Source organism: Macrotis lagotis, chromosome 4 (assembly GCF_037893015.1).
Source record: "Macrotis lagotis isolate mMagLag1 chromosome 4, bilby.v1.9.chrom.fasta, whole genome shotgun sequence".
Lineage (NCBI taxonomy): Eukaryota > Metazoa > Chordata > Mammalia > Peramelemorphia > Peramelidae > Macrotis > Macrotis lagotis.
The window spans coordinates 10524990-10760392 of NC_133661.1; the positions used below are offsets into that span (position 1 = coordinate 10524990).

General features: G+C 47.2%; 1 protein-coding gene across 7 annotated transcripts; it reads right to left on the minus strand.

Moving 5' to 3' along the window:
* Positions 1-9388: 9388 nt before the first annotated feature.
* On the minus strand, positions 9389-191795 carry LHPP (phospholysine phosphohistidine inorganic pyrophosphate phosphatase). 7 transcript variants are annotated; one of them, XR_012477673.1, is made up of 8 exons: positions 191574-191794; positions 170073-170260; positions 165655-165808; positions 153752-153815; positions 152914-153006; positions 138673-138764; positions 133803-134503; positions 116776-132460 (listed from the first exon to the last, which is right to left on the minus strand). XR_012477673.1 is itself a non-coding variant. In XM_074232225.1 (7 exons), the coding sequence occupies exons 1-7, from the start codon at positions 191711-191713 to the stop codon at positions 11466-11468; spliced, it is 828 nt and encodes a 275-aa protein (XP_074088326.1). In that variant the 5' UTR covers positions 191714-191793; the 3' UTR covers positions 9389-11465. The 7 variants fall into 7 exon arrangements, 5 of the variants coding, with proteins under 5 accessions (XP_074088326.1, XP_074088327.1, XP_074088329.1 ...); XR_012477672.1 differs by having other exon boundaries at positions 116776-132197; positions 132297-134503; XM_074232225.1 differs by lacking the exons at positions 116776-132460; positions 133803-134503 and adding an exon at positions 9389-11562 and having other exon boundaries at positions 191574-191793.
* Between the last annotated feature and the right edge of the window lie 43608 nt (positions 191796-235403).

Below are 235403 nucleotides of genomic sequence, written 5' to 3' on the forward strand. Positions count from 1 at the left end.
ATTTCTGTGCAATGAAGATCCTCTGTGAAGGGCAGCTGGAAGAACATGGCCAAGAACTATACAGGGAGAGAAGCTGGTCACCCTTTGCCCTGCTGGAGAGAATACTTCCATGGAGAAGATCATCCATGTTCTAAATACAGGTGGTATTCTCTAAGAGCAGGAGAGGCTTGAGACATTGGAAGCAAATCCTTATTGGTGCCCTCCCTCCCTAATTCCTTCTTACCCGCCCTCCCTCCCTTCTTCCTTTCTCCTCTCCTCCTCTCCCCTTCCCCCTCCTCTTCTCTTTCTTCTCTCTTCTTCCCTGCTCCCTGACCATTAGATGAGACCATTTTTCAAAGCTGAAGGCAGTCAGCTTCCAGTTGCATGTCAGACCTTGAACCCCAGTGCCCCATGTGCCCCCTTTCACTCTCTGCTGCTCTTTGGGCTCAGCTTATGGACTGGAAAGGATGAGCTTTTGCTTGAGGGAGAAGACAAGCTCTTTCTGTCAACAATTTGGAGCCATGCTTGTGGCTCACATCCTGGGTGAAAAGCCGTGGACCTCCCAACCTCATCTCCCCTTCAGCAGCTCATCTGCAGACCAGAGGTGGAGATGGGGGCTGTGGACCAGCTGGGACATGGACTCCTGTGATCACCCCTGCCCTTGGGGAAGCCTTCAGAGTTGGCAAAACATCTGCCTGCCTCCCCATTGCTTTGCCAATTGACAGTCCTGGGCAGCCAGATCTCAGCTGAGAGATGGGTGCTAGGCCTGAAGCTTGGGAAAATTAAGAGCTTTGCTTACAGTGAGCAAGTCAACAAATGGTGGAAGTGGTATCTGGATGCTTTTTATTGACTCTAGTCTCCATCTCTCTACTCCCATGGTGCTACTGGCTAAGCCCATCCCCTCTCCAGGCCTCAGTTTCCTTCTCTATAAATGGTAGCAGTAGCACTCCCCACCTCAGGGTTATTGGGGAGTAAGGATTTTGTAAGCCTTTGGGAATCATGGAAATGGGATGGAGACTAGGGTTTAGGACTGGAAGAGACCATGAGAAAACCATAGGAAGATTACAGTAAATTGCAGGCTCCTCATTGAGGCCAATTACAAAAACAAAACCAACATAGCTTTTCCTCTGCTGTCAAATAGTGGTGGGGGTGGTGGGGAGGGATGGAGACACTTTGGACTAGAGGCAAGCCCAGGACTAAGCAAGAAAAAACCCTCAGGGGACAGCTAGGTGGCGTACTGGATAAAGCACTGGCCCTGGATTCAGGAGTACCTGGGTTCAAATCTGATCTCAGACACTTAATAATGACCTAGCTGTGTGGCCTTGGGCAAGCCACTTAACCCCGTTTGCCTTGCAAAAAAAAAAAAACCCCTAAAAAAACCCCCTCAGGCCAATTTCATGAGAACTAGAGAAATCAAAACTCCCATCTCCCAGGAAATATCCCCATTTTACAAATGAGGAAACTAAGTTTCAGAGAGAGGAAGTGACTTACCTCTAGTTAAATAACTAGTCAATCAGTCACCAAGCATTTCATAAACACCCTTGTATGCCAAACACTAGATACACAAAGACACAGACTAAACCACGGGATAGGTCACATATATAAATATATAAAGAAAAACTAGAGATTTGAACCAGACTCTTCATTTTAAGTCAGCCCTGCTTCCAATAGTACCACCTGCCTCTCTGTCATTAGGAGAGGATGCCCATCAATTGGGGAATGGCTAAACAAGTGATGGTACATGCATACTATGGAATACTATTCTATAAGAAACCATCAACGGTCAGACTTTAGAGAAGCATGGAATGAGTTACAGGATCTGATGCAGAGTGAGAGGAGCAGAACCAAGAGAACAATGTACACATCAATAACATTGTTGAGAACCTTGATGGAAGCAGCTCCTCTCAGCAGTCCATTGGGTTAGGACAACCTTATTACACTGACTGGACAATATTGTCCCCATCCAGAGGAAGAAAAACAAAATAAAACAAAATAAAAAAAAACCCTTCAGAATCTGATGAACATATTATAAAAATTTTCTCTTATGCATCTCTTTCCCTTAATCCTAATTCCTTGTATGGAAAATGACTCGTCTGTAAACGTGCTTGTCAAACATACATATGTACAATGCTAACTTGACTGTTCACCACTGGGGGGGGTTGGGAAGGGAGAGTGGAAGGGAATCTTGTAACTTAAAAATATACATGTGCCTATAGATGGATAAAAAATAAAGATGCTACTCAAAGAAAAACAAAGAAAATGGAAAATTGACATCGCAGAAGACGATCCCACCACATGTGTGATTTGTCAGGATCAGCATGAAAAGGGAATTGGCACTGAAGGCTGAAGGGACCCATACTAATTAGTATTTGGGGGACCTTTGGGGGTACTCAGTTCTCTTTTTCTTTCATTTATCTCTGCTGCAAATAAATGAAGGTAGGGATGGTTTCCATTTTGATTTTGAGTCCCCAGTCCCTAACCCAGAACGTGGTAGAGGCCCAATGAATAGCTTATGGGATGATCAACTGATGGAATTGGCTAACTTTCCATGTTCCATCTAGCTCTGAATGTGAAAGTTTCTGAACAAGACTGAGACAAGGGTCTCTCTTTTTTTTTTTTAGGTTTTTGCAAGGCAATGGGGTTAAGTGGCTTGCCCAAGGCCACATAGCTAGGTAATTATTAAGTGTCTGAGGTCGGATTTGAACCCAGGTCCTCCTGACTCCAGGGCTGGTGCTCTATCCACTGCGCCACCTGGCCGCCCCAACAAGGGTCTCTAAATGGAGACCCTAATCCTTCTCCTAACTCTCATCCTAGCCTCCACCCTGGGCTGTGGGGGAGAGTGAAGGGCACGTTGCCACTGGCCTCACCTGTCCAAGTCAGAGATCAGGGTTTAGTACATATTCTGAAGAAGAGGAGAGAGTCAGGTTGTTTGTCTGCACTATAGCAGTTTTCCCTTAGAAGCAAATACTTCCAACCTGACTGCTGAGTTCTGGTGTCCCAATGGTAAATCAAAGAAAAACTAAATCAAGTTAAAGCTGGGAAGAACCTTGGAGATCATCCATTCTCTTTCATCTTTTGACAGAGAAGGAACGGAAACCCATGCCAAGAGCATTCCAGTTGGGGAGGTGGAGAGGAACCGTGGAGGGTTAGCTGGATCATCTCCGTTCATAGGCATCTTTCAAGCCACAAATTTTCACCCAGCTCTTCTTTCCATTTTCCTGTGGAATTGTGGGAACCATCAAGGGAGTTTGCTTCTCGGCTCATTTTCATTAGAAGCATTCTTGAGGTCTCAAGAAAGATGCATTGCAGAGTCAGCAGCCCATGACAAGCAGCAGAGAGGACTTGTTCTTGGGTTCTAGGGCAGGCTTCTCCAGCCTGTTGCTGGCTCTTGAAGGGGGTCCTTTGATGACTCCCAGCTGGCCCTTCCTGGTCTGTGGTAGCCACTTTGCAAATGGCCCTTTTGGATGGAGAATCACGGAGCCCTGGTCAACAGAGACAAAGATAGCGTTGTCAACACCATTCACCAGGGTGTGTACAGACAGTGCTAGGCGTTGAAGCGATTGTTTTTGATCTCTCCTGGGAGCTTCCTCCTGGCCACACAGGCCTTCCAAGGGTTGAAAGAGAGCTGCTGTTCTTTTCTCCTTGGGGTCTGGGAGTGGCTGCCCAAGTGGGCAGGAAGTGGATGGAAAGCAAAGGAGGAGCAGGGGTGACCTCATGCTGCTGTCAGGTCTGGGAAAGGCTAATGGGGAGAGGATGAGGAGGGGAGGGGCTGCAGCTGGACTCCATCATCTCTGGGCTAGGAAGAGAGAAAATGAGAACTCTAACAGCCATGGATAGAAACCTATAAAAGGGAAGAACATCCTGATGGGGTGGGGTGGGGTTCAGGAAAGCTGGGCTTGGATTCCTGGGAAGGGGAAGGAGAAGCAGGCTCTTCCTTCTGCTGGCTGAGCTGTTTGGAATGGTAAGAGGTGGTCCTGCATAAAGACAGCAGAAATGGTGAACTCGGGACCTGGCTCATCATTGGTACTTTTTTGCCTTCCCATTTGTCTGCCCAGAGGAGCATTGGTGCAGTCATAAGCTTAAGGGTCTGGGGTGGGGAGAGACCTTAAGGGTCAGTGAGTCCAGTCCCCTCATTGTGGACAAGAGGAAACTGAGGTGGGGCAGCTAGGTGGCACAGTGGATAGAACACTGGCCCTGGAGTCAGGAGGACCTGAGTTCAAATCCAGCCTCAGATACTTAATAATTACCTACTTGTGTGTCCTTGGACAAGTCACTTAACCCCATTCCCCCAAATAAATTTTAAAAAATTTAAAAAAAGAAGAAACAGGCTCAGAGAGGGGCAGAGACTAGCTCAAGGTCTTACTACCAGAAAGTGGAAAAGCTTACTACCAGAAAGTGGCTCAGAATCCATCACATTTTACATTCTAACACACTGAAATAGTAATGAGGCATCCAGAGTAGACAGGAGGTCACCTCAGAGGGATCTGTCCAGTGCTGATGACCCTGCCAGTGGGGTCTCTAGTAGCCTGGAGGCTGGGACCCAAACCCTTGGTCAGTAGTCAATAAACACTGAATAAGGACCTGCTATGTGCTAAGAACTAGGGATGCAAAGAAAGGCAAAAGACAGTTCCTATCTGCAAGGAGCTTATAGTCTAATGAAAGAGACAACATGCAAATAAATATATACAAAGTGATCTATAAACAGGATAAATATGAAAGAGATGACAGGGAAAGGCAATGGAATTATGGATTGGGAAAGGCTTCTGTGTAGAAGAGATTTTAGTTAGGTTTAAAGAAACCAGGGAAAGTCAATAGGCAGGGATGAAGAGGGAGAGTATTCCAAGCATGGGGGTCAGCCAAGGAAACTTCCTGAAGCCAAGGGATGGAAGGTCTTGTTTGTGGAACAGCCAGGATGTCAGCATCATTAGATTGAAGAGTTGTGGTAGGCATGAGGGAGAAATGTGTATTACACATAACAATATGGAAAGGTGGGGTTTGAGGGCCTAGGCTATAGAGGACTCTGAACTACAGAGGGTTTGATAGTTGCTCCTGGAGGTGACAGGAAGCCATTGGAGTTTATTAAATAAGAGGGAAACATGGTCATTTTGGTGGCTAAAAAGAAGAGAGACTTGGGGCAGGCAGTCCCACCCCCACCCCAGCAGCTATTGTCATAGTCCAGGCATGAGGTGATGAGGACCTGGACCAAAGTAGGGGCTGTGTCAGAGGAGAGAAGATTTTGGAATTTTTTGAAATGATGCTACAGAGATAGCCACAGACCTTGGCCCCATTTTGGAAAGGGGGTGTTTGTATGAGAGATAGTGAAGAATCCAAGATGACTGATAAGTTATGAGCCTGGGAGGTAGTTCTACCTCCTATCACAACAGGGAAGGTAGGAGTAGGGGAGGATTTAGGGGGAAAGGTAATGAGTGCTGTTTTAAACATAGTGTCTTTGGGATGTCTAGAGTTGGAGATGCAAGATTGGAAGTCAGCAGGGACATTGAGCCAGGAAAAGTAGATTTGGGAATCATCAGCACAGAGATGGTAATTAATCCACTGGAATGGATGAGCTCCCCCAAGTGAAGAAGTATGGAGAGAGAAAAGAAGAGAGCTTAGGAGAGAACCTTGGACACCTGACAGTAGAGGCATGATCTGCAGGAAGGCCTAGCAAGGTAGACAGAGCAGGAACAGAGAGGCAGGAAGAGAAGGGGGGAGGCCTGAAACCCTAGAGAGAAGAGAATATCAAGAAGGAGGGAGTGGTCAACAGTATTCTAGGCTCCAGAAAGGTCATGAGAATGGGGACTGAGAAAAGAGTTACTGAATTTGGCAGCTAAGATATATTGGTCATCCTAGAAAGGGCAGTGATAGTGGGATGATAAAGTTGGAAGCTGAAATAAATGGGTTAAGAAGAGAGTGAGAGGAGGGAAAGTAAAGGCACATCTTGTAGATGCCTTTTTTGAGGAGTTCAGCTATAAAGGACAGAAGAAACTTAAGATGATGGTGGGGGTGGAAGGGTCAAGTGAGGGGTTTGTGAGGATGGGGGAATCATGGACATTTTATAGAGGGCAAAGAATGAAGCAGCACAGAGGGATGGGTTGAAAATGAGGGAGAGAGTGGGGATGACGGAGGCATCAATCTCTTCTTGGAAGATCCAGGCTAAAATGGAATCCAAGGCTGAGACTTGGTTGGGCAGAATTGTAATTATGACAGGTGAGAGGATAAGAGGTGAGGGATTCAAGAGTGAAGGACAATGTAGAATTTAATTGGTTCACCAAGAGGAAAAAGAAGAATGGCTTGTATGGGGGAGATAGCTTGGGGATAGAATCAAGGGGTCAGGGGATTGGAGGTCATGGTGTGGACAAAGAACAGGGTTTGGCAAAGAAGACAGAAGGAGACACGGTAAGCCAATGGCTGGATAAAGGGATTCTGGTATTCTTGACCATGATAGAACAAAACACTTTCCTATAGGTCAGAGGGAATAACTCAAGTGTATTGGTTTATTTTGATGAAAAGAATTCACTCACCCACCAATCAATCAACTAATAAACATTTATTAAGTGCCTACTGTGTATCAGACACTGTTTTAAGTGCTGGAGGATACAAAAAAAGACAAAAGACAATCCCTGTGTTTAATGAGTTTACAATCATCATTGGCCATCATATTGGGCAGATAGGTGGCACAGCTGATAGAGTGCTGAGCCTGGATTCATGAAGACCTGTGTTCAAATCTGGCCTCAAACATTAGCTATGTGATCCTGGGCAAGTCACTTAACCTTGCATGCCTCAGTTTACTCACCTGTACAACAAACTGGGAAAGGAATGGCAAACCATTGGAGCATCTTTGCCAAGAAGACTCCAGATAGGATTATGAACAGTTGGATACTATCGAAAAACATCTGAACACCAGCTACCATATTGTCTAATGATGTTTGCAATTAATCCTGAGGTTTTACATCTTCTTTTATGATCTCTAATCTAAGGGAAAGAGATAATTTATATAAGATAGAGATATCAGAGGAAAGTAGACTGGGGAAACAGGGCTGGATATGGGTCAGAGGACTTAGGTTCAAGCTTAGGCCAGTAACTGAACTCTTGAGGTTTGTTTTACTTTCCTTAAAATAAGGGGATAATTTCTGAGTTCCTTCATATTTCTCCATTAGTGATGTCATGCATAGATTTCCTATGACATTTCTAGCTGGAGATGATGGGATGAATACAATGCAAACAAACCTTTTCTCTTGCAGAATTCCCAGGTTCCTCCACTTCCACATGGTTTCCTGGACAGCCTTCTTATTAGGGTCATAGAATTAAGAATTTGGAGCTCTCCCAGCCACCTTGTGTAGAGTGTGACAAGCTCCCATTTGGTGGGTCATTGTCCTGCTAGGCTGTGAGCATCTCCAGGAGGGGGTCCTGTCTTATCTCATACCCAAAGTATTGCTCTGCACATGTGTGCTAAATGACTGCAGATGGGTCAGATGAGACCAGGAAAGTAAAAAAAAAAATAGCCTACGTATGAAGTTTGAATCAGGATTCACAGCTAAGTCAACTAACCCCAGATAGATCCTGTGTCCTTCCCTCAGGATTCTGTGTCAGACCAGATTGCAAGCTCTGTGAGGGCAGGGGCTGTGTCATACTTTCTGAGAGGGTAGAAGAAGCAAAAGGAGTTAGCATCATATTTCTTCTTTGAGCCTGAATTGTCAGAGCCCAGCACCATGCCCAGCACTGGCAATGGGTTTAACCAATGCTTGTTGATTTATTGATGAAATGTCTATTCTTTGAGTAGATTAGGGCCCTGGGGAACTGAGACACTGTGCTGCTTAGCCAAGAGCACCCCAACCCCCGGGCTGGGGTGCCTCCCAGCAGGGGACTACAAACTTCTGCCTCCCGAATGGCCTGGCGCCTTCACCAGTCTGGCAGGATGGGTGGTCATCTGATTCATAGCCTTGTCTAGGTGATGCCTTGTTTGGATAAGAGGTCATCCAACCTCTTCTGTTCCGCTGAGCCGTGACTTCGTCGATCTAGATTCCAGCCCTTCCAGAAGCGACTCACAGTGGGACATGGGATCTAGAGCTAGCCCTGCCCATGGCAGGGAAGTGACTGGCCCAAGGTCTTACGGAGAGAAAGTAGAAGCGTCGGGATCTCACCATGGTTCCTCAACAGGGAGTTGAGAAGTTGGGTAAAGTGATCTCGATGGCCCCTTCCTGTTCTACATCCTATGGTTGTCCTCAACAACCTTGCTATCCCTCACCCAAAAGGAGGGGGCCAATCTTCCATGAGACAAGGGATTTGATGTTGACTTCTAGGGTTGCCATCTTTAACTCCTCAAGGATATCACTGGAAGGGTCTTTGGGGATCTGAAAAGTTTGTGTGAGGCCTTCCTAAGCATCAGCAGGGTGTGGTGGGGTCTAGGACTCTGGAGGGTCTCATCACTTGTGGCCTCAGATTTGGGATCAGGGGGCCCTTGGAACTTATCTAGCCTATCTTCCCCATGAGACCCCAAAAGGGCAGGGATTGACTTAAAGTCACTGAGAAGAAGCAGAATTGGCACCCAGGCCCCTGCCTCTAAGCCCAGGGCTCTTCCCCCCGAGTGGCTCTTCCCCCAAAGAGGCAGCCACCCTGTAAGCAAAGCCAAGTGAACCAGAGCAGCCACTGCAGAGCTTGAGTTGGCCCCAGCTACGATCTGTAAAATGAGTATTTTGGAGGAGATGATGTCTGCCCCTTGAGCCCTAAGATTACTGACTGCTCAGGCTATGGAAGCAGGGCCCCACTGAGTGATGAATGCTCAGCAGCTGTGGGTCTCTGCGCAGCTCATCCCCTCCCCAAGGGAGCCCTTTCTATGGGGAAGATCTTCAATAAAAGAGCCAAAGGGGAAGGGCCCATCTTGGTGAGGGTGTAGTGAAGGAGCTGCAATTAGGGGACCCAAGGGAGGAAGAAATGACTTGTATATTTTATGTCTGAGAAGCCATGTGGATGCAAATGGCAGCTGAGAGCAAGGGAGAACCAGAGAAAAAGGAGTAGGGAGAGAAAGGAGGAGGGAGGGAGGAAGAGAGAAGGAGAAGGGGAGAGAGGGAGAGGGAGAAAGAGGGGAGAAGAGAGAGAAGGAAAAAGAGGGAGGGAGGAGAGGAAAAGAGACAGAGACACTGGGAGGGGAGAGAGAGAGAGAAAAGAAAGGAGAGATAGAGATATAGAGAGAGATAAAAGAGGAGATAGCCAGAGAAAGGGTGAGGAGAGAAAGAAGGAGGGAGGGAGGAAAAGAGAAGGAAAAAGAGTGGGAGAGAAAGAGAGAGAGAGAGAGAGAGAGAGAGAGAGAGAGAGAGAGAGAGAGAGAGAGAGAGAGAGAGAGAAACAGGGAGGGGAGGGAACTAGAGAAAAGACAGAAAATATTGAGAAAAGAAAGAAAGAATAAAAGAGAACGATGCATGGAGAGAAAGAGTTGGAGAGGGGGAGGGTTCAATTTGGGTCCTCCCAGCATCTACAGGCCCTGCCAACGGGAGCTTTCTAACTGTCATCAGCCAGCACTTCGGAGACTTTCATTCATAGGGAAGTTGTCTGCTTGGGGCTAAACCAGTAGACCGGGGGATGGTTTCCAGGGAGCCAGACTCCAGCTTTCGATATTTTATCATTGTCCATCTTCATATGAAGAAAATCCTGTTATCGGAGGCTCTCGATTTCTTTTATTAGAAGTTGTCTCCCAAGATTTATCAGTGGCAATTGAATTGATTGTGGAAAAAGAAGAACAATCAAATTATCATCCAGGTGGTTTATTTTTAAACCCGAGACCTGGGTTATGAACAAATTCAATCCCCAGGAGTGGGCAGCAGGCAGGACTGATGACTTGTGGCTTCTTTCCAAGGCGGCTGCTCGGAGAAGACAGACAGACCGACCTTAGCCTAGTTTCCAGCCTGGCTGAGACCCCTTTAGCACATAGTTTCCTCACCTGAGAAATGATGGTGAGGGTAGGGGAAGGAGTTCTAAGGCCGCAGGGTCTGGCCCTGGATGGATCTTGGCAATCTTGCCCTGCCCCTTCCTGAGCCCCAGGTGAAAGATGCAGCCTGGGGTGATGCCCCCATGGCCACAGAGCTGCTTACAGCTCACAAGTCTGATTCATTGGTTCCTTGAGGTTTCCCTCACTTCCATCCATGCCCTTTTCTAAATGTGAACTTAATCCAACAGACAGGGCCCAATATCCTATATAGCTCTTAGATCCTAGGAAAAGTATTTTTGCTAAGCATCCTTCTGTTGGCAAATGGCACCCCACATTGGTGAATGGTACCCCATCTTGGTGAATGGCACCCCCATCTTGGTAAATGGTACCTCACCTTGGTGAATGGTATCCCCATATTGGCACAGAGGCTCTTGATCACAGTGGTTTAGTCATAAGGAAGCACAAAGAAGTATTTATTCATCCTTGTTTGCTATCAGGACTCACAAGTAGAATTATTGGGGTGAGTTGGTTTACTCAGTGGAGGATATGTGGGGTCAGACTCCTCAAGCACCAGGCCTGGTGGCCCAGCAGCCTTGGGCTGTCTCAGCCATCCAGAAGGCGAGAGCCAGAGAAAGGGTGAGGAGAGAAAGAATGAGGGAGGGAGGAAGAGAGAAGGAAAAAGAGGGAGAGAGAGACAGAGAGAGAGAGAGACAGAGACAGGGAGAGAGGGAGAGGGAGAGAGAGAGAGAGAGAGAGAGAGAGAGACAGAGACAGAGAGAGAGAGAGAGGGAGAGAGAGAGAGGAGGGGCCAGTGCTGTCTGGGAGACCTCTGAGACACCAGGGAAGCTGCTGATGGCAAGTCTGATGACCCTGCACAGGGGCAGGCCCTCAGCCTCCGGGACAGCAGCCTCCCAGACACTAGAAAAGGCCCTGGTTCATGAGAAATGTCTAAAGAACACTCCAGGGAGCCCATGAGTCTGGAAGGGACATTCCTCCTCTGGCCATGATTACAGGATAGGGTGAGGACAGAGGACCCCTGGCATCTTACAGTGAAGTGGGTTCAGGGGTTCTTTTTTCTGGTCACAGTCAATAGGAATATTCCAGGCCAGGAAGCACTGGGGCAAAATGATTAATATTCTTCATTATGCTGGTCCTCTTGGCACTTGTTAGGAGGGGATCCCTCGGGGACAGCTTCTGGATGAGGTCCCCAAAGACTCTGGAGTGTGGTGGGGGGCAGATCAATCCAAAGCCTACCTCTGCGAAATACAATTCCTTTCTCATCTTGGCTACAGACCCAGACAGAGCCTGACGGATGGGAAGGAGTCCTGTTGCTTCAGATACTATAAGGAGGAGAAAATGAGGATCTCTGGGGTGTTTTTCCCTTTCTTTTCCTAAGTGAGACTCTAAGGTGTCCTGGGTCTTTGGGGGGTTGGAACTATGGTAGGGGGAGGGGTCTTGCCTAGGTTGTTCTGGGGAGGGGTCGATTGTGAGACTGGATGGAGTAGCCAGGCCCAGAGGTCTCCTGAGAGCCCCAGGCATTTCTAGGGTCTCAGGCAGGCTCAGGTCATTTGCCGGCATACTGCAAGATGAGGTCCACAGCTTGGGCCAGGTCATTCACATAGCCATCTGCCTTCACCTCAGGGTGGTGTTCATCACTGGGCCTGGAGAAGAGAAAGGGTGGGAGGCACATCAGGAATGGGAGTGGCACTTCCTAAATCCTAACGAGGACCCCCGCTCCCCCCAGACTCCACGCTGAGCCTGGGTGGCAAAGGCTCCAAAGATGGCCATGAACATTATGGGTAGAGAGGACAGTGATACTGTCGGGCAGCCCCCTGAGGCTGACCATCCGGCAGAACGAGGTCTTTAGTGATGAACCCTCTCCACTAGGATCCTTCACCTAGTTTGTGTCATGGCCCCCCTGGGGCAGTCAGCTTGGGGAAGCCCACAAATCCTTCTCAGAATTGTGTTTTTAAATGTGTAACACAAAATACATAGGACCGCAAAGAGAACCAATTGAATTGAGTTACAGTTATTGAAATATTTCAAAAAAACAGTTCATGGAGCCCAGCCCTCCCCTCCTCCACCCACTAAACCTAAGGTATTGTGTTAGGCACCAAGGGTGATCAAGATTGGCAGGCCTTTAGAGACCAACAAGAACCACCATGGGGAAACTGAGGCAGCACAGTAAGGTGATTGATCTAGTGTCATGGTAGTAAGGAGGGGCTCTTAGATGCAACCCCAAGGGCCCACTTCCTGTGTTCTTTCCACAGCACCAGTGAATAAGCGCCCCTGCCCTCAGTAAGCTTCTAGTCTAGAGGATAGTTCAGATTTGCTGACCCTGGCAAAGGCCCCATTTTTACTTGTGTTGACTCTTCTTCTCCTGATGCTGTCTGGCTATTTTTTTTTTAAAAAAAGTTCTTTTGGAGATGAATGACTTGGTGTGGCTTTCAGGTGACTCCAGATTTTTAAAGGCTGGGAAAAGGGGAGAAGCTTCAAATCCATATTGTGTCTGCTCATCACTAGGGTGGTGACTGGGGAAGGACTTGTAGGGGAGAAGCAAGATCAGTGTCTGTGAAAGGAGTGCCTAGTGACTCTCCTGGGCAGAGGTAGTCAATAAAGAGTTAGTCAAAAACAGAGTTAGTCAACAAAGGAGATGATTCCATCAAGGAAAGATAGATGAGGAGGGCACAGTCATTGACCTGAGAGGAGAGTTGAGCCCTTGAGGGTCAGCAAGTGTGGTAGGCAGAGCAATGGGTTGGGGAGCTAGAGTCTGAGTTAAAATCCTCATCCCACCCTGACAGCAGATGAATATTAGCTTGGTTCAGCATGGAAATAATTGCACAGATGCTAATGATGCCACAATAGTTCCCAAATAATTTGAATTTCCTTCCATTTGTACCATCATTTTAATAAGAAGTGTATTTTTTTTTTCTGTGCACATTTTCTCCCTCAAATTCTCTGCTCATCTGTGATGCCTGCAAGCGGCTCACAATTTCCCTATGGTTCAAATCTGGATAATTTACGTGAGTAGCCAACACTCTGTGGATTCTGTTTTAGATTAAAAACCAGCAATAACCCAGAGCTGCTTGGGGCTGGAGTCCTCTGAGTCTTATGTCAGGTTCTTGATCTTTGGATCATAAATCAACAAGGGAAAGAAAATCCCATTAGGTGGTGGTGGATTGAGCTGCCAGCTGCCTTGGGCCAAGCAAAGACCTCTGAGAAATTCAACTTGAGCCCAAAGAAAAGTGTCCCACCAAGATGTGGGATCTGGAGAAAGCCTGAACTCCCCCTTTCCTTACTAAGTATCTTCTTTGCTCAGATGAAAGGGCCTTCCAATTCTGAGTGATTGATGGCATCTGAGCCCAAGTCCAACTACTGGCACCCATGTCTCCCAGGCACAAGCAAGATTCCCAGACCATGGGGGCCCTGAACATTGGTTTTCTCTCGGGTGCTTCCATTAGACAGAACCTGTCAATCTTAGGGAGTGATGAGAATACAGCCAGTCATCTGCTCTCCCACCATCAGGGGCAACATATTTGTTCTGTTACCAGGCCAAAGGCTTATGTCTTAACATTATTATTTAAGAAAATGTGTTTCTTTTTTTCCCCATTTGAATGTAAGGGGCTTCTGAGAAGGGATCTGCTCTTTGTCAGACTGGCTTGTATTCGAAGTTAAAGCCCCAAGTGAGCAGGCTAACATTTGCACTATCCTCGCAAGCATCCAATAAAGTAGACCGGAAAAGCATCCCTGTCTCTGTTACAGGCAATGGAGGCTCTGAAAGGTCAAGGGACTACTTTCAAGGTCACACAGCTAATGAAGGTTGCTAAAGTGCCAGCATCGGGATTAGGATGGTCTCTCTTGAGACCATCTCTAGCTGTCTTAGTAATTCAAGGAGAAGATGGAACAGAAGGGAAGATGCTTCTGCACCCTGTTAGCGGGGGGGGGGGTGAGAGAGAGAGAGAGAGAGAGAGAGGAGAGAGAGAGAGAGAGAGAGAGAGAGAGAGAGAGAGAGGAGAGGGGATAGGGGTGGCCAATGATACTGGGTTGGGAGAGTGAGATTGAGGTTAGGATCTTGAAATGGAATAGAATTCTTCTCTACCTCAAAGAGTCCTATCAATGGAATCCCTGGGGTTAAATTAGGCCAGTAGGACACAAAAACTGACAACTCAGTTGTAAAATATTCAGTAACGTGCCAGGCAGTATACCAAGTGCTGATGTTACAAAGAGCGGTTAAAATCCCCAAGTCCTTTCTTTCTTGGAGGTTACATTCAAATGGAAGAGAAAAGATGCAAGTCATTTGAAACACACAGATCTCTACAAGCAGAGTAGATCTCAGAGTAGGAAAGGCACTGGCAACTGGAAAGACTGGGAAAGACCTGTAGAAAGTGAGATTTGTGCTGAGTTCTAATGCGGGGAGACAGTGGTGAGAAGACCAAGTCTTCTAGGGATGATGGACAGTAAGAAGGCATAGAGACATGAAAAATGAAAAGAGGTGCACTATAGCAGAGATAAAATAACCACAAACATCATTTGGGAGGACTTTAAAGATCTGTGATATTGAGAGAAATAGTGAAATCCAGTAGAAATGAAGGGTCCTGAGAGTGACCTCAAACTATATTAGAAAGCAGCAATCAGGGGCAGCTAGGCGACACAGTGGATAGAGCACCGGCCCTGGAGTCAGGCGTACCTGAGTTCAAATCTGGCCTCAGACACAATCATTATCTAGCTGTGTGGCCTTGGGCAAGCCACTTAACTCCATTTGCTTTGCAAAAACCTAAAAAAAAAAAAGAAATGAAGGGTCCTGAGAGCGACCTTAAACTATATTAGAAAGCAGCAATCATCAGAACCATTTGGGATTGGTTGAAAAAGAAAAGCAGGGGTGGCTAGGTGGCGGCGCAGTGGATAGAGCACCGGCTCTGGAGTCAGGAGTACCTGAGTTCAAATCCGGCCTCAGATGCTTCATAATTACCTAGCTGTGTGGTCTTGGGCAAGCCACTTAACCCCTTTTGCCTTGCAAAAAAAAACCTACAAAAAAGAAAAAGAAAAGCAGGTCAATGGAAAAGACTAGACAAGGGAGAATCATAAATAGTGGAACTCAATGACCCAGGATTCAGTAAGTCTGAAAGCACAAATGACTTAGGAAAGAACTCCTTACTTGATAAGAGTACTGGGAAAATTAGAAAGTAGCCTGGCAGAAAATAGGCTTAGATCAGCATGTGCCATCGTATTCCATAAGTAATCCGGAAAGAATAAGTAAGCTGAATATTAATGCTCATACAATAAGAAAATTAGAAGAGAAGAAAATCATATAATGTTAACATTCTTGAGTTCACTTTTTTTAGGTTTTTGCAAGGCAATGGGGTTACATGGCTTGCCCCAGGCCACACAGCTAGGTCATTATGAAGTGTCTGAGGCCGGATTTGAACTCAGGTCCTCCTGACTCCAGGGCCGGTGCTCTATCCACTGCACCACCTAGCCCCTCCTGAGTTCCCATTCTTAATCAAGAGAAGGATAGGGGCAATTACTAAAGGAAAGACAGATAACTCTAATTATAGGAAACTGAAAAGTTTTTGCACAAACAAAATAAATTTAGAACAAAAAAAGGAAGTAGTTGAAAGAAGAGAAAAAAAAAACTTTAAATCACATTCCTCAGATAAAGGCTTGATATATTTAAAGTGAGCAGAAAACTAACAGAAGTGTACAAGACCAAGAGTCATTAGCCCATAGAGAAGAGTCAAAGGATATGAACAAACAGTTCTCCAAAGAAGAAACTTGTGAGCATATGAATCATCAATTACTAATAATCACTAATGAAATCCAAATAAAAATAAAGTTAAGCTTTCACTCCACACCCAGCAAATTGGCAAAGATGACAAAGGTAGGAATAGCCAGAGATGGAGGGGTAGTGGGGCGATGGACCCATATCCTAAAGCTTTGTTGGTGCAGTTGGGATCAGTTATTATCTGAAAAGCTCTTTGGAATTAAGCAAATTAAATGCCTCACATGTCCATCATCTTTGGCCCAGAGATCCCACATATACTCCAAGTAGGCAGTTGATCAAAAAAACAACAACCCAGAAATGCTCCATAGACACCAAAATATATTTACATCAGTCTTTTTGTGGCAGCAAAGAACTGGAAACAATGTCCCTCAATTGGGAAATAAATTATGGCTCATGAACATAATGGAATATTACTGTGCTGGCAAGAAACAATGAGCATGATGGATATGGAAAAGAATGGAAAGATTTATGTCTACTCTGATGTAGACAGAAAGGATCGCAAAACTACTGAAAATGAGTGCTGCAAAATTACATAGAACAAATGATCCCAAAGAAAAGAAATGAGAAGATGCCTTTTTAGTTCCTTTGCAAACTGTGGGGAATGGATCTATAGATGTGGAACAACACATATCATATCACATTATTACTATCTTTTTTCCCTTTTTAAAAAAAAATCCACAATCATCACCACTATCATTACCATCATCATCATCACCACCAGCACCAACATCATTATTATCTTTGTCATCATCCGAATAACCATTATCATCATCTCCTATGATTTAGCTTGGGCTGGGGAGGGCACTTTGGAATGGAGGATCAGAAGTGGGCCTGAGGTGAGAGGCCTTATCCACCAGATTCTAACCCTAATCCCCAGTCTTCTGCAGGGGCTCAGCCTGGGTCACAAAGGGGACCAGAGGTGAGAGCAGGGATGGATCAGCTCATGGAAATGCACAACCCAATATTTTGGTTGTTCCTCTTTATTTTCAAGCTCACAACCACATTTCTTGGCAACCGAAACTGAGTCTAGTATCCAGATGGGATGTGATGGGAAAGTCTGCACTTCTCTTAAAAGTGTCTGAGAGTTTGCTAGAGAAAATCTGCTGCTTGCACAGTCCAGATGATTGTCAGACTAATTTTACCTAATCCATCAAGTCTTACCCTTGTTTATTAAGCTTTGATGGCTCCCACTACAGTGTCAAATCCCAACTGCACAGGACATTCTTGCCCCTTGATGATCTGGTTCTAGCTGGTTTGAGATCTAGGGATCTTCTGAGCACCCCTTGTTGGGATTAGAATGGAGAGGATTCTTGGCAGGTCCAGTGAGACAAAGGGTCTTTAAGGGTCTAAGTTTGACTTTCCAATCTTCTCTTTCACTCCCCCTGCTTCACAAGTCTCATGTTGCAGGCAAACTGGGTTACTCACGATCATCCAAATGTACCAGGTCCACTCCTGCTTTCATGGTTTTGCTCATGACCTATTCACCACCAAATGGCTTTGACCCTTCCTCCGATGCGGCCCAGAAAGAACCCTTGATTCTGATGTCAAAAGATTTGGGGTTTAAATCCTACCTGTTTCTTCCTGTCTATGTGACTACCTTTGGCAAGTTAATGAATTTCTCTGGACTAGTTTCCTCATCTGGAAAATGACCTTTCAGCTCCACATCTGCGATCCCATAATCCCGTGATCTCTCTCCTGTCTCATTATATTTACTGCCTGTACCACTTGGGCAGCATTAACGGAATCCTGGCTTGCATTACTGAACATTTCACCTGGATCAATCCACAAGATTTTACAAAATGCTTACTATGTGCCATGACTTTGAGCTCTAGGAAAACAAAAGCCATCAGCCCTCTCCTCAAGGATGTCACAGTCTAATAGGGAAGATCATATCTCTAGAAAACAGAATAGAATAGAATGTGATGGAAGGCACCCTTAGAGAGGGTGAGGTCATTCATTCATTTATAAGTATTTTTAGGCACTTACCAGAGCACTCTAAGGGGCTTCAGGCAAGCTAGGCTCCATGCCCTCAAGAAGCTTACGGTCTTGGGTTGGCTAAGGCACAGATATCTTTAATAGCAAATCCAACAACTTCTCTCTAGTCCCATGGTGCTGTCCTTGGTGCTGGGATACAAGGATGGGTACAGGCTGTTTTAAAGGAAGTTCCATTCAGTTTGGGAGTGTGGGAAGAGAGGGAAAGAATGGAAAGGGTGGGGGAATGGCAGTTCTGGAGTTTGGAAGCCAGGATTTAGGTCCTAGCCCTGCCATTTCTCAATAGTGTGGTGTTCCTTTCTCTGGGTCTCAGGTTTCTTTCTCATTAGCAAAATGAAGGGTTTTTAAGGTCCCTTCCAGCTCTACTCGAAGATTATGCGTAACAAAAGGGAGCATCAGAAATGAAAGGTGAAAATAGCCAAAAGAAAGGAATCTGGAGAGGGAGAGATCTTTGTCTTGGGCTTCAAGAAGTCAGTGATATCAGGGAAGGAAGGGATGTGAACAGACAGAGATGAGGAGAGAGGAATGCAGAATCCCGACTTCATAAAGGAGACAGCATGAGTACTGACATTGCTGAATGGTGTTTTCCCCAATTAGATTATAAGCTCTTTGAGGACCAAAGGACCCGAGGACCATGACCCTCCTTGAATTTCTCTACAGCTCCCAGCACAAGATGCTTTCAAGTAGCTTGTGACAGTCTGCAAACTTGTTGGCTAAAGAAATGTGTGCCCTTTTGGAGCTGAGCTGAGCCTTGTATACCCTCAGCCCTCAGAGACCAGCGATGACTTCATCTGACCATTGCCACCAATGCCTTCTGTCCCCATGTTCCTGGCATTATCCCCAGGGGAATATCTGGAGGCTAGATCAAGACCAGCTGACCAGCTTCATGGATGAAATATAAAAGGATTAGCCCACAGCAGGGTAAGTAGGGTAAACCAGGACAGCGGGTAGGGATTGCCATGGCCACAGGGTTAGGCGGAGATGAATTATTAGGCTCCATCTGAACAGGCTCAGCAGAAAGGGATTAGAGCAGATGGTGGGTCTCCAGTCACCCTTGATTAGCATCCCACGCTGAAGCAACCTCCCACCAAGTCTCAGCAAGCAAAGGCATATGAGGAAGAGTCAGATCAGGCCAGGAGAACCAAGATCAGAGTAGACTTTGGGGTAGGGGATTGATGTCATCTATCATTCCTCCCCCCAACCCCACTGCCTTGGGTTGGCCTGTTGGGGCTCAGCTTCTCTTCCATCATGTCCCTATCACACAGTGTGCCAACCTACCCACAAAGGAGGAGCTCTCTCCTTGTATTTAACTCAATTAGAGACTAAACACACAGCTCAGGAGGCCCCACATTATACCCTTTGGGGACCACCATCAGCCTGGCAGCTTTTTTTCTTTCTCTGTGTCTCTTCTTACTGAAAACAGAGTCCCCATTTATCCTCAGTAATAGGTCAGAGGCAGAACCCCTCAACTCAAGGAATATTAACTATTCCTAAGAGGCCACTGGATAAAACACAAAGAGAAGGAGGGCCAGGATTGCAGCTCCCAATTTACTCTGAACCACCTGACCATGGGGACCTCATTTAATCTCTCTGAACTTTAGGTTCCCCACTGTAAAATGGGAGTAAAGGTAGTATGATAGAGTGAACCCAACGACTTCCTTTAAGTCAGAAAGAATGGGTTCAATTTCTGCACCAAACATACTGAGAAACCCAAGGTAACCTCTCAGCCCTGACATCTCCTTGAGGAAAGACTCTTCTCTAAACCGGCCATCAAGTCACATGAAAAACACTGGCATGAGGAAAAAGAGAAGCAGAAGACCCCTCCATAAGGCCCTTGCAGTCTCTGGCCCTCTCCAGTTACTTTCCCAAAGGGCATACAAGGTTAATTAAGTTTAATTGCATCCCGTTTAAAGTCAAGAATCCATAAAAAGATTACATTAACTGCAGTCAAATTGTTGGCCAACGACCCTGAGAAAACCAAGGACTGTGTTGTCAATGCTTTGTTCCAATCTGCAACTGTTCCTCAGCCTGGAGAGCTGGCGACTGAACATCCCTTAACTCCAAAGAGCCACCAGAAACTTACTATGGGGCAGGAGCAAACTCTGACCTTTCAGCAATGGAAAGGGGGCTGGACCTGTATTAGGAAGACCTGAGTTCAAATCTGACCTTGGACACTTACTAGCTATGAGACCCTGGACAAGTCATTTCACCATATGCCTCAGTTTCTTCAGCTGTAAAATAGAGGTAATAATAACTCCTCCCTGCCAGGGCTGTTATGAAGGTCAAATAACCAAAATTGAGTACTTAGACACCTTAAATGCTTTATAAGTGCTGCTTATGAAAATTTGTATTAGTTTAATGAATAATTAATAGTAATTAGCCATTTCAGTATTCTGTGGCAAGGAGGCGTAGCAGTAATTAGCCCTGGCCTGCGGAGGGATGTGAGGACATGTACCAGAGGCTGGACCCACTGCTTTGCATATATTTGGTCATATACTGTCTTCCCCCTTAGCTTATGAGCTCCTGGAGGACTTTCTTTTGCCTCATTTTATATGCCCAGAGTTTGTCAGCCTGCCTGGCAAACAGTAGGTACTAACTAAATGTTTGGTCCCAGGGTGTCTCCTCAGCCTGCTGAGGCCTTCCTTCCACAGTCGCTATGACCCATGTGGACTGGCCTCAGCTCCCCCCACCCCCCCTCTGCCCACAGGACCAGCCCACCTTCTTTTTCCTCTTACACCTCTTGGGGGACACAACTGCTTCTCCTGGGTCGTTTCTGACTTCTTTCTTCATCTCCTCAGGCCCCCAGAGGAACATCTTGACAAACCACTTTATCCTGTCCTGAGAAGTAGGCTAGGGGGGCTGATGGGGTACTGCACCCGACAGAAGGACCTAGCTTCAAATCCCACTTCAGCTGGTGCTAGCTGGATGACCCTAGGCCAGTCCCTTCAGCTTCCTCATCTGGAAAATGTAGATCATCACTTCCATGCCAAGGATCCTGACAGGGTTATGATCTAAGAGCTGGAAGGAATCTTGGAAGTTACTGAGTCCAGCCCCTTTGCTTTACAGATGAGGAAATAGAGGCACCACTGCTTCAGGGATTTGCACAGAGTCACAAGAGAGTAAGTCTCTCTGGCAGGATTTGAACCCTGGATTTTCTAGTTCCAAGCATTGTCCCACTTGGCTGCTTCTCAACATCAAATAAAGTAAATGAATGGCTATCAAGATTCTCCCATGACATGATGAGCCACCACGTGTCCCTAGCTCTTCCCTCTGTGGGATGCTTTACAGCTTTTCTTCACTCTCTACATTCAAGGCCCATAAGTTTGGCCTGGTTAGAGTTGACATCCCCCTAGTGTCCTTGCTAGACTAGGGAACTAGGAAGCCTTAGAGCTGATGCACCCAGTTTCTCCTCTGAGTGAAGAAGACTGGGGCCTTTCTCTCTTTCACTGTCTCTGCTCTGGCAGCACGCTGAACACTTGGCCTCTAGTTGGGGGGAGGTGGTCCTTGGAAAGGCAGTACAACTCTTCTTTGTGGGACCGGGTGGGTGGATGGGGGAAGGCCAGGGAGTTCCCCATCTCTGGTACGAGGCAGCCGGCGGCGTCTTCATGATCTATGCCAACCCTTGCTCTTTGCAAAATGATGCTCTGAATTAATTGCCTCATTATATTCTGATAACAAACACTGCCTGTGTCATCCAGATTCTCCTCCTCACCCTTCATGGCCACTTTTGTTAGAAAGACTAATGGAAACAGAGGCTCGTGTCCCTCACCAAGAAGCAGAGGGTGAGGTTGAGAAAGCTTGATTCTCCTTCATTCCTTCCCCATAGTTCTCCTAGACTTGCTCGCCTCCTCTGATCAAACTTTACTGTTTATGGGGATATTAGAATTGGGGAGATCAGAGGGCCACGAAGAACAAAGGTGTTTGTCTGGGGGATGTTTAAGGCACAACTTCTGCTGTGCCACTAAGGACCCCAGTCAATCAACATATGTGTATGCACCCCCCCATAGCCTTTACATGTGTAAGTGCATAGACCTCTAAATCTATGTGTGTGACTACACAAAATTGCTGAAAATTTGTGTCATCCAGCTCTTCTGGGTGTGTCTCTAATATGTGTGTGTGCGCACACACGCAGACACAGATAGTCCTCATCCAGTCTACGTGATGCTATATACCAGAGACAAAGGATGGGGCCTCTGGGCATCGTGCCAGGGACATGTGCTGTGGGTCCTCCTACTCAGAACACTATCTCTTGATTAGTGCAAGTGTGTGTGTGTGTGTGTGTGTGTGTCTGTGTGTCTGTGTGTGTGTCTGTGTTTCCAGTCATTCCCACCCCTGTCACTTCCTCTGGAAGGTTAAGGAACCGTAGGAGCAGTCAGTCAGTCTTTTGGGGTATCTCTCCTTCCCACAGTCAGGTTAGCCAGAGTAGTCAGTGGAGATGCCCCATGTGGATGACCTTCTCAAAGAGTTGAGCCACAAAGAGGAGGAAAGATAAGGGACTGTGGTTGGTGGGAATGGATGAATGGATCATGGGGGAGTTTTTGAGGACAGAGAGATTTGAGAATAGACAAAGGGATAAAAGACAGAACTTATCAAATGGGAGCTGTCCAAGGTGGTCTGGCAGGTGGATTCCTCCTTGTTTGATCCCTCCAAGCTTAAGGCTGAATGTGCCCACTTGTTGGGGATGACGTAGAGGGATTTCTTAGCCAGGATGGCCTTCAGAGCCTGTATTAGAATCAGAGCTTCTAGATTCTGTGTTCAAATTTACATCTGAGTATGGAGTAGAGCACGCATGATTTGAATAGAATTGAAACAGAGGTCTAGGACAGAGAAACACAAGCACCTTGCCCTGAACTTCCCATCTAGATACTAGATCATTCCATTCTCCTTTCCTGCCAATCCAAATGGAAGTCAGGGCACAAACAGGATGGGGATTTGAGTCCTAACTTCCCCCAAGAGAATACACAACTCTAAGTAAACCAATTGTAGCTGACTGCCCCTCAGATTTCCTCCTGGGTCCAATCCTTCATTTTATAGATGAGTTCATCCCCTTCTCTCTACTCCTATTATGAGTTCCAGGCCTCATGTCTTTTCTGGTCTTTGGCAGAAGGTCTCTTTACCTCAAGTCTTTCTGAAGTCTTCAAGTCATCTTCCACCTAGTTTCCTACATGATGGCAATGCCCTTCCCATGTGACATGCACATCAGATCATGCCACCTACACATCAGATCATACCACCTGCACATCAGATCATACCACCTGTCTGCTCAAGAAGCTAGATGCAGGATGACTAGAAAATCACTCAAAGAAGAGACTAAAGTCAACCAAGTCACTGATGCTTGCAAAGGAAAGGGAGACCTAGACAGGGTCCCTCAAATGTTGGAGTGGCAAAGTCTGAACCTCACCCCAAGTCCAAAAACAATGGGCAGGTCTCATATTTATATGGCTCCCTATGGCTTTCAACAACTTAAAAGAGATTGTTTTATTGAGTTCTTACAACCACCTTGTTAGGGAGGTGCTATGAGGATGCCCATTTTACAGTTGAGGAAACTGAGGCAGGCAGAGGTGAAGTGACTTGTTCAAGGTCAGTGACTTGTTCAATTTCTAAAGCTGAAAGACAGGAAGTGACTTGCCCATGGTTATGTTGCTAATAGGTGGGATTTGAACCTCAATCTTAAGGACCCCAAGTTCAGTACTCTCTCCATTCTGTCATGCTGGTCTTCTACCCCACTGATTCTATGAATTCTCTTTTTACCCATTAAGGCCTTCACATAGACTGGTTTTTAATGATTAGAAACAACCAATAGTAGTGTAAAATGAATTATATTTTGGTACCTTTTCTTGATGTTACCTGGGGATGTTACATCCTCCTGATTTAACACCTTGGAGAGAGGAGATGTTTGGAAGCCAGGAGGCCGAGGCTGGGAAAAGGGGTGGGGTGAGCCAACTGGAAGCTTATGGAATGGCTGTTTCTCTTCCTGTCTCCCCTTCCTACCATCCTACTGCTCCCTGTCTTTGTCAGGGATGGTGGGCTTCCTTTCACCGCAAATTCCTCCACTAATCTAAGCAAGAGTTGCTAGCCTTGTTCACTAGGGATAAGCATCTTTGGCTACTAAGGAAAAGAGTGTAGGAAGAGTGAAGATAAATAAATCTGGAGCCCTGGACTTCACACGTAGCTTCTATACCCTGAGGACGAAGGCTGAGGCTGAGATGGGAGCTGGGGAAATGCTTCGGCTAGATACAAGCAAATTATGCTTAGCTACTGTCACCCAAGCCGGGCAGCCTTAGGCAAGACTCTCCAGTCTCCGAGCTTTTGTTTTCCCAACTCTCAAATGGGAACAAGAAAATTTGCATTACCCCTGCACAAGGTTTGAGGAAGCGTTTTGCAAACCCCAGAGTCCTCTACAGGATCACAGGACCACGGATCCAGAGCTGGGTGGGGCCACTGAAGCCAACTGGTCCAACCAGCAAAGTCACATAGGGAGTATGTGGCAGAGCCAGCATTTGAATCTGATGGGAATGACCTGAGGAACTGGGGAACTCATTGGTCCGTGTTTGAGAGCTCTTTCTAGGATGCTTCCCCAGCTGTGTATCAACACTCACAGACCCCAAAGCTCCATGTTCTTGATGTGAAATCTGCACAAGAGTCCGAGAGGCCCTGCCTGCACGTCAACATCCCCTCCCTCCTACAGGTGATGTATCACCAAATGTGCTCTCCCCCCAAGTCATTTTTCTTATTGACATACATGCCTCCTCCACCAGAAAAGATTCTCCATCTGCCCCTGAATTATCTGGGTCTGCAAAGACTCAAAGCAGCTGGAATAAATTATATTATGTTTTCAGGTCTGATATAGGCAAGGACACAGAAATGATAAACTCCAGTTTAAAATCTGGATAATTGGACCTCAGCAAATTCATTCCGGTCGCTGCTCTCCCCACATCCATGGATCTTTTATCATAAATCTGGAATTTCCCAGGTTCAGATCTTGCCTTCTTTCTGACTTCCCCTGGAAGTTGATGGCAGTGCCCTTCAGAACTCTGACATGGAGAATTAATGCCTTCCCTTTCCTCTCCATTGGCTTTTCTAATGCTCTCTTCCAAAGAGAGGAGTCCTTGGAGAGGTCTAGAGACTCACTCAGGACTCTTCCCCAGTATTTTGCTTGTACCTTGGAGTGGGAGTATGGAGACTAAGGGCCAGGGTGCCCTCAGAAGCCCCCAGAATTCAAATGTGGGATTCGTCTGATGTCCCAGAGGCAGAACTTCGAGATTCACACACAACCTCTCTGGCTTTCCCAGACTGGGGTTATGGGACTGGGAAACAAAAATCTCCCTCAGAGGCAGAATCTACTCTAAACATATATAGAAGGTTGGGCTATTGGTCCAGAAAAGTCTCTGAAAAATAGGAAAGACCCCCCCCCACCTTCACTGATATAGTCAAAGTTACCTCCCAAGATGGGGATGGCTGAATGCCGGGTGGCACCTGAATGAAAGGGGACTGGGTCCCAGTCCCCTTAGCTTCATAGCTGTGAATCTGGGAGGGTTCTGGGAGGCCGTGTCCCTGAGCAGGATGAAACAGTGGGTAGAAAGAATACTGAGAAGCCTGAGAAGACTTCTCTCAATGGATCTAGCATGAAGCAAGGAGAACCAGAACAAGACTTATGATGACTCCAACAATGTAAACAGAGAACTCCCCTCCCCAAAACTGAATGCCCCCCAACTGAGCAAGCTTGGTGCAGAGGTGGGGGCCACAAGGGTGGACATGGTGTACACTGTCTAACTTAGATGGTTTTTGACAGCTTTTTTCCCCCCTTTAAAAATCTTGGTTACCAAGAATGGCTTGGGCTGAGAGAGTGGAAGGATATATTCAGAAGGAGGGCGATGTGGAAAACAAAATATAGTAACAAAACGAAAAGGAAAACAAAGCAGCAGGTAAGCCCTCTTTTTGAGAAGGACGGATTCTTTTTAATGTGAAAATTCTTGGACCCCCCCCCCGATAAATTAATATGTATTGATTAAAAAAACATTCCAGGGCAAAAAACTCCAAGAACGAAAGGGCGTTTTTAACTGAATCTCTCTCTCTCTCTTTTTAATGATAACAGTGTCTACACATACCTCTCAACATCTGTGACCCATAAATGTGGGTGACATATTGCTGTGACACAAGCATCGACTTGTCTGCTAAGGGGGGACCATGTGCCCCCACCCCACCCCATTAGAATGTCACCTCTTTCCTTCTTTGTATTTGTAGCCCTGGAGCCAACCTCAGTTCTGGCCCACGATGGGTGCTTAATAAGTGCTTACTGGCTTATTGGTGGACCGCCACACACTCTAAATATTTTGCCCCTATGAAATGCCTGCCAAGACGTGATTTGGTGTCCAGAGATTGCTATCATTCACAGTCTTCCTCCCACTAAGCTAGAACGCCAAGTACCAGGGAAGGATGAATGGCCGCATGAGCGCTTGTTAGGCTCTTCCCATGGCCCACGTGCTATTTAAGCTTGAGGGATCGAAGTTCATCTAGATTAACTTTAGTTTCCTCATGGGTTGGCAGAAACAGAAAGAAATGTAGAGACCACCAGCCCCCCAGTTACAGCCCAGAGGAGGTAGATGTGGTTCAAGAGGGGAAAGGGTCAATCACCTTAGGATGACAGCTCCCTGCCCCCATTTACACGAGGCAAAAGTCCCAACTGGCAAATTTGGCTCAACTCCCATCCTCCACGGCCAAAGAAATGGAGTTTTATTACTCATCTTTTGCTTGTAAATGGCTAGAAATGTGGGTGGCATGGAAATTAATGGGAATAATGATAGTTCGTGATAGACCTACATTACAATCAAATAGAAAAGTCTTGAGTTTCCATGTTGTGAATTTTTTAGGCAATAAAAATCAGTCAAAAATCCCACAGGATCGGAATGACTTTAAACTCTCGATGAGTGGCATTTAAAAGCTGTAGAATGAGGTGGGCCAATTAATGTGAACATTACTCTAATTTTCCCTGTCTGTGCAAACACACATTAGACACAAATAATTATAAGCAGATACTACGATTTTACTTTGAAATAAATATACTCATTCTTCTCCCTCTATTTTCCTGGTCTCATGGGCTTCGTGTGAACTTGGGCCAATTACTTTACCTCTTTTTGCCTCTAAAATGAATAGAATGATGGTGCCACCCTTACAGGTTGTGGAGAGAAACAAATGAGATAGTGTGCAAAAATGTGCTTCTCCCAGGGGCCGGCAGAGGGAAATGCTTATCTCTCACACACATACACACACTTATACATACATGAACAAATACTTAGACTTGCGACCCACTTGCACACACACACTTGCACATGCACACACAGGATTACACACATTCACAGGGCACATGCATGCTTACACATATGCACATGTAGCATACACACACATGTACATGTGCACACACACTGCATCAATTGAAGCATCTTGAGCCTTTTTTGGACTCCTAAATTCTGGGCTCCTTACAGCTGGTTGATTTTTGCCATGTCTCCTGGATGTCTGATGCACTGACAACACCAGCACAACACTAGCTGGGCAGCTCTGGATGCCAAGGCTTTGCCCATGGTTCACAAGGAAGAGGGAGCTGCTCCTTGGCAGCTCACTCCATCCACTGGGGCCACAACCAGAGTCCTGATCCCACCTTTTTCCCACAGGGGCTGCAGTTGGGCATCCAGGAAGGTTGGCGCCCTTTGTCTTGTGCACGGGCAGCAAGTGGACAGGAAAATAGGAAAGTAAACCCCAATTTAAACTGACCCCTTGACCTCTCTCTCAAGGGTATAAAAATCTGTAGAGATGGCCGTGTGGTCAGACAAGGTGCCATGAGCCTCGGGCAGGAAAGCTATCTGCAGACCCTTCCTACAACAATGATAATAATGAATATTATTGATGACAACAGTAGATGTTAGGAATGAGAGCAGAAGAAATTTATATTATGTTTCTTGGTTTGCTAAACACTATTTCTTTGATCTTTGTAACAGCCTCATGAATGAGTGTTATTATCTCCATTTTAGAGGTGAAGAAACTGAGGCAGACAAAGGCTAAGTAACCTGCCCAAAATTGCAAGGCTAATGAGTGTCTGAGGCAGAATTTGAACTCGGGTCCTTCTGACTTATGGTCCAGTGCATCTTTGCTGCCTCCTGTTGCCTTCCCTTCTCATACATACTTTAAGGCCACTGTAAAAACTGACTTTCATTTTATAGCCATCAGAAGGCCTGGACCTTCTTCTCTTTCAATTAATAGATAAAAATATGTATTTGGTAGCAAGTCTGGTCCACAACAGCAAGCCAGATGTGGCTTAGGGCTTGCTCTTCTCTGACTTTTCAAGAGTCATACACGTTTCTTCTGGCTGTTTCTGAACCAGAGTGGGCTTGGACGCCTGGCTACATACTCTAGGAGAGGCTGGAGACCAAGGACCAACACCTCACGCACAATCAAAGAGCTTCCTTGTGGTTCCCCTCCATCTCCCACCACCTCAGAAGGAGCTTAATAAGTGCTTGCAGACTAACCCTTAATTTGGACAGTATGGTCCACATGGACAAGCATCGCCTGCCCCTCCAGGCTTGTTTGTAAAAATCTGGCTGCCATCCTGCTTGGACCTGGAGTGGGAGAAGGGCAGGGCAAGGCTTGGCCTGGGACCCTGCTTGGGGCTTCGACTGACGCCAAGCTTCTCCATGAAACAAAGGTCATCTTTTTAACACTCTGAGCCCGAGTCTTGTTCACTTGTGAGTCATGGAACATCACTGCCTCCCCCAAGGGCCATGGAGGCATCCTTGGTGGGTGGGAGCAGGCACATCCACCATAGTTATCACCCCCAAATGATCAGGGAGAGACTTACTGTTAGGGGATGCATCCCCAGGAAGCTCCTTGAGGGAAGACACTCAGTGCCTCACAGGTGGTTTATGCACAAGATGCAGAAATAAATCAATGTTTGTTGGGTTGATCTCTGTTAGAAAGTGTGTCCTGGGGTCTTAGAGCATAGAGATAGAAGCGATTTTTGAAGTTACTTTGTCCACTTGGATCATTTTAAAGATAAGGAAATTGAGGCCCAGAAAGGAGAAGTGACTTGTCCAACTGCTTCCCTCAGGTCCCAGCTAAATCCCCCCCCTTCTCCAAGAAGGCCAACCAGTCCTCCTCATCTCCCTCTGAGACTTAACTTGTAAACACTTGTCCCTTCCACAGTATGACTTTTCTCAACAGAATTTTGATATATATCTTAGGTTGGCATAAGCAATTAAATGGGAATTTGAGGAGAGTTTTGTGAAAGCTGCAGATGACATGTGAAGGCCAGTGGATAATCCAGAAAATGGTTAGAAACTCAGAAATGCATAATATATGTAGAGTGTTGTACAATATCAACTCAAATTTTACAAGGTACTATAAAACATTCCATTAAAAAAAAGTAAAAAAATTTTGACTTCTCTGGTACAAAGAAAGGGCCAAAAGTTTTATGCAGATTTTCCAGATCATGGGGGTACTGCATCCCCAACACCAGTGATGTGCAAGGGACATCTTTGTACCCTGCTTATAGAGCATTGTCTCATTCGACTGTGAGATCTTTGAGGGGAGAGAGGTTTTTGGTTTGGTTTGGTTTGGCCTTTCTTTGTAGTCCCAATGCTTGGGGTCGCACTCCATCTATGTTTAATAATTGCTTGTAAACCAACCAGCTCTTCTATTGAGTGACTGGGGTGATAACGGTTCAAAATGCAAATACTGAAGTTGCCCTGAGTGATATTAAAATATGGAGTAAATTTAGCCTTTCCCTAAAATTGTCCTGGGAGAAGTTAAGAGTGGGCTCAGTGCGATCAACACCAAATTAGTCCAACGACCTCATTTTAAAGTGGAGGAAATGAAGGCCTAAAAATGAGCAGTAACTGGCCCAAAGGTACCTATTCAACAGAGCAAGGATTTGAATTCGAGTTGACTCCAAATCTCAGACTTTCTCCACAATGCTACCTTGACTTTCAAGAGAAGAATTGGAGAAAACACAGAATTATGGAGTCAAAGGAGACTTCAGGGATCTTCCAGGCCATTCACCAAAGGTTTCTTCCGTATTACATACCCCACACATAGCCATTCAGTCTCTGTTGAAAGACCTCCCAGGAGGAGAGGGGAAGTCCACCAGCTCTTGAGGAGGCCCACCACCCTTGGGAATACAGCAAAGAATGGTCAAAAAGGACATGACTGCCATTTTTCAACCAAAATATAAATATCTTATATCTAAGCTTATATTCAAAGACTCCATAAGGGTTTGAATTACTGGTATTTTGGGCAAATGTGACATATTCAAGAAGAGTATAGAGTAAATTTGTGAATATTGATATCATTTGAGAAGCAGAGATGATGAAGCTGCTCTTCTAAGCTAACTGACACCATCTCATTTCTGCCTTTCTGCTGATGCTGTGATTATTGCCAGAGAAAACAGGCCCTAGACATAAATTAAAATGAACTCATCAGGAAAATCCGGCCCTTCCAAAGCTGCAGGTTTGCCATAAATAGAGTAAATTGGGCTCTTATTTAATTGTGAAGCTCTCCACCCCAGCTTCACAATGACTTATCTGCCCGATGGGCTGCTAATGCAGACCATTCCCCAGCTTTGGAGCGGGAAGCACCCGGGGCAAAGTCTTGGCTGGTGTAAAATGAGAAGGGACTGAGAAGATTGACTTGGAGAGCTTCCAAAGAGGGGATTTCATCAAACCTACCTCTGTGGGGCCAAATATTGCCTGACTTGTTTAGAGAATAGGAGGAAAAGATATTAAGACATTTAAAATCACCAAAGGCAGCAAATCCTCCTGGTCATTTTCAATGTATATCCAGGATGTTGGCGTTTGCTGTAAACTAATATACTGGACTGTCTCTCCACTATTCTTTCAGCTCAGGATTGGGGGCAGGTTTTTCAGAGGCTGCATCTTGGCCCGTAGGATGCTTTGGGTTTTGTTTTTTAGCAATGACTTGGACAAAGGCATTGGCAGCAAGCTTGGCCAAGGTACACGTGACTGGCAGCTGGGAGGGATGCTGAGGCCCTGAAGATTGCTCAGGACCCAAAAGATTAGAGGGGGCTGAATTGAATAAAATAAAATTTAATTAAATCCTGGCCCCTTTGAAACCTCAGCTTAAGTGTTCCCTTCTACAGAAGCCCTTTCCTGATCCCTCCAGAGATTCGAACCTCCTCCAAATCACCCAATTTTAGAGGTATACACCTCTCTTGGTCGAGGTTCTCTCTCCTATTTATCCTCCAAATCTGACCCTTGAGAGCAACCACTAATTCACTTCTATTATAAAGCCTGCACACTACAGGTGCTTAATAAATATTTGTTGATGGATTAAAGATTTCATCTTCTCAAAGGTGAGGGCAGCATGGGCAGATGATGGCACATCTAAAAAAAGATTGCTCCCTATGCAGCAACATAGGGGAGGCAGGGGACATCATCCCCATCTGGCAGACAGAAGTTAAATGACTCACTCAGGGTCACTGAGCAAGCAAGTGTGAGAGACCAGACTTAAAATCAAGCCTTCCTGACTCCAGGTCTAGTGCTTTCTCCACTGAGCCCCCAGGCTACCCACATTAAAGCACTGTATATGTTGGTCATTATTCTTATTATTAATTATTATTTTTATCATTATTATTGAGTACATCATGAAGCAAGTGGTACAGTGGTTAGAGCACTGGCCTTGGAGTCAGGAGGATGGAATTTGAATCCAACTCAGACACTTGGCTCTTACTAGCTGTGTGACCTTGGACAAGTCACTTCACCGTAATTGTCTCACATCCAGGGCCATCTCTAAGTCATCCTGATTCATCTCTGCTACTGGACCCAGATGACCCTGAAGGAGAAAGTGAGGCTGGTGACTTAGCCCAGCCCCCCCCCCCCCAGTCAGATTCAGTTCATGGGCTTGTCATGGCATCACCTCCCTGATGTCCTGGTCTTCTTCAGGAATGAAGGACAAGCATCATCATCCCAAAGCAGTCCTTGTAAAGACTTCCCCTAAGAAGGTTCTCCAGAATTCTGGAGCTGGAAGGCACCCGAGTAGCCGGTGAGTCCTGGTTGAACACAAGCAAGCATCTCCTTGACAACACAAGTGGCTGTCCAGTCTTTTTGAAGACTTTCAGCAGTGGGGTGGGGCGTGGAGGATGGCTCTGCTCCTGTAGTGGCCTGTCTCCCTCTAGGACAGCTCCAATAGTAATGATATTTTTCTTTCTATTGCTCCGATGCTGGCATCTCTGCACCCCACTCCCTTACTCCTAAGAAGTTGCTGGGATGCCCATCAATCGGGGCAGAGCTGTACAGGTGGTGGTATATGATTGTGATGGAATATTACTGTACTGTAAGAAATGACAAGCAGATGGCTTCAGTCAAACTGGGAAGTTTGTATGAACTGATGCAAAGTGAAGTGAGCAGAAGCAGGAGAACACTGCACACAGAGACATCGTGGGGATGATTGACTGTGAAAGACTTGGACATTTTGATCAACCCAATGACTGATCACAATCCAAGGAGTCAAGATGACTCATGCCGCTCACCTCCATACAGAGTTGTGGACTCGCAGTATAGACTGAAGCATATTTTTATCAGTTTCTTTCTTTTTTAAAAGGGGGGACATGTGGAAATTTGTTTTGCATACTTATGCATATTTATAATGGAATCTATTTTTCTTGTCTTTTCAATGGGTGTGGGAGGGGGAAATTAAGGGAGAGAATTTGAAATTGAAAATAAATTAAAATTTAATTTTAAAAAAGAGTGATTATAGGCTCAGAGACCTAGAGCTCGAAGAGACTTCATAGACCATTTGCTGAGCCATTTTATAGAGAAGAAAACTGAGGTTCAGGGAGGTTTGGTGATTTGCTCAAGGTCACACAGGTTGTGAACAGCAGAACTTGGATTCAGCCTTATCCTCTGACACCCAACCCACCATTCCCTCTAATACCCCTTGCTGCCTGCAAGAAACCCCCAACCTGAGAGGGGAGATGGCCAGCAGACAAAGATGGTATTGTTCTTGAAGCAGATCGCGTCATCAGGGAGATGGTGCCATGATGTGAGTTGGATTTGAGTGAGGGGGGCTGGGCTAAGTCCCAGGCTTCACTTTCTCCTCCAGAGTCAGATATGAATCAGGACAGGTGGAAATGGCCCTGGATATGGGGTAATCAGGGTTAGGTGAGTTGCCCAAGGTCCCACAGCTAGTAAGGGTCAAATGTCTGAGACTGCATTCAAACTGGATTCAAACTCAGGTCCCCCTGACTCCAGGACTGGTGCTCTATCCACTGTGCCACCATGTGTCCAAGAGCAAAAAGGAAGGGGATGTCAGAGGAGAGGGAATTAGACTTAGGGTGAGCAAGGCTGAAAGCTGGGAAAGGCCTCCTGGAGGACCAGCCTTTCCTGGCTGCCACCACCCCGGGCGACCAGGAGAAGGCCCAGAAGACCTTCCTCCATTTGGGACCATCTTGGTATTTTCCTTCCAGATGCCCACCTGCTCCCTGCCCAAGTTGGTGGGCTAAGCTCACATGGTGGGGTCCTTCACTGAAGTCTCCCCTGTTTGATTCTGGAAGCAATCTTATCATTGATCAAAGGATTTAGGGAGGAAACCTAGAGGTCACCTCACCCAGGCCCCAGGAAATAGGCCAAGAGAGTGCTGGAGCCAGGATAGTAAGTAAGAGAGGCAAGATTGAAAACGGCTGGGGTTGGGGGTGGGGGGACAGGGCTTCCCATCTGTCAGATGGAAGCAGTGGATACGGTCTGGGGGCTTCATCCATCGGCTCGGAGCCAGTGGGGCTAGGGAAAAACCTGGTCACTGTCATAATTAAATGCCCAAAATGCAGGCAGAAGCCCCAGTCTGGCCCGCCAAGCCTGGGATGCTCCCCCAGCTCCCCCACAATAGTGACTTGAGAACCTTAAGGAAAATCCATGTGACCTTCTTGAAACCACGTGGGTTTGTAATGTGGTTCCCTCTCACCCCTACTGCTCTCTGCCTTCCTCCAGCTAGAGGCAGAGGGAAAGGTCAGGAGCTGCTGATGAGCTCCCGGGAGGCTGGCTCCCCCATCGTGAGGCCGCATCTCACAGATGACAGTTAATATTTCCTGGCCTAAGCATCACGCGTTTCGATCGTTCCCACATGTCGTCCAACAATGAAGGCTGTTCTTCGGGACACATTTCAATCCCGGCCTTCGAGGGTCAGGCCCCCCTAATTACAAACACAACCCGAAGAGGATTGCGGCAAATATGCAGCACTAGGGAGGGAGCAGATGACTCTCAGTCATCAGGGCTGGGTTAAGGTAAAGGGTCACTGATGGAAGTGCTGACCCTGGGCCGCCTGGTTTCCATCAGAGGATGTCGGGACACAGAGCTGGGCGGGCCCTGGAGACCATCTCATCCTGACGGCTCTCAGCATTTATTGGACATACATATGTGGATGTGCATATGTATGTATACAAATATAGGACAATAAAGAGTCATCATTCACCTGGTGTTTAAGGTTTGCAAAGCACTTTACAAAGCTCTCATTTGATCCTCAACCTTGGGAGATTGGTGTTTCCATTTTACAGCTGAGGAAACTGAGGCAGATGGAGGGGGAGGCAGTGTGCAAATAAAGACATGTATAGGGCAAATGGGAGGTAAGTTCAGAGGGGAAAGAGTCACATGCCTAAAGGGTCTGAGGCCAGACACACACACATACACCCCCTACATACGCATACACCTCACCCCCAAGTTTCCTGAAGATTCCTTGTAGCATTTTTGCCTTGTATTCCCATCTAGCTGAGTTGCTAACATATAACAGGTATTTAATGAAACAATGTTGGTTTATTGATCATGGACAGGGCCTGGTCCAGTGCATGCCATCTCACAGATGCATGTCCATTGACTATCTGACTAGTGATTGGGCCAAGGTCACAGAGTTGAGATTTGCCTTCTACTACAGGAAGGTAGAGCTAACCTGTCAAGGCTTTTGCCTCACTGGCAGCTGTCCCTGTGGATCTGGGGAAGCTCAGTCGCTAAGGAGTGACGTTGGTCATTGGTCAGATTTAGAGACTGTAGATCAGTTGAGATGATTATTACTGACCTGCACAGAGTATGAAGAAGTAAGATGCTTGGATAGGAAAAGGGGAAGGAACCTGAACTGGGGCAAAAAGCATCCCCCAGAGAGCATCCCCAGAAAGAATTGGGCTGCCCTAGGAGAAGGGGTGAGCTCCCCATCTCTAGAGATCTCCAAGGGGGAGCTGGCTGGCCCTTTCAGATCCAGTTAGTCAGGAAGGTCTTGGAGGTTCCTCCCAGCTCTGTGATGGATGCCTCGATTCTGTGATGACAACTGAGCTCTATTTCTGGGTGGGGTCCTCAGAACAGATGGCACATGTAATTTGCCAGGCATTTTGACAGGAAAATTAGTCAAAACCCTTCAGCTTCTTTCATCGGCAGGGTCATTTACCAATTCTTATAGATTAGGAGCTAGAAACTTCATGATTACAGGAGGGTAAACTGAGGCCTGGAGGATTAAATTAAGGGTCCATGATCATACAGCTGGGAAGTAGCAGAACCAAGCCTCAGACCCAGTTTCTGTGATGGCAGAATGGTCACTCAAATAAAGAGTCTCCTTTTTTTAGAGAAGTGTCTGATCCATGAGGATGAGGATCTTCTCCAGCCGGCACGAGCTCCCGATTCCTATGTCAAGGCCCAACTAGTTCAGGGGCAGGAGTGTGCCCTAGTCAGCCTTCACTGAGCTTCCTCCTGCTCTCCCAGGCCGTATCCAGTTTAGGCCGTTCCTCTCCCCTGGCTGAGGCTTCCCCCACCCCCAAGGCAGGGGACAGGGACAAGAATTAGCCACCTGAAGGCTTGTTTTGAGCTTTGGTATGCCTCCCACTCCCTAGGAACACTGGCTGGAGTCAGTCAAGTCAAGAGGGTTTGGGTTCTAGTCTTGCTATGGCCAATCCTGTTACCATTTTATCACTGGTAAACTGGATCTTTTCAGCGTCCCATGACAGGCCCAGGGTATGGCATGACCATGGATGTGCCCAGTCTTGGCCTTCAAGACAAGGGCTCAGCTGCCTTGAGGATGGAAGGCATCATGGAGACCCCTGGGAAAAGTAAGAGAAGACCTCCCCTTGGGGGGCGGGAGAGTTTGTGAACAGTACAACATCTGGCTCTCAAGCGCCTGGAGGATGCGCAGACAACCGTTGCTCATGATATCTTGATAAAAACATGGTGAACACCTGGCTTTTGTTTGGATCCATAGCTTCTGGCAGACCCTGATGACAACCTCTTTGCAACGGCTGATCTTGAAGAGAAAAGAGCTCCCAGCCTCCAGTTAAGAAGAGGAAGGTCCCTGGGTCTGTGGCTGCAGAGATGTGTAGCCTGGCCCCAGCCCCGGCACCCCAAGTTCCTTCCTTCTGCAGAGACTGATCCTGGGGATTCTGAGGGCTGGTCACTCCAGGACCCAGTAGAGGGGACTTGAGAGATCACCGAGCTGTGTTCAAATCTCAGACATTTGTAAGCTGTAGACCACTGGGTTTCCAGGTCCAGGACCACCGGGTCTCCATTTTTTTGTCTGTAATATGGGGCTCATCATCATCATCATCATCATCATCATCATCACACTATCTTAGAGTATTGTTCTAAATAAGGTGCTTTATAAACCTCAAAACCCCTCATAATTTGACTTCTTATTAGTAGCAATAATAATGATGGGATCCAGGTCAGGGGTTTGGTTTTCAGTTTGGGGGTGGAAATTTGGCCTAGTGGAAAATGATGGCTGTGGTTCTTCTGTTCAGTAGTGGGATGATCTCAGGACTATCAGGCCCCCTCTTTGGGGCTCAGTCTCTTCATCTGGAAAATAGATATTCTGATACTTCAACTTTCCTTTCATGGACCGTCACAAAGAAAGACCTTATGGCCCTTCAAGAGCTCCAGAAATGGGAGTTATTTTTAGTTCCATAAATAGGTCAGATAATTTTCCTTTTTTTCCAGGACCACCGGCTCTGTTCCTTGACCCCAGTTCACCCCAACCCTACAAAAATACTCCCTAAAGGGGTAAACAGGCCAGAAAGTATGGATATATCAGGCAAACTCATCCTTGTTCCTGGGAAACTGGTCATGCGCTAGGATGGTGACTTGTCACGTCACAGACTCACATTGAGAGCTGAAAGGCCCTTAAAGGCCAATCCCTCTATTTTGCATATTGGGAAAAGGAAGCCTAGAAAACTTCAGGAAGATTCCCGACATCCCAGAGATAACAAGGAGCTGGGTCAGATTAGAGCCCATGTCCAGCACATCCAAATCTAATATTTTCTCCATTATCCCTGGAGGTTAGTGGAAGGCCTCCTCCACTCAGACCCTTTCCTGCACTGGACACTGAGAGAAGAGATGGATGCCATCCACTGGACTCGAATGTAAACAACTCTCTTTTAGTCTGATCTTGATGGCAAGAGGTCTACTAAGAGAGTGGAAGATGGCAGCCTTTATTTCCCAGCATCCATCATGGTGTCTGACCCAGAGCAAGCTCTTAATAAATGCTTGTTGGACCGCTCAACTGTATTTTTGAAGGCATCTCATGTAAAAGATGTGGAAGACATTTTGTTGGGGAAGAAACCCGGAGGCGGCAATGTGCACTGAAAAAAATCAAACACTCTTTTTGTGAGTCAACAAATAATAAACACAGTGAGATCTTGAATCTTCTACTTCTTCCAGTCACATGTGTGATTACAGACGTGTAGTCAACTGTGGAATATCGATGGCAAAACCCTGCCTGATCCCTACTAATGTCCTCAGCCAGAATTCCTTCAGTGCTTATGTAGACATTTGATATAATGTGAATATGTAATAGATGACTGTAATATTGGATTATAATATACATTTCAGTTGTAATATATTCAATATGATATATATATATGTATATAATTGTAAATAATATACAATACCATTTTACATAACTCAAAGTAGTATAGTAGGCATATGTGTTGGTAGTTGTTCAGATTCCCTTGGCTGCCTTCTGGAATATTAAGTATGAGATTCTCCCTTGTCCTCCTCCATGCCCTTGGTTTCTTTTTCCTCGCTTTTAAACACCCTGAAGATTAATCCCTCGCCTTCAGGTCCACAAAGCCGAGTACTCTCCAGGACAGACTTCCTCTGTGTGGATTTGGCTTAGCTTAGTTGCTTTTCCTGTCTTCATTTTCAGTAATGCTATTTTTTTACATCCTCCAGAAGCTCATCTGGGACCGTGATCTCAGAGTTTGAATTTGGCCATTCTTCTGTACTTGATAGAGAAAGGGGAAGGGAAGAGAAGTATTTCTAAAGCACCTACTATATGTTAGGTACCATGATTAGGTCTTAAAAAAATTTAAAAACCCAACAAACTCAAAAGAAATATTATCTCACTGTATATATAACTACATATATACATATACATATATATATACATATATATGTATATATATCTATATCTATCTACATATCTATATATATATATATATCAAGTGTTTGATAGGAAAATTTGCAGATCTTTGTCTTCTGAGTCCTCCCAATTCAGCCTTAAGTGCCCTTGATGGGATTTGGATTCTTTTGGTCTCTAGTCAACTGTTCTATTTGGCCTTGCTGACAAGGATTTTTCCTGTTTTCTGAGGCATTATCACCCCAGCATTCATAGGATCATGAATTTGAACTGGAAGAGACCTTAGAAGTTCAAATCTAACACTTTATTTTATAGAAAAGGCACAGAAGTAGGTTCCATAGCCAATGAGGGGTGAGAGGGTGAAGCAGGATTCAGACCCAGCTCTTCCTGGCTGCCTCTCAGACCCAGAGCTGGAAGAGGCCCTAGGGGTCATCCAGAAATCTCCTCATTCTACAGGCATGGAAACAGGCTCAAGGAAATGAAGTGACTTGCTTGAGGTGTCAGAGGGAGTAGGGTTCTGACTGCAGAGCCAGTATTCCTTTCATTGCTCTGTATGGTGTTACCAACACATGGAAACTCTAAAGTGGTGTTGCCCTTGGCCACCATATGCCTCTGCTTGGCAAGAGGTTCAAAATTTTAATGATAACAGCAGTTTTGAGCCTCCTCTGGTCTCCTTGTTATGGCAACTGATTTCTAGAAGCCACATGCTAGAAATCGTGCATGGAATTGTTGCAGGCGATGCCAATTCTTTTCTCCCACTTATTTCTCTCCCCCTCCTCCACCTTTTGGCATCAGGAATATATTTAAAAAGATGATATTAGAGTTGTTCTAACTTCAGTCTCTTTTTAAATTTTTCTTTGACTTGGTGATTAATTTTGACTTTTGTTCTACCAAGGCATAGGACTGACTAATATACTTTCAGACGATTTATGGACTTTTTGTTGATAAAAGTTAGAACATAACCATTTTTTGTGATGTCATTTGGTGTTCACCCCATTCTATGCCTTGGCCCCAATGTTTTTTCTTGATAAAAAGATTCACAATGTATTAGAGAGAGTTCGTTGTATGATATACAAGTCTTAGGCCTCATTCCTTGATCCTGATACCATATTTTCCAACATAATTTTTGGTGACCCTCACCTGAATCTACTTTTATTTTACAGTTGTGGAGGGTCAAAATAAATGCTGATTTTCTTGGAGGGGTTTCAGTGAGTTCTCTGTAGAAAACCTCCATCTCTCTGCTGCCAATATTGTTTTTTTGGGAACTTAAAAATTTTTTTTCAGTTTTTTTATTAAAGATATTATTTGAGTTTTGCAATTTTCCCCCAATCTTACTCCCCGCCCCCCCATGGAAAGTAATTTGTCAGTCTTTACTTTGTTTCCACATTGTACATTGATCCAAATTGAGTGTGATGAGAGAGAAATCACATCCTTAAGGAAGAAATATAAAGTATGAGAGATAGCCAGATCAGACAATAAGATATCTGTTTTTTTCTAAATTAAAGGGAATAGTCCTTGAATTTTGTTCAAACTCCATGGCTCTTTCTCTGGATACAGATGGCATTCTCCATTGCAGACAGCCCCAAATTGTCCCTGATTGTTGTACTGATGGAATAAGAAAGTCCTTCAAGGTTGAACATCACTCCCATGTTGCTGTTAGGATGTGCAGTGTTTTTCTGGTTCTGCTCATCTCACTCAGCATCAGTTCATGCAAATCCCTCCAGGCTTCCCTGAATTCCCATCCCTCCTGGTTTCTAATAGAACAATAGTGTTCCATGACATACATATACCACAGTTTGCTAAGCCATTCCCCAATTGAAGGACATTTACTGGATTTCCAATTCTTTGCTACCACAAACAGAGCTGCTATGAATATTTTTGTACAAGTGATGTTTTTACCCTTTTTCCTCATCTCTTCAGGGTATAGACCCAGTAGTGGTATTGCTGGGTCAGAGGGTATGCACATTTTTGTTGCCCTTTGGGCGTTACAGTTAATATTGTTGCCTCAACTGTGCATCTTCCTGATAATCTTTTGGGCCCAATAACCCAAGGTAGCCAAAGGTCTCAAGAGATAATGCCTATTGCTTCTTTTGGATGCACAGTAGAAACCAATTTCCCTTTTTGCACCTTCAAGGGGAACCCATAGAGCTATCATTCTGGCTTTTGGTTTCATTTAGAGTGAGAATGTTGGGATGGATATAATTCAACTTCTCCATGATGGCAGCTTGTGGGTCATTGAATTGGAGTCTCCCATTAAGAGTATCAAGGCTATGTTGATGTTTATAGATGATCTAAAAGCTGTTGTTTTTAGCAGACTGGGTCTGCTTTAGCCACCCCTGGTGAAATCAAGGGAGAGGGGTCATAATGGCCAAGTTTCAGACAAAGGCAAAGTTAGAACTGGCTTTCCCAGAAGCCAAGATTTCTCTCCCCAATTACTCCTCTCTGCCTCTAACCTAAAGGACCTGCTGACTTAGGACCTCGTCTTTTCTAGAAACTGAGTAGAATTACAAAATGCAGCTTAATGAGCCCCATCTTATCATTTTATCGCTTTGCTATATAACATTGCAAATAACGGGTCTCTGAGGATAACTTTGAGAAGGGGGTGAAACAGTCACCGACTCTGGAAGTTGTCGCTGTGGGACAGACTGGCCCTGTTTACATAGCGAAGCCAAGCTGGCTCTGGGGAACCCTTGAGGCAGGCAGAGTGAAGCCCCTCCACCACCAATCCAGACTGTTTGGTTCTCAGCCTATAGTAAAGAAGGCAATGAAAAAGGTGGACCACATAATCCTGGAGATAGAAAACTGGAGAGCTCATCAACACAGTGCTCAGCCTCATTAAGCAGAATGGCAAATGAAACATTTTTACTGATGGCCTTGAATGTTAATGTGGGGCCTGTAAAGAAACTGCCACTGAGCTGCCTAGCCAAAAACAGACCCGACAACAATATCCTGTGGTGCAGCCAGCCCATATCCATGCTTTGGACCACATCAAGATGAATCCCTGGTCAAGGGGTCCCTTTGCTCCAAACTCTGCTGGAGTTCCTAACATCTGAGGCAGCCAGTTCAATTCCACCCTCTTTGACTGGCATTTGAGGCGTTTTGGGCCTTACTGGTCAGTCCTTCATGTTAGTTTCTTCCATCTAAGGCTAATTCTTAAGATCATGGACCCCATCTCCAAATCATGTTTTTAAATGCATAAAATAAAATCCGCAGTATTACAATGTAAATCAATAACACTGGAATACAGATGTAATGTTTTCCCCAACCAAGTTAACAAGACCCTGAAACCTATCCCCCTCCCTGCCTTCAAGAACCTCCTAAGGGGATCTCCCATGTCCTCTGAATGTTTCTTGTACTTCTGCTAATGGACACGAATCCCCCATTAGAATGGAAGCACTTGGAGGGGGGACTATGTTTTGTGTTTTAACACAATCTCATCAGAGGCCAATCCCTCTATTTCACATATTGGGAAATGGAGGCCTAGAAAAATTCAGATACATGCCCAAGATCACAGAACTAACAAATGCCTGGCACAGTCAACATTTAACCCAGGTTTGTTGCTTGATTAGCCCCCCGGATCTCCACCACATCTCCAGTCAAACTTGCCTGAACTGGCTGCCTGACATCCCTTAAGGCTGAACACTGTGTCCAGCTCTCCTTGGCTACAGGATTTCTACCACCTTTGAAGGCCCAGCTCCAATGCCACCAATTCTGCAGAAAGCTGCTGCTGGTCTTCCTGGGGGCCAGCCATTTTCTTCCCCCTTGAAACACTTTAAGAAGGTTAAGGAATGTTCTCTCTGCAGCTTCTTCCCTCCCCACTTAGCTGTTGGAGTGGAGCCTACTGAGGGCAGGGGCCCTGCCTTCTCCAAGCTCTGCATTTTTCTGGTCCTGGCAGATAGCTCTGTCCATGCCACCCACACACATATGCCCCCTTCCAAAGCTGGGCAAGGGAAGAGTTACCATGTGCAAAGGCCCTTTTCTTTGGAATGTCTGGGAGATTTTCAGCACCCCATCTTCACCCCCTTGGCAGCTGCTGATTGTGGACAGTGGCATCACTTAAAATCCTGGGGGAGCTGGGATTATGGGCAAGCTGGTCAGGCACCCTGGCTATGGTTCGAACTATCCGGATGCTGCATCCTGACTCATAGAAGCTCTGCCTGATGCTGGACCCGAGACTGGCTGCCCTTGGCTCCAGCTGTGGCATCCACCTAACTGCACCTTCCCCAGCATCACCTCCATTCCACCACTGACACGTCTGCCTCTAGCCCAGGCAGTTAGTGTCATAATTACGGTGCGCCCAAGGCAGTCAAATGATATTGCTTCCATGCATGGGAGATCCAGAACACATTCTCCTAGGTCTCCCCTCTGCCTTCCCCAGTGGGCTGGGGGCTGGGAGGTCGGGCACCAGGCTGTTGAGGATGATTAAAAGACATTGGCCATGGGCCACCTGGAGAGCATATTCAATTCTCACCCCAGAAAAGGAAGATAGATGTGATGCGAGAGCCCTGGTGAGATTGTTTAAACAGAAGAATTGGAAATGCTAGTCCTTTTGACAGGCACATGGGGAAATCTGCAGGAGGAGGAGGAGGTGGTGGTGGGGAGATCCAGCCAGAAGCTAAAAATGAGCCTGGTTCTCACCCCTGCTGTAATGTTGCTAGTACAGATTGGTGACATTGCATATTTACTTCCCATGGGGAATATGGCTTCAAACACTGAAAACTAGACTAAACAGAGACCTTTAATGTACTGCAGGATAATCCTACTCTGGCAAGGTGGAAACGAATTTCTAGGCAAGTTTGCCAAGAAAAATATGTGTTTATGAGTTGGGGGAGTAAGACCATTTCTCCTCTCTTCTCTTTTAATGAATAGAATCTGGTCATTGATACTCAATGGGCAATGAAGAGACATGGTGGGTTGGAGGAGGCTGCTGAATACTTATTATTGGTTGTAATTTGCATCAGAGACAGACAATAAGTGACATGGAAAGGATGATCAGGAAAGGTGGGGGCGGGGTAACAGATAGAAAGCTGAGGGTGAGCTTGGGATCCTCAAATGGGAAGAAAATACTACAGTGACTGGTATCCAGAAGGCACTCAATAGATGCTTGCTGACTGAGTGACCCGAGGAAGCTGCAGAGGATTAGATCATAGGAGCTAAAATGTAAAGCAAATGTATTTACAAGATATGATTGCTATTAGATAGATCCCGATGAAGGCTAAAGGAAGCAGGTGATGGGCATGGATCCACAGGATGGCCCTTATGAAGGGTTTCAGAATCAGAGCACCTCAAGGCTGAAAGGGACCACAAAGACCATTTATAAAGCCTGACCTGTATCTAAGTACCATGGTTCACCTGGTAGTCTCCTCAAGCTGAGGCATGGATCTCACCAGTGATGAAGAACTCATCACTCTGGGAAGCCATTCATCCATCCCCTTCTGGGAAAGCTCTGGGAGCAAATAAGTTTTTTTTTTCTTTATGTGGAAAAAAACCGAATCCCTTTCTGTAACTTCTACTCCCTACTGGGATCCCATGGGACAAGAAGTCTAATACTTCCAGTACTTGAAGACAATTATCATATCCCCTGTGAGTCTTTCATCTTCAATCTCTAATGGCCATCACATAAAATGACTTTGACACCCTTCATCACCTTAGTCACCCTTTTATGGATACATTCCAATTTGTGGTACTCAGAACTGAACAAAATACTCCAAATGTGGTCTTTCCAGATTGAGGGATGGGGGACATCACCCTTAATTCTGGATATGATATCTTCTCTCTCAATGCAGCTGACACTACAGAGCAAACTCATATGGAGCAGGCTGGTCATTCAAATAAGTCCTAATAGCAAATTCCCTAGGTTTGCGTCATCAAGCTGTCTGGTCTATATGGTGCTTGCTCCCTCTTACCACAGGCACTGCTAGTCAGACTTTGGGCTAGACTGAACACCTCAGCATTGACAGAACTGCACATTGACATGAAAGGCCATGGAGAAGCTCTTCTCCACAAAGGCCAGGAAAGCTTGACATCATGACTGTTTCCTCCTGTCACTGTGTAGACGGACCCATTTTACAACCACTGGCTGCGAAGTTGAGTGGGGTGATGAGTTATTTATTGGATGACTGACTACCTGCCTGCTTGAGATGCAGCCTGAAAAGGATGAGTATGTACCCTGGCACATGGTTCCCCCTCCCCACCCCGCCTCAACCCCCTTTGAAAACATAGCCCAGGATATTCCTGTTTAATAAAACATTTACTTGGTATGATGGAACCATTTCCAAAACTGAAAATAAAACTCACACCTTCCTGCAAACCTGCATTAACGGTCTTCCTTGATTCCCTACAAATGATTCTTTCAGCTTTAAGATAGTTTCCAGATGGAGCAAGAGTTTGGCCAAAAAATGGTTTGGGTTCTTGTTAAAGAGCATGTCATGGAATCTCCAGCTGGGCCATTGACGCATTGGGTCCACCCAGACCATCTCAACCTTCTTTGGCCTTCATGAGCTTCCCTTAGAACCTGGGCCTGCTGATGAGTGCCTGGTTTGAAGAAACAGCCCAAAGGATGACAAGTTTATATCAAGAATAAAAAAAAATGGTGTATTACTTTGGGTTTTGTTGGACTCTTGAGCTACATTTACATAAATGAAATTTGGACATAATACAATGGGCTTTCCTTTTGACTTAAGAGTCTGAATAAAGTGAGAACCAGGAGAACAATATATACGAAGACCACAATAATATTTACAAGACAGAATGCTCTGTCATTATAATTACTAAGCCTTCTCCTGAAGGAAGTATTAGAAAATGTCTCTTTTCCCATTCATTGGCAAAATGGAGAGTTATGGGGATAGAATGATGCACATGCTATCAGACACAATTAAGATGTTCATTGGTTTTATTAGGAAGATCTGGATTCTCTGTCTGGCTCTTTGATCCTGAGCAAATCACTTAACCTCTGTGTACCTCAATTTCCTCACCTGTGAAATGTAGAGTGATGGACTTAATGGCCTTTAAGGTCTTTTCATTTCTAAATCTACTATCTTATGATATCAGAAAAAGCTTCATAGCTGAATGGATCAAAGGCCAATGGAGAAATTCATGGCAGGAGTAATGAATAGTGGTAGCATGGTACTCAGGATGACTTACATGTAAGATATATGGCATATAGGATATCAAGATCATGAATATTTGGGTGAAAGAGGAAGGGTGAGTCCTGACAAATATGAGTGATACACTGGTGTCCATGGAATATTAGCAAACTCAGAGGGAAGATGCCTGTAATGTGTTGTGTGGATCCTCTAGGGAGGACTGATGGAAGAGCACAGATGAAAATCCAACAAGTTGAGAAGCTGGGGAAGGGCTGCAATCTATACCATTGGAGGGTAAAACTTGGAAATCTCTGGGTGGGAGTGACTCAGCAAAGACCCTTTCTAGTTATGGGTCAGTTCTTGAACCTCTCTGAGTCTCAGTTTCCTTGCCTGTATAATGGAAAATAATGGAACCACTGGCCTCAAAGGGTTGTGGGCCTGGTAAACCTTGAAGTGCCACAGAGAGGGTGCCTCATTATTATCTCAGACAAGTTCATCACTTATCCTCTCCATGCTTCAGTGTCTTTGGGGATAAAATGGGCTCTCCCAGAGATGCTCTGAGATATGGTCAAGTGATCTGTCCTGAAACCCAACACCTGCTAGGTTATGTGCTGTCCACTGAGGCATGGCCCTAAAGGGATGCTTAATCTCCTCCCTATATTAAAGGGACATGTGTCCATGGCTGCCTAGGATGAATGGGAGTGGTTGTATAATTTGTTTCTCCTGAGCTGATTCTTGGGGAAGGAGGATTGGTCAGGGGAAACTACAATTCTCATGCTGACTAGTGATTCTTCTTCTTTTTTTTTAGTGATTCTTCCTTTAATTAAATTTAATTTTTTTTAGTTGACAGAAATCTATTTTCTCTCCCTCCCACCTCTTTTCACTCTGCCATGGGAAGCAAGAGAAACCAAATTCTTGTGACCAACTTTTATTATAAAGCAAAACAAATTCCTCAATTGGCTGTGTTCATTTGACCTGTGATTCTTTGGGGAAAAAGCTCAATCCAATCCTTCATTCGTTAAGCATTTATTAAATGCCTCATAAACGCCCAAGTAAAAGGGTTAGATAAACCTAAATCCTTGTGCTCGGGGACCTTATAGTCTATTGTTCACAGGATTTAAAACTGGAGGGAACTTGAAGATGGTCTAGTAGATCCCCCTTTCCCTCATATCATCAAGGAGGAAACTGAAGTTCAGAGAAGACGAGGTCATGCATCTGGTAAGGGGAAAGAGCTAGGATTTGAATCCAGGACCTCTGACTTGAAATCCAGAGTTCTTTCTCTACACTCTCCCATATATCAATATAGAGCTGGAGATGGGGCAGAGGAGTTTGCACCTCCTGGGCCAGGTGAACAATGAGGGCCTTCTGAGCGCCTGCACCAAAACAAAGTTCTCTGTCTTAGAGAAACCAAACAAATAGGGTGGCAGCATCTGCTCCCCAAGACCATGGACTCATTGGGCCCACTGGGAGTTGTGGGTTGATGGGACAGGCACCAGGTGGCCCATGCTCCTTCCTGTTATTCTAAAAACTGGTCCTAGAATATATTCTCTGTAAATGGCTCATCTTTACTAAACCCAGTCCCATTCATTCTAGACAATCAGAGAATCTTAGAGCTGGGTGGGCCCTTGGACACCCCTCCCCTGCCACAACCCCTCCCACAGAAACTTATAAAAGAGGAACCCTTGCGGTTTCCTGGTCCATTGATTGCACTGCATGGGTGAATAAGTGACTTACCTCATAGATTAGAGATGGCTAGGACCCCAGAGGTTTTCTGGTCTAACTCCCTATGGGGACTTGCCCAGGTCACGTGGCAGTAAGTGAAATACTGAGGATGTGAACCCCAACCCTGTCTCTGTTACTTCCTCCCTGGGCCTTGAACAAATCCCTTCCCTGTTTGGCCTCTCTTCCTTCATATGGATAATAAAGCAACCAAACCAGACAGATGACCATGAAGATCACTTTCAACACAAAAACTTAAGACTCTGAGGACCTCTCTCCATCAGAAAGCGGTTTAAAAAGGCCAAAACATCTGTGAAGAGTAGATGGCTGTGCCATTCAGGCACACATGGACATATATGCATGATCCTCATTGAGCTGCCATCCCAGAGCAAGGCCCTAGTGCCAAAGTGCCAAGGGGAACCATGATCTTGGCCAGTCACCTCCAGGCTCTGGGGCCTTCAGGGCAGAGAGGCCAAGCAGACCAGATGCCCGTTCCCAGGCTCTCTGGCCACGCCTGATAATAACAGAGTTGACCCTCCCTGGTGAAGTGGTAATCATTAGCAGAACAGACACAAACTTCCATCAAGGGCACAGCCCACAGGATGGGGAGTAAGCAATATGAGTGTCCCTCTTCACTGCCCCCTACAAGATGGGGGAGCCATTCCTCAGGGATGCTCTCATATCCTTGTTATGACCAGCCTCAGGATGGGAACTTGGCTCCAGAATCCTAGAGGCGTAGGAGGGAGAGGGCAAAGGACAGCGAGTTAGGGAAGCAGTGAGGAGAAGAGAGGAGGAGGGAGGGAGGCCTTGGGGGCTCTTTTAGACTTGACTTCACTTAGTTTGATTAATTAATTATTCCACAGGGAGGAGAACTAAAGTAGAAGCAGAATAGGAAAGAATAACACATTTGACTGGTCAAAAGGAGATTGAGTCTGAAAGCAAGGAGCAAAAGGGAGAATTGACCCACTGCGGGCTTTTGCCTTAGTGGAGACAACCGTGGGAAAGACAGAGTCCTCCACCAGGGAAAGAAGCCTGACCAGAAGGATTGAGCTATGGGGTGGGGGTGGAGCAGGCGTCTATAGCCAGAAATAAGAGCCAAGCAGGCCACCATTTTGGGGGGTTGACTACACCAATGCTACATGGGATGGGCTGGGGGACAAGTGGTAGGGCCACACAAGGAGAACACTGCTCAATGTTGATGCTTCCTCATTCGATGGAAATGCACAAATTGGGGAGACATGGGGGTGATGCAACCAGGGAAAGGCCCTAAGAGATGGGCCTGGGCTTCCAGGTGGTGAAGTTCAATAATAATAGGTGGAGCTCCAGAGAGGTTTAAAAACTCAACCCAATCCACCCTGTTCCTTCTGCAAGATGATTCCTCCAAGACTTCACCCTCAAGCAGTTGACTCATTCCCTCTGTGGTGTTCCACTGTGCCTTTGTCTGGGCTTTCCCCCACGCCAGTCTTTCCTTCCTTCTACCTTTTGGAATCCCTGGCTTCCTTCAAAGCTCAGCTCAAGGACCATCTTCTACATGAGGCCTTTCCTGGTCTCCCCACTTGCTGATTTAGATCAAGTTGTCTCCCCCAGTCATAGAACAGAAACTCCTTGGAGGCAGAGACTGCTCTGTATCTCTATATCCAACACTTGGGATAGTGCCTGGAAAATAAAATATGCCTAATAAGTGCTCACTGACATCATGGTTCAGTGAAAAGAATACTGACTTGGGTGTCAGAAGCCAAACTCTGAGTCTTGTGGGCAAGCCACCTGTCTTTCTCTGGACCTTGGTATTGTCATCTGTGAGATGAAGGAATTGAACCCAATTGGCTCTCAGGTCCCTGTAAAAGGGTCTGTGATCCCATGCAATCACTTAGGCTTCAGTTTCTTCCTCTGTCTCACTAGATGGTCTTGGAGCTCTATTCCTTCTCTGAATCTGTGATTTTACAGTCAGGTCACGAGTTTGAAGATGGATCTAAATTGGGAGAAAACTTGTCAAGACCACAATGTCTCCTGAGTTTCCTTCTTCCTTTTCATTTTCTTGACCCTCAGGATGTTCTCTTCATGGATCTGCCTGGACTTACCTCTTTTTGCCAATAATCCTCTCAATGTAGCAGAAGCAGAAAGAATCTCCTTCCCATTCCCTTTCCCAAGGACTCCACTGGCTAGTTAAATTTGGTCCAAGGACTCTTGTCCAACATCAAATAACTGGCAAGAATCATCACTGGCCCACAAACTCAAGCCTGCTGGCACCTGGTTCATTCTGTTAAACCTCTCAGGGTCCCTGGAGATTAGTGGCTAGAGTTGAGTACAAATGGTAAGTGGAAAAGTGACTTGATAATGGAAAGAGGACCCATAAGTCTCAGGTCCAACACAATGGATGACACTGGTTCCAAGTACCACAGTTAAGACACATGGCCTCCCTCTCTGTTCACACATGATGAACTCTACAAATGGAGAGTGACAGTCCCAAGAACTGAATAATAGAGGTTTTCTTAACTGCTTTTATTAAGGGTTGGTCCCTCGGGGGGGGGGCAAGAGGGAAGGGTGCTAATGCTGTCTCCAAATAAAATGTATCAATACATTTAGAAGTCATTAAACTGTTAAAAAAAATAGATGAAAAAGAAAGAATAATGGAATAGGGATGGCTATTAGGAGAGAATTCTAGTTCTGCTCCTTACTATTGGCCATGACCTGGGCCTTGATTAAAGCATCTGTCAGAGGGTCACAAAATCAGTTCAAGAGTTAGAGAAGGACAGGATCTCAGAAGCCATCTAGCCCAACCTCTTCATTTTACATTTGGCCCCTGAGACCAAGAAAGATAAAATGACTTTCCCAAGGTCACACAATTTAACTTATCTTTTTAAATACATTTTTATAAATATCTTTTGTTTGGGACTTGCAGGAAGTATAAATAGAGTTTAGATAGTGGTAGCAACTAATAATCTCCTTGTGTGATGGTGCACAGGTTTAGCCTTGAAGGGCATTATGTGTTTGAGGAGGCAGCGGAGGTCTCCAAGTATGGCAAGGCTCAGAGGTGGGAAAGGCAAGGCCAAGATTAGAGGTTAACAAGTGGGTGAGATTGGCTGGACGATGAGGTAACTCACAACCAGCCTGGAAAGGTGGCCTGGAGCCTGATTACCAAGTGGAAGAGTCTGAATGTTATTCTCAAAGGAGTAGGGAGCTATAACATGTTCTTGAACAGGGGAGTACCAAGGGTGGGACTTGGGCTTTAGGAGGATTACTCTGTAGCAAAGTGAAGCTGAATGGATTGGAGAGGGGAGGACCTGGAAAGTCCAGAGCAGTTAGAAGGCTGTGGGAACAATCCAGGGGAAAATGGTGACTCGTGGTCAGGGAAGTGGTAAAAGGGCTAAAATTGGGAGAAATTATAGAGCTAATGATTTAAAACAAGGTTCTTCACTTTGTGAGTGTCTTGGAATCCTTTGGCGGTCCAGTGAGGCTAGCATACCCCCTTTTCAGAAAAGCATCATGTTCTTAAATGCCTAACACAAAATCCTAGTACAAAGGAACCCTTTGTACACAGTTATCAGAATCTTTAAAAGAGAAGTTTGTAGTTTGTAGTTTAAGAATCCTTGCCGCAGAACAGCCTGGCTTTCTAGCTCTAGATCCATCATGTATATGATTCTCTGGATCATATTTCCTCAGCTTTACAACATATACTCAGAGACTATCTGCGCTTACTGGACGTCAGTGCGTGAAGGACAATGAGCCTGTCTTACTCATCCACCCCATGTGTCAGCACAGTACAATTATGCAGAACAGATTGGTCATCAAATAGTTTCTTAAGTGGACTGAACAACAGAAATGCTCAACAGTCTCCTCTAGGCTGAAAAGCTATCTGCAGTAACTCCCTGGGGTCATCAGTGCCCACAACCAAAGATGGAAGCAGGGAGAAGGTGTAGGTTTCTTTCTTCCAGAGACAAAGACACCATCCTTGGTGGGCCTTCCTACATGCCGGGGAGTTCTTTAGCCAAGGGGCTGGAGACACAAGCAAGAGAAGACCTTGGATATGAGATACAGATACATTCAGATACACAGACACAGGGAGAGAGTTATTGACCTGGACCTGCCATTGTCCCCCTGTAGATATTAAGAGGGATGAGAATGTCAAGGTTATTCAGAAACCAGACTGAGAACCATCGGGGTGAGCCTTATCTACCCTTCCTGGCTCAATCTCACCTGCTTCGGAAGGGCAGACTAAGCAAGCCTGGGCCCTGTGGCTAAGTACCAGCAGACTAAGTTCTATGGATGCCACCTGCTCCCTAGACCATGGCAGCTAATTAAAGGAGCTGCCTCTACCAGGCTGGGTCAGACCAGGTGAGGTAATCATTACAGGAATGCTCTGGATACCTTGGTTTCCCTACCCTCTCACTTATCAGATGGCAAGACTATTAAAGAGAGAGGGCACACTGCAGACTCATGAATGTTTAGAGCTGGAAGGAAAGTAATTATAAAGGTAGAAAAGGAATATATGTAAAGTCTTCTGGTTGGGCTCAGAAAACCCTTCCCTGCAAGTCCATCATGGTAGGGGGGTGCCTAGGAGGCCATTTTTCCAAAACATTCTTGAGTAGAAGATTGACTCAACCCAATACAACATGGTCATGTGACCAACTTAATAAAGCTCATATTATCTCAGGTTATTACTGTGAGAAGAGCAGAGTCCACAGTGAAGGAGGGAGTTGTTTGCCATCCTCTGCCCTGGGCAGAACACATCTTAATATCTAATGCTCTGTGTTCACTCTACCTGGCACACAAAATGTGGATGGATGGGTAAGATGCCACAGGGCCTTGTCACCATTGCTAACATTTTTATAGAACTTGAAGGTTGACAAAGACTGTTGAATGAAGGGTGACGAGGACAGGAATAAGTCCCTAAGGGCTCCCAACTGCCATGTTTTGGGTTCACATGATGAGTTTCAGTTAGGGGTGGTTATGACAAGCTATTTCTGGGACTTCCAGTTAGTGGGTAAACTGCATTTTACAGGGTCCAGGACAATTCACCTCTAGTTGCTTTCTGGGCTGTCCTAGGGGGGTGATGGCAGCTCTTGAGTCCCATGACCTCATCCAGAACCTTTTTTTAGAAGAGTTCAAAGGGCTGTCCCAGGTATGATCTAATCAGTCTTGGTGGGTGCTGGAACTCTGGGGAATGGGGTGGTAGGTACCATTTCACAGGTAGAAAAAGAGGCCCTGGGAGATGAGAGACCCCATCCACAGTCACACAGCAAGTCAAGGGTGAGGTTAAGATCAGAACTCGGCCTTCCCCAAGCGACGGGCCTGTATTTACCCAAAGTACGGCTCACCTGAGGTTCCCTGAAATGTTTATAGCCATCACCTCATTAATCACCCTACAGACGTCACCTCATAAATCATCAAAGTTCCACTGTAAAGGCAAACACTGTTTGTTCCAGTTTTCACAAGCTGAAGGACCAAGTTTCAGAGAAGTGCATTTATCCAGGACGGCCCATCCTACAGTGGGTCAATTGTAAGTCTGGGAATGAAACCCATGGTGCCAGGCACACCTCCCCCTCTTCTAAGACACCGCTCCCTAGATGAGATCCCTCTGCTTTCATAAAGTCTTATCCTTGAAACAAGAAGGCTGTGTCCCCTGCCTTCCCAGCACCTTGCATGGCTCTGGTACTCAGCAAGTGCTTAATTAATGTTTGTTGGATGGATGAATGCTTACACATGTTTACCTTCTGACTTCCAGATCTGTCTCCTGATTTGCTCAATGAGTCCAAATCAGTATATGCCTAAGGGCAGACAGAGTGGTAGAGCAGAATAAAGATTTGAAGACTTGGACAGCTATCAATTCAGTCTATGCATCCTTCTATCTCTGCATATGCCTATCCATTCATCCATCTGTCAGTTCATCCATCCATCCGTCCGTCCGTCCGTCCGTCCATCTGTCCATCCATCCATTCATCCAAGCATCCATCAGTTCATTCTTCCATCTGTCTGTTCATCCATCTGTCCATCCATCCATTCATCAATTCATCCTCCCAACCATCCACCAGTCTTTCTACCAATCCATTCATCCATCTGTCAGTTTATCCCTCCATCATCAATGAGCATTCATGAACACTATCTATGCCAGGCAGAAGCCTAGGCCTATGGATTCCGGTATCATAAAGAGAAAAGTTGTTGCCCTCCAGGCTTTGACATTCTTCCATTCTTCCATATCCACAGATATACCATGGAAATAACTAAGTGTAGACAAAGTAAACATATGGCAAATTTAATGGGAATGGTGGGGTTGAAGGAATACTAGAAGTTGGGAGGATCAGGAAAGGCTTCGAATAGAGTCTCTTCTTGAAGGCATGATGAATGACCAGTGCAAAAGCCTGGAGGTAGGAGATGGAGCATCACCAGTGAGGAACAGTGAGGAAGGTTATTTCTGCCCTAGGAGCCTCTGTCCTCACATAGGAACAGACCCTCTTTCCCTACCTCACAGCCCCAGGGCTGTGAGGAACAACTGAGATCCTGTTGATGAAAAGTCCACATGAGACACTGGTTATTGGTTTATAATGCACCAGACTTCCATGAAAGCCAGGAGTGGGGGTTGAACTACAGACCATGGTGAGTCAGTCTTGAAGTCCAACATCTTCCATCTCTTTGAGGGTGCAGGACATGAGGTGGTTTGATGTCATGAAAACACATTGACTTTGGAATCTAAGACTTTGCTCCTATAATCCCTGTGACCTTGGATGAGCTTCTTCCCAGCCTTGGGCCTCAGTTTCCCCATATGCAAAATAATAGCTAACATTTTTAAAGAACCTTCTATGCATCAGGCTCAATGCTAGAGTTTTACAATTACTCTCTAATTTGATTCTCATGACAACCTAGTCATTAATAACTCCATTTTTAACAAATAGGAAACTGAGGCAAATAGAGGTGAAGTGACCTACCCAGAATCACACAGCTAGGAGGAGTCAGGTCTTCCTGACTCCAGTCTAGTCTAGACTGTCCCTAGGGTTTCTCCCTGTCAAGTTAAAACAATGGCAGTCAGTGGGAGCTGTGTGAAGGCAGGATTCTGGTCCCATCCAGAGGCATCCTGCTATCTCCAAAGGAACTCATCCTGTGTCTCCCTTTTGAAAGTCTGCGCTAAGATAATTTTGTTAAAATTGTGACGTTTTCATTTCTTTGATTTGCTTGGTGTCCTTTAAAATTGGTATTTAATAAAGGTTCTCAACAACAAACTAAAAACACACTTCTTCCAGTGTGCTCCCTAATGAAATGAACTTGGGGTTCCCAATGGTTAGAGCACCAGCATTTGGCTTGGCCAAACTCTGGCCCTAACATTTCACGGCTGGAAAAATCACTTACCCACTGTTTTCTCATCTATAAAAAAAGGAAATAAGAATAAATACTAGTTCTTTTCCCTCCACTCCCAAAGTTGGAATAAGGAAAGCATTTATATACCTAGAAGTCTCAGAAAAAATGCATGCTGTTGGGAAGGACATGGAGGGTGATGGGGCCGTGAAGCCAGGTTGCACTGCCTCTTACCTGTATGACTGTGGACAAGGCACCTCCCTTCTCTGGGCCTCAGTTTCCCCCTTTGTAAAGTAGTGATGATGATGCAATCTTCACAGGATTAAGTGGGAAAACAATGCATAGGATTGGGTGAAGCGCAAAATATGAAGTAAATGTCAGTGATGATGATGTCCATAAACTTCATGCTTAAAAATGGGAGAAGTCACTTCCCCAAGCCCATGGCCACATCAGCCGCCATGGCCAGGCAGCCCATGCAATGCTTGTGGTCACTTCCTGTACTGGTTACAGGAAAGCACCCATGAGGTATCTGACCCTGGCACAGTCTGGCCAAACCTCCTCTTGGTCTCTGCCTCCTCCTTCCATCCTCAGTGATAACAGGATCTCTCAGGACAAAATGATCTCTAAGTTTCCTCCTAGCTCCAAGATCCAATGCTCAATTGGTCAATCAGCAAACATTTACTAAGGATCTATAAGGTGACCAAGATTGTACTAGCTGTTGAGATTCAAAAGGAAACTGCCCCTGCTTTGGCCAGTCATCCACTGTACATGGGGCAGGATGGCACCAACCACTTCAACTGTCATGAGATGGTGGGGGGTTTCCAATTTCATTTCCTTTTCTTTTGATTGTTATTGTTTGGGGGAAGGGGGAAGGCAGAAGAAGAAAAGTTAAAGGGGAACATTCAAAGGGAGAGATTTTTCTTTGTTCCTGAGCTGCTTGTTGTGAGGCCTCCTGAAATGACCACCATCACATCAATCCCTTAATCAATCTACCAATAAGCCTAATAGCTTATGGGGATGCCAGAGCAGTCAATGGCACAATCCCTGCCCTCAGAAGTTTCAAGTCTAATGGATGAGACAAGCTGATGGGGAAGAACTCTCAATGTCACAAAGAGGAGTTTGGGGTTTGGTTTTCCAACCTGATCTCATATTTTCTACCTCCTCACCTTGGAGATACCTCTACTTGGGGCCTCCTTCTCTGACTGATGAATCCTTCTGGAGGTACCATTTCATTGATACCCAGGTCATGTTTGACTCCCAGACCTCTGGCCTTTTCCACATTCCCCTTTAATACATGCTCTATTTATAAAGTTATATTTTATCCTAAAGTAAACAGGGAGCCACTGGAGGTTAAGGAAAAGAGGTCAGAGACATGGTCAGAGCACCAGACAATTGAATGGAGGATGTAGAAGCTAGGAAGAGACTAGTGGAAGGGAGGCCAATTAGAAGGCTGCTGCAGTAGTCCAGGAAAGAGAATAGTGAAGGTTCATGGGGGAGGAGGGAAGGGAGTGGATGTAAAAAACAGCAAATGGGGGGGGGCAACTAGGTGGTACAGTGGATGTAGCACCAGCCCTAGAGTCAGGAGTACCCGAGTTCAAATGTGGCCTCAGACACTTAATAATTGCCTAGCTGTGTGACCTTGGGCAAGTCATTTAACTACCTTTGCCTCAAATAAATAAAAAAATTTAAAAATGCCTAAAAGACAAAAAATGGTAAAATCAGCAGAAATGGCAACTGTAAGGGCCTGGAGTAGAGAGATACAGAAGTGGGATTCAAGATTCCAAGGTTTGGTGTTTTTCTTTCTAGGGGTGGTGGTGGGAGAATATTTTTAAACTCATACAAAGCACCCCCTGAACAGCCCCACCGAGAGTGATCTAGCCTTTGCCTGAAGACTTCCAAGGCAGGAAGTCCATTACACTTTGGGTTGATTCAAGTTGTAGGTTCTTTCCTTTCTAGCTGCAACTACCTGGTTCTTCTCTCTAGGGCCAAGGTTGATTGGTTGGTTGTCGTCCATTCTCGAAGAGGACCATGACATCCCACAGCTAATCCCTCTTCTATGTGATTGGTCTTCCAGTTCTTGAAGACACTCCAAGACCCTCTGAGTCATTTCTGCCCCATTCCTTTCATCGTGAGGGTCTTCTGCCCCACAAGGAAGACATTGTCTATCATCATTTTATTTTACAGAAGAAGCAGAAAAAGACATAAAATGACTTGCTAGCAAGTTTCTCAACAGGACCTGGATCCAGGTCCTGAATCCGCCTCCTTCCAGCCAGGGCTCTTTCCATTGCACCACACTGTCTCTTGACTTAGGTCATCAGACAGCACTTTATCCAGGTTAGGCCAGAACAGGAAAGATGGCAGATCACAAAATGGGGTGGAAAGAGTGTTGGATGACCTTTCATCCCCTGACCTCTGTCACTGCAGGGATCACAGCTCCTTCCTTCTATTTATCTTCTCACTCACTCGTTCATCCACCATGTCCTTGGCCCCCATTCTACATGGAAGCACCTCTATCACCTCTGATTCTTCTTCCAAATCACATCCTAAACCTAGAATGTTTTCATGGACCCACATGGACCCACCAACATCTAGATGTTCTAACTGTTGCCCTCATAGAAAGTAAGTTTCTTGAGGGTGGGGGTTCCATTTTTGTCTTTGTAACCTCATTGCCTATCATACACTAAATAATGACTTGCAAGGAGTATCTTAAGACTTTTCCTCCAGGATAAGGCTTTTACTCATGGGATATGTCTTATAATTAAAAAGAACAATGTGCCAAAAGAATGCTTCAAGTCAACCACAAATTGGTTGACCAAAGTTTCCTTCTCTGTAAAATAAGGGTCTGAGCAAGTTACTTATGCTCTGTTCTTATAAAATGTGGGAGTTGCATCACATGGCCTCTAGCTTTAGAGTGATCCTAAATGATTTTCAACATGGAGGCTGCAGACCTCATTAGGGTTTGGAGAATTGGGGGGGAGGACAGAGTCATTGCAAGGGATCTGGAAAACCCATATCCATTGTCCTTTAGGCCTTTATTTAGTTCTACTGGAACATGCCAACATGACTCAGTATAATAAATAAGCAAACCTATCTTCTGTTGACTGAATAATTAACATGTCACCCACATATACATTTTACTCTTTTTTAAGTGTTTGCAGATGCTGCGAGATTCAAGCCTCATTTAGAGGCGTTGCTGAATTTGTAGTTAGTTCATGTCCCCATGGATTTTCTCATTCGACAGATGGGAATAGTCAGCTACCATGACCTAGGCCAGGGGCTCTTAATTTGCAGCTCATGGACCCACAAAGAGTTTGTGAATAAATTTCACAGGGTACATGAACTTATTTTTTTAAAAAATATTTTATGGAGGGCTGCTAGGTGGCGTAGTGGATAAAGCACTGTCCCTGGAGTCAGCAGTACCTGGGTTCAAATCTGATCTCAGACACTTAATAATTACCTAGCTGTGTGGTCTTGGGCAAGCCACTTAACCCCCATTTGCCTTGCAAAAAACCCTAAAAATATTTTATAATATTTTAATTTTTATTCTTTTCCTTTGTAATCCTACATATTTTATCATACGCATAAAAAAAACCATTTTCTGAGAAGGGGTCCACAAGTTCACCAGGCTGCCTGCCTAAGGACCCTAGGGCACTGGTAAGATTAAAGACCCAGGATTGAAGGGGTCTGGGAATTTTTGTGGTGTGGAATGGGTCCTCATCCTTGAAGAGTGGAGGTCATTGACCTGGGGCTACGGGAGCACTTTCCTCCACCCTGATGGGGTCTATGGTTCTGCACCTCTAACTCCAAGTATGGTAGTGATTTGCCATAATATTTGGCTCCCATTATTGCCTCTCGACTCACCACCACCAAATGTACTTACCCCATTGTTAGCATCTACCACAAATACTTTAATGGACCCAACATACACCTTTAATGTTATCCACCTTGCTCCTCAACATAGAGAGACATAAAAAGGCTATTTCAGGGTACTTAGCATCCTCAAAATGGAGTCCCATTTTGACAGGGATTTCTGTCACTGAAATCCGGGGTGCGAATTGCTTAAAATTCAATGCAAATGAAACGTTGGTGAAGAGCAACCAGTCAGGGCTATGACTTGCAAGTGACTGGTTCAAGGTCACACAGTTGGTGCCTGAGACTCGACTTGAACTCAGATCTGACTCCAGGTCTAGTGCTCTACCATTTTACCACCAGCTCTCTCAATATGGAAGCATCATAACTGTCCAAAGAAAATCTTTTTATTAGAAGATAAAGAGAGATCTGTAGACCCCAGTTACAAGCTGCCATGATTACAGGACTAAGGATCAGAGGCAGGATTAGCACTCAGATTATCTGACTGACTCTAGGCATAGTCTTCTTACACTTTCTCCTTCTTACACTTATAATTTCCACACTCTTGGAGACAGAAGTCGAAACCCTTTGGTTCCATTTATATGATCCTTGCTATTCCTCAAACATGATGTTGAATTTCTTTTCTTTTGGGTAATAGTATTTTTTCCAATTATATTTAAAGACAATTTTCAATTTTCATTTTTGTAAGATTTTTGAGTCTCAAATTTTTCTCCCTCCCTCTCCTCTCCCCAAGACAGCAGTTCATCTGATACAGGTTTTACATGTACAATCATGTTAAACATATTTCCATGTTAATCATGCTGTAAAAGAAGGGGGAAAATGATAAGAAAAAAAATTTTAAAAAGTGAAAATAATCTGCTTTGTTCTGCATTTAGAGTCCATAGTTCTTTCTCTGGATGTGGATAGGACTTTTCATGCTAAGCCTTTTGGAATTGTCTTTGATCACTGTACTGCTGAGAAGCCCTAAGTCTATCATAGTTGGTGATGCTCCATTTCTAGACTCCATGATTTTGCTTTGATTGTCCACCATGCCTTGGATGCTCTCCCTCCTAGTGGCTTCTTTCCAAACTCAGTTCAAATCCCACCTCCCCAGCACAAAGGTTTTCCCAGGTCCTCCTCTTCTGCCAGTTCCTTCCCTTGGAGGCAACCTTCCGTTTATGCTCTATGTAGCCTGTGTGTCCCTAGTTAGTTGTACTTTAATTCCCCTGAGATTGGGAGCTCCCTGAGGGCAGGGATTATGCTTTTGCTTTTTTTGGAATCCCTAGCATCTGGCCCAATCTTTGTCGCACAGAAACCAATGTTTGTTAAGATGCTGATGAGTTGTTTTTTTACCCCACTTGTGCAGGTGAGGAGAACTGCCGGGAAGATGTTGCCAGGCAACACCAGAGAAGAGGTTAGAGGTTTTAGTGGAAGCATTAAGAAAATCTCAGGTGAGTGGGGAGGGATAATAGGTTTCATTAGGACAGTGGAGGAACTATACCAACATTTTAGGGATTTGAATTTCTTTAATTTTTGCTCCTCATTTTATTTCTTAGGATACGCATCTCTCATAGTTAATAATGAGCTAGTTAGTATTGCCAGTTTTACTAAACATTGAATTTTCATATAGTCACATATATGAAAAGCATGCACACACACACACACACACACACACACACGGTAGCAATTATAAAGTGAAGGTCTGGAGAATGGGGCTTTGGATGGCTGGATCTTCTACTTGGGCCACACTAATCTTCCAAAATTTGTAACTCGCCTACTCAAGAATGTATAGTAGCTCCCTAATGTCTGTCATCATCAAGTCTAAACTTGTCTGCTTCATGTTTGAAGATCTTGATGGTCACAGGATCATGGGAAAGGTTCTTGCAGACCATCTAGTCCAACCACCTTATTCTACAAATAAGAGGGAAACCAAGGCACAAAGAGGTAATAGGATCATCACTTTAGAACTAGACAGGAACTTGAAATCATCTATTCAACACTCTTTTTACAGAGGAGAAAACTGAGGCACAGAAAGGTTAAAATGAGAGCACTGGACCTGGAGTCAGGAAGATCTGAGTTCATATTAAGCCTCAGACTTTTACTGTGTGACCCAGGGCACAACTCCTGTTTGCCTCAGTTTCCTCAACTATTAAACTGGGATAATAATAGAACCTACTTCCCAGTATTGTTGTGAGGATCAAATAAAGTGATATTTGTAAATCCTTTCTTCAACACCGTAGGGGTTTAAAGATGCTCACTTGCTGCCTTCCTCAGTGACATTCTCTCTGTGTGAATGCCCTCTGCCTTCTTGGCTTGTCAAGATCCCTCCTTCCTTCAAAACGTGCTCCCTGATGACACTTGTTTACACAGCTCTCCGCAGTCTCAATGTTCCTGCTTCGTTTAGACTCAAGCAACACCAAACTGGGAACTTAATTATTCTCTAATTAATTTTACTCTTTTAAAAATGTCCCATACTGGTGGGGCTCCAGGGAAGCAGGACCCTAGGACCCACTTAATGGGATCAGAGATGGTTCTGCACCTCTAACTCCAAGAATGGCAGTGATTTGCTCTAATATGATCGGAAAAAAATATGCAACGAGTTAGAAACCTGAGCATACCTTTCAACCCAGCCTTTTCACTGCTAGCCCCAAAATATTATAAAAACAGGGGTAAAGGGGGCCTCTCTGTACCCAAACAAAGCAAAACATGGTGGTGGCTTTAGCTGTAGTATCCAATAAAAGGAAACCACCTGTATGTCTAGAATGGCTGAATAAATTATAGAGTATTAATGGAATGCCATGAAATATGATGAAGCTGTAAAGAATGATAAATATGAAGCCCATGAGGAACTAGGGAAAGAATTATGGGACGTGACACTCGTATAACCCCAAGTGAATCTGTATGGACTCCAGCTGGATGGGGACAGAGGCAGAATCAACATGTGATCTATTAGTTGTTATTTTAAAAGTCAGTTGGTTCCATCCTGTTAAATGGATTTCATCCTCCTGTATAGAAAGAAAATTCTGTTTGGCATTCAAAGCCCCGGATACTATGGCTCCAGCCAGTCATTCCAGAAGGGTCTCTTCTCCCCCACCCCCACCCCCCACTATACCACCACACCTTCCAGCCAGGTCGGCCTTGTCTCTGATGGTTATTTGTCCTCTGGGCTGGGAGGGCTCTCAGCCTTGTTGGGAAATCTTGTTGGATTTAATTAAACTTAAGATTGTCTATGTTCTGACTGTTTGTTTGGGGAAATTTGGGGAAATTTGAGGATGGGTACTAAGTTTATACACAGATGTTGTGAAATTTAAGTTCATTTTATTTCCCCTGAAGAACTGAGGCTGCAAGCCCAGCATCCCTCTCTAAGATGTGCCTTCCTGTCCATGCCACATGCTCTAAAGAACACCATGGAGAAGAAGAAACTCCTCCTGGTGTGTCTCCCAGTTAACAGATGGGGAGAGTGAGGCTCCCCCTGAAGCTTCATGAGACTAGAAAAATGTCACCCCAGGGAACTCCACCAGCTCATACTCTTGATCCTCCAAGTTCCTTGAAGGCTGAGTGAGTTCTCTTAAAGGCTGTTGCACATTGAACCCTATGAATGTGCTAATGTCCTTCCTGTTCATTAGCCAAGCAGATGCCCTCGAACCCAGCACTTCCCAGCATCCCTGTCACTTACTTTTCACAAACTCAGCTACAAGGCTCATGGGGGGAGCTTTGGTGGGGAGCAGGCTCTGTTTTCACAACACAACCTCCAACACATAAACAGGGATTCATCGTGATTGACCTCCATTGTGGGTCAAGCTTCACAAATGACTATTGTTGACTTGGACAAAGGGCCAGGCTATTTTCTTTCTGGAAGGGAGGAAAGTCCCATTTTCTCTGAAGGAGCTTTCAAAGCCAAACATGAATATATCTGTTGAGTGGGCCTAAGAACATGCAATTTGTGTGTGTGTGTGTGTGTGTATGTGTGTGTGTGAGAGAGAGAGAGAGAGACTGAGAAGAGAGACAGAGAGAGAGACAGAGAGACAGAGACAGAGAGATAGAGACCAGAGACAGAGAGACAGACAGAGATGGGGAGAGGGGGAGAGGGGGAGAGAGAGAGAGAGAGACAGAGACAGAGACAGAGACAGAGAGACAGAGAGACAGAGAGACAGAAAGAGACAGAGACCCAGACAGAGAGGATGAGAGTTTGTGTTTGGGGAGGAGGAAAACAGGAAAACCTGGTATCACCATCAGCAAGTCAACCCTGAAGCAGCACCCGGCATCCCATAAGCATGAGAAAAGCCCAAGGAGGGAGGATCCAAGCCTGTTTCAGCCAAGCAAGACCTATGTGGGTTCAGGATGGCAAGAAGGCTGAGTTTGGAATCTGGTGACCTGGGCTTGAGTCCCAGCTCTGCCTTTACTATCCATGCAACTCTAGGCAAATCATAGTTTCTCCACCTATTCCTCCATCTCCCTTCTAGGGTCATTGTGAGGATGAGATGGGTGGGATATGTTAAGCCCTAAATAAATGATAAAGCAGCAGGATACAAAGGTCAGTCTTTATCTTTGCAGTAAAAATCTATTTCAAACTAAAATGATAGAAATTTTTAAAAATCAAATAACCTTTTTTATTACATCCAATCCCTTTCACCCGTTTTTCATTAAATACATACCATATGCTGGGCATCATGCTATGTCCAAGGAAGACAAAAATAAACCCATTATCTTCTATTATAAGGAAGCAACATGCACACAGAGAAATAAATACAAACCATGTACCAAGTATTTCCCCTGAGGGAATGAGGCCAAGGCAGCTAAGTGGCAGAATGGATAGAGCCCTAGGCTAGAGTCAAAAAGATCTGAGTTCAGGGGGCAGTTAAGTGGCACAGTGGATAGAGCACCAGTCCTGGAGTCAGGAACACCTGGGTTTGGATCTGCCCTCAGACACTTAATAATTGCCCAGATGTGTGACCTTGGGCAAGCAAATCACTCTTAACCTCATTGCCTTAAATTAAAAAAAAACTTTTTAAAAAAAAGATCTAAGTTCAAATTCAGCCTCAAACACTTACAAGCTATGACCCTAGGCAAGTCCCTTCACCCTGTTTGCCTCAGTTTCCTCATCTGTAGAGAAGGAAATAGTGAACTAGTCCAGTATCTTTGCCAAGAAAACTCCAAATGGAGTCATGAAGAGTCAGATATAACTGAAACAATGGAGCAACAACAAAAAGTTTTAGTAAGGAGAACACCAAAAGCCAGTAAGATGAGTAAAAGTCTTGTCATGGAAGAGACCTTGAGTCACTACTTGAGACAGAGCAAGCCAGGCATGGGAGATGGGCTGGGCCAAAGGCACTAATGGGGAACTAGCAATTGGGAGGGTGATTGAAGAGGAGACACCTAAGCCGGTGAGTGACTGTGATCAGAGTCATGGCAGAGGACAACAACCTATCAGCTGGGGGAAGAGAGCATTGAAAAGAGAAGAGGCTTAATCAGGAAGGAGTTCAATTAGGTGAGGGGGAAGCCTAAATGAGGTAAGGTAAGGGGAGAGAAAGGGGCAGCTGTGAGAAATGAGGTGGAAGCAGAATCAAAAAGACTTGGCATCTGAGGCAAGATGACAGGGAAGACAAGGATGCCTCCAAGTGTGTAATCCAGTGACCAGCAGATGAGGGATGCTCTCCACAGAAATAGGAGAGTCAAGAGGAAGCTTTGTTTTAGAAATGCCATATTTATGAAATTGAACTCATAGTATTCGTTCAAAGATGAGATCTCTGAGAAAATATTGTGATAAAAGGTGGAGGTCCACAGAATGTGGAGAGACACCCACACAAGATGGGTAGGCAACGGATGATATTCCAGCAGAAGGAGCTGAGGAGTGGTCAGAGAGATAGCAAGAAAACCAGGAGAAAGCAGAGAGGAAGGGGTGGTCCATGGTATTTATGCTTTAGAAAGGCAGATTTAGTTAACTTAAACTGAACTATTCCATGTTTCTCCTACCCTTCAATGTCAACAGTCTAGAAGCTTATTGCGACCTCCAGCCTTCTGACCTTTTGGCTTCGGTCTTCATTGCCTGGCATGCTCCGCCCCCTCCTGTTGCTTGGACCCTTTGCTTCCTCCCAATCACACCTTTCGTCTGAAGTCTTTCCTGATCCCTCCCCAGTAACTCACGATTCCTGCCACCTGCCAATTGTTTTTTTACAAATACATTTTAAATTTAGACAAGTTTTTTTCATGCTCCTTCCAAGAAGGAGATCTGTTTTTGTTTTGTTTCTCTCCAGCACCCTGCACAGTGGCCAGACATTGGTAGATCCTTAATAAATTCTTGTTGAATGACTCAATTGAGTTTCCAAGGCTCAATTTCATGGAGTTATCCTTGATTTTTCCTTCTCTCCCTTCTCTCCAACATCCAAACAGTTGCCAACTCCTGTTGCTTCTACCTCCAAAATACCTCTCAGGCTCTATCTCATAAGCATCAGATTAGCAAAGCTGATAAAAAATGAAAGTGATAAAAGTGGGGAAATATGCATTATTGGTGGAGTTGCAGAACAGTTCATCAGTTCTAGAAAGCAATTAGGAACAATGTTCATACCGTGCCTACCCTTGGACCCAGAGATACTACTTCTAAGCCTGTCATAAAGGAAATGAAGAAATGGGGAAAAGTCTTAGATATACAAAAATACTGATAGTTGATCATTTTTATAGTGGCAAAGACCTAGGTACCACAAATTGGGGAATTATGGTACACAGATGTAATGGAATTCTACTATGCCAAAAGAAATGATTAAAGGAATGGTTTCAGAGAAATCTGGGAAGATCTGTTGGAACTGATGCCGAATGACATGGACAGAACCAGGAGAACAATTTCTTCTGTCATGAGAACACTGGAAAAACAAACAATTCTGAAAACCTTAAGGACTCTGATCAATGTAATGATTTTTTTTTGCAAGGCAATGTAGTTAAGTGGCTTGCCCAAGGCCACACAGCTTGGTAATTATTAAGTGTCTGAGGCCACATTTGAACTCAGCTATCCTGACTCCAGGGCTGGTGCTCTAACAACTGTACCACCTAGCTGCCCCCAATCAATGCAATGATTAACCAAGCATACAAGGTCAAGGGAATGAAGTCTGCCATCTCCCTCTAGACACAGTCAAACTCAGAATTTGTTTGACTTGACTGTGTGCATTTGTTACGTGATTTTCTTTCTATTTTTTTAACTTGTGAAAGAGAATAAGAGGGAGAAAAAATAAATGTTTGATAATTGAAAAATAATTTTTAAAATCTCCCTCTTAAGCTCTTGCCTGGATCATAGTAAGACTCTCCTAATTGACCTGCGCATTTCCAGCCTCTGACCTCTTCAGGGCAGCCTTTCCACAGTGGCCAAGGGAATTCTCCTCACTCTGAACTCATCTGTATCTATGTCTGATCTTGTCATTCCCCTTTGTGGGCACTCATCACCGACTCAACCTGGCATTCAAGGCCTCCACAAACTGACTACACCCTCCCTGCCCAGTCTTATGTTACAAAACACTACTATATAATCCATTTCCTGATTTCATTCTTCCTCTCCAGCCTTTAAACATTTTTTTTTTGTTGGACATTTCCATTCCTGGCAAGGATCCCCCACCACCCTTCACCTCTACTTGTTGGAAGATTTCAGTTCCTTGAAGACCCAGACCAGGGGTGCCCTCATTCCTAATGGCCCCACTTCTCAGTGATCACCACCCTCCAATCCCCAGCTGGCCTGTTTGACCTCTCCCACATACCCAGCCCAGTTAAGTTTGAATTGGGGCTATCTCTGTCTACTAGACTAAATTCTGAGAGGGCAAGGACTTAGGAGGTTTCTATTTGTGCCTTGAATACATAGGGGTCAGGTATAGAGGTGACACTAAATAAGCCTTTATTGTCTCAGAATTCAAACTCTTGTCAACTGACAAATAAATAAAAATACCAAGGATTGGGGCCATTTCTGATCACACAGTCACTGGACCCAAATTACTATGGTTAAGGTGGCTTCCCTATTGGGAAGTTGCTTGTCCTGGGTAGATTATTCACATTTAAATGAATAAGTTTGTTATCACACTCTCCAGGTGTTTAAACTGTTGTTTTTATTAGAGCTTTTTTAAAAATTAGCTTTAAAGGTCATCAGGAATCTCAGGGTCTGCCCCCCCCACCTTGCTAGGGAAGACCTCCACCCATAATTCAAGGCTCTGCAACAGGGAGGAAAGCTCTCTGGACAAAGGCAGGGTACACCCTGTCCATGCTGGCAGAAAAGTAGGAACCCGATGATTTAGCTCTTTGAAGCTGCCAGAGGGTTTTCTACATCTCACATTTGGTCCTGAAACTGATGATCACCACGTATGGCTAGACAAAAGGCCCTCCCAATCCAGAGTCAGACTTCTGCTTGTGTAGGCCCTATGTACTCAGCTGGCTGGCCCCTCCAAGTCTGTCTGAGCCTTTCTGGCCTGGGATCATTGACCAGCTTGGGTTTCATGGGCCTTCCCTGGGAGAAACCCCTGGAGTTTGATGAGGTCACAGAAGGATGGCGATGCCCTCTACAGAAATGGGGAGCTGGGAAGAGGGCTGAGCTTAGCAGCCACCTCCATGCCACCCATTTGAGTCACAGCCTGATGTTCCCGCTGGTGGAGGAGATGTCGAACAGAAGAATGATCTGTCACCTCCCCTTGGGAAGGACCTGTCCCTCAGGAGGACCAAAGAAACACTCATGGCCTTGGTACGGATGGAGACCAGTCCTGTGTCCAAGGAGAGGGCTGGAGCTTCCCAAGCTGTGGGGCAAGGTTTGAGGGGGGCAGAACTCAGGCTCATCCGTTCATCCAGCCAGTCAGTGTCTATCACATCTCTTGCCTTGGAGACCTGTGCTGGTCCTCTGAGGTTGGTGACCCCATCCATGACACTGGGACCTTGAGAGCAATGGAGAGACCACCACACATAGAGCTCCTGAAAGACTGATGATGGAGTTGATTTAACAAAAATCCACAATCATCTGGAGGTGAGTCTGGAGAGTGAAGTAAGCGACTGACCTGCACTTCACCAGCCTGGGCTCCCAAGCCCGGGATATGGCCGTAAAAAACAAAGAGTGAGACTTTGAAATAGAGGTGGAGTGCAGGTCTTCAAGAGTGGCTACTGGAAAGCCCCGGAATGAGGGCAGTGCCCCTGAGGCCTCAGGCCAAAGGGACCAGGGAGACAAAGTCAACAGAGAGCTGGTGTGCAGGCCCAGATCCCGCTCTTGTACCCTCACTGCCCCCCTCATGATTGAGGACATTTGGATAAATTCTGGACAGTTTGGATTTGAATTTGAATAAATTCAAGTCTGTCTCTTCATTCTTCAAAAGTTGGGTTTGTTATTTTCTGTCCACTTCCAGTGTCTGACTCGGCAGCCGGAAGCTGAGATGAATGAGCTGATCTGGTTTCTTGGCCAGGCCTTCCCAGCCATCTTGCTTATGCCCTACCCCCTGGAGCTCTGATCCTGAGACCTTGGGGCTGGGGGCTGTCACCTTTCTGAACCTGGAAACAGGCTCCAAGCTCTTCCCAGCATGGCCCCGTCAGCTTCTCCCCCATGTCCCCCTCTGGTCCCCTTCCTGGGCTTGCTTACCCTACTTGGAATCTAAGCTGCTGGAGGGCAGGAGCTCCCATCAATTTACAGGCTTACCCTGTCCACTGCATGTCTTTCTCCTCTCTGTCTGCCTGTCTCTCCTTCTATCTCCTTTCTTCTTATGATCTCTGTCTCATCTTCTCTTTCTTTCTCCCCCTCCTCTCCTCTTTCTTGTTCTTTCTCCCCTTCCTCTCCTTTCTCCTCCTCCTCCTCTCTCTCCTTCTAGGTCTCTGTCTGTCTGTCCTCTCTGTCTCTCTCATCTAGAAATTGGGCCAACATTGGCGATCGGCACCGACACCTCAGCAGAGTCCTATGTTCTGTGGATGAACCCTTCATTCTCTCCTGGCTGGGCCCCTCTTTTCCACTCCCTGCCTACCCAAGAGCTGTTTCATTGAGTGAGAGCTGGGCAAACTTTCCCCAAATGCTCGCCAATGCTTCGCACGTCTGTTTTCTTTTTTCTAGGCAGACTCAAATCTTCCTACTTTGATTGGGGGTGGGGGGAGGTAATTAAGAGGAAAACAAAAATGTTCAATGAATGAAGCTTAGGTGAAAAAACAAGTAAAATCTTGTCCTAATTTCTGGGATGATTAAAGTCAAAAAGGCCGCCAGGAGCACATGTGTGTGCCGATACATGCCTCTCACCTACACACACACATCCACGCTTACATACACAGACTCACACACAGGTTTCCAAGAGCAGGGGGTGGGTGAGGGAAGGTTGCCTCTTTCCCTGAAAGTGTTTGGCCAGCCAGGCCTGTGAAGTCAAACAGCTGGAAGGGGCCATGGAGCCGCTTCAGGAGGCCGATTCCCGAAAGTTCCTGCAAACTGTGGGGTTGAGAGGTTGGGAAGAATGAGTTCATTGAAAACGAAGTGGAGAAGTACCTGCGAGGGGGCCGTGCCATCAGGAGGGGGCTGCGAGGCCCTCAACATGGGAATCGGAACCTGGCATTCCAAAGTCCAAGAGTGGAACAAGATGTCAGGAGGCAGACTATCAAACTGTGTAATGAGGATCTGGGGCCTTGCAGAAGCCCCGCCAGGAGGGCAAATGGAACGTGTTTGTTAGAGAAGGTATGGTGGGCCTGCTCTGGCTTTATTAAGTAAGATGGAAAGAGTCAGGGAGTGGGCTTATGGGGTCTGGTTTCCAATTAGCAATGAGGGCAGAGAGGGCAGTAGGGGGTTTACCGCTGGTCCTCCCATAAATTAGCAGGGCCCACTGGCTCCTGCGTCTTCTCTTGGGGGAAGGGGGATGCAGCTCTTGTCCAAGGAACTGGGGTTTAGGCCTCCCACTCCTTTATTACTGACCCTGGGGAAGCTTCTCAAAGCCAGGCCCAGTTCCCCAGAAGGCCTTTCTTCCCAGGGAGAAGCATGATCCTGAAGGACATCCCTGCTCCTCCATTGGCCCCCACTTCTGTGGGGCAGCAGAGACAAAGTCCCAGGGCCCAGAGAGCCAAGGCACTTTGTCCAGCTTTGGGATGAAAAGGTGCTACACACAATGCCAGCTTCAGTGGCGGCTGGACCCACTGACACCTCACATCTTCATCCAACCCAGGGGACACGAAGTCCTGGGGCCTGGGCCCAGACTGCTCAGCTCTGGGAATGTTGTTTGGAGACTGGTCTTTTTGCAAAGGATGAAAAGGCACTAGGGTGAGCATGGACCCTCCAAGGCTGCGCTGCTCTCCAGCTGAAGGTAATGATGTGGGCAAATCACTGGCTGGGCCTCATTCAAGGCATTGCTGGGAAAGCTGGACCATGATAGAATTGGGCTCCCTGTGGCTGCCCACCCAGGTGGGAGGGACAACCAGTGTTTGGTTGTTCACCACCTTGAATTCCTCCTTCTTCCTCAGCAATGGTGAGACCTGCTGTGGGGATGCGGCCAGTGGGATTGGTCAGGCTGTGGCTGAGATAATCTCAGAGCAGAGAAGGGCTGGGGTCTGGGCTGGGGTCCCTGGGGCAGCCTTCCTCTGGGATGACACCCTGTGGTCCTCAGGATCCAGAGGGAGAGGAGACAGGGGGGCTCTCAGTTCTCTCCCTCTCTCTGTGGTGTCTCCATCCCTCGCTCTCTCTTAGGAGAGCACTTCGAGGGTCAGCCAACAAGGCCCACAGCTCAGACCTGCCTGAGGGAAGAGCAAGAGCTTGTCTTTCAGGAGGCCGAAGTGGACCGGCTGTAGGCACTGTCTGGGGCCAGGGTTCCCAGGGTGACTTCATCTCCAACAAATGCTTGCACGCTTGGGTAATGTTTTCTCAACAGAGCTTTAGCTCCCTACACAGAGCCCACATTGTACGTGTGATTGACTTGGGGGGGTGATGAAGAGGGAGACCCCTCTGCCTCCAAGCTGACATGGGAGCATGTGGGTGGCATGGCTGATTTATGGCTAAGTATTTAATAACATTAACAGCATAAACTGCCTAAGCAGGATCTTCCTGAGCATGAGGAGGGGGCTGCTCTGCTGCAGACTAACCTGAATGGAGACCATGAGGGGGCAGATAAGGAGCCAGGACATGGGTGCAAAACCTCTTCTGCCTCTCTCTCTCTCTCTCTCTCCCGCCCCATCTCTCTGTCTCTGTCTCTGTCTCTCTTGGACTAACCATGAAGCCAGCCAGTCTGGAGCCTGACGGTGCAGATGCCAAAGGAGCTGGGCCCAGGACTGCCCAGGCTGGGCCCTTTCATTTCCAGATCTTGGGCAGGAGCCCTTCCAGCGATGTCAGGTTTGCCTGCTGCAAACACTGGGCAATGACTATGAACAACTATGACCTCAAGAGAATCAGTCTTGCAGGGGATCCAAGGCGCACAAGAGACGTGAGGAGTGGGCTTGTCAGCAGGCTGCGTCCAAGCACTTGTGAAGAACAGCATTGTCAGAAATGGGGCAAGAGACCTGAGGACACGTGTGACCCAAAATGAAGTGAGCTAGTCACAGCAAGAAACCATGTTTTGGGTTTTTCTTTTTTGGACTAGATCTGGGATTTCATTGGTCCAAGGACCTTCCAGTGTGGAGTCTCTCCCTCAGTGCAGGTCAACACCTGCTGTCTGCAAGGACTAAGTTGACATTGTCATAATGTCAGAAGAATGTCACCTCTCCAGAGGGACCATTAGGGATTAGTGGGAGGTATCTCCCAGAGGTGAGGGCTGTCCCAGTGTGGAGCTGCTTCTCTCTTGCTGCCTTTGTACCGAAAATCTAAGATGGCAGAGACAAGAAAAACGGCCTGAGAAGAATGGCCAAGGGGCCACATTTGGTGAGGAGGAATAAATCCATCCATATTCCCAGCAAGCTTTGTGGGTTTCCGGGGATTTTCCCCAAAGGTCTTGAGGTCCCAAGTCCTGGAGTCTTTGATTCTTCTTGCCTCTCTGACCAGGGGGAGGGCATTGCCCCTCTGCACACATCAGTTCTCCCCCACCAAATGAGAGGGTTCAACTACACAACCTCAGAACCTTTCTGGATCAGAGATTCCATAGGCAGTGCAGGAGCTATTTCTTCCATCTTACAGGAGGAGAAATTGAGGTCCGAAGTTTAGGTGACCTGCTTGCTGTATCCTAACTACTAAGTTGGGATCTTTTGACTCTTGGTTCAAAGACCTTCTGCCTCCTGGGGGGGGATGACCAGAATTCTCCCCCTTGTCCCCAAAGCATCTGCAATCCTCCTGGGGATATTCAGCCATGGGGGACCCTGGATGGGGCAGAGAAATTCAGGATTTGGGCTCAAGGGAATCTCCTTTTTAGACTTGGAGGTTCTCAAAGATTCCATCTGACTTCTACAGGCATCAGGATGAACTGTGGTTTCTAGGAGGTCTGACCAGCTAACCCCATCTCCAGCTCACCACTGATATATGGCATCCTCTCCTCTCTGTGTCAACACCCATTAAACACAGATGAGGAATAGGAGGGTTAAAAAGGACCAGCCACCAACAGGACTATTTCTAGCACTTCAACATTTTAATTAAAAGGAGGGAACCACTCCATTTTGTAGTTCCTGGGGAGGGGAGTGTGGGGGACATATTTATAGTCTCGAAAGCAAGGCTATGCTCTTATTAATGAGATACAGTTGGAAACTCCTGAATCAGCCTATCTTGATAAATCTGTATTAGGGGAGGAGGGTCAGCAGCCAGAGCAGAGGGTCTCACTTAGATCTGGCCACACCATCTGGGGAGCTCACCCCAAGAATTCCATCAGGACATGAGGCTTGTGTCTGGAACCCTGGCCTCTTAAAGTTGGCCCCCAGCTCAGCTCCTGTTCCTGTCCTCCCCAGTAGCCTGCCTCATGCTCATTTAGCCTCTGATGGAGACCTCAAGGGACGGGAAGCTCAGCACCCATGGAAGGTTCCTTTCCTTTTGGACTGCTCTGGTGTAATTTGATTACAATGTGACTGGGATGTGCTTTACAAAATAAAGGAAAATGCTATACAACAAAGATAATTTTAAATTGTGGTTTTTTAAGTCCATATGCTACCAGTCAGGTTCCAAAGAGTCGAGACACCATTGGTGGAACCACTGGTCTAAAGACTTGAAAACTAGACCAGTTTTCTTCATCCCTAGCACAGATACCAACTGACACCCCCCCCCCCCAGCTTGATATCCTCCACCCTGGTCCCTGCCATCATAGACTCATGGGGTCACAGGGACATAGAATCCAACCACAGAAGAGAAATGGGAGGCCCTGAGATGTAATCTACCTTTCCACTCAGAAACATGGCCAAAGCTTGGCTCCCATCACTCGTGACTGTCCCAGCTCATCAGGCCCCTCCAGGCCTGGACCCTCACAGATAATGTTCTGGGTTCCCCTGGAACCCCATGCCTGGTACCTTCCATCATTCCCACTCTGCTGATCCCCCCACCGAAGATTCCTTTCCTATGGTCTTCCCTAAGCCCTATGCAAATGCCAAGATTTTGGCAAGTGGCAGAAGCCATAGGACCTCAGGGTCATATGAAGGAGCCCCAGGGATCAAGACAGAGGAGGAAATGGGTCCAGAGAGGTTAGATGACGTTCTCAAGGTCACATAGTGAGTGAATGGCAGAACAAGGATGTGAACCCAGGACCACCATTCACTGCCAGGAGGAGAGAGCTGAGGCTTGGGGCTCCTTGGATGTATATTCAATGTCAGGTAGGGTGGGAGTCCCTGCCACACCCTTGGGTAGGGGGAGGTCCTGCAGAGGAGGGGACATGGAAGCCCAGCCAGGGAACAAAGCGGGCGCCACATGGCCTTCTTCCAGTCCTGTGTCCTGGGCACAGACAAGTCCACACAGGCCCTTTGTGGGCAGACCTTCTTTTGGACGCTGCTTCAGCCAGTTTTCAATATGTCTGCTACAGCTGAGGCAAAAAAAAGAGAGAAATAAAGCCACAGGAAGGCCTCATCCATGAGTGATTGAGTCTTGAGGGGTGAGTTCCTCAGGTTCAGTGAGGCCCCCACTTCCTCCACCTCCGATCAGGAGGGGTGGGCACTAGCAGGCATGGTGGAGCCTGGGGCAGAGGGAAGGCCCCTGCATCATCCTGCCAGCCCTGTATCCCGGCGGCAGTCAGCACCCCCATCCCCATGGTGCAGGAATACAAGCTCCCCAGCAGCTCTGGTCCTCCATTCACTCTATGTGCACATCTGGTGCCATGTGCCCAACACATTGACTGCTTCAGGTGGGGCGAGTGTCACCTGCTTGTCACTCCACCCTGTTCCTCTCTGTCTTCTCTCCTCTTTCTCTCCATTTCTCCAATGCTCTCTTTTTTTCCTCTTTGTCTCTGTCTACCCTTCTTTCTCTTTTTCCTTTCCTTCCTCTTTCTCATTCTCTCTCTCTCTCTCTCTCTCTCTCTCTCTCTCTCTCTCTCTCTCTCTCTCTCCTTCCCTTCTCTTTACCTCTGCCTCTCCAATGCTCTTTCTCCTCTCTTCCTCTCTCCTTTTCTCTCCTTCCTTTTCTCTTCTTTCCTTGTCTCTCTCATGAGTCTCCATCTCTCTTTTCCCTTCACTTCCTTTCTTCTCTCTTCTGTTTGATGCTTTCTCCCTTTCTTTTATTCCTTTTTTCTCCTCCTTCTTCCCTCTCTCCTCTTTCCCTCATCTCTCCTTCCTGCCTTCCTTCCTTTCCCTCCTTTCTTCTCTTTTTCCCTTTCTCATGAGAACCCTTTCTCCTCACTTCCTTTCTCTATCTCCTTCTCTCTCTCCCTCTGTTTCCCTGTCTCTGATGCTCTCCCTCTTTCTTTCTCCTCTCTTCCTCTATCTCCCTCCTTCCCTCTCTTTCTCTTGTCTATCTGCCTCTCTCTTTCTCTCTCACACATGCCTTCTTCAGTGATACAATGGAAAATACCACTGACAGATGTGTTCAGAGGAAGCAGGGTTGGGTTTGAATGCTGCCAACTCCTGATTTCAGAGGCGTTCCGCGCCCCCAGAATCAGGGTGTTGGAAGCCCTTCCTTGTGCAGCATCTCATCCGGATCCCACGGCTGGATGATGTCAACTCAGCTGTTGAGACGCAGGGGTTATTTCCTAGTTCATGACTGAACAATGGTGGCCTCACATGGGCCTTGGTATTGACAGCAGCAGATTAGGACTGTGGAAAACTTCATTTCACGCGGGCTGGCTGAGGCTGCCGGATGATGTCATAGTCCCAGACCAGCCACTGCTGACCCGTGTGCTCTCGGCCTCTCTGGGGGTCACTCTTCTCATCAAAAAAGGAGGCACTGAATTAGATCAGAGCTTCTTAACCGGGAGTCCAGGGATTTAAAACTATTTTGATAACTGTATTTCATTACAACTGGTTTCCTTTGTTATCCTATTTTTTTAGATTTCAAAACTTAAGAAAGTGTCTGTACATTTCACCAGATGGCCGCCAATGGCCTGGGAGAGGGCCCCAGGACCCAGAGAGGGCATGAACCTGTCTGCAGGGACATGTCCTGCAATAACATCCGAGGAGTCTGGGATCCCCAACCACATCATGATTTCCTGGGTTCATCCATCTGGAGCTGAAGGGACCTTAGAGGCTAATTTGCTGCCTCTGTGATCTGGGGACTCATTCTCCTCACCGGAGACATGGGTGGCTGGGTGGTTTAATCTACAAGATGCCTCCCCTTGTAGCCCCAGTAGACTATGATCTCCGCCACGGGCATCCTCTGCCACCCCTGCCTCAGAGTTATTAAGCTCCCTCTGGGTGGGGGGCACTTTGTGTTCAGAGACAAAAAGAGAACAGCTAAATGTTGGTTCCTGCCCCTTGACTTGAGACGTTTTGTATTCCATCAGGGGAAACAACATGGATGTGTCCAAGGGACATAAGAAAGCTACAAAGGGAAGTTCAGAGCAAATGGAGAAGCTTCAAATAGGCACCAGTCCTAGAGCTGGGCTTGGAAGGAAGCTAGGAATTCCAGAGGTGAGGGGAAGGAAGGAGGGCGATCGAGGCAGGGACCATCAGGCAAGTCACTGGGGTCTGAGTGTGGAGGAAGAGGAGTGAGAAATAAATCGGCAAAGAGCTTTAAAGATGAGACAGCTCATTGGTAATCCATCCAAGAGGCCATAGGGAGCCACTGGTGTGATGGGGCAGGGGAGTGGTGGGGTCTTCACCCAGGCTGACCGTCCCAGGGAAGGTGTCTGTGGATGCTGAGGGCAAGAATGTGTTGGCCAGTGTTCCAGATGCAGAGATTTTGCTTATTTTCAGGTTCATTTTAGGGAACTTCTAAGAAGGAAGTGACCACTATTCACTTCCAGTTTAAAACCTGCTGTTCCACTGTCTTGGATTTCTTGCATAATAAAACCTCTAAGTAAAGATTAGCTTTAACAAGAGGAATCAGCAGGAGGTCCTTCATGGGAGAATCCTAGTTTTTTTTAAAGAAATACAGTTTCATGATCATCAGCAGCTGAGTGAGATTGTTCCAAGAAGAGATACTGTCCAGCTGGATGGCAGGGATTCACTCATTCATTCATCCTTTTGATTCATTTCTTCATTTACCAATTCATTTTCTTTTTTTAAAAAAAATTTATTTAAGGCAATGGGGTTGTGATTTACTCAAGGTCACACAGCTAGGCAACTATTAAGTATCTGAGGCTGCATTTGAACTCAAATCCTCCTGATTCCAGGACTAGTGCTCTATCCACTGGACCACCTAGCTGCCCACTCCAATACATTTTCAAACCACCACATCCAATTACATTCCCAAGATTTGGTAGAACTTCTCAAAAAACTACAGCTTTTTTTTCTTCCTTAGACTGCTCATCTTATTTAAATGCTTCAATGGCAAACTCGTCCTTCTTGGTGGTACAAGCTCCCTGGGCTCCCTGACTGATCCAGCCAGAAACCACTGGATCCAGTGAACATTTCACCTCATTAGTGGTCTCTATCCCCTTTATGTGTTGCCCTGCTCATTAGAAGGTAAGCCCCTGGAGGGCAGGGCTCGGGGCTTTCTGGCTACAGGGATGTGAAGGGTGGTCATGGAGGAGAGGGACCAGCTTGCTTGGGCGTGGCCTGAGAGGGCCCAGGAAGCAGGATCTCGGGGAAGAAGGTTCAGGGAGGCATTTAGGTTTGGGGAAAAACTTCCCAAGAATCAGAGCTTTGCAAGGGGGATTCTGAGAAACAGAAACAAAAGGTGTCCTAGGATTGCTGACTTGGCCAATAGCAGACTTCCCCAGGAGGAGCTGGGGGTCACTTCTGAGAGGGCCAGCCTAGGGGCTCTGGGCTTAAGAGCCACGTTGTCCAGTGGCCCCCCATTTCATAATCATAAAAAGCTAACATGGATAGGGGCTGTTGGATGGCCCAGTGGCTGGAGCACCAAGACCTAGAATCCGGAAGACATGAGTTCAAATCTGGTCTCAGACACCAACTAGCTGGGTGACCCTGGCCAATTTGTCTCAGTTTCCTCAACTGTAAAATGAGCTGGAAAAGGAAATGGCCACCCCTTCCAGGGTCTTTTCCAAGAAAACCTCAGATGGGGTCATGAAGAGTCGGACATGACTGAACAACAAACAGTTAAAGCAGGTTTTGTGCTAAATATTTTACAATTATACTCTCATTTGACTTTCATGCAACTCCTTTAACAGATGGGGAAGCTGAGGCAAACAGAGGTTAAATGGCTTGCTCACACAGTGAGCCAGTGTCTCAAGACAAATTCGAATTCAGGTCTTACTGGCTGAGCCTGGTGCTCCAACAGTGGACCTGTGGGGCCTGGGCCTTGATTTCCCCATCTGTAAAATGAAGCAATTAGGGTTAGCCAGCCTCAGGAACCTTGTAGCTCTGAGGGTCTGATGAATGAGCGGCCAGACCAGGGAAGAGTCTCCATCTGTGGCTGTGGAGGCAGCATCTCGAACCATTGGAAACAGAACTCAGACAGCCAGGGAGAGGCTGGAGGGGTAAAAGGTTCTTAGAAACATTCACACGATATATCAAAACAATTTGACAACTGGGGAGAAAGAAAACCATAAGCAGTCCTTCAGAAGTACCAGGGCCTGCCAGCTGTCTGTCTCAGTCTGCTCAGCACTCAACACTCAACAGAGGAGAAAACTCTGCTCAATGGCAATCTGGACAGATGGTTTGGGTCAAGAAGCCCCAGAGGAAAGATGCTCTGGCCCTCCCTCTTGAGACCCCAGGCCTCAGGGAAGGAGGAGTTGGCCGAGCGCTGGCTGAGAGCCCCAACCTACCCGGGACAAATGGTCCAAGAGCCTCGGCTCCTTCCCTCAGAGCTCCCCAGGCACCCTGGCTCCTACCCAGGCCTCCCTCAGTCCCCTCAGTTGATGCCATCTCCCCTGCCCCAATGTCTTTATGCACACACTCATATGAATGAAACCCATGCTGCCTCCATGGGAATGTCAGCTCCTTGAGGGCAGGGATGCTGTCTGATCCTGAGCATGGGAAGAAGATGATGCAGCCTATTTCTGAGTCTCAGACTGGGAAGACTGCTCAGAAAAAGCAATAAAAGTGGTCATTCCCTTTGACCCAGCAATTCCAATTCTAGGTCTATACCCAGAAGAAATCATAAAAAATGGGAAAAGACCTCCGTGCTCCAAAATCTTCATAGCAGCTCTTTTTGTAGTGGCAAAGAATTGGAAATTGAGGGGATGCGCATCCATTGGGGAATGGCTAAATATGTTATAGTATATGAATACTATGGAATACTATCGTTCTATAAGAAACCATCAATGGTCGGACTCTAGAGAAGAGTGGAATGAGTTACGGGATCTGATTCTGAGTAAAGGGAGCAGAACCAAGAGAACAATGGACACATTACCAACAGCATTGTGAGATGATCAACCTTGATGGAAGCAGCTCCACTCAGCAGATCAGAGAGCTAGGACTACAGGATTAGACCAGCTGTGGACAATGTTATCCCCATCCAGAGGAAGGAACAAAACAAATCAAAACAGAACCAAAACCCCCCTTCAGAATCTGATGAACACTGCATTCACTTTTAAAAAATATATATCTCTTATGTATTTCTTTCTCTTAGCCCTAATTCCTCATGCTGAAAATGACTAATCTGTAAATATGTTTAACACAAATTTATGGGTACAATATTAACCTGACTGCTTGCTGCTGAGGGGAGGGGCTGGGAAGGGAGGGGAGAAGGAAATGTTGTAATGTAAAAATATTAATATGCATACAGATGAAAGTTGAAAAAGTTTCATAACATGTATTTGGAAAAATAAAATATCAAAAAAAGGAAGGCTGCTCAGAAGAGGGTATACCCAAAATTAGCATTTTTGCAAGAGAGGGTTGCCATCCCACTGAGCTTCTCACCTCTTTAAGCCTCATTCCCATGCCACATTCTCCAGGAAGACTTCCCCCACCCTATGGGGGATAACCTCACATCCCCTGGGAGCTCTGGGAAGGCAGGGAATAGGCTCTGTGTCTCCCCAGGGCTCAACAGGAGTACACTCCTGGACACACAGTAGGTGCTTAATAAATATCCTGTCCTGAAGGCAATGGATGTTCCTACTTGCACGTGGACAACAATGTGGTGTGTGTGTGTGTGTGTGTGTGTGTGTGTGGTGAGTGAGTGGGAAAGGACCCTTCTTCTTAAGCTTAATGTAGAGGGGTGGGGTGCTGGTAAGCCCAGGAACATGAGGAGATGAGTTGAATCTAGACAGAGGGTATCAGAATGTTATGCCTTTGCACAGAGTGTGTGGATGTTTAATGACAGGTCCTAGAGTTGACTGGAAAGAAGAAAGATGGACATCTAAGTCCTTGTCACTTCCCACAGTGGCTAACCCAATTATTTAGCCAATCTAGACCATGTCTAGAACTTCTAGGGGAAGTAGCTTTCCCAGACCCTGAATTCCAATCCTGTCATGTAAATGAAGTAGCATTGACTCCCTTCTTTCCGGCTCCCATCCAGCACTTCCTCTGGTGCCCACCACAGCCTCCCCAAAACCTAGCCCATTGCCTCTAGTTCCTTCATTTGTCCAGCCCTTGAAATCTGCTTTGGGGCCCACCTCTTTAGATCACTAATGGTTCTCTAATCACTAAATGCAAAGTTCCTGCTTCATTCTTTGGTCTGTTGGTCTTCCCTGTGGTTGTTGATGTTACATCATTTAGCATAGTTAAGGATTCTGAAGGGCAGAACCTGCTTAGTTGGGTCTTCTGTAGCCAGGGTTGTGGGGCCTGCAGGAGCCCAGGCTACATCTCCAAAGGGTTTGCTCCCCTGGAAGTACTGTTATTCCTAAGGATCCTGGGCTCAGGGTCCTGGGCAGACCCCATCAGGATCTGAGGGGAGAGGGTCTCACTGCTTCGGCTAGAGTGGCTTGCCTATTGTGAGTTTGTACCTGGATGGCAGATGGTGGGGAGAACTGGTCCCTTCTCCACAGGAGTCACTTCCTTGGATGGTTCCAGTGAGAGTTTGGCTGGAAGTAGAACCAGTGGCCTAGGAAATGTTAACAACCCCAGAGCTCCTAGGCTTTTCTCTTTTGTTTGTCTTTCCTCCTGTCTGCGTGTCTATCCATTCATTTGTTTTTTTATCCATCCATCCATCCATCCATCCATCCATCCATCCATCCATTTCTCTCTTGTTCTCTCTATTTCTTCTTTCTTCCCTCCCCTGGACTACTGTGATAGCATCCTGATTGATCTTCCTGCTTCCAGTATTTTTCTTTTCCAATCCATTTTTCACAAAGCTGTGAAGTTTTGTTGTTGTTAAGTCATTTTTCAGTTGTGTCTGACTTTCTGTGACCCCATTTGGGGTTTTCTTGGCAGACATATATAGGGATTTGCCACTTCCTTCTTCATTTCATTTTATAGATGAGGAAACTGAGGCAAACAGGGTGAAGGGACTAGCTCAATATATAACTAGGAAGTTGGATTTGAACCCAGGTCCTCCTGACTCCAGGTCCAGTGCTTGTGGTCTGTCTCTCAGTCCATTCCTATTGCTTGCTATCTCACTGGCTTAGGAGTGCACTATGGACCACCTGGTCAGAAGGAGGAAAGAGATGATGAGCTCAGCAAACAGTCCAAGAACCAGAGCAGAGAAGAGGGGGACCAAACCCAGCCAGACATCTGGGGATTTCCCATCAAAATCAGAGCAGCCAATACTTAATGTGGACAGCTAGGAGGAAGAGCAGAGAGAGACCTGAGATTAGTCTGTTTGTCACAAGAGTACAGAGCCATACAGACAGGGCCTACCTTGGCCAAACTCATTCTACATACTGAATCCTCCCCTCTCAGTCAGAGGTGGGCAGCTGTCTTCATCCTGAGTCCTCTGGAATCATGCACAGACACTGCATCCATCAGAGATAAGAGACTTGAAAAATTACTCTAGACAGAAGCAAGAAGCATGAACTACTAATATAAAAAGTTGCAGAAAACAGCGGCAAAACTCTTTTTTTATAAAGCTAAGGAAAAGGAGATGCTCAAAGGAGGGACAAAAAGCTGCTGAGCATGGATGAGAAGGTCTGCCAAAAAGGATGACCTCTAGACTGAAAAGGAAAGAAGGAAAACTGCTAAGAGGGAGTTTATACCCAAGATAAATAAGGAAATAGCCAGGATCACTTAGCTGTCTTTGATGAATTCAAGTCTCCCAAGGAACCCCGTGTTTGGAGATCAAATCAAACTTAGTCCAGTCCTTGGTATGGAGTAGGTGCTTAATGAGTGTTTGGGTTTTGAAAGAACTGGCAGCCATGATCATGGGGTCACCACAAGATGGGCAGAAAAATCAAGGAATGGTTCAATGTTTGAATAAAGGAGGCAGGGGGTGGGGCAGGGGAGCAGGAATAGCATCTGTAAGTGACTGGCCAGTGAGCTGGACTTCAACTCCTAGGGAAATTCTAGAATCTATTATTAAAGCCATTGCTGTTGAACATCAAGAAACGGAAGTGGTGACCACAGAGAACCAGCCTGGAGTCGGCAAAAACAGGTCATTCCTGGCTTGTTCCATTTCCTTTTTTTGAGTTGTTACTAAATCGGTATATAAGGGGAAGGCTGTAGAGACGGCTTACCTAGATTTTAGCCAAGCTAATTGAGCTACCTCCTGTTATTCTTGTAGAAGAGATAAAGAGAAGTGGACAAGACAACGAATAGTATAGTTAGGTGAATTTGAAACAAGTTGGCTGCCTGGACTCAAAGTTTAATCACTGTCATTTGATGCCAACCCTCCAGACAACCCCAGGGATCAGCCTTTTCTCCCAAAGAAGATATTTGTCCTTCATTCTTGAAAAAGTTCATGGCATCAAGGAGATGAGATCGTGACAAGCATATGAATTGGATTTGAGTGAGGTGGTTGGGTGCTAGGTCACCAGCCTCACCTTCTCCTCCAGAGCCATCTGGGTGGGTCCAGTGGTCAGACATGGGTAAGGACAACTGGAGATAATCCTGGATGTGAGTCAATCAGGGAGAACTGAAGATAGTAAATGTCCGGTGTCTGAGGCCAGATTTGATCTCAGGTCCTCCTGACTCCAGGGTTGGTACAAATCTTTTTGGCAATAAGCTTGGGAGATTCCTATTACCTCCAGGCAGACATCTAAACCCTCTCTGCGACTGAAAGCTCTACACAACCTTCTTTTATCCAATTCGCTTCCATGCCTCACTGGCCCACTTGCATCTCCCCATGCATGATGCTCCAACGCACATCGCCATACCTTTCTGCCAACCATCCTCCACAGCTGAATTTTCTCCCATTTCACTTCTGCTCCTTGGCATTCCTTGTTTCCTCCAAAACTCAGCATCAGCATGGCCCTGAGCCTTTCCTGACCAGCTTCCTGGCCCAGATTCCAGTGCCCACCCTTCTCATGTGCCCCTGTGGTGATGAGGAGGAGCAGCTCCCTTGGAGTTGGTTCTGGTTGGGGCGTACCTCCCCAGGGCTGAGGATACAGCCTGGCCACTTCTGGGGCAATGCATGCTCAGTTCCGAAGGACTTGGTCCTTTGGGATGAAGCAACAAGTCCTCTATGATTCCAGGGTTCCCCTGTAGCTGTAGGGGGCAGGGGGCTGCAGTGGGCTCAAAGAAGAGGCACCTTCTAGGCTCTATTTCTTCCTTCCTCTCTCTGAGGCACATGTCATCGTGTCATTCCAGGATTTCTTGAAAGGGGTGGGGAGGGGCATCTTCCCTCACCCCAGCTGAAATGACAAACTGCTCCCACATGACAGTCAGCCCTCCTCTTGCCCAGGACACTGCCTCTTCTGTCCAGGGTTTCTTCCCTGGACAGGGATGCCTGAAGAGAGGTCAGGGGATGGACGGATCCAGCTCCAGAGGCAAACTTGGGAGTTGAAGAGGCTGGGCCTCCTGGGTCTCTGAGCCATGGCAGACTGACAGGAGGAGGCAGGAATGTCTTACAACTGCAGATCTCTGGAGAAGATGACCATGGCCAGGACAAGACATTTCAAGCCCTGACCTGGCTTGAAGTACAATAGGGTGAAATGCTAATTCAGGAGTCACACCAGCTTCATGTTTGGGTGTTTTAAATATAGTTGAAGTCTTAGTCAATGCTCTTTTGAGCAATGTAGGGTGTGTGTGTGTGTGTGTGTGTATGTGTGTGTGTATCTGTGTGTTTGGTGTGCACACATGTGATCTATGTGTGTGGCACATGTATATGTGTGATGTGCATATATGTATGTGGTATGTCTATGTGTATGTGGCATGTGCAGAGGAATGAGCAGCTGTTGCATACCTGACTATGTCTCTCTCGGAAGGAACTTTAGACACTTATCTCCAAGCTATAGGTCCAAGGCATCAAGAACCAAAGATTCACCCAGAAGAACCCAAGCATATCTTGGGAACCCAGGAGCCTCCAGCTGGGAGAGGCCCTTTATCAGAAGAGGTGCCCCCAGTGGGCCCACACAGAATGACCTGCATGTGCCCATGGCACATGTATGCAGATGCCTCTGCAGTTGCCTCCTTGAAAGCTGGGACTCTCAGTTGGTCTGGATGTCTCCCCAGCTTTAGGATGTGTCTGCCGATTAGTAGGAGCCATCACAGAAGCTTTCAGGTGATGAAGCCAGCCCCACTTCCCCATGGTTAGTCCAGGGGCTGTGCCCTGTCGCGGCTGCCCTTCTCTGGGGGTTGGGTGATTTCTCAATGACCTTCCTGAAAGGTGGAGCCCAGACCTGAACACAAGACTTCTCTGGCTCCTTCCAGGTTTTCCATGTGGGTCCTTTGGCAGCAGTCACCCTGCCCGTGCCATCTGCACTAACCCACAAGCTCACTGCGGGGGCTAGCATGAGCACACTCATCACCTGAGGTTTCCATTGCCATGGAAATGGGGAACAAGGGCACAAGCACAGACGGAGCTGTCAGAATGGCAGATTTTTGTTGCATCTTGGCGGGATGCAGCCCTGGGAAGGTGGCACAAATGAGGAGTGAAATGCCTCTATCACAGCGAAGCTTCGGTCTGGAAAAATACTGCCATCACTTTTCTAGGAAGCACCAAGTTACTAGTCTTCGTACCACGCACACAGCTCTTGGTGGGGTCCAAATCCCCCACCAACACCCTCCAGCTCAGATTCCTATGAATCGAGGTCACTCATCGCTTGGCTCCCTGAAAAAAAAGCTGGCCAAGCAAAGTCCCCCCTACACCTCCCTGGAAGTCCCCCCCCCCAATCCAGGTGCCTCGCGCCAGGACAGGATGCTTGGGATTTAGTTTTCAAAAAAAAAAATTCTTAAATTAACTGCCTTTCTGGAACATGGCAAGATCTCCCAGCTCTGACAACTTGGGGGACGGCCTGAATAAATTAGAGCATGGAATGGGTTTGGAAGACATATGGCTTTATGACTTTCCAGTCCACTAAGATCTATGAGATAATAGGTCACAGATTGAGGGTTCAGAACCTGGGTTCTGTGAACGGGCATTTTTAAAAAATATGTCTTGATAATAGTATTTAGAATACTTACTTTGTGATCCTATGTATTTTAATTTATAAATTTAAAATATGCTAAGATTAGGTCCTTTGCCAGACTGACAAGGATTTCTAGACACATGACAAAGTCATTGAAACTTGACCAATCTTGCAGTCCAATCCAACTCCCCACTTCAAAGAAGGGGAAACTCAATCCCAGTCTCACAGAAAGTCACAGGAGGCTGGGACTTGAACCTGAATCTGGACGGAGTGCTCTTTCTGCCGTAGCTTATGTGGGAGTCCCAGGCTCCTGATCATGGAGGCAGGACAGGTGCCGGCCATTATGTGGGAGTGTGTCTTCCACATGTCCAACTGACCTGATGGCTGGACCAAGAGCTTCTAGAGGGCAGAGACAACCTGTTAAGCACAGTGATGAACTTGGACCCTGGTCATGTTTCAGATCCTTAGCCTCTTGAATTCATCCCTAGAACTTCCCAGGCTGAGCAACACCCTGGCACCTCTGGCCATTGAGTCTCTTCATATCTGGGTGGTTCCTTGTCCAGTAGATTTGGATGCATAATCCTGTTTCCCCTTTAGCCTTTGCTCTTCTGACTGCTGCTATTAGCCAGCCAGGAACTGGGCTGAAGAATTCCACTGGTCTCCTGGGTTTGATCTTGCCTGAGCTCATCTCTTGCCCAGCCCTGGGCTTGGATGATCTTCCTTCCCTGAGAACTGCAATGGCACAGCTTGTCTTGGTCTCGGCAGGCCTTCTAGCAGGCTTGCTGTGAGTGATAGTGGTGGTGGGAGTAGCCACTGGATGAAATCTTGGACATTTGCCCCAAGAGAATGCACCTTCTCAGAGGACAGGTTCTTTTTTTTAGGTGTTGACTCCCTCCAGGGCTGAATGTATCACACATGGTGACGCACTAGGCTGAATCAGCGTTGGACTGGAAGAGCTAGACAAAAGGGTTGGCCCCAGACCCTCACCCTCATCCCCTTCTACAGCCCACCTTCATGGGCCCTTTGAACCAAAGGAGTTCTCCAGGGCTTCTTTCCTGAGGGTTGCTGTGTGGTGGGGAGAGGCCCCAAGGAAGGACTCCCAGCCAGAATAGTGGGCTTGGGAGACTCAAGACTGGCATCTGAGGGGCTGTACCAGCCAGCTCTGCCAGGAGCCCTGTCAACCTGGCACTTCTGATACTTAAGGAGAGTCTGACCTTGGCCTTCATGCCAGCCAGAGGAAAAGGGTGAGACTGTGAAAGCCTAAGGAGTGTGTTTAGCCAAGTGCAGACAATGGCTATGTTCAGTAGATCAAGCTGTTGGGCAGCCCCTTGTTAGCTGAAACCCTCATCTCCAGCTGTATGGGGAAGAAAGGGGGTGATCGATGGCTGTGAATTTGAGGTGCAGCTTCTTTTAACAAAGCACATCATAAATCCAACAGATTAACTATTGGAGTTGTTCTGCGGTCGGTGCTTCCTTCTGTGTGCCCTTGTACAGATGAGAAGTCAAGGAAAACCAATCCCCACATTGGCCCTGTCCACAGCCTGTGCCTCCTTCTACGCCTTGGCCCACCCTCTCTCAGCAGGAGTGGCAGCCCCTTTTGTGACTGTCCACCACTGCCCTGATGGTGGTTTTTCAGTCTTTCTAAGGTGGCACTGTTGCAAGTGGTCTTGCTTCTGGAGCCCCTGTGCAGGACCCTACTCATGTAGCCATTCCCCAACCCATGCACACTGTTTGTGTAAGGGGTTCTGTTCATGGGGAGTCCTTTCCTTGACTCTGAATCAATGGCATCTCCCTTGCAGGGTGGCTGCTGGGAGGCTCCAATGAACTGGTATTTGCCATTTGCTCACCACAGGGCCTGGACACCCTCCCTTCCTCCTTCCTACTTGTTAAGGATCCACCAGCCTCCCCAGGCCTGGGGAGCTCTCTGGTCCTGAGGGCTTCTGGGGGCTGGGATGCTCTGCCATCCCCTCTGTGCTCAATGTTGACTCATTCAGACTTAAATACCACCCCCCCACAGCCTCCCACTCCCCTAGACTAGGCTCTCACGTGTCAGTGAGGAATCCAGTGGTCTGCACACAGGAGGAGCTTAATAAAGACTTGGGGCCTATTAGTTTGTGAAGATGACTTTTGATCACTTAATTAACTCTACCCTGTTTTTAAACTCTTTCCCTTGCTTTCTAGTTGGGGGAAAATGAAGAGACCCCAAGAGGCTGTTGGTAGAACAGAAAGATGGGTTTGACCAAAGCGCCTCAGCCTTGGTTAGCTAGCGGAGGGCAGCAGACACAACAGGCTGGGCCTCACAACTTGGCCTCTTCTCCTCCCGGGATGCCATACGGGCAGTGACCACCACACCATCTTCTCTCTTAACCAATCAGATGTCTACAATGCCAGGTCTTAGGCTCCTCCTGTGTGCACACTAGGTATGAGTACAAGCCCAGGTGGTCCCTGTGCTCAGGAGCTCTCCTTCCAGGTGAAGGGGAAGCAGGGGGCACACGCCAAGCCAACCAAAACAAAGACCAGGAGATGGGAGATGGGGAGCAGCAAGAACGTGGTCTGGTCAGACTGCAGATGGGTACAGGGTAGACTGAGGCTGGAGGGGTCGGGAGCAGCATCGTAAGGACTTCCAGACTTAAGGAGAGGAATTCCTGTCTGGCCCTGGAGGTGACTGAGAAGGAGCCAGTGCAGCTTGTGCAGCGGGGAGTGGTGCAGCCAGGTCTGGAAGAGGACGGGGCCAGCTTGGGGTGGGTGCCCTTTTGGAGAATCTTGCCCTGACCTCTGCCAAAGGAAACCGTGCTTCCTCAGACCTTCCTTAAGCACCTTGTCTGAATCTCTCCTTGGCTCTGAGCCTACCTCAGGCTTTTGATGCCTCTGTCCCTGCATTAGAGTATCTCAGTGGTCGATGGGGAAAGTGAGGCCCAGGGAGGGAAGTGTCACAGAAGAGGTCACCTGGCTACATCCCCTTAGGACAACTCTTTGGAGGACAAGGATCATACGGGCTTTCATGGGAATGGGGAAGGGGAAAAGGACAACAGTGATTGTGGAGTCAAAGAACCTGGGTTCAAACCCTGAGGGCTGCAGGTGGTGCCCTAGTGCAGAGAGCCCTGGGCCTAGAGTCAGGAAGACCTGAGTTCAAATCTGGCCTCAGCTGTCTACTAGATGTGTGACCCTGGGCAAGTCACTTGACTTCTGTCTGCCTCTGTTTCCTCAACTGTAACACGAGAAGACTAACAGCAGCTCCCTTCACCTGGCCCAATGCAGGGGCTTCATAAATGCTGGTTCCCCCCCACCCTCCTCCTTCTGTGCCTTGAGTCACCTCCCAAAATGAAGCTGGCTCTCGAGGGTCCTTCAGCTCTGAAGTCAGGGGTGTTCACACGGGGGGGGGGGTGCTGAGTAAACACGTCCTGAACACCTGCTCGTGGGAAACAGACCCTGGGAGGCTCCAGAGGCTGAAGATGCCGATGCTGGGGCTTCTCAAGGGCAAGGACCCCTTCCCAATCTCATGTCACATCTGGGGGGAGCATGGGGTACTCTGTGTGTGTGCCTCATGTTTCTGTGGTTAACTCACTGGGTCTCTCCCCCCCCCCAGGTGGTGGCCCTCCGGGGCACCAGGGGCACCTGCTATTTACGAACTCAGCAGATCCACAGAGTATGGCTTTTAGAGGTCTAGGAGTAGTCTGCCTTCCTCCCTGTGGTCTCTTCTTCATGGTCTTAGGCCACGCTGGTCCAGGGAGGAGACAGGTGGATGGGCAGAGGGGCAGACCAAACTCCAGCCCTCCCAGACAGCCATGCCAACGAGTCTGACAGAGTCAGAATCATGACCCGATTGAGAGAAGGGGCCAGTCCAGGGCCGGGGACCCCGATCTTATCTTCAGGGATTTAGACAGTTCTTTTGCCAATGAAGTCCACCCACCACCTGTCCTCATTTCCTCCTGCTCAGCTCTGGTGACAGGGCCCTTGCTCTGGGTCTGCAGGGGGGTGGTGCCTCATCAATGACAAAGAGGCAGGGTCTGGGGCAGCTGCCCAAATGGCAGAACGGGCAACAGCTGTCAGCTGTGGGGGTTGCCAAGCATGGGTAGAGGCTCTCCATTGCCCTCGTGGCTTCTGCCGAGACAGCCTGCCCTCATCAGCAGAATCCACATTGTGGGCATCATTGGCCGGGCTAGAAGCTCTGTGATCTGTCCCCAGGGTGGCGACGGGTAGGTTCAGTGCCCCTTAGGTAGGTGCGTAGCCACCCTGGTTTGGAGGCCACATGACAAGAAGTGCAGAGCATGGAGGGACGGCCCTCAGAGCCGGCTCCGGAGGGGGGCTGGGCGGACAGGCAGGAGGAGCTCCGGGGCTGTCCGTCACTCGTCTGGTTTGTGGCCGACTCATGTAACCCGATGCCTGCCGCCCTTCTCTGTCAGTCTGGAAGCTATTAAGGGACTCAGTCTTCACATCCATAAAATGACAACGCCACCTCTGTTGCCCCATCTGTCGTGCCAGGCAGACTTGGAGCTGGGGGTGGGCGGCCTGTGGGGATCCAGAGGGCCGGGCCTTCGAGGGCAGCAGCTCCTAGAAGACCCCGTGCCAGCTTCCTCCTCTGACAGGAAGTCTGCCGGTATGGGAAGGGGCCATTCCTCACTATTTCCAAACCGACCTTTGTTCCCCTTCTGGCTTCTCCTCGGGCCTGAGCCACAAGCCCCAGGATAACAACTCCTCACAGGAAGAAGCTGACTGATTCGGAGGCAGGGGCCCGGCCAACCCGGCTCCTTCCTTCGGCAAACAGCTGGGTTGTCCTGGATGTCCTTCCTTTCACATGGCTGTCATTTCCAAACCCATGGCTTCCCTGGCCTCCCCACGGAGCCATTCCTTCTAACGGCAGGCAGGTTGGCCACGCAGGAGACCCACACCTGGGCAAACCACACGTGGGCCACACAGGAGAGTTTAATGCGAAGTCCCACGCCCATGGCCCCCACCTCCAAAAAATAGCTTTGTGTCAAACAAGCAAAGAGAGAAATAAACCACCAGAAATATTATTTTGAATAAGAAAAATCCAAACACTGTTTGGGGAGTCCATACCTCAGCCCCAAATGTGGCAAGGTGGTAAGGAAAAAGAGGCTCCCCAAATGCTGAGCCCAATGAATATTTAATATGGGTCTCATTCATGGGGTTTGGAAACATCCCAGCGGGGCTTGCATTAAGAATGCATCATCTCTAATGGGGAACATGTGTTGGTTGAAAATTGTCAAACACCTGAAGGGGGGCCCAGAGCAAGGGTGGCCACCATCCTCCTCCCGGCCTGGAAAGTGGCTTAGAGTTTATTGCTCTGCCTTCGAACCTGATAAAGCAGGTGTGTCTGGCCTCTGGGGGGGGGGGGTCTCCCAGAGCCATCTGTCCTGGGAGGTTGGTGCTGGGGCAGCCGTGGCGTGGCAGGGGGAGAGGGAGGGGAGACAAGGCGCTGCTCCCTGGGTCCTGGCCAGTGAGAAAAATGACAATAAAGACAAGTGAGGATGGGAAGGTTTGGCTTCACCTCTTCTTCCAAAAGAGATCTGACCCAGAACATCTCCAGGGCTGCGCAGGAGATGCTGCAGACCCTGGGACCCCCCACCCCTGAAGGAGCACCCGTGAGCTTCAATCCCTGCAGCTGTGGCTGTGTCAAAGCCGGGAGGTTTTCAGCCAGACGGAGGCCCAGGAGGGGCAGGAGCCCAGAGGCAGGGGTCTCTAGGCCAACCTGACCTAGGAAGGAATCCTTACTCTGGGATGTCCAGGGAGTCCAGGGTCTGGCTGAAGATCCAGGAAGGCAGTCTGTCCACACTTGCCACTCTAGTGGTTGGGAAAACCCTTAGATTGGGTCCAACTCCTCTTTGTGACTTCTACCACTGCCTCCTAGATATGGGCTCAAATATCACGTCTGATGCTTACATCCTGTGCGCATGTGGACAGATCCCTTCACTGCCCTGGCCTCCATTTCCACACCTGTAAAATGAGGGGCTTGGTCCAGATGGCCTCTCCCAGAACCCTCCAATCAGTCAAGGCGATCCCTTCTCTCCAGGCTGAACGCTGCCAGTTCTTCACTCAAGGACAAGAGTTAATAGCCATGCAGATACCTGAGCGCAGGTATCACGCCTGCCCCTCCCCGCCATGCTGCCCAGGCTTCTTGTGCAGGCTGACGGTCCCAACAGTAACAAGCACAGCTCTCTGAAAGCTCCTGGATGGGCAGAGCACCGATCCTGCCAACTACACTATTCTCCTAATTCTACAAATGAAGAAACTGAGGCTCAGATACAGGATCTTCCCAGGCCAGAGAGCTAGGAAGCATCTGAAGCAGGATTGGAAAGTGGGTCTTCCTGATGACCAGCCTAGGGCTGCACCCGCTGCAGTGCCACCTTGCTGCCACCTCCTCAGATGGCATGGACTCAAGGCTCTTCACCATATTGGCTGCCATCCTCCACCTTAGCGCCAGCCTTCTTATCCTGTGGCATCTAACAAGCAAGGCAACCATCTTTGCCCTCAAGAAGCTCCTCTGAGCTTAGAGCTGACCCAGAGATGAGGAAGTAAATAAATGCCCAGTGGATGAAAATAAGAGGCAGAGTTTAAGAGCTAGTGAGGAGCGAGGATCATACGCAGGAGGACGGTGGATCTGGCCAGAGGGCCATCCTTGGGGCGCTTTCCCTGAGCTCCATCATTCCTTCTTGGATTCTGGGTGAGTGTGCTTGAGTGTGTGTGAATATGTGTGAGTGTGTGTATATGTGTGTGTGTATGCGTGTGTGGACCCCAGGGGATCTCCCCCAGTCCCTCCCCACCCCAGCAGTGCCCTCAGACCAAAGGGCACATGGAGGCAAAGCTCTGGCCAGTGAGAGGGGCCGTCTGAGGCCCCTGGGACCCAATCCCCAGCTGCCACAGCTCCCTCTTATTTATAACTAACTCGTTTAAACTTCCAATGTTGAAGTCGCCCGGCGGCCGCAACAAAGGTCAAGAGAAAAATGGCCGGCCTGGACGTTTCTTCCAAACATCCTCAGGAGGAGGGTTTGGCAGCGGTCTGCTTTTGCCGAGAGAGCATGAGAATGGCCACGGTCACAGAGACATTTTCAGATCAAATCTATTTTTGTTTTTTAAGACATCTGTGTCCTGTCTTGGCTCAAAGCTCTAAGCTATAAAGAAAAAAAAAAACACTTGTAAATGTGGAATAAAAGCTATTTGCCAAAATAAAAGTTGGCCTTAAGACTTCTGTTCCACATGTTGGGGGGAGCTTTGATGGGGAAATGGGACCTGGCTAATGAGAGCCCCGAGCCCCCAAAGACCAGGGGACTTGTTTATCAGGTGCTGCTCGTTTGGGAGGCCCTTCTGGGCAGGAAGCCCCTGCTGGACTTCACCTGTATCCTAGAACCTGGTCTGGGAGCTTGTGGACCCATCCTGGATGATGGACAGAATTCATTTGCATCTTCTAAGCTTTCTCTACCCAAAGCCAGTGCCGAACAATCTGCCTCCCTGAGGACAGAGAAGGAAAGTCTAGAGAGCGGGGAAGAGATGTGCCCGTGGTCTGATGGGGTTAAGGAGCAGAGCTCGGCCAGAACTCACTGCTCAGACCCCAGGCCCAGGCTTCAGGAAGGACAACCCATCTGCTTTTCTCCAGATAACCCCAAACTACTATCGGAACAGTCTGAATTCGATTTTTGTGCAGTTTAACATCAATCACAAAACATGATGATTTCTTCCCAGAAGTCCTTCTCTCCTTAGGAGGGTCTAAAGGCCTTTCTACAATGACTATGACACCTATGTCCACCCCCCCATAGACAGATATCCACACACAGGTGTGGGGACATACATGCATGTGCATGCTGTGTGGATTGTGGGGTCCGAGTCTACTCAGAGACACAGCGGTGAGCGTGTATGCCATGGGCATCTGGTTGAGCAGATGTGGTTCCACACACACACAAAGACACATACACACATGTACCATGTGGATTGATGGGTTCTACATGTATGTGTACCCAGGCATGTCTGAGTCCACTCATAGGGGTGAGCATGTGTGTCATGGGCATCTGGATGAGCAGACGAGGCTCCACACACACATGCATGTGCCATCTCTGTCTGCGTTAGTGTAGATATTTAGGCCTAATGCGCAAAGGAGAGTCATGGACTAGAGGCGCACACAAACGTACATGTCATAGCCTGTCCATACAGAGAACAGAGAGAAATCATAAACCTGTATGCATGCGTGAATCCACAGGCACCTGTCTGTGCAGGTGTTACACAGGCCTGTATGCACTGGAGCACACACACACACACACACACACACACACACACACACACACACACCGTGGGACTGCACGGAGCCTGTTGCCCTGAGCCCTCTTTTCTTCCACATCCCCCTCCCCCGGGTGTCTGAGTTTTCCAGAGGTGCCAGCAGTGGGGGGTGTCCCTGGGCATCCTTGGGGTCTTGCAGTGGCCAGGTCTTCCTGTCTCTCCCTTCACAACAGTGCTGAGCTCTTGTCTCCCCGCCCAGCTCCCACAGGGGTCCAGGCTCTCTTCACTGACGCAGCGGCCTCCCAACTGGCCTCTCTCCTCCCTCCAGTCCACCTCGCAAACATCAGCCAAAGTAATTTTCTTAGAGAACCAACCTGCTGCGGCACACCCCCTCCTCGATCCCTGCTGGCAGCTCCCCGTGGCCTCCAGCATCAATATAAACTCCTCTGTTGTGTACAGAGCCCCTGGGGCTGCCCCCATGCACAGAGCTCCGGGTTGGGCATCGACAAGATCTGAGTTCAAATCTGGCCTCAGGTAGTGCTTAGCAGTGTGCCCCTTCCTGCCTCAGTTTCCTCATCTGTCCAATAGGGCTAGTAACAGTGCTACCTCCTGGAGGTGTTGAGGATCAGCTTGGAGAACAATTATCAGGTGTTGGTGCACAGTGGGGGCAGCAGAGGCCCATCTGGCGGCCTCCGCGGACTCTTGGGCAACCGAAGACCATTAGGCCCGGTGGACGATGGCATCATGGACTGAGAGCCAGAGGGGCCTTGGGCAGACCCCTCAGGTCTCTCTTGGGGAAGCTGAAGCCGGAGCTGAGTGGCTTACCCGCAAGGCTGTGTAGGGAGTAGGGGAGGTCCCTGACCATTTGGTGAGACCCACAGCTTGCCCAGGCTGGCTGGCTCGGGACACAAGCAGCCTGACCGTGGACGGAGAGCCGCCAACGTTCCCCATGAAAGGAAGAACAGCATGAGCACCGAGTCCCCTCAGTGGGGGCTGCGCAGAGGCCCAGACGCCACCTGAGAAAGGCTGAGTCCAAGGCAGACCACCAGGGCTGAACAGAAGCAGCCACAGTAAGCGCACTTCATTATAACAATATTCTCTGATCCCGGAGGCAGAAGACCCAGCTTAAAGGGGACTCTGCCCCTCACCGGCTGCTGGCATCTGGGCACCTGGGCAGAAAATCTTGGCTTCCTTATCTGTAAAATGTCGGAGCAGGACCAGAGAATACCAAAGGTCCCTTTTGCCGCACAGCCTCCAGCGCTTCTGGCTTCTCCTTTCCTACCAGAATGACTTCTTAATTGAGGGCAGCCCTTAGAAAAAGAGGCAGGAAGGGCCCCTCCCACCTCCCCAGCTCTTTGGGCCATGGAGGTAGCGGGCCTCGAGACCCCAGGGAAGGCTTTGCCACTTGAAGCCACCCCTTTGCCTTGACTTGCTCCCACATATCACTGGCTCAACCCGAGGCCGGTGAGCTCGTCTCTGGGGTGTCATTCTCTGGCTGCTATTGAGGATGGGATCTTTCCTAGGCCCCGATCCAAGGATGAACTCTCAGCCCCTCGGCTCAGTCTATCCATGATGAAATCAGTGCTTCTTGTGAGAATGAAACCCCTCCCACCTCCCCCACCCGCCATCTTTGATGAAACACAGATTTCCTGCTAAGAGAAAATCTTTCATTTAAAAGGGTGAAATCAAAGACAAAATTTCAGTTGGTTAAATTAAATTAAGGACACACGGTCCCTTTGAGCTCAAGAAAAATGTGAGTTGGATCCACTGTCCTTTGGAATCATCCCCAGCTCTAGGCCCTTCCTTGGGTAGTCCCAGTCGGATGGTGGAGAATGTGCCAGGGCCCACAAGATGGGGAAGGTCCCAATCCTGTCTCTGCCCTCTCCAGGCTGGGCAAGTGAGCAAATTGAACCTCTTGGTATCAAAGTACCTTGTTAAAGGCAAAGTTGGGGAGAAACCTCATGGAGAGAAGAAATCCCTCCTTGGGGGGGGGGGTTCCACAAGGGCCAGACCACAAAAAAGTTAAAGTGACTCTAAAATGAGGAGCTGGGGTGGGGCAGACGAGATGACCTCTGAATTGGGTGATGCTTCTGTATGATAGTCTACAGGGGAAAACCCTGCAGCACCACTTCAGTAATAATACAGTTTAGACAAAATAAAATAATTTGAGGAGCAGACAACTACTGGGGAAATCAGGGAAGGAGGTGACCCTTTTGTTAAGCCCCAAATAGGTCTGGGGGTTCCATGAGCAGAGGCGAGGCGAGAAAGCATTGCTGGAATGGCATGGGGGCCACCTATTCGAGGGTACAGAACAGGAAAGGGAATGTCATGGTCAGATGTTGGCAGGAGAAGAGGGCAGGATGGCTTGGAGCAGGAGGGCTGGAGGAAATGAGACCAGGGGCAGGAGGAGGAGGAGGAGGAGGAGGCGTCCTCTAGCCTGGGCTCCCCTTCCTGGCTCACCTGGAGAGCTGCCAGTTCGAGATGACCTCCTACTTTCACAAATGACCGAGAAGCATCATCCTAAAACCAGAGGGTGAAGAAGGGCTCCCTATGGTCTCCCTTTCTTGGGACTGGCCACGAGGTCTTTCTCCAGGTACCTCTGGACACACACACACACACACACACACACACACACACACACACACTCTTTCACTGAGGACCCCAAGCTCTGCCCCCCGGCTCCCCTTCTCCTCTGGGAACCCAAGCACCCAGCCAGGACAGACTCCCGAGGTTTCTCCTAGGGGCACTCCTTCTCCCCTCTCCCCTGGCCTCTGCCTTAGCCATAGCCCCTGCCCAGAACACCGTTCCTCCTCTAGCCTGGGCTCCTGGCTGTCCTTCTGAGCTGTGAGCCGGCTCCTGTAGGAGGCTATCCTCAGGACCCGTGCCTCCTCCTCCAAGGCTGCCCTGGTTCCACTTGATATTTGTATTTGTTGTGCTTTGCCCACACCCCTCTCTGGCTTTGCACTACAGATTCTCAGTAGATCCTCAGAGACTGATTGGTTGACTGTAGAGAGGACAGGTGGAACTGTAGAATGGAGAGGGCCTGGTTTTGAATCTTGACATCACCCTTTGGGCTCAGTTCATACATCTGTAAAATGGGGGTGCTGGTCTCTCCAACACAGCCCTTAAAGATGCTTCTGTAGAGGCTAGAAAGTCTAAAGACAAGTGCTTTGGGTCATTTCCTCCTAGAGGATTTGAGCTGGAACCTATTTTTGTGATGAAGAGTCTGAGGTGCCCAGAGAAATGCCAAACCCAAGGCTACCTGGAACAGGACAAGGACCTCATGGCTATCTAGAAACAGGCCACATCTATGACCAGTCACCAAGCATTAAGTTCCAATCATGTTTCCAGCAGTACCAAGGTACTAGATATGAGGGGGGTTCACAGGTCAATGGCAGGGACCCTGCAGACCCCTCTGTACAAAGAAGCTATGGCAGAGGCAGACAACTCCCTCAGGGGGAAGCTCCTGGGCTCCTAAGGGTCTGGGAGGGATGGAGCATCAGTCACCAAAAGCTCCAGCCCATTCTTCCCAGAGAGAAGGGAAGGTTGTCTAGGGAATGGCTCCACTCCGATGGCCTGGGGTCCCGTCCAGCTTCAGGCAACTGCTCTCCACCTTCCCCACCCCAAACCATGAAGAGGATCCCCTTTACCATCAAGGATGACTAAAAATAGAGTAGACTGAGAAGGAAGGAAGAGCCCAGGCTCACTCAGACTCCCCGGACCGCTCATTATCAGCTCTGAAGGCCAGTTTAAAGGATATTCCAGTAATTATGTGTTTTTTAAAATGTTAATTATGGTGGACTTAATTGGCTAAGAACCTACTGATCTATGGATTATATTAGGTTTATAAGCGTAATTACCTGAACAGGCATATGGATTACAATTACATTCCAATTAGACCCCAAACATACAGAATATAAATCAGCCAACAGGAGATCTGCTAATTCTTCAGGGTCATGCTATGAAAGTCTTTGCTTGAGAGGACCTTTCATGGGAACTCCCATTCAGAGAGTGAAGAATAGGTCTGACAAAACAAAAGAAGACGTCAGAGGCTGTTGTGCTCCTCGCCAGCCCTGGGTGCTGCTCTCCAGGGCTGCTGAGCCCCGGGGCAGGGAGACCGGCGTTGCATGGCTCCTCCAACCAGAACCTACACTGCCACTACCACCACCGCCACCACTGCTGCCAAGAATCTCCTCACCAACATGCTAGGGAGGAGCCTTGGGGGTTGATGCTGCTCTCCTTCTCTCCAACAGCAGCCCTCCCTGTGCCCTCCAAGTCTCCCTTCAAGGATACTAGGGCACTCACCACACAATTAATTATAATGCCCATCCCTGTAAGGCGCAAATTATTATTCCATTCTTATTGATCAAGAGTGGCAGTGAATATTATTATCATCCCTCATTTCTAGTTAAGAGACTAATCTAGGGATGAAAGGAAGGAAGGGGAGGGTGGAGAGGAGAAAGGAAGAAGAAAGGGCAAAAGGGAAAATGGAGACAAGGAAGGAAGAGAAGGGACAAACATCTAGAGGACAGGCATCTTTCTGATAACTGTTAAGAACTCCACAACAGCACCTGCTGCACCTTCTATGAAACTGGAGTTCACAGAGCCCTTCCCCTGTAATGAATGCCCAGGTGGTGGGCAGTGCCCACTTTCTAGATGGGGAGATGGTTTTTCCTCCAAGTACTTGCCCAGAGTCAGCCTGCTGGCCTGTGTCTGAGCCAGGACCTGAGCCCTTCATCTCCAAACCTAGGGAGAACACCATGCTCCTGGCTGCCACTTCCACTGTGGGGAGGGGGCTGAGAATCTGGGCAAGAGAAGCCCCAGTTCACTGGCCATTGGGATGGGAGAAAAGATGAGGCTTAAAATCAATGTTTGATAGAGAAGGGTGCTGGAAACTGAAGGGGAAAGGCACCAGTTCTGGCTGAAGGCCAGAAGGCCTTCCATACTCCTCATGTGTGCGTGGACTCCTCAGACTTTGGGTCCCACCAGGTGGCACCCAGGACTGTCCCCAGGGGACCAACCAGGAAGCCAAACTGCTCTGAACAGATCAGGAGCTGTCCTAGCTGGTCAGCATCACTACGTCCTTCTCCCAAGTCATGGGAGCTGGGGAGCAACCCCCCCCACCAGCTTTCCCAAGGGAGCTTTGGGATCCTATTCCCAGTAGTATGAAAAAAATCACTCCCTGTGGCCTCCAGCATCCTGTGACATCTCTGGCTGCTGCCCCCTCCCCAGGAGGTTTCTGTTTCTAAGTACTGGTTTAGAGCTTGAGAGCCAGGAGCTATCAAAAACCGTCAAGTTCAGTCCTTTCTTTAACAGAGGAAGAAACTGAGACAGCGGAGGCTGCATGGCCCAAAGTTAGGCTGGGATTCAGTGGTAACACCTGGATTTGAACCAGAGCCCTCTGCTTCAAACCCAGCAAGTCCCCACCACACCAGGGAGCCCTCCTGGCTCCAGACCCCACCCCAGGGGCAGCAGGGCCCTTTCATCACCTCCACACTCTCAGCCAACTCTTCTTCTCAAGCATATTGGGATGCAAAGTGTGTTTTCCTTTCATTGACCAATTCCTATGAGAGTGGGATTCATGTATTAAATGTTCCCCGACTTCCTTACTCCTCATTGACTCACAAGTTATAATTTTCCTTCTCCTTCCTCTCACCTCTCCCCATGCCCCTCTCTGTCCAGTTCTTTTCCCATCCTGTTCCATTCTTCATTTAACATTAACAAAATATGAGACAGCTAGGTGGCACAGTGGATAGAGCACTGACTCTGGAGTCAGGAGGACCTGAGTTCAAATCCAGCCTCAGACACTTAATAATTACCTAGCTGTGTGGCCTTGGGCGAGCCACTTAACCCCATTGCCTTAAATAAAAAAAAAAATTAAAAACATTAACAAAATATAACATGCAGGCCAAGGTCCTTTACTTAATTAAACTCCTTCCATGGTCCTGGATGATGATGGGGCTCATATATTATCTCTACTCATTATAATGTAAATAGTTTTTTCTTATTTAAGCCTGTATAATTGATTGTTCATGTCTATTTTTCCGTATTTCTTTTGACGCCTGTTGTACTTCAAAGTTTCTGATAATATTCTCATCAGCAAGGCTTATTAGTCCCCATCTCATTAAAAATCATCCCCCAGACCTCAGGATTAGACTTGGGTTTTTCTAGGCAGGCTATTCTTGCAGCAAGCCCACGCCCTCGGCTTTTGGCAGAGTTGTGTTCCAGGTTCTTCACCCCTTCCCTGTAGTGACTGCTATGTCTTCTTACTGCTCATGGTGTTTGTCCACTGACTTGGTCGCTCCGGATCGGGCTCCAGTCTCTGTGAGGACTAGTGTTGAGGTTTCCCTCAGGAAGGCATGGGTGAGTTATTAGGGCTGGAAGCAGCTCAGAACCCACCACTCCAATCTCCTCTCCTCCTCTCTTCCTATGACTGGACATACTCTCCCACATTCCAACCCATCCCATTCCCAAGTTTTTAATTATCTTCTCTGGATGCCAGGAGGGGTCTTGCTATCCTCTCTACCACACCCAGAACCATCATTCAGTCCATTGGATTCAACAGGCTTTTAAGTCACCCACTCTGGCCCAGGAACTAAGGATTCAGATGAAATGTAAGACAGTTTCTTCCCTAAAGGAACTTACTCTCTTCTGAGGGGAGGGACCCCAAGATGTATATACACAGTAGGTGTGTCTACATCAGTTCCTATGTCTCTCCCCGCCTCTTGAAATTCTTCATATTTGCCATTGTTTAGAGTACATCATTCCATTACGTTCATGTATCACAATTATTTAGCATTTGCTTTTTCTTGTTCTTTATTACCATAAAAATGATACTATGGATATTTTTGACATTTGTAAGACCTTTCTTCCTTTTTTAATCCTTGTCCTAGATGTATTCAGAATGATGATCTGTCATCAAAGGCTATAGCTATTTTAGTCATAAGAACATAGATTTCAAATTAGATGGAGCCATGGAGACAAGTGAATGCCACCTCTTTAGTCTGCAGGGGTGGGGGGGGGGGATTGAGGCAAAGGGAGGTTAAATGACTTCCCCAGGTTCACACAGTGAGTGAGTGTCTAAGGTAGAATTTCAACCAGAGTCTTGTCATCTGCAAATAAAGTTAATCTTGTCTCCTTTTGGCCAAAATTTATGCCTTTAGTTTTCCCTCATCTTATTCCTATCACCAGGATTTCAATAACCTTGCAAAAATTAATATGGGAGGAGGTGGCATCCTCCTTTACCCTTGAATTTATTGGGAAAACTCTAATATTTTCCCAATGAAAAAAGTTAACTTTTGATTTAGATAGAAACTTTTTAAGAATTTGAAATAATGGTGGGGGCAGCTAGGTCATACATAGATAGAGCACCAGTCCTGGAGTCAGGAGGTCTTGAGTTCAAATCCAGCCTCAGACACTCACTTAGCTGTGTGACCTTGGGCAAGTCACTTAACCCTTGCAAAACATAATAATAATAATAATTTTAATTAATGGCCTTCTCTACTTCTAGCATGGATTGAGTGTTATACTTTGTCAGAGGCTTTCTCAGCACTTACTGATATATTCAGGAGAGTTTTGTTTTTAATATGACTAGTTATGCTAACTACTTTTCCTATTTAGGCACCCCTGGGGTAAATCCAACTTAGTCATAGTGAATAATTTTGGATCTATTACTGTACTGTTTTTGCTAGGGTTTTGTTTACAATTTTCCCATTAGCATTCTTTTAGCTCTCTTTGCCTTATCCCAAGAAAGCTTATTTTAAAACAAAGGGCTAACCAGCACAGAGACATTTCCAGAAACAGGACAACAAGGAGCAGTTCTAGGTGAGGAGAGTGCTCATTGTTTGAATGAGAATAACGAACCAGTTGTTACTGGTTGACAGATAGAAGTTTAAATTTGTGACGTTGGGCAACTCCCAGCATGGTGGAGGGTGCGTCCTGCTCGCTATAGCCATCCCTCTTCAAATCTCTGGTTGGCTGGCTTCCCTAGGGCTGGGCCCTAATGAGGTCATGGAAAGAATGCACAAGAATGGGTCAGAAAACCTGAAGCTGGAGTCTGACTTGGACACGGACTCTGGATAGGTCACGTCACCTCTCTGGAGTCCAGTCTCCTCATTCATCATGGATTGGGGTCCTCAGGGTCCCCTCCAGTTCTAAATCTCAGTGTCTGTTGGGTAGTGAGGCCATTGAGAAGCATCCGGTTCAAACTGTTTATTTTACACATGGGGAAACAGAGGCACACCACTCTGCCACAAGGTCATGGATTAATTTTGCAAAAAGGTTTCCCTGTCACACTAATTAATATCTGGTGGAACTGTGAGTTGGTCCAATCGCTTTAGAAAACGACATGTAATGATTCTGTTACAAAAGGCACTAAAATGGGGCGGCTAGGTGGCATAGTGGATAAGGCACCAGCCCTGGAGTCAGGAGTACCTGGGTTCAAATCCGGTCTCAGACACTTAATAATGACCTAGCTGTGTGGCCTTGGGCAAGCCACTTAGCCCCATTGCCTTGCAAAAAAAAAAAAAACAAACTCAAAAGGCACTAAAATGTCCACACCTTTTGAACCAGATCTCCCAAAGCTGGGCTCCATTCCAGGGAAGCTGGAGACAGAAAGAGGGGTCCCAGGTGTGCCAAGAAGTCCCCCCACACTTTCTGTGGGGGTAGACGACCAGAAACAAAGCCAATGTCCATAGATCAGGGAGGGGCTACAGCCATGGTGGTACCCAAATGTAATGGGACTGTTACTGGGCAAGAGATGATGAGTGTGAAGGGAAGGCAGAAATGGGAAGGCACAATAAACCCAACCTGAAAATAAGGAAGCTGGACCCCGGGAAGAGCTGAGAAAGCTAAATGGCGTCTCCACTGTTTGACTCAACTCCACTCTCCCTCAACTGTTTCCCTTATTTATTTATATTTTAATTTATTTCAACTTTAATTTCTATTTATTTCTATTTTAATGATTTGTTCCATTGCTATATCAGGGAAGGTGGAAGTGGAGGAGTGTTTTTGGAAATGAAGTTATTTAAAAAATCCCCACCAAGATCAATCACAACTTTTTAATGAAAAGGTTTTGCCTCTGAAATACCAGGTGCTATTTTAGGTCTTTTTGTCCAGCCCATGCTGAGGGGCTGTCTGTGACAACCAGGACCACGTTGTGCCTCTTCTGCCATCTAATAAATAACGCCAACATTGGCAGGGTCGGCCTCACACCTCAAAGAGCTTTTGGAAAAATTCAGCATTTGGTTGATCATTTATAGACCAAGAAATTGGGGATAAAGCAGAGTTTCCAGGAACTGACTTGCCCATTAAGACTAATGGCTCTTGGCTGGAGCAATGGGGCCTGGTGCCCAGCCTCCTTCAGTTAGGTGGGCGGTAAGTGCCCACCTAACGGGGAGCTGGGAATCTGCATTGGAGTGGCAGAGGCACCACCCAGCACCAGCTCCATGCTCTGGGCAAGCCTTTGCTTCATTTCTTTATTTGTGGGTCCTCTTCCAACTCTGAGGGTGGAGGAGGTAGAAGCAAAGTGGATCATACAGATACTATTTAATTTCTTTACTGAATCCAGGCTTGATCTTTAAAATCTGACTCAGTTGTCACCTTCCACGGAGTCTTCCTTGATGCCCAGAATTCCCCGGCCCTTTGCCCCCACAGTCCTCATACACATATGCAATATTGCAATATTTGGCATAAGAATCATCTATGTTTGCTGTGACTACAAATGGAAAGAAGAAAGTGTCGTCCCCAGGACTCAACTTTCCATTATTCTGGTGACCAACTTGTCCCAGAAGCACAGGCCTGGACACTGAAGCATTATCACGGGCCTTGGAGAAGAGAGATGTGGCCTCTGGGCCTCCCTGGCAGAGGTGGAGGATGATGGGTGTGGAATGCTGTATACACTGTCAGACTCAGTTAATCAATAAGCCAGATGTGCCAAACTTTGTTTCCCTTCTTTTTAAAACTGTTGTCACATGGGATGGTTTGCTGATGCAGGGAAGGGGGGAGGATACATTTAGAGATAAAGTGATGTAAAGATAAAAGCCACCAATAAAGACCTCATTTTTAAAAAAAATCACCTCTCTTAAGAACTCTGATCAAAGTAATGACAACTACAATTGCAGAAGCCTGATGATGACACAGACTTCCTCAGCTCCTGCCCAAGAGGTGACGGGCTACATAGGAAATGAGCTATATTTCTGGACCATGACCAAAGGCGCTGTGTGTTTTATTTGTTACAAGACTTTCAGGTCCCTTTTTTCCTTTCCAATGGGGGAAAGGAAAAGAGGAAATAGATTTTTGTAATTGAAATAAAAATAAAGAGGTGCAGCTAAGTGGCACAGTAGATAGAGCACTGGTCCCACAGTCAAGAGGATCTGAGTTCAAATCCAGCTTCAGACACTTTTTAGCTGTGTGACCCTGGGCAAGTTGCCTAAACCTGATTGCTTCTTCTCCCCCTCGTCCCCCCAAAAGAGTTATCTGTGCTGGCATCTCATCCCCTAAGTTCTGAAGACAGAACCCCTGCCTTACCTATATTCTCTATCTCCCCTGTGCTTGGCAGAGCAGTCTACATGAATTTAACAAATGTTTAATTTAATAAATTAAATATAAATTTAAAACATTTAATAAATGTTTGATGAAGAAGAACAAATGGAAGAATGAACCACAGTGTAGAGAGGTGGTCATGGGAGGAGGGTTGACAGAGGGAAGCCTAGACAATGAGAGGTCCCTTCCCTCACACCCATCCCTCTCCTAGGCCCCAAAGTCTTTCCCAGAGGAGTTAAATCCAAGTCACTGCCAGCTGCTATGGAAAAACAAAGGTCCAAGCAGCAAAACGGAAAAGGTGGTAATGAGACCCAAGCATGTTGTGTCTCTGTGTGCTGCCACACCGAGGCTGCATGTGAGGGGAAGAAAGGCAAGATCTGGCGACCGACTGGCTCCTTGGATTCAAAGGGATGGGCTGAGGCCAGACAAGAAGCTGGGTCCCCTCCTGTCTCTCTACCTCCCAATCTTTATGACACCACACTCCCCGCACAACCATATTCTTGGTAGAATGTGGCATTCTTGCTTAGAAATGTGAAATGATGCTGATCCAATGGACGTGAAGGATGGGAAAGATCTCTACTTTCTGTCCCTTCTACTGCCCAGAAAATGATTCCTTAGGGAGTGAGCTGCTTGAATTCTTTGGGGGGCAGGGGGGCTGACTAACTGCTTGAGCTCTTCCACCTATCCATTTCTTCCTCCCTGCAATGACAACTCAGGGGATTAAATTCAGCAGCATGCCAGAGAGGATGACTGAGGATCCAGAGGAGAGATAGAAAAGGATAGGGAGAAGAGAGAAGTAAAATTAAAAAAGAAAGAAAAGGGTGTCCAGGAGACATGAAAAAATCTACCAAGGAGAGAAGACTCAGAGAATCAGGACAGGGCTGGGAATATCATACCAAATGTAAGAAGTCTTGAAGAAGAAACCAAACACCTGTGTGACAGAGCTTCTTGACTTATGGCTTTGTCTTGTCATGCTAAACTTAATATAGACTTTAGAAAACCCAAGGAGCATGTGACAATCACAGTTTCTGTTCTCGTCTTTGAAAAGGTTCACATTTATTGTTATTGCTAAGATCATAATAGAAAAAAGAAAGCTATTTATAAAACAATTTGAAAAGATACCCATAGAATGTGCCAAGGACTCATTCTCATTGATAATCCTATTGTGGTTCTAGGACTTTGAGCAGACCACATAGCCTCTCTGAGCCTCATTTTCCATAGCTGTAAATTAAGAGGACTTAAGGTTCATCTCAGATCTCAATCTGATGATTTTAAACTCCTATACTCAGACTCAGGGGTCACTTTCCAACATGACCCTGCAAGCGGTACCCAGAGGAAGTCTGTCTGTGACACCCGTTTCTATTAGCCTTGGCATCAGTCTCATTCACGATTCCAGAGGACCTGTCAGGGGGTCCTTTAATTATCCCACCATAATGAATTTTGGAGGATCTACTTTTAGAAGGTGGTGAAAATGTCCAGTAGGCCGAGTGACCAAGAACTCCTGCTGAGAACCTCTCAACAACACAGAAAAGTTGCTCACTTTTCACTTCTTTTGTGAAGTTCTGACTCTGGAGGTCCCACTGTTGTAAAGATGTTGGCACCTTTCCTTCCTGCAGGAGCCTGGGGTATCTGAGGCACCACTCATCCCATCTGCTACAGTCAAGCTTCCCAGAAGCTTCCACCAGTTGCCACCAGTCAAGAAGGTATCTCCATCATTCGTTCTACATGATGACTTGTTGGCGGTGATGGGCACGGGGCTCCTGGCCAGGATGGGTCGACAGGATGCTGGGCCAAAACTGGAGTGAAGCCGGAGAGATTCCAATAGACCAGGGGTAGCTTTAGCCAGAATCATCCAAGAGGGACAAGCCAATGGGGAGGAAAGCCACCTGCCTCCGGCTCTTTCCCTGCTCCTCTGATGGGATGTTGCTAAGAAGGGGCCTGTTTTCCCACCAGCTCCCACACTGCCTTAGACAAGGTGGCCCCCAAAGCTTTCCCTCCTTCCCTTTCTCTTTGGCTTCAAACCTGCGACATCATCCTTGTCTCCCCTCCTTTTCCCCAGACTCTGACCCACAGGTGGTCCTGCTTCTTGCCAGGGACAACCCCTCTCCATGTGCCTTGATCCTACTTTGCCTGTCCTCCACAGAAATTGCCTCTCTCTCCCGGTCTACTCCACTGCCTTCCAACACGTCAAAACTCCATTCTTAAAAGGGACCCAACCCAACCATGTCCTTGCACTCCATCTCATCTCGCTTTCCTGGCAGAACTCCCAGAAAGCGGGGGAGGCTGCACCTCACTGCCTCCACTCCTCTCACTCATCCTGTAGGCCCTCGCCATCTGACCAAGATCCAAAGTTACCAGTGGTCTCTTAGCTGCCATATAGGATGGTGTGGGTTTTTTTTTTTTGAGTCTTCATTTCTCTTGACATCTCTACTGACCAGTGGGCAGCCAGGTGACTCAGTATACAGAGTACTGGACCTGGAGTCATGAGGACCTGAGTTCAAATCCAGTCTCAGACACTTACTAGCTGCGTGATCCTGGGCAAGTCACTTCACCTGTTTCCTCAACTGTAAAATGGGGACAATAACACCTATTTCCCAGGATCAAATAAGATATCTGTAAAGTACCTGCTACTCAGAAGCTGACGTGTGTGTGAGAAACTTATTCTTTTCCTTTCCCCCTAGACTTTCAGGACACTGCTCCCTCCTGATTTTCTTCCTCCTCCTCATCATCTTCATTATTCTTCAGTCTCCTTGGCTGGTTCATCATACATATCATGGATTTTCAGGGTTCTCTAAGCTTTAGTCCAGGCCCCCTGCTAATCTCTCTCTACTCTCTTGGTGATCTCATCAGATCCCATGGACATAATTATTGTCTCTGCTGATGACTCCCTCCTCTTCCGACCTTCATTCTTTTATCACCAGCTACCTATTATGTCAAACTGGATATTCTGGGGACCATGTCCAAAACCTTCTGCTCCTCCCCCAGTCTACAAATTCTTCCAAATTTGTCTACTGCTCATGAAGGCATCTATCTCCAGGGCAGTAACCCTGGCTTGATTTTCATCTCAGAGATCCAATCATTTGCAAAGTATTTCCCCTTTCTCCCTCTCCAGTATCTTTGACTTTCAACTCGTTGACTCCACTTATTCTAGATTCAAATATAAACTCCATTGTTGAGCTTTTGGAGTCCCTCACAACTTTGCCCCAACCCATCTTCCCAGGCTCCTGGCAAACTGGCCTCACCACCCCTCACACACAGCATTATCTCTGATCTATGGGCCTTTGCACTAGACTCCTCCAGGCCTGGAATGTCCTTCCTACATCTCATGGAATCCCTCTCTTCCTTCAAGTCAAGGTTCAAGCAATACATTCTAGAAGAAGCCTTCCTTGCCTCCCAATTCTCTCAACTACCGTTGATTTATTCTCCTTATATTTGGTGCATACCAAGATATAGATTGATTTATGCTCATTATATTTGTTTTTATAAACATAATATTACATATATCATGTATAACATAATTAGGTACGTTTATCATTATTCCATATATAAGCTTATTTAGACAGACAGACAGACACACACACACAATATGTAATATCTACATAGATGACATTTCTTGGCTCTCTCCTGTCCTGGAGGACCAGGACTGGTTCACCTCAATCTCTGCACCCCCAGCGCCTAGCTGTCGCTAGGCAACAATGTTGGTTGTTCATTGATTGAACTCTTTGCATTTATGTCTATGTAACATGTTGAAGGCCAGGACTGATTCCCTTTGGTCTTTGAATGTCCACTGCCTGGCCCAGCTCCTCAGACATGGTGGGGTCTTCAGAAACACTGTCTCCAGTGCATCAGGGAGGATTCAAAAGGCAAGGCTAGGCTTCCTCCATCTATCAGCTTACCCTCTTTGTAGCAGGGTCAGCCATGGCATCTGGCTACTTGGTCTCTCGTGGTTGTGAGGGGGTCCCTGACTTTCTGGGGGAAGGTCCCTGGGCAGGTCTGGAAAACACATGTCTGGAGCCAGCTGCGATTTCCCAGGGGCTGACCCTAGATTTTCCTCTGTGGTCTGCCTCTGAGCTCCCCTATCACACATTTGTACAAATAAAATTACCCCCCCCCACTTGAATTCCCAGAGCTGTTCTAAGACACCCTTTCATCTTGGCTGACAGTACTAACAAAGAGAGCCACCAGGGAGAGCCACGTCTAGCGGGAACCCAGCTTGGCAAGGCCCTTTCCTGACCTGGAGGAGAGTGGTCAAGTAGCCCTCGCTTTACCTTGAACTCCCAGACCTCTTCCCTAGGAGACTTTGGAGGCAGCAATGCCCTTTGAGCACCCTCATGATCCCTTTAATCTGACTTTCCAGCTGTTGGGTTTGACGTCCCAGATTATGAACTTCACATGCCCAATGGAACATCCCTTTAAAAAAACAAAGCCAGGTGGAGCCAGAGCCAACCAAGGCTGATGGTTGGGAAATTGTTTGAAAAAGAGCAGGTTTGTGGTTCAGAAACACAATTCCACTTGCCAGGTTCCAGGTTTCCACTCCAAAGGAAAATACCCCTTCCACAACAAGCGCTCCCAACAAATGGGGACACGTGCATTTGACTGGTCTGTCAGAGCCCAAATTCTCCTCCTTCACCTTTGGGGACTGGCAGATGGGCCATTCGCAATCTGTCACCCCTGTGATATCTCCAGACTGAGAGTTAGCCGGACTCTCTGCATCAGCTACCATTGTGCCCTTAATGGTGTTAACCTCTCCCATCCTACGGATGGCATTAATCTGCAATCTAGCTAATGGTTGCTTGAAAGCAGCCCTAATGGAGCTGGCGGTGGGAAGATACAACATCCCAGGATGGCAAGCTGTCGCCCTTGAGTGGCCTGAGCACTGCCCTGGATCAGCACTGCTCTTCCTGGCCCCCTCAAGATGGTGATGATGAAGATGATGATACTAATAAGTGCCTTAGAGTCTCCCTCAATGTCTCAATGAATCCTCACTGTCCTGTTCCTGGGTGAGATTACTGTCAGCATCCTTTACAGGTGACACTCAGACAGGACCACAGATGATCACAGACCTACCCAGAACCAGAAGGGTTGAGGCTGCTGAGTCCAACCCTTCATTGTGGGGATGAGGAAGTGAGGGGTTGGAGAGAAGAAGTGAGTTTTTAACCTAGGTCATACAGGGAAGTAGCAAGAACAAGGATTCTGAGCCAGTTCCTCTGATCCCCAATTTAGCTCTGACTCCTTTGTGAGCCATTGCTGTCCAAGAAGAGAAAGTCAGTCCTAGGGAAGGGTCTACAGGTTCATCCATTGAGTTTGAGGTTATAAGCTGACATATCGAAATCAATGAAATAACACATCTGTGACAAAGGAGCAACGATGCGGAGTTTGGTTTGTTGACAAGAACCCTTCAAGGAAGCATGCTAGGCATCATGGAAACCCCAGGAAGGGATTGGCAAGGCTAACGTGAAAGATCCCAACTCCTTCTGATCCCTCAAGTTCTAGCAATGAACACAAAGGTTCAACCACCAGGCCTCATCAGGTTTGTCGAGGAGGGAGCCGTGGTCAGTCATCCTGGAGAACATTTGACTTCAAAAGTGCCATCTACTGGTACAGACCAAGGGCCTGTACCACCTTAGCCTTAGGAGGTAAGTTTCATGAATTGCCATAGTTCAAACATCAGCATCATGATCAAAGCTAACACAAGGTAGAATTGACTGTGCTAACCACTGGGAGAAGCACATGACAATGATCATCTCCTGGAATTTTTAAAACAGCCCTGGGAGGGAGGGACTGCTCTGATCCCCATTTGACAAAGGAGGAAACTGAGGCAACAGAGGTGAAGTCACTTGTCCAGGCTCACACAACTAGGAAATGCTTTCCTCCTTTTAATTATTTCCTATTTATCCTGGGTATAACTTGTTTTGTATAAGTTTGTTTGCAAATTGTCATCCCCACAAATATAGAAGCTCCTTGAGGGCAGGTACTGTCTTTTAGCCCCCTTTGTATCCTCAGGGCTTAGCATAGTCCCTGGGACACAGCAGGCCCTTAACAAGTGTCAAATGAAGCCCCTGGGGCTAGATTTGAACCCAGGTCTTCCTGACCACAGACTCAGCATTCTATCCACTGTACCATGTAGATGCTATGCAACAAGAATTCAGGGAAGTCAAGGTCACCTTGATTCACTCAACAAAAATCTCATTAAAACCCTTTGTAGGGGTGGCTAGATGGTACAGTGGATAGAGCACTGACCCTGGAGTCAGGAGTATCTGGGTTCAAATCCGGCCTCAGACATTTAATAATGACCTAGCTGTGGCCTTAGGCAAGCCACTTAACCCCATTTGCCCTGCAAAAACCTAAAAACCAAAACAAAACCCATTCTAATGAGCCTTCCTTAAGGACTCAGCTAACCTGGTCCACAGAGGGCAGAACCCTGTTCATCACCCAGCCTTGCCTGGGAGTTGTTGCCCTTGACAGGACCTCTGTCCTGGCCAGTCAGGCCCAGGGTCACCTTCAAGCCAGGATGAGGTCTCTGGAGAAGAATTCAGTCAAACTGAACTTTGTCCCCAGCAAAAACAAATCCCAGGCCACATGACTGAAATTCTTCAGATAACCCAGGTGAAAAGAACCTCAGCAGCCACCCACAAAGCCTGCTCAAAAGGTGAAGTGTCTTTTTTTAAATTGCTATTCTATCCAATCTAACTCCTGAGTTTCCACTTGACCTTGGAATGAGTTCCAAGGAGAAACAAGGGTGGTGGCGCTTAGCCCCTGTTTACACAGCAGGTCCAAGAAGGGGAGAGAAGAGGATTAAGGACATCACTTCATGTTGGGAGAGATCATTTCTCCTCCAACTGGGAAAACCAAAATAAATCACCTTGAACAATGAGGCCTGCAAAGTGTTTTCTGAGGCCTGGAGAGGTGCAGGTTTCTGGGCTCACCCCAACTGGGATGGCTTCTCACAGGATTGTTTGCAAGTTGGTAAATCACCTTGGAACCCTCTAGAAAACCAATTTAGTGGGTCCGTGAATCAGACTTTCCAGTCCATTGTTAAAAATACCACCTCCCTTCTAGGCTTCTTTCCTTCTCCACTCCAGCTCATTTACCAATCATCCGACTGGCGGGAGGCCAAGGCTCTAGGCAAGACTCGGCCAGCTGCTCCTGGAGTGGGCATCCTGCGAGAGTCCGGCTTCCTCCAACTCGGGCAACAAGGGCAGAGAACAAAGTCTCAATTTCCTGGGAAACAGACTTTCAGCTAGGGGGACGTGAAGCTCTCTGGGGCCACCTGGTGGATGGCCGGTACCAGCCGGGTGCCCTGAGGCCCAAGTGGGCAAAGGAGCACTAGTCAAAATCAGTGAAGACAGAAGTCTGGAGCATCAGTGGCCAGAGAGAGGTAGAGAGAGAAAGGAAGAGACTGGGACCGAGATGAGCTAGAGGTAGGGACAGGGATAGAGACAGAAATAGATAAGGTAGAGACTCACGCATAAAAATAAATATGTTGGTAGGTATCTATGCATGTTTGTATAGTTCTATGTCTATGTAAATTTACATCTTAGAAACAAGTGGTTCTCATGCCTCTTGGGAGCAGTCTAAATCTAGAACCTTCCTTTTACATTCAGGCTGATTAGCAGCCTGAGAATTCTAGGTCACCCTTCACCACCGGCTCTGAATCTAGAATTTTCCTTTCTAGATTCGGGTTGATTAGCACAGCCTGAGAATTCTAGATCACCCTGTGTGTGCTGCCAACTCTAAGTCTAGGAAGCAGGCAGAACCAACAATGACGCTGACTTGAAGATGTAACTTGGGCTGTCTGCAATTGGATGCAAGCCTTCCTAAAAGCTAATTTATTAATCATTAACATAAAATGTTTATCATAAACAGACACAAGCAAATTATTTTTAAAAAGAATAGCAATAATATCTTATTTGGTTCTAAGTCTTCTCTGAATCATTTTCTTTTATATGTATTAGAGGATTATGTTGTTAATTATGCTTGTATCTATAGTAAACATAGAATTCTTTTTTCTCTCAATGTCACTTCAGTCTTTCCATATTTCTTCATTTTTGTCATTTCTTAAGGAACTATAATATTCCAGCATGCTCTCATACTACAATGTATTTAGCCCCAAAGTTTATTGTTAAAAAGGGCATTAGAAGTGGTAGGATCATAGATTTTGAGGTTAAGGAGAGCTCAGAGGTCATCTAGTCCAGAGAAAGAAAAGGGAGGGGTCCCCCAAGCTTTCTCAATGTTCAGTGGAGCTGAGATGGGAATCCAAATTCTGGTGGCTCAAATCTGAGGTTTTCCCCCTAGGCCAAGCTGCTCTTTGCAGGTGGCCTGCTCCAGTCCCCTCCCTATGCAACTGAGAAGGTCCACAGCCAGAGACCACTCTGAAACCAGCCACATTCATCTTCTTCCCAATACTTCCAGTCTCTTCCCTGCCCCTTGTTCCTTGCTTTGCATACAGCAGGGACTACATAGATGTGGGCTGAAGGGTGATGTGCTTGCAGAACCAGCTCCTCTTGTCCTTCAGTTCAAGGCCGCTGCTGGCCTTGTGGCCACATCACACATGTGGCTTCCCGGCAACTTCCTCTGAGTTGCTAACCACATCAGGATCACTTCTCTGTGCTCCCCGCCCCCCCCCCCCACCCCGAATATTCCAGACGACAGCAGAGCATCCAGTGGAGAAGGGAAGTAAGAGGTCAGGAGATAAAAAAGGAGACCTTGGGAAAGCTCTTGTGAAGGTTGGCTGCCTCCCTTTCCTCCTGGACTTCCAGAACAGCCTTGCCTGCTGATTCTGAGCTTCTGGGCCCCCCTCCCCAAGGTGAAGCACCCCTTCTGCTGGTTCCCCCACTGGGATGAAAGCCCCCCCAAGGGCAGGCTCAGGACTTTCTTTGGAGGCCAGGCTTCTTCTTATGTTCTAACTGCCATTAAGAGAGAAATGGGAGGACCCAAGGGACCGGGGAAGATCAGCATGGGGAAAGGACATGGGTACTTCCTGTTTTTAAGGCGGAAAAAGAAAAAGAATTCTGAAAACCTCTCTCAATATTTTGTGACTATGAAGCTTTTGAGACTGTTCCCTAAAAAAAAGACTGTTCCCTCCCTACACATTTGCTCCTTTTTGTTTTTATAGATAACAATAGCTTAGCACAAGAGTGTGACACACACACACACACACACACACACACACGAGTGTCATTCAGTTACAGAACTGGTCTCACTTGGAAATCCTGGGTTCAAATCTTGCCCCTGACACATACCATGAGACACCAGCAAAGCTACTTCAAATCCCAGTGCTTCTAGTGACTCTCTAAGACTCTACCTGGTAGAGAAAGTGACCACCTACATTATTGGTAGAGGAAACTTAGTCAACTGGAAAATTCTTCCAAAGAAATAGCAGGTCCAGTACTTATCCTTAATAGCTTAAAATAAGTATTTAAATCTATTTTACACAATTTCATTTGATTCTTACAGAAACTCAGGGAGGAAACATCTTTGTCCTCATTTGACACATGAGGAAACTGAGGCAAAGTGGCTTGCTCAAGATCCTATGGCTAGTGAGTAGTCTTGAACCCAGGTCTTTAAAGCTGCGCAGCCTTTTCCTCCGCAGCCCTCCAATAACTCTTGGGTGAACACCCACGCCTCCGTCCAGCCTGGGTGTGTCCACGCCTCTTCACATTTCTAAAGAAGCTAAAATAGGCCCAGGCAGTTGTGTTTACCAGGCAACTGAAATGATTCACTCTTTCTTCCAGAGAAGGCTGAAGTCCAGGCCAGTCCAGCCTGGACAGTCCCTGAGCTGGACGAGTCACTTCTCAGGCCAGTGATGGTGAGTGACCTGAGCCTGGTTCATCATCATCATCCCTGAGCTTCTGTTTTCTCATCAGGAGTGAAGTCAGAGGCCAGGCCCGTGTTTTGTCCTGGAAGAGGACCAGTGACATCACAGGATGCCTCCCCTTTCTCCTCCAGAGCCAACGGAGTCTGGTGGCAGGACAAAAGGCAGGTTGACTGACCATGACCCAGGACGCAGTGGACGTCTAACCCAGCTCGAAGCTCTCCAGTGCCTGCTTCTGCTGCCTTCACCACATGGGAACAAACCATTCTCATCTACAGACTCTGCTGGGGAGGGTAGTCTTTTCACACTTGTGGTGGACACCCCCCAACTCATCAACAGCCACCCTTGATGGGTCTAGTGCATCTGCTGAGATGGTTTTACAGGGATGTTGCTCCGGCTTCTTGGAGCTCCAGGTGAGAGTGGGTGAAGGAGGCGGACACCAAAGGAGGTGGGTGAACATCCACAGACCCCAACAGAGGAACCTGCGACATGGAGTGAGGACCCTCTTCTTGAGATCATTTGCAGCTGAGCCCTCTGAAGATGCCCCAGTCCAATACATTAATCAATCCAATGTCACAGCATGCACACCGAATAGAGCAAGAGTAGACAGGACGACCTGAGTTCAGATCCTACCTCACTCCTTACTAGCTGGTTGATGCTGTGCAAGTCACTCCAGCCATCTTACCTTCAATGTCCTCATCTGCTAAATGGGGTGACAAGAAGAACATCTCCCTCCCAGTGGAGGTTACTCTAAGGAAGGGTCCAATGAGATTGGAGCTGTAAAACTCCTAAAAACCTCCAAAGAGACGGACATTAAGAGAAACGAGATCACCTCTACCGTTGGGGAGAAGCTGATGGCCCCAAGTGACCTCACTTGATATTCCCTTTGGCCTCTGAGGCAGGAAGAGATGGGGAATGTGTGTGGTAAAACAACAAGACTTTCCTCCTGCATTCTCTTTTTCCTATGACACAACCTCACTGGCCCCTTCTTCTCCATTCTTACCTGGGCTGGGCCCCTGCCTCTCCATGTTCCCCAGACTCTGACAGACCCCTTTTCTACATTCTCTCTTGGTGACCTCATGAGCTCCATGATTGACTTCTTGTCCCTTCACTGGTGATTCTCCGCTCTTTGGGCCCAGCCTGTCTTTTCCTTTGCTACCATCACCACCATGTACCCACTGGAGATTTCAAATGATTCATCTTGGAGGGCCCTCAACAACTCTGATGTGGCCAGGGGCCCATGGCTGGTGGCAACCTGGACCCCAACTCATCCTCCTTGGGACTTTCTAATGAAGCATCCAACCTCCTCACCATGTTGACGTTTCAGCTCCGTTCTCCAGTGAGGACGATATGGAGTGCAGACCCAGCCCGTGACTTCTCTTGTCAAGCTCTGTGCTTAAAAGCACAGGACCTGGCATAGGACAAGCAGTGAAGAAATGATTCTGTTCATTTGTTCGTTCGTTTGTTCGTTCCTTCCTTCCTTCCTTCCTTCCTAGTCTCACTTTCCCAATGGACTAGGTCAACATTTTGCCAAACACTCCCTTGTCTAGGTTTACTAAAAGGAGAGGAAGAATTGGTCACTTTTTTTCCTCCCTAAATTTTCCCTTCAGTCATGTTTTACAGCAGTTGTTCCTTTATCTCAGTGATTTATTTACCAAGATCCCTCCCCATTCCCTTTTTACATTTGTCCTCTGGTCTCTCCATTCCCACTTTCTTCTGCTGACAGTCTATACTCTTCTTTCTGTGTCTGTCTGTCTGTCTCTCTCCTCTCTTTCTCTGTCTCTCTCTTTGCTGCTCTATTCCTCTCTCTGTCTCTCTCTCCTCCCCTTCTCTGTCTCTCCCTCCCTCTTCTCTATCTCTTCTCTTTCTCTCCGTCTCTCTCCCTCTCTCTTCCTCCTCCTCCTCCTCTCTCTCTCTCTCTCTCTCTCTCTCTCTCTCTCTCTCTCTCTCTCTCTCTCTCTCTCTCCCCTCTCTTCTCTCTCATTCTGTCTGTCTCTCCCTCTCTTTCTCTGCCTCTCTGTCTCCCTCTGGTTTCTACATGCCCTCCATGAAAGGGGTTGTGTGAGGCTGCTCAGGGACTCCCCCACATGTCCAATGGAGGATGAATGGCCTCTCGAAGCCAACAGGAAGAGCCGTGAATCAAGACTTTTCTGTAAACTGCAGAGGCCAGGAATAGCACGACCATTTAAGTGTGTTTCCATCATGGGCTGTGTTAAAATTCATCCAAACTATGTCCATCTGGATTAAACCGGATTTGGAGTCACTGAACCAGGGTTTGTTTTAAAATGTTTCACAGGGAAGCCTTCTGCTTTTTCTCTATTGTTATTTTTCTGCTGGCTGGTCTTTCCCTCTCCAGGCCTCGGGGGCTCCCTGCTCCTTCCATCCTCTTCCTCCCAAGGGGGAGTACCAAGGTCAGAGAGAATGATCTCAGGGTTTGAAGTCAAAGGACCAGCCCTTTGACTCAATGCCACCTATATGGCCTTGGTTAGGTCACCTAATCTCCTTTGGCCTCAGTTTTTTCATCTGTAAAACAAAGACATTGGACTCGATGATTTCTAAGGTCCCTTCTCACACCAGACCATGGTTCTATGAAGCCAAGGTCCCTTCCAGATCTAGACCCTTTGATAAGTTAGGAATCTGTGGGGTCAAACATGGACTGCCAGGGAGACTTAATCAAGAATCTATTAGGTCTAATGGCAAAGATAAGACTTGAGTTTCCTTTTAGGAAAGACATAAAGGACTCTATTTTATTAGCGGTGTTCCCCTGGACATCTCAACTACTTCTGCAAATGACCTCTGCAGTCTCAGTCAACAAACCAACCACTGAGGCTGGGGGTGGTGGTGGTGAAAGAAAGATTGACCCAGTTCTTCAGAGGTGGATTCACCACCGGAAGGGAGCTCAGAGGAATATCATCAAGTTCAACCCTGTCATTTTGCAAGAGGGGGAAACTGAGACTCACAGAGAAATGGGTGGCTGAAGACTTCCCAGCAAAGAGTGAAGGATGGTTAGACCTGTTTCTTCTGGCTCCCAACCCAGGGATACTTCAACCCTTTAATTTCTGCTGGTTTATAATTTCACTGGATCTAGTATATTCTGATAATAGTGTTAACATTTCCCCAATACTATTTTTTTTTGCAAGGCAATGGGGTTAAATGCCTTGCTCAAGGTCACATAGCTAGTAAGAGTGTTTTTTCATTTAATTTTTTAAATGACCAACAATTTATTTTCTTTCCCTCTCACTCATGGAAAAAGAAAAATTGAAAAAATATACATAGTTGGGCAAAACAAATTCCCACCTTGGCTCTGTCCCAAAGCCTCAATCTCATTCTGTCCACTGGCTCTGTCAGGGGCAGGGGAACCTGCTCATCACCAGATCTCCAGAAAGGGTTGGTTATTGGACTGATCAAAGTTCTAATAAGGTTGTGAACTGTTCTCCGGGTTCTGCTCACTTCACCCTGCATCCGTCCATTCAGGTCTTCTCGGTCCTCTCTGAAACATCCCTTCTGGGTCTGCTCGAGAAGTCCATTCATTAGATTCCTCTCCAGGACCTCTTCAGCCATCTGTTCCCCAATTATGGGGCATGGTTTGGTAATGTTTGGGGAGTTTTGAATCACTCCCCAGAATGGCTGTACCAGCAGTGACTTCAGCTACTGACGATCACATAATGATTATTCATGTTCACTGTCTGTGGTCTCCTCGCATTTTACCTGAGAGTTCCTGGAGAAACGGGACCACTATTCCTTTACCTTTGTAACCCAGGAAGTCCTATAGTGCTAAAAAGGTTAAATGGGTCCTTAATAAACACTCACTGATGGACAGAACCATCTAATGTAGGATGTGTGACCCCCCAAAGCCCATTCATACTGCATTATGACATTTATTATTATATTCACTGGCAAGACAGGTTACATTGTAGTCACATATAAATATTAAATTCCATATGTGGTCTTTGACACATTTTGATTGGGTGATACAGACCAGAAGAGCTAAAAGGTTGGACACTTGTGGTCTAATGCATTTGTTAGGACAAGCTTACTGGAAAGGATGGTGGTAGACTTTGAATTAGATGAAGTCCTAAGCCCATACATTTGGAGCTAGAAGAAACACCATGGCCATGGCCATTTAGTCCAACCCTACATTTTACAGAAGAGGAAACCGAGGGGGAGGGACTTGGCCAAGGTAATCTTGTATCCAGGTCTTCCTCCTCCAGAAGCTGTTTTCTATCTAGTATTCCACACTGCCTCCTCTCACTGCCTTTTCACAGAGAGTGTGTCTATGTGTGTATTTTATATATATATATATATATATATATATATATATGTCATAATAAATATATTGTCATATGTAATATATTATGTCATATATGCCAATATATTATATCAGAATATATTGTTGTATTCATAATAATTTTTATATAATTATATATATTTTGTGGCATTATAATAGAAATGTTATAATAAATATATGCAGAATTTTCTGTACAATGCATTCATCACTTGACTCAACAAAGGCCCTGCCAGACTGGGACTTGTGGTCTTGGGGCTCTCTTCTCATCCTACAATTCCGTGATTCTGAACCAGGAAAGGGCAATGTCAGGGAACCAAGGGGCAGGGCTTCAGGGAAGTCAAGGAAGCCAAGGTACTGGATTTCACCCCTAAGAGGCCATTAGTGATGCCAGAAAAAGCAGTTTCTGTCTAACTGTAGGGATGCTGAGAAAACAAAGGAGGTAGTGATGCCTTTTATAGAAAGAGAATTGCTTAGGAATAACAACATAATTCTTTAAGGTTTCCAAAATGATTTAAAAATATGACACAACATGGGGTAGCTAGGTGGCACAGTGTATAGAGCACCGACCCTGGAGTCAGGAGGACCTGGGTTAAAATCCGGCCTCAGACACTTAATAATTACCTAGTTGTGCGGCCTTGGGCAAGCCACTTAACCTCATTGCCTTGCAAAAAAAAAAACAAACCTAAAAGAAAATGACACAACAATCCTGAGAAAGGAAAAGAAATGGAAATAAATATGCATTCCATACCTATTCTGTGTCAGTCACTGTGATAAGTGCTTTACAAATATTCTATCACTGATATTATTGGGGGTGGGGCGCAAGGCAATAGAGTTAAGTGACTTGCCCAAGGTCACACAGCTAGGTAATTATTAAGTGTCTGAGGTTGGATTCAAACTCAGGGCTGGCGCTCTATCCACTGTGCCACCTAGCTGCCCCTACTGGTGGCATTATTACATTCATTTTACAGATGGGGAAATTGAGGCAGAGGTCAAGTGACTTGCCCAGGGTCACACAGCCACATTTGAATTCCAGGTGGGGTCTAGTGTTCTACTAGCCAGCTGTGAAGAACCTGAAGGTATGTGGCTAAAGGACAATTTAGCAGCAGAGAGAAGTTGGGGTGTCCTGCCAAGACCTAGTTATCTTCCTTCCCTCTGGCTGACTCAATCCGCGATAGTCCCTGGACTCCTGGGTCATGTCTGTGAGGCCTCTGAAATCACTGACCCTTCCCAGAACAGTTGCCACCAAATACACTTGCTAAGATTGAGCCCCTCACTCAGAAAACCCTGTGCTTTGGTCCACGTCATGGATGGTTGACCCTTTCGTTCCATGGATTGTAATCTTCCTTACAATTACCCAGGACCCATCAAACCGTGCTTCGTGGCGTTCGGAACAGACACTCAATTTCCCCAATGCTTTTCCAGGTAATAATGGGAGCTATGATTTCCAGATGGAAGAAGATAACAATGTACCAATCCCCCAGACCCCTGAGTTCACACCGGTATTCCCAATTAGGTTCTATCTAGACCAAACTGAAAACCTTTTCCAGGACAGTATTCCACGTTGCCTGGAGAGCCCAACCTTCCACAATGGACCCTGGCTGTCAAGACTTCACTACCTGGCAAGAGTCTCCTAAGGGAAACAAGATGAAAAAAAATCCCAAACTATTTTATATTTAGGCAAGGTTTTCTTTCCTGTTCAAGCAAATTCTTCAGCAGATGGATGACCTGCCTCCCATATACTTCCTAGATCTGTTATAAACAAAGCAGACACTTGGGGAACACACTCCATACACACACATTATCCTCATTGGGGAAGAGGCAGAAGAGGAGGAAGGGGAGGAGGGGGAAGAGAAAGGGGAGGGGGAGGAGGAGGAGGAAGGGGAAGGAGAAAGAGAATGAGAATGAAGGGGAGGAGGAGAAGGAGGAGAATGAGGAGGGCTGTGTCTTTCAGCCACAAGACATGCATTAAGGACTTTGTTGTCCAACAAGTCTGGCCTCTTCTCTTCCATTAGAATTGGGAAATTTCTCCTTTTGCAGAAGTGGGCACGGCATGGCCCAGTCCAGAAGGCCCGGATTCTGCCCCTCTCTATCCTTCTTGCCTCTCATGCCCCTCTGCTGCACCAGGACCCTGCACCATTGGCCTGTCCCCTCCTCTCTCTTTTATTTTCTCACCTTCCAACCAGATGCAACTCTGAAGAGCCATCTTCCACAGGAGGTCTAGAACCTTCCCTTGGAGACCGCAGCCCTATGCCATATATGCTACATCTGTGCCTGGTTTGTGACCGCTGTCTCCCCCAGCAGACTGGGAGCTCCTTGAGGGCAGGGAACATGTCCTTCTGTTTCTTTGAATCCCTCACACACAGTAGGGACTTCATAGATGTCTGATGCCTGACTGTGTGACCTCTCAGAGGGCTCATTTGCCTTCTTTAACATGAAGATGACCATTTATATGCTGTTTTTGAGTGAATGGATGGCACCAGGCCTAGAAAATGACCAAGTAACTAACCTATGAACCTTAACTGGATTGTAATGAGGAGAGTGGAGTGAGGCAATAGTTTCTCCCAAGGCCAGCTGTGTATTCATCAATCAGACTTCTCACCCCAAAATATGTGACCTAGGAGAGGTGCTGAAGGAAGTATTGGGCTGGGCCAGGCCTGCCCTTTACAAGAGGAATCTTCCCCAGCTTGGTATCCCAGACCCCTTGGCAGGAAGCCCACAGACCCTTCCTCGGGACCATGGTCTTAAAATCATAAAAGAAAACCCAGAGACTGACCAAGGAGAACAGCCATGTTGAATTAGGTTAGCCAAATATTTAAAAAACAAGTTCATGGCCCCCAGGAAAGAGGATCTCCTATGGGTCTTCCCATTTGGGGCCCTTTGATCCCCTCCCAGCTCCAAGATCCACAATCCTAAAATCTGGTGGGCTGTGGATTAAGTCTCGATGGGTCCTGACCCTCCAATGAGCTTTCTGGAATTCTCCAAACTCAATTTATTTAGTTTTTAAAAATGCCAGAGCCCAGGGCCAGAGGGCCTTTTCCAGACATGTGTCTATAATTCTGTCACTATCATCATCCCACATTGTACCCTAACACTCCAGCCATGACCTCCAGCCCTGAGTAACTGAAATCAGATTTGGAGGAGGGTGGGACCTGGCCTTGCAGAAGACATGAGCATTACCTGGACAGACAGGTAGCCCACCATCCATCCAACGAGGGGCCGGAGATGGGCTCTGAGATTCCTAACAACACTGAATGGGCTGGTCTGGAGGGCTGGCTGCCTGATGATGAGGCTCCCTCCAGTGGCTGCAACCCAGAAATGCGACATCCACAGAGCTCACTGAGGGTGACTATTTTGTGAACTGTAATTCAGGCCAGGTGGAGGTGATCCAGGATCCAGACCCCCTCTGTGGCTGGGCATCTGTCTGTCCAGGTGAGGACCCTGGGAGGGCACTTCCTACGTTGGCCAGAGCCTGAAGGAAGCAGGAGGGCGATTGATCCTCAAAAATATGTTAATAAAAAGAAAAGGAGCACAGACCTAGAGAAGGGAAGATGAAAGAGAGAAGAAAGAGAAAAAACTCCCAAGAATGGAGAGACCAACAGGAAAGGAGAAAGAAGGAATCTCTGTGAGAAGAGATCCTAAAGAGGTGGATGGCCAGACAAGAAGGAATCTGTCCTAGGTCTGTTCCCCATCTACAGTGGAGAAGAAATGGTACAAACCTGGGGGGCAAGTCACCCCTCCAACCCAGAATTTGTGGTAAAAGAACAGAGGGAACCTGGGCAAAGTCTGACAGACTCAGACTGGGGAGCCCCCCCCCCCCAAGGGTCCAGAGAGCTTGGATTTATGGAGAGATTTCAGGGGGATTGTGACTTTGGATAGGAGGAATGATTTTTAAGCCTTGATTTGATTTTAAATGCTTAAGCCTAGTCTACTGAGAAAAGGTCCATGGCTTCACCAAACCCTACTGGGGGGGGGGGTTATTTTAAAGGAAGGATGGAGGGGCATGGACGAAATTCTTCCAATGGAAGCCACTCCAGGAGAGAGATGGAAAATGTCAAAATGAAATTCTGGACACAAGAGGAATCATTTTGATGAAGAAAAGAAAAACGGCTCACAGGGAAGTGATAGCTAAATGGGGGTGGGGGGTGGATCTAAAGTCAGAAAAGGGAGCATGACACTCCCAGGAGTTCAGAGTAGAAGAATGACACACTGAGAAGAAAGGAAGGAAAAGGTCAAATGTGGACCTGGGCTTCTTCCTGCAGAGGAAGGTGCTGGATGTCAGGCGAGGAAGCAGCTGCTTCTCCTCCGAGGGATGCAAGCAGGTGAGAGGTTATCTGGGACTGACAGTGTGGCTGGTGAACCCCACCTGCTCCAGGACACTGAGGCACCTACTGGTCATGCTTCCAGATCAGAAAAGAGAACCCTCAAGACTTATCAATGAGGAGACTGATCAGGAAGCATTGATTGATATCTACTAAGTCCTAGACACTGCAGAGACACACACGCACAAAATGCCTTCCTCAAGGCGCCTACAGTCAAAGTAACCACAAAGGGAAGGTGCCCAAGGTCTGGCCACCGTCATCTCTAAAATGGGGACAATCATGCCCCCCTCCCTCCCAGGGCTGTGCTGAGGATCAAATAATATACTCGAGAGCTTTGCAAACTTTAAATGATGAATCAGTGCTGGCTATAATTATCACCATCACCATCATCATCATCATCATCTTCATCATCATCACCATCACCATCACCACCACCACCAATATTATTAAGACTCTGCTCCAATCCCACTTGCCTGAGGTCTCACTGACCACTCCCAGACTGCCCTCGGAGAAGTGCCTTCCCTGTGTGGACATAGCTGACCTCAAGCAACTCGTCCACCATCTTTGTGTCTCAGTTTCTCCTGCTGTAAAATGGGAAGGAACGACTCAAGGACCACTAAGGTCCTTTCTAACCCTAGCTCCATGATGCTAGGATTTCTGAAGAAATGCTAAAATTCCTCTTTGAGAGACAGTGAGTGAACAAGGAAAGGAAGGCAGTGATGAGGAGACTGGCTCACCACCTGTCCTCTTTGGACAAAGGCGCTGTCCAAGGCAAGGGGAGGATGCCGTAGAGGTGGCAGTTTATTGAGACTCTGCCTCCCATTCTTCCATGTGGCCCACAGCCTGATTCCAAACTGGACACACAGAGGGGCTCTGGGCCAGCCCAGATGGTTTAACCCTTCATCAATGACTTCAGTTGGGCCAGATTTGCTCCCAGCCCCCTCCCAGATTTGTGGCTCCCCTCCCCCTCATTGGGGGCCATGCTCTCTAGCTCTAGCATTTGGAATGCCCTCCCCAAAGCTTCCTGCCCAGGGCCCTCTATGGATGCTCTTCTACTGTCAAAATGACCTACTAGAGGCAGCTGTGAAGCAGTGGAGGGTGCCAACTTTGAGGTCAGGAAGAGCAGGACATGAGTCCCACCTCTGCACGCGCTGGTGGAAGGACTCTTGAGAAGTTCTCTGGGGTTCAGAAGCTACAAGTTGGAGAGGGGATGGTGACCTGCACTGGCAGAGGACATTTCCTCACCTGGGAGTGCCCTATATTAATGAAAGTGCATATTCTGTCCATCTATATTGTGTATGTATTCACTATATACAGGGATATGTTGTCTCCCTGAGAGAAGGTTTTGGTTTTGGATAGAACTGCTAGAGCCTCACATAGAGCCTGGCATGCAAGGGCCCCCTAATAAATGCTTGAGGAAATGGTCCAGAGAGACCTCTCTGATGGTGCCAAGCATTGGTGTCATAAACCACCTTTTTTTGGACAAAAACCCTCCAGCCCCTAAAAAGGAGATACCTGGAGGTGGGTTGTGGCTTCATTTACATGTACCAAAAACATGGGGGCGGCTAGGTGGTGTAATGGATAAAGCACCAGCCCTGGAGTCAGGAGGAGGCCCAGGACATTGGGTGAGGACCAGGTCAATATCCCTAAATCAAGTTCCCAACAGAGCTGTGATCCCGCTTCCGAATGATTCACTTCAGAGGGTGGGATAAAGCAATGACAGGGTCCTTCTTGCCATAGACTTTCCTCCAGATGGGCATGCCAGGCCAGGCCGCTCTTTACTTGAAGGATGAGATGGATTAGAGGTGGTCTTTCAGGGGATGCAACTGAGTTAATTGATGCCTGGGTGCTGCCTTCCATAGGCTGCCTTTTCTTGACCTTCCTCCCCAAATGACACCTCTGCTTACATTCCCTTGTGATCAGGTCTGTCCATTCCTCCAGGCTGTCTTGGCCTCCTCAGGGCCTCAGACCCATTTGGTGATTAGATGATAACATCAATAACAGCTGGTTTTCTAGTAACACCTTAACGTTGGCAAATAGGACCTCACTTGATCCCCACAATAATCCTGGAAGGCATTACTATTATTATGCCCATTGTACAGAAGAGAGTATAAGTGTCTAGCCCAGGGCACACAGCTCTGGGGCAGGATTTGAACTCAGGACTCCCTAACCCCAGATCAGTGAGCTACTAGATGCTTGTTGATTGGTGATGTCTATGGCCACGGCCTTTAAGAATCCTCCAATGAGGTGGTGCCTTTCACCCATGAGGTAAAAAGGGGCAGCTGAGTGGCAGAGTGGATAGAGTACTGGCCTTGGAGTCAGGAGGACAGGAGTTAGAATGCAGTCTCAGACACTTGACTCTAACTAGCTGTATGACCTTGGGCAAGTCACTTCACCCTTACTGCCTCCCATCCAGGGCCATCTCCAGTCATCCTGATCCATATCTGGCCATTGGACCCAGATGACTCTGGAGGAGAAAGTGAGGCTGGTGACCTAGCACAGCCCCCTTCACTCAAATCCAATTCACAGGCTTGTCATGGCAGCACCTCCCTGGTGCTGTGGTCTTCAAAAAAGGAGGACAAACATTATCATTATAAAAAACAAAACAGAACATTAATGAGGCCCAGTCACAACCTTGTAGTCGTTATCCGAACCAATGATTATTTTTGTAACAATAATAATTCTTATAATGATCTGAAGACAGGGAATGGGCTAACTGTAACAGGAACTAAGGCCAAGGGAGAGTCTCCTGGTTTCCCTGGAGGACTAATCCTTTCTCTAAAGTGGGGTTGGTTTGTTTTCTTTCTAATCACCGGAAGTAGATTAGCTTTCCCTGATTCTTTTTTGATGAAGCAAGGCAGAGGCCTGGAAACCCCCCCTCCCAACATGTTTTTGTTGAATGATTGGAAAGAGCATGAGTCAGAAGGAGCGGCCGTGCGCAGCCAAGTGCCCACTAGGGACAGGCCGGCTTGGCCAAGTCAGAATTTCCATGACCCTGGCCTAGTTTCAGGCCCTCGCAGGCCTGTCTGGGGGAAAAGCTGCTGAAGGGGCTGGGTGGGCTCCCCTCCTCTGTGGCCTGGACCCCTCTGGCTGTCTGGTGAACTGATGGGCCCCTTCCCCAGATATTGCCTTTAAATTCATAAAAATAAAACAGGATTCCAAAGGAAAACAGTTCTCCTGAAATAGGGTTCTCAAATTATTTTTAAAAACAAATTCATAGGCCCAAGGTTAAGAACATCTGATTTACAAGTAGGCGAGGATAAGATACACGTTGGCTGAGAAGGGCCAGAGGGGTGGCAATAAGCACAGGTGGAAGAATCTGATCACACCTCTACAAAGGAGCAAGGTGTGGGAATAAGCCCTTATTAAGAGCTTTACAAATATGAACTCATTTGATTCAGAGGGTAAGGGCTTCATTGTTCTCCTTGTTTAACAGTTGGGGAAACTGAGGCAGACAAGTTAAGTGTCATGCCCAGGGTCTCAGATGTCTGAGGTTCAATCTGACCACAGCTCCTGGCCAGAGCTTGATCCCTGAGTCACCTGGTGCGGTCATCGCCCTGGAGCTCAGGCTCACTGGACTGGATGACCTTCAAGGGCAGGTCTGTGTCTCATCCGTCTGAGGTGCTTGTTGAAGCCTGCCGATGATAGATGATGGATGAACAAATGAAGGAGCGCGGCTCCGACCTTGGGCAGCCTGGCCCATGCCCATCCCTGGCCCGTGCTCAAAGCCTTTCATTTGGGTGACATCAAAACAACCACTACCCCCCAAAATCTATTTCTAAAGACCAAATCCAAGGCAAGGGCCAAATTCACGTGGGAATTCTTCTGGGAGACAGGTCACCTCCAAGGCCCAATGGAAGGAAGGGCCAAGAGGAGGCCAGTCCTGGAGCCCCACCAGCCTCTGGGCATGTGCCTCTCTGCCCAGTGGGGTCTAGCAGGGTAACCCTGGCCCAGTGCTTTCCCCCACTGGGATCCTGTTTTGGAGGTGCAGCATCTAGGCAGGGGCCAAATGGTGTGATGGGTCTCTTCTAGGGGCCTGCGGGATGCAGACAGCTCTGAGTGCTGAGATCTCTGCCTGCCACTATGGAGCCAGGGGGTGGGGGGGATCTCCGGTCACAGCAAAGCATGAACAGAAGGGGAACTTATTCTGGCAGATTCATGATTACACTGGAAAACCTAGACTCTTCAGCCATGCAGATAGCAACCCCAGGTCTTCCTGCCCCATGATGCGTCCTAGAAGCCCCATCACGCAGGGAGCTCTGCTTCCTTTTCTTGGATGGAGGCTCGCCCAGCTCCGGCTCTTCATCTTCTGTGGCCATTCTGGATGGGGGTGCAGCCTGCATGCTGCTCTCCCTGTTTGCCCCACTGTGATTAGAACATCCCTCTCCCCACGATCAGAGCTCCGCAAGGCTGGCTAATATGGACATGTAGAGTTTAGAAAGCTCGGTACAAACCTTAAAAGACAATAGCAAGCCTGGCTGATATTACTATCACTATTGTTATAGCTACCGCTGCTTCCGTTGTCAGAGGTCCAATGTCTGCTAGGATGGCTCTCCCAATGGGGGTCCATTGCCAGTGACCAGAAATGATCAGGACTGGTCCTGGACACGGACTGTGGAACACATTCAGGACAAGTGGAGACCCCAAGTTCTGGATGCCACGGACCCAGGCTACAGAATGGGGCCACCGGTTCCGTAATTTGGCCCAGCTCTATTCCTTTCTGACAAGCTGGGGTCCACTAGGCAGAGTGGGGGGTAAAGGTAATAACAGGAGATAACTCTTGTATGAACAAATTAGAAGCATCATCTGTAAAGCAGCTCCCAAGTCACCATTTGTGACAATAAAAGGTATGGGGGTTGAGACCGAAGCCAGGAGCAAGGAGACCAAATCATTGATGTGAAATAATTGCCCAAAAATGGACAATCACGATTGAAGGGTAAAAATCAGGGCTCCCCCGACCCCTTCTCCTAATGTTAAAATAGATGTAGACCCCTCCCCGTCAGGCCTCATCTGTGCTCACTGTGGACCACTTGCTAAATGACAACCGGACTGGGGTAAACCAGATTTTGTGTCCGGAGCCCTCTAGCCCAGGAAGCATGCCCTGGAGTTTGCCGAGGGCAACACCACCCCAGGAGGTGGTTGCAGGGGGTGGTGCCTTGAGCAAACAGTGTTTAGGCCAGCTGAGCCCTGGAAGGCCTTAGGAACAAAGGGCCACTCAGCTGGTGCCAACCCTTGCAGAAGACAAGTCTACCAACCAGGTGAGGGGGCAGTTGGCATCACTGGCTTCCCCAGAGGAGAAGACAGGACAGATTGATGAGGGCACCAGGAGCTGCTGAGAATGCCAGGAAGCCATCCAGGGGAGTCTGAAAGGGGTGAGCGAGGCCTGGGCCCAACACCTTGGCCCAACATCACAAGTGGGTAGACAAGACCAAGGCGCTTTTCAGAGTGTCGGTGGAGCAGCCCAGACCCGGCTTCAACCCTCTGGGGCAGTGAATGACCAGGAGACCTCATCCGTGCCATCTCTGCCTCCCTGCCCTTGCCCACCCTGCTTCCATTTCTCCCACCATTGTCTTGGGGGACTCATCCTTGACAGAGCATCTCCCCCAACAGACAAGGATAAAAACATCAGAGATAAGCTCAGTGCCAAGGGTTAACAGACGTTTGGAGAAAAGCCATTTCACCTGAGTCTCAGTTTTTTCATCTATAAACTGGGGATAATATTAATACCTATCGAACTGATCTTCCAGGATTGTTGTGAGGCAATGAATGAATCAATGAATGTGCTAGTGGGGCAGCCAGGTGGTGACACTGGACAGAGACTGGGCCTAGAGTCTGGAAGACTCCTGGTCCCAAGTCCAAACCTGGCCACAGTCACTTAACTCTGCCTCAGTTTCTTCATCTGTAAAATGGGCTGGAGGAGGCAAAGGCAAACTGTTCAGTGCCTCTGCCCAGAAAACCCTATTGGGGTCATGAGAGGCTAGACAGGACTGTGAGGATTAAACAGCAGCAGCAAAGTGCCGAGTGTGAGGGATATGTGTGACCAGAGTAGCATTCACGGTCCATGGAGGGGAGCAGGGCTGGGGTGCGCCCGAGGCTGCTGAGAGGAGCCATGAGACCATGACTGGCAGAGCTCCCTTCTGGGCAGGGTCGTGCTCATTTCCTTCCCTTTTCCTCCTGTCTGACTTCCCTGTCTCGGCAGCCAGGCTTCCTGCCCACCTCACACCTGGGCTTCCAGTTGGCTCAGACACCTCGTTTTCTGGGTTGCTTCAAACCCAGCCTCGGGCCCCAGGCTGGCAGCATCCTTCCCTCTCCCCGGGGCCTTCCTGGTTACTGGTGCTCATCAGCCCTGCCCCATGAGCCATGAAATACAGCTTGTGCCTAAGAGATGGAGTTAGGACCGAGGCCCTAAGCTCTGGTGGGCACCATGCTTTACTCTCGGTGGGTACCCATAGATGTTTGTCAGTGATGACATGTGGAGCCTGCCCTTTAGCAGCTGCCAATCTAACCCCAAATAGCTAGAGAAATCCTTTATTAAACTCCACTGTATGCCAGTCAACAAACTGGGAATATAAAAACAAGCAAAAAAAAAAAAAGCCATCAAAACCCAAACCCAGACAGTCCTTGCGCTCAGGGAGCGGACATTCTAATTAAGGAAGAGGTGGGAAAATTTTTAAAAAGATGCTTACTCAAATGACAGTGTGACAGATGCCTGGGGTTCAATGTTTAATGTTTCCATATAATTGTGAAAGAATTATATGGGGGACATGAAAAAATGAGGAAAAAAATAAAAAAGTTCTAAAATGTGAAAATAGCATCTTTTGCTCTACATTCCGACTTTGTAGTTTTTCCTCTGGATGTGGACTTACCCTTTTCTTTCACATTTTAGAAGCTTTTTATGTTTTTTCCCTCATTTTTTCATGTCCCCCATATAATTCTTTCACAATTACATGGAAATATTAAACATGATTCCTGATCACATAAAGCAGATGATAGGGAAGTGGGGAGGGAAAGGAGTGAGGCAGGAAAACGTAGAATGCCAAAGTTTTAAAAAAGGTAAATGTTGAAAATGAATTTTGCATGTAATTAAAAGAATAAAATAAAACAACATTCAAAAAAAAGGACAAGCAGGATGAGAGGGTCATGGATTTAGAATTAACAAGGACCTGGGAAGCCTCATTGTATACAGGATGAAACTGAGGCAGAGGGACAGAAGCGATGTGTCCAAGGACCTGGCATGGCCCACACAAACCAGAGGGCTCATTCTGAATCCTCTCTCCACAACATCGTCCTGCCCATTAATTCATAATCCTGTCCTCTCCTCATTAAGGATGGGCCTCTGCTTTTCTCTCTCTCCACTCTCTCCTCTGGGGATCCCATCAACCCAGGGTCTGATGATCATCTCTCAAATCCAAAGCCCACTTCCCTAGAGAATATCCCCTCATCCAGCTCAACTGGGACCCATTTCCCCAGTCCCATCCTTCCTCTAGCCCTGATCCCCCTGTTACTCAAGAGTCATCTTGACTCTTCCCCATCCTTTCCTCTCATCTAGAACTAGTGGCCAAGGTCATATACGTGGCTACTCTCTCCTTCAAGTTCTAGCACCTCTCACCTGGACATCTGCACAAGCCTCCTGGCTGGGCACCCTGCTTCCAGGCTTCCCCACTCCAGTCTACACTGCCAACCTGATACCCCCATAGCTGGGCTCTCATCATGTCACTGCCCCTCAAGAACTTTCTATGGCTCCTCATGGATTCTTGGTTAACATAGGAATCCTCAGTCTGACACTGAGTCCCTTCCAAGCAGCTCCTTCATCTTCCTAGTCTTATTTCCTCTGTTATTTTCCTCTGAATCCTCTCTACCCCAGTCCCGACTGACTGGTCTGTGATCCCACCAGCCCACCCTCCATCTCAAGTCCATGCCCGGTGGCCATCTCTCAGGATCCTTAGCTTCCCTCAAGGCCCCAACTCCCCAGGACAAGCCTCCTGTGTTCTGTGTGGTGTCCTAACCCTCCCCAAATGACCCTAGATTTAATCTGCATATATCTTTTGTTCATTGGTCTGTGACCCTATTACCCTCCTGTCCTCCTCCTGGCGATTCCCCCCTTCCTCCCCCCTGCCAGTTGAGCACAGGTCCTCCCAGCCAAGCAGGACGAGTCACCACACCACATGGGTCCCACTGACCCTCTTCCCCATCACTGGGATCCCATCCTTCTTAGACCCTGAAACTTCCTCCACCTTCCCAGTAAATAATACAATCTCCCCCGTCAGATGTCCTACGATGCTAGTCACTCAATACTGGACATGTGTCCGTGTCATTCTGATGCTCGACTTTGAGCTCCATGAGGGCAGGGGCTGGGTGCTAGCTGAACCTTTTCTTTCCTCCAGGGTCCCTCTTGCAGCCTTCTGCATACCTAATTCAATTCAACAATTATGAAGCACAACGATGTATCTATGTATGAATCTGTGTGTAGGCCTATATGGCATTGGCTAAACCTAGGAACAAACTAAAAATCAATAGTCTCTGCCCTCACAGAGCTTACATTCAAATTCTACATAGAACAGTAAATAAGAACGGCATACAAATGAACATAATGTAGTTCTGAGCAGGACGGGCCAAAGGCCTAGAGGCTGAAAATGGACCGTTGTCTCAGAAAACAGTCAGGGGCTGGCTGGGCTGCTACGCTGGGTGAGTGGTGGTCAGACTGGGCAGAGATTTTGCCTGTTATTCTCAGGGTACCTGCGAGTCCCAGATGGTTTTTGAGCAAGGGAGTCATCACTGCACCAGCAACTTGACAACTGTATATGAGCCCCACTTGGTAACTGGGACTGAATGGGGAGGGAGAAAGGTCACTCTGTAAGTAACTATTCTGCATGGAACCTTTGCCAGAATAAGAATTTGCAGGGGTCTGCTCATAACCTTCTTGGTGGTCTTCCTTCATCACCATTCTGCTTTTCTGCTATAACATATATGAATACACAGATAGTTCATCCCTATATTCAGTAATCACCCCCCCCACCAAGGATGTCCAAAATAGAAAGAGAACTCCCTCCATGTAAAACCCAATGGGTCATAGTGCTGTGGGAAGCTCTAGGTGCCCATCTGAAAGCATTTATTGGGCCACTATGGAGGAGAACAGTAGAAGGGGAAATGAGCCTGGCTCCTTGAGGAGTGAGCCATGGTCCTGAGATGTCTGTCTTCGGTCACAGGTTTCTCATCTCCCTTCTCTCCAACTTGCCCCAACCCACTTCTCCCACTGGATTAGATTTCTGTGCACACTGCCCCTCCTGAGCCCTGAGCCACCTGGGTCCCTGCCAGCAGTGAGTGTAGGCTGCCCAGTGAGAGCTGGCTGGAAAGCCCCTCCTAGAGTCCCCCCGATGGGGCAAATAGATGACTGAGTCATGGCAGGCCATGTGAGCTCCAGGACAGAGTGGGGGTTCTCAGTGCATGAATCCTTCTACAGTCTGGAGGGGCAGGGAGTAGGGGAGGGGGCTGGGGGAATGGTTTTCCAAGCAAACTCCACTAATGGGCTCATAATCGAAGTTTTCCAACCTTCTCTAAATAAATATGAAAAAATGAGCTGCTGGTCTGTGGAGCAATTTTCTTTTTCCAGTAAGGACATGCTCAGAATTCTGATGAGGATATTAGATGCCCCGTTGTCTGTACCTGTAAAAAAAGGGCTCAAAATGCCTCATATGGAGAGCTAGGAGGGGTCTCAGGTCAGAGACCGAGAATCTTACACATCCCCATTGCACATATGTGGAAGCCCAGGGGGGCTGGGAAGGGTTCTGCTTAATGTCTGCAGCAAGAGCTGACATAGGGACTCCCTAAATGTGGGAGTACCAGGGAAGGCTGCCAGAGAGTTCAGGATGAAGCTGGGGGCTGACTGGACTGGTTCTACACCGGATGATCTCAGCCCAACAGGAGGCACCAGGGGCCCAGAAGGGACCCTGGCAGAGGGGCTACAGAAGGCAAACGGCCCATCCACTCCTACCCCTGGTGAAAAAAATGTGTGGGAGGGTCTAGACCCCCAACATGGGGGAAGGGCCAACACAGAGCTATCTGTCAACTCCTGTTGATATGGGGTTTCCTTCTGGTGACTGTGAGGGAGCTGGGGCAAGTAGGACCTCCACTTTATAGAGGGGGACACTGAGGCCCAGGAAGATGAAAGACCACAGCTGCAGGGACTAGATGCTTCCCAGCCCATCTCGCCCCAGCCTCCTAACACCTCCTCCCAGCAGCAGTACTGGGCCAAGAAGAGAGGATGCCAGAATCGCCTTCCTCCCCTTCTCCTGCAGAAGAGGGGAGGGCTGTGGAGGCCACATACACTGTCAAACTCAAGCTGTGTGGGCTCTTTTCTGTTGGTCACTTTTCCCCAGTTTCCTTTTTATTCGAATGGCTCTCTGGGAAGGGAGGCAGGATAGATCAAGATAAAACAGAGGAAAGAAAAGGAAAAAAAGTCTGGGCAGACCACCCCAGGGAAGATTAGAAGTTAGCACCAGAAAAGAAGCCAGTGGCTTCAGGCCCCAGGGCCCAGGGTGTGTCTGCCATCACCCCGGATGCCCCCTGCCCTGCTGAAGGGCCAGCTCCCGGGCACTGCTGACTCAGGGGAAAGTCTGAGTCACCCAGGACACTGCCCTGAGCTTGACCAGCCTGGTCCTGACCCAGGGCCCTGGTTCCTTGGTGCTGCCACAACTTGGTCACAGGAGGCCCCTTGTGATGGGAACGCACTCCACCTGGTAGCCCAGTCTGGTGGGGACAAACACCCAGAGCATATATGTAGACACACACACACACAACGACAGATAGACACAGACACACACACAACACACATACACAGACACACACAGACACACACAGACACACACACACACACATACTCACTATCTTCATGACTGCACCTGCTGTTTGCTCAAAGAATTTGCCTTTTTTGGACATTCCTTTTTATTCCAGACTTCACAAACCCCAACCAAAATGGCATTTCCATACCCCAAGCAGGAGAGAAGCTGGGGCTCGTCCTCTCTAGGACACAGAGCTTGCATTTCTACTGCATATAATCAACTCAACCACTCACTTTCTGACTTGTCCGACTTTTCAGTGAGTCTCTCTGGCCTTCTGTTCTCTTCTGGGCATTTTAAAAAGATGCATCAAAGACTCTGCCCTCTTCTTTTTCTTTTCTGGCTTCCCTATCTATTTCCTTCCCTCCTTCTTCCCCAGACCACTAGGAAGGGGAAAAGAAAACAGAAAAATCCCTTCTAGCAAATATTCATAGTTGAGCATAGTTGCATCCTCACGCCTCCCATCGTGGCCCCCCTCTTACCTTCTCATCTAAGGCTCTGTCGGATCCTTCCCCAAGATTGAGGACATTCGTCCCAAACTCTGTCTGCTCTTCTCATCTCATACTCCTCTGACAACTTTCCCACTCTCCGTCACTGCGTGCCATGAAGAGATGGCCCTTCTTCTTGCCAAGTCTAGCCCTTCGCCCTGCATAAACGATCCCATTGCAAGGCTAGCCCCTCTGCACATGTGATCCACTCTGTCCCACTCCAAATCTGTCCTCTGGCCCCGCTGGCTGAATCTTACGCCTCTCCTCCCTACTGTGCTCCGACTCTTCGGAAGGCCATCCACCCCAGGCACCTCCACTCCCTTTCCTCTCACTGTCTTCTCTGGAGTCTGGCATCCAACTTAATCAACTTGAAACTGTTCTCTTCTGGACAATGGAAGTCCCCATCCTCAGAGTGTACCCCGCATGCTCTGAGTCCTGGGGAGGCTTCTTCTACCATGGCAAGATGGCATATTCTGGGAGGACCTTCTTCTAAAGCTGACATCTCTCAACTGGAGTCGGTCTGACGCTCTCCAGGTGAAGAGCCAGACCATCCATTGGCTGGGGAGTCAAAGGAGGGAGGGAGGAGCTTTTGCCCAAATCTAGTCCCCTGCCCTACCTGGTTGTGGGGCAAGGACTCCCTGGGCCATCATCATGCTGGCCCCGCTCTGGCTTCTCTGCCTTTATATTTCCTCCTCTTCCTGCTTGTAGGTGAAAGAGACTAAAGTTAGCTAGACCCTTAAGAGCTGCCCCCAAGTCCAGTCTGACGACTGTGCCAGTGTGGGGTGCCAAGGAGAGAGGAAGGGCAGAGGAGGTCCAGAAGAGCGGGGCCTTGCTGGTGACAGACAAGACCCCCCCTCCCATCATCTAGGCTGCAGAAGTGAATGTAGCACAAATGGACTCCGATGCCTGCCTCCAGGAGTCCCTACTTCTACCGCTGTGGGGATCTTTCTAGGTGCAGATTGGACCCCAGGAGCCCTCTACTCACCAAGGATTTACCTCTATTACCCCCAGGATCAAATCTAAAATCCTCCATTTGGTATGTCAAGCCTTTCCCAACCTTGCTCCTGCCTCCTCTCCCTAGTTTTACTCCTGATACCCCCATGACTTTGATCCCTTTGATCCAGCTACACTGGCCTCTTGGCTATTCCTTGCATACAACACTCCTGGCATGTTCCTACTATCCGCATATTCTGGTTAAGTGACCTGCCCAATGCCACACAGCTACGTAATTATTAAAGTGTCTGAGACCGGATTTGAACTCTGGTCCTCCTGACTCCCAGGCCAGTGCTCTATCCACTGTGCCACCTAGCTGCCCCTGGAGGACCCTCTTCTAAAGCTGACATCTCTCAACTGGAGTCGGTCTGACACTCTCCAGGTGAGGAGCCAGACCATCCATTGGCTGGGGAGCCTACGTCTCTCACTCCTCCACTGAGCATGCACTTGCAACGGGCCAGGGCCTGCCTAGATGCTGTGGATGCAGAGAACCAGAAGCCGACCCACCTGTCACTCATCTTCTGCCCAAGTACCAGGATCCTCCTGGAGATGCTGCCAGCACCATTCTATCTTGGGAGAATCCCTTCTGCCACTGACCCAGAGTGAGGAGAGTGGAATGGCAGAAGGAACAAGGGCCAAGCCTAAGAGGCCCCCAAGGCACAGAGTCCAGGAAAGAAGATCACTCAGAAGCACAGGTTCCAGGGACCAGGAAGATTCCCCCGAGAAGATAAATGAGAGCATTCAGACAAGAGTCTCATAGGATGACAGGGAGTCAGAGGCTGTGATCCACACTAGTGGAAGGAATTCCCATGCTGGGAAGACTGGAAATCCATCTGGTATTCTGATACCTCCCCAATCTCTCATCTTTCCTCTGTCTGAAGTGATTCAAGCTTCAGTCATCTAGCAGAAGGTCGACAAGACAACAGGTGCTCATTCCAGAAGTCACAATGTGTGTCTCAGCCCTCATTCCTCTGGATAGTTTTGAATGTATGTGAGGTGAGGGTGTGTGTGTGGACATGATAGGGTACAGTTGGAGGGAGTGGCCCCCACATGGGTCCTCTAGAAGTTCAGAGACTCCTTCAGCAGCTTGCCCCAGACACTCAGGTTAGCCCAAGGTTCACATACTGCTCTCAGGCCATCCAGGTCTGCTTTTCCCCCATGCTCAGGGGCTCTCTTCTCTCTTTCCCAGGTGGCAGAAGGGTCCACATCTGAAAGAGAAGCATGCTGGCTCCATGCTGGGACCATCTTCACCACCTGGACCTCTTGGACAAGCTAGCCCATCCCTCAAAAATAATTCTGGAGGTAGCTCAATTGTGCTGGCCAGTTTCACAGCCCCAGAGCAAAGGGCAGAGAATGGGGAGGGAAGGCAAGATTCATTGTCTTTAGATCCCCGGAGCCTGCTCACAGAGGGGTTTCATAAATACTATTGATGATCCATTTGTTGAACTGTCCAGTTTCTCAAATTAACTCAATTTCCCAGAGAGGTGTGGGCCAGGCCCTCCCTGTACAAGGGTACAAAGGATTTGGATTCTGAGGCCAAGGTTCAAATCCTCAATATCCTTACTTCACGCTTACCCTTTGGATGTCCCACGGCAAACCCCTTCCTCTCCTGCCTCAGTTTCCTCATTTACACAAAGAGGGAATGGGCTCAGAGATGCTCCATGGCCTCCAGTCCTTTCCAATTCCACACAGCACCCGGTTGACATGGAGTCAGAATTCCAGACAACATTCTAGGACTGTGGGGTCATGACGAGTGACTCGGGCACCTTGACCTGACCTCCCAAGGGCATCTTAGGGCTTTAGGGTTGGGGAGAGCATTGTGAAGGGAGGGGGCAGTGGACTGGCTTCATTTCATTTACTTTACTTTGGGAAGCTGCAGTGGAACCTGGGCAACATCTCACTTGTTACAGAGAGTAGTGATGCCCTGGCAAGTCTGGAGTGGAAAGTTTCCCTGAAGCTTTCGAATGACTAACCTGGGGAAATAGTGAGACTAATCTCAAGGGTGCCAAACCTGCCCGGGCAGAAGGCTCTGCTTTCCCAGCCATGGCAGCTCTCTAGGCATCTGGGACTGAGGTGTACATGTGGGCTCCCTCTGAGGGAGCAGCCTGGAGGGGCTTGGCACTGCCCCCACACAATCGGGCTTCTCAGCCCTTTGCTATGGGGGGAGGAAGGTGAAGGCTGAGAAAACATAAATTGAGAGAGCACTTCTGCCAAGCGGGTACTGTGCAGAGTTGGGAGGCACCCCCACAACATTTTTTGCCCATGCCTCCCTCCTTTCTTCCCTAGTCTCTACCCCATTAGAGGGCATGTCTGTTGTTCCCCTTGTCATAGCAGGATGGTCCACTGGATGGGGCATCCTGTCCCAGCTGTGACACTAACTGTGGGACCTGGACTGCATCACTTAGTTTCACTAGACTCACCTGAAAATGGGGGTGATAATACTAATTCAAAAGATTGTAGCAAAGAAATTTTGCTATTCAGTCATGTCTGACTCTCCTTGACTCCATTTGGGGTTTACTTGGCAGAGATACTGGAGTGGTTTTAGCCATTTCCTTTTACAGCTCATTTTACAGATGAGGAAACTAAGACAAACAGGGTGAAGTGACTACTAAAAGTGTCTGAGACTGGATTTGAATTCATAGAGCATCTTGAGCACTCTGGAGCCCCCTATGCTGCCCCTGGAGCAGGGTATGGGCTCTATAAGACCCTCCATGGGTCTTTCCTTCCTTGGTTGGTTGGCTCCTTGTGAGGAGGGCATCTGGCTGCCCAGGTCACAGTGAATCTCACTTTCCGTAGACCTGCACCAATGCTTGCAGAGGCCTTGATTCCCCTGGACCACTGGTCATTCTTCCTTTACTTTGCCTGGATAGACTGGGTCCTGCTGCCCTACCCAGGCTGGAGGGAAGTGCTGATCAGCACAAAAGGTTTTTGGCCTGTTTCCACCTCATGCCCTCTTGTCCTGGGGGCTGGTGACAGATGCAGTACAGACACCTGCCCGGCCCAGCACTGCAAAGCACACCTCCCAAACTCCTGGGAGCCAAGTCTCTCCTCCAGCAGAGATCCCAGGATGCACCTGCACTGTACCGTACTGCACTGCCCGGCTGGGAATGGACATCCTGGACATAGCCATTTACTTGGATGGGAAGCTCAAGAAAAGCCTTCCCTTCCCCGCGGGATGGAGGACACAGCCAGAGTTCTGACCTTCTTGTATCTTCCAAGGCCCAGCGGGAGACTTCCACCCTGATTTCTAAATTGGGTAGGAACAGCCCCAGACGCAGTTGGGCCAGGAAGGGCTGAGTTAGGATCTTATGCTGCGAATGGAAAAGACTTGGGGAAGTCATGCTTTTGCAAGCTCCCAAGTCTTCCCATTTTGCTCCTCCCTGAATTCCAGAGTCAAACACACTTTCAGAAGCCAAATGTGACAGCCCTACACCAGGGTCTGAGTCTCTGCTTGCACATTCATCCCCAGGTCCAAGCCCAACCCCTTCCCCTACAGAAAATCCCCCACCCCCGCCCCGCTGTCCTCAGTTACTGCTTCTCCTCCAGGCAAAGCCTCCAACTTTCACCAGCTACACAAGTTACTTTGAGATGACAAGAGCCATTTTTATAAGGATAAGTGGCCAAGGCTTGGCCATTCCAACAGGAAACCACATACGTTGTTCCTGAAGATGAAAAAGCTCTGATGGCAGATGCCTGAACTCACCTTTCTTCCCTCATCCATCCTCTACCCTGTCAGATTGTCTCAACCTTTATCATCCTCCTTCTAAAAAGGATCATTTCTTGTGAACACCAGTAAAGGAGAAGGTGAGGCAGAGGCCTTGGATTGCTCAGGTGACAGCTGAAAGTCAATCAGGCCCAGGTAGGGACACATCAGCACAAGAGAAAGGTAAAGTCAGAAATGACTTGGGATTGGTGCCAACCTGGCTCAAGGGTAGGCCCACAAAGGTCATTTCGGAGGAGATAACCCTAAGTTCAGAGGGAGAGCCAAGCAATGGCATTCCAGCACCCTGGAGAGCTCCCTGGCTTTTAAGGCCCTGAGGCTCCTTCCCAAGGCCTATGAGCCCCCAAGGCCTAAGAGCCCCCCACGCCTTCTCCACAGATGCCTCCTTCCCTCTGGACCTCTTCAGTAGTTCAGAAAGCATCCACCCTGCTTGGGCACTTAGACTCCAGCTAGGGAATCACATTCCTTGTCACCAACCTCTGGACCAAGGTCCTCCAGTCTGATGAAAGAGGAAGACTACAAAAGATGTGTGCACCACCTCCCCCCACTCCATGAGGGTCCCAGTGGACTGTCTGAGGATGATGAGGGGGACATAGCCTTTAGAAACTTGTCCTCTTGAGAGCCCTCTCCCTCCTGGGGAAGGGCCTCCCCATCAGAATGATTAGTAGGCTTGGGAATAAGATTCCCCATCCACTTTTGGCATTTGTGCCCCCACTTTGCTCGGTAGAGGTCCATGTTCCACACGAATACACTCCCTATAAAAAGGACGACTGCCTACGTCTCAAGAGAACCTCTTGAGAACTGAGCTACCTCATGGTTCCCGGGTGAGTCCCTGGAGAATGGAGATTGCCTTCTGCCTTTCTTTTTATCCACAGGGCTTACACAGTGCCTGTCACAGGGGGGCACTGGACTGACCAGTCCTCGTCCCTCTGGCTGACTCCCCAGCCATTCCCTGAGAGAGGGAATATGGCCTTCAGAACTAAAAGGGAGCTCAGAGGTCACTGAGTCCAGGACCTTCATGTTGTAGCTCAGTATCCTGAGGTCTAGGGGAAGTGATTTGCCCAAGGTCACCAAGCTAATAAGTGGCTGAGGTGGAATCTGAATGAGGGTCTCTGAGTCCAGTGTCTAAACCTTCCTGGGCACAGTCTCATGGACAGAATGAAACCTGTGCAGCATACTTTCACATCATACCATCCAATGGCCCATCACGATCACACCCAAGGTCAATCCCTTTGAAGCCCATGTAATATGGCAGACTCCCTCCCTACCACCTTTGTCAAGGGCCATAACCTATAGTTTTGGTCTGAGCTCCATTTTCTGTCATCCACAAAGGCAATGAAAATCATCCTTCCATCCCCCACCAAACATTATCAGATATGTTGGATCACGTTATACAGGATAAAGGATTCAACTTGAGAACCAGAAAACTCCCTCCCATACCCAGCCTCACCTTTGGAGACAACAGAAAGACTCATTTGGAAGCATCTCTAGCCAGGCTCTGAAACCCAATCTACTAAGCCCCCATGCTTCCCCACCCCGGTCTTGGTGATTTAAGTGAGCCGCCGGGCCCCCAAAAGACAGTTCTATGGAACGTTGCATAATTTGCAAGTTGTGGTCGAGGCACGAGAGAGAACGAATTCAATAAAAAAGACTGACCTGAACTTTCCCGTGCGCACCTGCATTGCTCTCATCCCACAGCGCTGGGCCCCTCCGACGTCGTTCACAATATCATCTCCAATCATGATGGTCTGTCATGGCAATGAAATATCACAAGGCGGATGTCAGACACATTTGATTCAGCCTCTACTTCATCTTCGCTGACATAATAAACGACATGATCTGATGTTTAATGCGGCCATCGTACAAATTAAACAAGATAATATTGTCATTGTATTGATTAAAAGTCACCCTCCCTGCACTGTATTTCACGCAGCCCCTCTGTAGGGGAGGCCTCGGAGCGGTATATAGCCGCGCCATTCGAAATCAATCAAAACACGTCAAAGTGATTTGGCATGAAAATGAATGGGGAAACTGGGCCAGTCCTGTGTTTCATGTCTCCACGTGGGTTGGGTTTTGCTGGCTGCTAATGACCACACAGGTCCACTGTCCTGGCTCCCCAAGTTTCAGAACTTTTACAGAGGTTAAATGCATTTCTTTAACCTTTCAGACCAACATTTGGAAAGGATTTTTACCTTTAACTAGCTAAGATATTTCTGATTAAAGCAACACTCCTCACATGTGCACACAGAACCCACAGGAATGCAGTGTGAAAGGAAGAGAAAAATACAAACTTGTCCAACCCAACAGATGATTTCTTGGGACAATTTTTAAAAAAATTAAATTCCAGGAAAAATTTCAGATCCTTGTCTGGGCCCTGGGGTGACAAAGAAAAAATGCATACTAGCCCCTGCTCTCAAAGTGGCCATAGGGAAGACCACATCTGCCTCCATGACTGCAGCAAATCATTCACCCTGGACTTTAGTTTCCTCCTCTATAAAATGAGAGGCCTTTGGAGTCCCTTGTGGCTCTTGATCAAAGGATCATGCAAGGAAAGTTTGGGGAGAAAGTGTTGAGCTGGGTTGAGGGGGAAGGGAGCCCCTGAACTGGGGTGAGAAGAAGAGATCTTGGAGGTCCATGGCAAGCTTAGGGAGCAGGCTGTGAGATGGTGAGAGTCACACTACAGGAAAATCCTATTGGCAGCTTTGTCCTGTATGGACTGGAGTGAGGACAGCCTTGAAGCAGGGAGTCCAAGGGAAGGCCAGGGAGGAGATAAGTAGGTACAGAGCAAGGGAGGGGGGGGCTGGGTCAGTGGGGAGAAAAGGATATACAGTTGTGAGAGATGTTTCAATGTGGAAACAAGTTCATCTAAGTCTTCCCGTGGATCTTCTAATCCATTATTTCTTTGTTATTGTTCAATCATTTCAATTATCTCTGACTCTTTGGGACCCCATTTGGTGTTTTTTGGTAGAGATACCAGAATGATTTACAATTTTCTTCTCCAGATGATTTTACAGATGGGGAAACTGAGGCAAATAGGATTAAATGACCTACCCAGGGTCGCACAATAAGTGTTTGAGGCTAGACTTGAACTCAAGAAGATGACTCCAGGCCTGACACTCTATCCACTATGGTGTCCCTTAGTAGCCTCATTATTTCTTACAGTTTGGTAATGTTCTACTTCATTTATATAATACTAGTTGTTCAGCCATTCCCCAAATGATAGGCATCTGATTGGTTTTCAGTCCTTTTCTATTACAGAAAGTTCTGATATTCATGGGACCTTTCTTTCTACCTCTGACCTCCTTGGAAGCAAACATATGGTGGTAGGTCTTGGGGCCAAAGAATAGGGACATTTTCATCACTTTCTTACATAATTCCAAATTGCTTCAGTTGGACCAATTCTTATTTATACATAGTTGTTTGCATGCTGTCTTCCCCATTCAATTGTAAGCTCCTTGAGGTATTTGATTTTGCATTTCTCATGTCTCCAGCTACAGTACAGTGCCTGGGGCATCATAGGTGCTGGCTGACTTGACTTGACCAGCTGGGAATGAAGAGGGAAGACCCACCAGTGCTGGAGTGGCCAGCCTAGATACATAACTGGAGGATGAAGGAAGATGTGGTGACATTTGAGCTGAGCCAGAAAGGGAGTCAAGGATGGCATGAGAGGCAGCTAGCTGGCCCAGCCAATGGCAACATGTCTACTGAGTTCGAGACTTGCCTTTGAAAATTCCCAGCAGTAGGACCCTGGGCAAGACAGCAGCCCTCTCCCAGTGTCTCAGGATTGTTGTGAGATTAATCACATATAATATAGGAAAGCCCAAAGGGACAGGCAGCTGGAGATGAAGTACTGGTCAGTCTGACTGGAAGGGGGAAAAGAGGAGTGACCAGCTCCCAAAGAGGGGCTGGACCCAGGTTGTGAAGGACTTCAGAGGAGCAACAGGAGCCACTAAGGCTTCTTGAGGAGGAAATGACATGCTCAGGTACCTCCAAAGCTTTCTCTCAATAAGCAGTCTCTTGCACATGTAGTCATCACCCAAGAATCCATCAAAGTGAAACAACAGAAATGATTGCCGCTGGATCGGATTGAAGGTCCTTTGGATTTCCATCTCCAGAGAGACTAAACTGAGAGCCCTGTGACCCCCAAAGCGCCTGCCATTTTCAAGGAGGTTAACTAGAACAGAGACCAATTGGAAGAGGGATTTCAAACTCCACAGATGCTGTGGGCTATGGAGGCTGCTGGGCTGGATGACTCTCCCCAAGAACCCTGAAAAACCTTTGATGAGAACTATAATCCCCGCCTCACTCTCCACAAGGAAGAAACAAGTGAAGGGAAGAATATTACTTTTGTTAAGAGTAAAGATAAAGAATGTAGAAAAACTTAGGAAAACTTTCTTGAAGTAATGAATCATAAAACAAACAAACAATGGAATAAGCAGAAACATTAGGACAAGATGGTGGCCAACTGAACTAATCTCAAACCACAGCAAAAGATGGCTGAACGCACCTCAAACCGCTCACCAATCTGAGCTCGGAGGATGGAGCTGCCTCTCTCCTCTCAGTAAAACAGGGGCAGTCACAGACAGAAGGAGGCACAAGTTTTTGGACATGATCAATGGGTCAGTTTGTTTTGCTTTACTGAACTGTTCTGTCACAGGAGAAGGGTGTCTGGGTGTAATGTGAAAAATCAATAAAATATTTAAAAAGAATGCTGACTACTCAGAGTATGATATGTAGGCAGATGGACAGTTCCATAGAGCTGGTCCATTAGTCCATATATCTTGGACCCTTCTGCATAATCCTCCATTCTCTCCTCCTTTGTTCTCGTCTCTGATAAAGAGGTGACCCTTCTCTTTGCCAAGGTCAATAACGTCTCTCTTTTGCCCTTGATTCCATTCCCTTCTGTATGACACAGGCACATGGCCTTTTAATCATGTCCCCTCTCTCTAATCTTCAGTCTCTTTATCCACTAGCTCCTTCTTCCTTCCCCCATCCCTTTAAAAAGCCTTCTCTTGACTCCATGACCCTTACAAACTGCCATCCTCTATCTCTCCTTCCAGACTCCTAGAAAGGCTGTCTACAGTCCCTAGCTCTCATTTCTCATCTCCCACGCACTTCTCCACAAAGTCTGACTTCTGACCCCATTGCTCACCTCAAACTGCTTTCTCCAAGGTTAGCAGTGATTGCTAAGTTCTGTGGTGTTGGCCAGCTTCTCCTCATCCTTCCTGACCTGTCTTTCTCCATCACGGCTCCCCTGCAGCCTGTCTGGCTCCCTCTTACTGGCCTCCTTTGTTGCACCTTTGTCTGGGCCCTGCCCTCTGATGTCCAAAGTCTCCTTTGACTCTGCACTAGGTCCTCTTCTCTTTTTATTTTCTCTGCACACTCTCACTCAGTGACTTTTCAGCTCCCATGGGCTCAATTTCTGTATTTCTAAAGAGATCCTTGCTAAAGAGATGATTCCCAATCAGCCTTCAACTCTCTCCAAAAGTCAGGTGCCTTGTCACCAACTGCCCTCTCCAACTCAACGGGCCATTGACACCTCAGCCTACCACTGGCTTAGCTAAACTGACCTGGACAAACCAGGAAGATGGACAATTACGGGGCCCCAGACTTGAACAGAAAGAAGAAAGCAGGCTGGCCAACACTTTGAAAATTGCACAGAGTTCTCAATATCCCTAAGTTTCTCCCCAAACAAAGGTCTTTTTTAACTAGCAAGAATCTTCCCATGATACTATGGAGCTGAGTTTCATGGTACAAAAAAACCATAATTCCTGAAAATTAAAACTGCATCAGTGAGATAATGGAAAAGGTTACTCTACTCTCCACAGAGATGTGGAGGCCTGTGGGTGCAGAATGGGGGATAAAGTCAGGTCAAAGTGACAATCTGGGGGGGGGGGGGGAAGCACTGGAAAAGAGCTGGATGTTCCGGAAAGAGCCATTGAGAAAATGGGCTTGTTTTGAGAATTAAAAGTTGCTGATCATCAAAGGGTCAATCCGAATGGATGGAATGGAGTTCACCAAGCAAAATAAATATGTTTCCTGGCAAGACACTGTGTACATGGCCCTCTTCACGGTATGAGAAAGATAACAGAGATAAATAGGGTCGTCTTCCTTCTCTGTAAGAACAGTAACAATGAACATTTCTATTGAGCTTCAAGGTTTGCAAAACACTTGTAAATATTCTCTTAGATGAAGAAACTGAGGTGAGAGTAGGTGAGTGGCTTGCCCAGGGTCACACAGCTAGTAAGTGTCAGAGGTAGAATTTGAACATGAGTCTTCCTCACTCCAAGTCTAACACCCTATCCACTATCCAGCAGAAGAAAAATAAAGGAATCCTGAGAGCAGAGAGTGATCAGTATAAGCAGAGCTAGCAAGACATGAGAGCTCAGAAGTAGGAGAGGTAATCATGGAATAGGATGAGGAGGAGGATGATGGCATGTTAAGCCTTTGGAGGCTGCCAGGGATGCCAAAGTGCACCCAGAGTCAGATGCTTATAGTGTAAGACCCTGAACAAGTCACTTAACCTCCATCTGCCTTGGGGTCCTCAACTATTAAATAGGGGTAATCAAGGCAGTACTTTCCAGGGTTGCTGGGAGGATCAAATGAGATGATACTTGTACAGAGCTTGGCACCGTGTCTGCCACATATGTTGAGTCATTTCAGTCCCATCCAACCCTCTGTGATCCCACTGGGGCTTTTCATGGCAGAGGGGTTTGGCACCTCTTTCTTCAGACCATTTTACAAATGAGCAAACGGGGTGAAGTGACTTGACCAGAATCATTCATCAGTTTGTGTCTGAGATCATATTTGAACTCAGCTCTTCCCAACCCCAGGCCCTGGGTTCGATCCACTGCAGCATCACCAAGCTGCCCCCAGTACACGTTAGGTATGTAATAAATGTGTGCTTTCTTCCTTCCTTTTGAAGAGCCACTTATATGGAAGCAACTCATAGGACAAATATAAATAATCATTGTTGATCCCCTAACCCAGATCACCCTGGATCAATTCTAGAAAGAATGTTAAGGTAAGCTAACTCTAGAGGGCCTCAGACAGAATTAGTGTCAAAGGGAGGCTTCCTCCCTCCCACCTTCAGGACCCCCTCCCAATTTTTGTGACAATGGCCCCTTCTTTTTGCCATTCTGACCCTGAGAACCACCAGGCCTTTCCCAATGGTGATGGGTTGCTCCACCCTGGGACATCTCAACACAACCTAAGGCCTCCTGGGCTTTGCCATCAGCTCTGTTGCTGTACCCCTCAGGATTCTGAGCTAGGTTACTTTCTCCAAACAGACTATGAGTGCCTTAAAGACAACAATTGGGTTTTTTTCCCTACTTCTTTGTCCAGTCCATTCAGTGTTTCTTTCTGAAGGATAGAGCTCATTTCTCTTTGTAGGGGCAAGTTACAACAGCTGACTTCTCTCTCTGATGCCATCTGAAGATGCACCACAACGTGGTGCTGAGGAGTCTGTGGCATTCCATGGTTCCTAGAAGTAACTTGGGGTTCAAAAGATGGGGTGATGGTGCTCTGGTTGTCCAAATTCTGCCTAGCCAGCTTTCCTCTCTCTACTCAAGTCTAGGCCAGATCACAATCAGACTCTAGTGCCCATCCATCTGCTGCAGGTCCCAGACCAGGGTATGGACCAGAGCCACTCCCATAGAGAGTCAGGCTAGGGATCCCAGGGAGAAGTCTGGTAGTAATCCTGGCCTGATGCAAGCAGCCGAACATCATTCATACACCTGGAGGACCTCAGCATCTCTAGAGACTTCCTTTCCAACTCAAATTCTGCACAAGAAATCCTCCAGGGGCAGCTAGGTGGTACAGTGGATAGAGTACCAGCCCTGAAGTCAGGAGTCCTGAGTTCACATCCAGCCTCAGACACTTAATAATTAGCCAGCTGTGTGACCTTGGGCAAGCCACTAAAACCCATTGCCTTGCAAAAACAAAACAAAACAAAACAAAAAAAAAAAAAAAAGAAAAAGAAAAGAAATCCTCCAGGGCAGAGGCTTAAAACAGAATTAAAAACACAAATTCTGCAGTTCAGCCTTTTTTTTAATTGCCATTGGCTTTTCCCAGGGGGAAGTCAGTTGGTTTTATGGAGAGGGAGGAGGAGGAGGAGGAGGAGGAGGCCCCAGCAACACTGTAGAAGCTGAAGCCCTTCCTGATCCCCTGCACAATGGCGGCTCCCCTCGGATGCAATCTCCCCTTCATCTGGTGGGTAATGTGTCTGTTTGCTCCTTGTCTCCCTCGTTGGCTCGGGAGATCCTGGGGAGCTGGGATGGTCTTTGCCTTTCTTCACACACTGCCTGTTCACTGACCGACATATTGATGGCAGAAAACCGCCACCCTCCTTGGGTGTTGTGGGAAGGATCCAGAAGTGGTTCACAGCCAGACCCCACCAGGGAAGTCCCCCACTGGCCACATCTCCATTTCCTCATCCTTAAAAATGGGGAATAACAACAGTCAAGCTATTTTTCTCACAAGGATGGTGGGTCAGGGTGAATGAGAGTTTTGCAGCCCCCGGGTCAAGCATCTGCTGGGCCAGCCTCAGGGGCAGGGGTGGCGGGGGGCATTCCCAAGGAATAAGACCTAGAAGCTAGGGAGACCAGGGGCAGGCAGTGCTTCAAAATGAGGCAAGGCTGTCCTGCAGGCAGAAGCTCATTTCTGAGACCTGTGAACAAAGGGGGCGATGAGCCCAGGAGTTTGCTCCCCCACATGTTTGACATCTCCTGAGCGAATCCTAGGGTGGGGGGCCAGGTGGCCGCGCATGATCAGCGGTGCCTGTCGGCAGCAGCTTGTGACATACGCATACAAAAATGGACTCCAGCCCCCCGGGATTTCACAGATTTACTATCGGTGAAGGACGATAATCACTAACGGAGGAGCAATTATTCCCAAATCATTTAGGATTTAAAAAATCATTGGCAAGAAGATAGAGGTCAAGAGGTGGGCTGTCAAGGGAAATAAAAAACCCTACCTGTCAAACCCAGGTTTAACTTCCTTTCTGACTGCAATATGGCAATAAGAGAGAGAACGACAAGTACGACTCAGAGGTCGCCTACCCGCTGAAAACAAGAATGGGGGCCCCCCACTCTGGGATGTGTGGCACCCAATGGGTGGGCCTGTGGGCATTCACTTATTCATTCTGAAGGCCTGCATGTGGGCTGGGACACGAAGGGCCAGAAACCAACTCACAGCCTGGACCACGCAGCCCCATATCCCTCAGGTGCCCATCACAGCCCCCAAAGGGAAGTCTCTATTTTCATTTCTCTAATCATCTTTTTAAATAATGCTTGGCCTGGAAGAAGCCTCGGGTCAGGGTTAAACACTCCGGCCCATCTCCAATGAGAGACGGCGAGGCAGAGTCCGAGCCACAGGCTCCTGAGTCTCCATGACACTGCGACGCTATCAGCCACAGAGGAGTGGCTGATGTGCATGGGAGGGCCGAGTCTCCTCTTCTGGGCATCCCTAGGCCAATGAAACCAGAGGCCCAAACCTCCTTGTATCAGAAAATGAAAAGCCATTGGGAGAATAGTCAACCATCCAAGATCAGCTGCAGCTTGTATCAGTGGAAGAGGAGCTCCCAAGGAGAAGCCCAGGCCCTTACCTCCTTGGACTCAGTGAAGGGCCCCGAGGATGAACTGGGAGATGCACCTGAGGAGTCCAAACCCAGGGACAAGACAATTACCAGAACAAAGGAAGGGCTGGGGCCCTGGAAGCACCCTCTACAGATGCAGGGGGAGCTGGGGTCAGGGAGGGATTTGAATCCAGGGCTCTCTTTTCCTTTAGTCATGCCTCCTCTCTAACTCTCCCAGAAATGAAGATTCTAGGAGATGGAAAATCCAGAAAATCCAGGAAGCCCCGGGCTGGGGGAGGCCCTGCTAGGAATGCTCAGAGCAGAGCAACACCAGGCAGGGAAGGAAACACCACAGCCCGGGGTTTCCAGCTCAGTTGACCCTGAATCTTCCTGGACGGCCAGGTCCTGCCAAGGATGCGTAAGGGGGAGCTGGTGGGAGCCACTGGTTGAGGCACCCTCTTACTGGGGGAGAAAAGAAGGGCACCCACAATGTGCCTAGGAAAACTTCATGAAGACCCTTTGATTGGTGGGATCAAGATTCCCAGGGTGTCCCATAAGGGCAGGATCTCGTTAACTAGAGTGAAAACAGGCTTGTGGAGGCCTGGCAGGATGGGGGGGGGCACAGAACATGGGGGGCTCTGGAAGAGACAGAGACACAGAGAGGAAATGAAGGGGCTCCCTCACAAAGGTCTTGCAGATCCCATCGGGGCCACCAGGTGGTGCCACAGTGCAGCAATTCAACATCTAACACTGCAGCTGGGTGACCCTGGACAAGTCACTTCACTGTCTGCCTCAGTTTCCTTGTCTGTAATATCAGCTGCAGAAGGAGATGGCCAAGCACTGGTATTTTTACCAAGAACCCCAAACAGTCAGACGTGACTGAAGCATCTGCAGCCGGGTCCCTTCACCACAAGCCTGGCCTCAGCTGACTTGAACATTGTTCCACTGCCCCCTTCCTTCCCTGCTAGGAGTCCCTCCTCCCTCATCTGATCTCCCAACACTTTAATCACTCCAGGGTGGGCGAGATCACCTCATCCCCCCAAATCTGGGGTCGGGGATTGTGGCCCCCAAGAGTCTGGTACACTGCATGGAATCTAAGCCATGCCCAAGGAGAAAATAAATGAATGCCTTCCTCCTCCTCCTCTTCCTCCTCCCTTCATCTCCCTCCCCCTTCTCCTCTTCTTCCCCTCCTCCTTTCTGCTCTCCCCCTCTTCCTCCTCCTCTTCTTCCTCTGAAGGCATTCAGCCCTTGTACTAATGGTCTGAGCTCATGCCTGGGAGCCCTTGTCAGCTGAAGAAGAAGAATTTGCTAAGGTGGATTTTTTCTGATCACAGAACCTGCCAAGATCCCAACTTGAGTTTAGTTTTAGAATCAAATCCTCCAGGCGAGGCCGCTGGTATTCGGGTAACCTTTAAGGCGGGGGATTGGCTGCCCCATCACTGAGTCCCAGGAAGAGCCTGCTTACTCGCCTCCAAGAGGTTTGCACTGCGAGTCTATTCAAGGAATGGTGGCAATCTGTTATTTCTATGCCACCAAGGAGAGGTTAAAATGAAAATTGGATTTGGAGGCGCTCGCTCTATTCCCAGCGCCAGGAGGAGGCGAGGCAGGGTCTCGGGAAGGAGCAGACATCAAGGGAAATGACCGGTGATAACTTTATTGATTCCTGCAGCTCCAACAATTTAAGGTTCCCACAGCCTGGTGTGACAGCCGGGAGGGAGCTCACTGTGGAGACTTTCATGAGAAGGAAAAATACCCACAGCAGATGATCCCCTCCCTCACACACCAGTTCAGTGGAAAGAGCCCGATTGGGGAACAACTGGTTTTTACATCTCCCCACAAGCTGGAGGAGCTCAATGGGGGGGTGGGGAGAGGGGAGAGAACTTGATGGGGACTGTTGCCTGGAGGGAGAGGGGGGAAGAGAATTTGTGAGGAGGAGAGGGTCAGAAGAGACCAGACAGGCAGGCAAACGGGCAGGCAGACAGACAGAAGGACAGGCAGAGACAGGGTGATAGGGAGACAGACTGGTAGACAGAGATGAACAGGCAGATAGGCAGATGGACAGGCAGGCAGACCGGCAGATAGGTGAACAGACAGCAGGACAGACAGAAGGACAAATGGAAAGGCAGGCACATGGGCAGGCAGACACAGACAGATGGACAGGCAGACTGAGAGACAAGCAGATAGATGGACAGGCAGACAGGCAAGGAGACAGAGGCAGACAGGCAGACAGATGGACAGGCAGATAGATGGACAGGCAGGCAAGCAGATAGGTAGAGACACTGGCAGACAGACAGGCAGACGACAGGCAGAGAGATGGACAGATGGAAAGGCAGACAGGCAGGTAGATACATAGGTAGAAAGATACAAACAAATGGACAGACAGACTGACAGACAAGCAAATAGATGGACAGGCAGACAGACAGGTAGACAGGCAGGCAGGTAGACAGGCAGACAGATGGACAGGCAGACAGGCAGGTAGACAAACAGACAGGTAGACAGACAGACAGGCAGGCAGGTAGACAGGCAGACAGGTAGACAGATGGACAGGCAGGTAGACAGGCAGACAGACATGTACCAGAAGGGGCACAGGATGAGGGAGAAATTCTGAGCTGACAGAACAGACCCCGGGGGGTCCAGCTTTGCCATGGGTTAGGAAGCTACAAACCCCTCTTCCTCCTGTGCTCCCTCCCTATTGGCTAAGAAGCTGCTCCCACTCCCCAGCCCTGCCCCCTGCCCTCACCCCAGTGCTGGGGAGGGGTGAGCTCTCTGCAGGGATCCCTACATGGGCACACCCACAAGGGCCTGGCCCAGACCTCTGTAAACAAGGAACGAGAAGGAAAAAAGGAGGAAAACAGGCATTCAGTTAAACATTGACTATGAATCAGGTCTGTGCTATAATCATCGCCAAAGTCCAATGAGGAAACTGAGGTAGAAAGAGCTGAAGTGACTCGCTCAAGGTCACTTGGCTAGTAATGTCTGAGGCTGAATTTGAACTCAGGTCTTCCTGGCTCCAGTCCCAAGCTTGATCTACCAGGGCCTTCTCTTAGAAAAAGGGAAAGGAGGAGAAGAGAGAAGGGAGAGGCAGAAAAGGGAGGGGGCAGTTGGGAGGAGGGAGAAAGAAAGGGAGAGAGGGAGGGGGGAAGAGGGGGACGGAGGGGAGCGGGAGAGGGGGAGGGGAAGGGAAGGTCAGAGAAGGCCAAGGAAATGGAGGAGATTGGAGGAGGCAACAGAGGAGATCACTGGATTTGGAAGCAAAGTTCCCTTTCAGATTGTCATTGCTCGAGGACATGGGACTAGACCTGGGTTCCCAACACAAATAGAAACAATCCCAATCAGTTACTAATCATTGGTTTCCTTTGTGCCAGACGCTAGAGGCAAAACACAATCATCATCATCTTCTTTCCTCCTTCCTCCCCCTCTTCCTTCTTCTTCCTCCCTCCTCCTTCCTCTTCTTCCTCCTACTCTCAAACTGAATGGAATTTAGGGCTTAAAACACCAATTGAACAGCTTTTTGTAAAGGAGGCCACACCAGTCTGGTGATTCCTGCAAAATGAGAATCCTGGGATTCCAGTTCTAAGTAAGAAAATCTAGACAGCCTGAGGATTCTGAGTTTCCAGGCGATCCACCAGGGCCTATTCTGGGCCAGGACCTGAGTGAAGAGCTGGGAACATAAAGAAGGGCAAAAGCATCGTCCCTGGCCCTAAGGAACCCCCAGTCCAAAGCAATGCAAGGCCTAGAACAAAGAGGGCTTGAGAAGGCTTCCCTCGGGACAGCAGAGAGGTCAGCAGCCAGCGGAATTGAGGGAGAATGGGCATCCCAGGCAGGACATGGCCTGAGAAAGTGCCCAGAGCCCAAAGATAGAGGGTCTTGTGTGCGGGACAGCCCGGGGTCACTGAGTCAGGGTCCCTGGATCAGAGGACAAGGGTGGGGTGGGGGGGAGAATCAAGGGGTGAGGGTGGTAGATAGTGTTAAGAAAACCAGGACGGTGGAGGCAGGTAGGTTGGACAGTGCTTTGACATCCAAGTGAGGATTTCCTGTCTGATGCTGGCAGGGGTAGGGAGCCCCTGGACTTCCCTGTAAGACTCCCTTGGATAGCAGAATGAAGGAAGAGCTAATGCGGGGAGACACGAGGCCAGGAAACCAACCATCGACTATGGAGATCTCCTGGGGCCTGGGTGAGTGTGACGGCAGAACCAGGGGAGCGTACCCAAGAGAGGTTGAGAAGGGAGGATCCCCAGACCCTAGCAATAGGTGGGACGTGGAGGTGGATGAGACAAGGACACCAGGGAGGATGGCGGCATCCCTTGGGGGAAGAGAAAGGTCTTGGGGAGAAAGAAAACAAGTCTGGATACACTGAGTTTAAAATGTCTATGGTCCATCCAGCTTGAGGTGTTTAAAAGGAGGTCAAGAGAAAGGTTAGGGCTGCATAAATAAAGACGTCTGAGAAGCATCTGCAGGGACATGACTGAATCCACAAGAGCCAATGAGAGTCTAAGGTCAGAGGGATGAAAATAGGGTGAGGACCGGGGCGGGGGGAGCAGAGGTCTGGGGATGGCCACAACGGTAGGCACAGCCTGGCCAAAGATCTGGTCAAGGGGACTGGGCAGGACTGACTGATAAGGGAGGTAGGGAGACAACTAGCAGAGAAGTGGGGGTTGGGGAAGAGAGAAGGATCAGTTGGATGATGGGGGGCGGGGGAAGGGTCAAGGGGAGGATTTTCAGGATGGGGAGCTGGCCTGTTTGTAGACAGGGAGAAATAGAAAATAAAAGATAGAGTGGGAAGGACAGGAGCCAGTCTGCCAGGGGAGAGCAGATGGAAGGGGCTCACAGGCAGGTAGAGGGGTCAGTCAGAAGATCATCTCTTCATGTGACATAGGGACAAAGGAGGAGAGGGGGTAAAAGAGTGAAGGGAGATGAGGTAGTGGAGGGAAGAGGGTCCTCACAGTGAATAGTCAGGGTCTCAGTTAAGAGGATGGGGAACCAGGAGCCATGAGATGTTTGAGGAGGGATGCTTAAGTTTGGCAGTGTCCAGGTGGAGAACGGGAGAGTAAGCTAACAAGGGACGTAGAGTGGGGCTGCTGTGCAGCAGGGTCGGGTGAGGTGGGGTCCCAGGACTGTGCAACAACCGTTTGGGGTAGCACACAGAAGTGATCTGAAGCAGAGGGTGGGCCGGGCAGCATCTTCGACAGGATGAGGGGGACAGAGAATCTGAGAAGAGGGAGACCATGCAGGAGATGTGGCCTGGGAAAGACCTGAGTGGGGGAGGCCTTGGGGCTGGCAGTGAGGACAAGAGCAGAGCTTGGAGCTACAAGACAGAGAGGGAAGTGGGATGATACCAGATGGTGACTGGACGGAGGACTCAGAAGGGACCATGGAGGACATCAACCCCCAATTTCAGAAGCATAGGCTCTGAGAGGCCATCAGGGATGGGGTGCTCCCCCTCATGAAGCAGTTCATCTCACTCCAGGATTCTCACTGGCATTCTCACATTGGGGCAGTTTTCCCATTTCTTTGCAATGCCTATCCATTGGGGTGACCACTAGGTGGCAAGTAGTTAGAGCACCAGGCTTAGAGAGAGGAAGCTCTGAATTCAAATCCAACCTTGTACACGGTTTAGCTGTGTGACCCTGGGCAAGTCACTTAATTTCTCAGCACTGGCTTTCTCACCTTTAAAAATGGGGATCATTGTGGGTGCCCCCACCTAGCTGTGGTGGAGATTAAATAAAATAATACATGAAAAACATGCTATAAACCTAAATGTTCATATTAATTATGGCTGTTAGTGTTGTCACTGTTGTCACCACCACCACCATCACATCACCATCACTATCACCATTAACATGCTCCTCTGGGAGCCATCCCCTGGGGCCAGAATACCCATCCAGTCCTTTTTTCAACAACAGACTTTTAAATACTGACCAAGAGCTTCATTTGCCCTTGGGCAGACTTACCCCAAGTTCTTCACCCATTCTCAGATGGCATCTTCTCCTGCCCATTCACCCCCTGCCCCTACTCAATGGCAGAACTGCACCCACAGAATTCTACCATTGCTTATATCTCTTCATTGTGCTCACAGAATGGGCACCCCATGACCCTGCCTGGCTCCCAGCAAGGCTGCCTCAATCTCCTCAACTTCCTAAGATCTACCAGCTGAAGAACTCATGGGAAATGAGACATGAGTGGATCGTAATCTCAAAGCCTCGGCCTTGAATGGTGGACTGGCTGGAGTCAGTATGGTGGGAGAGGCATTGAAGGCCGGGAAGGAGAGTGGGGACTGCTGGCCTTGCAGGGGTGAGTGGGGCAGCAACTCTGGTCCAACTCACCTCGTGTGCTTCCAAGCCCATTTCCTTTAAGGCTGCCTGGAAGAACTCAGGGGCTGGTTTTCCCACCACTTCAGCTTGGACATCACAGGCATACTGGGAAGCAAATGGAATAACAAGTGAGGCTGTGGAGAATAAGGAGGGCTCCAGCCCAAAGCCAAGCATGGCAATGGCATTGGACCAGGAAAGATGTGCCCCATCTACCCATGATTCTGGATGAGGAACCACACAAGCCCGGGACGCTTCTGAGCTGATGTGGATGATGGTGAAAGGAGAAAGACCAAGACAGAGAAGAGAGAAAGTAAGAAAGACAGAGAGATCTGGGTCTCACAGCCAACTCCTAGTACAAAGCTCTTGGGTAGGGCTTCCCTGGGTGTGGCCCTGCTCCCCATGACCATTTGGGCACCAAAGACAAAGGGTTAGAGTCTGGTGGTCAATGTCCAGTGTGTCCCCTAGTGCCTGTCCATTTTTTCCTCCTTTCATCCTTTTTTCTCCCTTTCCTCTATCCATTCTTCTCCCTTTCCTCTATCCACTCTTCTCCCTTTCTTCTATCTACTCTTCTCCCTTCAACTTCCAGGAGGGATAATAACAGAGAGAATAAGTATAAATAGCTTTGCAAACTTCCAATGTAGCAATCATCATCATCATCATTATCATACTACTACTACTACTACTACTACTACTACTACTACTACTACTACTACTACTACTACTACTACTACTACTACTACTACTACTGCTTTGTGGACTCCTCCTCCTCCTCCTATTGCTTTGTGGATGGGGATGGAAGCCAATCCCCAAGCCAAGGGGAACCTCAGACACAGTGAGAAAACTCTCCTACCTCCAGAGCTTTCATGTATGGACCAACATCGAGCATCAGGCCATCGGATTCTTTGTAGTAGCGTCTAGAAATGAAAGTAACAGTACTGTTACAGCACCTGGCATTGTGACCAGAAGACCCCGGGGCCCTCTCCAGAGAAATGGGGACCCTTCATCCTTCCCGTATTTTACCATCCCCTCAGGTCTGCCAAAGAGCCTAGCAAAAGTCTATGGGGCTCAGCCAAGGGGTCTTCAGTCCTCCCTCACTCTCTCTTTTGGGGGGGGGGCTTTACAGAGGACCACCAGACTATAGGGGGAATCTAAGCCAACGGCCTCATTTGACAGATGAAGAAATTGAGGCCCAGACAGGTCAAATAATTTATCCAGAGTCATTTTGGTTGCCAGCACTAGAAGTGACATTCGAACCCAGAACCTCTGACTCTTTCACTGAACCAGGGTCATGAAAATGGCTCAGCTGCTGATTTCTGCAGGGCTGGAGATGAATACAAACCCATCAGCAGCCATCTGCTGCCTATGAGGATTGGACCCAATGGCCTCTGAAGTCATCCAGCTAAGACCTAGAGTCCGTGGGCTGGCCAAGGGCAGTAAATGGACTTATTGCTGTGACTGATCTTCTAACCCAGAAAGCAGACATTTCCCTGCTCCCCAGTTTGAGCCCCAATTCTCAGAAGCTGGAAAGACCCGAGGTTTCGGACCAGGAGGGACCCAGGGAACCTCCATCCATGACTTGTTAAGCCCTGTCCTCTCTCTGGACCTTGGTTTCTCCTTCGGGACAATGAGGGGGTTGGACTCAATGCTAATTCAGATGCTATCTGATTTTGTGAGACAAGATAAGTGAGCTGAATGCTCACAGGCAGAAATGCCTCCCCAATCTGGGAATAAGAGGCAGCAAAGGCCCCCGGAGTTTGGGGGCTGTTCATCAAGGACAAAGGGTGTCCACAAATGGAAAAGGTAAAACCAAGGGTCGATATTTGACAGAAGTCCTGTTCAGGAAAATCCCTAAGAGGACTGACTGGGACCCTTGCTGTGTGTGTAACAGTCCCACAGCTCAGTGGGGAGTCATCAGGAAAGTCAGTGAGAGCAACCCCCCATGGGGAGCCCCGTGTAGACACCTCAATGATTAACCGGGAGATCAAAGCAGGCAGATGGTTTCCAGTTGCTAATATAGTGAGAGAGGACGATTAAGGTTTCTGGGAAAGGACAGTAGGTTCAAAGCTTCTGTGGTTCACCCCTAATTGCTAATAATTAACCCCTAATACAGCTCGAGAAAGAAAACTCCATTAGTTCCACAGCAACCTGCCACGTTTCCTATTAGCCAGAGGTCAAGCCATGTCCCAAGTTTTGTGGGCACCAGTTGTTTTTTAGTGAGACAACTTATTCCTTTTCCCCTAACTCACTTGCGAAGGTGACAAGCTGGGTTCTCAAGAGGCTTCCTTTAAGATGTGTTCATTAATTCTGCTTCTGCCAGGCTGACTTCCCCAGAACTGTGAGCCAACCTGCCTGGGGGAGAGGGTCACCATCCATCAGCCAACAAGCAGGAGAATGTTGGGTCAACTCAAGGCTTCCAGAGCCTTGAGGACAAAGGGATCTGAGATCAACTGACTTCAAGTCAACCAACATTTCTACATCTGGTCCTGCCCACTGGGGAGCCTCTTCCATGAGATGTACGGTTACTCCGAAGAGACTGGCCTAGACACCCCTGACCCGGAGTGTCTGCTGTCCAGCTGAGTGAGGACCTCAACCTGTACATCAGGGATGGGGGACCACGAGCTAGCCCCAGAGCTGGATCTTCACATTTGGGAAACAGCATTTGCAACTGTTCCCAGATACCAAAATCACACTTTTTCAAAGCCAATATTCTCCCAGTAAAGTGAGGGAGCTACAAATCATAAAAATGACAGGTTCTCAGGAGAATGAAAAGCGTGGGTAAATCCAGTTAAAACTGAGGCTGGAAAAGTAACTTCCCCTATTGTGTTGCCACAGGGGCAAGAGGAGCTGGAATTTTGAGGCATAAACAAAAAGGAGGGAGGTTTGACTTTCAGTATTATTAAAGCCACCAGAAGATCAGTCACATCAATAAGCATCCTTCTGTGGCCTTTGAATTTTAAAGGACAGTGATAAATATGTATGTGGAAATCAGGCTTTTCAACAGGACGAGTGACAGACAAGTTGAACCGGATAAGAAAAGAAAGCTAGTCTCATTCCTATCTTCTGAGACTGATCAGGTCTCCCTGTTTATTGAAAGGGCTGGTTGAGACCCACTCACCCAGGAATTATTTTCCTGCATAACTAAGTACAACACACTTGAGAGTGGCCTCTCTACCAAGAAAACTTGAGCAGCCATGCTGGAGAGTGGAGAACAGCATGGGGCTGTGGATTCCAAGACCTGGCTCCACCATTCACTAACTGGGTAACCAAGAGGAAGGAATCTAACTTTCCTGAGTCTCAGTTTCTCCTTCGAAGAGTGGAGATGATAATGCTTGCAGTATCACAGGCTGGTCACCAACTAAAAACGACTTCCTTCCCAATGGAACCTCCAAGGGGTGGTGGAATCAAAGGGGCTATGACTGGGATGGTGAAGGCACTAAAGACCACTCGTGTTGTGAAAGATAACAGAGGGACCTTAGGATGCTTAGCTACCAAAGGAAAGGGGGAGAAGTGAGTTAGAATGATCTCAACTTGAAACATCTGAAGGAGCAGGATGTGGAAAAAAAAGGCTCTCTTGGTTCTCCTCCTCCTCCCTGTCTGACCATCTCCTGGCTGGATCCTCCTCTAGACCATACTCTCTAAACATAGGTGACCTGACCTCGGTGCTCTATCCTGGGCCTTCTGCTTTCTTCCTCCATGCTACTTCTCTTCAGGATCTCATCAGTTCCCACAAATTAATTTCTTTAGTTTCCATTTCCATGTTGAGGAATCTACCTGCTCCAATCTCTCAGCTGACTTTCAATTTCACATCTTCTGCTGCCTTTCAGACAGCTCCCATGGATATCTTAAATTCAATATGTCCCCAACTGAATTCATTCTCTTTCCTCCTAAGCCCACTCCACCTCCCAGTCCCCCTGGCTTACATCCTAGGAGCTCTCATCCCTCATGTCCAATAGGATGCCAAGCATTATCAATTCACCATGACAGCATCTCTTATCTGGCTCACCTCTCCAACATCTCTTGCCCATTGGTTTCATCTCTCCAGTATCCCTTGTCCGGTTCACCCCTCAAGCATCTCTTGTCTGGCTCACCCCTCCAGCATCTCTTATCTGGTTCATCCCTCCAGCATCTCTTGTCTGGTTCACCCCTCCAGCATCTCTTGTCCGGTTCACCCCTCTAGCATCTCTTGTCTGGTTCACCTCCCCAGCATCTCTCCAATACACCCTCTTCTCTCCTCTGCTACTGCCCCCACCCTAGTTCAGGCCTTCATCATCTCACACCTGGACCACTGCAGTAGCTGCAGGTAGGTCTGCCTGTCTCAAGTGTCTCCCACTCCAGGTCATCCTCTATTCAGGCATTTAAGTGATTTTCCTAAAATACTGATCTAATCAAGTCATCCCCCCCAATACCAATGGCTCCCTATGGCCTTCAGGAACAAAAACAAAATCCTCTGTACAACCTAAGTGCTATGTGAATATAGATAAATACAAAATGATGCTTAACAAACAAGGTCATGTGGGAAGAAGAGCACCAGCAACCAGGGAGAATCTTGAAAAGCTGAACTTGAGAGGGGTCTTAAAGGAAGCAAGGGATTCCATGAAAGAAAGGAAGAAGGGACAGAGTTCTAAGTGAGAAGAGAATTGGCCAGTTGACTAGATCAGAACCCAGGAGGCCTAATTGGTACAATAAGCTTGGAAAGGTAGGTTGGGGCAAAGGGCTTTCAAAGTGAAACAGGGGAATTTCTATCTTGTCCTAGAGGAAATAGGAATCCCCTGGAGTTATTCACAGTTAGAAGAGTCCATGGTTAGATCCATACTTAGTGAGGATTCCTCTGGCAGTCATGTGGAAGACAAGACACTTGAGGCAGGGAACCAAGAGGGAGCAGAGAGTGGAAAGGAGGGGTCAGAAGAGGGGCAGAAGCATGGTTCAGTAAGGACCACCTAGGTGAGTGAGGGGAAAGTGAGGCCCAGGATAATCCTGGGTTATAAACCTGGGAGGCTAGAAGGACAGTGGCCCCTCTGGGAGAAACATGAAAACTTGGAAGAGGTGAAAGACTGGGCAGGAAAATAAGGAGGACAATTTTGGACATGCAGAGCCTGAGATGTCTTCAGGCCAACCTGAATGAAATATCCCATGGGCCCCTGGTGAAGCTGGATGGGAGCTGAAGGGAAAGGACAGCCTGGAGATCTAAGGAGAGGTAAGCTCAGTACTCTGCTGGCATGTTAGGCAGGAATCATGGAGGAAGAGCAGAGAAGGCAGATGGGTGAGAGAGCCAGGGTCAGGGCTTGGCAAGGCGAGAGGTGGCCAGGCAAGGGGGTCAGCACTTTGAGAAGAGAGGACCTTGCAGACCCAGATGTGCTAGATAAAGTGGTCACTATTTCACAGGTTTTTTAGACTCCAGATTCAACCTCATAGGAAACGTGGACAGCAGTTGCAACTCTAACCCCAATGGTGGAAGTTAATTATTCATGCTCCAGGGGACAAGAGATAGAGACAAGGAACCCTACTCTTGGGGCCATCCTATAGTTGGGACTTGAGCTAAGCCTCCTGTCCTTATGAGACCTTCTGACTGGCAAGAGGGCAGCACACCCACAAGCTGGCACCCAATAATTACTAGAGGAACTGAGATATTTCATCAATCAATGTCAGTTAGCCAAACTTTTACTAAGTACCTACTATGTGCTATACTGGTCATATAAAAAAATATCTATAATATAACTACTGAAGGAAAAAAATAAAATACACATAGAGCTATAAGATGCAGGGTAGTCTGGGAAGGCTAACACTAGCAGTGGGGAATCAAGAAAGGTTCTGAGTAGGAAGCAGAATCCAAGCTGAGACTTCAGGAAGACACAGACTTAATGTGATGAAGGTAAGCAGGAAATGCATTCCAGGCATAGGGAACCAACAGGACAAAAACAGGCAGGGATGGTTCAATATTAAGAAAACACTCAACATAATTGAACATATCAATAACAAAACCAACAGAAATCACATGATTATTTCATTAGATGCTGAAAAAGACTGATAAAATATAACATGCATTCCTATTAAAAACACTATTGAGTATAGGGATAAATGGAGTTTCCCCTAAAATAATCACTATCTATCTAAAGCCAACAACAAATATTATATGTAATGTAAATAAACTAGGAGCATTTCCAATAAGATAAGGGTCTGTGAAACAAGGATGCCTGTTATCACTATTACTATTCAATACAGTATTAGAAATGTTAGCTTTAGCAATTAGAGAAGAAAAGGAAATTGAAGGACTCTGAATTGACAATGAGGAAGCAAAGCCTTCTGATATGATGGTAAGCTTAGAGGATCCAAGAAAATCATCTTAAAAACCACTTGAAACAATGAGCAAACTCAGCAAAGCAGAAGAATATAAAATAAACTCATATAAGTTTTCAGCATTTCTATATATATGAACAACAAAGCCCAAGGGCAAGATATAGAAAGAGAAATTTCATTTAAAGTAACTGCAGACAACATTAAATATTTGGGAATCTATCTCCCAAGACAAACCCAGAAACTATATGAATACAAACAAAACACTTCTCAGACAAAATCAGATCTAAACAATTGGAAAAATATCAATTGCTCATGGTTAGGTTGAGCTAATATAATAAAAATGACAATTCTACCCAAATTAAATTACTTATTCAGTGCCATACCAATCAAACTACCAAATAACTATTTTATCAAGCTAGAAAACATAATAACAAAATTCATCTGGAGCAACAAAAGGTTAAGAATATCAAGGGAACTGATGTAAAAATGTAAAGGAAAGTTACCAAGCTCTATCACATCTAAAACTATATTATAAAGCAGCAGTCATCAAAACTGCCTGATACTGAAGAAATAGAGTAATGGGGGCAGCAAGGTGGTGCAGTGGATAGAGCACTGGCCTTGAAGTCAGGAGGACCTGAGTTCAAATCTGACCTTAGACACTTAATAATTGCCTAGCTGTGTGACCTTGGGCAAGTCATTCTTAATCCCATTGCTTTAAATAAATAATAAAAAAGAAATTGAGCAACGGATCAGTGGATTAAGAAGGTTTAAAAGAAACAACAGTAAATGGCTACAATAATCTACAGTTTGACAAACTCAAAGACAGTGGCTTCTGGGATAAGAACTCACTATTTGACAAAAATTGTTAGGAAAACGGGAAAATAGTAAGGCAAAAATTAGGCAGAGACCCACATCTCACACTTTTTACCAAATTGGGTACAGGATTTAGACATAAAGAGCAATACAATAGAACAATTAACAGATCAAGAAATACTTTATCTGTCAGATCTGGAAAGGGGAGAAATTTATGACCAATCAAGAAATAGTTCATTTAAAATAACAAAATGGATGGTTTTTACTGTATTAAATTAAAAAGGTTTTATATTAATAAAACCAATGCTGCCAAAATTAGAAGGAAAACAGAAAGCTGAGAAACAATTTTCACAGCTAAGGGTTCTGATAAAGGTCTCATTTCTAAAATATAGAGAGAATTGCTTCAAATTTATAAGATTAGAATTCATTCCCCAACTGATAAATGGTCAAAGGATATGAACAGTTTCCAAATGAAGAAATTAAAGCTATATAGAACCATATGAAAAAATGTTTGAAATCATTATTCATTAGATAAATGAAAATTAAAACAACCATGCATACCACCTTACACCTATCAGATTGACTAAGATGACAAAAAGGAAAAATGATCAATATTGGAGAGATTGTGGGAAGATTGGGACACTGATGCATTGCTGGTGGAGTTGCGAATGGATCCAACCTTTCTGGAAAGCAAACTGTTCATTCCCTTTGACCCAGTAATTCCAATTCTAGGCCTATATCCAGAAGAAATCATAAAAAAAAATGGTTAAAGTCCTACATGTTCCAAAATATTCATAGCAGCTCTTTTTTGTGGTGACAAAGAATTGGAAATTGAGGGGATGCCCATCAACTGGGGAGTGGCTGAACAAATGATAGCACATGAATGTTATGGAATGTTACTGTTCTATAAGAAACCAAGATAGGGTGGCTAGGTGGCATAGTGGATAAAGCACTGGAATTGGAGTCAGGAATACCTGGGTTCAAATCTGGTCTCGAGACACTTAATAATTACCTAGCTGTGTGGCCTTGGGCAAGCCACTTAACCCCATTTGCCTTGCAAAAACCTTAAAAAAAAAGAAACCATGAATGGTTGAATTCTAGAGAAGGAACTGATGCTGAGCAAAAGGCACAGAACCAAGAGAACATTGTCCACATTAACAACCACATATGAGTTGATCACTCTTGATGGACACAGCTCTTCTCGGCAGACAAGAGAGAGCTAGGACAACCCTCGGAGACTGGCTATGGACAATGCTATCCTCACTCAGAGGAAAACAAAACAAAGCAAAACAAAAAACCCTACAGAATCCAGATGAACACTATACACTATATTCACTTTATAAAAATTTCTCTTATGTTTTCCTTCCTATTTCATGGTTTTCTTTCTTTTCCCTTAGTCTTGCTTCCTCATGACTAATGACTAATCTGTAAATATTTTAAACACAAATGTGTATGTACAATATTAACCTGATTGTTTGCTGCTGAGGGGAGGAGGGCTGGGAAGGGAGGGGAGAAGGAAACTTTGTAATTTAAAAATATGCATATGCATGTGGATGAATATTAAAAACTTTCATAACATGTAATTGAAAAACTAAAATATCAATAAAATATCAACCATAGCAATGGGATATGGCATGTTATGAAGGAGAGAAGCTGGTTAGGTTGAATCAGAGAGTGTAGGAGGGAGAGGAAAAGTCCAATGAGGAGGAAAGAAAGGAAGGTGGTGTCTCACAACCTGGGGGAAGCTGCAGAGGCCTTGTGCAGCTGGAGAGAAGGGAACATTTCCTGCAATATCAATGGTACTCAAGTGGGCTGGGCTGCCTTCCTCAATGAGGTCTACAGGCAGGGGCTGGATGAGAGCTGCTATGGAGGGGTGGAGAGGGGGACCCCTCCACCCCTAGCCAGTCCAGGAGGCACCTCTGGCAGCCTGGCCTGTTCTGAGCAAAGAAGGCTTTCAGCCCAGTGAGAGTCCTGCTCGGAGCCCTCCAGAGCCCCTCCAGAGGGGGTGAGAACCTCACACTTTCAGCTTCCCAAGTTCCAGGGCAAAATCTTCAGCTTCTGCATCTACCATGCCTCAGCATCTTTAGGACTAGGACCTGGGGGAGGGGGTGGCTGGGAACATTGAGGAAGAAAAGCTAAACAAGGTCTCTGTTCCCTGTTGATGTTTTTATTAAAACCAGCACTTGATAGGTTGTTGTGGTGGCTGTTTTCCCTGCCTTGGGTTTTTCTTCATTTTTGAGCTATTCAGAGAAAAGAAACTATCTTGAGGCCAAATTTACAATGAAAATGTTTTCCAATACAAAGTAAATAAAATTATTTCCTTTCATTTTTAACCGGGCCTGGGTTATTCTGGATGCTCAGAAGCCCTCTGAGTGGCTTTGTCCTTTCTTATTAGAAAAAAAGGATGAATAGTTTTTTAGAGAAAAGCAGCTCAGTTGGTGTGTCTGTTGGTTGTCTGCCTGTCCATCCATCTGTCTGCCTACCTATTCATCTGCCTGTCTGTTTGGCTTCTCTCCACCTGTCTGTCCTTAGGTCCATCCACCCATCTGACTGTCCTGTCTGTTATCCACTTGTCCATTCACCTATCTGTCTGCGTGTTCATCAAATGTCTGCCTGTCTGTCCTCCTGTCTGCCTGTCAATCTGCCTGTCTACCTATCTATTCATCTGCCTGTCTGTCAGCCTATCACCTGTCCATCTGTCTGTCTGCAGGTTCATCCACCTGTTTGCCTGTCTACCTGTCTATCCATCCAACTGTCCATCATCTGACTGTCCTCTTGTCTGCCTGTCATTTGCTTGTCCATCTGCCTGTCTGCCTACCTATTCATCTGCCTGACTGTCAACTTGTCAACCTATCATCTGTCCATTTGTCTGTCCGCAGGTCCATCCATACCACAGGTCTGTCTGTCATTTATCTGTCCATCACCTGTCTGTGTGCCTGTCTGTCCTCCTGCCTCTCTGCCATCTGCCTGTCCATCCACCTGTCTGCCCACCCATCCGTCTGTCTGTCTGGCCATCTGACTGCCCATCCAAGCTGCCAAGGGGACTGGGAGCAGTCAGATGTGATTTTATGCTTTATTCTTCTGCCGTTTCCGATTATACAGCACAGCCTCTCTCTAAAATGACCACTTGACCTTTCCCCAAACAGCCATTAACCTTCTATGGTCTATGGCGTAAACAGCTTAATTTTTTGACGGTGGCGTGACAGAGGAAATTACAAAGCCAATTCCCCCTCTCAGCCCCAAGCAGATGCTAAATGTAAATCACTCCCTCTCCAGGAGGCTGGCGCTCCAAGGTGCCTGGGAGCTGTGGATGTTGGAGGGCAGGTGGCCCGACTGGCCAGGGCAGCCACGCGAGCAGGGCACAAGATTTCTAACCCCCTATCCCCCACCCCAATACCACCTTTGCCAGTTTCTCTTCCCTAGTTTGAAGCAACTTCCAATCAATAGTGAGCCCCAAAAGGAGATAAGCTTCAGCAAATGTTAAATCATAACAATGATAATAGCACCCAGATGTTTGCAAGGGATTTACAAATATCTCATTTGATTCTCACAACTGGGGGTAGTGGTATTATGATCACCCAGATGAGGAAACTGAGACTCATCCAGCATCACACAGTTCGTGTCTGAGGCAGAATTCGACCTCAGGTCTTCCCAACCTCCAGACCAGCTCCCCAGGAACATTGCCTCCCTATGCTAAGAGATGCAGAAGCAGATGACTCCTCAGAGTCCTGTCTGACTTGATCTTGTATGAGGAGCAGAGAAATGGAGGCCAAATCTAATATATATAAAACACAAAGGCAGCCTGCCTGTCTGAGTTACAGAAGGGATCACTGAAAGCCCTATGACTATAATGAAAAGGTCTTGTGACGCACTTTCCACATCATCCTGTGCTGCAGAAAGACTTTACAGAGGAGGAAACCAAGGTGCAGAAAGACCAAGTAAGAAGACCTGTCATATCTTCTCAAACCTTCAGGCTCTCAATAAATGCAGGTCCTCACCTGTCATCGGAATTATGATTCTTCATTCCCTTTGCCCAGCTGGGAAGCTGTGAGCTGGACCAGAGTCTGGCTCTCTAGTCCCCCAGTGCTGTGCTCACTGCCCTAAGGATTAAGAGTCATGTGTTTTAGGCCTTGGGTATTTGGGGAGAAGGTGCTTTTGATGAAAAATAACTTTGTATGTGGTCTTGATTGTGTAAGATTCCATGATGCTTGTGTTCTCTACTCCAAGGGTTAAAGCCAATCCCATTTCCCACCAAGCAGATCAGAGGCCCATGGGGAGAGCTCCGGGGGGGACCTCAGCCCAACACACTTGCTGAGACTAGAACTGGGGAGTAGGCTGTGTGGAGTGGGCTCTCTCTCTGTGTCTTTGTCTCTCCTCTCTACCTTTCTCGGTCTCTGTATCTCTCTGATTGGTAATGCGCTCCATGTCCTAAGGTAGAAACCAGGTACCCTAGATGGGATCCTGGAGAGGGCAGAAGAAGATCTATGCAGCCTCTGAGGTCCCTGCAATCGTTCCCAAGGTGAGGCCTCCTCCCCCTCCATCCCCTCCCCAATGACTCGGTAGTTGGTCTTCTAGAATGGTTAGAACCAAGCTGAAGCTGAGCCAGGCTGGTCCTTAAACAAGGACACTCAGTGGTCAGTCACCAAACTCACAGCCAAGGCAAACTTTCCAGTTTGGCAACAGAGGCCGCTCTGGGGCAGCCAGTCAGTCCACAAGCTTTTATCAAGTCCTTCCTAGCTGTCCAACTCAATGCCAAGCACTGGCGATACGAAGAAAGGAAAAGACTCCTGTAACCCTCGCCATGGGTCAGAAAGAGAGGTCAGAAGGGGCAGAGTCTCAATATAAGTAATAAAAGAAATCATTTAGAAATTAATTAAAAAACAAAAACTCAGTGATGGTATGTCCAAGCTGAGTGGAAGATTGGTAAGAAGGACAGAAGCCTGCCCTTGGAGTCAGAGAAGCTAGATACCTGCCTCCAACACCCACTAGCTGTGTGACCTTGGACAAGTCCCTTAACATCCAGGCCCTAGGGAACTTCCTAAGACCATCTGGGGCAGATGAAGAGCCAATCTGCAGGAGATCCCTACACCTTTAGAAAATCGGAGACCTGGACCCAACCCCAACACCCCCCCAAAGTGTGCCTCTACCACTGACTCAGCCCAGAAGCCCAAGAATCTCTGCCCTGGAGTCCTCACAATGGAAGACTGTGGGTCAGGGATCACAGGAGTTATGATGGGGATGCACTTGCTCGCTCTCTCTCTCTCTCTCTCTCTCTCTCTCCCCTCTCTCTGTCACTCCTCTCTCTGTCTCTGTCTCTGTCTCTCTCCTCTCTCCCTCCCCTTCTCTATCTCTCCCCCACCTCTGTCTTCCCCTCTCTCCCCACTGGGGCCATTCCTGATCACAAATAAAAGAAGTATGGGGTTATATGTTTATTAGGATAGGGGGCTTGACCTGAGATTAAAATGGCAGAGGAACTGTCAGTGTGGGCAGCATCTCCTCTTCCCCAAGCAGTCTAGCAGAGTTGTCTAGAGAACAGAGAGATTAAGGGACTTGGCCCAGCTGGGTCAGAAGTGAGATTTTAACATGGCTCTTCCCGGCTTGGAGGCCTGTTTGCTGCCTCTCAGTAATAATTCTTAGTCAACTTACCCTTTTCCCAGGGATATCAGCACTGGATTTTCCAGGTTGATGAGAACTTGGAATGCCTTGTTCAGATTTTGGTAAGAAAAACCCTCTGCTGCATCTGCGATGATGATGCAGTTTGGATTCGAGGTGTCCATCCCGTCGAATTCAGAGCGGAGATCTGGAAGCAGAGAAGAGGGGCTGGTCTGGAGAAGGGGCCACAACTGACCTATCGCCAGCTTCAATTGCACCCCCTTCTTCTCATTTCAGGGCCCCAGACATTATAGGAAAAGCAAAGCCATACAGACAAACTGGCAGCCAGACACCTTCACTTGGTACATGGCAGAGTGCTGCCCTTCTGAGGAGGACAGCAACTTCCAATGGTCACTGTCCAACAGCTCCCGCAAAGCCCAGGCCCTAACCCAGAATGGAGACTCCTGGCTTACTCTCTGCACCAACAACAGACAGCTTTGAGGCCCTTCAAATTTGCTGACACTGGATGCTTTTATCTCCTTTGTATTTTATCATGACTGATACTTTCCCAGTGAGGAAACTGAGGCTCAGTCAAGTTCAGTGAATGCCAGGGCCACACAGGTTGGGGGGGTGGGGGTGTCGAGGGGAGACCAGTCAATGGACAGCAAGTAGAGCGGCAGACACGACATGACTAGCCATCTCAAAGGGAAAGGGAAAAGCTGGCAGGAGGGAGAAAATTTAGAACTCAACATTTAAAAAAAAGAATGCTAAAAATAAATAAGAATTTTTTAAAAGAAGAACATCTGAAGTGATAAAGGTCAGAGTGAGCTCAGGTTGGTGAACACAACGAAGGAGGATGAGGAAGGGTCTTTTTGGAGGGGAGATTTATTTAGAAAAATAAGGACAGTGAAAGGGCAAACCAGTGGCCAATCACCAAGCATTCAGTAGGCACGGACAGATGCCATGCTAAACACTGAGCTCCCTGCCCTCAAAAGGCTTACATTCTAAGGGAGGAGACAGCAGGCAAACGACTGTGTAGGAGATCCAGAAAAGCCAAAGGGGAAGAAGACTGGAGGAAAGGCCCTGGGGAGCAGAGGAGAGTGAGGAGCAGAGGAGAGTGGGGAGCAGGCCCTCTGGAACTGGGGGAGCTTTACTGATGCCTAGGTTGTATGATGGATGGAGAGCAGATCCCCATGGGCTTTGGTTTGAGCAAAGTCAGGAGAAAATGGCCCCCAGGGGTTGATGCCCAAGAGGAGAGGGCAGAGGGTGAGGTAGATGAAAAACCCAGAAGTTGTGAAGATGGAGCCAATGTCAAGACCCCTCATTAGATGGTGGAGAATGGAAGCAGGTGGGTTGTGCAACTCTCAAAGAAGCTCTGAGATGACAGGACAAGAGCCCAGCATAGGGATAGCCAGGGAATACCTAGAAAAGGAAGCAGCCATCCCAGAGTCAGCATGGATCATTTTGGATTACCTGGCTGATAAATCAGGGGATCGTTGTAAATGCAGTTTAGTGGGAATAGATGAAGTGATTGAGGGTGGACGAGGACACAATTCCGTGGAATCAGAGCTGGGAAAATGAGCAAAGCGCCAGAGGAGCCAAGGCCTGGGTCTGGGTTGACCTGGAAGAAGGTCTCCAGGGGAATGCCCCAGGATCTGTGGTTGTTTCTATCAGTGACTTGGAAAGACAATATGCTGAAAAATTCTTCAGATGACACAAGGCTGGACACCAAGCCAAGGCATGAGATGACAGAGTTGGGATCCCAAGGTCTTGAGAAGTGAGTGCTAGATCCAGTTTTGAACACTCAAAAGAGCTGGCACTGTCAGATAAAAATCTAAATAAAAATAACTTAGCATCCCATAGCTTATGGTGCCTTTCCCCCACAACGGCCTTGCAAGAGAAGTGGGGCAAGTCTTAGTAGGCCATTTTACAGGAGAGAAACTGAGTTTTCCAGGGTGCTGACATAAGAAAAAGAGACTCATTTCCTGATTCCCCACAGTAGCTGTCACTGCATGAGTTTAAAAACACAAAGACAGCAGCACTATCCAGAACTCAATGTCTTCTGTAAAATCAGACATAGCCTCTGATGTCCTTTCTTTATCCAGAGTTATGAGCCTCTATGTGGCCTCGGACAACTAGCTTCCCCTCTCTGGACCTCAGATTTCTGATGTATAAAATGAAAGGCCTCTGAATTCCCCTCCTGCCATAGAGCTAGGGGGTCTATGATTCATATTTTGAGGAGGGAAGGCAGTTTCCTTTGAATTCTATGAATGTCTCTTCCCCTCTACCACAATAATGAAAGGGTCAATGTGATGATTGGTGAAAGCCCAGGTGAAACCAACCTGGCCCATGACCCTGGGCTTCTCCATGCAGTTCCAATAGTCCAAGAGGACTGAGTCATCAACATTTGTGGCTGAAGCAAAGAGTGGTTCCCAAACAAAACAAACCCCAAACGCTGATCAATAGACCCTGAAAAACCAAAGGTCACTGGCAAAGCACTTTGTATGAAAATGAACCCTTCTCCTTTCCTGAGACCCCCATCCAAAAAGGGCCACTGTCTTGTCTCAAACACTTTTCTTGTAAAATATGGACAACACATTGTAATATACTGGGCAAATACTTCACTAAATATTTATCTTATTAATTATTATTATGCAAGGAATAATATCCTATTAGTAAAACATTAATGAATCGTTTTTATTAAATACTTGGGAGACCTTCCTCTCTTCCTTTTTGAGAAATCAACCCCCATCTTTCCTTGGGGAACTACATTCAACCAGCACTTGCATTACCAAGGAAGGGCTTTCAATAAACTAGGGGCTAAAGAATGGCCTCTCCTAATTGGATGGAAGGGTTGTTAATGAGCTATTCAGACCCTTCCATTAGTGCCTCTTGTCTCCATCTAAGAGCCAGCTCTGGGATAGCCCAGGAAAGACTTTCTGGGGCTGCACAAGCTATTTTAAGATGAAAACAGAGGCAAGTAAGAAGCTTGGGGGGCTGGGCAGGAGCCATGGATGAGGCAGAACATTATTTGGAATTCTCAAGCTCTGCTAAATGTCATTCTCTTAAAATATGCAGAAGACAGGGTAACCCTGTTCTGTTTGCTTTTCTCAAGAAAAGAAAAAATAAAACTATCCTCCCTAAATGGCCAAACGTTACCAAAGCCCTTTGTTGTGATAGCACTCTAATGTCTGAACACAAGAAAATGTCCTCCCACAGAACCGAAATTCGGAGATGGGGAATTTTTTTCCTCTGCATTCAAAAATATAATTCATGATTTATATATTACTGGCCACCGGGGAAAAAATTTAAATGAATTCCTTTTTTTAAATTTTATACGGAAAATCATTTTTCTCTTTTCAGCATTTACCAGTGACCTCTTTATAAATCACCTTCAATTCAAGGAATAATAGAAAGAGATTTGTCTTGAGAGTCAAAGGGTTTGGGTTCAAACCCTGTCTCGTGTCCTTATTTTGTATGATCCTGGGCTGCAATTTTTTCATCTATAAATTGCAGGAGGCAGATGAAGGGGCCTCTGAGATCCCTTAAGCCCAGAGGGCAAGTGGTGATGCGGGAAGAGTACAGAACACTAAACCCCAATTTAGGAAGATCTGAGTTCAGATCCTCCATCAGCTACTGTACAAGTCATTTAGCCTCTGTTTCTTTCTTTGCAAAATGGTGGTAATAGCCCCTACTCTGAAGGGTTTGGCAGGAAGATCAAAGGAGATAAAGGGGTTTTGTTTTTTTAAAGAAGTCCAGTATTATATAAATGTTTATTCTCTCCCCTTCCCCCCGGCCAGCTCTGGGATCCCATGAGGCTCCAGCTCAGGTGCTTCCCGAGGCCAGCCACCCCACCTCAACCCATGGTCATTGACTTCACCAAGAACTCCCATGGACCTAGTGCCTACAACACTACAACCAGACTAAGAACTTTACAGACTCACTGGATCCTCACAATCACCCTGCCAGGCAAGTGCTGCCATTGACCTGATTACAGGTGAGAAAATTGAGGTAAAAAAGGGTTAAATGCTAGTCATCCAGCTAGTAAGAAAAGGGAGAATGTGAACAATTCCCCAAACCCATTATTGTAGGGGATCATTTGTAAATCCTTGTGGTCCTTGGATGGATGGATGGATGGATAGTTAATAGAGAGAAAGTTAACAGGTGTATGGAAGAAGAGACAAGACAGACAGATGGATGGACAGAAAAGTTGAAAGAAAGATAAAATTAAGTGAAATCAAAGTACTGAATTGGAGAGATTTCCTTCAGCCAACCCCAAACCCAACGCAGATCCCTGCAGAGCCTCATCCAAGAGGATTCATTTCTAGGTGTCTCCAAAGGACCTCCAGAAACCACTTCTATGGGCTGGTGACACACCCAGGCATCCCAGGGGACTGAAATCTGGACCGCCAGAACAAATCCACCCTCTCCAAATGAACTTCCTCAGGTTTACGGGAGTGAGACCACCTTACCATCATGAACAAGCAGGTAGGGCCGCAGGCCTCGCTCCTTCAGAATCCGGCAAGCTGCTGGGGCAGGAGATGTGACTTCATTCACTAAGATGTCAAACCCCAAACGCTGAAGCAACCCCACAAACTTGTCCCGAGACTTCTGGGATTCATTCGTGCAGAATCGCAGCTTCAGGCCTGACTGCTTGATCCTATTGTGAAATTGGGCAGAGGGTGAGAAACTCAAGGTCCAGCTAGTGGAAATGTCCCCTGTGGTCCAGCAGCAATCTCTACCTCGAGCCTCCTGGCCCTAGAGCAGTCTGAGACACAAGGCCCATCAATAAGCACTGATTAAAGGCCTACTGTGTGTTAAGGGCTATGGATGGAGTTAGTTAAAGGCCAATTAGTGAAACGATATCACAGATCAGAGCAGAGGAGGGACATCAGAAGACCACCGGCTCCATCCCTTTGGAAAGGTATAAGAACAGGGAGACACCAGATGAAGGAAGGCTAAACCTAGAAGGATCTGCCACTAACTTTTTACATATACACTTAACTACAGTTGGGAGTGGTGGGCAGAACCCAGTAGAAGAGCCTCTGGAGTCTCGGGGTTCAATCGGTTCCTCCACTTCCCTAAGAAATCTTTGTGCATCCTGGCAAATTGGAACTTTTCCCAAGGGGTTCTAAAGCTGAGCATCCCCTTTGACCCAGTAACACCACAGTCAGGTCTGTACCCAGAGAGATCATCAAAAATAGAAAGTACCCACATCTACAAAAATATTGATAGCAGCTCTTTTTGTGGTGGCAAGAATTGGAATCTGAGGGGATGCCCATTGATTGGGGAGCAGCTGAAAAGTTGTGGTCTATAAAGGAAATGAAATACTATTGTGCTAGGAGAGATGACCAGCAGGGGAAGTTTGGAAAAACCTGCAAAGACTGATGTGAACTGATGCTGAGTGGAGCGAGCGGGACCAGGAGACCACGGAACACGCCACACAGCGCACATGATCAATATGTTGGTCTTGGTTCTGCTCGGTGGTCTGGTGATCCAAGACAATCATACTGGAAAATCCCATCCACAGTCAGAGAAAGAACTAGGGAGTCTTACTATTTTAACTTTTGTAAATTTGACTTTTGCTTGTGCTTTCCCCTTTTAGTTCTGATTCTTCTTTTACAACACGACTAATGGAAATATGCTTTGCAGGACTGTATGTGTATAACCTCTATGAGACTGCTCATTGTCAGTGGAAGGGGGAAAGGAGGGACAGGGGAGGGAAGTATAGAACTCAAAATCTTATAAAAATAAAACTATCAGTGCCGGCTAGGTGCCCCTAATTACCTAGCTGTGTGGCCTTGGGCAAGCCACTTAACCCCATTGCCTTGAAAAAAATCTAAAAAAAAAAAAAGAAATAAAACTATCTTTGCATGTAATTGGGGAAAAATAAAATATTAACTAGGAAAAAAAAAGGTGAACTCCTGGAGGGCGGGACCTGTCCTTTCTTTGGAGCTCAGCACTTAGCCAAGGTATTGGGACACAGTAATCACTTAATCAATACTTGTTGACTGGCTGAGCTTCGTTAGCTACAGAACAATCTCCCCCAAGGCACCGCTGTGAAACTTCACTTATGACATAAGCTTCCTGACATAAACTGCACCCCTCACATCTGCGTGATATTTGGCGAGGCATACTGGACCTCAATTTCCTCATCTGTCAAATGAGAATTGGCTTCCAAGTTCCATTTCAGCTCTAATTCTAAGATCACATGAATGCTGAGGTTCCACATATATGTATGGATATGTATATATCTGATTTATCCTCATTACTTTGAAGTCTTATGGTTCTGGAGTCACTAATTTAAAAGCTGGGCTCAGTCTGGCCTAGGATGAAACTTGCTCCAATATTATCTCCAAAGAAAGGATATGACAAAAAAAAAAAAAAGTTAGAAGTAGTCTTGGTGACCTCAGAGGTCTCAGATGTCAAACCATTACTACAGTCATAAGCATCAAAACAACCTGAAACTGGGTAAGAAAGAGAGAGGATGATCAATCAAACAGTTGAAGTTCAAAGACCATAGTAATCTAGTATCTGATAAATTCAAAGATCCCAGCTATCAGGCAAGAAGTCACCAGCCGGCAAAAACTGTAGGGAAAACTGAAGTCTGGCAGAAACTGGGTACAGACCAGCATCACACACCTAATATCAAAATAAGATCATATATGCTCCTGACTTAGAATATTAAGGGTGATGGCCACAGGTTGGAGGAGGATGGAAGGAATAACCTATCAGATCACTGGATAGAGGGGGAGTTCATCATGAAACAAGAGCTAGCAAACTTGATAATTCTGATTACATAAAATTTAAAATGTTTTGCACAAGTAAAACCAAAGAAGCTGAAGTTAGAAGAGAAGCAAGAAATTGGGGGAAAATATTTGTAGCAAGTTTCTCTGATAAAGGTTATATATATAAAAGGAACAAAGTCTAACTTATAAGAATAAGAGTCATTTTTCAAATATTAAATCATTAAAGGATATGAATAGAGAGTTTTCAGAGGAGGAAACAAAAGGTATCAATAACTGTATGAAAAAATGTTCTAAAAATTAGAGAAATACAAATTAAGACAATTCTGAAGTAACCACGTTACACTCATCTGACTTGTAAAGTTGATTAAAAAAAGGAAAATGATGAATTCAAGGGAACTTAAGGGGAAAATAGGCACATTATTACATTATTGGTGAACTATGAACTCATCAACTATTTGTAAAAGTAACTTGGATCTATTAAACTGTACTACTGCTTGACCCAGCACATAAAGTCTATATGCTAAAAGGATCAAAGAAAGGAGAAAAGGACCCAGTTTTATGTCAGTCCTTTCTGTGGTAGCAGAGAACTGAGGGGGTGAGTATCCATCAATTGGGCAATGACTGAACATGTTGTGGTAATGCAATATCGATGTTCTTTAAGAAATGATGGGGGCAGCTAGGTTGTTCAGTGGATAGAGCACCAGCCCTGGAGTCAGGAGGACCTGAGTTCAAATCCAGCCTCAGACACTTAATAATGACCTAGTTGTGTGGCCTTGGGCAAGCCACTTAACCCCATTACCTTGTAACAACAACAATAACAAAAGAAATGATGAACAGGATGGTTTCAGAGACACCTAAGAAGGTTTTTATAAACTGATATAAAGAGAGCAGAACCATACAATAACAACAACATTGTACAAACAACTCTGAAAGAAGTAAGAAATTCCATCAACACAATGACCAACCACAATTCCAGAAAACTCATGGCTGATAGCCTCCTCAGAGTACAGATTGAAATCTAGTTTGTTTGTTTTTTTTTTTTTGGACATGGATAGTGCAGGAATTTGTTTTGTTTGGTTATAGAAATGTTTAAACAGTTTTATCTTTCTGGTTTTCTCAACTGATGAGAAAGGGAGGAGACTCAAAACAGAAAATAAAGCAAAACTGAATTTTAATAAAAGGATATGAGATACAGATCCCAGTACAAGGAAAACATTTTAAGTTACTTCCATATTTTCAAGTGTCAATAGATAGCTATATCCCCGGAGCTTAGCATGCAGTAGGAACTTAATAAATGCTGATAATCTGACATGCTTTATAAGCACATCACAAAATCAAAGGCTCTCAGAGTTGGAAAGAACCATGGGGGCCATCTAATTCAATTCAAATATGACCAAAAATTTCCTCTAAAAAAGTGTCCTTGAAACAAGGGAACATTGTCCACATTAACAACAATATTGTGAGTTGATCAATAATGATGGACTCAGCTCCTCTAAGCAGTTCAAAGATCAAGGACAACCCTGGGAGACTTGGTATGGACAACACCATCCACATACAGGGGGAAAACCAAACAAAATAACAAAACCATGGAATCTGGATGAATACTATATGAACTTTTTTAAAAAAAACAACTTCTTTTGTTTTTCCTTCCTTCCCCATGGTTTTCTTTCTTTTCCCCGAGTCCTGATTTCTCACACCAAAATGAGTGCTGTGTAAATATGTTAAACACAAAAGTACATGGACAACTTTTGCCAGACTGTTTGTTGCCAAAGGGAGGGGGGTGGGAAGGGAGGGTAAGCAGAAAAATGTGCAACTTGTAAATATGCAAGTGAATGAACATTGAAAAAGTTCCATAACATGTAAATAACAAAATAAAATATAATCAAAAAATAAAAAAGTATTCTTAACTTGGGACCCATAGACTACCAAAGGATCTGTGGATAGGTTTCAAGGGGTCCTGGATGGGAAAGTTTCACATCTTTATTTTCATTAACTTCTAAATAAAAGTTTGTGTTTTCTCTAATTATTTAAAACCATGACTGTGAGGAGGGTCTGAGGCTTTACCGCACAGTCAGAGGTCCATGAGTCAATAAAGGACCACTGGACAAACAGATGCCCAAGACAGGGGCCACTCATTCTTTGGCTGAAGGTGCTCAGTGGAGAGGAGCTCCCTCAGAGAGCCCATTCCCTTAAACTGGAGCTAATTCTGCTCTCCTACAGCTTCACTCAACAGCCCTCCCCTTCATAGGTCAATTGGAGGAATCTAATTCCTACTGGCAAGGCCTTTGTCTACCTGAGAGCACCAAGCATGTCTTTAACGAGCCTTCTCCAGACCAAAGCACCCCAGCCCCTTCAAATGATTCTCAAAGGATTTGAACCCAAGACCTGCTCTAACCTGATTTCCTTTGTCTCCAACTTGTCAAGATCCTGCCTAAAATGTGACACCCAGAGCTAAACACAAAGACCTTTATCACCCACAAATTGTTAGAGAAATGTGAGTTATTGGGATGAATGGGATTTTTTCTATTTCTGCATCTCCAGAGTCTGACTCTAGAAAGCACACACCACACATACACACACAAAACTATAAACAAAGGTCACATTTTAAAAAAATTCTTTAAACAATGAGATCATTTAAATAGGAATAATAATAGCTAATGTCTATATGGGTGTCAGACACTGTGCTGACATGATTTCATTTGATCAAAATAATGAATGTTTTCTAAAAGTTGGGAGGAAAAAGCAAACTCCCAACTAAGTCAAAGATCCTTCCTAATGACAGATAGGATTCCATAAAAGATTGGTGTCAGCCAATGACCACACAGCCAACACTCTTGAAGGGGCTGGCAATGTCTTCTCCAATAACATTGGTCATTCATTTCTTTCTGATTATTTGTCTTTCCTAATCACAGGTATATGAATTATCAATTACACTTAGTGGTTAATTGCCCTTCATAAAGATCGCCTTTTTTATTTTAAATTAGGCAGTTAATATATTGTAACTAATAGCATCCACTTGTACATTCTAAATATATCTTCATCAATCGGAGCCGCCAGAACAGGAGACCCGCTCCCAAGTTAATGAAGCAGTTGGGTGACGAAGTACAGGCAGCGTCCAGGGAATAATTATCACTAATGAATTATGATGTGCCCTTCTCAGAACAATGAACAATCGGTATGACAATGAGATGATAGTGCCCCCCATCTGTTATTTCAAACACAACTTCAATTGTAGATGAAGGAAATAAAGGAAGGTTTGGAACAACTGAATGAAGGACGCCTCTGGGGGCCCAGGCTTCTCGGCTTCTTTGAAGACAGTGACACATGATTCACACAAAATCATTGTCGATAGGGGTTTGGGGGAGAGAGGATGATGGCATGGATGTAAATAAAGAGGATAGCAGGTATCACAGGTACTGATTGAGATACAGGATGAGTTAGAGACCTAGAATTCATTCCTGAAGCAGGGGAGGAAATGGGAGACAACATTCCCCAGGGGAATCAGCTTGGTTTCTCTCTTTTCATATAGCTCAGTCCATTTAAACAGTCTCCTTATTTTCAGCCTTAATTACACGAGAGAATACTGTCCCTCCCCACGAGTCAAGGAACCTTGACTTGGCAGAGTCACAGGATTTAAAAGTTAAAAGGGTTCTTAAAGGCTGATGAATGCATTTTCCTTGTTTTATAAAGAAATGGAGGCAGAGGTCCGATGACTTGCCTGCTATTGTTTGAAGTAACATTTGAACCCAGGTCTTTCTGAGTCCAGGTCCAATGCCCTATCCACTATGCCACTGTCTCACCAATGGTTTTCTGATGAGACAATGTGGCAGACTGTGGCTTCGGTCCCTTTAAAGTAATATCTGCTCATCTCCATTTATCCAGGAAACAAATACCATCTTCTCTGAGAAGCCTTTCTGATATTCTCCAAGGTTGCGTCAAGACCAGAAGAATTTTGTATCACAAGGAAATACAGAAATACCAATCAGGAGTTGACAGAGAGCAAATGAGCAGAACCAGTCGGATCTTGCCAACCACTGACCTGCTGACTCCATAAAGAGAAAAAGCCAGAATAGTGAAAAAAAGCTGGATGAAAAATGGGGGGAAAGGGCAGATAACATTATTATTATTATTTTTTTAAACAAAAATGTTTTCTTTAAAAATACTTTAAAGAAAAAATCTTTCCATCTGTTAATTTGTTGGTTCTACTCAATAAAGGTGAAATATTTTAGGTAAGATTTTACCTTTACTTTTGGATGTTTATTTAACTAATTATTTTTGTGGATGACTATAACTTTGTTGTTTATGGAAAAAAATTGAAGTCTCTCCTTTTACCTTTGAGGGAATTCTCTCCTGTTTTGTTTATGGCTTTTGGGATCAAGCCCTTGTCTACATTCTACTCTCTCTCTTAACAGTCCAGGAAGGAAAGTTACTAAATGGCCACTAAAGAGGGGTTAAATTCACCTTTAAAATAACTTTGAAGATTAAACTATGTGGCCCTATGCAAAACAGGTTTGAAATCCAGGCTGTGAAAACAAGTAAAAGAATGGAATAGGAAGATGACAATGAAATCAGTCACACGGCATAGACTGACGGACCTCAGAGGGCGTCAAGACCAGCCATCTCATTCCACAAATGAAGAAACTAAGGTCCAGAGCAGTCACTGGCTTTGCCCAAGGTCACAGAGATGGCTTGTGGCAGGGCTGATATTTGAACTTCGGGTCCCAGGACTAGAAATCCATCCCTCTCTCCATAGCCTGCTGCCTCTTAGGAAGATAGAAAGCTATACTTTTGACACTCAAAACAAACAAGCTATGAATGGCCAAGACACTTTAGCAGGATTTCACAACTGAGCTGGGCCTGAGATGTGGCCACTGGTTGGTTTTTTGTTTTCAGCTGGTGAAGGACCCTACAAATTTATGAAAGAAAAATAATGAAAGGAGGGAAGGAGGGAGGGAAAGAAAGAGAGAGAGGGGAGGGGAGGGGAGGGGAGGAGAGAAGAGAAGAAGGAGGAGGAGCAGGAGGAGAAGGAGAAGAAGAAAAAAAGGAAGAGAGGGAGGGAGGGAGGGAGGGAGGGGGAGGGAGGAAGGAAGGAAGGAAGGAAGGAAGGAAGGAAGGAAGGAAGGAAGGAAGGAAGGAAGGAAGGAAGAGGGGCGGCTAGGTGGCGTAGTGGATTAAGCACCAGCCTTGGAGTCAGGAGTACCTGGATTCAAATCTAGTCTCAGACACTTAATGATTACCTAGCTGTGTGGCCTTGGGCAAGCCACTTAACCCCACTTGCCTTGCAAAAACAAAAATCTAAAAAAAAAAAAAAAGAAGGAAGGAAGGAAGGAAGGAAGGAAGGAAGAGAGGGAGGGAGGAGGAAGACTTCTTCCCAGCTAGGGCAGTCAATGTCCTATTTTTAACACCGATGAGAAAGAACTCTCTTTTGCATGTCTGGGAAACTCCAGTCCCAACAATAGCACAAGGCGCTCACCATTACAGAACATTAGAGGTGATAAAGTTCCCAACAAGTCCATTGGGGGACGTAGCTCCAACATAAGTAAGCCCATTTCACAGAAGAGACTGAGGGCCAGGTGGAAGCCAGCCCTTCTTCCACACCATTTCCCCAAAGGACATAAGTCTCTAAAGACAGGAAGGCTCCGGGGGCATCTCCTCTGGAGCCACTGGCTGGATGACAGATGACCCAAATCCCCCAGCACCCACTCAGCCCGGGCAAGTACCAGACTGGTGGAGATGCCCGGTCCAACATGGATCCCAAAGCTGTCAGGACGGAATGGCAGAAAATCTGTTTTTCATTTCGCGTCTTTCTTTGAACTGACCTTTACCTTCTTCTGCCAGAGCAGGACAAGACTCTGAGTGACAGTGTCCCCCCATGCAATTACAGTGCGTCAGATGAGCCGGCCCCTTACAAATCACCTTGCACTTTACACATCTGCTGGCTGTCAGCATCTGCCAGGATCGCTCACCCGAAAATAATGAAAAAACCCTCATTATTGTTCCATACCAGGTAAAGTGTGAGGACAATCATTAGACATCCTCAGTGACCTTGGGCACACTTAACGGCCCTCCTGCTCACCAGGAGGGCAGACCAACTAGACTGACTCAAAAGGAAAAGGCCCTAGCTGGCCAATGCCCTGGTCTGGGGGCACCCCAAACCCCCAGTTTAATTCCCAAATTTCACAGATGGGGAAACTAAGGCCTCTGGAAATTTGGGAATTGGCCCTAAGTGGACCTTCTTGGGGCCCAAGGTCATACAGAGTAAGCAAGGCACCTGGGAGAGGAGCCCAAGTATTTTTTTTGGGGGGGGAGTTGTTATTTGTTTTGCTTTGTTTTACTACTCTGTCCCACTGCCTCCTAATGTTAGGGACAGAGAGAGCTTCCATCTAAAGAACGTCACTTATGATGGAGAAGGGGTGCACAGACCACAGCCCTGGATCTGGAGTCAGGAAAACTGCAATCCAAATCCACCTGCAGACACTTCCTAGCTGGTGATCCTGGGCAAATCATTTTACCTCTGCCTGCCTCAGTTTCCTCAGTTGGAAAATGGGACAAAGAATAACACCCACCTCCCAAGGATGTTGTGAAGATCAAATGAAATCATATTTGCTCTTGTGATTATTATTTCAAGTTCAGTCTAAGAAAGAGAAGAATGCAGAGAAGGGGCATCCCCAACTATGAGGGGCTGGGGAGGGCTTGGAGAGCATCTGGACCTTCAGCCTCTTTCTAAAAGGCGAAGAACGATGGCTCTGCTGATGGGGTCTCAATACAGACTGTAGCATATTCTGTTCCCTTCACTTTATTTTTCCTGAGAGATTTCTCATTCTCTATATGTCTGTATGTCTATGGGGGGGGGGGGGTTATGTTTCCTTTTACAACATGACTATTGTAGTGATGCTTTTCATGGCTACACGTTTTTAACCTACCCTGAGTAACTAGTTTTGGGGTGGGAGGAAGGGGGAGAATTTGGAACTCAAGGTTTGGGAAGAAAATGTTCAAATTTGTTTTTGCACGTAGCTAGGGGAAAAAATTTAAATATAAAATAAAATTTAAAGAAGATATAAACGTAATATTTTTTTTAGTTTTTTAGTTTTTTGAGAGGCAATGGGGTTAAGTGGCTTGCCCAAGGCCACACAGCTAGGTAATTATTAAGTGTCTGAGGTCGGATTTGAACTCAGGTACTCCTGCCTCCAGGGCTGGTGCTCTATCCACTGTGCCACCTAGCTGCCCCTTGGAATAATTTTTTTTAAAAAAATAAGTTCTTACTGATGTATTTTTAGTATCTCTTCCCCCTTTTCCCAGTATCCTTCCCTCCCCCCTCCCAGAGAGCCAGTCCATTCCAGTCCAATTGTCATTTACTAAGGCCTACACCACACCTGGAATTGTGCAATAAATGAAAGAAAGGCCAAAAATAGAAATAAGAGGGAAAAACATTAACTTATGTGGACCCCCCACAAAGGGGCAGGCTCTTATCGCTCCAGTTCCACCAGTTTTTATTGTGTTACAACACTGAACAAAATCACTTTAAAGGAAAAAGAACAGTGTGCAGGTTCCGGTATTTACAGTCTCCTGAGTTTACCTCATAGGCAAAGCAGCTGGATTTTCTCACTTTGAACAAAGACCACTGGCAAGATTATAAGGCAAAGGGCAAATATGGGGAAATGGAAACATGGCAGCAGAAGCAGAGTGAGGTCTGATAGGGAAAAATCAAGACTCTTTGGGGGGGGGGGGGACAACCATCTATCACTATCACTGACCAGCCAAGGGTTCCATTGGGATTCCACTGACATTCATCCCGAAGGCTGGCCCTAGGTGGACCTCCAAGGATAAAGACTGGACTGAAGAGAAGGCCAAGAGAGGCTGTGAGTCATCAAGGGTCAGCAAGATCACAGGTGAACCAACCAATGGACAAGCATTTATGGGGTGCCTTCTGTATATCAAGGCAGTGTGCTTGTTCTGGGAAAAGAGTTATAAAAAAATGAAACATTGCCTTCCCTGGGGATGGCCTGTATCCTATTGGGTTCAGTAGAGATTAAAAATCAACTTCAACTCTGATTTGGTGTATAAGGGAAAAGAGATGAAGGAATATGGTACACAGTTCAGTTCAAATCTGTTTTTCATTCATTCATTCATTCACTTATTAGTTTGCTTGCTTCTTTCTTTCTGGAAGACCTGAATTCAAATCCAGCCTGGAGACTTCCTGCTGTGTGACTCTGGGTGAGGTGTGCAACTTGTTTGCCCATTTCTTCAACTGTACCGAGGGAATGGTAACGGCACCTCCCTCCCCAGGCGGCGGGAAAATGAAAGGAGATCACATTTGTAAAGCTCTTGGTGCACAGAACATGCATCTAGCAATGCCTGTGGACTCACGAGGTCTTTCTGTTACTCCCTGTGATTTCTGGAAGACAAAGGGAGACCCAGAAATTCAAAGATCATGGATCATGGAAACTCCCAAACTCTATGGAGGAATTTACCCAGATTACGTTTTTACTAAGTCATTAAAAAAAAATAAACCCCTGGGGACTCCCCATGTGTCTCTGCTGAAATGAGAAACTCTCTTTGTCAAGGGGGAGGGGAGGGAAGGGGAGGCTCCTCTCCTGGGGACCCTCTACCAACTGGTTGGGGCTTGGCTGATGAGGGGCCCAGGCTGGTGCTCTGCTTTTCAAGGAAAGCCCCTCTCTGGGAAAGGAAGCCCCTCAAGGGCAGACACCATCTTTGAGCCCATGGTCCCTAACTGGTGCTTCATAAATGTTTTCCAACTGCTTGAGGGATTAGACCTCACTTTCTTAAGGTGGAAAATGAGGGGTTGACCTCCATAGCTGGCTGCTGGATCTTTCCCAGCTCTAAATCAGAAGATTTAGATACTCGTTATTTATATGGAATTCCACAGGTGAAGAAATATTTTTCCATTAAAGATAGGTCCAGGTCCCTCCTAATCCCCTCACTTATTGTTTGTTTGTTTGTTTTAGTGGTTTTGGTTCATTCTGGGATAGCATTTGGCCTCTGCAGGGAATTTATGGGAGGGGAGGGATAAGAACTGGAAAGGGTGAGAAGTCAGAGATGGGCTGTTTGCTGAATTACTAAAGGGAAATCCCAGATACATCGAATAACCGAAATACCTGGGCCTTTGTTTTCCTGAAATAGTCCTAGGACCAGAATAGTAGAGATCATTCTGTCCATTTTGCAGGTGGGGAAACTGAGGCACAGAGAAATGAAGAGAGTGGGTCCTGTGCCTAGTGCTCCTCCCACCACCTCTAGGCACTGAGATACCAGCCCCAGGCCTAGAAAGCATCGGTCCAGGGCTGGGCTCTCATTGCTAAACTCCAGAACCAGGTGGGGCAGTGTCCCCTCCAAGGAGCATCCTCATCAGGGCCTTCCCTGGGTCTGGGCCTCCCCAACTCTCTCAGAACTTGGGAGAAAGCGTGGGACAGAAGAAGGGGGTTTCAGTCCCATAGTGGCAAGCTATCGATGCCCCATCTTTAGATTAAGTAACAGACCCTGGGCAGGGAGGGCACACACACACACACACACACACAAATACAAAATAGCAGGAAATTCTGTTCTCCATGTCAAAGAGGGAGACTGTGGAAGAGTCAAGCTTAGTCGGTGAGATGGAACCAGAGAAACAGTTCAATCCCAGCATGCCACAGAATACCAATAATAATAACAATCAGCACCACACTGGTTTACAACAGGGCATCCAACCTTTTAGCTCTTCTGGGCCACATCACCCAACTTGCCAGGGCCAGATATGTAGCCACGTTCCTCATTTCAATAAGTTAGGAAGACATTTTTATCAACAGATAGATGAGCAGGGAGGGATGGCACCAGCTTGTGGTCCCTACTCTCAGGATGCTGAGGCTAGGATGGGGGGAAGGGGAGCAGGGAGAGGAAGAGAAAGAGAAAGGGGGAGGGAAGGAAAGGGAAAGGAGAGAGAGAGAGAAGAGGTGAAGAGAAGAGAGGAGAAATAGAAAGGAGAGGAGGGAAGGAGGAGGTAGGGACAGGCATACTCTACAGGTGCAGAGTCACCCCCCCATGACCAGAGTGTATTCCCCACAGAGATCTTTTAGAATCTCATGGAGCAAGTCCCGTCATGGTCCCCCTCCATCACCAAGGACCACAGAGCTGAAGTCTGGGGCTTAAACGCAAACTTTGGCCCTGGGACTTAGAATCTTGGGTGATAGGGGCATGGGGGGTGGGGGTGGGCACTACCCCCTGGCCCTCAGTTTCCTTTTCTGTAAGATAAAGAAGTGGGACAAGCCCAGGACTTCTTTAATACTTTTGGGTACCACAGGCTCCCTGGCAAACTGGTGAAATCTATGGGCCATTCCACAGGGTTTTTTTTTTTTTTAGGTATTTGCAAGGTAATGGGGTTAAGTGGCTTGCCCAAGGCCACACAGCTAGGTCATTATGAAGTGTCTGAGACCGGATTTGAACCCAGGTCCTCCTGACTCCAGGGCTGGTGCTTTATCCACTGTGCCACCTAGCCTCCCCACCACAGAAGCTTTTTAAATGAATAAAAATAAAATGTGTAGGATTTCAAAGGAAACCCAATTCTCCTGGAATTCAGTCATCAAAATAATTCAAAGGACAAAGTTCCTGGGTCTGGCTCCAGAACTTGGGAGGCAGAAAGCTTGTGCTGGAGCTTGACTGTTGGTCTGGACGGTGCTTCGGCCACTCAGAGGCCATCCATCCTACAAGCCCCCCCAGAGCTGTCCAGCACTTGGCTGCTGAGGCCCAGGAAGGCTCTGCTTACTTTCCACAATAGCCACTTGTGTTCCTTAGTTTATTCCCCATCCCCCACCCCAATCCTCAGAATAGCTTGAATCCTCTTCTTTCAAGGTTCAAGCCAGGTGTTCCTTCCTCCGATCTCTGCCCCATAGTCCTCCCCTCCTCCCCTCCCCCCAATGATTCTTCCCTCAAATTTCCTTGTATTTATTCCTCTGGGTCCATGTTCTCTGCCCCCCCCCCCCAGTGAATATAGGGGCAGGAGGAGGAGCTCAGTTAGAATCCTGCCTCTTACTAGCTGTGTGACTTTGGCTGAATCAATGACCCTCTCTGTGCCTCAGTTTCCACACATGTCAAACGGGGGCAGGAGCTGGACTAACTCTAACTAATCAGCCCAGTAGGGTTACTTTAATAAGTCCTGGGAGCACAACTTACAGAAAGGCCCTCAAGAAGCTTCCTTTCTAATAAGACAACACAGAAAAGGAGGTGGGATGCAACTGGTGGTGTGGACATAGAGCAACTCTGAAGTGGCTGGGGGAGAAGGGAGGGGCCCAGGAGGAACCTGGGACAGGACGAAGCACATGGGCTGACTCCTAAGGGGTAAGGGGGGCATGCCAAGCGCAGGGGAAGCCAAATAATGCCAAGTTTGGGAATGGTAATCGGCAACGATTGTCTGACCTGAGGTCACAGCCCCTCTCTAGGCCATTTGTAAATCACACGGCTAGACAGAGGCCCAAAGGGTACAAATCACGGTCCCCCAGACACCAAATCACCCCCTGCAGCACTTTCTGCAAGGCCAAGGCTGACTCCCAGTACCTCCCTCTCAGGTTGTGGGGCAGACTCCTGTGCAGAAGGAACCAAAGCAGGGGAGAAAGGGGAAGAGACAATGAAGGGGGAGGGGGAGGAAAGCATGAAGAGGGGAGGGGAAGAGAAGAGATGGAGAAGGGAGGAGAGGATGAAGGGAGGGGGAGGGAAGGAGAGGATGGAGGGAGGGGGAGGAGATGGAGAAGGGAAGAGAGGATGGAGGGAGGGGGAGGGGAGGGGAGGATGGAGGGAGGGGAGGAGATGGAGAAGGGAAGAGAGGATGGAGGGAGGGGGAGGGGAGGGGAGGATGGAGGGAGGGAGGGGAGGGGAGGAGAGGATGGAGGGAGGGAGGGAGGGGAGGGGAGGAGGGAGGGAGGGGAGGGGAGGAGAGGATGGAGGGAGGGGAGGAGATGGAGAAGGGAAGAGAGGATGGAGGGAGGGGGAGGGGAGGAGAGGATGGATGGAGGGAGGGAGGGGAGGGGAGGAGAGGATGGATGGAGGGAGGGAGGGGAGGGGAGGATGGAGGGGGAGGAGAGGATAAAAATGAAGGCAGAAGGAAAGGATCAAGGGGGGAAGGGACAGAGAAGCCACTGATGCATTTTTTAAAATGCTTACAACAAATAAAAAGACCAAAAACACTCATAGATGTGAAGCTCAGATGGATAGTTACAGAATGGGCAGCTAGCTAGGTGGTGCAATGGATAGAGCCCCGGCCCTGGAGTCAGGAGGACCTGAGTTCAAATCCTGCCTCAGACACTTAATAATGACCTAGCTGTGTGGCCTTGGGCAAGTCACTTAACCCCACTGCCTTGCCAAACAAAGAAATAAATAAGAAAGTTACATAATGAATTGATTACACATTGTAAAAGAAAAGCAGACTCTCTAAAACAGCCCCAGTTCCTAAACAATCCTTTTTTCTCATCTAAAATGTACAAGGAAATGCCTGTGGGATTTGGTGGTTAAATTTAGAATAAAATCTTTTTCAAACCTTTCAAAAAAACCTATGCAGAAACACTGTCCCTTCTCCTGGTAGAAAGATGAAGGATTACTGGGGAATCCAATGAGGAAGCTCTCTGATGACTGGGTGAGCTTTCTGGTGTAGCTGTTTTAGCTGCTTTTCTTTTTTAGGAGGAAGGGCTCAAGTCCGGGGGGTGGGGATATGGAAATGATCGTGAAACAAAACTAAAAAATTCTGACAGGGTGGTCTCTCAGGTGAGCTCTTCTGAACCTACAAAGCATGGGGCCTCACTGGTTCTGCAATAAGAGAGGACCTGGGAATCATCCAGCTCACGTTGCTTGGTTTCTAAAGGAGAAACTGAGGCCAGAGAGTCATGGCCTGCCCTGCGACCCTGAGGGAAGCCCCTGAGAGAGAGACCAAGGCCTTTGTGCTGCTCCCTCTTGGCGCTACCTCACCCCCTCTTCCCCTCCACAGTCGTGTTCCCCCACTTTGTATTTATGCTATATATGATTGTAACACAAGTCCTCAGAGCAGGGGTGGCTCCATTCCTTCTATCTGGAACCTGGAACAACAGTAGGTGATTAATAAACGTTGGTCAGCCCGAATTCTCACCTAGGTGCCCTAAGACCCAGCGAGTGATTAGTGAATGTTTGCTGAACGGAGAACTGCCATGAGGATGGGTGGCTCCACTAACCCAGGCGCCCACAGCTCCTCCTAGTCTTCGCATCCAGTCAGGCCTCCAGGGAAGTTGGGGGGGGGGGGAACCTTCCTCTAATTTAAGGCTTAGAAATGAGAGAGCTCTGAGACACCGGGGAGGGGGAAATAGAGGGAGGCAATGAGAGCAGTCAAAGGAGAGGGAATGGCATGAGGCCGGATGGACGCCCACGAGCACAGGGACAGATGGGCTTCTTCCAAGGCAATGGGACAATCAAAGGGGAGGTAAAGACCTGCTGGCTCCCCTTGTTCAGCCCCAGCAGTAAAGGAGATTGCCCCTCAGAGCAGAGGGCAGGAAGGGCTGAGCCCCGGCCCCCTCCCCGCCTTTGATGGCGCTGGCCCTGCTGCTACTGCTGCCTTCCTACCGGGTCCAGCCCGAGGGGCCTTGGCCTCCTGGTTAACCTGGTGGGGAGGATGGTGCACGGAACCTCCTTTTTAACCAAATTTAACCCTGCTACTCTCCACTGAAGGACATCCATTCCACTTTAAGGGCAACAAGTGCCTTCTCTGTGGCTTTCCATTTTGAGGATGAGGAAACTGAGGCTCAGGGAGGCCAACTGATTTGTTCAGGGTCCAAATAAACTGTTCCCTTTCTATACAGCCCCCAGTCTTCTCTTCAATCATTCAGGTAGATCCTGTGATTTACAACTGTAATGGGGCTCAACGGTCCTCTCATCTCACAGAACTTGAGAGCCAGAGAAATGTGACTTGCAGGTACAAAACCAGGGCTTCTGACCCTAAAGCAGAGTTCCTGGCCCCAAGGCAGCTCATTCCCCACATTTTCTGTGGTCTGCTCTTGTCCCTGAGAAGTCTTGGACAGCAGATGAGCTGTGGTGATGGGGGTGGGGGACTGGAGGAATGAGGCCATGAGAGACAGCTGTGCTGTGATCTGGGGACCCAGAGAGCAGATTCAGGAACCTTGCACTGGAGCAGGGGCAAAGGCGCAAATTAGGCTCAATTGGAAGGAAAGCTTTCTAAGCCCCTGCCCTGAGAGGGAGGACCCTTCCGCACTGAGGTCTTCAGACCAGTTCTGGATGAATGCTGGTCAGGATGTTGTAGTCAGGGGCGACTTGGATAAGATGGCAAATAAGCCCCTTTCAATTCCAAAATGTGGCCCTTCTGAGAAACACTGTTCCCTTCACTCCTAGGAGCGGGTGGACTACAGAAGCGTCCATACAACCTCTCAGTCTGCCACTGTTGGAGCTGATTTTGAGAAACTGTTTTTTGTGACAAAAGACTCTCCTTTGGGGAGAGGGGAGGTACTGGTGTGTGCCTCGGGTGTACAAAAGCATCAGCACACCTTTGAAGCATTTGTACATCATGAAACAACAATCATCATCATCCAGCACTTTGCAGAGTTCAGACTGTCACAAAACTGTTAGTTTTTATAAACATTATATGCATATATAAACATTCTTATAAAATCAGAACTATTTGGATCCCAAGGGAATGGGGAGGCAAGGTCTGAGCACAAGGGGCTCCTCCTGGCTCTCAAGGTCTCTCTTCTCTCAAGTCTGTCAGTTGGTGTGTCTGGCCAGACTATCTCTATGCAAGCTGTGCACTTTGGGCTTGAGGGGACGGGCAGGGCTGAATAATTGTAAACTAGGGGAGGACCCAGGCTGATTTGCCCTCCTTGAACCCAGAGCTCTCTGTGGCTAGCTCCTCTTAAGGTGGGGATTAGCCTACAAGTTCCTCCCTATCCTGAACCCAACCTAAGGCTCATCTGCAGGCTGTGAGGCAGGGTCTTTTCAGGACCTCGGAGGGGGTCCTGGCCTTGGAGGCCACCAAAGGAGCCACATGGGGAGATGCCAGGGACAGGGTCCCATAGGGGTGGTCACCTCGGATGTCTGGGCAGTGGAGTAGGAATGAAAAGCACCACCCACTGAACTGCACTAGGGGAGCATCACCACCCCACCCCACCTCACCCCACCATGCTTATTAACCAAGTCTGTTTTTCTGCCTCCTTTGTTGGCTGTTGGGTAGCTCCAGACCTGAGGAAGACTCATCTTTGAGATCTCAATCCGGCCTCTGATCTTTCCCAGCTGTATCACTCTGTGTGCCTCAGTTCCCTCATCTGTAAAATGAGCTGAAGAAGGAAATGGTCAAGCCCTCCAGTATCTCTGCCCCAAATGGGGTCACACACACCACTGAAATGACAACAAAAACCAGAGGATCACGGTGGATGGAAAAGCAGAAGCCACAGAGGCATATGATGGAGAGAAGGGGTTGAACCTGGGTTCAGGTCCTACCTGCAATACCTCCCAGCTCTGAGGTCTTGTGTAAATGGCCTCAGAAAGAGGTTCAATAAACTCTGAGGTGTCTGTCAGCTCTGGGTCTCAGGACTCTAAAACTGGGCAGGACCACAAAATTCACTTTGTCCTCATCTTTAGACGAGAAAACCGAGGCCTGCCCAAGGTCACAGCAGGCCCGCCGGCCTGGCCCCACGAAGCTCTGCGGGGGCCCTGGTCAGACACGACCCTCCAGCTGCTCGAGGCTCCCTGTCCCTTGTCTAACAGATGCGGGGCAGGGGCCCAGCCACAGGATGTTGTAAATGTCCAGCCAGGCTGGCCTTTCAGATGCCGATGCTAATGGCCCTCAGCACATGGCTGTAAAAGCCGGCCCACGGGGTGGGCTGCTCGCCGACTGGGCCCCGGCCATTACAGACATTTAACTGCCTTCTGCCTCATAACGGGCAAGGGCCTCATGGTTCAAACAGGATGAATAGCACTTCTCAGAGAAATCAATCAGACTGAACACCCCCCCCCCCCAATAAAGGACTGTCCTTGGTGGGCTTGGCTGAGCTAGTCCTGGCTGCTCCCTGACTCATCCCCTGGGCTCCTGGGGCCCCAGGCCACCCTGAGCCGACCCAGTCAAAGGCCTCCAAGGACTTCTAGGTTTGGGGCAGTTGAGGGGTGTCATCACCCCTGTTTTATAAAGGGCTTCATCGACTGGGAACCAGTGAGGGCCAGGATTCACTCCGCCCCACCAGTGTTCAACACAAGCACATGGATAAGCCCAATGTGTATTTTCAGTTTGGGTGAGGCTTTGTGAGAAGAGGGTGGCAGCCCTGCCTTCCAGGATCTCGGGGTCCCAGATCCAGGGCTGGAAGGCCACTGAGACTGGTGCGATCCTGTGTCCCCATTTTTCCTACAGATCAGAAGCGGATCTTGGACCCTCTGCCCAGGCCAGACCAGGCTCTAAGACCAGAAAGAAAAGTCTGATGGCCACCAGAAGTGAGGGGGTGCTGTGAACATTGCGCCTTATTCTGGGGTTCGCCCCTGAGAAGTGGGGCGGCTCTCCTGCTGCGGGGCTTCCCTTCACAAGCAATGGGCCCCTCCCCAGGCTCAGCCCTCCTCCTTCTCCACACTCAGAGCCCCTTCTCTGCTCGGGTCCCCTTCTTGTCAGCCTCTGCTCACCACAGGGAGGCTCTTTTAAGGAGACATCAAAAGGAAGCCATGCATATGAAGGCGATCACGGGGGAAAGTCCAGAGAAGCCCCCAGAGGCTGGAAGCAGAAGTGTTGCCCAAATGAAGATGAAAATTAAAGACCCAAATTTGGTGAAAGGAAGGCTGCCTTGTTCCTGACCAACCACAGAAATGGAGCTCCCGGGAAGCGCAAGCTGACTCCAAGAGGAAGCTTCAGAGACTTTCTTTACAGAGGCCCGGAGGGGGCCCATGGTGGAGGCCAATTGGCCTCACGCCCTCATCTTACGAATAGGGAGACTGAGCCCCGTGGAGGTTTCATGACTAGTCCAAGGTCTCTCCACCCTGACATGAGGTCTGACAAATGAGGAAACTGAGGCCCCTTGTGGGGGAGGATGAGGTGCCTAATAAATGCATACCAAAGTCACTTCCACCCATGTACCTGTTAGTAGACAAATCTTCCCAGTTTATCCTTCAGGCCCTGGGGGCAGCTGCACCGGCCCCCTGGCATGACCTCACCCAGCCACCCCCTCCGACCCACCTTCTCTCCCAAGGTTTTGCCTCCTCTGGACAGCTCCAGGATGACCATCTGGCCTGGCTGCCTGGCCTCCCCTCCTCTTCCCCCACCAGGCCTGTACTGGTTCTGAGGGTGCCTGTGTGTGTCCATGGATAGGTAGATGTCCCGTGGAGGGGTCAGTACAGATGGGCAGAAAGCTTCAGAGACACAAGCATCATTCAGTCCAACTCAGGTCACAGCATTTATTAAAGGCCAGCCAGAGACCAAGTTCTCTGTCGGGGCTGGAGATGCAGAAACTAAAATGAGACTGAAAGCTGATCAAGATGGGCTGAGCCCCCTCCCTGAAGAACTGGGCAAAAGCCGGATGGAGGGTCCCTGAGGTTCCTGCCAACTCAGAAATTCTGTGATTCTCACCACTGGCACCAGCAAGAAGGAAAGAAGCTGACGAGCCAAAAACTCAACAGAGGGAGAAGAGCTGGCGAATGATGGCGCACACACGCATCAGAAGAGCAGGACGCCATCCCAAAGGAAGAGATGGGTGAGAAGCCTTTGAGGAGATGTGGGGGTCCCCCCCCAGTCCTCTGCCTATGCCCAGCGGAGCGCTACCAGATACTACGAGAGGCAGATGATGCCATGCAAAGCTGGAGCCTTACAACTTGGGACAGAGAAGAAAGCATCTCCCCTCTTGTTTGTGGGTTTGTTTTACAAGGGGTGCGTGTCTCAGGCTGGAAGACCCTCAGAGGCCACCCAGTCTATACGTTTCATTGTACAGAGGAGGAAAGTGAGACCCAGAGAGGTTCATTAGACCTGCCCAGTCTGATGTGACGCTGGATTTGAACTCAGATCTTTCTGAATCCAAATTCAGTTTCTTTTCTGCTACAACCCGTTGAATTTCTGACTCATATGTAGTTGATCATTTTTAACAGTTTTATAAACAAAAAAATGCAGTCTGAAGAATGGTCAAGAATGTCCAGACCCAAATGCAACCATATAAACTGAATCCCTGCGTGCGCCTATGCTAATCTGCTGATGCACCTCGGTTTACCCACCTGCAAGACAGGGATAACTCAAGCATGGACCCGATGGGATTGCTTTCACGACATCCACCGGGTTGTTCAAGAGACAATGATCTGTGTGTCTCTAAGTCACCCACACCAAGCTCCGATTGGTTGCGGGAGATGCCGAAGATGTAGGGGCACAGGCTGTGCCGCGGGCGGCTCCGCAGCCCATGCCAGCGGAGCGCCTTCTGGGGCCCAGTCTGTGCCCTCCAGGTCCAAAGGGACCAAAGCTCAGCACGAGTGGCGCCCGAGCTGCCAGGCCCGAGGAGGACGGGGCGAAGCGAGCGGCCAGGGAAGGGCACTGCCTAGACCTGGGTGGCAGGGGCACCTCCGTGGGGGCAGCCTGGGCCTCACCATGGGCAATGCCAGGGGCGGCACGCCGGCCGGCAGGCCTCATGTGCGCGTCCGGAGGAACGGGGGCAAGTGCGGGGCTGGCCGTGGAGGAGACGGCGGGGGCGCTGCCCACGGAGCCGGCACGGCCACTGGTGGGTCCGTGTCCCGCGAAGGCCACAAGAAGGGCCGCCTGGGCTGAGGTGCCCACAGCAGCTCTCTGTGGAGGGGCGGGCACGGGGGCGCCACGGCCCGTGAGGAGTGGGCGCGGACCTGCGCACTCCTGCAAGGCCCTGGGGGCGGCGGGCGGGGCCGCGCGTGTCCGGGGAGCGCCGTGGACGGAGCCCTCCCCTTTGCGCCCCCCCCCAAGGCCTGAGGACCGCGGGGCCGTGACCTTGGCCCGGCGCGCCGGAGGCCGGAAGCGGAGGCCGGCGGGGCGCCCCCACCCGGGCCCGGGGCTGCCTCGGGCCGCAAGGCCTGCCGGGACGCCCACGGGGGCCTCGGGGGCCTCGGGTGGGAGGCGCCGGCGCCGCCGTCACGCGTGGGCCCCGGCCCTTCCCTCCCCCCCACTCCTCCCGGCTCGCGAGCCAGGGCCGTGCTGCGCGCGCACTCCCGGAAGCGCCCGGCGTCCCAGGTTCCCCGGGCAACGCTCCCCAAGCCCCGCCCCCTCTCCGCCCCGCGCCCCGGCCCCCGCACCTGGCCACGGCCTCCACCGAGCCGGGGATGGGGGCGCCGCCGCCCTCGCCGCCGTCGTACAGCACCCCGGAGACGTCGAGCAGCAGCCCGCGCACGCCCGCCAGCCGCTGCGCCCAGGCCGCGGACGTCGCCGCCGCCATGGCTTCCGCAGCCCCGCCAGACCCGGCGGCCTTCCGGGCACGTGGCGCGAGCGGAGGCTCCTGGGAGATGGAGTCCGGGGCGGGGCGGGGCTGGGCGGGGGCGGGGCGGGGCTGGGCGGGGGGGGGCGGGGCTCCTGGGAGATGGAGTCCGGGGGCGGGGCCTGGCGGGGCGGGGGCGGGCGGGGGCGGGGCTCCGGGGAGATGGAGTCCGGGGCGGGGCGGGGCTGGGCGGGGGCGGGCGGGGCGGGGCTCCGGGGAGATGGAGTCCGGGGCGGGGCGGGGCGGGGCGGGGCGGGGGCGGGGAGATGGAGTCCGGGGCGGGGCGGGGCCGGGCGGGGCGGGGCTCCGGGGAGATGGAGTCCGGGGGCGGGGCCTGGCGGGGCGGGGCCGGGCGGGGCGGGGCTCCGGGGAGATGGAGTCCGGGGCGGGGCGGGGCCGGGCGGGGCGGGGGCGGGGCTCCTGGGAGATGGAGTCCGGGGGCGGGGCGGGGCGGGGCGGGGCGGGGCTCCGGGGAGATGGAGTCCGGGGCGGGGCGGGGCTGGGCTCCGGGGAGATGGAGTCCGGGGCGGGGCGGGGCTGGGCTCCGGGGAGATGGAGTCCGGGGGCGGGGCCGGGCGGGGCGGAGGCTTGAGGAAGCGCCTGCTGTGCCCTAGGCCTGGGCCCGGCAGGCAGCAGGGGCATCACCTGTGCTGGAGGCTGCCCGGCACGCAGCAGGGGCATCATCTGTGCGGCAGGGGGCCCGGCACGCAGCAGGGGCATCATCTGTGCGGCAGGGGGCCCGGCACGCAGCAGGGGCATCATCTGTGCGGCAGGGGGCCCGGCACGCAGCAGGGGCATCATCTGTGCGGCAGGGGGCCCGGCACGCAGCAGGGGCATCATCGGTGCGGCAGGGGGCCCGGCACGCAGCAGGGGCATCACCTGTGCTGGAGGCTGCCCGGCACGCAGCAGGGGCATCATCGGTGCGGCAGGGGGCCCGGCACGCAGCAGGGGCATCATCGGTGCGGCAGGGGGCCCGGCACGCAGCAGGGGCATCACCTGTGCTGGAGGCTGCCCGGCACGCAGCAGGGGCATCATCGGTGCGGCAGGGGGCCCGGCACGCAGCAGGGGCATCATCTGTGCGGCAGGGGGCCCGGCACGCAGCAGGGGCATCATCGGTGCGGCAGGGGGCCCGGCACGCAGCAGGGGCATCATCGGTGCGGCAGGGGGCCCGGCACGCAGCAGGGGCATCATCTGTGCTGGAGGCTGCCCGGCACGCAGCAGGCACATGCAGGTGTTTGGCCAGCACGCAGCAGGGACATGACCGGTGCTGGCCACACGTGCCCGGGGACCGGATCCTGCCTAGAATCTAACAGCTGGTGCAGTGTCAGGGTGAGCCAGGCAAGGTTGTCCAGGACAAGTCCGTGCTCAGCAGGCTCCTGCCTGGGCCCGTGGTGGCCCACATGCCCGGGGACCCTGGTTGCCAGACCCTCGCTCTGGAAGACGACCTCTCTCCTAACATCTGGACTGACTCTACCTCCCCAACCACTGGATGCCGTGTCTTTTGGCCCACGCCCCTCCAGCTGGGCAGAGGCCCCATCCCTCAGACCTATCCAGCCTTGGTGACGGGCCTGCGAGTCACCGGCGCAGCCTCTTAGCCGCAGGACCCCACTGCCCTCCTAGACCTGCAACCCGGGGATCTTTTGGTGGATTCTTCTCCTTCCCTCTCAAAGAGGTCCAAAATGACGTCACTATATTAGAGTCGAGTCCAATGTGTCCGACTGTAACTGATCAGAGCAATATGGACCCCAAAGGTTCCGAGGTCGACCACACATGGGCTTGGAGTTACTTTGAGGGGTCTATTGAGGCCTCTTGCTCCACCATGCAAACAAAAACCACCAAAATCGAGGTTGCACCTTTAATCGTTTCCAACTAAAGGGCAGATTTGCTCACATCTGGCGAGCATGGGAGATTTGGTGTGATGAGGATCTCCTGGACTCTGGGGTTCCCTCCCTCCAAAGGTGTGACCACCACCGGCCCATCTTATACAACCGTTGCTGGTGGACGTCAGAAGACCCCTTCCGGCATGCACCTGGGGTAGCTCTGTGAGTGCATCAAGCGGGGAGTTCCTCCAAGGGGGCAAGCCTGTCTGTGTTGTCCCTGGGAGTCCACCCCGTGAACTGAAGCCTTCCTTGTCTGCTCTCTTCCATCGTACCATATGGGAACGAGTGGAGGCCTCTGGCCATCCCTCGCCTCCTCACCAGCCCCTCTTCTCCTCTGTCCTGCAGGTCTTTTAAACATCCTTTTGTTCAGTTCTCCTAAAGCATGGGACCCACTCTCTATTCCACTGCCTATGAAACTTTGGCCACAGTAACCCAAGAGCAAAGACATAATGACAGAACTTTAAAAAGTCTGCCACAGGTTAGCAAGCCTGAGCTGAGCCCTGGCATTCTGTGCTGAGCTCAGACAGGGATGGAGAAGAACCCAAGCGATCTAGTTGGATCATGTAAAAGAAGATATGCTGCAAGGTCATCAGGGTAAGTGACTTGCCCAGGGTCACACACACACACACACACACACACACACACACACACACACACCAGATTTGAACTGAGATCCTCCTGACTCTAGGACTGATGCTCTCTCCACTGCAATACCTGTTATTCTTTTTGGCCAGACCCAGACCCATGGGTGTCCCCAACCAACCCTGCCTGGTCAACCCTGACATTTGGAAGCCCCTGGTGCAGGTTCCCCCTCCTCCTGCCTCCTACCACAGAGCAAACCTATTTTTAAAAGAAAAAAATCTGGTTGAAGAGGAGACGATGTCTTTTGATGAGCTATTGCATGCCCTTCAAATCCTGGCACCATCTACTTTTCTGGCCTTTTGGTTTTCCAAGTCTCTGACTTTGTCCTGGCCCCCCTGGGCATTTGTTTGTGCTGTCCTTTACCTCTAGAAAGAACCCTGACCAGGGCAGTTCCCATCCATGGCTGGAGACCCAGTCCAATACCATCACCTCCAGGAGAACATTCAACCAAAGTAACTTTCTCTTCTCTAAACTCTCATTCCTCTTTGGGGATCACGGATCTTTCCGCACTCGACTTATGGTACAATTTGTGTGAGGACATGGACACCCCCATCCTTCAAGCATTCTTGTCCACAGCTTTGGACTCTCCCTCAGCACTAAGTCTTGTCAAATTCTGCCTCCTCGACATCTCATCCCTCCCTCCCCTTCACTCTGAGGCAGAGGAAGTTGTGTTGGAAAAAGCACAGGACATGAACCTCAGGACCTGGGTTTGAATCTTGCCTGAATCCTGCTTCCTAGTGGGCCTCAGTTTTCTTCTATAAAATGAGGAGCCTGAAGGAGATAACTTCTAAAATCCCTTCTAAGATAACTTCTAAGACCTCTAAGCTTCCTTCTAACCCTAAATCCACTCCCATGGTTACCCCTTGTAGTCTTCATTAGTCAGGCAATAAGCCATCCCTAATCACTTGGGCTATTGTAATAGCCCACAAATTAATTCCCCAACTTTCAGCCTCTCCTCCATTCCCCATATAACTGAAAACAATCAGTACCATTTCATTCCCCTTCTAAAGCCTCTGCCAGGGTGCCCTATTGCTTCTTAAATTAAAGAAAAAAGAACTACCCTTCCATTTCCCAAATGCCTTTGCATAGACATCGTCCCAGACCTGGGATGGGAGACTCATTCCCGCCACTTTTTGGATGCTCTGGCTTCTCTCAAGGCTTCCTATGAACAAACCTTTATCAAGCACTTACTCTGTTTTTGGTACTGGGGATACACGTGAAGAAGCAAAAACATGATCCTTGCTTCAGAAAGATCACACTTGGATGGAGGAGGCGACTTAAAAATAAATAGGTTCCTCCAAGATGATGCTGATAAAGAGCTGCACTGAATATGGAAGCAAATTTGGAAAACTTAACAGTGAACACTGGAATGAAAAAGATCAGTTTACACACCAGTCCTAAAGAAGGGCAATGCCAAGGAATGTTCAAATTACTGAACTCATTTCATGTGCCAGCAAGGTTATGCTTAAGATTCTGGAAACTAGGCTTCAACAATATGTGAACTGAGAATTACCAGAAGCATTGGCTAGTTTTCAAAGAGGTCCCCAAAGGAACTGGAGACCAAATTGCCAACATTTGCTGAATTATGAAAAAAAAGCAAAGGAGTTCCAGAAAAACATCTACTTCTGCTTCATTGATGACACCAAACCTTTAACTGTGTGAACCACAACAAACTGTGGATCACAACAAAATGCAAATTAAAATAACTTTGAGATATCATTTTATAGCTACAAAATTGACTAAAATGAAAGTAACATGTTTCAGGGGACTTGGAAAAATTGGGACACTAATTTATTACTGGTGGAATTGTGAACTGAATCAACCATTTTGGAGTGCAAACTGGAATTATGCCCAAAGAGTTATTAAACTGCCTATTTCCTTTGTCTCAGCAATACCATTACTACATCTATTTCCAAAGATGATTGGGGGGAAAGGAAAAGAACCTATATGTTCTAAGATATTTATAGCAACTCTCTTTTTGGTAGGAAAGAACTGGAAATTGCAGGGATTCTCATCAGTTGGGCTGAGCAAGTTGTGATAATGATTGTGATGGAATACTACTGTGTTATAAGAAATGATGAACTTGATGATCTTAGAAAAATGAAATAATGCATGAAATAATGAAGAACAGAACCAAGAAAACATTCTAGATAGTTACAGCAGTATTGTTTTAAAAATGACTTTGAGTGAATAGGTCATTCTGATTATTATAAGCATCCAAATTAACTTCAAAGGACATATGAAGGAAGACATATTTGTGTCTAATGGTAGCCATCTCCAGGGTGGGAAGGATAAGGAGGAAAGAAAAAAAATAGCAAATTGTACATAAAAGATGCACAGTCTCATGTTTCAATCACTTTATTTTCATTACACTATTTATAGAAATGTTACTTTAATCCATAAATTTAAAATAATAAAAACCTTTTTAAAAATGTGTGACAATACCTCATTGAGATAGAAGTACAGATCATTTTACTTGCCTTCTGAGGAAGCTGTATGCAGGGCAAGAAGCAACAGTTAGAACCAAACATGGAACAACCGATTGGTTTAAGATTGGAGAAGTTTAAGAAGACTATATATTGTCACCTTACCTATTTAACTCAAATGCAAAGACCTTCATACAGAATGCCTAAATGGATACATCTATTATGAAACTAGAATTAAGGTTGCTGAGAAATCTCACCCATGCAGACAAAAGCATTCTGATGGCAGAAAGTGGAGAGGAATTAAGAAGTCTCTTGATGAAGATGAAAGAGAAGAAAGTAAAAGCTGGCTTAAAGATTAACATCAAAAAAATTAAGATCTTGACAACTGATCACAACACTTCCTGGCAAACAGAGGGAGAAGAAATGGAAGCACTGTCTGATTTTGTATTCTTGAGCTCAAAGATCACTGCAGATAGCATCTGCAGCCATGAAATTAAAAGATACTTGCTCCTTGGAAGAAAAGCTATGAGAAATCTAGACAACATGCCAAAAGAAGAAACATCACCTTGCAGCAAAGGTCTATATGGTTGAAACTACGATTTTTTCCAGTAGCACTATGTGACTGTGACAATTGAACTCTAAGGAAAACTGCAATACCACAGAATCAACACTTTTGAATTGTGGCGTTGGAGAAGACATTTGACCGTCCCTTGAACAGCAAAGAGAGCGAATCAGTCAATCGCTCAGTAAATGTACTGAAGCTTAAATACTTTGACCACATAAGAAGATGGGACTAATTGGAAAAGCCCCTGATGTTGAGAAAATTGAAGGCAAGAGGAGATGGGTTTGGCAGAGGGTGAGATGGATTAGTAGTATCATGGAAACAATATAATTTGGACAAACTTAAAGAGATAGTGGAGGATAGACGGGCCTGCTGTGCTATGACCACAAATCATGAAGCCTTGAAGAGTCAGATACAACTGAACAATAGCAACACAACAATATATTTACGGTGTCAGAAGGAAGACAATCTCGGGGAGAGATGAGGAAAGGCTCTTTGCAGAAGGTGGTATTAAGATGAATCTTGAGGAAGTTAGGGAAGCCAAGAGGAAGAAGTGAGGAGGGAGAGTGGATGCAGGATTTTGAGCGGGAAACGTTAAGGAAACCAGCTGGGTTATGGAGTCCATGAAGACTCCCCTAAAGTTTAAGGTGTAAAGTATTAAAAAGAATGGAAAAATAAGGAGAAAGCTTATTATTGGATTTAAATGACAACCAGCAAGTCTCATATTTGATCCTGGAAGCAACAGGCAGCCATTGTATTGAGTAGGGAGGTGACATAGTCAGACTTATGTCTTAGGAAGCTCACCTTGGTACCCTAGTGGATGAATTGGAGTAGAGAGATACTTGAGGCAGGCAACCCAACATTGGTTATTTCAACAGTCCAGATTTGAAGGGATGAGGGCTTGAACCATGGTGGAGTCAGAATATAAAGGAGAGATACTGTAACGACAGAAACAACAGGATGTGTCAAAAGATTGGATTTGATGGATGAGTGTGTGAGTAGTTTAGGATGACTGGTGATCCTGGGTGATGGGAGTATGGTGATGCTCTTTACAATAATAGAGAAGTTTGAAATGGAGCAGACTTGGGAAAGAAGGTGAATTATACACATGTGGAGTTGGAGATATCTAAGAGAACATTCCATTTAGATGTCTTGAGGTAGTAAGAGATATGAGACTGGAGGTCAGGAAAAAGGTTATGGTTGAATAAATAGATTGAAATCATCTTCATAGAGATGATAATTGAGCTCATGGGAACTGGAGTGGCCAGCAAATGAAATAGCACAGAACCTTGAGGGACATCCAGAGTTTACAGGTGAGTCTGGATGAGGATTCAGCAAAGACTGAGAAGGAGTAGCCAGACAGGAGATAAACTCAAGAGAATAGTATTACAAATACTTGAGAAAAGAGACAGAAGAAGAGGGTGATCATTACTACCTAAGGTTGCTGAAAGTTCAAAAAGGATAAAGCTTGGGGGCAGCTAGGTGCAGTGTTTACAGCATCAGCCCTGGAGCCAGGAGGATCTGAGTTCAAATTCAACCTCAGACACTTAATAATTGCCTAGCTGTGTGACCCTTGGGCAAGACGCTTAATCCTATTGCCTTAAATAAATAAATAAATAAATAATATAAAAACAAAAAAAGATAAGGCTTGAGAAAAATGTAAGAAAATGTAAGAAATGGGGTGGGGAGGGAGAAGTGAGATGGGAATGTAAAATTCAAAAAAAAATTTAAAAGAAAATGTAAGAAATCAAAAATATGGTAAATCCACATAAATCATTAACATTTTTATATATTACCAATAAAACCCAACTGGAAGAGATAGAGAAATTCCATTTAAAAATAACTGCAGACAGTATAAAATACCTGGGAGTCTACTTGCCAAGAGACAACCAGGAACTAATTAAACACAATTAAAAAATATTTTTCATAAAAATAGTTAAACAACTGAAGATCTATTAATTGCTCATAGGATGAGCCAAAAATAATAAAAATGACAATTCTATTTAAGTAAATTTGCCTATCCAGTGCCACAATAATCAGACAAAGAATTATTTTATAGAGCTACAGAAAAGATCAAGAATATCAAGGGAATTGATGAAGAAAAAATAAAGGCATTCTAACTACCAGATTTCATACTATTTTGCAAAGCAGTAATCATTGGTGCTGGCTAAGACTGTGGATCTGTGGAATAGATTATGTGCATAGTATATAGAGATAGGTGTCTGTAGTTATCTAGTGCTTCATAAAGCTGTCAAAATCCAAGTTTTTATATCAAGAACTTGCTGTTTGACAGAAATTGTTCTGAAAGCTAGAAAATAGTCTGATGGAAACAAGTATAAATGAACATCTCTCACACTAAATACTCAGGGTCAAAAAGGGTACATAATTTAGACATAAAGGTTGATAGGATAAATGACTTAGAGATGCTTGAAAAAAATACTCATTAGATAATAGAAGAGTTTATGATTAAGAGATGAAGAGCATCACGAGAGATAAACTGTATAATTCTGATTCTGTGAAACTAAAAAGCTTTTATACAACACCACTGCTTCCAAAATTAGAAGAAAAGCAAAAAAGTTGGGAGTGGGATGAAAAGGAATTCTACAACAAATTTCTTTGATAAAGTCTCATTCCTCAAATAGATAGGGCACTTTGCCAAACTTATTAAAATATAAGACATTCCCTAATTGATAAATGGTCAAAGAAGAGGCAGTTTTCAGAAGAAATCAAATCTATCAATAGCCACACGAAACAATGATCTAAATCACTACTGATTATGGAAATGCATATTAAAACAACTCTTGAGATACAACATCATACTTTTTAAATTGACTAACATGAAGAACAGGAAAAGGACATGCTGGAGAGGGTGTAGAAAAATTAAGAGACTACTGGACTGTTGGTGGAGTTGTGAATTGGTCCAACTATTCTAGAGAATAATTTGGAACTATGTCCCAAGACCTATGGAAATATGCCTTCCCTTTGACTAATAGTTTTATATCTCAAAGAGATCAGAGCAAAGGGAAAAGGGAGCAGCTAGGTGACACAGTGGATAGAGCACCGGCCCTGGAGTCAGGAGTACCTGAGTTCAAATCTGGCCTCAGACACTTAATAATTACCTAGCTGTGTGGCCTTGAGCAAGCCACTTAACCCCAATGCCCTGCAAAAAAACAAAACAAAACAAAACAAAAAGAAGAAAAGGGGAAAGGATCTATCTGTATAAAATATACAGCATGGGAGACACTGGCAAAAGACCGCCCAGCATGATGTGCACTCATCACTGAGGGGGCTGCACTCTTATGAAGAAGGCAGAATTGAAGCAGCTCAAAGGAAACGTGGCGAAGGTAAGTTTAGAGTACCCACCCCAGGTGTTCATATGTACTATATGTGCCCCACCTGTGGTAGAGCATTTCAATCTTGTATTGATCTAATCAATCACAGGTGGAAACACTGTAATTTGTCTCAAACATTGTGATGTTGTTTTGGTGGTCTTTGATAATGAAGGACAAGACCAACCAACCATTTATAGCAGCTCTTTTTGTGATGGCAAAGAATTAAAAATCAAGGGAATGTCCATCAATTGGAGAACGACTAAACAAGTGATATATGATTGTGATGGACTATTATTGTACTATAAGATATGATGAGCAGAATGGTTTCAGAAAAACCTGGGACAACCTATATGATGTGAAATATAAAGCAGGAGAACATAATACACATAAGAGCAACATTGTAAGGATTATCAGCTGTGAATAAAATTTAGCAATTCGTATCAATATATATGGGCCAAGATAATTCCAAGGGACCCATGATGGAAAATGCTATCCACCTCCAGAGAGAGAGAAGTGATGAACTCTGATAACAGATTGAAACATACTTTTAAAAATCCCAAAACTTTATTATATTTTTGTCAATTTTCTTTTGCAACATGACTAATATGAAAATAATGCATGACTTCCTATTATAAATATCAAATTTCCTCAAGGAGTGTGGGGGGGAATAGCAGGAAAAAAGGAGAGAATTTGGAACTCGAAAAAATTTTTAAGTGATTGTTAAAAAATTGACATGTAATTGGAAAATAATGTAACAATAAATTAAAGCATTTTTTAAAGAAATGATGAAAGGGATTATTTCAATAAAATCTGGGAAGACTTATATGAATTTATGAAAAGTGAAGTGAACAGAACCAAGAAAACATTGTACACAGTAAAGCAATATTGTAATAATTATGAAATACTTAACTGCTCTGACCAAAACAATGATCAAAGACAATTCCAAAGGACTCATGATGAGAAATTGCTCTCCACCTCCAGAGAGAGAACTGATGGACTCTTGAGTGAGCATATTTCTGCACTTTATTTTTCCTGCTTTATTGTTTTTTGCAACTTTAATATGTAAATGTGTTTTGCATGACTTCACATGTATAATAGGCATCATATTGCTTGCCTTCTTAACGAACGGGGAAAGGACTGGAGGGAGAGAAAGTATTTAGAGCTCAAAATGTTAAACGAATGTAAAAAAAAGAGAAAAGATCATGGTAAAGATAGACAATTTTGAAAGATAATTCTGATTGGCACAATGACCATACACAAATTCTAAAGGACTCATGATGGAAACATACTTTCCAATAAGAAGTGGAAATCTTAGGGTACACACTTAAATATATTTTCTTTTCTTTTTTTAATGTGGCTAATGAAGGGATTTGTTTTGTGTGGCTATACAAATTTTGTAATAGATTTTGTTTTTCTTGCCTTTTCAATGAATGTGGAAGGGGAAAGTGGGAAGGAAAGAATCTAGAAGTGAAAATAATTTTTTTAAAGATCATTGTTAATTTTGAAGAACAGTATTGGCTGAATGATAGGTCAAAAGCCATATTGCAGATGGGTTTTAGAATCAAGTTAGAAGAGAGTATATTCAATCTAAACAATGTAAACAGTTTCCTGGAAAATTTAGCTGAAAGAAAGGACATAAAGGATAATAGCTTATTAAGATGGCCAGATCAAATGTTGGGTTTTTTTTTTAAAAGAATGGAGGTTACATTGGAATCGTTGTAGATATCAGGTAAGCATTGAGTACATAAAGAAATATTAAAGATTAATGAGAGAGAGGGTATGTTAGCTGGTGGCTCAGATAGAACTCTGGTCCTCGAGTCAGGAAGATCTGTGTTCAATTCCAACCTCAGCACTTCCTAGTTTGGTGACCCTGGGCCAGTCACTTAACGTTTGATTTCCTTACAAAAGGATCCCCTGGAGAAGGAAATGACAAACCATTCCAATATATTTGCCAAGAAAATCTCATGGATAACTATAGTCCACACTGTCACAAAGAGTCAGACAAAAATTGTATGATACACTGGGAAATATAGTAGAAAAGACAAAAGGAGCTAAGATCAAATATAGTTGTAGAGGGCTTTGCTTTGGCTATGAGAAATATCACTTCTCCATGTGAGACATGGATGAAGGACTGAGTAGGGAAAGATATACAAATGATTTGAGGTAGAAGGGGAGCAGAGAAAGATCTCAGCAAATGACCTTAATTTTTTCCACTGAAATATAAATTGAGGTGATATAAGGAAGAAAGGTAGGAAACAAGAATTTATTAAACTCTATATACCAGAAACTTTATAAAGTATTTTAGAAGTATTAGATGAGAGAATAAAGTATACCTATGTTCACTTTTTAAAATTCTTTTATGTTGTTTCTTTCTCTCTCATGGTTTTTTCCCCTTCTAATTCTTCTTTCATAACATGACTAATTTGAAATTATGTTAAACACAATTGTATATCAGATTGTTCACTGCCGTGGGAAGGAGGGAGAAAAGGGAGGATGGTAGAAAAATGTGGAACTCCAAAGCTTGCAAAAGGATGAATGTTGAAAACTATCTGCAAATAATTGGAAACAAAAGTTTTGTTAATAATGAAAATAAAGAGATATTAGTTTAGAGACATAGGGAGTGGATCCTTGGGAGGTTTTGGAGCTGATGAGGTGGATGGGAAGTAAATTGATTTTGGGACATGGGAAAGGATTACTCTGCAGCAGTGAGGGCCCAGTTGAGATTTCACAACCTATATTTGTAGTAGACCAGTTGGCACGGTACTATGATTTTTCTCTAGTTTTAGTCAGCAGCACATTAACATAAACGAAGCGGCAGATTGGGGGCGGGGGAGTCCTAAGTCTGGGGTTTGGCAAGGCATAATTGGCGATAGGCTAAGGGAGACAGTGTGGTATAGTAGAAACATCAAGGAATGTGGAATCAGAGGACCTGTATTCAAATCTCCCCTTTGCCTCTTGGGTCTTAGTTTTATCAACTGAAAAGAAAGAGGTCGGGCTTGTGGTCTTTGAGTCCCTTCTTTGCCTGGATCAATGAATTTACGACAGCAGTAAATAAAAAGTAAGTTGATGCCCTTTCAATTCAATTTATTGGAATAAAAATTCTAGCCACCACAGCTCTGCAGCTGAACATCACTACCTAGGGCATCACTGAACTCTGCTTTAAATTGGCAGAGGAGGAGATATTATCATAGGTATTTTAACTCAGCTGGTAACATTGCTCCCCCTTAGGCAAACACTCCCCATCACTGAGGGGTCAGACAGTCTGTAGAGGATTCTGGGTAGAAATTCTGGGCAAGCCCTTTGTTTTTTCCTGGGAGCTTGGCATCATTGATTTGCATCAGTGCCTCCAGAATAGTCTTTGGCCTCTCCTTAAAGATACTATCTAAACTGTGAAATTCATTAAATGGCCCCAGCCAGGAAGCGGGTTATTTAAAACAACATCACTAATGGGCCAATATCTCAGCTGTCCACGCTGATGGTGAACATTGTCTTGGCCAGTGTTATCAGTCCCGGACAGCCGCTATCAATATTGATCCACAGCTTGTTACAGCCATCACTTGCCATCAGGACAGGTCAGGGTTGAAACCCACCTAGCATCAAAGCAATTTAAAGACAGAACTCAGGCAGAATTTTAATGTCTGAGCTAAGAAAACAAGCCGGGCCAGCAGCACAGAGAAGGTGGATTGCTAAAAATACATATACATATCTGTGCATTAGAGGAATCAGCACTGAGTGGAATGTCAGAGGGATTCCATTGCCATCCCCAGGCTGGCATGCCAACAGACTTCACTTGTTGGGGTTTTCTCATCCAATAGAAGGAACAAGAAAGCTCACAGTGCCTGGTCCCCCACAATCTATGAAGAATTGGAGATATGGTTACTATCCTTCCAAGTCGATCTGCCCGTGCTCATAGCAGGCTGGTGCCTCACACTGATCTTGTACCGAACCGGACAACAGCAGCAGTGATTCCTGAACAAGATGGAATCTGGATGTCTTGGGTTGCAGTGATGAGAAGTGTTGGGGAGGAAGGCTTCAGAGAAACATGGGGAGTCTCCTAGAGCTGAAGGGCAGAATAAACTACACCATGACTACCACAGTTGGGAAGAGAAAAGACAGTCGGGAGTCTGATTGTCTGGAATCACCAATCTCCCATTCAGAGAACAGATGATGAAGCTCACCTCTGGTAGTGCACAAGGATAGGTGAGAAGTGTGGTGGGGGGTGTCAGACTCAGACTGGTCCTGACCCTGCTGGGGAGGTGGGGTGGGGGCTACTTGTCTTCCTTTGTTACAAGGCAGGGAAAGAGATGTAGTTAGCAAAGGAGCATGGTGCAAAAAACAGAAACCTTCAAAAAACTTTTTTACAAAAACCCAATGCAGCAAAATCAGTTACAATGAATGAACAAATAAATGAATGTTCCCTTGTACCTAACTAGTAGATAAAGATGCAAATACAAAAATAAAGGTAGAATCTTTGTTCTCAAAAGAGTTTATTTTCTAAAAGAAGAGGGGCATTTCTGATTTGGGGTGCTATTTGTACTCCCAGGTGGCAAGAACAGCCTGGTCAAGCCTAGGGGTGGGGAAGACAATATTTGGTAAATAATTATATCATCCTGTTAAAGGGGCAGCTAGATGGTGCAAGGGATAGAGCACTGGTTTTGGAATGAAGAGGATGGGAGTTCAAATAAAGCTTCAGACATTGACTAGCTGTGTGACCTTGGGCAAGTCACTTAACCCTGATTGCCTTGCATCCAGGGTCATCTTTAAACATCCTGAAATGGCTCTGGAGGAGAATGTGATGTTGGTGACTTAGCACAACACCCCTCACTGAAATCCAGTTCATATGCTTGTCATGTCATCATCTCCCTGATGTTGTGGTCTTCTTTGGGAATGAAGGACAAACATTATGATTATTATATTATCCTATTGAAATTGGTCTGTTTTATTTCTTATGTGCATATGCATAGTAAAGTCTAAAATTCTTTTCCTTTTATATTGAATAAAAAGTGTAGGGAAAACTTGGGAAGTGCTATAATCAAGAATCCCAACACATAAAAGGTGTAGGGGTCAGGGTGGGCCCCCAGGTATAAGGAGCCACAGAGAATGTTAGGCCAACTCTTTCCAGTAGCAATGGCAATTGTGACTTGATTGCTACAACTAGAACAAGAATATAAGGTAGAAAAGGAGAAGGGAGTGGTAGCTACCAGGGAAGGACAGATGGCAAGGCATCCATAGGAATGATCAATACTGTTAATGATCAATACGTCTTTGGGGAAGGGTTGTATTTTACCATTTTATTTTTCAATGAACAATTATTCTTTCTTTCACCCAGCCTCCTAATTGAAAAGAAAAGCAAAACAAAAAAAAAAAACTTGTTAAAAATATCCATAGTAAAGCAAAACAAATGATCACATTCTCTACATTCAAAACAGTCTATGTCTCATTCTGACATGATCAGTGCTCTGGTTGGCCATAAAACTGGATAGAGATCTGAAATTTTTCAAAGTCATTTATTTTTAAATTGTGTTATTAAGTGATTCTCTTGGTTCTCACTTTACTCCATATCACTCATTCAAGTCTTCCCAGGTTTCTCTGAACATGTCCTTTTAATTTTTTTTGTGCCCAATCGGATTTCATTATCCTAATCTGTTCAGCCATTCCTCAATGGATAGGAACATCAAAAAAAAAAGCTACTGTGATTTATATATATATATATGGGAGCTTTCTTCCCCCCCTTCCTCTGAGCTCTTGGGGATGTCTAATTTTATTGCTGGGTCAAAGGGTATGAGCAGTTTGGTGATTTGTGGGGCACAGTTTCAAAAGGTTGAACCAGTTTACATCAGAAAAGAATACATAAAAATAATATAGGAAATAATATAATATATTTTACTAGTATTTTCCCCAAATGCATGCCAAGACCATTTTTAGCATTCAGTTTTTCAAAATTTTGAGTTCCAAATTTTTCTCCCTCCTCTGCCCTCTTCCTAAAATGATAGGCAACTTGGCATAGATTATATATGTGCATTATGTAAAATATATTTTCATAATAGTCACAGTTATGAAAGAAAAAACAGATCGAAAGGGAAACAAGAAAAAAAGAATAATGTAAGGAAAAAAAGTATACTTGAATCTGTCAGAATTCATCAGCTCTTTATCTGGATGTGAATTTTCCACTGTGAGTCCTTTGTACTGGTCTTGGATTATTGTGTGTCTGAGAAAAGTGGTGATCTTCTTAGTTGATCATCACACAGTTGCTGATACACTTAGTGCAATGTTTTCCTGGTTCTGCTCATTTTCATCAGTTCATACAAGTCTTTCCAGGTTTTCTGAAATCTACCTGCTCAGAATTCCTTATTGCCCAATAGTATTCCCTTACATTCATATACCACAGCTTGTTCAATCTTCCTCCAATAGATGGGCAGGGGAATGTATTTTGTAAGAAGATTCTTTGGGCATTTCTGGGAAATATCTTTGTCAAAATAAAGTATCAGCAATTTTAACTGTCTCTGATGAGTTTTGAATGATATAGCATTGATATAACATAATTTATTTTCTCTCATTTGCCATTTCTTTTGGGCCTTCTAGGGAAACTCATTCTTTCTTGCCCCAGTCTCTCAGTACCTTGAGCTTTATGGAAAAGTCATTACTCCAACGAGAAAAACTTCAAAGTAATTCCCAAGTTCTGGAAAAAGAAGGGCATTCTTTTAATTTGCTCCTCCCATCCCGAGTTCCCTCTGCCATTCACTGAAAAGTGGGTGGAAATGCACTTCAGAATGTGTCGGCTATGAACTCTGAAGGGAGCAAAGAAGTGGTCAAAGGGAAAACTGACATGTTCATTTTGGACAAGGCTTCCAAAAACGTAATGGCTACTTTGGAAAACAGCTTGATGCTGAAGATACAATGCTGAACCTGGTGTCAGTTCCAGTCCTTCCGGGGATAGTTTGGAGGAAACTCCAAGATTTTCTTCTGGGACAAATGCCTCCAACTTCCCAAAGAATTAGTAAAACACCTTTCATGAGGCCCCACTGTGGTTTTACCATCTTCAAAATGGATCCAACAATACCTGCTGTTCTGCCTTCATAGGCATAAAGCAAGGTTTAGATTAGATAATGTTTATGAAATGATTTGCAAGCTTCAAAGCCAGTCCAAATGTCCCTTTGTTAGTTTTTTTTTAGGTTTTTGCAAGACAATGGGGTTAAGTGACTTACCCAAGGCCACACAGATAGGTCATTAGTAAGTGTCTGAGGTCAGATTTGAACTCAGGTCCTCCTGACTCCAGGGACAGTGCTTTGCCCACTGTGCCACCTAGTCGCCCCACCTTGTTAGTTCTTGAGGAAAATGTGCATCAATGTTCACACAATGTAAAAACCAACCAAATGACAAATAGTTGTCAAGCATTGGGGAAAGAGATGAAAAGGAGGCAGGAATTTAAGGAGAGAGAGAGAAAAGCTAATTCTTAACTTTTGGAGAAAGTGTTGGATAATAGAGAGCCAGCCTTGAATTCAGGAAGACCTGGGTTTAAGTTGGACCTTTGACACTCCCTGGTGACCCTGGGTAAGTTCATTAACCTCTCTGTGCTCTGGACAGCTTGCCATCCCTGCAAGTGCCATACATGAGGAAGTGTCTACACCTGGGAGCTTCCCATACCATTAAAATCATGAGTCCAACCTCTCAGTCATACCTACCACCTAGGTCAGGTATTTGGCCCTCGACCCTATCTGTGGTGCCTTCATTATGTTCCTAACACATGGACACACATATAAAGAATTTCAAAGAACGGGGGTCCAAGCTGTCTTTAGGGAAATGTAGAAGTGAATTACAAGAGGACAGCTTGAACTGCCCATTGTTTCCTCCCCAGGTGAGATGAAGTGAAGAAGGGTGAGGGCCGACTCGCCATGGGGAGCCGCTGCTGGAGTCCTAAGGATGGGCAGGCATGCTCAGCCGCTGCTCTGTGTCACGGAAGGGGACATCCGAAGGAAAGCACTCAGCAACGTGTTTACTGCACCTTGGGTTTGGTTTAAATATTTATTGCTTTGTTTTGATGTCACAGACCCCGCCCCCACGCTGTATTCTCCCCTACAACAAAGGGAAACATCCCAGCAGCATCGCCGGGGCGCATCTTGCATTCTTTCCAAGTTCTCTCCACGCCCCCATTCCCTTATTAGTTCTCCTTAGATCGCTTTAATAAGTATTTGTTGTATCGAGTTGAATCACATTGAATATGTAAAGGGTTGGAAAAGCTCAAAGCCGAGAAAGGAAGAGGCAAATAGAGTTGGTGAAGAGGGCAAGTTGAGAACCACAGTGCACCTGCTCCCTCTGGTTGTTTCCCTTTGCTCTATGGATTCCTATTGAGGTATCTCCTTCCCGTAGAAGAGTCGCTTTCTCTTGCCAGAGGGACGGGGCCTGAAGTCAGGAAGATATGAGTTCAAATTTGGTCTCAGTTATGTATTGGGTCTGGGCAAATCCCTCAACTTCTGTCTGCCTCAGTTTCCTCAACTATAATTTGGGGATAATGGCAACCTCTAGTCTAGAGGGTTGTGAGATGCTTGATGGATTCCTGGTTCCTTTCTTCCTTTGTCCTCTCCATCCCTGTCCTCCTTCCTTTTTTCCCTCCCTGCTTCCTTCCATCCTCCCAAGTTCCTTGGGTCAGGCCAAGGGAAGCTCCTGCACCTTTCCAGAGGTAGGGAGGAAGCCTTCCTCCCCACTAAGCTGGAATTCTGTGGAAACTGTGAGCAGAGGAGTGGTCGGCAAGTGCTTTCAAGCCCACAGTGAATACCCAGGCAGCCCAGGGGTGGAGAAGGCAGGCTATGAATGTGAAAGACTAAAAAGAGACCCCCCCTGGAAAGGCTCCTTTTCCATCACAGATGGGCCCTGGAATGAGTAGGCTGCCCCTCCTCTTCCTCTCCCTTACCTGCTCTGATAATCCTAATTGCCAAAGCATTGTGGTGGAGCCCCAGGGGGCAGAGGGGGCGACTGGGGAGGGGGAGGCAGAACCAGCGTGTGGGCCTCAGGGACCAAGGTCTGGGGCTCCCTCTGACCTGGACAATGCCTCCCAGGGACTCCTTCCACTAGGCACTATGGCCCTGAAATCCCGACCAGGGGAAGCCTTGCTAGGCGAGGGGAAGGGGGGGGGGGGTCTGGGGCGAGGGGCGGGGCCAGAATTTCCATTGACTTCAAAGCGTCCACCTGCTGCCCCCTCAGCTCAGGGGCCCCCTCCCCCGCTCTCCGCCCTGCAAATGACTGAGCCCGGAGTCCCAGACCTGGGAGACACCTTCTTCAGTGGAAGGAAAGGACCACAATAGCGGCCGTTTGCGCGGCTCCGGGCCTGACCATTGCGCTAGTCCGGGGTTCAAATCCCGGCTGGGAAGGGCAGTCATTGAGTAACCCCGAGTAAGCCACCGATTCTGTACACAGGGGGCACCTCTCTAACGCTGCCTCAAGGAGGGGGTTCATGCACTCTACGGATGAAATCATGGATAGGGAGAAAAGAACCCCCCCCCCCAGATCCTAAGAGACGCGCGCCAACAGTGGGACTTTCTGAATCCCTCTCGGGGCCCTCGATCGGCAGTCAGAAGGGGTCAGAGGCCAGTGGCCAGCCCACTCATTTATACAGAGCACGCTCAGAGGGCTGAAGTGACAAGGCCAGGGTCACACGGCTAGGAGGCCGACGAGCACCCGAGATCAGCAGCCGCGCGTCCCGGCGCGGCACAAGGCCTCCGAGCTCAGCAGATATCCCCCCCGCTCCCTGCGCCCTCCTCCAGCTCACGGGCGCGATCCGCATCTGGGAGGTGGGCTGGGCTGGGGTGCCTTTGGTACCCTAGGGGTGCGGAAGCCACCGGGACCCCGAATTGGGGCGGAAGGGAGGTGTAGACAGCCGGGAATCCGAAACCAGCCTCCTCCTGGCGGGCTCTGGGCCAGGTCCCCCCCCCCCAGGACTGGATGGGGACCGCGGCGTAGACGCAGCCCTTAGCTCCGTCGGAGGTGGGCGCCTCGAGTCTGCAGGAGCGCGCCTGGGGCGTGGGGCGCCAAGGAAGAGAAAGAAGCTGCTGGGGGAGGGACCTCCTAGGACAACCCCCCTCCCCTCCCCCCCCTCCCCAGCACGCGCGCAGCCTTGTCAAAGAAGCCGGGAGCCTGGGGTCCAGATCCCGAGCAGCGGCGCGCCAGAGGGAAGCATCCCCCATTGGGAGGGAGAGAGAGAGCCGGCCCTCCCCACGAGGCGCCCCGAGCCACGCAGCCCCCCTCCCCTCCCCGCCGTCCCGCCTCCTGGAGACCCACGGCGCCGCCACTAGCTGCAGGACCCTGGAGAGCCCCAGGCTCCCTCTCCAGGCGCCCGGCCGGCCCGCAGCCAGCTGTCCGCCAACCTCTGGCCGGCCAGCCCCGCGGGCGGCCCAGGAGCGCCCCGGGAGGGCTCGGATCTGCCGCCCGAGGCTGCCCAGGTCGGGGGCATCTCTCCGAGGACTGGCATGCTGGCATGTCAGAACAACGGGGCCAAAGTGGCCCCTGGCCACCACAAGATCTCCTTCTCCATCTTAGACATCCTGGACCCGCAGAAATTCACCCGGAGGAGGGCGCCGGCGGCCCGGGGAGGCCTCTGCGCCTCCCGGGAGCAAGACAAAAGTTTGGGGCAGGCGGAGTCTGCGGAGCCGCAGCCCGGCGGTCCGGGGGAGGCCGAGCTCTCCGGTAAGGACGTGCGCTCCGGTGCCCCTGGGCCTTTCCTACCTGCCTGCGCTCGGGAGCTAAGGGGTGGCGAGGGGGCCCGGGGCTCCGGGGCTCCGGCTTTTCACCTGCCACTTGGGTACCCCCCCCCAACATCAGGCCCCAGGGAGCTGGGGCAGACTGACTGGAGACAAGGAGGGGATGGGCGGCCCGCTGCCACACAAGGCGGGTGCCGAGGGGGCAGCGTTCGGTCCGAGGTGTCCATGCCTCTCCATCCTACCAAAGCTGGGAGCCCGCCAGGCCCTGATCGTCCTCCCCGAGCCCCGGAGGGGCTGGTGCCGGAGACAGCTGCCAGGCGAGTCAGTGGTTCTCTCTGCCCAACTCGGCTCCGGGACGGAGAGGGCTCAGATCGGGACGTAGAGGGCTGAGACCGGGGCGGAGAGGGCTCAGACCGGGACGGAGAGGGCTGAGATCGGGACGGAGGGACCGAGTTGGCTTCTGGCATTGTCTTCTGTCCCACCTCCCTGCCCGACCAGGAGAGCACAGCCCCACTCCCTGCTGAGGAAATCCTTCCCTTTGAACCCTCTCCTTTTTCCTGTTTCCCATCAGAGATAGGGAGGAAGAGAGCATTTCCTGCTCTCTTCCTTTTTGGAATAGATGAGTGGGTGCAGGTGAAGCTCCCCCCTTCCCCAGAAAGAAGTGCCCACTCAGAGTAGGCCAGGAGGGGCGGTAGGGCCGAAGTTAAGCCCAGGCTGGGGAAGGAAAGGGGAAAGATGGGGTGGGGATGTCCGGGGCCTGAGCTCCTCCCCCAGAGGAGATCCGGCCAGACCCCCAGTGGAACTGTAATTGTCTGGGGCTCTGGGTGCTGTTGGCAGAGGCAGCCGGGGCTTGGGCCGGCCAGAGCAGGCACCAGGAATTGCTCAGGTCGCCCCTCAGAGGGGGCCTCATTGATCGATATTCTATTACGGCCTCCCGCCTATCTCCTTCCCACAGCTTGCAGGTGCGCACTTCAAGCCCCCTTTCCCTGTCTGATCCTAATATCGCTCGATTCAAACTTACCTTTAATAGATGACATCTATCGATTGGCCCCTCACAAATCTGAAACTCTATTAACACAGCGGGAGAGAGAAGATGGGAGAGCGGAATTTCGCTGTTTAAAAGGAGGGCATCTTAATAACTTCTTTTTTTTTTTAATTGCTTCCAAATCTATACGGTCACAGACCCAACTCAGCTCCTCCAGACTTGGGACCCATAGCCCTGGAGAGCCTCCGACATCTCCATGTCTCATTGCCACAAGAGCTTCCCCTACCCTCGTCCCCCACACTGAAGCTCCTTAATACTTTGGTCTCCCCCATGGGTGGACTGACCTTTGTGGATGGGGTGCAGTACTACCTTGGAGGGGGAAAGCAGGAGTTACCCCTGCAATAGGGCAAAAGAGAAAGTTTGAAGCTCTTCCACAGTCAGTCGAAATAGAGGCAGCAGAATATAAGTGTGCATTCTCGCTCTCGCTGCGCCTCAGTTTCCTCCTCGGTCAAAGGAGTGGGGTGGGCAGCATGCTCTGTGAGGGCCCTTCCAGCTCTGTTCTGTTGCAGATGAAGAAACTGAGGCTCAGGAAGGGGAGGTGACCGAACTGCCTCACGTCTAGCCGTGTGGTCGGTGCCCCTCTAAGTGGAAACTTGTCTGGGCTTCTATGGGGGGGGTGATAGTTAAGGGGGTCGGAGACTGGTGGACGCGTTGAGAGGGTGAGGGGCTGGGGGGGGGAGTGCAGCGAGGGGAGGCGGCGCGCGGCCAGGGCTTCGGGGTGGACGGAGCCCCCGCTAGCCGGGCTCGCTTCTCCCCCTTAGAGAGCGGCCCGGCGTGCGTCCCGGAGGAGGAGGAAGAGGAGGAGGAGGATGAAGAGGAGGACGAGGAGGAAGAAGAGGAGGAGGACGACGACGAGGAGGAAGATGGGGAGAAGGCGGAGGCTGAGGAGGAGGCCGCAGCGCGCGGACGGCGGCGGCGGCGGCGGCGTCGGGGGCCGTCGGGGGGCCGCGGCGGCGGGGAGGGGGCGGCGGCCGCCCCGGGCCCCGAGGGCTCCCCGTCGCCGCGGCCCCCGAAGCGCCGGCGGCCGTCGGAGGGCAGCGGCTGCGCCAAGCCCCGACGGGCGCGCACCGCCTTCACCTACGAGCAGCTGGTGGCCCTGGAGAACAAGTTCCGCAGCACGCGCTACCTGTCGGTGTGCGAGCGCCTCAACCTGGCGCTGGCGCTCAGCCTCACCGAGACGCAGGTGAAGATCTGGTTCCAGAACCGCCGCACCAAGTGGAAGAAGCAGAACCCGGGCGCCGACGGGCCGGCCGCGCTGCCCGCCCCGCCGGGGGGCCCCGGAGCCCCGCCGGGCCCCGGCCCGGCGCCCGGCCGCAGCCCCAGCCCCAGCCCGCCGGGCCCCAGCGCCCTCCACTTCCAGACCTTCCCGCCCTACTCCTCGGCCAGCGTCCTCTTCCCGGCCGCCGCCTCCTTCCCCCTGACGGCGGCCGCGGCCGGGGGCCCCTTCGCCCCCTTCCTTGGCTCCACGTACTTGAGCCCTTTCTACGCCCCACACCTCTAAGCGGCCCCCTCTGCCAGGCGGGCCTCGGGACCTCGGCTGCACCCGCGCCTTCGGGTGTGCCCACAGTCCACCCAGGGACGTCGGGTCCTGGACTCCGCCAGAACGGTGGGCGCCTGGGGAGCCGCTCTTCTGGGTCCCCACCACCCTAAGGATGATCGTCTTCAGAACGTTCAGGGAGGCCCGGGCCCGTAGAGTCCGGCCCTCTGGTTTTAGAGAAAGACACTGAGGTCCAGGGAGAGACCGTGCGAAAATTAGAGGACGGATTGGAACCCAAATCCTCCGGCGCCGACTCCAGCTCACTTTCCATTACATTTCTCTCTTCCGGCTACAGAAGATCTGGACCTCCAGTTCCCCACCCTCGGCCCCATCCGCACCCCCCACCACGCACCCCATTCCTTAGGCTTCTCTCTGCCGATGGAGTGCACTGGGAGCAGTTCTCTGGGGGAGGCGCCATTCAAAGCCTGCCTGGGGCGCCTTCTTTCCGACACTGGGGAAGGATCTTAGCCCCCAGGATCAGAAACAGTTAGACCTGGACAGCGCGTGAGCCCCGTCGGGCCCCGGGGTTCTTGTCCTCTGGGGTGGGTCCTGGACCCCTTGCCAGACAGGCTGCTGAAGTCTGTGGACCCCTTTCAGAATCCCGCTCTGAGATGAATAAGCTAAACTACCCGGGCCTACAAAGGACCCGAGTTCGGTTGGAATACGTTCCCCAACTCATAGATGCAAAGCCCCACAAATTCATAGATGGCACATTAAGAAATTCGAACCTAGTCCAGTCTCTTTAGAGAAGGGCCATGACTTGCCCAGGGTAGCAGAGCTGGCATGGAAACCCAGGCTCCCACCTCTCTAGCGGGCGAGCTCTGATGAGCTCTGATGCTTCCTTCCAGTCCCCTGGAGCAACCAGCTGTCTCACTCTGGACTAACTCCACAGGCTTTTCCAGTTGGAGGTGACAGATAGCAATGGTCTCATTTCCCTCTTCTTGGATTCCCGTTGAGGGCAAAGGTGCTATTTTCCCTTCTAGAATTAAACTCTGAAGAAAAGAGGCAGGAGTGAGGAGACCAAGACCCGAGTTTAGGAGTCAGAACACATGGGTTTGTGCCCTTGTTCTGCCCCTCCATCCTGGGTAGACCTTGAGCCCTTTCCCTTTCCCTCTCTGGGTCTCAATGTTCTCATCTCTCAAAGAATGATACTATGGCAGAGGTCCCTTCCAGTTCCAACTTGAGTGAATTAGATGTCCCCAAGGTCTTTTGCACCTCGAGATTCTAGCACCCTAAGGACCCCCTCTCTTAGTCCCAAAACTTTCCAAAGGTCTTTTGGCTTCTACTGCTTTTCCTTGGGTTCCATACTTGCTTCTGTTTATATTCCAGGAAAGTCAAAAGCCTCCTGGAAAGCTCTTGCCAAAAAGGGCAAAAAGAAGGATATTCTAGTACAAAATACAGGGCAGAATAATTAGTTTCTGAATGACAAGATTTGGCTGATCCTTGTGAAAGCATCCCCAATCCTCTGGGGGTTTTTACTTTAGCTCCACTTTGAGTTCCCTAAGGAAAGGGGGCAACTCCTTTGGAGAAACAGGACCATGGTCTTCTAAATTTCTGTCCCAAATTTCGCCAGTCATTTAAATCAGCCATAGTTCCACTGTGAATCAACTTTTGGAGGAAGCGTGTGGGGCATGGCTCCAAATGGGAAAAAAATGTAGGCAATCTTTAGGAGGGAAAATTAATCAAGTATTTATGCGTCCCCAGTAGAGTCCTTGGTCAATCTGTTCCCCTCTCCCCCAGTTTGGACCAAAATTTCCTCCCCTGTAATATGGGGGAGGATGGACTAGCTCTCCATTCCTTTCAGCTCTAAAATATGACATTCTCATTTAAGCCCGCCAATAACCTGTGAGTATTATTATTTTGATCATCAGTTCTTGAGGCAGCTGCAATTGGATTCAGGAAAGACCTGGGGCTTAGGCTTAGCTTTCTGTTTCTACCATTAGCAGCAGTTTTATTGTCTATCAAATGGGATTTACAATACCTAGAGCCCTCCCTCACTTGGTTGTGATTAGATGTTTGGTTCAAAGACTTTGTAAACTTTCAGCTGCCACTCTGAAGCTCTCCGCGGTGATTATTTAAGGGTTGTGACAGATGAGTGCTTTAGAAGTAATCAAGATGGCCTCCAAGACCTTTTCCAGCTCTAGGTCTTTGGTCCTTTGATTCCATCATGAATGAATGTATCACATCCCTGATGGTGGCCTAGCAGGGGAGTAAATGAGCTTTAAAAAAAATGTTCATCTGTTTAAAAAACTTTTTTTGGAGTTAAAAGCATGTTTGTATTTTGACATGAAATGTAGTTTTTTTTTTATTATTTATCTTTTTTCTTTTAACAAGTTTTGCTATAAATATCCCTTTCTAGATTTCCAAGTCTAAAGTTTCTTCCCACAGATGAGCAAATGGTTGTCTTTGAACAAAGTTTGGAAGGGCAAACCTCCCAACCTTTGATTTCCTCTACAACTTGCATGTCTAGGGTGGAAATGTGCTTTGTATACAACCAATATGAGGCAGTCAGATGGAGGGGAAGAGGGCTAGGCTGGATGGCAAGCCCCTGCTAAGCCCCTTTCTCTCTGTGAGACCACCACCAAGTCCCTTCCTCTCTCTAGGCCTCAGTGTCTCCTATTGTAAAAAGAGGGGAGGCACCAGATGATAGATACTGTTCAAACTTCCCAATCCTCTATTTTCATTTGAGCCTTGAGACACCTGGTGAAGTAACCTGTGAAAGTCAGTCAGTGAGCATTAATGATTAAGCACCTACTGTATACAAAGCTCTATGCTAAACTCTGAGGATGCAAAGAAATGGGACAGACAGTACCTCTTCTCAGAGTTTACAGTTGAATGAGGGAGACATGTAAATAACTCTGGACAGAAAAGATGTAGAGAAGATCAAAGTGGAGAGAATCAACAGCGTGTTCCAAAAGTTTTAGTGCAGTTTAAGCTTTTTTTTTAAATAAGCTTATTCCCATTTCAAAGGTGGGAAAGGTGAGGCTCAGGTGCTGTGCTGTGACTCAAAACCCAGATCTTCTCATTTCAAAGTTAAGATTCTTTTGATTACTTCCAAGCAGTTTCCTCTGTAGTGAGTATGGCAGTGGATAAGTTGAGTGCTGGATCTGAATCCAGATCCTGCCTTTAGCCTCTTGAACCTCAAACAACTTTCTAAGGCTAAATTATAGAGGGGTTTAAAGGGGGTTCCCCTACTACTACTAAGAGTTCTTGATGCAATTTCACTTTTATTTACTTGTCGTGGATTCTGGAAGTTTCCTTTAGCCAGTCGAGTGGCTCCCAATTTCACTGACCAGTCCCACAAGTGATAAACATACACAAACATTCATTTTTGCCAAATGAGAACTACCTCTTGACAAGACTACCCTAGGATTTTGCTTCCATTTAGATTCTGAGCCTTCTGTAGGAAGAGCAGAGAGCTTCCCTCTCCATGTGCAAATGTTCCTTTTAATCACAATATACTTGTGATGTCATATGAGATGTAGATCATTTCAGTTACTAAATCATTCTTAAACCATTGTGACCTCATATCCAACCTCTAGCAGATGGGGGAGGTGCCTAATAGTATGGGGGGGTTGGCTCAGTTTCTCTGATATTCTAAGAGTCATTTGATCTCTTCTATGTGTATATTTGCTTCCAGTTCAATCATTATCCTCTCCTAAATTGTCAGCTAGGGTGGGGGTGGGGAGGGATGGTACCAAGGCCAAATTCATAAAGGAAGCCAGGAAAATATAATTTTAGGCATGCAGAGAGCCCAGAACTAGGCTTCAACCGAAAGTCAATCTTAAATTTTTGTTTAAAGCAAGAAAAAAAATAAGACTATTGGGAAATGTTTCATCCTAAATATTGCATATATCAAAATACAAAAAAGGTTTGGCTGTGGTGGTGGGAGCTGGGAAAATAGCAAAGACTGAATTATCCCTGGGCTCTGTGACCTGTCTTAATTCAGTTCATTTGCCTCATGTATGCCCTAGATTTTTGTAGAGCTCGGTTCTGCTGTCTTCTTTGGTTTCATGATGTTTTGAAGTGTCTACTGACTTTCCAATCTGCCTAAAGAGTAATTTTCTTGGTGTGTTTATCTAAATAAATTGGATTTTATAATTGTTTTTTGTTCAGTTGCTATTCACTGTTACCAAGACTTTAAAAAATCAATTCTTTTATATTGACAAGAGAACCCAAATATGTTTTCTCCTCCTCACTGCCCTGACCTGGGGCACCTAGGTGGTGAAGCAGATGGAGTAATGGGCCTGCAGTCAGGAAAGCTCACCATGAGTTCAACTCTGGCCTCAGACACTTCTAACTGTGTGACCCAGACCAAGTCAGCTAACCCTGTTTGTCTCAGTTCCTTATCAGTAAAATGAAATGGAGAAGGAAATAGCAAACTGTCTAGTGTCTTTGCCAAGAAAACTGCAAACGAAGGTCACAAAGAGTTGGATGTGAATGAAAACCTACTCACTGTACTCCACAGAATAGAAAAAAAGAAATAAACTCTGTTCTCAGAGTTTATGTTCTCCCAGGAGGTTTCAGTGAGTACACAGATTAATATCAAATTTACCCCAAAGGGGCAACTAGCTGGCACAGTGAATAGAGCACCAGCCCTGGAGTCAGGAGGACCTGAGTTCAAATTTCATCTCAGACACTTCATAATTAATTACCTAGCTGTGTGACCTTGGGCAAGTCACTTAACCCTTTGCCTTGCAAAAACAAAAACCAAAACAAGAAAAACCAAAAACATTTACCTCAAAGAGTTCCAAGGCGGGGCAGGGAGAGCACAAACACCTGGGCAGGCTCCTCAACAGAACCTTTAAGAACACAGGTCACTGCCAACACCATTGCAGTTCTGTTGCGTAAATCAGTTAAGATCTTCAATTTGTAGAGAAAGACACAGAAGGAATCCCAGAGAGAGGAGCATTTCTCTCAGGGTCACATAAGGAAATGGCAGAGTCCAAATTCAAGGCAAAACATCTGATTCCTGACCTAAGTCTCAATTCCATGAACTTGCCTTAAAGAGGACTCACAACCTTCCTGGTAATTAATTTACCATCAGCAGCTCTGCTTGGCTTCACTCCACTGACCATCATGTCTCCAAGGCTTGGAGGACCCTAGTGGCCTACCTCACCTTTTTTTCCCCACCCATTAGATTGGAAGCACCTTGAGGACAGGGTTGGCCTCTTTTCCTTATTTATATCCCCAGCTCTGGGGCTGAAACAGAGTTGGTGCTTAATAAATATTTATGGAATCGATGGTGGATGGTGGAGGGGCCCCTGGGTTGTCTAAGGCTCCACAAATGAAAGCTCTTGATATATAACCTATTGGAAAAGCTCAACAATGGAATGCATGTCATTCTACTCCATGAAACAAGAATTTATTAAGGGCTAGTCACCAGGATCTGCATAAATATGTAAAAATAAATCCTTCTCTCAAGGAGCTCACATTCTCCTGGGAGAATGCCTCATGCACACAGATAATTCCATGTTATTGTAATTGGGACCTTAGGATCTAAATGCTTGTCTCTTGGAATTACAAGCCCAAGAATACCAGCCAGCTCTCAACCTCAGATTCCATCAAGATAATTTGATAGTCGTGGAGGAGGAGAGCATTAATAGCAGGGGTGTGGTCCTTAACTTGGAGTCCATAAACTTAGGCTTAAAATTATTTTGATAGTTACATTTCAATATCATTTCTTTCATGATCTCATGTATTTATAATATAAATTTAAAAACAAGATTCTACAAAGGCATTCAGAGGTTCTCCAGAGAGCTTAAGGGTTCTAGAATATAAAAACAGAATAAGAACCCTTGACTGCAGGATTGGCTTCCCAGAAAAGGTGGAACCTGAGCTGAACCATGAAGGAAGGGGCAAAGGTAAAGTATGGGTGGCAACTCCATGTACTTTTGAGTCCAGAAAAATGACAAGGATTCTTCAGCAGAGAGAGCAAATTTGCAAGCAAAACTCACTCAGAAACACTTCATTAAATAAAACAGTTCACAGAATGACAAACTTGCAGAACAGCAAGTAATTCAATGTGGCTTTATTATAGAATATATAAAGAGGAAATGAAGTCAATCTGGAAGATTAGACTGAATTGGACTCTAATGGATTTTAAATGACAAATTTTATCTGACCATAGGGAGTTATGGAAGCTTCTTGAGCAGGAAAGTGACCTGTCTGATTTGTGTTTTAGGAAGATTAATTTGGCACCCTCTTGGAGGCCAGATGGTATGGTGGGGGGCAGCAGCAATGGGAAGACCAGTTAGAAGGCTGTAAAAATAGCCCAAGTCACTGGTGAAGAAATATTGATCTAACTTATGTTTAAACAGTTTATCACCTCCCCCCTGTAGAATGCTCTTTGAAGGCAGGAATTCGTTTTATTTCTGTCTTTTTTTTTAACCCCAGTCAATTGAACATTTATTAAGTGCTCACTATGTACCAGGTAGAGTCTTTCATCTCTCTTTTCTCTGTCTCCCCTCTTTTCCTCCCTCATCCCCTTCTTCTCCCTCTCTCTCTTTCTTTCTCCAGGTCCAGTCACACTGTCTTTCTAGCTTGCCTCATATGATACTTCATTTCTCTTCTTTCGCCTTTCCATGAAAGCTCTCCTCCATTCCCAGAATACACTCATCTCCTTCAAAACTGGCCTTCACTATGGAGTTCTTAATTCTGTTCCCTAACGTTAGTGCTTCCCTGCCAACTCCCCACATGACCTTGTGTGAGCTTTATAAAGTCAACAGGAGCCCAGTCCTTAGAACTGACCTCTGCTAGCTACGTTTGATGGAGTCTTGGTAAACTGGCTTCCATAAAAAACCCAGAGGAATCCTTTTACTCTCCTCTTCAGAGCCTCTAATTATTTCTTAAGACCTTTATTTGGCTGCTGAGCTCAAGGCGACCGAGTAGAGACAAAATGGAACAGCCGCTAGGTGGTGTTAAAGGGCAGCGAGCTCTGGCCGAAAAGTCCAGGAAGACCCGAGCTCAAACCTGCTCTAAAGCCTCGACTGGGAAAGTCACTTAACCGTGACTTGACTCAGTTTCCTCAATTGTACAATGGAGTTAAGACTAGCACCCACCTCCAGGGGTGGTTGTGAGAATCCAAAAACACAATACTTGGAAAGCACTTAGCACAAAGTTTTTGCTAGATAAATGCCACTGGGATTATTCTTTTTTTTTTTTCATTTTTTTCACTAGGATTATTCTTAAAGTTTCTCTCCCCTTTCTAGGTGGTTTTTCAAGTGAGGAGGAAGAAACGCTGGGAACTTCTAGGCATTGGTCTCCCCAGCCTGGCACTGGCTGCCTTATCTCCCCACCCGGCTGCCTTGTGGCTCTGAAAGCATGACACCAGATTCTTGGTCACTGCTGGGTTATGCAAATGAGTGTTAGAGACTGAATAAACCATTTATCATGTTCTTGTGAGCTTTAATAAGACAGAGGAGCAAGTAGAGACAGGAATGGAGTGTGCTGGTGTAGCAGCAGCTGAGACTGAGGAATGGGCTGCTTGACTAGCCCAGCATTCAATCATCAACTGAGACACTGGGTCCTACAAGTAAGGAAGCGACTCTTCCATTGCCTATGTGGCACAGTGGCCGGAGCACTGGCCATGAAGTCAGGAGGACAGGCGTTTTTATGCTACTTGACTCTTACTCGCTGTATGACCTTGGGCAAGTCACTTAAGCCTGACTGCCTCACATCCATGGCCATCTCCAGTCTTCCTGATTCATACCTGGCCATTGGACTCAGATGGTTCCAGAGGAGAAGGTGAGTCTGGTGACTTAGCACAGGTCCCCTCCTCACTCAAATCTAATTCATGTGCTTTTCATGGCATCACTTCCCTGATATTGTGGTCATTTTCGAAAATGAAGGACAAATCATATTACTATCATGCCCAAACCAGAAGTGACTTGGGTGGGGGGAAGGTATTGGAGTGGCCATTTTAAGTTTGAGCTCACTTTTCCTAGGGGTCAATTGGTATGGACCAGAGAGAGTTGGATGGTGCTGCTTCCATCATTACTATATCTTCTCAACAAATAGTCCTTTGTCAAAATGGATTGACATGAAATAGTTAATATTTGGGGGCTATCACCTAGGAAAAAGACACTATTGGATGGGGGGGCTTATGAATGGTCTCAGAAAGCCCCTTGGGATCCCCTCTAGTTGATCTCCTATGGACTTAATCTGTGAATATGTTTTGGCAGAGAAGCTTCTTGGGTTCCTTTGTTACAAAGCTATGGTCCCTCTCCCATTGGAATGTAAGCCCTTGAGCTGAGAAATCTGTTTTGCTCTTAACTTTGTTCTCAAGTGTCGACTAGAGTGCTGGGCACCATAGGACCTAAGAAGTCCTATTTATGGCTTTTTAGTTTCTTTTAAAATCAGCCATCATGGAAATGTAAGATCTTCTGGCTGGATCCTCTGAGATATCTCATCCAAGCTGGGCCAGGAAGAAGCCCCCCTCCAGTGCCCCCACTGGGTAGTCATTCAACTTCTGCTGAAGACGGCCCCTGAGAGGGCAGCCCACCCCCAACTCCCTCCGGATGACTCTCATTGATGGGAGGTTTTTAATCCCCCATATTAAGCCTGAATTTGCCTCCTTTGTCAGTGTTATTTGATCTTCCCTAACTGACCAGAGATCCAGACTGTTTCCTCTTCTAGAAGAAAACTCTCCTCAGTCTGCTTGGCAGTAGTGCCCTCTGCAGGAAGCTGGGGAAGATGTGTTGGGGGGCACTGGAAATATGCTACTCTACTGTACAGGAAGTACAGTAGGGGCACCATGCCCAGTTTTGGGAGGGGAGTAGGATCAGGTTCTCCCTTCCATGAGTGGGTAGAAAGAAAAATATAGTGCTCACTTATTGTTCCAGCTTTCACCTTTATTTACTGATATATTGAGGTTATCGGTCCAACGATTCTGAATAGAAGCATAATGATAATGACAGCACTAATGTACTTTATCAGTATTATCACATCTAATCCTTATAACAACAATGTGAAGTAGGGACAATGATTACCTACATTTTACAGAAAAGGAAACTGGGGTACAATGAGGAGAAGTAACTTGTCCAGAGTTACCCAGGAGTCAGTATCTGAAGCTATTTCTGTTCCAAGTCTCTGCCCTTCTCTCCTTCAGGCTAGTTTTGGTTTCCCTATATGGCACATCTCTTTGTTTAATGCCAGCCTACACAAAACACATAGTGCATGTGGGCAGAGCCATGTGAAAACTGGTTTGCTCTCTGCAGTTTCCGCACCTGAAGGGCACCACTTTTGAGACCTGATCTTGTTCAGCATCAGAACCTCTAGTCCTTTGGATAGACAGCTCCTGTGATTAACCCTGGAGGTTATCATGCCACCCACATATAGCCATTATCACCTTACAAAGTCACACACCTCTCTAATCGGAAGGAGATTTCTTCCAAACTCAGACCGCTAACAAAGAAGAAGTATCCCTACACATATGTGAATGCTTTTTAGGGGAAGAAAGAAAGAAAGAAAAAGAAAAAAAGGGGGGGAAAGGGTAGATTGAAGACCTGAAGGAATACAAAGTTTCTTGAATTTTAGAATTCCTACAGTGTTCCCTGGGGTAGGATGTCATTCTGGATTCAGACAATCTCTAGGCTCATAAATTAGTAAGCAATATATAAACAATAAATAATAAAAGTAAACAATATAATAACTCTGAACAACTGAAAAGCATCTCCCATCTTCTGATACTGGGAGAAGGTTCTTTCATATCAGAGACACTGGAGCACTGAGAGGTTAGTCAATAGACTTGTTGAAGTAAGTGACAGCCACATTCTATCATGGGTTTGTCCAGTCTTCTCCTGAAGTTTTCGCAGGGCTGTGAGCCCCACTTTGTCTCAGAGTAGCCCTCTGGCCAGATCCCCTATGCACTGACAGACCTAATGGCTTTTATTTTTTTCTTATACTAGGCCACTTTGCATTGGTAATTGGGTCTAAGCAGAACAAAGAGAATCCCCCTTCCATCTGTGAATCCTTACCATTCTTAATGAGGCCTGGCTGTCCCACTGCCCTTGGTCTTCCTTTGGATAATATGATTGCACTTCTTTTTTACTTGGAATGACTCATTGAAATATTTTGAGTAACAGTTTTTTTGTTGTTTTTGTTTTGGTAGCAAAGAATTAGAAATAAAATGTAGGGATCATCTGGGGGAATGATGAACCAACTGTAGTATATTGTGCTATTGAGGCCACGGGGTGGTGGCAGAGTGCAGAGTGAACTGGGTCTGGTGTCTGCCAGAACTGACATTTAGTTGGGCATCAGGGAAGGAAAGGTGTGTGTGTGTGTGTGTGTGTGTGTGTGACAGAGAGAGACACAGAGACAGAAAGAGACAGAGGGAGAGAGAGAGAGAGAGAGAGAGAGAGAGAGAGAGAGAGAGACAGAGGGAGAGATCCTTCATGCTGCCATCTTGGTCTTTGGGGCCTTTGATCTAGTTTCTGTCTTGAAGGGTGTTGAGATGAGAGATCCAAAGACATGACTTCCTCTTTTGTACCATTTTGGGCAAATAGTCAAATTGACTTTCCTGTTAAAAACCTTCCTGTTATGGTACACAAATTCCATGGAATATTCTTGTTCTATAAGAAACCATAAATGGTCGGACACTAGAGAACCATGGAATGACTTATGGGATCTGATGCCGACCGGAAGGAGTAGAGCCAAGAGAACAACGTCCACATCAACAACAGCACTGTGAGATGGCCAACCTTGATGGAAGCTGCTCCTCTCAGCAGTGCAGAGAGCTAGGACAAACCTATCTGACAGATTATGGACTATATCATCTCTAACCACAGGAAGAAAAACAAAACAAAACAAACTACACAGAAAAATAAAAGCACCCCTACTGAATCTGATGAACACTTCATAATAATTATCTCTTATTTCGCTCTTTCCCTTAATCCTAATTCCTCATGCCAAAAATGACTAGTTTGTAAATGTGTTTAATAAAATATGTATGCAAAATGTTAACTTGACTATTCCCTGCTAAGGGGACTGGGGTGGGAAGGGAGGGTGGAGGGGAATTTTGTAACTTGGAAATATATATGTAAAAATGGATGAAAATAAAGAAATAAAAAGAAAGACAGAGAACCTGTCTGATCTCCCCTTACATGAAAAAGAAATGTTTTCTTGATTCTTCTTAAAATCCCACCGTCACTTCCCAATACCTTCATCTTGGCTCATCAAAACAACCACTCAGTGGCCATGCCTGAAGAGGTCCCTTCCAGATCTGTCCTCTAGCCCTTCTTTGCCTAGAGGATGGGACTTGTTCCACCCTCTGTCATTTTGCTATCATCAAGGATCTGCCAGTGGGTTTTTTTCTTCCTCATTTCTGTGTTCCATGTCTTCCCAAGTTCCTCTGGATTCTTTTCATGTGCTGTTTTTTAATAGTACAATAATATTCCATTCCAGTCGTACCCATAATTGCTTGAGCCCTTTCCTGAGGAATACTTACTTTATTTCCAGTATTTTTTGCTGCCCCTAAATGCTGCCAAAATACTTTGGTTTAAAAATGCCCACTAATGGACTCTCTGGGTCCAAGGATATGCACAATTTGGTAACTTTTTTCCAGAATAATTCCAAATCATTTTCCAGATTGTTTGTACCAATTCAGAGTTCCACCAAGAGTGTGTAAATAGTTACATCTGCCTTCCCCCAGTCTTTCTGATGTTGACTTCTTCTCTTTTGTTTTCTTTGTTATAGGGTTATAGGTACAGGGGATAATAGAATATATTTGGAGTTGGATAGGACCTTAGAGGGCATCTAGACTAACTCCTTCATTTGACAAGCAAGGAAACTGAGCTCTTGGGAAGGGTAGTGATGTCCTCGTTCTCCTGGCATGCTATTCAACTCCACTCTCTACTTGGGATTGGAAACCTAACCCAGTCTGGGACATTGATGTGAGTGGTGAGAATTCTCTGGAGCTGGATGCCCTAACCCGAACACATGTGTTCTGGTCTCTTCTTGCCACACCTCATGACAGGACTGACTCAGCTTCTCTGTCTTGGCTTCTACTCTAGACTAGGAAATGTAATCCAACTGAATATCATTCCTAAGAAAGATGTGTCAACCAATTGCCCTATGTCTCTTTTAATTATCCCTAGGATTTCCCAAACCAAGATACCCATTCCCTTTTTTTTTTTTTTTTTTTTTTTTTTTTTTAGTTTTTGCAAGGCAAATGGGGTTGTGGCTTGCCCAAGGCCACACAGCTAGGTAATTATTAAGTGTCTGAGACCAGATTTGAACCCAGGTACTCCTGACTCCAAGGCCAGTGCTTTATCCACTACGCCACCTAGCCACCCCCATTCCCTTCTAAATGATGTTATCTTCCCTTATTAGAATTTAAGCTCCATAAACTCAGGAACTATCTTCATTTGCTACTTGCTTCTGCATTGCTTGGTATGGTGTCTGGTACCTAGCAAGACCTTCATTGTTGAGGGTCACCCAGGTAGTGAGGCTAGGGTTGGGATTTGAACCTAGGTCCTCTGGCAGACTCTTTAGAATGATTTTAATTTGGGGCAGCTAGGTGGCTCAGTGGATAGAACACCACCAGTCCTGGTGTCAGGAGGACCTGAGGTCAAATCTGGTCTCAGAGACTTAATAATTACCTAGCTGTGACCTTGGGCAAGTTTTAATTGCTTTGCAAAAACCAAAAAAAGAATGAAAGAATGAAAGAAAGAAAGAAAGAAAGAAAGAAAGAAAGAAAGAAAGAAAGAAAGAAAGAAAGAAAGAGAAAAGAAAAAAGGAATGGTTTTAATTTAACTTTGTCTCAGTATAAGGGATTTGAAGCATTCTTTCCAGTGGGTGTATTTTCTTTGGGAAATTCCAAATTCATGACCTTCCCTTCTAATTCTTTACATTCTGCTGTCAACCTTCATGATTTGTTTTAAAATTAGAATTCAGGGGTTGCTAGGTGGTGCAGTGGATAGAGCACGGGCCCTGGAGTCAGGAGGACCTGAGGTCAAATCTGGCCTCAGACACTTAATATTACCTAGCTGTGTGGCCTTGGGCAAGCCACTTAACCCCATTGCCTTATAGAATCAAAACAAACAAAAATAGAACTTAAAAAAGAAATGATAATAAAGACAACAGAGAGGAATCCCGAATGGGCATACTCCCATCATGGGGAGGGAGCACGAGGAACTCAGGATTTCTGTTTGATGGAGAAGGAGGGGAGTGATTGGGGTCTCTGGTCTGTTTCAAGATTTCCTTGAATTTGGATTTTGGGAAAGTTATGTAAAACTTGTATATTCAGTTTACTTAGAGCAATCCCAGACTGAAGTTTGCCCAACCTGGTGTGACTGTGAAGTGGCTCCAAGGGTTAGATCAGGAAAATCACTTGTGGGCCTTGGAGCTAGAAGAACCTGAGGCCAGCAGCTTCCCTTCCCTCATTTTATAAGGGGGAAACTGAGGCCCAGAGAGTTTGACCAAGGTCACAAATGAAGCAAAAAATAGAACTGGGAATTGAATCCAAGTCCCCTGACTCCAAATCCAGGAGTCATTCTATTATACTTATCACCTTTGGTTCCAATACACTGTCTTTCCACCTGTATGTCTATCTATTCATCTGACTCTGACTTCTTTCAGTGCCTTTCTATCTGTTCATCTGTTTATCTGTCTAGTCAATCTCTCCCTAGTTTTTAACATATATGCATTTTATTTATTCAACATTTTAATAAAATCCCCTGTTCTTTTTTAATGTAAACTTTACTCCAAATCCCTCATTCAGTCAATCCAAAAACATTTCCTAAGCACCAACTATTTTCAGGGCTCTCTGCTGGGTGTTTTTAGTTTTCAAGACGTATCGTATACTCCTGTAAGTTCGTACAAAGTGTCTATAAGGTAGCTTGTTTGTGGGCAGGGATGGTGGGCTCGGAGGAAGCACGAAGTCTTTCTCTGACAGCCCTTCAACAGGACTATTAAGAGTGGACAGGGGAGGTGGGGTCTGTCTTCTGCACAGGAGACATAGATTGGACAAAGGAGTGAAGGTGAGATAGCATTTCCTAAGGGTGGAACAGAGAAAAGGCCAGCTTAGAGCAGCTTCCCTTATTAGATTTTAAGCTCCATAAACTCAGTAACTATCTTCATTTCCTACTTGCTTCTGCATTGCTTGGCATGGTGTCTGGTACCTAGCAAGAGATAAAGAAGATGCTCGGGGAGATACAGTGGGAAGGAGACCAATGTAGATGCCATTGGAAAGCTGTGTTAGGGATCTAGTATGAAAATTTTAAAAAATGTAAAAATCTGAACAAAAGAAAGGAAGAGGCCTGGAAGACTTGAAGTCTTTCTCAAGAGATGGTTTGGGGTGGCCTCTGGGGAAAGTGGGAGAGAGAGAGAGAGCTCAATTTGGGAGGAATAGAAAGACTGCCTTGCTACCGTGAGGTCCTAAGTGAGGTTAGAGAAAGAGCATAAATTTATCAGAGCAGAAGATTTCCAGGTGGCCATTTCTTCTGACAATGAATGTAAAATAAGAGAGAAAAGCAAACAGTTTGGTAAAGGTAGCAGCCCTCATCCCAGTCTCCTCATCCATCTCCTCCTACTTCTGAGTTCCATGGCTGTCCCTTCCCTCTCTCTGCCCCCTGCCAGATAGACAAGATATCTGTGTTGGGGAGATGGCAACTTTCTTTTCATTAATCTTTGGGTTCCTTTGTTATTATATTTTTTGCATTTAAAAACAGGATTCTGAGAAGGTGCTTGAATGTCTGGCATAAGGGGCCCCCAAAACACACAAGCTAAAGGAAATCTTTGGAAACCCTTGCCTTCTGGCCCCTCAGCCAGCTCTCTTCTTCCCACTGCCAGTGCAATATTCCAACGGGCTGCTCGGACCATGTCAGGAAAGTCCCATGACTCCCTATTACTCCTCCAAGATCAAATAGAAAATACACCCTTTGGTCCCGAAGCCCTTTACACCCTCTACATACAGCCCTTCTGACCTTTCCAGTCCTATTCTTGTCTCCGGCTCAAAGACTCCACAATTCAGCAACACCAGCCTCCTTGCCATTCCTCATACATAGCCCTCCATCTCCCGACTCCTAACATTGCATGGACTGGCCCCTACACTTGCAATGCCCTTTCCTCACCTCTTCCCTCTGGCTTCCTTTCACTCTCCTCTTCAATTCTACTTTCTGTTGGAGACCTTTGAAGACGGCCTCCCCTCCCCTCAACCCTCCTAGGTCTTCCTTCAGACTTTATTTATCCTTTCTAGTTTGTAGTTGCTTGTATAGTTTTTCTCCCATTAGAGTGTAAATGCCTTGAGGGCAGGGACCTAGAATAATCCTCCTAGGTAATTCTATATGTGTCAAGTGTTTAGGCTACTCTGTTTGGTAAACCTTTTTTGACATTGAAAGGTCATTGAGGGGCACCCTCTTCACCCAAGTTCACACACATACACACACACACACACATGCACACAGACATGTTAGATCTGCCTCAGGGATAACAGAGTGACACATTAAGAACAGTTTGGTAGGGTTTCAGATCAGAGGCCTTTATGTAAGTCACATGGCACTTGAGGACAGAAGCACGGGTTATCCTGGGAACCTTATCTACAATGATGTCATGGTGGGGGGAGAGGGCAGCCCCTGCCAGGGTTTTCCTGCCACATCTACTCCGGGTTCACTTGGCTTACCTCAGGAGAGTTTCAGTTCTCTTACCAACAAGGCTTGGAACGTCCCTCCCACAGAGTACCGACAGGATTTATGTTCAAATTTCCACCGTCAAGGATATCAGCTCTCCCCTCCCCTGCCCCCAGTGGCTTCAGGGACTGGAAGACCACTTCCCCCAATATCCCTGCCCCATACCCCAACCAAGCAAAGATCTTGTGGTTGCTAGAGGGTAATAGAGAGGCTGTGATGAGCAGCAGAAAGCCTGCTTGGGTTGGAAAGGAGCTAGGTTCAAATCCCCACTCACCTACTTACTGCCTGGTCAATCTTGCCCAGCTGTCTAGAGGGGCCTTGGTGCTTCTGGACACTGATGGTGTTCTTAGGTATTGTTGCCCACTGGATGAATTTTTGTTCCTGTTCTCCCACTGTCCTCCACGTTGGAATTCTCTCTCTCCCCTGAGCCTAAGCCCTACTTTCTCCTGCAACTTCATCTGCTTCCCCAGTGGCTAGGGTTCTCTCTTCCAAACAACCTTGTCCAGAGTCTGCTTAATCTACTTTGTATGTAAGACTTCCTTTGAATCACCTGGGCTATCTCTATTTGGCTGTCTGGGCAAAGGATGACCTCAATGGCCCTCCTCCAGTAGTCAGTATTCCATAGTCTCTTAAGGCTTATGGAAAGCTTTATATGCATCATATCATTGGAAGTTTACAACAGCCCATTCGGGGAGATGAGAAGGATTACTCCCATTTTGCAGATAAGGAAGGTGAAGGCCACAGAGATAAAGAGACTTATCTGAAATCATATAGTCAGGCAACTGTTTAAGTCAAAATGTATACCCAAGTCTTCTACTGATCCATCCCAGTGTCAAGGTTTCAGTTTATTCTTGGACAGCTGCTATTTCTTTTCCCTCCTCTCACTTGGTAATGTCTGCCATGGTTTTTCTATAATATGAATGAATGAATGAATCAAGATCTCCAACTCTTCCTCTCTGCTGACTCAACCTGAATCTGGAATGTTCCCTTCCAATTTATTCCCCCTTTCCCACCACCAAGCCTTTATCCACTCTTTATCACCTCTACCTTTGCAAATCCTGTCCATTCTTCAGGGCCCAGACCAAGTCATTCCACCTTCTTCCTAGCATCATCCTTGGTCCCACTTGGCCAGAAATGAGCGATCTCTACCCCCATCAGCTCTCTAACCTTTGATCTCTCATTATTTCTCTACATTCTAGCTTTGGTATCCATGTCCATTCTTTGCCTGTTTTGAGATCAGGATTCCGTCTCGTTCATCTTTGTACCTTTCTCACCCTTCAGTAACTAAGATATTTTAAAAATGTTTTATTTGGAAGAAAATATCTTTCCAAGGAGGTAATATATGCAAGCTATCTCCTGACCTTAAAGCTACCATTTTGAAAAGGGGACAAACTCATTAAAAAGAGGCAGAATTTTAAAACAATTAATGTAGTTTTCTATTGCCCCCCAATTACATGTTAAAACAATTTTAAACATTTTTTGAAAGTTTTTAGTTCCAAAATTCTATCCCTCACTCCCTCCCCCCAAACTATAAGCAGTATGATATGGGTTATACATGGCCACTCATGTATAACATTTCTATAGTAACCATTTTGCATGAGAAAAGAGAGGCATAATTGAAATCCCCAAGATACCAAGGGCCTGCCTTCCCAGAGACTCCCCAGCAAACACACAGTCACAATATGTTTGCCAAATGCCAATATTGCTTCCCCTCTTTGAGACAAAAAGTTTTAGAAAGAGATGACTGATGGAGAATCAATAGAAATCATTGCAAAACCTTTGATCACCTTGAGAACTGGACAGATTAGGGTAAATATTTAACTGTCACTTGGGTTTTATCATGTTGTTGTAATCACCAGACGTACATTGGCAATATTTCAAAGAGATTTGCCAGCTCAGCACCTGGATTTCTTTTTTAACTTCTGATTTTGGTCTACTTCATTCCAGGCCTGTTTTATTTTAAATACTATTCAAAAACCAAATTCAAAGCAATGTAGTTCAATGGAAAGAGGGCCAGGTGTAGAGCCTGGGCAACTGTACCCGTAACCTTGGGTGATTTACTGAAGGGACTCATTTTCCTTATAAAAAATAAGGGGTTGGATTAGATGAGCTGAGGTTCTTTCTAGCTCCAAATCCTCTGAATGTAATGGAGTCAGTCCTTCTCTTGAAACCTCTGTATCCTCAAGTAGAAAATGGTGGCAGTGGTGAGGGAGAAGATAAAGCTGGGGGGGTGTTGAGAAAGGGAATCAGTCTTGGGAAGCAGGTGACCAGGTTTATGTAACAGGCTGTTTAAAAAAACCCAATAACAACAAAAAACATTTCTTCCTCAACACAGACGTTTCTATTATTTCTGAGAATCACTACATGCTGTCCCACCTCCTCTCTATGCCCATTGCCAGGCTGTCCCTCATGCTCAGGGGCATAGGGTGAGAGGGCAGCAGGTGAGGCAAAGCTCAGCCTCATCTGCTGCTGCTTCACAAGTCCCTGCTGTTGTTTGGAATGCACCCCTACCTCTTCTCTTAGAATCCCTTGCTTCCTTCCAAACTCTGCTCAAGGACCACCTTCTAAGTGAAGACTTTCTTGATTTTCCAGGTCTAGTTGTCTTAGCCTCCTCCCAATTTACCTTCTTTCCTAGATAGAATGTAAACTCCTTGAGGGCAGGGACAGTTTCATTTGTCTTTGCATTGCCAGAACCAGGGACAGTGCCAGGCACCAAGTTCATCATTTAAATACTAATGAGACAAGAAGCTATAGACCCATGGAGATGAGGGAGTTCCAAGACCACCCTTCAGGTACCCCTCTTATTTTACAGATGAGGAAACTGAGGACAGGCATAGATAATACTTGAGATGGGATTCGAACCTAGGTCTTTTCCCTTCAAAGCTGTCTCTCTTTTCATGGTTCCACACTGCATCCCTTCAATTTGAATGATTTCAAACAGGTATTAAAACATATGTGCATGAAACTGAGTTGAACTGAAATGAATTGAGTTTGGCAAGCGTGTATTAATGGCCATCAGGTACTGGCCTAAAGAGTCTTGCCTGACTCCCCTCTGTAGGTAGTGCTGGCCCCAGGGAAATGACCCAAGTTCTACTCTTTCCCCCCTTCACTGTCAACCTCTACTCCCTCTCCCTGCCCTTCAAGGAAATAGTGCCTTTGTGCCAGGGAGGTGAAGAAGGGAGGGAAAGGGCTATCCCTCCCATACCCTCCATGCCTCCCCTCCAAGCGGAAGCTAGATGGTGCAATGGATAGAGTGCTGGTACTCTAGTCAGGAAGACCTGTGTTCAAATCTAAACTCAGACAGATCCTGTGAGTTCATGGGCAAGTTACTTAATGCCTCAATTTCTTCATCTGTAAAATGGGAATAGTAATAGCACCAACCTTGAAGGATTGTAGTGAAAATAAAATGAGATAATTATAAGGCACTTAGCATGGTGCCAGACACGTTGGTCCAAGAAGTAATAGTAGCAGATGCTGAATCAATGCTAATTGACTGGCAGAGTCATTTGGTGGCAGAGCAGCTGGGTTCAGATTCGATTAGCTTGTGGATTCTTTTCCCCAGCCTGCTCTTTGGTTCCGTCTTTCCTCCAAAGAGAGCATTAGACAACCATGCTGGTCCATTTGACCAGAGTCGATAAATCAGCAGGTGAGGTTGGAAGATGGAGCATTTACCCAGAATTAGCTGATGACTAATTACTGCATTTTTAGTGTCTTAGAGTGGACATGATGGGTGGCAAAAGGAGCCCAAGGGGGGAGGCAACTTCCCCACTTTCCAGACTGAGAGATTGAGTAATTATTTGGGAGACAGAATGTCCTGCCAAAGATCAGCTTGTTCTAGTGAGAATATTTCTCTCTAGATAATCCATCTATACAGATATCCTGGGGAAAAGGAGATCTCAAAGCTGGTGGAGGGCTCCTTCAAGATAGAAATCAGGAAAACTTTTGTCTTTGCCAGTCTGAGAGTCTCCATTTATCCAACCCACTAACTCGATTTCTTTAATTTCTAGGGTTATCTTTTTCTGAGATGTTTCTCCAAAACTCATACTCTCCATCCTCCACTGAATCTTTCCAATGGGAAAGACTTGAGATGTGGGCATAATTTTAAGAAGGGTTTTTGTCCAAATGGAGTTCTCTATGACAGGACATCCTAACATGGAAAGGGCAGCCCAGAAGGGTCATTTATCCTCACTCACTCAAGGCTTCAAGTAGAAGATGGACAACTACTGAGAAGACATGCTGTGCATGGGTTGGGGGGTAAGGAGAAAGGGTTTCATGGACTGGGTGTAATGATCATGCTCACATGCTCAACTCTCCAGTTCTATAATTTGGAATTGGAAGGGACCTCAGTCATCCTCTAGTCCAACTCATGTCTGAAAGGATACCCTTGACACTATTCCCAACAACTAGTCATCCAACCTCTGAAGACCTTCAAGAATAAGGAGCTCAAATTTGGAACCATTCCCAAAGGGCCATAAAACTGCCCATGCATACCCTCATGAACAAAAATATTTATAGTAACTCTTTGTGTGGTAGCAAAGAATGGGAAATTAAGGGGAGGCCTATCCATTGGGAATGACTGAACAAGTTGTGCTATATGAATGGGATGGAATGCTATTGCACTCTTAAGAAATGATGAACAGATTTCATAAAAAGCTGGAAAAACTTACATGAACTGATGCTGAGTGAAGTGAGTAGAACCAAGTGTGCATTGTATACAGCAACAGCAATGTTGTGTAAAGATGACTATGAATGCCTTAGGTCCTCTCAACAATACAGTTCACCAAGTTCATTCCAAAGGATTCCTTCTGGAAAGTACTACACACATCCAGAGAAAGAGCTAATGGATCACAATCTGGATCAAAGTATACTATTTTTACTTTTTTTCATTTTTGTATGTTTTTCCTTTTGGTCAGTATCCTTTATTATAACATGATTGATATGGAAAAATGTTTTATATCATTGCACATATGAGTCATATCAAATTGCTTACTGTTTGAGGTAGAGGGGAGAAGAGGGAGAGGAATTTGGAACTCAAAATTATCTTTACATATCATTGGGGAAAATACCATAAAAAAAACAAGAATAGGGAGACAAAGGCAGCTAGGTGGCACAGTGATTAGAACACCAAGGATGTGAATTCTAATCCAGCTTCAGACATTTAATAATTGCCTAGCTGTGTGACCTTGGGGAAGTCATTTAACTCCATTGCCTTAAATAAAATAAAATTTAAAAAAAAGAATGAGGAGATAATCTGTTGTGTGCTGAGCCTAATTCAGACAAGTCCTCTAGTAGTTTGGGTCAGAGTATTGGAATAAAATGAGACACTTTTACGTCATTTAACAGTTTGCAAAAGAATTACTCAGCTTTGGCAGGAAAGGATCCTCATCAGGATCCCCAGTAAAGATATCCCATTGGATCATTGGTGATGCTGTCAGAGAATGGGAACTCTTCATGGCTTCTTGTGTTCGGGTGAACAATCGACCAACCACTTCAGTGACCCACGCCAGTCTCTCAAGTCACTCATGTCCCAAGGATAAATCATTTTACCTCTTTAGGAAAAGGAGCAGGACTCAGAAGGGCCAGGAGGAACTGGATGGGGACTCAAGGGACTTGGAGGGACTTGAGTTTCTGTTTGGGCAGCCTGGGACTATGAATTATAAAGACTGAAAGTTGTCTTTTGCCTGGGACTCCCCCTCAAGACCTCTGGCACCCCCTCCACAGAAGTTCTGAAATGACTAAGGGCACATCATATCTCTTTTCAGTGTTAGAGAAGAAGGGAGCTTGGGTTGTTCCATCTATGACTCTTTTATTTCTTTGATTTTTGATTTTATTTTTCCAATTACATGTTATGAAAGTTTTTCAGCATTCATCCACATGCATTTTTTTTTAGGTTTTTTTTTTTGTAAGGCA

Bases quoted from the DNA above. Each gene is read 5' to 3' on its own strand.
- LHPP (XM_074232225.1), bottom strand. From the start codon at position 191,713: ATGGCGGCGGCGACGTCCGCGGCCTGGGCGCAGCGGCTGGCGGGCGTG. The intron at 153,816-165,654 runs GTAAGTTGACTA...TTTCATTTCTAG, and splicing joins CTGATATCCCTGGGAAAAGG to ACGCTACTACAAAGAATCCG. The intron at 153,007-153,751 runs GTAGGAGAGTTT...TTTGCTTCCCAG, and splicing joins CATACATGAAAGCTCTGGAG to TATGCCTGTGATGTCCAAGC.